The sequence below is a fragment of the Bombina bombina genome, chromosome 1, assembly GCF_027579735.1.
Source record: "Bombina bombina isolate aBomBom1 chromosome 1, aBomBom1.pri, whole genome shotgun sequence".
Lineage (NCBI taxonomy): Eukaryota > Metazoa > Chordata > Amphibia > Anura > Bombinatoridae > Bombina > Bombina bombina.
In genome coordinates, this window is record NC_069499.1 from 85,660,549 (window position 1) to 85,916,598 (window position 256,050).

General features: G+C 40.0%; 3 protein-coding genes across 3 annotated transcripts in view; all 3 read right to left on the reverse strand.

Moving 5' to 3' along the window:
- PAPOLA (poly(A) polymerase alpha) overlaps positions 1 to 5,630 on the reverse strand; it is a gene marked incomplete in the record, with an annotated part of 373,831 nt that extends 368,201 nt beyond the window's left edge. The window contains 1 exon segment of the mRNA XM_053697494.1: positions 5,444 to 5,630. Within this exon segment, the coding sequence (XP_053553469.1) occupies positions 5,444 to 5,451 (8 nt within the window).
- Positions 5,631 to 66,121: 60,491 nt separating this feature from the next.
- On the reverse strand, positions 66,122 to 243,158 carry AK7 (adenylate kinase 7). The gene is made up of 18 exons (XM_053697496.1): positions 243,072 to 243,158; positions 238,177 to 238,362; positions 237,478 to 237,586; positions 234,416 to 234,510; positions 234,191 to 234,301; positions 230,311 to 230,394; positions 225,724 to 225,812; positions 221,178 to 221,268; positions 221,008 to 221,085; positions 204,578 to 204,727; positions 190,020 to 190,148; positions 189,243 to 189,363; positions 170,667 to 170,795; positions 154,244 to 154,312; positions 148,851 to 149,048; positions 122,947 to 123,167; positions 80,842 to 81,000; positions 66,122 to 66,221 (listed from the first exon to the last, which is right to left on the reverse strand). Exons 1-18 carry the CDS (start codon positions 243,156 to 243,158, stop codon positions 66,183 to 66,185), a joined length of 2,145 nt encoding a protein of 714 aa, XP_053553471.1. The 3' UTR covers positions 66,122 to 66,182.
- A 5,038-nt stretch (positions 243,159 to 248,196) lies between these two features.
- The window catches only part of GSKIP (GSK3B interacting protein), an 8,760-nt gene continuing 906 nt past the window's right edge, over positions 248,197 to 256,050 (reverse strand). Inside the window, exons 2-3 of the mRNA XM_053697499.1 lie at positions 251,399 to 251,659; positions 248,197 to 249,467 (exon numbers count right to left, since the gene is read on the reverse strand). Of these exons, the coding sequence (XP_053553474.1) occupies positions 249,306 to 249,467; positions 251,399 to 251,656 (420 nt within the window). The 5' untranslated portion in view covers positions 251,657 to 251,659 and the 3' untranslated portion in view covers positions 248,197 to 249,305. The remainder of the gene's footprint in view (positions 249,468 to 251,398; positions 251,660 to 256,050) is intronic.

Here is a 256,050-nt window from a genome sequence, read left to right on the forward strand (position 1 = left end):
ATCACTCAGTCTGAACTTCAATTGAGTTATGTCTATTTTATTTCCAACCCTCCTTTAACATGTGAAAGCCATCAGCCAATCAAAAAAATACATATAAGTATATTCTGAATTCTTGCACATGCACAGTAGGAACTGGCAACTCAAAAAGAGTAAATATAAAATATTTCTGTGCCAATTTTGTAAATGGGAGTAAATGTTGTTTAAAATTGCATGCTCCATCTGAAACATGAAAGCTTAAAGTGATGGAAAAACGCTAGGATTTACCAGTGCAACAAATAAAGAGGGACTTTCAGTCATGAAGTATAAAATACTTCATGCTGAAAGTTATTTTATTTGTCTGCAGCGTTCGTCGTGCTGGGCACCTCAGGCCGCCCATGGCAGAATGCCATTTTTAAATGCGGTGATTTTAGCCAATAGCGTGCTAGCTATTCAGCAAAATGCCAGCTGGGCCATACAGCTACTGGCTAAGAGGTGGAAACGTCACCCCATTGAAGAGGGAAAAAAAAAAAAAAGGGCTGCCTGAGGCACTCAGCACGGCGAACACTACAGCCAAATAAATTAACTTTCAGCATAAAGTATGTTATATTTTATGACTGAAAGTCCACTTTATTTGTTGCACTGGTAAATCTAGTTTCAAACACGCTAGGATTTACCATCACTTTAATTTTGACTTGACTGTCACTTTAAACGTAGTGCCTGAAAGATTATTTCAAATGTACAAACTACTCAACCCCCTTAAAGGGATAGAAAGGTAAAAATGAAATGTGCGTTTCAATATGTAGTTGAAGTATATGGCAAAAATACTTCTTGTAAGTTATTACTGGTTTTCTGCAGCATACACAAGCCCTGTGAGGGGCTGTGCACCGGTAATCAAGCACAACACCTTTGCAGAGATTCAGTTGTGGCTTGTATGACACAAATGATATCTTCACATAAACACACAGAGCAGACATGATGTTTGACTACTGATGCCCAGCACTGTAAAGGTTATGCGAGTATGCTGCAGAAGAAAAAAAAACAACTTTTACTAGAAGCATTTTTGCTAACAGAAGTATACTGCAAAAATGCTTCTATTTCATATACAAATGCACATATCGGTTTTGACCTATCCCTTTAAAATGAGCCATACAAGGGTATGGCTATACAGGGAAACTACTTGGAAATAAAACCTGGGCACCCTGGCTTTACAGTTTTATCAAACCCTGTTGTGGAGTGACACTAATAATGTCCTGCCATGCATAAGAAAGTAATGTGTGCATATTAGTAAAAATGCTTGTTGAAATTTAACAAAATGTTTACAATATCAGTTGTGTAATTTTCAACAGCTGATAAAAGGACAATACCCACAACCCTATTGGAAGAGGACAATTGTGCAAGCCTATTAGGAACATTCAAAAACAAAACATAAGTTGTCAAGTGACCAAACCAACCAGTTTTGAATAGAATTTTTGTAATATACATGTATTAGTAACAATGCTTCCAAAAAAGCTATAGCTATTTCAAACATGTATTTCAGTATGCACCAGCATTTTAAACACTCATGCTCAGAGAGCCTAAGGTGCTTGTAACGTCTGGCAATGACCCAATTTGTTAATTGCTGTCATAGAACCCCACTGGTTTTCTGAGCAGTTGCAGTATTTAAAATGCTGGTGCACTGAGAATATCTAGCGTTGCTTCACATGCACAGAAAAATAACACCAATACAGTGATAACTTTTACTAGAAGCATTTTTGCCAATACATGTATATTGCAAATATGTTTATGTTTAAATTTGTAATTCACCTATGTACATTTTGACTGGAATGTCCCTTTAATTAATTTGTTCAGCCAAATTCTATTTTTTTTTTATTATTATGATATTTTTTTTTAACACACACAACTTTTCTGGACAGCATCTGACAAAGTAGATCATATGTTGGTGAAGATGGTACCATAATTTATGCTCTCAGCATCCTTAATTTCATTAAACTAGACATTCTTACAATCTACAACCTGTACTTTATATTGTAAACTCTTTTCAACTGAGACCTCAATTTTGTTAAATATCAAGGTTATCAAAAGTTAACATATTGCAGTGTTACACTGCCCCAATGCTACTTCAAATGCTACCTAACTGGCAACATTTTTAGTAGAAAACTCTAAAATAGTTCTTGTTTCTACCTCCCTAAAAGGATACTGAACCCAATTTTGTTGTTTCATGATTCAGATAGAGCATGCAATTTTAAGCAACTTTCAAATTTACTCCTATTATCAATTTGTTCTCTTGCTATCTTTATTTGAAAGAGCAGTAATCTAAGCTTTGGAGCCAGCCCACTGTTGGTTAAAGGGACACTGAACCCACATTTTTTTCTTTCGTGATTCAGATAGAGCATGTCATTTTATGCAACTTTCTAATTTACTTCTATTATCAATTTTTCTTCGTTCTCTTGCTATCTTTATTTGAAATAGAAGGCATCTAAGCTTTTTTTTTAGGTTCAGATCTCTGGACAGCACTTTTTTATTGGTGGATGAATGTATCCACCAATCAGCAAGGACAACCCAGGTTGTTCATCAAAAATGGGCTGGCACCTAAACTTACATTCTTGCATTTCAAATAAAGATACCAAGAGAATGAAGAAAATGTTGATAATAGGAGTAAATTAGAAAGTTGCTTAAAATGTCATGCTCTCTGAATCACGAAAGAAGAAATTTGGGTTCAGTGTCCCTTTAAGCACTTGCTGATTTGGTAGCTACAGTTAAAGGGACAGTAAACCTAAAAAATAATGTTATATAATTCTGCACATAGTGCAGAATTATATAACATTATTAAGGTGCTATAGCCATAAAACCCTTTTTTCACTTTTAATATTTAAAAAACATACCGCTTTTACAGACCCGCTCTCTGCTGAGCGGGTCTGGTTTTTTAGTCAGCGCATCGGGCCAGCTGTATAGTCACAGCCCGGCCCGACCGCGCCATAGCATTAAGTGAAGCTCGCTCCTGCTGTCAGACAGAGCAGGAGCGAGCTGCACTTAGTCTTATGGCGCGGTCGGGCCGGGCTGTGACTATACAGCTGGCCCGATGCGCTGACTAAAAAAAACAGACCCGCTCAGCAGAGAGCGGGTCTGTAAAAGCGGTATGTTTTTTAAATATTGAAAGTGAAAAAAGGGTTTTATGGCTATAGCACCTAAATAATGTTATATAATTCTGCACTATGTGCAGAATTATATAACATTTTTTAGGTTTACTGTCCCTTTAACCACCAATCACTACCCAGTGTCATGAACCAAATAAAATGGGCTGGCTACTAAGATTAAATCCCTGCTTTTTCAAATAAATAGTTAAGGGACACTCAGATTAAATACAATTTTCATGATTCAGATACAGTTTGTAATTTTAAACAACTTTCCAATTTACTTCCATTAAAAAAAAAAAAAAAAAAAAAAAAAAATGTGCAGTGTCCTTTATATTTAAAATTGTTGAGTCACCAGATCCTACTGAGCATGTGCAAGAATTCACAGACTATACGTATATGCATTTGTGATTGGCTGACTGCTATCACATGGTACAAGGGGAGTGGAAATATACATAACTTTGAAATTTGTTATTAAAAAAAAAAAAATCTACTACTCATTTGAAGTTCATACTAAGTGCTATTGCATTGTCTTGTTATCTTGCATTTGTTGATTATGCAAATCTAATGTGTTGACTGGTCCTTTAGAAAGTTGCATGCACTCTGAATCATGAAAGAAAAACAATTGGGTTTAGTATACATTTAAAGTGGCCAAAACGCTAATTCTGCAACCTGCAAATCAAAGATTGTAGAAGCAAATTGTACCATACCATTATGAAAATCATATTGCTTTTTGGCCTCTACAAAGCGTGGGGCAAAGAACAATGTTCACGCTAAAGCAAAAAAAAGGTGTTTAATGTATCATTAAGCTAGTTCTCACTATCAAAAAGGGACAGTTTTAACACCAAATTTGTTATTGTTTAAAAAGATAGATAAAGCCTTTAACCACCCATTCCCCAGCTTTGCACAACCAGTGTTTTATTAATATACTAAACATTTAACATCAAAATATCTGCCTGTTTCTAAACCACTATAGACAGCCTCTTATCACATGCATTTTTATTAGCTTTTCACAACAGGAGACTGCTAGTACACGTGGGCCATATAGATAACACTGAGCTCACGCCCGTGGAGTTATTTATGAGTGACTAAAAAGCAAGTCAATAGATAGTAGCAATGTGATCAGGGGGCTGTCAAGAGGCTTAGTATACGTTCACTGTGCTAAACTGGGAATGGGTAATAAAGGGAATATCTATATTTTTAGATTATAATATTATTGGAGTATACTGTCCCTTTAAGCACAACTTTACCTGTATGTTAACCCCATTATCTAGGGTCCGAAATGCAAAAAATGACCAATAGTTCAGAAAACATTCTCCCTTGTTAAAGTGACTTAATCTTCCGTTGAGTTTCAAAATGTACTAGTTTTTTCTTTTAAAATGGATATAACAATATTGAATGACCAAAGGTTTTCTTTGGAAGTTGCCCCCTCTAAACAGCAAATAGCTAAATGTCAGTAGAACTTTCTGTTTAGCATATTCTAAAGAAGGGCTAATGCAGGGGTGATGACTGGGAGGTAGACAGACACCCCTGGTCTAATTTATAACAATCCTGGAATTATATTCCCATCGACATAGGACAAGTATTGTATCTCAGCAATTCATGAATCTTTCATACATAATTTTGCATCACAATCATGCAGTTTGGAAATAAAAATCATATATTTTGAACACTCTTATAAATGGATAATGCATAATACATCATGTGAAATTAAGCACGTTACACTGTATAAATATACAATATTTTTCCTCATGTTTTCTTTATTATTTTCAACCTGTAGCAGACTTGACTTGTGCATTTACTGAGGCCACTACTGTTTATTTTCTACTGACATGTACTATTTCCTGTAATCCTCATCGTTACCAGCCTTTCTTTTGTAATACACCTGCTAACAACCACACACAGTCAGGATGATAATCACTGAAGGAGCATCACACAATGTGGAGGCAGACAAAGGTAACAATGTTTGAACTTCCACAACAGAGGGCGGCGTCGTGGTAGCAAAGTAAACAGTATTAGCAAAATTGGCAAGAATGTAAAAGCGATAACAAAAGCAGAGAGAAGTGCACGGGCAATCATTATTGAAGCCCGTAAGCAATACCAAGAACTGCAATGCTGGGAAGTGACGTCAGAAGCCGGAGGGGCCTCAGTAAGGTATAGGCCGCTGTAAGAACAGTCTAGTGTCGCTTGGTGACTGTATTATAACGGCGGCTCTCAGGTCTTGGTCTGCAGAGCCTATAAACACAAGCGCGAGGCCTTCGAATCACCCGCGGCGCGCGCCGGCACCTCACGCGTCCAAAACATAAACAAGGCGAGCTTCTTCCTATACTTACAAAGGCATTGTAACGTTCCCACGATAAACAAATGTTAGTCCGCCCGCCGCGCGCGGGCCTCGAGCATCCTAAGCCAGCCACAGATAAGCGGCGGGCGCGGTACGGTAACCGTCTAAACGAATAACAATGAGTGGCTCCCGGCAGGAACCCTCTTCCTCTGCGCTTCCCGTCTAGTCTAACATGGCTGCCAAAGCAGCGTTCTGGAATACGTTACGCAATTGCTTCTACGTATGACGTCACTGGACGGGGCGGATCGGGAGAGCATCATGGGATATGTAGTTGGTTTTGTCATAGACTTTTGTGTAAACAGTAGCTGCATTATTTGGATATTCTTATGTATTCTTCTGCAATAATAGTTCGAACAATTATTTTATGTTAAAATAAACTAATACAGGTATAAGTAAAATCCTATATTTAAAAGTATTACAACAGTTCGTCTGTATATTATGTGATGTTGGTTTTGACTTTATTTTACGGATACACTACTTGATATTCTTCCAAAGCTAGACATTTTTTTAATAATACATTTTAATAGCGCATTATTTTTTGCAGCACATGATATGGATGTATTTTCCACAAACCAATTTACTACACATTTCCATTCCAGTGAGCACATAGAACTGCAATTCTATAGAATGTGACGCAATCTTATAATTTTTACTTGTAACCATTTACTAAACAATATACTACAGGTTTTACAACGGTTCAATTTACACCGTTTCAGAATAACAACCTTTTTTTCCAGTCACGTGACTGCTATTGAAAAGCATTGAGAAGCAATGCATTTATTAAAATAGCCAGTAGGTGGAGCTGCCTGCTTGTGTTGCTGCAAAGCCAAGCAAGCTGAAATTAATCAGTTTAACCAGACCTGAGCTATCAAGCAGATTTCAAAGGAACAAGATCTTCCTGTCTATAAATCAGTCCAGATTGGAATACATAGAAAGAACTGTGTGCAGAAAAATGCAAGTGAAGTCTGTGTTGTGTAATTATTTTTATAATGCTGTTTAGCAAATGTTTTTGTTCATTTATTCATTTAACTTAGTTTAATTATATATTGTGTTGTGTGATTATTTTATTAGGTTTATAATGCTGTTTAGCATTTAAAGTCTTCATTTCAAAGCTTTAAAAATAATGTATTATGACAATTTTGAGAGGGGCCTGGAACCTATCTCCCTCACTTTCCATTGACTTACATTATAAAATATTTCAGTTTACAACGGTTTCGATTTACAACCATTCCTTCTGGAACCTAACCCCTGCGTAAACTGAGGGCTACCTATATTCCCCAGCACTAACATGGTTCACTGTAAAATGACATCGGTAAAATCTGAGTTATATCGAATCTTGAAGTTATGCAAACTAGCTAATTCTGCTTCAGTGTATTTATTTTTATTAGTCAAACCTAATGTATAATTTTCAGGGGTCAAATCCTTAAAAAAAAAAAAAGTGTAAAAGTAAAATTTTAGGAGATGTTACTCCTTGGCTCTCAGGAGGATGTGTAAGGCTCTGTAATGTAAACATGTGATATCATGACCTTGATAAGGTTTGTGTGTGCACTCACTCTGCAGTAAGAAATAGTAGTAAAATTATGGTCACAAGACGTCCAAGACTCCCAAGTGTATTTTGTAATGTGAAGCAAGTAACACTGGCAGAGGAAGCAGGAGGCATGAAGGCGCAGTAACATTAAAAGGAAAACAGGTCACCTTTTAAATGTTAAAAATAATTTTTGCAAGAAAAAGAAGGCCTTTTTTTTTTTTTAATTATTTTTGTTTGGAAACAGACATGAAGTTAGAGACACTCAAACCATAATTAAAGGGACAGTCAACGCCCGAAATTACTTTATCCCATACCTTCAATCAGCCAAAGACAATGCGCCTGCACCGCATCCCATTTTCAACACCTCTAACGTTCTACTAGTAATCGTCCAAATCACATACGTTTTTCTAATAGAGATATGGCAGCTAAGCTCCTCCCCCTCCTCCTTCATCACCCTTCTTTACTAAATGCAATGCTCATTCATGTATCAACCGTTGACGCACGCGCATTTTAAGTTCTGTCAGTTTTCAAACCAAAATCAGAAGTGCAAGCGTGAACGCGTGTTAAGAATCAAGCCGAGGATTTGATTCTGATTGGCTGATTCAATTAAACTGAAACCTACTACGTCATGATGGGGGGAGTTTGGCTGCCATATCTCTATTAGAAAAATGTATGTGCTTTGGCCGATTACTCATATAATGCTAGAGGTGTTGAAAATGGGATGCGGTGCAGGCGCATCATCTTCAGCGGATCGAAGGTATGGGATAAAGTTCTTTCGGGTGTTGACTGTCCCTTTAAAGGGCCATGATACCCAAATGTTGAAACACTTGAAAGCGATGCAGCATAGCTGTAAAAAGCTGACTAGAAAATATCACCTGAACATCTCTATGAAAAAAGGAAAGATATTTTACCTCAAAAGTTTCTCAGTAGCCACATCCCATTGTAAAGGACTTCTAAGCAGCAAATCAGTATGTCTGTCCCGACAGCCGAAGGATTGAGCCTCGTGCACTCTCATGTTATTTCCCTATTCAGTTTAAGGAAGTTTTCTATGAAATCTTATGAGAGTTAAGTGAAATCTTGTGAGATCACAGTGAAATAGTTCATGACCTCAGCACTGTTGATGCTGATTGGCTGCAGTTCATTTTTTTATTTATTTTTTTACCTACAGCTGGGCAGCAGCTGAGTATAACTTTTTACACAGACCTTACTCTGCTGAGCTGAGGAGATTGTGAGGTAAATATCTTCTCCTTTTTTACATAGAGATGCTCAGGTGATATTTTCCTGTCATCTTTTTACAGTTATAATGCATCAGTTTTAAGTGATTTAGCATATGAGTATTATGTCCCTTTAAACTTTCATGATTCAGATAGAGCATGCAATTTTTTTTTATTTTTTTTTTTCAAACAAGCTTTATTGAAAATCGTCAAAGTACAATACACCAATGAGTGAAACGGTAAATTATAACAATCTTTGCTACAAAATATGACTTTTTTCCATTATTCAACATTCTGAAACTTTAGCTAACATTAGAAATCTGGGTTAAAGCGAGGAGCAAGCAAATTGGTGAGTAATACTCATTCAAAGTCATTTACTTCAAGTCCATGGAACAAGACCCCAGAATGTGCATGTTAGACTCCAAAAGTCAATATGTAGCTATCCGCTATGTAAGACACTCAGGCAATCATAAGTATACGGTTATGACGAAACTAGCTCGGGTGTAGTAACAAACACCCTTGTTAACATAAAGTGTGATATACAACTGAAATTCAAATGTACATCCTGAGAAAAAGAAAAGGCAGAAGAAGAAAGAAAGGAGATCAGATGAGGAGTAATAGTGGGAGAAAGTAAGTATTGATGGTCACAATAAAAGGGATGGGAAGGGAAGAGGAGTTCACCGTCAGGAAGGGGGAGGGTGAAAGGATGGAGGGGAAGAAGAGAGGGGGAGAGAGAGAAAAAAAAAAAAGGGGGGGGGGAGGGGAACATACAACCCCGCACGAAACCACACACTCTTAGGGAAGGAGACCGGAGTGCCCTGCTGTATAGATTTCATCTAATTAAAGGTTTCCAGAGTTCTTTCATGTACTCATGGATTTCAATTCTATCATCCCTCATATAACGTTACCTCTCCAGGGATAGGTTCCTATCTACTTGGGATTCCCAGTCTGAAATCTGGGGGATTCTATCTGTTTTCCAATGCCTAGGGACAAGAACTTTTGCGCTGTTTAGTAGTATGTACAAGAGGTGTTTTTTGGGTTTCTCTGTCAATTTAGGTAGCCCATGAAATAACAGGAGATCTGGACACCCCCGCAATGTAATGCCCAATATAGACTCTATCTTGTCCAGCACGTCTCTCCAAAACGGTTGGATCAACTCACAGGACCACCAGATATGGAGACCGGAGCCCGCCTCCCCACAGCCCCTCCAACATCTGCCATCCGATTTTTTTTATATTTTTTTAAGTCTAACTGGTGTGAGGTACCAGCGGGACAGAAATTTATAGTTGGATTCTAGAGTGCTGGCCGAAACTGAGGCTCTGGTATGGTTGTGGAATATGTTTTGCCATTCAGTGTCTGTGAGAGCCTGACCTAGTTCATGATTCCATTGCCTAACAAAGGTAGGTGTGCAGAAGTCTTTGTGAGACGTCAATAATCTATACATGATAGATATCAGATGCTTCGGAGTGAAGGTTAACAAACATAGTGATTCCATGAGAGTCGGTTGTCTAGTTATATTATCTGCTCTTTAATGAGTAAATAGGTAGTGTCGTAACTGTCTGTGGAAAAACCACGATATATTGAGACCTGACTCAGTCAATTCTTCTAGATCTTTAAAGTTTTTGTTTGATAACAACCTATGAAACATTGTCTGATCCAGTTGCGTTTTATAGAAGTTCATCTGAATTGAGTTGGAGAATGGGATGTCAGGGTTGTGTACGAAAGGTGTTAAAGGGGAGGGGATAGAGGAAGTGTGCGGATGTTCCACAAGTGATTTATCCCATTGTGAGAAAAATTCCCGCATAAATGGGTATAGACCAATCACTTTAGGTCTGTTTTTGCCCGAGATCCATCCCAGTGAGCCCGCGTTCTGTACCCCCAAGATTGTCCGACCCATCTGGACCCATGTTTTATCCAAAGAGTTGGTACACCACTCCACCTGATGTTGGAGATTAATGGCCTTCTTATAAAGTAAGAGGTTTGGAATACCCAATCCGCCTTTCTCCTTAGGTAAATAAAGGGTGTTTCTGGAAACCCACGGTCTAAGGCCTCCCCATATGTATAACTCCAAGTGTCCCTGTAGTTTTGATAAATAATGAGCAGGAAACGGAGTCAGGAGGGTTTGAAGATAGTATAAAATCCGAGGAAGGATATTCATTTTCACCACTCCTATCCTGCCCAACCACAAAAATTTTTTATTTTTCCACGACGAGAGGTCTCCCAAAATGGATTGCAATAATTGGGTATAATTGGCTTCAAAAAGGCTCTCTACTCTAGGGGTAAGATTTATCCCTAGTTATTTGAGCGTGCGGGTTTTTATTCGCAAGTTACAAATGTCTGATATGCGGTTTAAGTCCGCCTGAGGCAGGTTGATGTTCAAAATTTCTGACTTAGTGGGATTTAGGTGGAAATTGGACACTCTGCCGTAATCCTCAAATTCCCGAAGGATTTCCGGGATTGAAGTCACGGGATCCGTCACTGAGAGCAAGATGTCGTCCGCGTATAAGGAAACTTTATGCTCGCGGTCTCCTACCTTAAATCCAGAAATTTGTTGGTTGTCCCAAATCTTTTGCGCCAATACCTCAATGGATAGAGCGAACAATAAAGGGGACAAAGGGCAACCCTGACGGGTGCCATTCGAAATTTTGAAGGGGTCCGATAGAATGTTATTAATTTTAACTTGTGCCGTAGGAGAGCATGCAATTTTAAACAACTTTACTTACATTAACAAAATGTTCACAGTCTTTTTATATTTCACTTTTTGAGTCACCAGCTTCTACTGAGCATGTGCAAGACTTCACAGAATATACATATTTGCATTTGTAATTGGCTGATGGCTGTCACATGATACAGGGGGAGTGGAAATAGTCATAACTTTGAAATTTGTCAGCAATCTACTGTTCATTTGAAGTTAAGACTAAGGGGCCGATTTAAAAAGGGTTGTATGGCCCTGAATGTAACTGTTTCCGCGCGAGCCTACAGGCTCGCTGGAAACAGGAATTAAGAAGCAGCATTTTTAAGATCGCTGCTCCTTAACTCGTACGCCTCCTCTGAGGCGGCGGACATCAATGCGCCCAATCGCATACGATCGGGTTGATTGACACCCCCTGCTAGCAGCCAATTAGCAGCGAATCTGCAGGGGGGCGGCATTTGTGCAAGCAGTTCACTAGAACTGCTTGTGCAATGATAAATGCTGACAACGTATGCTGTCGGCATTTATCGATCTGCTGCGGACATGATCACTACAGCGGATCATGTTTGCTTGCATTTTGTTAAATCGGCCCCTAAGTGCTATTGCATTGTCTTTTTATCATGCATTTGTTGATTATGCAAATCTACTGTAGTTATTGGTCCTTTAAAAACTAGCCTGAGGATAGAAGTTCACTGGCTGATGAGAAAAATTAGATCTCTGGGGAATATTGTCTCAGATTATTTGATAATTTAATTTAATTTTACTATATTCTGATATTTTAATTAAATTTTATTTATTAATTCTGATATGTTGATAGAGTTTTACACTGTTTGAAGGACTTCAATGACTATTACTGTTTTTTATATGTGTATATAATATATAATCTTAAAGGGACTGTAAACGTTCTATCCTTTTTGCTTTATTTAATAGTTCACCCATGAAACATATATTACATGTTATTTTGCACAGCTGATGCACTTTCAAATGGTTTTATTAAAACATTCTTACTTACTATCTCAGTGCTCCCCTGCCCGCCCACAATGCCAAAGGTTTTTTTTTTATTTTGAATGCTGGCGGTGCTGCAAATCATAACTTTTCAGACCCTCTTCCCCTGCGCATGCGTAATGGTCACATACGACTTCCCAAAATAAGCAGTGGATCGCAATGCTCATTGTATTGCAATTCATTGCTTGTAATTGTGAATTGATTTAGAGATAGTAACAAGCATTAAAAAAAAAAAAAAATGGGGGCGGAGCTAGCCACTGAACTGACAAGATGCATACCTCATGAGCTCCTGCCAAATAAACGGATTTAGGGGGTTAATTCCTGAATAAACACAACATTTATGATTTACAACTAAGATCCTAAAAAGAAGCTTCTCTTTCTTACTGACTTGCTGTGGTTTGGAACATTTAATAGGATAACCGCAGGAACCAAAGTTATTCTGGATGACCTCGAGGCAGCAGTGATTGATAACGCAGATCTCATTTCTACCAACACAGCTTGGGCATATTATGGAAATACCAGCAATATATATTGAAGACAGAATGGACGCAGTTCGTAGATGGGAAGAGAGTATCATACAACTAGTAAGCAGCCATTATAGGCAGTTGGAGAAGGACCTAATTATGGCATTGAAGTCTATATGCAGCAGTGTATTGATCAACGACGCTCAGCACTGTTCTCAGAAATGGAGCCTCCTACGGGACACACTCAATGAAACACAGAGCTCTGATAACAGGGGGTCCCGGACAACAACCAGGTTGCCATGTGGAGAGCCCACTGCGGGTAGTGTGTGCAACCTGGTTGGGGTCTCGAGACCTACGTTTGAAACCTACCCGGTACAGCCTCGTGGAACTCTAAAGGTATTGACCCAGTGTGTTGGCACGAATCTACAGGGGAGGCCTCTGGGACTATCTGGCGAAAATAGGGAACTGTCTAGGTGGCGAGCCCGGTATCGTACTGTGCCGGCCTTACTCAATCCGGCAGATGCTACGGGTCGGGCCCTGAGAAGGCGCCCTTGGGGTACTGATATATAAAAAAATCAGTGCGCCAAATACCTGTATAAAAATTGGAAGAAAAAAACATACAGTGCATCAAAATTAAAAACACCTATGCAAATAAATACATGAGTGACAACTGCAAAATAAAAACAGTGTGGTTAATATCCCAATCAAACCAATACTGTAAATGGTGGGAATGTAGTATTGGACAGTTCATCTAGTCCATAATCCAAATCCTGAAATCTGGAACGGATGGCAGGCTGCTTCTTCGAATTTCTTGTTGGTGTCCCAAGATGTTAAACTCTGCAGAAGTGAATGATAAAAAAAAGAAGGCGCCACCCTAGTGCACAATCAGATGATAATAACACGCCAATAAAACAAGTAAGACCGTACTTACAAGCTGTATGACACTTGAGAAGTGTCACAAACGCCTTCTGGACTGTTAGGAGTCGTCCAGCTAACTCACACTGATGGATTTCAGAGTTCCTCTGGGGTGTGAGGGCGGCGATGGCAAAAAAAGCAAACAGCATCCAGCAACAGAAGTTTCACAGAGCCGGCTCGTCTTGTACTGTCCACTGTTATTGTAGATACATTTGTGGATACAATGTAACAGATGGATCAATAAGATGAGTAAATGAATGAATAAAGGATACTTCGTGGCAAAAGTCTTGTAAAAGCAAACAGACTTTATTTGGAGTACATAAGCACAACGTTTCTCGGTCTCTCCTGACCGTTTCCTCAGGTGCAATATACATAATAGTTAAAACCACGAACTTTTATTGCCGAATTCTCGGCGTCTACTAAAAGGAACTGCGCATGCGTAAAGGTGTGACCACTATTAGAGCTACCATTGGTCACTGATATCCAATGGTAAGAGGAATAATATTCAAGCCTCTGTGTGAAATAAACAGCGTGAGTAAAAAACTGCTATTGATGGCAGACAACCACAATCAGGCCGTGCAAGGCTCAACTATCCGAGCATATCAAAAGATTGTGTATCTTGAAATATGTATCAAAAAATATATTTTGAATAAGTGAATATATATATATATACACAGAGTAAACAATAAATAAATAAATAAAAAATCTTTCTTTCCATTCGGTCGCTCTTAGTGGTGACACCCACAGCGCAACTCAAATTCTACAGCTAAACAGGTTGATCCAGAGTATCTCTCAGTCAAGATGCAAGTGATATAAATAAAGCACTATTACTTAATATACAATATAAAACTGTAGATCGGAACCTCATATAAAAAGCCTATAAAATGCAATTCATTTAAAAAACATATATTCATGTTTCTAAAACATAGACAGGGTTCAAAATTAAATAAAAACACAAATGTGTCATAACTAATTATTGGACTAAATAAATATATGCAAATATAACCCACTCTAAAGACATATATAGAAATGTATATATACACATATGCATATACACGTGTATGTAGATGTAAAAAAAGTTATAAATATAACTATACATGCATATATGCACATACACACATCACATACCCACTGAGTACCGGTAAATCAACAATACAAATGGCATCACAAATGAAATACAATATGCCTGTCATATAACAGTCATAATACATCTGTACTGTTAACACTTGGTGTATTCCACGTCCCAAAAGGCAATAGTGATAGATATATCCACAAAAAGCCCTATCAATATAATCAACATAGTATAAACTAAAAAATGTTAAAAGATATAATAAAAATAAAAATAAAAAATAATATAAATAATATTAAAATTTAGTTAGTTAAAAGCTGCCATATCAATGTTGGCATTAAGTCCACCGGGGGACAAGCTTTTGAGTTTCCATATCCAAAAGGTCTCCCTTTGTCTCAAATGTAGAAACCTATTTCTGCCCCACTTGGGTAGGATCTGTTCTAGTGGAAATATGGAAAAACAATCAGATGGTGCGGAGTGGCAAAGACTAGCATGTTTGGGGACACTGTGGTTTTTTATATTGTTTTCTATATTTCTTTTATGTTCCCCCCACCTCTTTTTTAGGGGCCTGGAGGTCCTCCCCACGTATTGGACCCCACATACACACTCCAAGAGATAAACGACAAAGGGAGAGTCACACGTGAAATGTGAATTAATATTGAATTTTTCTTTGGTGGTAAATGAAATAAATTCAGTTCTGTTTGGATTTGTAAAAGCACATAGGCCACAATGTGCCCGATTACATTTGAAAAAACCTGGTTTGCCTAGTGCTGTAGAGTCCCTATTCCTAAGGCTGCATCCCTTAGCTTTGTTTTTCGGCTGATGTACTTTCATAACTACTTTGCTGGGTGCCAGCTTATTTTTTAAAGTGGGCGCTCTTCTGAAAGTACATATTGGTTGCTTGCTCAGTGTGCTGGTAAGAAGTGGATCATTCTCCAGGATGTACCAATATTTTTCTAAAATGCCTTTAATCTTGTTATGGTTATTATTGAATTGTGTTACAAATCTAACCCCAGTATTACTTAGCTTAGTAGGAGTTTTTGGCCTATCTTCTTTGTTGGTCTCTTTATTTGCCCCTGTATATTTAATAAAAAAATCCTCTCTACATTTTTTTCTGGCTTCAAAAAAGCTGGTCTCGATTAAACTACTAGGGAAATTTTTCTCTAAAAACCTTTCCTTTAAAAGGTTGGCCTGTATATCAAAAGTTTTTAAATCAGTGCAGTTTCTGCGCAACCTACAGAACTGGTTGTATGGTATATTCTTTTTCCAGGGTAAGTGGTGGTTGCTTTTAAAATTAAGATAGCTGTTAGCATCCACTGATTTGAAAAAAGTTTTGGTAGAAATGTTACCTAGGTTATCCCATTCAAGTATTAAATCCAGAAAGTCTATACTTGTTTCATCCATTTTGGGTGAAAAATGCAGACCCATATCGTTATCATTTAATCTATCAACAAAATTTTGGGCCTCTATATGGGTACCTTCCCAGATAAACAAGAGGTCATCAATGAAACGGCCATAAATAGATTGGCAAAGCTCGGGGCGAATCTGGTCCCCATGGCCGTTCCCTTGATCTGCAAAAAGAATTTTTCTTGATAAACAAAATAATTGTTCTTCAGAACAAATAAGATACACTCTAAAAGGAATTCCCTTTGCTTGTCTGGCATATAGATGTCTTGTTTCAAATAATATTCAATGGCATTTATGCCTAGATCATGGGCTATATTTGAATACAAAGCCGAGACATCACAAGTCAGCCATAAGAGTTCCCTATTTTCCTTCTTGATTTTAGATATCTAGCAAGCAGCGTCTGGAGTGTAGCTGGCTGGTCGGAGATGGCAATGCTGGTCCATTGGCGACTGAAGCCGATTTAGTGCCGCTGTATAGTGCTCTAACTGGCTGGTATGTGTGGCTTGTGACCATGGGGACTAAGACTGTATTTGAGGTCATGGAGCACTACTTAGCCTGGCGGTCTGGAGTAGGATAAGGATGACTTTTAGATGTTAATATATGATGTTATCTGGATCACTGTTGCAGCTAAAAAATATATTCGTAGCTAACGCTGTACAATGTTTTTCTGGTTTGGTTAATATTGTATGTTTGCAATTGTTTTATATAAGCTTGTTTCTGAAGTCACAGTTCAGCTGAATTACTGTTTTTAGAAATTTGTTATGAAGGGCTTCATGTAATCTGCCATTTAATCTGTATGTTTCCATTTCGCTTCATAGAACTACTAGGTTACTGTTTTGTGTTGTTGCATCACTACTACTTGCAAAATGGTGGTCGGGTAGGCATCCAATATTTTCATATAAATTATTAATATGTTCCTTGTCACTTAATAACATATATATCTTCTAGTGATATCTTAAGTTATATATATTCAAAGGTTTTTTTTTTTCTCATTTAAGAAAATACTAGATTGTTCTTAGCTCCCCCCCCATATATATATATATATATAGTCGGCTAAGACATGTATTTTTTAGAAGTCCCATTGGATATATTATGACTGATGCTTCGTGAATCTCTATATAATTATACGTCTGTTCTGGATAGTTAATTAGTGGTTACATGTTGGATGCAGTTGTGTGACATTTATATAATAGTGTTAGTTTATTATGAGTATCAGCTAAGAATTCTCTATACAGGAATTGCTTAATTAATATGATGATAGTATAATACTCTCCTGCATTTAATATCTATATTAGCTGCGTCTACTGGAAATAACATAGGGCTTGCTATACACTATTCATCTGCTGATTTTGGGCTGTGCAAGTTTGTTAAGATGGGAGGGATAATAGACTAGTCCTAGTGAGGTAGCCATATACTGCTTACAATTTTGTTAGTTTATATTGTCACTGCCCAATGTTTCATTAATTCCTATTGTTCTTAAGATGTATTAGTAATTCTGTGCTATGTAAGGCAGGATTGTACTTGTGGCTCTTTTTTGGCCTGATTACTTAGATTTGACCCAGCGCCTCTTCTTATTTGACAGCCTTAACAGCTTGATGATGCTTTGGTTAATTTTCCCAACTCAGGGGGGTGTGGGTACTCTCTTAGGGGTCCTATATTGATGAGGTAGCTAAGCTCTTATATACTTTTATGTACTGATAGGCCTTAGTAAGTAGGATATCCCTTTATTGCAGGCGTTACAGAGAATGCATATTGTAAACCTTATGTACTATTATTAGCTCCGTTCCCCCCATTGTATAGCTTACTGGTTAAGCTTAGGGGCACAGATCCCATATGAAAATTCCCTAAATTATGTTCAAGCGTGATTACCCATAGAAGATATTACTATACCCCCCCTTACCCTTGTCAATATATTTATGAAAATCTTAGCAGTGCTATCCAAATAATATATAAGTTTATGGCAGGGTTATAAACACAATACAAAGAAATAGAAACCCTTATCAACCATGCACTTACTAGACCATACAATTAATATAAATATCTGAATTCTTTTATTTAGTTAATATCCATAAACATATTGAAGTATATTTGCAATAAAAGGAAATTAAATAATATTATATGCGCTTGAAAACTATTTAAATATGCTATGCAAAATTCATACACGCTTATCTTAAAAACCCACCTTATTTATAAATAACCTTTAACATCCAAACAATGCAATTTTAAACTGTGCTTTTAAGCAATAGGATAATATATATATTCTGCTATTTAATTGTAATTTATCCTAATACAAAATTAACTGACAATATCAGAACTTGCATAGATGAGTTACTTAGCCAATCAGACACACAGTTTAAAAGTATAATCTGCTCTTTAAATCTATTAACTGTAAAGGCTATGCATATGACTTATCTTACAAAACCCAGGAAACTGTATCTTTAAACTGCAGTGACTTTAAAATATCACATGTAATTAGCAGCCCTTTTCTTATACTCTATATATATATATATATATACGTTGTGAAATGCTAACTAAAACACACTGTTTCTTTAAATCTATTAAATACAAATTGACTATGCATATAACTTATCTTATAATAAAACTTTTATATACATCACCCAAATAACAGCAATCCAGTTTCCAATTTTTGCAACGGATCCAATTTCACACCTCATATAAAATAAGTGTAATTGCAATGGAATAGGAGAAATATGGCCCACTTTGTTTTTATAGTTTGACTGTGTCCCACGCAAAACAGTTTCAGTCAGTTCAAAAACTCTCTAGACCCCCTCTCCTTCCTTCTGTATACACTATATATTGTAATCATTGGTGTGAAATATGGGTGGCCCTTCGAAACCTTGTCCCTCTATTGGATAACTGGATATCCCATTTCCAACAGCCAAAAATCTTTCTGGCTGTAGTTCTCTCGTGGCAACACCGGGTGGCAGCATTACAATTAGACAGTACAAATAAATGCAGCAAGACAAAGAAATACAGTTATACATTAAAACATCTTTCTTTAAAATGTATAATAACTGCCATAATGTCTTGCACCAGTCTTTCCCAATATCAATTATAGGTGAAGCGGCATCAGATTAATTTCCTGATCGTTTTGATATGAAACATCAATATCATCTAGCATTATATTAAAATAATTTAACACTGTTAATTATTAGCTTAAAATGTATTATAATTTTATCAGTATTCTGGCATTTCTTTGCAAATAACAGCTTATTTTTATATCTCCAGATTGGTAGTATTTAAAACTCCTGATATACTGCATTCACCCAGATGTAGTATGTAACATTTCTGTGTATTTCTTCCTGAGTACATAAATCCTGTTTATGTAGATCTGAAATAAAAATAAATGTTAATGATCACTTCTCTTCAGGTCCATAAACATCTATTCATGTTCTTAAACACACAGAGGCTAAGCTATTCATGCTTTCAAAATTTGTATGTCTTGTATTTATTTCCCTAGTATATTTTATTTGAAATCTAACTACAGTTGCTTTGAAATCATAATGTAAGCCATGTGTCTTCACTGTGTTATATTTTAGTTCCTTGTTAAATTATACAATTGCATAATTTAACATATTGAGTGTGTGAGATCTCCCAGAGATAATCCTTTGTTCTACAGACCATGTTCACATCCACAGATCTATCAAATAAAGACAAATATACCTCTATATATTATTTAATAATATTTCAAATACCTTGACATTGTCAGCCGCTCTGGAATCAATCCGGGATGTAACCCAACTGCTAGCGTGAATTGAAAGCACACGCTAGCACACTGAGAAATATCCAGGACGTGACCCACTCAGGAAGCAGATTAGAAGATAACAAAAATGAATATTGTTCCAGAATGCAGGAAAGCCACAAAGGATAAAACGTCCCTTTAAGTAGTACAAAGAACAAAAAGGAAATGCTCTTACTTTGAAGCTTCTGAAAAAGGTCCTCTTTAGCAGGCTTGTAAAACAAAGGAAAAGTTCTCTTTTGCAGCTTGTAAAAGTATAATGTCCCTTTAAGCAGGTTTATAACAAACAGAAAGGCAAAGTTCTCTTTTGCAGCTTGTAAAAGTAAATGTCCCTTTTAAGCAGGTGTATAACAAACAGAAAGGCAAAGTTCTCTTTTGCAGCTTGTAAAAGTATAATGTCCCTTTAAGCAGGTTTATAACAAACAGAAAGGCAAAGTTCTCTTTTGCAGCTTGTAAAAGTAAATGTCCCTTTTAAGCAGGTGTATAACAAACAGAAAGGCAAAGTTCTCTTTTGCAGCTTGTAAAAGTAAATGTCCCTTTTAAGCAGGTGTATAACAAACAGAAAGGCAAAGTTCTCTTTTGCAGCTTGTAAAAGTAAAATGTCCCTTTAAGCAGGTCTTGTTTAACAAAGAATAGGTTTAAAGGTAAAGGCCAAAGCAAGGTCAGGCAGGCAGAAGTCGGCATCCAAATATCAGCAAAAGGTATAGGCAAAAGACAGGGTCAGGCAAGCAGAAGTCGGCATCCAAGTGTCAGCAAAAGGGTAATAGCTACAGGCAAGGTCAGGCAGGCAGAAGTCAATGTCCAAATATCAGCAAGTAGGGATTAGGCAAGAGGCTTGGTCAGGCAGGCAGAAGTCGGTACACAGAAGAATAAAACTGATATGGTACTCACAATCCAGGGAAACAAACAAACGGGCCCAGATTCAGATCTCCCGCCGAGATTTAAAGGGCAGGAGCGTAACCGTCATCAGAGGGGTGTGAGAGAAAGCGTCATGTTGCTAAGCAACATGACGTCAGAGACACAGAGGAGTTCCGGGAGCCGCGGCGACACGGCGATGAACGGAAGCGCTCATGACAGACATAAATCCCCCTTTCTAATTCAAAAATATGTAGGACACATGTATTTGAATTGGATCAAAGTTAGTGGTATTTGGTGAGGATGTTGACCGTACACATCATGGACAGTCTTCTATGTAGATAGTCTGTCAATTTTGAACCTTCATGTTTATCAGTTAGGCATCTTTAAACTACAGTATGTCTTTAGTTCATTTGGGGATATGACACTTCATTCTCCCTCTATGACTTGTAGTTGGGACCTGGGATGACACGCTCGCAATTGATTGATATGGACCCATTTATCTATGAAACTTTCATTTTTGGGGATCCGTATTTTATAGGCCACTGGAGATATTTTGTCAGTAATGACGAAAGGACCTTTACATGAGGGAAGAAATTTCTTCTCCCTAACCTGATCTCTTCCAAAGTTATAAAGATAAACTTTATCATTTATTTCATATTCCTTTTTGGATGTTTTGAGATCATAATAGGTTTTAGTGGCAGTTGCGGCTCTTTCTAAATTCCTTTGAGCAAATGCAAAGGCATATTGCAGGTGCTTTCTTAGGTTTTCCACATATTGATGTGTATTGGCAGCATTTATCAAGTTTTGGTCTGATGTACGGTACAGCAGATGCTGAGGTAGAACCATTCTTCTACCAGTCATCAGTTCAAAAGGTGACATCTTGGTAGCACTACTTGGAGTTGCTCTTAATGCCATTAAGACTAGAGGTAGTTTTACATCCCAGTCTTTACCTGTTTCACTCACAAACTTTTTGAGGATTTTAACAATAGACTGGTTGTAACGCTCTACACCACCACTTGAGGCAGCTCTATAAGCAATATGGAGCTTTCTTTTAACCCCTAGTATTTTCCACATTTTTGTCATTACTTCGCTAGTGAAGTGGGTCCCCCGATCTGATTCGATTCTTTGGGGCAAACCAAATCTGGAAAATACATGGTTGATGAGCAATGCTGCACATGTTTCAGCACTATTGTTAGGTGCACTAATGCACTCTACCCATTTAGTGAACAGGCATGTCACTGTTAACATGTACTTGTTACCTCTTGATGACCTTGTTACCGGACCAATAAAATCAATTTGTATATCTGACCATGGCATTACCATCCCCCTTTTCTGCAATGGCGCTCTATGCGTTGGTGCAGTGGGTTGGAATTGTGGGCAGATTAAACACCCTTGACAGTAGGTTTGAACATCTTTCAACATGTGTGGCCAAAAAGCATAATCACGCAATATTTCATACGTGAGTTTGGCACCGCGATGACCAGATGTGGGAGCATCATGGGCATGTTGAAGCATTAGACCTCTGAACTTGGTGGGTACTACCCACTGCTGGATGCCAGTTTTGGAGGTTCTAATTAACAAACCATCCTGTAATTTGAATTGTGATTTAGATTTTATTAAGATTCTCAGATCTTCTTTGCCAATACAATCATCTTTTGAGATGGGGTTGCTTTCAGGATCTTCTATGTGTTTATAGAAGATGCCTACAATGGGGTCTTCTTTTTGACTAGTGATCAGGTCCTCACTAGGAGAATCCTGACTCCATTGTACCAAGTTAGGCTCACTCTGTTGTTTTGCCTGGTTTCTGGTAATGGCTTCTACCTGAATTGCACCCATTAAGTGGTCAATATTAAGGAGTTCTCCAGTTATGGCTCCTTGTTTGGCTAATGAATCCGCAAGGTCATTGCCTTCCTTATCAGGACCTAAAACTCTGGAATTACCCTTGGTCTTTTTCCAGTGTATGGTTAAATCATTGGATACTACCAGATTATCAATCTCGCAGAACAATTTGCCATGCTTGACTGGTTTGTTATTGCTTTTCTGCATGCCATTTCTTTTCCAAGTTGGCAGGTATTCAACAAAACTGTCACGCACATAATTTGAGTCAGTTATGATCACAAATTCATGAATACCATGTTCAATAGCCATTTCAATGGTTTTGAAAACAGCAGTTAGTTCTGCAACTTGACTGGATTTTGGTCCAATGTTGAAACCTACAGATATATTTGAGAATCCATTTGCCCCAGTTATACCAATGCCAGCGACTAATCTGCGCTCATTATCAATAGTGGCATGGTAAGAACAACCATCAACATATACCCAAGGTAATGTTTGACAATGGTCCTCATTGTACATTTTATATGGGGAAAGCAATTGTTCTTCCAGAAAATCATCTTCTGATAATTCTTCCCCAGGATCTCTAGCAGTACAGTCGTGGAGCTCAGCAAGCCCTTGTGCAACTGGATTCTTTTTATTCTGTTTGTAGCGAATTTCTAATGGCCAGCCTTGCAAGGAAAGAGTCCACGCTGTTATGCGGCTATTTGACAAATTTCCATCTCTTATTTTCTCACTTTGCAAATATAGCAAAGGCTGGTGGGCCGTTTCCACAATAATTTTCTCGCCCTGTATATAGCTGCGGAAATTTTGTAGAGCCCATACAGTAGATAAGAGGGCTTTTTCGCAATCGTTAAACTTTATTTCTACTGGGGATAGATTTTTGCTCGCATAAGCAATGGCTTTGTTCAAATTATCATGCTTTTGGTATAACACAGCACTCATGCTTACATCTGTGTACCCTGTTTCTAAGTAGAAAGGTTTACCACCTTCAGGGTACGCTAAGCAAGGTGCTTGAGTGAGTTTTCTCTTCAGCTCTCTGATGGCTGTCTCTTGAGACTCACTCCAGTGCCATTTCACATCCTTCTTTAGAAGAAGTAGTAGTGGTTTAGCTAATTCCGCATAATTATCAATGAATTTGCGAGAATAATTCGTCATACCCAGGAATGATCTCAATTCCTTTAAGTTAGTTGGGTTTTTAGAATTCACTATAGCTTCCACCTTTTTCTTCTGGGGATTTAATCCGTCAGAGGTAACTTCATGTCCCAAGAAGTTTACACGAGTGCGGCACCATTGAGCTTTTTGCAGGGATAATTTGACACCTGCCCTTTTAAGTTGGCTGAGGACGTGTTTAAGTTCTGTGATGTGTTTTTCAAAGTCTGTGCTTTTGATTAAAACATCATCAACATAAGATAAGGTCCCCCTTTCCAGTGCGTCAGGCATAGCCTTATGCATGAATACAGCAAATTCATGTCCAGAATTTATGTATCCAAATGGAAGTCTCTGGAATGCATATTGGACCTTTTGGAAGGAGAATGCTAGCTTATATTGGTCCTCTTCATGTACCTTTATGGTCCAATATCCCTGTGCACAATCAATGGCAGTGAATATTTTGGATCCCTGCATTTGTGCTAGGCACTGGTCAATGTATGGTACAGGCCAGCCAGACATGTATACTCGTTTGTTTAGCTGTCTTAAGTCAGCACACAAACGCCATTGTCCATTGGGCTTAAGGACACCTAGAATAGGATTATTATAAGAGCTGTGCACCTGTCTGATAATACCTCTTTCTTCCAAATTCCTTATGATCTCTGCAAGAGAATCATATGAGGCTAAGGGAAGTCTGTATTGTTTGACAAATACAGGTGGCGCATTAGGATCTGTTTGTATTCTTGCAATGTGCAAGTCTGTGGTACCACAGTCATAAGAATCCTTAGCGAAAATATCCTTGTACTCCATCAGGAGTTCTCGCAGCTGTTGGCGTTCATCATCGCGGGAACAGCCATTAGCTAAGGATATTTGCTCTTCGACTATTTGCTGAAATCCTGGAAAGATTTCAGGCTGTCCTATTTCATAGGCTTCTTCCAACCTAGAGGTGAGATCCCCTTGATTATAGTTTACATTGCTCCCATGACTCTGGGTATTGGGGTAATCTTGCTGTTTGATTGGCTGATCAAACACTAGAGAGGCTTCTTCAATTTTACAGATGCCTTCCTCTGAGCTGAAGGGATAAATAGACTGAACATTAAATAGACCCTCTGGCATAGATGCAAAGGATTGTTCTATTAATTGTTCTTCAGTTAAGTATCCTTCAGGTATTAGCCCAATTACATTATTCTGGAATCCAAAAGTGTAATAACTTGATTCCAGTGCATATCCTATGGTAGTTCCCTTGGATAATGTTATATCCTGTGGGGTCATGTTATGCACAACAATATGTATTGGAACAGTTCCAATATTCACCATAGGAGTGTAAGTCACTGTGACACCCAGATTTTGTATTCTATGGGAGAGGCAAATCAGTGTTTCAGAAGTTTTTAATTTCTGACCTCTCTTTACCTGTAAGGGTAAAAGAAATTTATCAGCCCCAGCAGGAATTATAACATCGCTAGATACCTGCATATTCACTGCATATGGCAATTGCTGGTTTGATTTCAGGGCTGCATTTTCATCCTGAAATACTTCAGGGTCCCCCTTTAACCTGCTCCAGAGGCAAGAATTAATCAAATCTATTTGTATGGCATATCTATGTAAGACATCATTGCCAATGTATATTTGATTATGGGGAGTATTTAAAACTAAAAACAGGTGCTTCACTGACTTATTACCAATAGAGATAGATAATAAGCACTTAGCTGTGATGTTATAGCTTTCAGACCTGTCATCCAGGCCGTTGACACAGTGGTCTTGGGGAGAAAGATATTTAATCACTTTAGGTTCAGCTATTTGCGCTAATAAACCTTCGCTTATATAGCTAGCTTCCTGTTTTAAGTTTATTTTAGCATACTTGGTTTTAGCAAGGTCATGTACTTGTATAGGGATAAATAGATCCTCTTTAACTCTCTCAATCCCTGTGAGGTATTGAGCATGGTCTCCCCCTTTAGGGATTTTAGGATCCCCCTTGTGGAGTGATATGGTTAATATATCGCCATCTAGGGAGATATTCGCTATCTTTCCGGGCGAAATTTTAAAAGTATTACCATCAGAGCCACTAAAAGGAGTTTGATCATCTATTTGTAGAATAGTGATTTCAGGTACAGAGTTATTCCTGAAATGAATCTCCACAGCATCTGGTTTCTCTTCCACCACGTGACAGCTATGTCGGGTGCGAGATATACCAGATTTTTCATAATTGATAGGCCGTTTAACTTGCGACCAAATTACATTATTTATGCAATCAATTATGGTGCTTAATCGTTTCAGGAGATCACTACCAATAATTAAACGATCAGTTGGCAGATCCACTATAATGACAGGGTGTCTTATGACCCTGTTCCCCAATTTAAATTTTAACCAGGCAGTACCGTAAACTTTTAGGGAGTCACCCCCAACACCTATTAGAGAACCGTCAAATTCTTTTATTTTAGGTTTGTGGGGTGTTAGCTCATTTAGTTGTGTGTAGTACCTGTGGGATAAGATAGTTGCCTGTGACCCAGTGTCAATTAATCCGCTGATAGGGTTAGAGACTGAATCTTGCAGCTCAACTAGTACATAATATCTTCCTGCAGTTTCTACCATTTCACACATAAAGTTGGCGTTAGCATACATTTGTGGGCTTCGCCATGTTTTACCTGAATTTGCCATGCTTTCTGATGCAGAAGAATCTTCATACCTACCTGTTTCCTCTATGACAGGGTCGGCTGGATTCTTTTGTACTGCATCTGTGGAGATAAGGTTAGGAGAGAGCTGCAAGGGAAGAGGTTTGTTAGTTTTTCCCGGATGAGGTTGTTTGTCATCACGGCTAAATCGTCCGTTTCCGGTCTGTGGGGAGAGAACATGATTAGTATCATTGATCTTTATTACTATATTTTGTATATCTCTCCCCTCCCCTTCAGGTGATACTGCAGTATTTATGACTGTGCCTGTGGTCCACTGCTGACCACTGGCTGTACCCCTAAAAAAACATAATTTATGTAAGAACTTACCTGATAAATTCATTTCTTTCATATTAACAAGAGTCCATGAGCTAGTGACGTATGGGATATACATTCCTACCAGGAGGGGCAAAGTTTCCCAAACCTTAAAATGCCTATAAATACACCCCTCACCACACCCACAAATCAGTTTAACGAATAGCCAAGAAGTGGGGTGATAAGAAAAAGTGCGAAGCATATAAAATAAGGAATTGGAATAATTGTGCTTTATACAAAAAAATCATAACCACCACAAAAAAAGGGTGGGCCTCATGGACTCTTGTTAATATGAAAGAAATGAATTTATCAGGTAAGTTCTTACATAAATTATGTTTTCTTTCATGTAATTAACAAGAGTCCATGAGCTAGTGACGTATGGGATAATGACTACCCAAGATGTGGATCTTTCCACACAAGAGTCACTAGAGAGGGAGGGATAAAATAAAGACAGCCAATTCCTGCTGAAAATAATCCACACCCAAAATAAAGTTTAACAAAAAACATAAGCAGAAGATTCAAACTGAAACCGCTGCCTGAAGAACTTTTCTACCAAAAACTGCTTCAGAAGAAGAAAATACATCAAAATGGTAGAATTTAGTAAAAGTATGCAAAGAAGACCAAGTTGCTGCTTTGCAGATCTGGTCAACCGAAGCTTCATTCCTAAACGCCCAGGAAGTAGATACTGACCTAGTAGAATGAGCTGTAATTCTTTGAGGCGGAGTTTTACCCGACTCAACATAGGCAAGATGAATTAAAGATTTCAACCAAGATGCCAAAGAAATGGCAGAAGCTTTCTGGCCTTTCCTAGAACCGGAAAAGATAACAAATAGACTAGAAGTCTTACGGAAAGATTTCGTAGCTTCAACATAATATTTCAAAGCTCTAACAACATCCAAAGAATGCAATGATTTCTCCTTAGAATTCTTAGGATTAGGACATAATGAAGGAACCACAATTTCTCTACTAATGTTGTTGGAATTCACAACTTTAGGTAAAAATTCAAAAGAAGTTCGCAACACCGCCTTATCCTGATGAAAAATCAGAAAAGGAGACTCACACGAAAGAGCAGATAATTCAGAAACTCTTCTAGCAGAAGAGATGGCCAAAAGGAACAAAACTTTCCAAGAAAGTAATTTAATGTCCAATGAATGCATAGGTTCAAACGGAGGAGCTTGAAGAGCTCCCAGAACCAAATTCAAACTCCAAGGAGGAGAAATTGACTTAATGACAGGTTTTATACGTACCAAAGCTTGTACAAAACAATGAATATCAGGAAGAATAGCAATCTTTCTGTGAAAAAGAACAGAAAGAGCAGAGATTTGTCCTTTCAAAGAACTTGCGGACAAACCCTTATCCAAACCATCCTGAAGAAATTGTAAAATTCTCGGTATTCTAAAAGAATGCCAAGAAAAATGATGAGAAAGACACCATGAAATATAAGTCTTCCAGACTCTATAATATATCTCTCGAGATACAGATTTACGAGCCTGTAACATAGTATTAATCACGGAGTCAGAGAAACCTCTATGACCAAGAATCAAGCGTTCAATCTCCATACCTTTAAATTTAAGGATTTCAGATCCGGATGGAAAAAAGGACCTTGTGACAGAAGGTCTGGTCTTAACGGAAGAGTCCATGGCTGGCAAGATGCCATCCGGACAAGATCCGCATACCAAAACCTGTGAGGCCATGCCGGAGCTATTAGCAGAACAAACGAGCATTCCCTCAGAATCTTGGAGATTACTCTTGGAAGAAGAACTAGAGGCGGAAAGATATAGGCAGGATGATACTTCCAAGGAAGTGATAATGCATCCACTGCCTCCGCCTGAGGATCCCGGGATCTGGACAGATACCTGGGAAGTTTCTTGTTTAGATGAGAGGCCATCAGATCTATCTCTGGGAGCCCCCACATTTGAACAATCTGAAGAAATACCTCTGGGTGAAGAGACCATTCGCCCGGATGCAACGTTTGGCGACTGAGATAATCCGCTTCCCAATTGTCTACACCTGGGATATGAACCGCAGAGATTAGACAGGAGCTGGATTCCGCCCAAACCAAAATTCGAGATACTTCTTTCATAGCCAGAGGACTGTGAGTCCCTCCTTGATGATTGATGTATGCCACAGTTGTGACATTGTCTGTCTGAAAACAAATGAACGATTCTCTCTTCAGAAGAGGCCAAAACTGAAGAGCTCTGAAAATTGCACGGAGTTCCAAAATATTGATTGGTAATCTCACCTCCTGAGATTCCCAAACTCCTTGTGCCGTCAGAGATCCCCACACAGCTCCCCAACCTGTGAGACTTGCATCTGTTGAAATTACAGTCCAGGTCGGAAGAACAAAAGAAGCCCCCTGAATTAAACGATGGTGATTTGTCCACCACGTTAGAGAGTGTCGAACAATCGGTTTTAAAGATATTAATTGAGATATCTTCGTGTAATCCCTGCACCATTGGTTCAGCATACAGAGCTGAAGAGGTCGCATGTGAAAACGAGCAAAGGGGATCGCGTCCGATGCAGCAGTCATAAGACCTAGAATTTCCATGCATAAGGCTACCGAAGGGAATGATTGTGACTGAAGGTTTCGACAAGCTGTAATCAATTTTAGACGTCTCTTGTCTGTTAAAGACAGAGTCATGGACACTGAATCTATCTGGAAACCCAGAAAGGTTACCCTTGTTTGAGGAATCAAAGAACTTTTTGGTAAATTGATCCTCCAACCATGATCTTGAAGAAACAACACAAGTCGATTCGTATGAGACTCTGCTAAATGTAAAGACGGAGCAAGTACCAAGATATCGTCCAAATAAGGAAATACCACAATACCCTGTTCTCTGATTACAGACAGAAGGGCACCGAGAATCTTTGTGAAAATTCTTGGAGCTGTAGCAAGGCCAAACGGTAGAGCCACAAATTGGTAATGCTTGTCTAGAAAAGAGAATCTCAGGAACTGATAATGATCTGGATGAATCGGAATATGCAGATATGCATCCTGTAAATCTATTGTGGACATATAATTCCCTTGCTGAACAAAAGGCAATATAGTCCTTACAGTTACCATCTTGAACGTTGGTATCCTTACATAACGATTCAATAATTTTAGATCCAGAACTGGTCTGAAGGAATTCTCCTTCTTTGGTACAATGAAGAGATTTGAATAAAACCCCATCCCCTGTTCCGGAACTGGAACTGGCATAATTACTCCAGCCAACTCTAGATCTGAAACACAATTCAGAAATGCTTGAGCTTTCACTGGATTTACTGGGACATGGGAAAGAAAAAATCTCTTTGCAGGAGGTCTCATCTTGAAACCAATTCTGTACCCTTCTGAAACAATGTTCTGAATCCAAAGATTGTGAACAGATTTGATCCAAATTTCTTTGAAAAAACGTAACCTGCCCCCTACCAGCTGAACTGGAATGAGGGCCGTACCTTCATGTGAACTTAGAAGCAGGCTTTGCCTTTCTAGCAGGCTTGGATTTATTCCAGACTGGAGATGGTTTCCAAACTGAAACTGCTCCTGAGGACGAAGGATCAGGCTTTTGTTCTTTGTTGAAACGAAAGGAACGAAAACGATTGTTAGCCCTGTTTTTACCTTTAGATTTTTTATCCTGTGGTAAAAAAGTTCCTTTCCCACCAGTAACAGTTGAAATAATAGAATCCAACTGAGAACCAAATAATTTGTTTCCCTGGAAAGAAATGGAAAGTAGAGTTGATTTAGAAGCCATATCAGCATTCCAAGTCTTAAGCCATAAAGCTCTTCTGGCTAAGATAGCCAGAGACATAAATCTAACATCAACTCTAATAATATCAAAAATGGCATCACAGATGAAATTATTAGCATGCTGGAGAAGAATAATAATATCATGAGAATCACGATTTGTTACTTGTTGCGCTAGAGTTTCCAACCAAAAAGTTGAAGCTGCAGCAACATCAGCCAATGATATAGCAGGTCTAAGAAGATTACCTGAACATAGATAAGCTTTTCTTAGAAAAGATTCAATTTTTCTATCTAAAGGATCCTTAAACGAGGTACCATCTGACGTAGGAATGGTAGTACGTTTAGCAAGGGTAGAAATAGCCCCATCAACTTTAGGGATTTTGTCCCAAAATTCTAACCTGTCAGGCGGAACAGGATATAATTGCTTAAAACGTTTAGAAGGAGTAAATGAATTACCCAATTTATCCCATTCCTTAGCAATTACTGCAGAAATAGCATTAGGAACAGGAAAGACTTCTGGAATAACCGCAGGAGCTTTAAAAACCTTATCCAAACGTATAGAATTAGTATCAAGAGGACTAGAATCCTCTATTTCTAAAGCAATTAGTACTTCTTTAAGTAAAGAGCGAATAAATTCCATCTTAAATAAATATGAAGATTTATCAGCATCAATCTCTGAGACAGAATCCTCTGAACTAGAAGAGTCCAAAGAATCAGAATGATGGTGTTCATTTAAAAATTCATCTGTAGAGAGAGAAGATTTAAAAGACTTTTTACGTTTACTAGAAGGAGAAATAACAGACAAAGCCTTCTTTATGGATTCAGAAACAAAATCTCTTATGTTATCAGGAACATTCTGCACCTTAGATGTTGAGGGAACTGCAACAGGCAATGGTACATCACTAAAGGAAATATTATCTGCTTTAACAAGTTTGTCATGACAATTAATACAAACAACAGCTGGAGAAATAGCTACCAAAAGTTTACAGCAGATACACTTAGCTTTGGTAGATCCAGCAGGCAGTGGTTTTCCTGTAGTATCTTCTGGCTCAGATGCAACGTGAGACATCTTGCAATATGTAAGAGAAAAAACAACATATAAAGCAAAATAAATCAAATTCCTTATAAGACAGTTTCAGGAATGGGAAAAAAATGCCAAACATCAAGCTTCTAGCAACCAGAAGCAAATGAAAATGAGACTGAAATAATGTGGAGACAAAAGCGACGCCCATATTTTTTGGCGCCAAATAAGACGCCCACATTATTTGGCGCCTAAATGCTTTTGGCGCCAAAAATGACGCCACATCCGGAACGCCGACATTTTTGGCGCAAAATAACGTCAAAAAATGACGCAACTTCCGGCGACACGTATGACGCCGGAAACGGAAATGAATTTTTGCGCCAAAAAAATCCGCGCCAAAAATGACGCAATAAAATGAAGCATTTTCAGCCCCCGCGAGCCTAACAGCCCACAGGGAAAAAAGTCAAATTTTTGAGGTAAGACAAAATATGATAATTTAAAGCATAATCCCAAATATGAAACTGACTGTCTGGAAATAAGGAAAGTTGAACATTCTGAGTCAAGGCAAATAAATGTTTGAATACATATATTTAGAACTTTATAAATAAAGTGCCCAACCATAGCTTAGAGTGTCACAGAAAATAAGACTTACTTACCCCAGGACACTCATCTACATGTTTGTAGAAAGCCAAACCAGTACTGAAACGAGAATCAGTAGAGGAAATGGTAAATATAAGAGTATATCGTCGATCTGAAAAGGGAGGTAAGAGATGAATCTCTACGACCGATAACAGAGAACCTTATGAAATAGACCCCGTAGAAGGAGATCACTGCATTCAATAGGCAATACTCTCCTCACATCCCTCTGACATTCACTGCACGCTGAGAGGAAAACCGGGCTCCAACTTGCTGCGGAGCGCATATCAACGTAGAATCTAGCACAAACTTACTTCACCACCTCCCTTGGAGGCAAAGTTTGTAAAAACTGATTTGTGGGTGTGGTGAGGGGTGTATTTATAGGCATTTTAAGGTTTGGGAAACTTTGCCCCTCCTGGTAGGAATGTATATCCCATACGTCACTAGCTCATGGACTCTTGTTAATTACATGAAAGAAAGTATTGTTCGGTTGCTGAGCCGTAGATTTTTGACTCATATTAGCGATTTGTTCGCTCAACCGATTTAATTGGGTAAACAGCATATCTACCTGATTGTACAAGTTACCTCTACCCCTGGGCCTATCTCTTGGTGCCCCATTGTACTGATTCCTGGACCATTGGGTTCCCTCAGAATCAGGGCCACTATTTCTATTCTGGCGTGGTTGCCCCTGGGGTTCAGCTTGTTCAGCATTAGTACTTTGGGGAGCATTATATACCTGGGGTGTCTGGTTACCCTGAGAATATCTTCACCGTCTATTGTATCTACCCTTGCGCGGATACCAATTATTTGGTGAGTATTCTCTTTGTGAGTAATTATTCACCTGATTATGTCCCCCACTTTGGTTATAGTCTCCCTGCGCCTCAACCTGTGTAGGGGGACGGGCAGAATTAAACCTCTGTGGAGATGGCCTGTTTTGACTGGCCACCTCTGCATAAGTCCTCTTGTTAGACTCCAAATTGAGGGGGCTAGGTGACACCCTAGTTTCTGCCACAATTTTGGGTTTTGACTCCTTTTTAACCCCCTGCTCACTGGACTGCTGAATAGAGTATAACTTCGTACTCTCTTTGATCAGCCATTCCAATGAGCAGTCCTCATCAAAATCTCTAGCTAAGTTGATTTTGATGGGTGTAGGCAATGCTTCAAAAAATAAATTTACAAATTCTGAGCCATCAAATCTGGGATTATCTTCAGCCATACTGTACGCATTTTTCAATACAGAAAGGAATTCGACTGGACTCTGATTTGCACGACACTTTAAACCATATACCGCTATTTTCGCGGCAGTTTTAGTGCGATATTGCCCGAATTCTTTTCTGCATTGTTGTTTTACTCCATTCCAGGAATGAATATTCATATCCTTTAGTGAAACAAGGAATTTGTGATGCTTACTGTCAAATACCCAAGGCAGAAATTCAATTTTCAATTTCTCACTTGTAACATTCATTATAGCTAACGCATTTTCAAAAGCCTGTAAATGATCAATTACAGATGTTGTTCCCTTATTGGAGAATATAGGTACTGCGCGTTGTACGAAGGTGATTATTTTATGGGAATCATAGACTTTATCAGACTTATTTTGGGATTCTCTGTTAGAGTTTCCCTCCCCCGCATCAGCTGCGCTACAGCTGTCCTCTGGATTTACATCCTGAGGGGATTGTCTATTTGGGAAATCTACTTCTGACCCGTTAGGGGTCATTTGTCTATGTTGTTCTATATATTTTCGTACCTCGTCCCTGACGCGTTCGCTAAAGGAGTTAGCATTATCTGTATTATTCTCATTGCTAATATAGGGGTTTTCATTATGGCGATATGACCTTTTTAAATCGCTTAATTCTCTCTGGCTTTGCGCAAGCTGTTTATTTAAATCTTGTATCTGTGCGATTAAGTCTGTATTATGCTTATCTAAGGCTGTCAGGTTTTGGGCAAATTCATCCATTTTATTTTTGGCTATTTTTAAACCCTCTTCGCGTCTGCGCGAGGAACGAATACTATTTTCTAGCTCCTGTATTTGCAATCGTTTGTCTGTGACACAAAACGACATTTCGTCAATTATGCATATTAAAAGGGGCCAGGATTTTAGTATTAGTTCGTCTCGCTTTTTGGGAGCTTCGCATTGATTAATAATTAATAATTCCTGGAAGAATTCATTCTCTTCATTCCACATATTATTATTATTAACGGTAATATTTTTAGCCCTAGTTTCAAGCATATCCATAAAATCATTTAATTCACCCGCAATATTAAACTTCCCTTTAAGGTAACTTAAGATATCTTTCTTAAGGACCTGACCTTTAGTAATAGGTATGGTTATGGGACCAATTTCATTGCTATCTATAGAATTAAATGAGTCACTTCTGGCTACAGACATTATTGTATTGGTTTAGTATTTATTTAACTAAAATGCTAATACAATTTTTGCCAATAAAAAGAGAAAAAATTTATATTTAAAAAAAAAAAAATATTATTAATTTTGAAATATGAAAAATTAATATTCTGAAATATGAAAAATTAATATTTTTGATTAACTTTGAAAATATGAAAAATTAATATTTTTGATTAATTTTGAAATATGAAAAATTAATATTTTTATTAATTTTTTAAAATTAATCTTTAATAATATTTCAAGATATTAATGTCAATCTCGAAATATGAAAATTAATATTTCAACTTTTTCTATTTACTTACAAATATATTATATCAATTATGATGGATATTATTAAATCTCAGAAAAGTGCCTCCAATTATTATGTCAGTATATTTATGAAAATCTTAGCAGTGCTATCCAAATAATATATAAGTTTATGGCAGGGTTATAAACACAATACAAAGAAATAGAAACCCTTATCAACCATGCACTTACTAGACCATACAATTAATATAAATATCTGAATTATTTTATTTAGTTAATATCCATAAACATATTGAAGTATATTTGCAATAAAAGGAAATTAAATAATATTATATGCGCTTGAAAACTATTTAAATATGCTATGCAAAATTCATACACGCTTATCTTAAAAACCCACCTTATTTATAAATAACCTTTAACATCCAAACAATACAATTTTAAACTGTGCTTTTAAGCAATAGGATAATATATATATTCTGCTATTTAATTGTAATTTATCCTAATACAAAATTAACTGACAATATCAGAACTTGCATAGATGAGTTACTTAGCCAATCAGACACACAGTTTAAAAGTATAATCTGCTCTTTAAATCTATTAACTGTAAAGGCTATGCATATGACTTATCTTACAAAACCCAGGAAACTGTATCTTTAAACTGCAGTGACTTTAAAATATCACATGTAATTAGCAGCCCTTTTCTTATACTCTATATATATATATATATATATATATATACGTTGTGAAATGCTAACTAAAACACACTGTTTCTTTAAATCTATTAAATACAAATTGACTATGCATATAACTTATCTTATAATAAAACTTTTATATACATCACCCAAATAGCAGCAATCCAGTTTCCAATTTTTGCAACGGATCCAATTTCACACCTCATATAAAATAAGTGTAATTGCAATGGAATAGGAGAAATATGGCCCACTTTGTTTTTATAGTTTGACTGTGTCCCACGCAAAACAGTTTCAGTCAGTTCAAAAACTCTCTAGACCCCCTCTCCTTCTTTCTGTATACACTATATATTGTAATCATTGGTGGGAAATATGGGTGGCCCTTCGAAACCTTGTCCCTCTATTGGATAACTGGATATCCCATTTCCAACAGCCAAAAATCTTTCTGGCTGTAGTTCTCTCGTGGCAACACCGGGTGGCAGCATTACAATTAGACAGTACAAATAAATGCAGCATGACAAAGAAATACAGTTATACATTAAAACATCTTTCTTTAAAATGTATAATAACTGCCATAATGTCTTGCACCAGTCTTTCCCAATATCAATTATAGGTGAAGCGGCATCAGATTAATTTCCTGATCGTTTTGATATGAAACATCAATATCATCTAGCATTATATTAAAATAATTTAACACTGTTAATTATTAGCTTAAAATGTATTATAATTTTATCAGTATTCTGGCATTTCTTTGCAAATAACAGCTTATTTTTATATCTCCAGATTGGTAGTATTTAAAACTCCTGATATACTGCATTCACCCAGATGTAGTATGTAACATTTCTGTGTATTTCTTCCTGAGTACATAAATCCTGTTTATGTAGATCTGAAATAAAAATAAATGTTAATGATCACTTCTCTTCAGGTCCATAAACATCTATTCATGTTCTTAAACACACAGAGGCTAAGCTATTCATGCTTTCAAAATTTGTATGTCTTGTATTTATTTCCCTAGTATATTTTATTTGAAATCTAACTACAGTTGCTTTGAAATCATAATGTAAGCCATGTGTCTTCACTGTGTTATATTTTAGTTCCTTGTTAAATTATACAATTGCATAATTTAACATATTGAGTGTGTGAGATCTCCCAGAGATAATCCTTTGTTCTACAGACCATGTTCACATCCACAGATCTATCAAATAAAGACAAATATACCTCTATATATTATTTAATAATATTTCAAATACCTTGACACCCTTTAAAAGTTAAATGAGGTATTGTCTTTATAGGTTCTCTTTCCCAATTTATGACATCTATATAAGTACTGTAAATACTGCTGAAGAGATATTGTAATATGTTATAGATTGTTTAAATGTGACTATTGCTACATTTAATTTTGTGACTGTACTAAATTTGTGTTTGCTTCTTTTATTTGGTTGTTAATCGATGATTCATGGTTGCTAAAATTTTTGTACATGACTTTTGGTTTAGAAGGAATATACTCTACATGTAATTTGTTTGCAATATACCTCAATAAAAAAAATAAATAATAATAATTCACAATTCAAAAAGCATTGTGATGCACTGGGGAACGAGCACTGTAAATAACAGTGAAGATGTACATCCGCTCACCAGTTATCTATAGATGCTATGATTCTCAAAATGAAAAAAAAGTTATGGCATCGTGGGCAGACAGGGGACCGCTGAGATATTAAGTAAGAATGTTTTAATAAAACGTTTCCAAAGTGCATCTGCCCTGAAATTAAACATGTAATATATTATTGAAGGATGAACGATTAATTAATGAAAAAATTAGAGGAACCCCCTTTAATTATAATACTAGACTAATCTAATCTTTATTTTGCTGGTCTAATCTTATCACCTTGCCTTATCACCTTGCCTTAGGCGCCCCTTGTTTTTATAAACATTTCTGTATTCAATTACTTTGCACTTTGTAATTTCTCCATTATAAACTGACAGTTTCAGAAAGTGGGAGGGACAGGGCAGTTCCCTGGGCTGAACAGGGGAGTTCCCAGGGTATGTCTGAAGCCCCCTCACAAGTCTTGTGAAATTATTTATTCCCCAGTTTTGCATAACCGACACAGTTATAATAACACACATTTTACATCTGCAATTACCTTGTATCTAAGCCGCTGCAGACTGCCCCTTTATTTCAATTCTTTTGACAGACTTGCATTTTAGCCAATAATAAATAAAATTTACTCCTCAGTAAATTCACGTGCATGAGCTCAATGTTATCTATATGAAACACATGAACTAACGTCCTCTAGTGGTAAAAAACTGTCAAAATGCATTTAGATTAGAGGCCGATTTCAAGGACTTAGAAATTAGCATATGAACCTCCTAGGTTTAGCTTTCAACTAAGAATACCAAGAGAATAACGCAAAATTTGTGATAAAAGTAAATTGGAAAGTTGTTTAAAATTATATGCCCTATTTGAACCATGAATTTTTTTTTGGTCTTGACTGTCCCTTTAAGGTATTTTAAACAAGCTGGTCTCACTGATTTGTCTCGTTAGCTGTATGCAGATGAAAGGGACACTAAACCCAATTTTTTTCTTTCATGATTCAGACAGAGCATGCAATTTTCTAATTTACTTCTATTATCAATTTTTCTTCATTCACTCTTGCTATCTTTATTTGAAAAAAAAAAGGCATCTAAGCTAAGGAGCCAGTCAATTTTTGGTTGAGACCATGGACAGCACTTTTTTTATTGGTTCTGTCCAATAAGCAAGGACAACCAAGGTTGTTCACCAAAAATGGTTTGGCATCTAAACTTACATTTTTGCTTTTCAAATAAAGTTACCAAGAGAATGAAGAGAATTTGCTAATAGGAGTAAATTAGAAAGTTGCTTAAAATTGCATGCTCTATTTGAAAAAAATGTGGGTTCAGTTTCCCTTGAAGTTTGCCCAAAATTCACAATACACTTAATTATAGTCTGCAGCGGCTTAGATACAAGGTAATTACAGATGCAATCAGCCAATAGGATTGAAGTTCAATCCTATTGGCTGATCCAATCAGCCAATAGGATAGGAGGATGCTCCGCACCGGATGTCTTGAAGATGGAGCAGCTCCGCGTCAGATAGATGAAGATAGAAGATGCTATCTGGATAAAGACTTCTGCACGTCTGGAGGACCAGTTCACCAGGCTTGGATGAAGACTTCTGCCGCTTCCTTGAGGATGGATGTCCGGTCTTCAGACAGTAAGTCGATCTTCAGGGGGTTAGTGTTAGGTTTTTTTAAGGGTGTTTTGGGTGGGTTTTAATTTTTAGATTAGGGTTTGGGCCGCAAAAGAGCTAAATGCCCTTTTAAGGGCAATGCCCATCCAAATGCCCTTTTCAGGGCAATGGGGAGCTTAGGTTTTTTTAGTTAGTATTTTATTTGGGGGGTTGGCTGTGTGGGTGGTGGGTTTTACTGTTGGGGGGGTTGTTGGTATTTTTTTTTACAGGTAAAAGAGCTGATTACTTTGGGGCAATGCCCCGCAAAAGGCCCTTTTAAGGGCTATTGGTAGTTTAGCTTAGGCTAGGGGTTTGTTTATTTTGGGGGGCTTTTTTATTTTGATAGGGCTATTAGATTAGGTGTAATTAGTTTAAATATCTTGTAATTTGTTTATTATTTTCTGTAATTTAGTGGGGAGGGTTGTACTTTAGCTAATTTAATTTATTTAATTGTTGTTAATGTAGTTCATTTATTTATTTATAGTGTAGTGTTAGGTGTTATTGTAACTTAGGTTCGGTTTTATTTTACAGGTACTTTTGTATTTATTTTAGCTAGGTAGTTATTAAATAGTTAATAACTATTTAATAACTATTCTACCTAGTTAAAATAAATACAAACTTGCCTGTAAAATAAAAATAAACCCTAAGCTAGATACAATGTAACTATTAGTTATATTGTAGCTATCTTAGGGTTTATTTTATAGGTATTTAGTTTTAAATAGGAATTATTTAGGTAATAATATTAATTTCTATTTAGATTTATTGTAATTATATTTAAGTTAGGGGGTGTTAGGGTTAGACTTAGGTTTAGGGGTTAATACATTTAATATAGTGGCGGTGACGTTGGGGGTGGCAGATTAGGGATTAATAAATGTAGGTAGGTGGCGGCGATGTTAGGGACAGCAGATTAGGGGTTAATAATATTTAACTAATGTTTGCGAGGTGGGAGTGTGGTGGTTTAGGGGTTAATATGTTTATTATAGTGACAGCAACGGAGGCGGCAGTTTAGGGGTTAATAAGTGTAGGCAGGGTGCGGCGACATTGGGGGCGGCAGATTAGGGGTTAATAAATATAATGTAGGTGTCAGCGATGTTGGGGGCATCAGATTAGGGGTTCATAAGTATAATGTAGGTGGCCTCAGTGTCCGGAGCGGCAGATTAGGGGTTAATAAATATAATGCAGGTGTCGGCGATGTCGGGGGCGGCAGATTAGGGGTTAATAAGTGTAAGATTAGGGGTGTTTAGACTTGGGGTTCATGTTAGGGTGTTAGGTGTAGACATAAATTTTATTTCCCCATAGGAATCAATGGGTCTGCGTTACTGAGTTATACGCTGCTTTTTTGCAGGTGTTAGACTTTTTTTCAGCCGACTCTCCCGGTTGATTCCTATGGGGAAATCGTGCACGAGCTCGTACGACCAGCTCACCGCTGACTTAAGCAGCGCTGGTATTGGAGTGAGATATGGAGCTAAATTTTGCTCTACGCTCACTTTTTGTCTTTTAACGCCGGGTTTGTAAAAACCTGTAATACCAGCGCTGCAGGGAAGTGAGTGGTGAGAAAAAACTGCACGTTAGCACCGCATAGCCTCTAACGCAAAACTCGTAATCTAGCCGTATGTATGCAGGGCCGCATGCCCCAGTTTAATGTCATACTGAATACCTGCTTATTACCTTATAGTTCTCCTGGACTGAGGTAATCTGAAATGGATACAGCTTAATCTTTCTGAACTGTTCTTTTAGTAATCTGCAAAAGATTTCGCCACATATATACCCTTTTAAGTCTGTTGTCTCCACTGCTAAGGCCAAATACGGAAAAATATAAATGAAATAATACACTTTATGTAGATGGGGTTGGCTTCTGACACCAGGAGTATGCTCTTCCAATTCTTATGGGAGTTTAAAAAAAAAAAAAACTTTTTCAGACTTAAAAAACGGGACTGATAAAAGTATACTGAAGATTATTTATTTTTTTTACCACATATAATTAAATATTTTATGGGGATTTCAGTTTAGTTAACTGCTTCTAAGTTTTTCAAAAAAGAAGCAGGGTCTCCAGCACTTAAACAAGTTTATTTGCACAGTAAGCGACGTTTCGGGGTCACAGCCCCCAAGCATGAATAAGGGGCTGTGACCCCGAAACGTCGCTTACTGTGCAAATAAACTTGTTTAAGTGCTGGAGACCCTGCTTCTTTTTTGTATACATGTCTCAGGGCTTGGCAGCGTCCTGAGGTCTACCGTGCTTACTTAGCCTTTAAATGTGTGCTGTTCCCATTGTTTCAAGTTGATTCTAAGTTTTTACTAATCTCTCAAATAGCACCCTACTGAAGAATTGTCAGTTACAATTTTTTATCCTAGCATTCCATTTTAATAAACTTTGCAACATAAATGGAATTATAATTATTGTAAAATTGTATTTTAGCTTAATTTGTTGTTTTTTAGCTCATACACAAACCCTGAACCTAAAGCCCTCACAGGCGGTGATTGTACATTTGCACAATGCATTGCTTAGCAAATATGCACATATGATATGCACCGCCTAGCAAATATGCACATATAATATGCACCGCCTAGCAAATATGCACATATAATATGCACCACCTAGCAAATATGCACATATAATATGCACCGCCTAGCAAATATGCACATATAATATGCACCAAGCAGTGGCGACATCCAAGACATTCTTAAAGGGACACTAAAACACTCATGCACCTCCATCTAATTATGATTGCTGCCATATTGTAACTTATGTTACACTGTATCTAGGGAGAGTTGCTTCACATGAGCAAACAGCTCAGCACTGGAGTGAAATATAGATTCCAACATAGCGGCACCCATGACTAGAGGGGGGCAGGGACTAACTTCAATACTATGGCCTAGATTTGGAGTTTGGCGGTAAAAGGGCTGTTAACGCTCCGCGGGCTTTTTTCTGGCCGCACCATAAATTTAACTCTGGTATCGAGAGTTCAAACAAATGCTGCGTTAGGCTCCAAAAAAGGAGCGTAGAGCATTTTTACCGCAAATGCAACTCTCGATACCAGAGTTGCTTACGGACGCGGCCGGCCTCAAAAACGTGCTCGTGCACGATATCCCCATAGGAAACAATGGGGCTGTTTGAGCTGAAAAAAAACCTAACACCTGCAAAAAAGCAGCGTTCAGCTCCTAACGCAGCCCCATTGTTTCCTATGGGGAAACACTTCCTACGTCTGCACCTAACACTCTAACATGTACCCCGAGTCTAAACACCCCTAACCTTACACTTATTAACCCCTAATCTGCCGCCCCCGCTATCGCTGACCCCTGCATATTTTTTTTAACCCCTAATCTGCCGCTCCGTAAACCGCCGCAACCTACGTTATCCCTATGTACCCCTAATCTGCTGCCCTAACATCGCCGACCCCTATATTATATTTATTAACCCCTAATCTGCCCCCCTCAACGTCGCCGACACCTGCCTACACTTATTAACCCCTAATCTGCCGAGCGGACCTGAGCGCTACTATAATAAAGTTATTAACCCCTAATCCGCCTCACTAACCCTATCATAAATAGTATTAACCCCTAATCTGCCCTCCCTAACATCGCCGACACCTACCTTCAATTATTAACCCCTAATCTGCCGACCGGAGCTCACCGCTATTCTAATAAATGGATTAACCCCTAAAGCTAAGTCTAACCCTAACACTAACACCCCCCTAAGTTAAATATAATTTACATCTAACGAAATAAATTAACTCTTATTAAATAAATGATTCCTATTTAAAGCTAAATACTTACCTGTAAAATAAATCCTAATATAGCTACAATATAAATTATAATTATATTATAGCTATTTTAGGATTAATATTTATTTTACAGGCAACTTTGTAATTATTTTAACCAGGTACAATAGCTATTAAATAGTTAAGAACTATTTAATAGTTACCTAGTTAAAATAATAACAAATTTACCTGTAAAATAAATCCTAACCTAAGATATAATTAAACCTAACACTACCCTATCAATAAAATAATTAAATAAACTACCTACAATTAACCTAACACTACACTATCAATAAATTAATTAAACACAATTCCTACAAATAAATACAATTAAATAAACTAGCTAAAGTACAAAAAATAAAAAAGAACTAAGTTACAAAAAATAAAAAAATATTTACAAACATAAGAAAAATATTACAACAATTTTAAACTAATTACACCTACTCTAAGCCCCCTAATAAAATAACAAAGACCCCCAAAATAAAAAATTCCCTACCCTATTCTAAATTAAAAAAGTTACAAGCTCTTTTACCTTACCAGCCCTGAACAGGGCCCTTTGCGGGGCATGCCCCAAGAATTTCAGCTCTTTTGCCTGTAAAAGAATAAATACAATACCCCCCCCAACATTACAACCCACCACCCGCATACCCCTAATCTAACCCAAACCCCCCTTAAATAAACCTAACACTAAGCCCCTGAAGATCTTCCTACCTTGTCTTCACCATCCAGGTTCACCGATCCGTCCTGAAGAGCTCCTCCGATGTCCTGATCCAAGCCCAAGCGGGGGGCTGAAGAGGTCCATGATCCGGTCAAAGTCTTCATCCAAGCGGGGCAGAAGAGGATCTTCCATCCGATTGAAGTCATCATCCAGGCGGCATCTTCTATGGTCTTCCATCGACGAATGACTGTTCCTTTAAGGGACGTCATCCAAGATGGCGTCCCTCGAATTCCGATTGGCTGATAGGCTGATAGCCAATCGGAATTAAGGTAGGAATTTTCTGATTGGCTGATGGAATCAGCCAATCAGAATCAAGTTCAATCCGATTGGCTGATCCAATCAACCAATCAGATTGAGCTCGCATTCTATTGGCTGTTCCGATCAGCCAATAGAATGCGAGCTCAATCTGATTGGCTGATTGGATCAGCCAATCGGATTGAACTTGATTCTGATTGGCTGATTCCATCAGCCAATCAGAAAATTCCTACCTTAATTCCGATTGGCTGATAGAATCCTATCAGCCAATCGGAATTCGAGGGACGCCATCTTGGATGACGTCCCTTAAAGGAACAGTCATTCGTCGTTCAGTCGTCGGTCCGGATGGATGTTCCGCGCTGGAGGTCTTCAGGATCCTGCCGCTTCGCTCCGGATGGAAGACCATAGAAGATGCCGCCTGGATGATGACTTCAATCGGATGGAAGATCCTCTTCTGCCCCGCTTGGATGAAGACTTTGACCGGATCATGGACCTCTTCAGCCCCCCGCTTGGGCTTGGATCAGGACATCGGAGGAGCTATTCAGGACGGATCGGTGAACCTGGATGGTGAAGACAAGGTAGGAAGATCTTCAGGGGCTTAGTGTTAGGTTTATTTAAGGGGGGTTTGGGTTAGATTAGGGGTATGTGGGTGGTGGGTTGTAATGTTGGGGGGGGGGTATTGTATTTATTCTTTTACAGGCAAAAGAGCTGAAATTCTTGGGGCATGCCCCGCAAAGGGCCCTGTTCAGGGCTGGTAAGGTAAAAGAGCTTGTAACTTTTTAAATTTAGAATAGGGTAGGGAATTTTTTATTTTGGGGGTCTTTGTTATTTTATTAGGGGGCTTAGAGTAGGTGTAATTAGTTTAAAATTGTTGTAATATTTTTCTTATGTTTGTAAATATTTTTTTATTTTTTGTAACTTAGTTCTTTTTTATTTTTTGTACTTTAGCTAGTTTATTTAATTGTATTTATTTGTAGGAATTGTGTTTAATTAATTTATTGATAGTGTAGTGTTAGGTTAATTGTAGGTAATTGTAGGTAGTTTATTTAATTATTTTATTGATAGGGTAGTGTTAGGTTTAATTATATCTTAGGTTAGGATTTATTTTACAGGTAAATTTGTTATTATTTTAACTAGGTAACTATTAAATAGTTCTTAACTATTTAATAGCTATTGTACCTGGTTAAAATAATTACAAAGTTGCCTGTAAAATAAATATTAATCCTAAAATAGCTATAATATAATTATAATTTATATTGTAGCTATATTAGGATTTATTTTACAGGTAAGTATTTAGCTTTAAATAGGAATCATTTATTTAATAAGAGTTAATTTATTTCGTTAGATGTAAATTATATTTAACTTAGGGGGTTGTTAGTGTTAGGGTTAGACTTAGCTTTAGGGGTTAATCCATTTATTAGAATAGCGGTGAGCTCCGGTCGGCAGATTAGGGGTTAATAATTGAAGGTAGGTGTCGGCGATGTTAGGGAGGGCAGATTAGGGGGTTAATAATATTTATGATAGGGTTAGTGAGGCGGGTTAGGGGTTAATAACTTTATTATAGTAGCGCTCAGGTCCGCTCGGCAGATTAGGGGTTAATAAGTGTAGGCAGGTGTCGGCGACGTTGAGGGGGGCAGATTAGGGGTTAATAAATATAATATAGGGGTCGGCGGTGTTAGGGGCAGCAGATTAGGGGTACATAGGGATAACGTAGGTGGCGGCGCTTTGCGGTCGGAAGATTAGGGGTTAATTATTTTAAGTAGCTGGCGGCGACGTTGTGGGGGGCAGGTTAGGGGTTAATAAATGTAATACAGGGGTCGGCGGGGTTAGGGGCAGCAGATTAGGGGTACATAAGTATAACGTAGGTGGCGGTCGGCAGATTAGGGGTTAAAAATTTTTAATCGAGTGTCGGCGATGTGGGGGGAGCTCGGTTTAGGGGTACATAGGTAGTTTATGGGTGTTAGTGTACTTTAGGGTACAGTAGTTAAGAGCTTTATGAACCGGCGTTAGCCAGAAAGCTCTTAACTCCTGCTATTTTCAGGCGGCTGGAGTTTTGTCGTTAGAGCTCTAACGCTTACTTCAGAAACGACTCTAAATACCGGCGTTAGAAAGATCCCATTGAAAAGATAGGATACGCAAATGGCATAGGGGGATCTGCGGTATGGAAAAGTCGCGGCTGAAAAGTGAGCGTTAGACCCTTTAATCACTGACTCCAAATACCAGCGGGCGGCCAAAACCAGCGTTAGGAGCCTCTAACGCTGGTTTTGACGGCTACCGCCGAACTCCAAATCTAGGCCTAAGTTTGTAGCATGTATTTAGTAACAAGATAGTAGGTAAAGTAGTACTAATGGTAAGTACCTATAGGTGCCAAATATTTTTGTAATCAACAAGCACCTGATAGGGGGGCAATATAGCACTAAGGAGACTCATAGATAACATAATTTATGCTTACCTGATAAATTTATTTCTCTTGTAGTGTATCCAGTCCACGGATCATCCATTACTTATGGGATATTAACTCCTCCCCAACAGGAAGTGCAAGAGGATTCACCCAGCAGAGCTGCTATATAGCTCCTCCCCTAACTGCCATTACCAGTCATTCGACCGAAAACATGCAGAGAAAGGAAAACCATAGGGTGCAGTGGTGACTGTAGTTTAATGGAAAAATTACCTGCCTTAAAGTGACAGGGCGGGCCGTGGACTGGATACACTACAAGAGAAATAAATTTATCAGGTAAGCATAAATTATGTTTTCTCTTGTTAAGTGTATCCAGTCCACGGATCATCCATTACTTATGGGATACTAATACCAAAGCTAAAGTACACGGATGACGGGAGGGACAGGCAGGCTCTTTATACGGAAGGAACCACTGCCTGAAGAACCTTTCTCCCAAAAACAGCCTCCGAAGAAGCAAAAGTGTCAAATTTGGAAAATTTGGAAAAAGTATGAAGAGAAGACCAAGTTGCAGCCTTGCAAATCTGTTCAACAGAAGCCTCATTCTTAAAGGCCCAAGTGGAAGCCACAGCTCTAGTAGAATGTGCTGTAATTCTTTCAGGAGGCTGCTGTCCAGCAGTCTCATAAGCTAACCGTATTATGCTACGAAGCCAAAAGGAGAGAGAGGTAGCCGAAGCTTTTTGACCTCTCCTCTGACCAGAATAAACGACAAACAGGGAAGACGTTTGTCGAAAATCCTTAGTTGCCTGTAGATAAAATTTCAGGGCACGGACTACATCTAGATTGTGTAGCAGACGTTCCTTTTTCGAAGAAGGATTAGGACACAAAGATGGAACCACAATCTCTTGATTGATATTCCTGTTAGTGACCACCTTAGGTAGGAACCCAGGTTTAGTACGCAGAACTACCTTGTCTGAATGAAAAATCAGATAAGGAGAATCACAATGTAAGGCAGATAACTCAGAGACTCTTCGAGCCGAGGAAATCGCCATTAAAAACAGAACAAGATAACAACTTGATATCAATGGAATGAAGGGGTTCAAACGGAACCCCCTGTAAAACATTAAGAACTAAGTTCAAACTCCATGGTGGAGCAACAGTTTTAAACACAGGCTTGATCCTAGCTAAAGCCTGACAAAAAGCTTGAACGTCCGGAACTTCTGACAGACGTTTGTGTAAAAGAATGGACAGAGCTGAAATCTGTCCCTTTAAGGAACTAGCGGATAAACCCTTTTCTAAACCTTCTTGTAGAAAAGACAATATCCTCGGAATCCTAACCTTACTCCATGAGTAACTCTTGGATTCGCACCAATATAAGTATTTGCGCCATATCTTATGGTAAATCTTTCTGGTAACAGGCTTCCTAGCCTGTATTAAGGTATCAATAACTGACTCAGAAAAACCACGTTTTGATAAAATCAAGCGTTCAATTTCCAAGCAGTCAGCTTCAGAGAAATTAGATTTTGATGTTTGAAGGGACCCTGGATCAGAAGGTCCTGTTTCAGAGGTAGCGACCAAGGTGGACAGGATGACATGTCCACTAGATCTGCATACCAAGTCCTGCGTGGCCATGCAGGCGCTATTAGAATCACTGATGCTCTCTCCTGTTTGATTCTGGCAATCAATCGAGGAAGCATCGGGAAGGGTGGAAACACATAAGCCATCCCGAAGGTCCAAGGTGCTGTCAAAGCATCTATCAGAACCGCTCCCGGATCCCTGGATCTGGACCCGTAACGAGGAAGCTTGGCATTCTGTCGAGACGCCATGAGATCTATCTCTGGTTTGCCCCAACGTCGAAGTATTTGGGCAAAGACCTCCGGATGAAGTTCCCACTCCCCCGGATGAAAAGTCTGACGACTTAAGAAATCCGCCTCCCAGTTCTCCACTCCCGGGATGTGGATTGCTGACAGGTGGCAAGAGTGAGACTCTGCCCAGCGAATTATCTTTGATACTTCCATCATTGCTAGGGAGCTTCTTGTCCCTCCCTGATGGTTGATGTAAGCTACAGTCGTGATGTTGTCCGACTGAAACCTGATGAACCCCCGAGTTGTTAACTGGGGCCAAGCCAGAAGGGCATTGAGAACTGCTCTCAATTCCAGAATGTTTATTGGTAGGAGACTCTCCTCCTGATTCCATTGTCCCTGAGCCTTCAGAGAATTCCAGACAGCGCCCCAACCTAGTAGGCTGGCGTCTGTTGTTACAATTGTCCAGTCCGGCCTGCTGAATGGCATCCCCCTGGACAGATGTGGCCGAGAAAGCCACCATAGAAGAGAATTTCTGGTCTCTTGATCCAGATTCAGAGTAGGGGACAAGTCTGAGTAATCCCCATTCCACTGACTTAGCATGCACAATTGCAGCGGTCTGAGATGTAGGCGTGCAAAGGGTACTATGTCCATTGCTGCTACCATTAAGCCGATCACCTCCATGCATTGAGCTACTGACGGGTGTTGAATGGAATGAAGGACACGGCATGCATTTTGAAGCTTTGTTAACCTGTCTTCTGTCAGGTAAATCTTCATTTCTACAGAATCTATAAGAGTCCCCAAGAAGGGAACTCTTGTGAGTGGAAAGAGAGAACTCTTCTTTTCGTTCACCTTCCATCCATGCGACCTTAGAAATGCCAGTACTAACTCTGTATGAGACTTGGCAGTTTGAAAGCTTGAAGCTTGTATCAGAATGTCGTCTAGGTACGGAGCTACCGCAATTCCTCGCGGTCTTAGTACCGCCAGAAGAGCTACAAACTGGTAATGCCTGTCTAGAAAGGCAAACCTTAGATACCGGTAATGATCTTTGTGAATCGGTATGTGAAGGTAAGCATCCTTTAAATCCACTGTGGTCATGTACTGAACCTTTTGGATCATGGGTAAAATTGTCCGAATAGTTTCCATTTTGAACGATGGAACTCTTAGGAATTTGTTTAGGATCTTTAAATCCAAGATTGGCCTGAAAGTTCCCTCTTTTTTTTGAACCACAAACAGATTTGAGTAAAACCCTTGTCCTTGTTCCGACCGCGGAACCGGATGGATCACTCCCATTAATAAAAGATCTTGTACGCAGCGTAGAAACGCCTCTTTCTTTATTTGGTTTGTTGACAACCTTGACAGATGAAATCTCCCTCTTGGGGGAGAGAATTTGAAGTCTAGAAGGTATCCCTGAGATATGATCTCTAACGCCCAGGGATCCTGGACATCTCTTGCCCAAGCCTGGGCGAAGAGAGAAAGTCTGCCCCCCACTAGATCCGTTCCCGGATCGGGGGCCCTCGATTCATGCTGTCTTAGGGGCAGCAGCAGGTTTCCTGGCCTGCTTGCCCTTGTTCCAGTACTGGTTAGGTCTCCAGCCTTGTCTGTAGCGAGCAACAGCTCCTTTCTGTTTTGGTGCAGAGGAAGTTGATGCTGCTCCTGCTTTGAAATTACGAAAGGAACGAAAATTAGACTGTCTAGCCTTAGGTTTGGCTCTGTCTTGAGGCAGGGCATGGCCTTTACCTCCTGTAATGTCAGCGATAATTTCTTTCAACCCGGGCCCGAATAAGGTCTGCCCTTTGAAAGGTATATTAAGCAATTTAGATTTAGAAGTAACGTCAGCTGACCAGGATTTTAGCCACAGTGCTCTGCGTGCCTGAATGGCGAATCCGGAATTCTTAGCCGTAAGTTTAGTTAAATGTACTACGGCATCTGAAATAAATGAGTTAGCTAACTTAAGGGCTTTAAGCTTGTGTGTAATCTCATCTAATGGAGCTGATTCAAGTGTCTCTTCCAGAGACTCAAACCAAAATGCTGCTGCAGCCGTGACAGGCGCAATGCATGCAAGAGGTTGCAATATAAAACCTTGTTGAACAAACATTTTCTTAAGGTAACCCTCTAACTTTTTATCCATTGGATCTGAAAAGGCACAGCTATCCTCCACCGGGATAGTGGTACGCTTAGCTAAAGTAGAAACTGCTCCCTCCACCTTAGGGACCGTTTGCCATAAGTCCCGTGTGGTGGCGTCTATTGGAAACATCTTTCTAAATATCGGAGGGGGTGAGAACGGCACACCGGGTCTATCCCACTCCTTAGTAACAATTTCAGTAAGTCTCTTAGGTATAGGAAAAACGTCAGTACTCGCCGGTACCGCAAAATATTTATCCAACCTACACATTTTCTCTGGTATTGCAACTGTGTTACAATCATTCAGAGCCGCTAACACCTCCCCTAGTAATACACGGAGGTTTTCCAGCTTAAATTTAAAATTTGAAATATCTGAATCCAGTTTGTTTGGATCAGAACCATCACCCGCAGAATGAAGCTCTCCGTCCTCATGTTCTGCAAATTGTGACGCAGTGTCTGACATGGCCCTAATATTATCAGCGCACTCTGTTCTCACCCCAGAGTGATCACGCTTACCGCTTAGTTCTGGTAATTTAGCCAAAACTTCAGTCATAACAGTAGCCATATCCTGTAATGTGATTTGTAATGGCTGCCCAGATGTACTCGGCGCTACAATATCACGCACCTCCCGAGCGGGAGATGCAGGTACTGACACGTGAGGCGAGTTAGTCGGCATAACTCTCCCCTCGTTGTTTGGTGAAATATGTTCAATTTGTACAGATTGACTTTTATTTAAAGTAGCATCAATACAGTTAGTACATAAATTTCTATTGGGCTCCACTTTGGCTTTAGCACATATAGCACAGATATCTTCCTCTGAATCAGACATGTTTAACACACTAGCAAATAAACTAGCAACTTGGAAATACTTTTCAAGTAATTTACTATAATATGAAAACGTACTGTGCCTATAAGAAGCACAGAAAAAGTTATGACAGTTGAAAATTAATAAACTGAAAAGTTATAGCATCAAATCTTTGTAAAAAACACAATTTTAGCAAAGGATTGCTCCCATTAGCAAAGGATAACTAACCCTGATAGCAGAAAAAAAATACAGAAATAAACGTTTTTTATCACAGTCAACTACAATCTCACAGCTCTGCTGTGAGTGATTACCTCCCTCAAAACAAGTTTTGAAGACCCCTGAGTTCTGTAGAGATGAACCGGATCATGCAGGGAAGACAATAAACTTCTGACTGAATTTTTTGATGCGTAGCAAAAGCACCAAAAAAGGCCTCTCCCCCTCACACATAACAGTGAGAGAGATCAGTAAACTGTCATAAATTAAATAAAACGACTGCCAAGTGGAAAAAAATAGTGCCCAAAACATTTTTTCACCCAGTACCTCAGAAAATTAAACGATTTTACATGCCAGCAAAAAACGTTTAACATTAATAAATTGAGTGTTACTAAAAAGCCTGTTGCTAGTCCCTGCAAATTAGGCTAAAGTTTTATGCATACAGTATAATTCCAGTGAAGTGCCATTCCCCAGAATACTGAAGTGTAAAATATACATACATGACAGCCTGATACCAGTTGCTGCTACTGCATTTAAGGCTGAGTTTACATTATATCGATATGGCAGAATTTTCTCATCAATTCCATTGTCAGAAAATAATAAGCTGCTACATACCTCTTTGCAGATTAATCTGCCCGCTGTCCCCTGATCTGAAGTTTACCTCTCCTCAGATGGCCGAGAAACAGCAATATGATCTTAACTACTCCGGCTAAAATCATAGAAAAACTCAGGTAGATTCTTCTTCAAATTCTACCAGAGAAGGAATAACACACTCCGGTGCTATTATAAAATAACAAACTTTTGATTGAAGGTATGAAACTAAGTATAATCACCACAGTCCTCTCACACATCCTATCTATTCGTTGGGTGCAAGAGAATGACTGGTAATGGCAGTTAGGGGAGGAGCTATATAGCAGCTCTGCTGGGTGAATCCTCTTGCACTTCCTGTTGGGGAGGAGTTAATATCCCATAAGTAATGGATGATCCGTGGACTGGATACACTTAACAAGAGAAAAATGAGTTACAAAGTCTGTAACAAAACCCCTGCAATTATTTAGGAAAAATTCTCCCTGAATAATACAGGAACGTTTTTTATCCTTTATCTTTTTATTTATTACCAACCCCTCTGAGGAAGCATGAGCGAAACACGTGTTAGGGGTTTGGCTTCAGAGAGTTAATTTTTTTTTAGAGAGTTGTTTTTTTACCGCTTACTCTCTGATAACTGTTGATTGCCAATAGCTTGTAAATGTGTGTTATATTCTGAGATCAGACGTTGTGCTATGTTAGTGAAACAAGTCAGTTAAATGTTAATCTAGCCCCCACTATAGAAGGGGCTTAAGCAGACAGAATCTATTACACTGAATAGCTGTGCAAAAGTTAACTGTGCAAGCAAGGACTTTATAATTACAGATAAAGTATTATCTTATTAGCTTTAATCTCGCAATCTGACATCCCACATATTAACAGGTCCTCTTGTTACAGCATTATTTCTTAATTTATTAATAGCCGGGTGCAAAAAATATTGTTTGTATCTAACTGCTTGATATTATACAAACCAAGTACAATGTTTCATATTTAGATACATGACTCTCACTCAGAGGTATTATTCACATACCTATGCTGTATATTGATATCGATAGAGTTTAAGCAGACAGAATCTATTACAATGAGCAGCAGTGCTAAAGTTAACTGTGCAAGCAAGGACTTTATAATTACCAATAGAGTATTAGCTAGATAGCTTTAATCTCATAACCTGACATTCCACATATTAACAGGTCCTCTTGTTACAGCATTATTTTTTTAATTTATTAATTGCCAGCTATAAAATATATTGTTTATATCTGACTGCTTGATATTATACAAACCAAGTACAATGTTTCATATCTAGACACATGATTCTCACATGATTTGGGAGAGACTTTGATGTGGTACCTGGGCTTGTCCCATTTGGCCAGATACGGTAACTAACTCTTCGAGTTTTGCTTTTATGCAAGTGAGTGCTAGACTTCCTCTGTATGTTGTATTAATATGTTTTGTAATTTCCCCTATGCGCCTTGTACCCAGATTTGTCTGGGGTTAACTGCCTTGGACTCTGGGAATTGTACAGCTACCTGTGAGTGCTATTGAACACACAGGGCTGTACATGTTGCAGTGTCATAAGATGTGTACCTAGGGTTGCCACCTTTTCCTCAACAAAATACCGGCCATGGATGAGGGCGGAGCTATAAATGGGCAGAGCCAAACAAGTCCAATTCCCTTCATGTTGCAAAATTTCCCACCTGTTGTGGTATGAAAGTATTCAAATGGCTATAGTATTACTCTGAAGGTTTCATATTCTTCTGCCAGATGTTGCTGTATGAGATTAATTGATCTGTAATGCATGTCTGCAAATTCTTCTTATAAAGTGACATTATTATTAGAAGATAAACTACACAGCCCATGAGCATAGATTCTGATATTTAGAGAATAACCCATAAAAGAGGGGAACCCTTCAGAAATGTAATGTCTTGAATTTCTTGTGTATAAGATTTTTCTTGAAAAAAATAAATAAAACTTTTTTTTTCATTAAGAGTGGAACCCTTTTTTAAAACAGTAGTTTCCCTTTTATCATGTTCCCTTGGAGAACCTTTTAAGTAAATAGTGAGAAGGTTGCATTGTGCACAGTATTATACAATGATTTTGGATTCAGCACCATAAGGAATAAGATTGGCACACTAGACCAGGGGTCGCCAACCTTTCGGACCTCAGGGACCACTAAACTCACAATTTTGAATCCCGTGGACCACTAACAAGATTTTTTTTAAAAAAGGTACAAGGTATACTGTGCATAACTAGTATAACCATAGCTCAGTGTACATTATGTATATATTTACACATTTTTAAGACGTATTTTTTGGAATTAACTTACTGAATGACAGAACTGAGAGAATACTTTCAAATGACAGATGAAGGGTGAGTGCCAACGTTTGAGCTGGAAACAGAGGCAGAAAGTGGGAAAAAAAGAATTGTGTTTAAAAGACCACAAGACTTCCAAGATACCTCCCCAGTTAGAAATTATTCAAAACTACTTATGATCATGGACAGACATTGGAGTCATAGATTAAAGGGACATTAAACCCACATTTTTTCTTTCATGATTTAGAAAGAGAATGCAATTTTAAACATCTTTCTAATTTACTTCTATTATCTAATGTTTTATTCTCTTGATATTCTTTGCTGAAAAGCATATCTAGATATGCTCAGTAGCTGCTGATTGGTTGCTGCACATAGAAGCCTTGTGTGATTGGCTCACCCATGTGAATTAATTTATCTTCAACTAAGGATATCTAAAAAAATGAGGCAAAATAAATAATAGAAGTAAATTGTAATATCGTTTACATTTGTATTCTCTATCTGAATCATGAAAAAAAGATTTTGGGTTTAGTGACCCTTTAAGTTTATATCAGAAAGCTCTCAATATGGATGTAGGCTAACCATGACTGATGTTACTGGCAATTCCTTTAATACTGGTGAGATATGGCTGAACTGCTGGATGGCAATTACTGGAATTCAGGTGGAATAGCTTTGTGCATGGGAAAATTATTAGAATGAAAAATAATTCATATTTAATAATAAAAAAAGAAGATGGGGAGGGGGGGAAGACACACAGTGATGTAATTACAGCTGAAGGAATTAGGAAAACTATTACAAAGACCACAGGTAAAGGGAAGAAAATAAATTAAATATGAGATAATTTTTTTAAAAGTTTTTCTTTTTTTTATATACTTTAATTCCACTATTTTAAGCAAAGACTATACCAATCTCTGCTGGCTTTAGAATGGAAGCATCTTCCTCTGAGCAGTGCGCCGGGAAGGAGTTAAAATTCAATCTAGCTACGCAGGTTGCACAGTATTATGCCACGTGCATAGGGAGATTGTAATTTAACTCTTCCTCCGTCGGTTTTCACTGATGTCCAGCCAGGCACTGTAGGGAGTTGCAGCGCGACGGGGGTGACACCATCAGAGGAGATTATTCCTGCTTGATGGTGTCAAGGACCACCAACATCTTCTCACGGACCACTGGTTGGCAACCGCTGCACTAGACAATATGCAGTGTGCTCGCTAGAGGGCGCACATATGTGTGGACTGAGGTTAAATAGAGTATTGTGTTGCATGCTTGCTGGGAATTGTAGCCTGTAATGCCTGGTGGAAAGTTTGGTGACCTCTAACCTCACGACATGGAAGCCAAACAGAGAGAGGTGATTAAATCTGAGCTGAGGACGATAGAGAACAACACTTATAGCTTGTGAGACCCCGCAGAGCAGCCAGCACCGGCAATATGTACACAACCTCTTCTCACCTCCCACACTGTAAAAAAACATAACCAAGTGCGCCAGCCAATTACAGTTCCGGGTTTTTAGCGACCAATGACTGTGCAGGTTTAGTTTCAGATCTGTCGGTTATGACTAGAGGAAGAGACGTCACCTTTACAAAGTGTGGATGGAGCAGGAGAAACAAAAGGGTTTCTGATCTTCACAGCAGTGTTCCCTCTAAGGCCAGTTTTGTGAGCAGCCCAGCAGTGAAACAGTTATTAAGGTAACCACACCTTTTGGGGGGGTAGTTATCAAGCCGTCAACTTTCCTGCCTTTGCCTGCCCAATACGCCCGCCTAAGCTCGCCTCACATCGCCGCCGCGGACCTGAAAAAATTTGCCTAAGTTATCAAGTAAAGCTGTCAAAAAGCCACGGGGCGATGAGCAGCGGACTGTGACAGTTATCACTCATCCGATCTCGCTGCTCTTCGGCTGTTTGACAGCTTTCTTGCTAGCCTGTCACTAAGCACTCACACTAAACTACACTGTTCTACCCCCTATACCGGCACCCCCGGAGCCCCCCGCAACTAAATAAAGTTACTAACCCCTAAACCGCCGCTCCTAGACCCCGCTGCAAGTCTTATAAATGTATTAACCCCTAAACCGCCGCTCCCGGACACCGCTGCCACCTACATTATACCTAGTAACCCCTATCCTGCCCCCCCTATACCGTCGCCCTCTATAATAAAGTTATTAACCCCTATCCTGCTGATCCCGCACCTCGCCGCAAATAAATAAATAGTTTAACCCCTAAACCGCCGCTCCCTGAACCCACCGCAACCTATATTAAATTTATTAACCCCTATCCTGCCCCCCCTGCACCGTCGCCACCTATAACAAATTTATTAACCCCTATCCTGCCCCCCCTACACCGTCGCCACCTATAATAAATTTATTAACCCCTATCCTGCTGATCCCGCACCTCGCCGCAAATAAATAAATAGTTTAACCCCTAAACCGCCGCTCCCTGAACCCACCGCAACCTATATTAAATTTATTAACCCCTATCCTGCCCCCCCTGCACCGTCGCCACCTATAACAAATTTATTAACCCCTATCCTGCCCCCCACTACACCGCCGCCACTGTAATAAAATTATTAATCCCTAAACCTAAGTCTAACACTAAACCTAACACCCCCCTAACTTAAATATTAATTAAATAAATCTAACTAATATATTATTAACTAAGTTAATCCTATTTAAAACTAAATACCTTTAAAATAAACCCTAATATAGCTACAATATAAATAATAATTATATTGTAGCTATCTTAGGATTTATTTTTATTTTACAGGTACCTTTCAATTTATTTTAACTAGGTACAATAGCTATTAAATAGTTATTAACTATTTAATAGCTTACCTAGCTAAAATAAAGAGAAATGTACCTGTAAAATAAAAACTAACCTAAGTTACAATTACACCTAACACTACACTATACTTTAATAAATTATTCCTATTTAAAACTAAATACTTACCTGTAAAATAAACCCTAAGATAGCTACAATATAATTAATAATTACATTGTAGCTATCTTAGGATTTATATTTATTTTACAGGTAACTTTGTATTTATTTTAGCTAGTTAGAATAGTTATTAAATAGTTATTAACTATTTAATAACTACCTAGCTTAAAGAAATACAAAATTACCTGTAAAATAAATCCTAACCTAAGTTACAATTAAACCTAACACTACACTATCATTACATTAATTAAATAAATTACCTACAAATAACTACAATTAAATACAATTACATAAACTAACTAAAGTACAAAAAATAAAAAAAGCTAAGTTACAAAAAATAAAAAAAATAAGTTACAAACATTTAAAAAAATATTACAACAATTTTAAGCTACTTACACCTAATCTAAGCCCCCTAATAAAATAACAAACCCCCCCAAAATAAAAAAAATGCCCTACCCTATTCTACATTAAAAAAGTTCAAAGCTCTTTTACCTTACCAGCCCTTAAAAGGGCCTTTTGTGGGGGCATGCCCCAAAGAGTTCAGCTCTTTTGCCTGTAAAAGAAAAATACAACCCCCCCCAACATTAAAACTCACCACCCACATACCCCTAATCTAACCCAAACCCCCTTAAAATAACCTAACACTAATCCCCTGAAGATCATCCTACCTTGAGTCGTCTTCACTCAGCCGAGCCACCGATGGAACTGAAGAGGACATCCGGAGCGGCAGAAATGATCATCCAAGGGGCGCTGAAGAAATCTTCCATCCGATGAAGTGATCCTCCAAGCGGCGCTGAAGAAATCTTCCATCCGGGCGATGTCATCTTCCAAGAGGCGCTGAAGAAGTCCTATCCGGGAGAGGTCATCTTTCAAGCCGGGTCTTGAATCTTCATCCCGCCGACGCGGAACATCCTTCTTTCCCGACGGACTACCGACGAATGAAGGCTCCTTTAAGGGACGTCATCCAAGATGGCGTCCCTTCAATTCCGATTGGCTGATAGGATTCTATCAGCCAATCGGAATTAAGGTAGGAAAAATCTGATTTGCTGATTGAATCAGCCAATCAGATTCAAATTCAATCCGATTGGCTGATCCAATCAGCCAATCAGATTGAGCTTGCATTCTGTTGGCTGTTCTGATCAGCCAATAGAATGCGAGCTTAATCTGATTGGCTGATTGGATCAGCCAATCGGATTGAACTTGAATCTGATTGGCTGATTCAATCAGCCAATCAGATTTTTCCTACCTTAATTCCGATTGGCTGATAGAATCCTATCAGCCAATCGGAATTGAAGGGACACCATCTTGGATGACGTCCCTTAAAGGAGCCTTCATTCGTCGGTAGTCCGTCGGGAAAGAAGGATGTTCCGCGTCGGCGGGATAAAGATTCAAGACCCGGCTTGAAAGATGACCTCGCCCGGATAGAAGACTTCTTCAGCGCCTCTTGGAAGATGACATTGCCCGGATGGAAGATTTCTTCAGCGCCGCTTGGAGGATCACTTCATCGGATGGAAGATTTCTTCAGCGCCCCTTGGATGATCATTTCTGCCGCTCCAGATGTCCTCTTCAGTTCCATCGGTGGCTTGGCTGAGTGAAGACGACTCAAGGTAGGATGATCTTCAGGGGATTAGTGTTAGGTTATTTTAAGGGGGGTTTGGGTTAGATTAGGGGTATGTGGGTGGTGGGTTTTAATGTTGGGGGGGGGTTGTATTTTTCTTTTACAGGCAAAAGAGCTGAATTCTTTGGGGCATGCCCCAACAAAAGGCCCTTTTAAGGGCTGGTAAGGTAAAAGAGCTTTGAACTTTTTTAATGTAGAATAGGGTAGGGCATTTTTTTTATTTTGGGGGGGTTTGTTATTTTATTAGGGGGCTTAGATTAGGTGTAAGTAGCTTAAAATTGTTGTAATATTTTTTTAAATGTTTGTAACTTATTTTTTTTATTTTTTGTAACTTAGCTTTTTTTTATTTTTTGTACTTTAGTTAGTTTATGTAATTGTATTTAATTGTAGTTATGTGTAGGTAATTTATTTAATTAATTTAATGATAGTGTAGTGTTAGGTTTAATTATAACTTAGGTTAGGATTTATTTTACAGGTAATTTTGTATTTCTTTTAGCTAGGTAGTTATTAAATAGTTAATAACTATTTAATAACTATTCTAACTAGCTAAAATAAATACAAAGTTACCTGTAAAATAAATATAAATCCTAAGATAGCTACAATGTAATTATTAATTACATTGTAGCTATCTTAGGGTTTATTGTACAGGTAAGTATTTAGTTTTAAATAGGAATAATTTATTTAAGTATAGTGTAGTGTTAGGTGTAATTGTAACTTAGGTTAGTTTTTAGTTTACAGGTACATTTCTCTTTATTCTAACTAGGTAAGCTATTAAATAGTTAATAACTATTTAATAGCTATTGTACCTAGTTAAAATAAATTGAAAGTTACCTGTAAAATAAAAATAAATCCTAAGATAGCTACAATATAATTATTATTCATATTGTAGCTATATTAGGGTTTATTTTAAAGGTAAGTATTTAGTTTTCAATAGGATTAATTTAGTTCATAATAGAAATATTATTTAGATGTATTTAATTAATATTTAAGTTAGGGGGGTGTTAGGGTTAGTGTTAGACTTAGGTTTATGGGTTAATAAATTTATTACAGTGGCGGCGGTGTAGGGGGGGCAGGATAGGGGTTAATAAATGTATTATAGGTGGCGACGGTGTAGGGGGGCAGGATAGGGGTTAATAAATTTAATATAGGTTGCGGGGGTCCGGGAGCGGCGGTTTAGGGGTTAAACTATTTATTTAGTTGCGGCGAGGTGCGGGATCGGCAGGATAGGGGTTAATAAATTTATTATAGAGGGCGGCGGTATAGGGGGGGCAGGATAGGGGTTACTAGGTATAATGTAGGTGGCGGTGGGCTCCGGGAGCGGCGGTTTAGGGGTTAATATGTATAGAGTAGCTTGCGGTGGGCTCCGGGAGCGGCGGTTTAGGGGTTAACATATTTATTATAGTGTCGGTGGGCTCCGGGAGCGGCGGTTTAGGGGGTAATAACTTTATTTAGTTGCGGCGGTGTAGGGGGGACAGATTAGTGGTGTTTAGACTCGGGGTACATGTTAGGGTGTTAGGTGCAGACATCTCCCATAGGAATCAATGGGATGTCTGGCAGCAGCAAACTTGTACTTTCGCTATGGTCAGACTCCCATTGATTCCTATGGGATCCGCCGCCTCCAGGGTGGCGGTTTGAAAACCAGGTACGCTGGGCCGGAAAAGTGCCGAGCGTACCTGCCATTTTTTTGATAACTAGCAAAAGTAGTCAGATTCTGCCGCACTTGTATGCAGAACATCTGTAGTGACGTAAGAATCGATCTGTGTCGGACTGAGTTCGGCGGATCGAAGTTTACGTCACAAAATTCTACTTTTGCCGGTCTCTAGCCGTTGATAACTAAGGCGAATCAGCCTCGCCACAAATACGCTGCGGAATTCCAGCGTATTTGAGGTTGACGGCTTGAAAACTGCCCCCCGTAGTCTGCATTGTGTAGTGTTTGCTAATTGCTGTAATTAACTGTTTCACTGCTGGGCTGCTAACAAAACTGGCCTTAGAGGGAACACTGCTTCACAGTACTGTGTAAAAAAAAAAAAAGGATTTTGCATTGCCGGTATATTACTAATACCGGCACCGGTACCTAAGCGCAAATTACCGGCTGGGTGGCAACCCTATGTTTACCCAGTCCAGTCTGAGAGTGCAGTCCCCTTCTGTGATTTGTGTGTGTGTGTGTATATGTATATGTGTATATATATATATATACATACATACATACATATTTCTCTTGTAAGGTGTATCCAGTCCACGGATCATCCATTACTTGTGGGATATTCTCATTCCCAACAGGAAGTTGCAAGAGGACACCCACAGCAGAGCTGTAATATAGCTCCTCCCCTAACTGTCATACCCAGTCATTCTCTTGCAACTCTCAACAAGCTAGGATGTTGTAGGAGAGAGTGGTTAAATATAGTTAGTTTATTTTCTTCAATCAAAAGTTTGTTATTTTTAAATAGTACCGGAGTTGTGCTATTTTATCTCAGGCAGTAAATAGAAGAAGAATCTGCCTGAGGTTTCTATGATCTTAGCAGGTTGTAACTAAGATCCATTGCTATTCTCACATATGTCTGAGGGGATTACACAGATGAGGTAACTTCAGCGAGAGAATGGCGTGCAGTTTATTCTGCTATCAGGTATGTGCAGTTATAATTTTTTCTAGAGATGGAAAACACTAGAAAATGCTGCTGATACCGGATTAATGTAAGTTAAGCCTGAATACAGTGATTTAATAACGACTGGTATCATGCTTACTCCCAGGGGTAATACCCTTATGATATTGCAATATAAACGTTTGCTGGCATGTTTAATCGTTTTTATATATGCATTGGTGATAAAACTTTATTGGGGCCTAGTTTTTTCCACATGGCTGGCTTAAATTTTGACTAGAAACAGTTTTACTGAGGCTTTCCACTGTTATAGTATAAAAGTTACAGTTGGTGCAGTTAAAATTACAAACTGTGACATCCAGCTTCCCTCAGGAGTCCCCTGTATGCTATAGGACATCTCTAAAGGGCTCAAAGGCTTTCCAAAGTCGTTTATTGGGGAAGGTAGGACCACAGCTCTCTGTGGCAGTTGGTTGTGACTGTAAAAAAACAAAAAACGTCTATTTCGTTTTTTGGATCCGTTTTTTGAACTAAGGGATTAATCATCCATTTGCAAGTGGATGCAATGCTCTGCTAGCCTATTACATACACTGTAAAAATTTTGTTTGATTTACTGCATTTTTTCACTGTTTTTCAAATTCTGACAAAATTTGTTTCTCTTAAAGGCACAGTACCGTTTTTTTATATTTGCTTGTTAACTTGATTTAAAGTGTTTTCCAAGCTTGCTAGTCTCATTGCTAGTCTGTATACACATGTCTGACATAGAAGCAACTCCTTGTTCATTATGTTTAAAAGCCATGGTGGAACCCCCTCTTAGAATGTGTACCAAATGTACTGATTTCAATTTATGCAATAAAGATCATATTCTGTTTTTAAAAAAATTATCACCAGAGGAATCTGACGAGGGGAAAGTTATGCCGACTAACTCTCCCCACGTGTCAGACCCTTTGACTACCGCCCAAGGGACTCACGCTCAAATGGCGCCAAGTACAACTAGGGCGCCCATAGCGTTTACTTTACAAGACATGGCGGCAGTCATGGATAATACACTGTCAGCGGTATTAGCCAGACTACCTGAACTTAGAGGTTAGCGAGATAGCTCTGGGGTGAGAAAAAATGCAGAGCATACTGACGCTTTAAGAACCATGTCTGATACTGCCTCACAATATGCAGAAGCTGAGGAAGGAGAGCTTCAGTCAGTGGGTGATGTTAATGACTCAGGAAAGATACCTGATTCTAATATTTCTACATTTAAATTTAAGCTTGAACACCTCCGCGTGTTACTTAGGGAGGTTTTAGCTGCTCTGAATGACTGTGATACCATTGCAGTGCCAGAGAAATTTTGTAGACTGGATAAATGCTTTGCAGTGCCGGTGTGTACTGATGTTTTTCCAATACCTAAAAGGTTTACACAAATTATTAATAAGGAATGGGATAGACCAGGTGTGCCGTTCTCTTCCCCTCCTATTTTTAGAAAAATGTTTTCCAATAGACGCCACCACACGGGACTTATGGCAGACAGTCCCTAACGTGGAGGGAGCAGTTTCTACTCTAGCAAAGCGTACTACTATCCCTGTCGAGGACAGTTGTGCTTTTTTAGAGCCAATGGATAAAAAATTAGAAGGTTACCTTAAGAAAATATTTATTCAACAAGGTTTTATCCTACAGCCCATTGCATGCATTGCCCCTGTCACTGCTGCTGCGGCGTACTGGTTTGAGTCTCTGGAAGAGGCTTTACAGGTAGAGACTCCATTGGATGACATACTTGGCAAACTTAGAGCACTTAAGCTAGCCAATTATTTTATTTCTGATGCCATTGTTCATTTGAATAAACTAACGGCTAAGAATTCTGGTTTTGCTATACATGCGCGCAGAGCGCTATGGCTTAAATCATGGTCAGCTAACGTGACTTTAAAATCTAAGCTACTTAACATTCCCTTCAAGGGGCAGACCCTATTCGGGCCTGGTTTGAAGGAGATTATTGCTGATATCACGGGAGGAAAAGGTTGTGCCCTTCCTCAGGACAGGTCCAAATCTAGGGCCAAACAGTCTAATTTTCGTGCCTTTCGAAACTTCAAGGCAGGTGCGGCATCAACTTCCTCTAATAATAAACAAGAGGGAACTTTTGCTCAATCCAAGACGGTCTGGAGACCAAACCAGACCTGGAAAAAAGGTAAGCAGGTCAAAAAGCCTGCTGCTGCCTCTAAGACAGCATGAAGGAACGACCCCCTATCCGGTAACGGATCTAGTAGGGGGCAGACTTTCACTCTTCGCCCAGGCGTGGGCAAGAGATGTTCAGGATCCCTGGGCGTTGGAAATTATATCCCAGGAATATCTTCTGGACTACAAAGCTTCCCCCCCAAAAGGGAGATTTCACCTTTCACAATTATCTGCAAACCAGATAAAGAGTGAGGCATTCTTACACTGTGTACGAGACCTCCTAGTTATGGGAGTGATCCATCCAGTTCCAAAGGAGGAACAGGAACAGGGTTTTTACTCAAATCTGTTTGTGGTTCCCAAAAAAGAGGGAACCTTAAGACCGATTTTGGATCTAAAGATCTTAAACAAATTCCTCAAAGTTCCGTCGTTCAAGATGGAAACTATTCGTACCATCCTACCACTGATCCAGGAGGGTCAATATATGACTACAGTGGATCTAAAGGATGCTTATCTTCACATTCCGATACACAAAGATCATCATCGGTTTCTCAGGTTTGCCTTTCAAGACAGGAATTACCAGTTGTAGCTTTTCCCTTTGGATTAGCTACAGCCCCAAGAATCTTTACAAAGGTTCTAGGGTCGCTTTTGGCGGTCCTAAGGCCGCGGGGCATAGCAGTAGCCCCTTATTTAGACGACATCCTGATACAGGCGTCAAACTTCCAAATTGCCAAGTCTCATACGGACGTAGTACTGGCATTTCTGAGGTCGCATGGGTGGAAAGTGAACGAGGAAAAGTGTTCTCTATCCCCACTCACAAGAGTTTCCTTTCTAGGGACTCTGATAGATTCTGTAGAAATGAAAATTTACCTTGACGGAGTCCAGGTTATCAAAGCTTCTAAATTCCTGTTGGGTTCTTCATTCCATTCCGCGCCCTTTGGTGGCTCAGTGTATGGAAGTAATCGGTTTAATGGTAGCGGCAATGGACATAGTGCCGTTTGCACGCTTACATCTCAGACCGCTGCAACTATGCAGGCTCAGTCAGTGGAGCGGGGATTACACAGATTTGGCCCCTCAACTGAATCTGGACCAAGAGACCAGGGATCCTCTTCCCTGGTGGCTATCTCGGGTCCATCTGTCCAAAGGTATGACCTTCGCAGGCCAGATTGGACTATTGTAACAACAAATGCCAGCCTTCTAGGTTGGGGTGCAGTCTGGAACTCCCTGAAGGCTCAGGGATCATGGACTCAGGAGGAGTCTTTCCTTCCAATAAATATTCTGGAACTAAGAGCGATATTCAACGCTCTTCAGGTTTGGCCTCAGTTAGCAACTCTGAGGTACATCAGATTTCAGTCGATCAACATCACGACTGTAGCTTACATCAACCATCGAGGCGGAACAATAAGTTCCCTAGAGATGTTAGAAGTTTCAAAAATAATTCACTGGGCAGAGATTCACTCTTGCCACCTATCAGCTATCCATATCCCAGGTGTAGAGCACTGGGAGGCGGATTTTCTAAGTCGTCAGACTTTTCATCCGGGAGAGTGGGAACTCCATCCAGAGGTATTTGCACAACTGATTCTCTGTTGGGGCAAACCAGAACTGGATCTCATGGCGTCTCGCCAGAACGCCAAGCTTCCGTGTTACGGATCCAGGTCAAGGGATCCCAAGGCGACACTGATAGATACTCTAGCAGCGCCCTGGTCTTTCAACCTGGCTTATGTGTTTCCACCGTTTCCTCTGCTCCCTCGACTGATTGCCAAGATCAAGCAGGAGAGAGCATCGGTGATTCTGATAGCACCTGCGTGGCCACGCAGGACCTGGTATGCAGATCTAGTGGACATGTCATCCTTTCCACCATGGTCTCTGCCTCTGAGAAAGGACCTTTTACTTCAGGGTCCTTTCAACCATCCAAATCTAATTTCTCTGAGGCTGACTGCCTGGAGATTGAATGCTTGATTTTATCAAAGCGTGGCTTCTCCGAGTCAGTTATTGATACCTTAATACAGGCACGAAAGCCTGTCACCAGGAAAATTTAGATATCTTTATTGGTGTGAATCCAAAGGTTACTCATGGAGTAAGTTCAGGATTCCTAGGATTTTATCTTTTCTCCAAGAAGGTTTGGAAAAAGGATTGTCAGCTAGTTTCTTAAAAGGACAGATTTTTGCTCTGTCTATTCTTTTGCACTAGCGTCTGGCAGATGTTCCAGACGTTCAGGCATTTTGTCAGGCTTTAGTTTGAATCAAGCCTGTGTTTAAACCTATTGCTCCACCATGGAGCTTAAACTTGGTTCTTAAGGTTCTTCAAGGAGTTCCGTTTGAACCTCTTCATTCCATAGATATCAAACTTTTATCTTGGAAAGTTCTTTTTTTTTTTAGCTATTTCCTCGGCTCGTAGAGTCTCTGAGCTATCTGCCTTACAATGTGATTCTCCTTATCTGATTTTTCATACGGATAAGGTAGTCCTGCGTACCAAACCTGGGTTCTTACCTAAGGTGGTATCTAACAAGAATATCAATCAAGAGATTGTGGTTCCATCCTTGTGTTACACAATCTGGACGTGGTCTGTGCTTTAAAGTTTTACTTACAAGCTACTAAAGATTTTCGTCAAACATCTGCTTTGTTTGTTGTCTACTCTGGACACTCTGGACAGAGGAGAGGTCAAAAGGCTTTGGCAACCTCTTTTTCTTTTTGGCTAAGAAGCTTAATCCGCTTAGCCTATGAGACTGCTGGACAGCAGCCTCCTGAAAGGATTACAGCTCATTCCACTAGAGCTGTGGCTTCCACTTGGGCCTTTAAAAATGAGGCTTCTGTTGAACAGATTTGCAAGGCGGCGACTTGGTCTTCGCTTCATACTTTTTAAAAATTTTACAAATTTGATACTTTTGCTTCTTCGGAGGCTATATTTGGGAGAAAGGTTTTACAGGCAGTGGTTCCTTCCATTTAAGTTCCTGCCTTGTCCCTCCCTTCATCCATGTACTTTAGCTTTGGTATTGGTATCCCACAAGTAATGGATGATCCGTGGACTGGATACACCTTACAAGAGAAAACACAATTTATGCTTACCTGATAAATTTATTTCTCTTGTGGTGTATCCAGTCCACGGCCCGCCTTGTCATTTTAAGGCAGGTAATTTTTAAATTTAAACTACAGTAACCACTACACCCTATGGTTCCTCCTTTCTCGGCTTGTTTTCGGTCGAATGACTGGCTATGACAGTTAGGGGAGGAGCTATATTACAGCTCTGCTGTGGGTGTCCTCTTGCAACTTCCTGTTGGGAATGAGAATATCCCACAAGTAATTGATGATCCGTGGACTGGATACACCACAAGAGAAATAAATTTATCAGGTAAGCATAAATTGTGTTTTTATAATACTGTTCAATACGGAAATTTATAGCTGATCACTAAACAATTATATTAATTTAATAGCACACTATGCTTATGTATAAAACACAATCATTTAAAGGCTCTAATAATAATTATAATTTTTTTTCAGATGCAACACATGTTGGAATGAATTGTATTGTTTTCTAAATATAGATCCCCAAGATCCCTTGCATGAAATTAATTGAAAAGACACAATATTACTATACATTTTATTGAGTAAAATAAAGAATAAACATTTTTTTCAGGGCATTCCTCATTCTATCATAGGGTTGTTCTTAAAGAGATATTCTGCCTATGGGAAATAAAGACACAAAAAAATGTTAAGATGGAGAAAAGTTTCAATATATTGTTCACTTTCATTGAAAAGAATATAACTATTTAAGGACTGGTGGTACTTAAAGGGAAAGTAAACCCAATTTTTATCTTTCATGATTCAGATAGAGCATGCAATTTTAATCAACTTTCTAATTTACTCCTAGGGGTCGATTTATGAAGCCGCGAATTCTCCTTCCGACCCACTCCGCTTTAGTTCCACCGGAAGCGGAAGTTAAGAAGCAGCGGTCCTAAGAACGATGCTCCTTAACTCGTCCGCTACCTCTGAGGTGGCGGACAGCAATCAGCACGATCAAATACGATTGAATTGATTGACAACCCCTGCTAACGGCCAATTGGCCGTGAATCTGCAGGGGGCGGTATTGCACAGTTCACAAGAACCGCTGGTGCAATGATAAATGCGTGGACATTGTATCATGTCCGTCCGCACAATAATAATTTGACCCCCTATTATCAAATTTTCTTCGTTCTCTTGCTATTTTTATTTAAAAAGCAGGAATGTAAAGCTTGTGTGCTGGCCCAATTTTGGTTCAGAACCATGGTGCTGAACCAGGGTGCTGAACCTAAAAAAGTTTATATTCCTGCTTTATAAATAAAGATAGCAAGAGAACGAATAAAATTTGATGATAAAATTAGAAAGTTTCTTAAAATTGCATGCTCTATCTGAATCATTAAAGAAAAAAATTAGGTTTAGTATCCCTTTAACAAGTTAATAATCATAAAATCAGTCATGATGATGTTTGAACCAGACTGGTTATATCCCATATCCCCAAATGTCATATATAAAAATAATTAGGAGAAAATAATTTAGCTTTCTTCTGATTTAAAACATTCATACATATATTATTTAAAAAATATATACGAGTGTGTAGTCAGGCTTAGCACACACTATTCAAAATTGTTGCATTTCAAAAGGCTAGATTATCAATTTGCCAACAAACAGGGGCCTATTTATGAAAGGCCTGTCAGACATGATCTAACATTGCGGATCATGTCCGACAGACCTCGCTGAATGCGGAGAGCGTATCAGCATTGCACCAGCAGCTCTTGTAAACTGCTGGTGCAACGCCGCCCCCTGCAGATTTGCGGCCAATCAACCGCTAGCAGGGGGTGTCAATCAACCCGATCGTATTCGATCAAGTTGAATTGCTGCAATGTCTGTCTGTCTCCTCAGAGCAGGCGGACAGGTTATGGAGCAGCGGTCTTTAGACTGCTGCTTCATAACTGGTGTTTCTGGCAAGCCTGAAGGCTCACCAGAAACACGGGGCTTCAAACTCCATACGGAGCTTGATAGATATGCCCCATACTCCTCATCCTAAATTTGTTCCCTGTATTTACCAATGCAGGGTTTGTTTTGTAAAAGAAAAGGTGCCGGTACTCATTGATTGATATATTCTGCTCAATAAGCAAGGAGACAAAGTTATTTACAATGCTTGCTATATTTTGCAGCTCCCTCTTGTAAAAACTAGAGTATTTACATGATGATTACAAATGTTACCTGTTATAAGATGGCAGAGGTGGTACTCAGTGGTGGAGAGCACCCCCACAAAAAGCCCTGTATGTAGATATAGATATATATAGATATACAGTATATGTGTGTGTGTGTATGTATATATATATATATATATATACACAATTGTTTATTTGCATAAGCTCTTTTACAAACAAAAGCTTTTGCAGACTCCAACCACTAAAAAAGAAACTTTGTCAAGACTGAAGTGTAGTAAATAAATCTTATACACATAGTTTAGAAATAAAAAAAGGATCCAATGGCACTACTGATTTATGTTATTAACTCTTCAGCCCCCTTGTATAATAAAAAACAGTGAATTATTATGGGGGGTGTAGGTGCTGTGTGTATTATTTAAAGCTACACAAGTAAAAGAGAGGAAAGAGACCTACTCTTGAAAAGAATACACATATAGCACTCTTGGGGTTTTGTGAAATATCTTACAGCTAGACTAGCTGATGAAAAAGACGGCAAACCATGTCAGGGACGCTAACGAATTGGTGAGGAATCCTAGGAGCTCCTGTGTTTTTAGTTTGCCTTAGGCTTACCTAACAATTACTGTAGTATATTTATTTACTCTCATATTGGAGTGACTCTATTCTACTACACTGTGGTTGTGTAGCGACTGTCAGGGTTTTTTCCCTGTTTTGTTTGCCATGTGCTGCTGGCAGCCATTTTTCTCACCTCTCTTGCTGACTATGGTGCATTGTGGGGGATGCTGCTCATTTCCTACACTTCCTTTTATGGCCAGACTGGTGTGCATCATCCGAGTAAGACAGGATGTAGTCTCAGAATTGTGATGTCATCACTTATTATTTAAAGGGGCTCTGTTCATTATGCTTTGCCTTTGCGTTGTCTCAGACCTGTTTGTGAGAGTTCCTGTGTATTACCTGGCTCCCTGACGTCCTTCCTGGTTCCTGATCCCTGGCTTGTTCCTGACTCTGCTGTGTTCCTTGTTCCTGATTCCGGGTCGTCTGACTATTTGTTTTGGCTCTTGACTCGGCTCGTCTGACTACCAGCTCTGGTTTTGACTCCAGGCTTGTTATTTGACTTGTGGACTTTTTATTATTTTTTGCTATTAATAAAGGTGTGATTATTTTTGCACTTCTCGTCTCAGTCTGATTCCTGGCACCCTTACAGCGTCACAGTTACTTATATCAGTATAATTACTCCGGGTGAACCTGTTCAAATCATTGGTAATCCAACAGAATTAAGTAGAAAGTATTGTCCCTTATGTTACAAACTCACTATAGCAACATGGAGCCAAACATCTAAGCGATATCGCAAGGGGTTATTCTATTTACTAGATCTCGCAAGTTTATAAGCATAATGTTTATTCCACTAGGCTTTTTGTTCTATTAAAGCTACAGTACCAATATATTAAGTGATATACGATCTTGTAGATACACTCTACACTGTTACATTTGTCTGACAGCCTTGCTAGTTGCAAAAGGCATAAATCAATACAACTTGTGAAACACAAACGTTCTACTTATGAACGTGACTCCAAACCCCTACATAAGCTTTATCTGTAGTAACCCTTTGACCTACAGTGACATCCTTGAGGTTAATTTACCTCATGATATAGGACAATTTAAGTTACAGTCAGTTACAATCTATTATTCACTATAATCTACCCAGAGGCAACATAACTAGATATATATAATCTACATTGGGTTAAACTGAGTTGGTCTCACAACCTATCAGTAAATTATAATATAAACTACACTCCACATGCACATGCACTATACTACTCTAGGTTCCTAAGTGTGTTTTTAAATATTTTCCTATTTTATTTATAACTTAATAAAAGTTAAGTTTTATTTTATCTTTCCCACCAGTTGATTATCATGTAAGCTGTCAATTGTACATCAGCTAATCTAGCTGTAAGATATTTCACAAAACCCCAAGAGTGCTATATGTGTATTCTTTTCAAGAGTAGGACTCTTTCCTCTTTTTTACTTGTGTAAATCTTATACACTGTTGCCATAAAGTGCTAAAGACAGATCCATGATCCTGTGCTCGCTTAAACATACCTAGGTTAATTCTTCAACATAGGACACCAAGAAAAAAAAGTACATTTCACAGTAAACACCTTATAAATACTAAACATTTTTGTTGTGCATAGCTAAACATTTTATATAAAAATATCAAGGGGTTTACTGTCCCTCTAACTGGATTTTTTCTGAATCATTAACCACTTAAAGACCAACTCTATACAGGGTACGTCGCTAGCCGATGTACAGCATTGAAGTCCTGGGCTATTACAGCAGAGGTCTTCCTGACAGCGGCAAGACTGCGCTATTTCTGCATGCCCCACGAGTGAGGTAGTGCAAAAATAGCAGTATGGAGGCCACCCCAGGCTAACGATCACAGAGACTGGGTTTCCCTGTGATCGCATGACTGTGCGCAGAGATCAGCGTGGCTCTCATGCTGTTGCTGGATGCCTGCACGTGAGGCATCTGGCAACAGTGCAGTAACAGTCAAGTTCGACTGATACTGTGCATACAATCACTGTGATTGTATACTATAAAAGCATCCTGGATAGCAGCATGCTGCAATGAATGGTGGTATCAGGCTCTGTGGCCAATCACTGAATGCCTCACTCCCTAGGCAGTCCAGTGATGCTCAAAATAAGTTTCTTATGGTCATGTGATCAATGTCACAGTGATCACATGTTAAAAAAGATTACGTTTATTTTAATACAGTATATTTACTTTTTTTTTCTTTAATATTTTAATAAAAAAACAATATTTATGCTTACCTGATAAATGTATTTATTTTTTCGGATAGGGTGAGTCCACGGCTTGAGTAATTACTCTTGGGAATATCACTCCTGGCCAGCAAGAGGAGGCAAAGAGCACCACAGTTAAACTGCTAAGTATCACTCCCTTACCCACAACGCCCAGTCATTCGACCGAAGGGAAATGCAGAAAAAGTAAAGGTGAAGAGGTGCCTGAGGTTATAGTCAAAAGAACTGTCTTAAAATAAAGGGTGGGGCCATGGACTCACCATATCCGTAAAGAAATACATTTATTAGGTAAATATAAATTTTGTTTTTCTTTCCTAAGATATGGTGAGTCCACGGCTTGAGTAATTACTGTGGGAACCAATACCCAAGCTAGAGGACACGGATAAATAGGGAGGGACAAGACAGGCAGTCCTAAACAGAAGGCACCACCGCTTGAAGAACCTTTCCCCCAAAAGAAGACTCAACCGAGGCAAAAGTATCAAATTTGGAAAATTTCAAAAAAGTATGTAGAGAAGACCCAAGTTGCAGCCTTGCAAATTTGTTCCACAGAAGCTTCATTTTTGAAAGCCCAAGAAGAGGAAAAAGCTCTTGTGGAATAAGCCGTCATTTTCTCAGCAGGCTGCTGTCCAGCAGTCTCCTAAGACAAAGGAATTATACTTCGTAACCAAAAAGAAAGAGCAGTAGCTTTCTGTCCTTTACGTTTCCCAGAGAAACAGACAAAGAGGGCAGAGGACTGGCGAAAATCAATAGTCGCCTGTAAGTAGAATTTAAGAGAACGTACAACATCCAAATTGTGTAACAAACATTCTTTGGAACAAGAAGGATTAGGACACAGAGAGGGAACAACAATTTCCTGATTGATATTTCTTTTTTTTTTTGAATATAATATTTATTTGGAACTCACAAACATAATTACAGTACATAGTCACTATCCAACAGAAATTCAGCGGATAAACAATAACATAAAAAAAACAAGAAATCTCTTGTACAAAAGTTGGAATAGGACTAGATATAACATAACATCATCTTAGCTGTGATTTTCACAGGTTTTTCTTTTTTTACCCCCCCCCCCTTTTTTCAATTCACACTGAACAGTGTGATACAGCTGATAAAAAAAAAAAAAAAAGAAAAAGCCCTTGAGTTGAACTAAATTACTTCCCCATCATTAACAATCCAGGTAGAAGGGAACAAACCTACTAACACTAGTTCTGCAAAGCTAATAGATGATAAAAACGGGAAAAGGATCTGTTTTTGTATAGGGAGGGAGAATGACTTAATAACTGGACACCATCCTGATAGAAAGTTCTTGATTCTCTTATCTGATGCATCCTGCAAGTGATAAGATTCAAACACTATTTGCTCCTGTATTGATTTAATAATCTCCACAAACCCTGGAACTCTCTTAGCTATCCAATGTTTTAATATAATAGTATTAACAACCCCTATCCAGTGACTATCTCTGGTATTTAATGGAGATATCAGAAGGATAATATCTTGTAACTTCAAAAATAAAGATATTTTAAAATGTTGGTTAATCCAATAGGTGATTTTCGACCAAAGTTGATTAATTTTAGGGCAAAACCAAAACATGTGTAGCAGGTCGGCTCTAGCATACGAACATCTAGGGCAGCTACTTGAACTATTTGGATAAAATTTAGCAATTTTCAGTGGATATAGATAAAAATTATTGATAAGCTTCATGTGGGATTCTTTCCAGCCCATAGAGACCTTACATTTCTTTGAAATAGAAAAACTCTGTTTAATACTCTCATGATCAACATCTGGGATATGAGGAGACCAGAAATTACAGATCTTATCCAGATATACTTGACTCTGTTTTGACAACATAATGTCATACATTAATGAAATCGATGTGTCCCCTACAGAGAATTTCTGTAAGAGTACTCTAACCTCAGACCAGGCAACTGATAAAGGGAAAAGCCAATTTTGAGCGGAAATATAGTGTCTGACCTGGAAGTATGCGAACAAATTAGATCTAGGAAGATCATATAGCTGAAAAAGAGATTCCACTGTAGACATCTGGTGATTTCCATCTAGTAGCTGTTTTATTAGGTTTAACCCTCTTTCAGCCCATACTTTGAAGACTTTTTGATAGATACCTGGGCTATTACTATATTCTTAAATGATATGAGAGAAGCAACGTTAGACGGTAACTGTTGCGGTTTACAATGGAGTATAGCCTTTAAGGCAAAAGGATATATTAACGAAGTCTCTTCCTCAATAGAAGAGACTATATTAGCATCTGTGATCCAATCACAAGCAAATTTGATTAACGTGGCTATATTGTATAACTTAACATCAGGGAGTGATAAGCCCCCTGTGGATGACTTCTGCATAAATCTAGCCAAAGCGATACGGGGTTTTTTATCCTTCCATAAGAATTTCGAAATATATCCATACAATTTCCTAATGTCCTTATTCATAATGAATATAGGAAGATTTTGGAGTGGATAGAGAAGACGAGGAAAGATAATTGTTTTGATCAGATTCACCCTGGCCGTTAAAGCCAATGGGAATGCAGCCCATAAATGAAGATCTAATTAGATTTTTTGAAACAAGGGCAAATAATTTGCTGAGTACCAAAATTTAGGATTCTTGTGCAAAACCAGGCCAAGATATTTAATGGCATTAACCATTTTGAATGGGGTTTTGACAATGGGACAGGTCGATTTACCTAGGCACATCAATTCACTTTTTTCCAAATTAACCTTGTATCCTGAAAATGAACTAAATTCTTTAAGGAGTTGCAGTAATGTTGGGATAGATTGGTGAATATCCTCCAAATAAACCAGTATATCATCAGCATATAACAACACTTTTAACCGTTGAGAGCCAAGGGGGATCCCCTGTAAGCTATCCCTTAATCTGATTGCGAATGGTTCCAACGCCAGATTAAACAATAATGGGGATAACGGACAACCTTGTCTGGTGCCCCGTTGCAACATTATCTGAGAAGAACGCTCCCCATTTATCAATAGATAGGAAATAGGTTTAGCATAAATTCTGTTGACAAACTGCACAAAGTTTCCTTTAAACCCAAACCTTTCAAGTGACCGAAATAGGTGTTCCCAGATAATAGAATCGAATGCTTTAGTAGCATCTAACGTAAGTACCGCACTATGTTGTAGTGACAAGTTTTTATGACCTTGGTCAATATTCCAAGCATAATCCAAAAAGGTAGTAACTTTACGGAAGTTCTTAATTGGGTTCCTAGCAGTCATAAACCCCGACTGGTCAGGATGTATAAGATTCTGTAGACAACGAGACAATCTTGCCGCTATAATAGCGGCAAAAATCTTATAGTCGGTGTTTAACACCGAAATTGGTCTGTATGAGGCTAAATCTTCCGAATCTTTGCCTTTTTTCAGAATCAAAGAGATGTTTGCAGCAGAAAAATATGAAGAGATTGGATTGTCTGAAACATAATAGATATTAAATAGATTTTCCAGTATCAAAAGCAACTCTTCCTTTAGACACTTATAGAATTCTGCAGGAAACCCATCTGGGCCTGCAGCCTTATTCAATTTCAAATGGTCAATTGCATTACCAATCTCTGTACGAGAAATGGGGTCATTCAATGCAGCCAATTCTTCAGATTGAATTATTGGTAATTGAATCTTGGACCAGAAAACCTCTTGCTCAGCATGGTTTATATTGACTGATGCATATAACTGTTGATAATAATTAAAGAATACTTCCCCAATTTCTTTGGAATTAGTATATCTAGAGTCCCGATATTTAATAGCTGGAATAAGATTTTTTTTTTTCCTACTTTTGGTGAGCCTCGCAAGGTGTTTTGCATGAAACCCTCTGTAATGTCGATTTATTTTTATTTCCTCTATCTGAGATTTTTGCTTTAAAAAAAGGTCTCTCTCTTTTCTGAATCCCAAATATACTTCCCAATTGGTCGAGGAAGGATCAATCTGAACTCTCCTGAATGCATTCTTTACCTTATTGGAGATTTGGAATTCTCTATCCTTAATCTTCTTGTCTCGTCGTTTTGTGTATGCCGTGATCTCCCCCCGCAAGACCGCTTTTGACGCCTCCCAAAATATTTCCACTTTATTCCTATAATTAGCATTAAACCTACCATATTCCAGCCATTTCTGTTTCATCCAAGAACAAAATCTAGGATCAGAATATAGGAACCTAGGGAAGCAAAATACAGCCTTGCTGGATTTACTCCTACCGTTCGAGGGAAAATACAATGAAATAATTGCGTGGTCCGAGACTAGAATCTCTGCAATTTCTGTCTCCAGTTTCCAAACAGATAAAGATTCCGAGACTAAGAACAGATCTATCCTAGAAAAGGTCCTATGGGCTTTAGACTCGCACGTGAAAGCCTGAAGATCCGGGTTTTGGATTCGCCAAATATCAACCAGATTTAATTTGTACAGAAGTTTTTAAAAAATTTAGCATTTTTTTTATATAGAGACATGTTTTTATTGGAGAATCGGTCTAGTTCTGGGTATAAGGTCATATTGAAATCTCCACACAACACTAGATTTTCCCCTTTAAACGGGTATAACTTACTTTGGATTTTTCTCCAAAATTCTGCCGAGAATTGGTTAGGGGCATAGATATTACAAAATATGAATCTTGTATTCATAATACTAATTTGGAGTATAATAAATCTAGCAGAGGGATTGATTTCAGTTTTAATAATCTTATATTCAAGCTCTTTATGAATTAATACCACCACTCCCGCTTTTTTACTGGTACCTGAAGAGGTGATAACCTCTCCTACCCATTTAATCTTAAGCTTAGCAGCCTCTTGCTCGTTAAGGTGCGTTTCCTGTAAAAACACTAAGTCCGGTTTATGTTTAGCCAAAATTTTAATAATTAATTTGCGTTTAACCGGGGAAGAGATCCCCCCCACATTCCAGGATAGTGTCTTAACTCCTTCTACCATCATCCTTTCCTATGTACACCATCATTAAACAGGGGAAAGAGAGAAGAAAAAAAAAAAAAAATTAAAAAAAGTAAGTCCAGACTTAACATTGATCATAGTTAACAAAATAAACTCTTTTTTTTTTTTTGCCATTTTCCCTCATGCATACTCTAACAAAGCTGGATACCTAAACTGTGATATAAAACCAACTAATCCGCCAGAGCTCTGCTGGTCGGATTATGAGTTTGATCTGGTATGCCATCATACGCCTTAATAAAATCTTTAACCTCGTTAATTTCACTGAACGAGTGTCTTGTTCCCTTATCCTCCACTACAATTCTAGCTGGATAAAGTAGTCTCGCTTTTAAACCTTTATTTATGAGCTGGGTGCAATATGGGGCCATCCCTTTCCTCCTGGAGGAAGTCTCAGAAGAGAAATCCTGAAACAAAAGAATCTTGCTGTTACCAAATGTTGGAGGGTCAGTTTTTTTGAACCATTTTAATATATCCACTTTATCCTGAAATTTTAAAAACTTGCATATAGCCATTCTTGGTCTTGCAAACCCATTCTCTGCCACTCTCTTCGGGCCCACCCTGTGCGCCCTTTCAATTATTAGAGGTAGGGACTGAGCTGGCATACCCAAGGCCTGTGGTAATGTAACAGACATAAATTTACTTATGTCATCAAATTCAGGTAATTCGGGCAGGCCTATAATCCTGATGTTATTGCGCCTGGAGCGATCTTCAAGATCCTCCAGGCGCAATTGCATACTATCTATTTTGGCCTGTTGTTTTCGAGAAGCTGCCTCATAGCTATTTGCCTGATCTTCCAATAAAGAGATTCTATTCTCGGCTTCGACCATTCTGGCTGAGAATTGTTTAACCTCTGAAGAGAGTACCCCTATTTCTGTAACTATAGTGCCCAATTCCTTTTTGATTACCTCGAATTGGGGGGAGAATATAGCTGAAAGCTGTCCAATCAATACCTGTGTATCGATGACTGACGGCGCAATGTCCGTCACCACATCGATACTGGTATCTGCCATTTTGACTTTTTTGTCCTTGGGCTTCACAGGCATCTTAGGTGAATTAGCTCTCACCTGTGACACAAACTTATCCATTAAGTGCAATACACAAAAAGAAAATAAATCTGGCCAGTACCCCACACTGACAAACTAGGGTCTGGCTCTTGATGTGAGTGTGGTTGTGATTAATCAAAACACTGGGGTAGTGGACCCCAAGATCCACAGAAGAAAAACCCTTCTCCTATGTGTGTGAGAAGAAAAAAAAAAAAAAAACAAACAGAAAAAGAAAGTGTAATTATATAAGTGAAAAATTCCCCTGTGAATTCGGTGGCAGTTAGCTGCCTCTATATAAAAAGGAGAGAAAAAATAAATAAATAAATAAAATAATAATCAGAGGGTCAAGGACCCACTAGTGAAAAGTGCTGAAGGCCTGTGCCCTGTTTAACGTTCACTGAATCTCAAAAAGAAATAAACGATCAGAATACCAGCTCAACTCCACCAATTCTATTATCAATAGTCTGGTACTTTTGTTCACTCGAAAATAGATTCTCTAATCTTACAGTTAAACAATTATTTCTGCACATACAATCTTCACAAACCTACAGGTGTTTTTTTCTTTTTTTTTTTAAGATCTGACCATGATCTAGCCATGTACTGGTTTGAATTGAATTTAAGAGCGAGAAACACATTTAACGGAGTATTAGGATAGAAAACAATATTTAGCCTTTAAACACAGTAATGTCCCACTTTACATTAGACTTTTTAAAGCATATAAGAGCTTATTAGAAACATTAATGCTTTAGTATCAAGAATCCCCTCATACAGCAGAAAGAGAAAAAAAAATAAAAAAAAAATCCTCAAATAACTTTTCTTATAATGTTGCTGCGTGAGGATACTTAGCAGAATAACAAACTTGTGCAGCTACCACAATTCTTTTGGGCTCTATACCTCTCGCTATCAAGCCCTGGGGAACACAATGTTAGTCACTGTTTGTTAAGTATTCAGTCCCTGGATAAAAAGATCCCATGTATGCCTGTAGCTCCAGCTCTCAGTCACACAGTTAGGCTTAACATAGCAATCCTTTGGAAAACGGAACAAATGATTAGGGGACCCAGTCCTAAATATCCAGTGCACTCCTTTTAAACCATCCACAGCTAAGACATTGACTTATTTCGCCCGGCAAGGCCTTGCAACCAAACAGCTCAGTCAGTGTCGTGTGCTTACGATCTCTGCAGGGACATAAACAGCACAGTTCTTTATATAATACCCGCCAGGGCTTACCAGAGTGCTGTTGCCAGGTAGGGTTGAAATGCCTCCCAATCTCTCTTCCGTAAGTTCACCGCCTGCTCCGGATCAACAGTACTCCCCAAGTCGGGGGAGCTCCACTGAGTTTGCCACTGCGGTGGCGGTGCTTAGCATTCGGATCCCTCCGCGCGCTTCCAGCACCTCCCCCTGCAGCTTCTCTGAGTTCCGGACAGTGCGGTCAGCCTCCTCTATCCCCAACAGGTAGGCAGCTTACCTATGATGGTAGGTTGCGGGTAAAAACCCTCTGTATGCTCTTGATACGACTGTGCACCAGGGCACACTGATAACTCCTGGACTTTTATGAAGGGGTGTGAAGTAGCGGTTCTACCGCTGGCCTAACCGGCCTCTGTGATTTCCTCCTCAGGCTGTCATACAGCCAAATTTCAGCCCTGCTGAACCCCACTTATGTCGGGGGCTATGAGGCAGTGAGTAGGGGCAGTGATTGTAGACACTAGGTCGGAACGCCGACATGGAGCATGCTGCTGTTGAGCTCCGCCCTCAGACCGGAAATCACCCTTCCTGATTGATATTTCTATTAGAAACAACCTTAGGAAGGAAACCTAACTTAGTAGGAAGAACCTCCTTATCGCCATGAAAAATAAGATAAGGGGAATCACACTGCAGAGCTGAGAGTTCCAAGACTCTTCGAGCAGAAGAGATAGTAACAAGAAACAAAACCTTCCAAGATAACAACTTAATGTCTATGGAATGCAACGGCTCAAATGCAGCCAGGTGTAAAACTTTAAGAACAAGGTTAAGGCTCCAAGGAGGATCAACATACTTCACACCAATAAAGATATTTACACCATATCTTATGTTAAATATTTCTAGTAACATGCAGTAAGTAACTCTTTGCAAGTTCCTAACTGCTTTAAAGCCACCACAACCCGACTGCAAGGAATGACGTGGAATACGGCTATACCCCAAAACTTGCTTGTAGATGAAATCAAAATTTTTCTTCAGACATCTAAACTTCACCTCCTCCATACACCAAAGGCAAAGAGAATGACTGGGGGTTGTGGGTGAGGGAGTGATACTTAGCAGTTTAACTGTGGTGCTCTTTTCCTCCTCCTGCTGGCCAGGAGTGATATTTCCAACAGTAATTACTCAGACAGTGGACTCACCATATCTTAGGAAAGAAGTGTATTTTGTTACATAGAAACATAGATATTGATGGCAGATAAGAGCCATAGGCCCAGCAAGTCTCCCCGATATTACCTAACAGTATAAACTTATCTAGTTTGTAGGATAGCCTTATGCTTGTCCCAGGCATTTTTCAACTCCCCAACAGTGTTTGTCATTACTACCTCTTGAGGAAGTGTATTCCATAAATCAATCACTCTTTCTGTAAAGAAGTGCTTCCTCAAATTACTCCTGAATCTACTACCCTTCATCTTGAGATCATGACCCCTTATTCTTGAATTTTCCATTTTATGTAAAATACCCACAGTCACAGTTTTTACTAAGCCCTTAAACATACTTGAAAGTTGCTATCATATCACCTCTTCCCATTCTCTCTTCTAAGCTATACATATTTAGGTCATTAAGCCTATCCTGGTAAGTTTTATTTTTTAGACCATGTACCATTTTGGTAGCCCTCCTTTGCACAGATTCAAGTTATGCCCTCCAAAACTGCACACAATACTCAAGATGAGGCCTAACTAATGATCTATAAAGTGGCATAAGAACCTTACTATTTCTGCTGCAAATACCTCTACCAATAAATCCAAACATTCTGCTAGCCTTACTCGCTGCATTACTACATTGTTTACTAAGTTTTAAATCATCTGAAATAATAATTCCCAAGTCCTGTTCCTCATCTGTAACAGTGAGTAAAGTGTCATTGAGTCTGTAATTAACATTTGGATTTTTCTTCCCTAAATGCATTATTTTACACTTTGCTGTGTTAAACTTTAGATCCCAGTCGTTTGTCCTATCATCCAATTGTTGTATATCACTTCTCATTTTGTCTACCCCCCTGGAGCATCCACTCTGTTACAAATTTTTGTATCATCTGCAAACAGACATACTTTCACCTGTAGCCCTTTGCTGATATCACAGATAAATATGTTAAACAAAACAGGCCCCGGAAATGACCCCTGAGGAACACCACTACTAACAGCCCCCTCTGCTGAATGAACTCCATTTACTAAGACACTTTTGTTTTCTGTCCTTAAGCCATTATTCCACCCAGTTCACAATGTTTGAGTCTAGACCAAGGAGATACAATTTGTGAATTAGTTTATTGTGTGGGACGGTGTCAAATGCTTTGCTGAAATCTAGATATGCTACATCAACTTCTCCACCATTGTCTAATACTTGTGTTACATAAAAACTAACTGGCCTGTAGTTACTAGATTCCTCTCTACTGCCGTTTTTATGAAGAGGTATTACATTTACTATTCTCCAATCTGGGACAGCTCCTGATAATAGTGACTGATTAAACAGATTAGTTAATGGGACAGTTAACACTGATCAAAGTTCTTTTAAAACCCTTGGATGAATATTATCAGGACCCACTGCCTTTTAATTTATTTTTGATAATGCTAACAAAACCTCATCCTCTGTAAAAAGATTAGTGTTAAGCTTGTTTCTATTTTTCGTAGCATCCCTTAATGTAGACATTCTATCTTCACAATCTTTTGTGAAAACAGAACATATTTTAATAAAGTGTTTTTTTTTTTTTGTTTAGCCAATCAGAGCTGACTCCATGGTAAATTCACGTGTATGAGCTAAATGTTATCTATATGAAACACGTGAACTAATGCCTTCTAATGGTGAAAAACTATCAAAATGCATTTAGATTAGAGGCGGCCTTCAAGGTCTAAGAAATTAGCATATGAACCTCCTAGGTTTAGCTTTTAACTAAGAATACCAAGAGAACAAATTGTTGATAAAAGTAAATTGGAAAGTTGTTTAAAATGACATGCCCTATTTGAATCATGAAAGTGTTTTTTTTTTTACTTGACTGTCCCATTAGGAATGGAAACTGGGAAAAAAACTCAGTCTTTAAGGGGTTAAATATCTTAACATGAACAAAAACATGTTGAGGATATTAATGAATACTTATCTTACCAAGTAATCAACAGGATCTTCTGGTCTGACCTTACAACACTCATTCAGCCCCTGTATGATGGTTGGCATAACATTTTTCATTAAATAATTTCTTAAAGGTACAGACTGGGCTTCCAGTAACTCTTGTTCTTGGCGTTTTACTTCCTCAAGACGTTTGTTCTGCAACAGAAAAGTGCAATACAAGAAAAATGGTTTTGATGTTTGTGCGTAAACATGAATATTATAAGCAACATGGAACCTAAGTTTGCTGCAATGCATTTACCCACAGTATATCTAAAATTAAAAGGACATTAAAGGACCATTAAATAAAGTACAGCTGCATAATCAAGTAGTACATAATAAAAAGACAATGCCATAGCACTCTCTGAATTTTAAATGAGCAGTATTTCTTTTTCTGACAATTTTAAAAAAAACATAATTTATGCTTACCTGATAAATTTATTTCTCTTGTAGTGTATCCAGTCCACGGATCATCCATTACTTATGGGATATTAACTCCTCCCCAACAGGAAGTGCAAGAGGATTCACCCAGCAGAGCTGCTACACAGCTCCTCCCCTAACTGCCATTACCAGTCATTCGACCGAAAACATGCAGAGAAAGGAAAACCATAGGGTGCAGTGGTGACTGTAGTTTAATGGAAAAATTACCTGCCTTAAAATGACAGGGCGGGCCGTGGACTGGATACACTACAAGAGAAATAAATTTATCAGGTAAGCATAAATTATGTTTTCTCTTGTTAAGTGTATCCAGTCCACGGATCATCCATTACTTATGGGATACCAATACCAAAGCTAAAGTACACGGATGACGGGAGGGACAGGCAGGCTCTTTATACGGAAGGAACCACTGCCTGAAGAACCTTTCTCCCAAAAACAGCCTCCGAAGAAGCAAAAGTGTCAAATTTGTAAAATTTGGAAAAAGTATGAAGAGAAGACCAAGTTGCAGCCTTGCAAATCTGTTCAACAGAAGCCTCATTCTTAAAGGCCCAAGTGGAAGCCACAGCTCTAGTAGAATGTGCTGTAATTCTTTCAGGAGGCTGTTGTCCAGCAGTCTCATAGGCTAACCGTATTATGCTACGAAGCCAAAAGGAGAGAGAGGTAGCCGAAGCTTTTTGACCTCTCCTCTGACCAGAATAAACGACAAACAGGGAAGACGTTTGTCGAAAATCCTTAGTTGCCTGTAGATAAAATTTCAGGGCACGGACTACATCTAGATTGTGTAGCAGACGTTCCTTTTTCGAAGAAGGATTAGGACACAAAGATGGAACCACAATCTCTTGATTGATATTCCTGTTAGTGACCACCTTAGGTAGGAACCCAGGTTTAGTACGCAGAACTACCTTGTCTGAATGAAAAATCAGATAAGGAGAATCACAATGTAAGGCAGATAACTCAGAGACTCTTCGAGCCGAGGAAATCGCCATTAAAAACAGAACTTTCCAAGATAACAACTTGATATCAATGGAATGAAGGGGTACAAACGGAACCCCCTGTAAAACATTAAGAACTAAGTTCAAACTCCATGGTGGAGCAACAGTTTTAAACACAGGCTTGATCCTAGCTAAAGCCTGACAAAAAGCTTGAACGTCCGGAACTTCTGACAGACGTTTGTGTAAAAGAATGGACAGAGCTGAAATCTGTCCCTTTAAGGAACTAGCGGATAAACCCTTTTCTAAACCTTCTTGTAGAAAAGACAATATCCTCGGTATCCTAACCTTACTCCATGAGTAACTCTTGGATTCGCACCAATATAAGTATTTGCGCCATATCTTATGGTAAATCTTTCTGGTAACAGGCTTCCTAGCCTGTATTAAGGTATCAATAACTGACTCAGAAAAACCATGTTTTGATAAAATCAAGCGTTCAATTTCCAAGCAGTCAGCTTCAGAGAAATTAGATTTTGATGTTTTAAGGGACCCTGGATCAGAAGGTCCTGTTTCAGAGGTAGCGACCAAGGTGGACAGGATGACATGTCCACTAGATCTGCATACCAAGTCCTGCGTGGCCATGCAGGCGCTATTAGAATCACTGATGCTCTCTCCTGTTTGATTCTGGCAATCAATCGAGGAAGCATCGGGAAGGGTGGAAACACATAAGCCATCCCGAAGGTCCAAGGTGCTGTCAAAGCATCTATCAGAACCGCTCCCGGATCCCTGGATCTGGACCCGTAACGAGGAAGCTTGGCGTTCTGTCGAGACGCCATGAGATCTATCTCTGGTTTGCCCCAACGTCGAAGTATTTGGGCAAAGACCTCCGGATGAAGTTCCCACTCCCCCGGATGAAAAGTCTGACGACTTAAGAAATCCGCCTCCCAGTTCTCCACTCCCGGGATGTGGATTGCTGACAGGTGGCAAGAGTGAGACTCTGCCCAGCGAATTATCTTTGATACTTCCATCATTGCTAGGGAGCTTCTTGTCCCTCCCTGATGGTTGATGTAAGCTACAGTCGTGATGTTGTCCGACTGAAACCTGATGAACCCCCGAGTTGTTAACTGGGGCCAAGCCAGAAGGGCATTGAGAACTGCTCTCAATTCCAGAATGTTTATTGGTAGGAGACTCTCCTCCTGATTCCATTGTCCCTGAGCCTTCAGAGAATTCCAGACAGCGCCCCAACCTAGTAGGCTGGCGTCTGTTGTTACAATTGTCCAGTCCGGCCTGCTGAATGGCATCCCCCTGGACAGATGTGGCCGAGAAAGCCACCATAGAAGAGAATTTCTGGTCTCTTGATCCAGATTCAGAGTAGGGGACAAGTCTGAGTAATCCCCATTTCACTGACTTAGCATGCACAATTGCAGCGGTCTGAGATGTAGGCGTGCAAAGGGTACTATGTCCATTGCTGCTACCATTAAGCCGATCACCTCCATGCATTGAGCTACTGACGGGTGTTGAATGGAATGAAGGACACGGCATGCATTTTGAAGCTTTGTTAACCTGTCTTCTGTCAGGTAAATCTTCATTTCTACAGAATCTATAAGAGTCCCCAAGAAGGGAACTCTTGTGAGTGGAAAGAGAGAACTCTTCTTTTCGTTCACCTTCCATCCATGCGACCTTAGAAATGCCAGTACTAACTCTGTATGAGACTTGGCAGTTTGAAAGCTTGAAGCTTGTATCAGAATGTCGTCTAGGTACGGAGCTACCGCAATTCCTCGCGGTCTTAGTACCGCCAGAAGAGCACCCAGAACCTTTGTGAAGATTCTCGGAGCCGTAGTCAATCCGAATGGAAGAGCTACAAACTGGTAATGCCTGTCTAGAAAGGCAAACCTTAGATACCGGTAATGATCTTTGTGAATCGGTATGTGAAGGTAAGCATCCTTTAAATCCACTGTGGTCATGTACTGACCCTTTTGGATCATGGGTAAAATTGTCCGAATAGTTTCCATTTTGAACGATGGAACTCTTAGGAATTTGTTTAGGATCTTTAAATCCAAGATTGGCCTGAAAGTTCCCTCTTTTTTGGGAACCACAAACAGATTTGAGTAAAACCCTTGTCCTTGTTCCGACCGCGGAACCGGATGGATCACTCCCATTAATAAAAGATCTTGTACGCAGCGTAGAAACGCCTCTTTCTTTATTTGGTTTGTTGACAACCTTGACAGATGAAATCTCCCTCTTGGGGGAGAGAATTTGAAGTCTAGAAGGTATCCCTGAGATATGATCTCTAACGCCCAGGGATCCTGGACATCTCTTGCCCAAGCCTGGGCGAAGAGAGAAAGTCTGCCCCCCACTAGATCCGTTCCCGGATCGGGGGCCCTCGATTCATGCTGTCTTAGGGGCAGCAGCAGGTTTCCTGGCCTGCTTGCCCTTGTTCCAGGACTGGTTAGGTCTCCAGCCTTGTCTGTAGCGAGCAACAGCTCCTTCCTGTTTTGGTGCAGAGGAAGTTGATGCTGCTCCTGCTTTGAAATTACGAAAGGAACGAAAATTAGACTGTCTAGCCTTAGGTTTGGCTCTGTCTTGAGGCAGGGCATGGCCTTTACCTCCTGTAATGTCAGCGATAATTTCTTTCAACCCGGGCCCGAATAAGGTCTGCCCTTTGAAAGGTATATTAAGCAATTTAGATTTAGAAGTAACGTCAGCTGACCAGGATTTTAGCCACAGTGCTCTGCGTGCCTGAATGGCGAATCCGGAATTCTTAGCCGTAAGTTTAGTTAAATGTACTACGGCATCTGAAATAAATGAGTTAGCTAACTTAAGGGCTTTAAGCTTGTGTGTAATCTCATCTAATGGAGCTGATTCAAGTGTCTCTTCCAGAGACTCAAACCAAAATGCTGCTGCAGCCGTGACAGGCGCAATGCATGCAAGAGGTTGCAATATAAAACCTTGTTGAACAAACATTTTCTTAAGGTAACCCTCTAACTTTTTATCCATTGGATCTGAAAAGGCACAGCTATCCTCCACCGGGATAGTGGTATGCTTAGCTAAAGTAGAAACTGCTCCCTCCACCTTAGGGACCGTTTGCCATAAGTCCCGTGTGGTGGCGTCTATTGGAAACATCTTTCTAAATATCGGAGGGGGTGAGAACGGCACACCGGGTCTATCCCACTCCTTAGTAACAATTTCAGTAAGTCTCTTAGGTATAGGAAAAACGTCAGTACTCGCCGGTACCGCAAAATATTTATCCAACCTACACATTTTCTCTGGTATTGCAACTGTGTTACAATCATTCAGAGCCGCTAACACCTCCCCTAGTAATACACAGAGGTTTTCCAGCTTAAATTTAAAATTTGAAATATCTGAATCCAGTTTGTTTGGATCAGAACCGTCACCCGCAGAATGAAGCTCTCCGTCCTCATGTTCTGCAAATTGTGACGCAGTGTCTGACATGGCCCTAATATTATCAGCGCACTCTGTTCTCACCCCAGAGTGATCACGCTTACCTCTTAGTTCTGGTAATTTAGCCAAAACTTCAGTCATAACAGTAGCCATATCCTGTAATGTTATTTGTAATGGCCGCCCAGATGTACTCGGCGCTACAATATCACGCACCTCCCGAGCGGGAGATGCAGGTACTGACACGTGAGGCGAGTTAGTCGGCATAACTCTCCCCTCGTTGTTTGGTGAAATATGTTCAATTTGTACAGATTGACTTTTATTTAAAGTAGCATCAATACAGTTAGTACATAAATTTCTATTGGGCTCCACTTTGGCTTTAGCACATATAGCACAGATATCTTCCTCTGAATCAGACATGTTTAACACACTAGCAAATAAACTAGCAACTTGGAAATACTTTTCAAGTAATTTACTATAATATGAAAACGTACTGTGCCTATAAGAAGCACAGAAAAAATTATGACAGTTGAAAATTAATAAACTGAAAAGTTATAGCATCAAATCTTTGTAAAAAACACATTTTTTTTTTTTTTTTTTAAATTCGTCTTTATTAGCAGGGAAAGATAACACAATCACAAGACATTGTAGTGAAGCAAACAAGAGCGGTGCGCAGACCGCAGTTTTTAACCAATCCACACATAAATGACCAACTGTGCGAAGAGTTGCCTATAGGTGTAAGTTTACCATATCATAAAAGAAAATTGATTGCAGTATAGTAAATTGAGCTTTTATCTATGTGACACAATCTCTCCCCATTTTTTGTTTAAGACATCAAAACAATTAAATTAACATATTAACAAATTAAACAATGTTTACCGTAACTATAGTCAAACCAACCCTAATAAATAAAAAAAAAAAGGAAAGAAAGAAAGAAAGGGGGTGGGGGGTGGGAGAGGGCGGGAAACAGGTAGGGAGTGAAGTAACAAAGGAAGGGAGTGGAGAAGCATGTGTCCCCCACCCAAACACCAAACGGTCGAAGCATTGCGGGTTGTGGGGTATTATGACCCACTAGGTTAAAATGTGTCAGGTTAGAACAACATCTCCTCCTGGAAAACCGCACCAGGAGTACCTGTAGGGGGTTCCATGAGCTCCTGCCACTCACCTCTCAGATTCGCCAGCTGCATAAACTCTAGCTGAACAAAAGGCCCAAGGACCTGTCGTTGCAGGGCTGGTTGTAAGGTCATAACAAAGGGCTTCCATTTTTTAAGGAAGGGTTGTAATCTAAGCTTAGTGTTAAGTTTAGTGTCATGCTGTTCCACGAAAAGCTGTTTCATCAGGCGGAGCCTGAACTGGGCTATCGTGGGTGGTTTTCTAGAAAGCCATCTATCTAGTATACAACTGCGGGCCAGAAGTGTACATAGGGTGAGTAGTTTGTGAAGCTGTTTATGCTCAGTCTCCCAGCCAAAAACAAACACATTATTCACCCCTATTTCAATCTCTATTTTAAATGTGACTCTTAACCAATGCTGTAATTGTCCCCAAAACTGTTTAATCTGCGGGCAGAGGAAAAAATAATGCTGTAATGAGGGGGACACCCCACTACATTTAACACATATATCAGGATGCTCAGGTTTCCATTTCGACAGTCTGTGAGGGGTGATGTAGTCTCTGTGCAACATCCTGAGCTGGGCCTCCCTAAGTGGCATTGCTAGTGTAGCTGATCTAGCTGCTTCTATACTATCCGTCATATTTTGTATCGTCAATGTCGGGGCGGTGTCTAAATGTAGGTTAATTAGGGTCTGTGTCTGTATAATGGGTTCTTTACGCTTTATTAGTTGTTTATAAAAGTCTGACATTGAGAAGCAGCCCAATTGAAACATCGTCTGAGAGACAGCAAAGGGAGACCTATTCCAGAACCCCGGGTTGGCGAGCATGAGGCTCGAGACATAATGTCGCACCTGCAAATACGCATAAAAGTGCTTGTTGGGAATGGAAAATTTGGTTTTGAGTTCTTGGAAAGATCTAACCGTGTGTAGCAATGGGTCCACCACATCACCCACCGTGCCGAGGCCCAGAGATTTCCAAATACGGAAAGGTTTATGCTCGTTCCCTGCCGGGAATTCCGGGTTGCCTACAAGTGGCAGAAACTTTAAGGGGGGGTGGGTAAGTCCCATATGATTATGAATTAATTGCCACGCTCTCAGGGGGTCCTTATATAGGACACTGGAAGCTATTGATTGTGGAATATCTTTCAGTGGGGCATAAGGGAGATATGCTAGAGCGATGGGAGCTAGGTTCGCTTCCTCCAATGGGGCCACACAAAAGTGGGAGGTGCCCAATTGCCAATCAGTTACCAATCTGGCCAGGGCCGCCCAGTTATAAAGCTTTAAGCTGGGAACGCCCAGACCTCCACTGAGAAAGGGAAGTTGAAGCTTCTCCAGGGCTATGCGGGGTTTCCTACCTCTCCAGATGAAGGCGGACATAGCTTTGTTCCATATGGCTAAATCGCCCTTGGTCATAAGGAAGGGCAGCATCAACAGAGGATATAATATTTTCGGTAGTAGGGTCATCTTGACCAGGCTGACCCTGCCCGATAATCCCAGTGGGAGAGTGTTCCAGCTATGAAGTTGTGTGGCTATACTCTTACATCTCTCAGAGATGTTGAGCGTGTACATCTTGTGAGGGTCTTTATGAACCTTGATACCAAGGTATGTTAGTGCCCCCTGTACCTCCACAAACGGGAAGGAATATCCGGAGTCGGGATGTTTGTTAAGCCACAAGATCTCCGATTTGGATGTGTTGATTTTATATCCCGAGAAGTCTCCGAACTCGGAGATAGTATGCATTATACACGGTATGTGTTTAGAGGGTGAGTCTACAAAGAGTAGCATGTCATCCGCATATAGAGCTATTTGAACTGGATTATTTCCCAGCACAATGCCCGGAAAAGAATCCCTCAGTTTGATGGCCAGAGGCTCCAGAGCCAGATTAAACAGAAGGGGCGACAGGGGACACCCCTGTCTGGTGCCCCGCTGCAGTCGGAAGTCTGGGGAGAAGAGACCATTAACCAGAACGCGTGCTACTGGAGTGTGGTACACCTTACGAATCATATCTAAAAAGGGGCCCCTAAAGTTGAACCGTTGCATCGTATCTATCAGGTGGGGCCACTCCACACGGTCGAAGGCCTTCTCCGCATCAAGCGATAACAGGAAGGCCTCCGCCGCACTGGATCCCTCTCCCCTCTTGCCCAGGGACCAGTAGTGATCAATTACATGAAGCACCTTGCGAAGATTAGTTACCGAGGATCGTTGAAACACGAAACCCGTCTGGTCTGGATGTACTAACTGGGGGAGGGCGGTTTTTAATCTGTTGGCCATTAGTTTGTAATCTGTGTTAAGCAAGGAAATGGGACGATATGATTCAGGAAGAGAATTATCTTTACCCGGCTTGGGAATCAGGGTGATGTGCGCAGAGGTGAAATCCCGTGAAGGCAATGCCTCCTCTTGAAAGAAAGCATTGAAGAGTTTGGTCAGTGAGGTGCCAATTTGTGGTAGAAGGATTCTATAGAAGTCGGCCGGAAGACCATCCGGGCCCGGAGCCTTCCCAACAGGCATAGACTTCAAGGTAAACGAGACCTCTTCCAACGTGATGGGAGCATTCATAGCATCCACCTGATCTTGAGTTAGTTGGGGTAGATTAAGAGATTGCCAGAAGTGTTCCTTGGAGACCGGGTCAGGGGAGTCCTGACACGCGTAAAGTCGTGTAAAATACTGAGCGAAGCAATCTGCAATTTCCTCGGGGGAGGTGTATGTGCGCCCGTTATGTTTAAGTGCCGCAATGTTAGACCTTGAAAACTTTGGTTTAGTTAGTGCCGCCAGCATTTTGCCTGGTCTATTACCAAATCTGTAGTATTTACCAGCCATCTTTAGCAAACCTGAGGCCGCCTGATGTCTCATGAACGCTTCCAGTTCAGCCTTGCTGGCCACGTATCTCTCATACGTGTCAGATGTTCGAAAAGAGCAATGGGCCTGGTAGGCCCGGGACAGCGTTTTGTTAAGGTCCAGGTATCTGAGTTGCGTTTTGTATTTAATTTTTGAGATGTATGAAATTATGGAGCCGGATAGGACCGATTTTGCTGTCTCCCAGAAAAGCTGGGCATTATCTATATGTGCCCTATTGTCGGTATAGTAGTCAGTCCAGGCCTGATGTAGAAATTTGACAAAGGCCTCCGAGGAGACTAGGTATGTAGGGAATCTGAGAGTGTTCCTGTTTGCTCTTGGACCACGTGCGCCCAGAATCAGCGCCACTGGTGCATGATCGGACAGGATAATATCATGTATATCACAGGTCTGGACCTGAGCAATCAGGGATTTAGAGACCAAAAACAGGTCAATCCTCAATAAAGTATGCTTGGCCTTGGCTAGGCATGTGTAGTCCTTACCCTCTGGGTGGTGTAATCTCCAGATATCACACGTATTAAGGTGTGTCTCAAGCATATCAAAGATCTTGGATTCATATCTCGCTTTGTAATTTTTCTTAGGATCTCTCACTAGGTGAGTGCCCAGCCAGGCTCTATCCAGCGTGTGTGAGGGGGAAATATTAAAGTCTCCACCTATAATCAATCTTGAATCCATATACGGGGAAAGTCTTTGGGTTAAGTGCCTCCAAAAATACGTTGATCTATGATTAGGTGCATAAATGTTGCAGAATACATACTTATCATCGTTGATGTCTGCCTGCAGGATCATAAATCTGCCATCACTATCTAGATATGTATGATTAACAGTCACCTTAAGTCGTTTGCCAAATAGGATAGCCAAACCTCTACTGGCACTAGTGTGTGAATTATAGAGAACATGACCCACCCAATCCCTCTGCAGTTTAGAATGTTCCTCATCTGTCAGATGAGTTTCCTGCAATAGGGCTATATCCGCACCTAATCTCCTGAGGTGCGTAAGAATTGCCCGCCTCTTAACGGGGGAGTTGATGCCCCCTACGTTCCAGGTCAGAATTTTAAGGGGCATAGGAGACTAAATTAAGATAGCATGGGGGATTGATAAACCGGGACAGAGCCCGAAGGGGGGGGGGGGGGAGGAATGAAAAGGTGGGGATGGGAGGGTTGGAAGAGGGAGAGAGGAAGAGAGAGAGAGAGGGAAAGAAAGTAAAGACAAAGCAAAACAGAACAAAACGAAACAAAACAAAACAAAGCAAAACAAAACAAAGCAAAACAAAACACACAATATCAACACCCGTGTAAACCCTCCTAACAGAGTGCATAAATCAAACGGCTGAGCCGCCAGCAGTGTCATAGGCTTGTAACATAAGTGCAAGAGTGACAACCCAACAAACATTGAGATGGCTAGAGAAACTTTACATTTAGACAACCTCTTTCTATAACACCTGAAAAAAAGAAAGGTTAATAACAACAGTGCAAACATCAGAGTTATTGTGTTATAGTGCAGGGTCACAGGAGACAACCAAGCAAGCAGCAGGTTGGTGAAAAAAGCAATATGTTTAAGTAATCCTTTTCCAAGATACATGAAAACAAGCGAGGGTAAGTCCCCCTGATCCCACCCACCCCCATCCCAACAGTATGCATGGGCAAAACTTATAAGAGTTGTTTCAGAAAACCTGGCACTAGAGTAAAATAATTTAAATATACTTGCGAATCCTTTTCGTGTGACAGCAGGTGAATCCGTGCCTGAGATATAGTGGTAACTAAACCTGTCAAAGAGAACATGAACATTAACATATCCCTCCCCCCCCCCACATTGCAATCGGGCCCATTGGCAAAATTATAGGCGGCCAATATATCAAACAGAACACTTGTTGTAAAAACCGCTGTCACTAGCTGGGGTGAAAAAAGAAAAGTCAGAACAACACAAGAGCATGTAAGGGCCCAACAAACAATGCACAATACCAAATTTTTAAACTTTTTAAACTTAGCGTTTTTATCCAAACAGGTACGCTCCTTTAGGAGCCAGTCCTCAGCTATTATCATGACCAAAGTGGCATACAGTGAGTAGGTAAATAACCTCTCCATTATTTTAATACAGTTCAATGGGAAAGTCCAGGATCGATCAGAACTCCTATTGCTAATCAAGCAGCTGGCTGATGGTCTTCAGTAGCCAAATAGCTGCGTAGGGCTAGTGGAGAGTGGAAATATTTTATGCCATGGGGCGTTTGAAGGCGCAGCTTGGCAGGGTAGAGTAAGGCTACCTGGCGTCCCTGTTCGTGTAATTGCGAGCACAGGGGGGCAAACTCCTTTCTTTGTTTTGTTACTTCAACAGAGAAGTCCTGGAACAACAATAGCTTGGAGTGTTCAAAGATAACTTCTTTGTGAGATCTGTAAGCCCTGAGGATTCTAAGTTTTTCCTGAAAGTTTAAACATTTAAAAATGACCTGTCTGGGTTTCTGATTAGCATGTTCAAGAGTCCTTTCAGGCCCTATTCTGTGGGCTCTCTCCACGTCGATAGGCAGGATATCAGGGGGTAATCCCAGCAACTTGGGGAATGTGAGGGCAGTAAACTCCAAGAGGTCCTTCCCTTTCACCGACTCAGGGACCCCTACAATGCGCAGATTGTTGCGCCGACTTCTGTTCTCTAAGTCGTCAACCCTCTCACGCAGAATTTGATTTTGTTTTAGTAATTGCTTAAGTGATGCTTCAGAGGTGACCTGCCTATCTTCGACATCTGAAATGCGGGTCTCAGCAGCACTTATGCGGGAGGAGAACTGGCGGACCTCGCTTGTGAGCGTGTCTACCCCAGATTGCAGGGAGTCCATTTTTGGGAGAAAGAAAGATTTAAGCTCCTGCAGCAGAGATTTGTGGTCCTGAGTAGGCGATGTTAGGCCCAACGTGTTTGTGTGAAATTCACTATGCACTTCTACACTGTGCTTTTGTTGTTTTTTATCTGCTCTTGCCCTTTGACTCATGATTTCGCTAGTGGAGGGAGGTAGTCTCTGGAAATATTTATCTACTTTCATGTACCCTGATAAAGTGCCACTTGTCAGGGGTTATTGCAGGTGCGTGACAAGAGTTCTGATTTATAGTATGCCACCAATTCCGAGTATGAGGACCTGAACAGATCAATATTGTGGCTATGAGGGCCCCAGCGGTGCGCAAGAGGATGGGGATAGGCCCTGTTTACAGTGAGGGAATCCCCAGGACAAGCTGTACAGTCCTTCGTTCGCGGCCGTGGGGCCTGCAAACAGTTAATGTGCTGGTGAGTCTGAGCAGTTAGGTGGCTGGTATCTAAATAAAATATGGCCTCCGGGCAAGTTGGGCAGTTTAAGCAAGTGGTGCACACAGCCACGTGGTGGGCCGCGACCTCCACGGGCCTCAAACTTTGGTATGTCTCCCCCAGCCTATGTAGTGAGGTCTCAGTGTATAAGGCACAGCGTTAAGGCAGAATCAGTGTTTCTCACTAACCGTAACAAGCAGGGTCGATTCGGTTTTACCGGGCGTAGTTAGGCCTCATGTAGCGTGTCTCCTTCTCTGCTACCAGTGGTTCTGTTGTCCAGAGTCTCTCTCCGAAATAACCCAGAGCCGAGATGTCCTGCTATGAGGGTATTCAAGAAGAGCCCGGTCTTTCGGTGAGTACAGTGTGGAGGAATGTGGCGCCTTGCCACTCCGTGTAACGGCTCCGCCGTTTGTTGCGTCCGGTGGAAAGGGCGGGTGGAAAAGCCCTTCACAAAATACCTTTTGCTGGCGATAGCTATTATTAGCCCTCCCAGAGTGAGGAAAAGTCGTGGGGTACTAGAACGGTCCGTTTTTAGGGAAAAAAGCAGAGTTTTTACTGATGTTGGAGCGGAGCTCCTTCTGCATGCGACCGTTCTGTAGACCCGCCCACCGGAAGTCCAAAAAACACAATTTTAGCAAAGGATTGCTCCCATTAGCAAAGGATAACTAACCCTGATAGCAGAAAAAAAATACAGAAATAAACGTTTTTTTATCACAGTCAACTACAATCTCACAGCTCTGCTGTGAGTGATTACCTCCCTCAAAACAAGTTTTGAAGACCCCTGAGTTCTGTAGAGATGAACCGGATCATGCAGGGAAGACAATAAACTTCTGACTGAATTTTTTGATGCGTAGCAAAAGTGCCAAAAAAGGCCCCTCCCCCTCACACATAACAGTGAGAGAGATCAGTAAACTGTCATAAATTAAATAAAACGACTGCCAAGTGGAAAAAAATAGTGCCCAAAACATTTTTTTCACCCAGTACCTCAGAAAATTAAACGATTTTACATGCCAGCAAAAAACGTTTAACATTAATAAATTGAGTGTTATTAAAAAGCCTGTTGCTAGTCCCTGCAAATTAGGCTAAAGTTTTATGCATACAGTATAATTCCAGTGAAGTGCCATTCCCCAGAATACTGAAGTGTAAAATATACATACATGACAGCCTGATACCAGTTGCTGCTACTGCATTTAAGGCTGAGTTTACATTATATCGGTATGGCAGAATTTTCTCATCAATTCCATTGTCAGAAAATAATAAGCTGCTACATACCTCTTTGCAGATTAATCTGCCCGCTGTCCCCTGATCTGAAGTTTACCTCTCCTCTGATGGCCAAGAAACAGCAATATGATCTTAACTACTCCGGCTAAAATCATAGAAAAACTCAGGTAGATTCTTCTTCAAATTCTACCAGAGAAGGAATAACACACTCCGGTGCTATTATAAAATAACAAACTTTTGATTGAAGGTATGAAACTAAGTATAATCACCACAGTCCTCTCACACATCCTATCTATTCGTTGGGTGCAAGAGAATGACTGGTAATGGCAGTTAGGGGAGGAGCTGTGTAGCAGCTCTGCTGGGTGAATCCTCTTGCACTTCCTGTTGGGGAGGAGTTAATATCCCATAAGTAATGGATGATCCGTGGACTGGATACACTTAACAAGAGAAATTACTTTAATTTGTTAACCCTGTGCACCATGTGACAGCCATCAGCCAATTACAGACTAAAATAAGTATACACCGTGAACTCTTGCACATGCTCAGTAGTAGCAGATTCCTCAGAAAGTGTGCATATAAAAAGACTGTGCACATTTTCATAACGAAAGTAAACTGGAAAGTCTCTTACAACTGCATAGTTTAATTTTCACTTTAGTGCCCCTTTAAATAAGGAGATTTAAAGAGAAATGAACCCCCAAAATGTATTTAGAGATTCACACTATGGGGGGTAGTTATCAAGCCGTCTACTTTTCTGACTTCGCCGGCCCAATACGCCCACCTAAGCTCGCCTACCTTCGCCGCCGCGGACCTTGAATACGTTCGCCTAAGTTATCAAATAAAGCTGTCAAAAAGCCGCGGGGCGATGAGCAGCGGACTGTGAGAGTTATCACTCATCCGATCTCGCTGCCCTTCGGCTTTTTCCCAGCTTTATTGCTAGCCTGTCACTAAGCACCCACACTAAACTACACTGTTCTATCCCTATACCGGCGCCCCCCGGAGCCCCCCGCAACTCAATAAAGTTACTAACCCCTAAACCGCCGCTCCTAGACCCTGCCGCAACTCTTATAAATGTATTAACCCCTAAACCGCCGCTCCTAGACCCTGCCGCAACTCTTATAAATGTATTAACCCCTAAACCACCGCTCCCGGACACCGCTGCCACCTACAGTATACCTAGTAACCCCTATCCTGCCCCCCCTACACCGTCGCCCTCTATAATAAAATTATTAACCCCTATCCTGCTGATCCCGCACCTCGCCGCAACTAAATAAATAGTTTAACCCCTAAATCGCCACTCCCTGAACCCGCCGCAACCTATATTAAACCTATTAACCCCTATCCTGCCCCCCCTACACCGTTGTCACCTATAATAAATTTATTAACCCCTATCCTGCCCCCCCTACACCGTCGTCACCTATAATAAATTTATTAACCCCTATCCTGCCCCCCACTACACCGCCGCCACTGTAATAAAATTATTAACCCCTAAACCTAAGTCTAACCCTAACCCTAACGCCCCCCTAACTTAAATATTAATTAAATAAATCTAAATAATATTTCTATTATTAACTAAATTAATCCTATTTAAAACTAAATACTTACCTTTAAAATAAACCCTAATATAGCTACAATATAAATAATAATTATATTCTAGCTATCTTAGGCCTAGATTTGGAGTTCGGCGGTAGAAGGGCTGTTAACGCTCCGCAGGCTTTTTTCTGGCCGCACCATAAATTTAACTCTGGTATCGAGAGTTCAAACAAATGCTGCGTTAGGCTCCAAAAAAGGAGCGTAGAGCATTTTTACCGCAAATGCAACTCTCGATACCAGAGTTGCTTACGGACGCGGCCAGCCTCAAAAACGTGCTCGTGCACGATATCCCCATAGGAAACAATGGGGCTGTTTGAGCTGAAAACCTAACACCTGCAAAAAAGCAGCGTTCAGCTCCTAACGCAGCCCCATTGTTTCCTATGGGGAAACACTTCCTACGTCTGCACCTAACACTCTAACATGTACCCCGAGTCTAAACACCCCTAACCTTACACTTATTAACCCCTAATCTGCCGCCCCCGCTATCGCTAACCCCTGCATATTATTATTAACCCCTAATCTGCCGCTCCGTAAACCGCCGCAACCTACGTTATCCCTATGTACCCCTAATCTGCTGCCCTAACATCGCCGACCCCTATATTATATTTATTAACCCCTAATCTGCCCCCCACAACGTCGCCGACACCTGCCTACACTTATTAACCCCTAATCTGCCGAGCGGACCTGAGCGCTACTATAATAAAGTTATTAACCCCTAATCCGCCTCACTAACCCTATCATAAATAGTATTAACCCCTAATCTGCCCTCCCTAACATCGCCGACACCTAACTTCAATGATTAACCCCTAATCTGACGACCGGAGCTCACCGCTACTATAATAAATGGATTAACCCCTAAAGCTAAGTCTAACCCTAACTCTAACACCCCCCTAAATTAAATATAATTTAAATCTAACGAAATAAATTAACTCTTATTAAATAAATTATTCCTATTTAAAGCTAAATACTTACCTGTAAAATACATCCTAATATAGCTACAATAATTATTATAATTATATTATAGCTATTTTAGGATTTATATTTATTTTACAGGCAACTTGGTAATTATTTTAACCAGGTACAATAGCTATTTAATAGTTACCTAGTTAAAATAATAACAAATTTACCTGTAAAATAAATCCTAACCTAAGATATAATTAAACCTAACACTACCCTATCAATAAATTAATTAAATAAACTACCTACAATTACCTACAATTAACCTAACACTACACTATCAATAAATTAATTAAACACAATTCCTACAAATAAATACAATTAAATAAACTAGCTAAAGTACAAAAAATAAAAAAGAACTAAGTTACAAAAAATAAAAAAATATTTACAAACATAAGAAAAATATTACAACAATTTTAAACTAATTACACCTACTCTAAGCCCCCTAATAAAATAACAAAGCCCCCCAAAATAAAAAATTCCCTACCCTATTCTAAATTAAAAAAGGTAAAAGCTCTTTTACCTTACCAGCCCTGAACAGGGCCCTTTGCGGGGCATGCCCCAAGAATTTCAGCTCTTTTGCCTGTAAAAAAAAACATACAATACCCCCCCCCAACATTACAACCCACCACCCACATACATAGTTACAAACATTTTAAAAATATTACAACAATTTTAAGCTAATTACACCTAATCTAAGCCCCCTAATAAAATAACAAACCCCCCCAAAATAAAAAAATGCCCTACCCTATTCTAAATTAAATAAAGTTCAAAGCTCTTTTACCTTACCAGCCCTTAAAAGGGCCATTTGTGGGGGCATGCCCCAAAAAGTTCAGCTCTTTTGCCTGTAAAAGAAAAAAAAATACAGAAAAATACAACCCCCCCAACATTAAAACCCACCACCCACATACCCCTAATCTAACCCAAACCCCCCTTACAAAAACCTAACACTAATCCCCTGAAGATCATCACTCTGGGAAGGTTTTTCTGTGATCCTCTAAAGCTACTTATACAAATGTCAACTTGAGTTTTGTAAATATCTAGTAAAAACTGCAGAAAATTGATAAAATCTATATGAGGATCAGGAGCTTCCCTAACATGCGTCTTGCCGGTTCAGCTCTTCGCTCCGCCCCCCTGAAATATCTTTTTTAACACACCGATGCAGAGAGAGCCTCTCTGTGACCCTCTCTGCATCGGCCAGTGATAGTGCGATCGTTGGTGGGAGCTGTTGCAGGGAGGCGGGTGGGTGGCCATCACTGGTGTAAACACGTCAGAGGGGGGGCGGGATCACGCTCAGGGACGCCAGGAGCGCGCACTGATGCGGGCACGGGGATGGGAGCGCACATGTGAGCGAGAGCCCTACACTGTGGAACAAAGTGTAAAGGGAAGGAGGGAGAGAGGAGGGGGGACAATTTTATCTAAGGGATCTAGGAGGGGGTTGGTTATTGAGGGGGGAAAGCTACACTACAGAAAAAAATAAAATAAATAAAAAAAAAACATAATTTATGCTTACCTGATAAATTTATTTCTCTTGTAGTGTATCCAGTCCACGGATCATCCATTACTTATGGAATATATTCTCCTTCCCAACAGGAAGCTGCAAGAGTCCACCCACAGCAAAGCTGCTATATAGCTCCTCCCCTAACTGCCATATTCAGTCATTCGACCGAAAACATGCAGAGAAAGGAAAAACCATAGGGTGCAGTGGTGACTGTAGTTCAAATGAAAAAATTACCTGCCTTAAAGTGACAGGGCGGGCCGTGGACTGGATACACTACAAGAGAAATAAATTTATCAGGTAAGCATAAATTATGTTTTCTCTTGTTAAGTGTATCCAGTCCACGGATCATCCATTACTTATGGAATACCAATACCAAAGCTAAAGTACACGGATGATGGGAGGGACAAGGCAGGTACTTAAACGGAAGTTACCACTGCCTGTAAAAAACCCTTTCTCCCAAAAATAGCCTCCGAAGAAGCAAGGTATCAAATTTGTTAAATTTGAAAAGTATGAAGCGCAGACCAAGACTCCGTCTTGTAAATCTGTTCAACAGAAGCCACATTTAAAAAAGGCCCAAGTGAAAACCACAGCTCTAGTAGAATGAGCTGTAATCCCTTCAGGAGGCTGCTGTCCAGCAGTCTCATAAGCTAAATGAATTATGCTTTTTAACCAAAAAGACAGAGAGGCTGCTGAAGTCTTTTGACCTCTCCTCTGTCCAGAATAGACAACAAACAAGGTGAACGTTTGATGAAAACTGTAGTAGCTTGTAAGTAAAACTTTAAAGCACAAACCACGTCCAATATTGTGTAATAGACGTTCCTTCTTTGAGGAAGGATTAGGATACAAGCATGGAACAACTATCTCTTGAGTGATGTACTTGTTAGATACCACCTTAGGAAAAAACCCAGGTTGGTACGCAGGACTACCTTATCCGTACGAAGGACCAGATAAGGAGAATCACATTGTAACACAGATAACTTGGAGACTCTACGAGTCGAGGAATTAGCTACCCAAAAGGAACTTTCCAAGATAAAGATTGATATCTATGGAACAAAAAAGGTTCAAACGGAACTTCTTGAAGAACCTTAAGAATCAGGTTTAAGCTCCATGGCGGAGCAACAGTTTTAAACACAGGCTTGGATCTAACCAAAGCCTGACCAAATGCCTGAACGTCTAGAATACCTGCCAGACGCTTGTGCAAAAAAATAGACAGAGTAAAAATCTGTCCCCTTTTAAGGAATTAGCTGACAACCCTTTTCTCAAAAACATCTTGGAGAAAAGATAATATCCTGGGAATCCAGACTTTACTCCATGAGTAACCCTTGGATTCATAACAATCAGATATTTACACCATATCTATGTTCAATTTTCCTAGAGACAGGCTTTCATGTCTGTATTAAGGTATCAATGACTGACTCGGAGAAGCCATGCTTTGATAACATCAAGCGTTCAGTCTCCAGGCAGTCCATCTCAGATTGATTCTATTTAGATGGTTGAAAGGACCCTGAGGTAGAGGGACCTGTCTCAGAAGCAGAGACCGTGATGGAAAGGATGACATGTCCACCAGATCTGCATACCAGGTCCTGCGTGGCTACGCAGGCGCTGTCAAAAACACCAAAGCCCTCTCCTGCTTGGTCTTGACCTCCGGAGGAAATCCCACTCCCCCGGAAGAAAAGTCTGACGACTTAGAAAATCCACCTCCCAGTTCTCAACACCTGGGATATGGATAGCTGATAGACAAGAGTGAGTCTCTGTCCAGTGAATTATTGTAAGACTTCTAACATCGCTAGGGAACTTCTGTTCCCCCTTGATGGCTGATGTAAGCCACAGTCGTGTATATTGTCCGACTGAGTATGATGTACCTCAGAGTTGCTAACTGAGGCCAAGTCTGAAGAGCATGGAATATCACTCCCAGTTCCAGAATATTTAATAGAAGGAGGGTCTCCTCCTAAGTCCACTATCCCTGAGCCTTCAGGGAGTTCCAGACTGCATCCCAACCTAAAAGGCTGGCATCTATTGTAACAATTGTCCCATCTGACCTGCGGAAGGTCATACCCTTGGACAGATGGACCCGACATAGTCACCAGAGAAGAGAATCTCTGGTCTCTTGGTCCAGGTTTAACAGGGGGACAAATCTGTGTAATCCCCGTTCCTCTGACTGAGCATGCATAGTTGCAGCGGTCTGAAATGTAGACGTGCAAACGGTACTATGTCCCTTGCCGCTACCATTAAGCCGATTTCATTCATGTACTGAGCCACCGAAGGGCGCGGATGGGATGAAAAAAAAAAACACGGCAGAAATTTAGAAACTTTGACAACCTGGACTCCGTCAGGTAAATTTTCATTTCTACAGAATCTATCAGAGTCCCTAGGAGGGAAACCCTTGAGATTGGGGATAGAGAACTCTTTCCTTGTTCACTTTCCACCCATGTGATCTCAGAAATGCCAGTACTACGTCCGTATGAGACTGGGCAATTTGGATGTTTGACGCCTGTATCAGGATGTCGTCTAAATAAGGGGCCACTTCTATGCCCCGCGGTCTAAGGACCGCCAAAGCGACCCCAGAACCTCCATAAAGATTCTTGGGGCTGTAGATATCCCAAAGGAAAGAGCTACAAACTGGTAATGCCTGTCTAGAAAGGCAAACCTGAAAAACGATGGTGATCTTTATGCATCACAATGTGAGGATAAGCATCCTTCAAATCCATTGTAGTCCTCTATTGACTCTCCTGGATCATAGTTAAGATGGTACGAATAGTTTCCATCTTAAATGACGGAATTCTGAGGAATTTGTTTAAGATCTTTAGATCCAAAATAGGTCTGAAGGTTCCCTCTCCTTGGGAACCACAAACAGATTTGAGTAAAAACTCTGTCCCTGTTCCTCTCTTGGAACTGGATGGATCTCGTACACAATGTAAGAATGCCTCCTTCTTTATCTGGTTTGCAGATAATTGTGAAAGGCGAAATCTCCCCTTTTTTGGGGGGGGAATCTTTGAAATCCAGAAGATATCTCTGGGATATAAATTCCAATGCCTAGGGATCCTGGGCATCTCTTGCCCACGCCTGGGCAAAGAATGAAAGTCTGCCCCCTATAGGATCCGTTACCGGATAGGGGTCCGTTCCTTCATGCTGCCTTAGAGGCAGCAGCAGGCTCCTTGGCCTGCTTATCTTTGTTCCAGGTCCGATTGTCTCCAGACCGCCTTGGACTGAGCAAAAATTCCCTCTTGTTTTGCCTTAGAGGAAGAGGATGCCACACCTGCCCTGAAGTTTTTAAAAGGTACGAAAATTAGACTTTTTTTTTTTTTTTTTTGCCCTTGATTTAGACCTATCCTGAGGAAGGGCATGACCTTTTCCTCCAGTGATATAAGCAATAATCTCCTTCAAACCAGGCCCGAATAGGGTCTGCCCCTTGAAGGGAAGTTAAGTAGCTTATTTATTAAAGTCACGACAGCTGACCATGATATAAGCCATAGCGCTCTGCACGCCAGTATAGTAAAAAACAGAATTCTTAGCCGTTAGTCTAGTCAAATGAACAAGGCATCAGAAAACAAAGGAATTGGCTAGCATAAGCTTGTCAAATATATTCATCCAATGGAGTCGCTTAACTGTAAAGCCTCATCAAGAGACTCAACCCAGAACGCCGCAGCAGCAGTGACAGAAGCAATGTATGCAAGAGGCTGCAGGATAAAACCCTGTTGAATAAACATCTTTTATCCATTGGATCTAAAAAGCACAACTGTCCTCGTCAGAGGTAGTGGTACGCTTAGCTAGAGTAGAAACTCTTCTCTCCACCTTAGGAACTGTCTGCCAGAAGTCCCGTGTGGTGTAACTATTAGAAAACATTCTTCTAAAAAATAGGAGGGGAAGAGAACGGCACACCTGGTCTATCCCATTCCTTATTAAAAATTTTTTAGTAAACCTCTTTAGGTATTAGAAAAACATCAGTACACACTGGCACTGCATATTATTTATCCAGTCTACACAATTTCTCTGGCCCTGCGATTGTACACATTCATTCAGAGCAGCCAAAGCCTCCCTGAGCAACAAGTGGAGGTTCTCAAGCATAAATTTTAAATGTAGAAATATCAGAATCAGGTTAAATCATCTTCCCTGAGTCAAAAAAAAAAAAAAATCACCCACAGACTAAGCATATTGTGAGGTAGTATCATACATGGTTCTTAAAGCGTCTGTATGCTCTGTATCTACCCCCAGAGCTAACTGCTTTCCTTTAATTTCAGGTAGTCTGACTAATACTGCTGCCAGAATATTATTCACCACCTTTGCCATGTCTTGTAAAATAAACGCTATGGGCGCCCTTGATGTACTTGGCGCCATTTGAGCGCGAGTCCCTGAAGCGGGAGTCGAAGGGTCTGACACGTGGGGAGAGTTAGTCGGCATAACTTTCCCCTCGACAGAATCCCCTGGTAAAAGAAACGCTATGGGTGCCCTTGATGTACTTGGCGCCATTTGAGCGGGAGTCCCTAAAGCGGGAGTCAAAAGGTCTGACACGTGGGGAGAGTTAGTTGGCATAACTACCCCCACGACAGAATCCTCTGGTGATAATGTTTTTAAAGACAAAAAATGATCTTTATTGTTTAACATGAAATCAGTACATCTGGTACACTTTCTAAGATGGGGTTCCACCATGGCTTTAAAACATAATGAACACAGAGCTTCCTCTATGTCAGACATGTTAGAACAGACTAATAATGAGACTAGTAAGCTTGGAAAACACTTTAAATCAAGTTAACAAGCAAATATATAAAACGTTACTGTGCCTTTAAGAGAAACAAATTTTGTCAAAATTTGAAAAACAGTGAAAAAAAAGGCAGTAAAACAAATGAAATTTTTACAGTACATGTAATAAGGTAACAGAGCATTGCACCCACTTGCAAATGGATGATTAACCCCTTAATGCAAAAAACAGATAAAAAAAAAATAAAAAATAAAAAAAATGACATAGACGTTTTTAAAAACAGACACAACAAACTGCCACAGCCAACAGTGGGAAGCTTCAGTTAACTGTTTCTATGCAAAATTTAAGCCAGCCATGTGGAAAAAACTTAGGCCCCAATAAGTTTTAGCACCAAACATATGTTAAAAAACGATTAAACATGCCAGCAAACGTTTTAAAACACATTTTTACAAGAGTATGTATCTCTATTAAAAAGCCTGATACCAGTCGCTATCACTGCATTTAAGGCTTTACTTACATTACTTCGGTATCAGCAGTATTTTCTTAGTCAATTCCATTCCTAGAAAAATATTTTACTGCACATACCTTATCTGCAGGAAAACCTGCACGCCATTCCCCCTCTGAAGTACCTCACTCCTCAGAATGTGTGAGAATAGCAAATGGATCTTAGTTACGTCTGCTAAGATCATAGAAAAACGCAGGCAGATTCTTCTTCCAAATACTGCCTGAGATAAACAGCACACTCCGGTGCCATTTAAAAATAACAAACTTTTGATTGAAGAATAAACTAAGTAGAAAGCACCACAGACTCTCACGACCTCCTATCTATGTTGAGGCTTGCAAGAGAATGACTGAATATGGCAGTTAGGGGAGGAGCTATATAGCAGCTTTGCTGTGGGTGGACTCTTGCAGCTTCCTGTTGGGAAGGAGAATATATTCCATAAGTAATGGATGATCCGTGGACTGGATACACTTAACAAGAGAAAGATATATATAAAAAGGCTAATTGTATGCAAACTGGGTACTGTCAGACAGCTGCCAGTACCCAAGATGGCGGACAATAAGGTAGAGGGGGGAGGGTTAGAGAGCTGTTTGGGGGGATAAGGGAGGTTGGGGGGGCTAAGGGGGGATCCTACACAGCAGAATATGTAAAAAAAAAAAAAAAAGCCTTTTATTTTAGTACTGGCAAACTTTCTGCCAGTACTTAAGATGGCAGGGACAATTGTGGTGTTGGGAAGGGAAGAGAGCTGTTTGAGAGGGGTCAGGGAGGGATCAGGGAGTGGGACGTGTCAGGTGGGAGGCTGATCTCTACACTAAAGCTAATATAAACCATACAAGCTACCTAATTAACCCATTCACTGCTGGGCATAATACAAGTGGGGTGCGCAGCGGCATTTAGCGGCCTTCTAATTACTAATGCCATAATTGCACAAGCTGTTTGTAAATAATTTCAGTGAGAAACCTAAAGTTTGTGAAAAAGTGAAAAAAAAATTATTTGATCGCATTTGGCGGTGAAATGGTGGCATGAAATATATCTAAATGGGCCTAGATCAATACTTTAGGTTGTCTACTACACTACACTAAAATTATCCCTACAAGCTCCCTAATTAACCCCTTCACTGCTGGGCACAGCGGCATTTAGTGGCTTTCTAATTACCAAAAAGCAACGCCAAAGCCATATATGTCTGCTATTTCTGAACAAAGGGGATCCCAGAGAAGCATTTACAACCATTTGTGCCATAATTGCACAAGCTGTTTGTAAATAATTTCAGTGAGAAACCTAGTTTGTGAAAAAGTGAACGATTATTTTTATTTGATCACATTTGGCAGTGAAATGGTGGCATGAAATATACTAAAATGGGCCTAGATCAATACTTTGGGTTGTCTACTAAAAAAAATATATACATGTCAAGGGATATTCAGGGATTCCTGACAGATATCAGTGTTCCAATGTAACTATCGCTAATTTTGAAAAAAAAAAAATGGTTTGGAAAAAGCAAAGTGCTACTTGTACTTATTGCCCTATAACTTGCAAAAAAGGCAAAGAAAATGTAAACATTGGGTATTTCTAAACTCAGGACAACATTTAGAAACTATTTAGCATGGTTGTTTTTTGGTGGTTGTAGATGTGTGACAGATTTTGGGGGTCAAAGTTAGAAAAAGTATATTCTTTTCATTTTTTTCATCATATTTTATAAAAAAATTTTATAATAAATTGTAAGATATGATGAAAATAATTATATCTTTAAAAAGTCCATTTAATGGCGAGAAAAACGGTATATAATATGTGTGGGTACAGTAAATGAGTAAACAGCCCTGGTCCTTAAAGTAAAAGTTAATTTTCTGCCAAAACATTAATGCCATTGATTCATCTTATAACCCTGCATGTAGTCACTAACATATTTTTTTCAATCCCTTCTTATTTTTTATATAATCTTTATTTTTCTGATCCTCTTCCCACCCACTCATTTCCTGGTTTTTCTCTTTTACATGTAAGAATGGTCCCACCCGCTCTTACGTGTTAATCCGTGCGCGCTCTAGTGAAGCATCATGTATTGCGCATGTTTTAAAATACAATCTCTGCTGTGATACATATTAAAACAATGAAACACTAGGTTCATTGTTTTGTATCGTAGCAGTGATCGTATTAGCAGTTCTGTACGCATGCGTGTCTCATGAATGCGCTTCTATACAGGCATTGAATTTAATAAGTTGGGGGCGTATAGTGAGTCTATTCGGACGCCACTGGCGGAGTGATGGCGATATATAATAGCGGATTGAAAGGTAAAATGATAAATTTATTAGTAGAAAAAATAATAATTCATGAATTAAACTCAACCTAATTTTAGTTGTACTTTACGTTGCGGCATAGAGGTGCATAATAGTTTACTTTAAGGGTAAGAAAATTGAAAAATGGTCTGGTCCTTAAGGGTTTAAGGGCTATTAGTAGTTTAGTATTAGATTAGGGGGTGTTTTTATTTTGGGGAGGCTTTTTTTTTTTTTTTTTGAAACAATTTTTATTGAGATTATTGGCAAAAGTAACAACTTAAATAATGTTCCTTCACAATGACAGATGATTTACATAGTACATAAATCAGAGAATACAAGGGTAAACAATACAGGTAGTGGGAGATAGGATCTATTTGTGTACTGAAAATGGAAGTCGTAGGAGAGGCAAGTTTTGAGTTATATATTTTCTGGGCACTTCTCTATAGGTCGTCGTATAGCTCCCTCTAAGGATATGTGAATGAACTTCGCAGAAAGAAATCTCCTTTTATAATATGGGATAATTTTAGTATGAAATAAAATGAAAAATAAAGCGTAAAGGGTAAACAGAGGGCAAGAGCCGCTTTAATATTAATGGGAGGGGAGGGGAAGAGGAAGGGGGGGGGGGCGTGTCCAGGATTATGTTGATGTGACGTGATCTGGTGAATATGTGGGAATAATTTACAGCCCAGGCCTGAAGGTTGATTATGGAAGTCTATAAACAAGCTTCTGAAGTAGTTGTGGAGTGAGATTTCCGGTAGGAGGAGTTGTGCTGTGCAGCACACACTCTGGAGTTGGCGTGAGCACGGAGCACTGGTATTCCAATTCTCTCCCCACGCTGTTTCTCCCGTTGCTGGTGCAGCTTGCATCCTAGGGAGTGGGCAAATACACCTAAGCCCCAGCAGGAAAATTCTCCAGAGTCACATTATTGGCTCCCTGGACAGAGCCGCCACTTTGCTGCCTAAAGTTTACCAATTATCAGCTTTTGAGACCGGCTTTTTACGGAGTCTACTACTGCTGACGTTTGTTCCCCCTTGTCAGTGTGGGCTATCCCTAGGAGACCTGGGCTTCGGTGTGCCAGGATGGTTAAGCCAGAGTACTGTGAAGGCTGAATTGGGGCTTTCTTGTATAGCCGGCGCCTGACGGAGGGCAATAAATACTCGTTGTGGGGCCCCTTGACCTCCTAGAGTATTGTGTACTTTGTATCCCCTCTTGGCTACATCTTGTTTCAGAAGCATAGATCCCCGCAGACGGCTGTAGTGACAAAATTGGCCGGATCATAGTGCCCAATCATTGAGTGCGGATAAGGCGAGCCCTTCTATCCACCCAATCAGAAAACGGAGGTGTGCTAAGGAGTTGTCGTCATAGCAGAAACGGAAGGACCACAGTGTGCACAGCCGCGCAACTCGAGGAGGGGAGCAGATGAACGCTGTAATCCACGGAAGCCCTCAGTTCTTTGTAGCTCCCTCAGGACCGAGGCGCATAGACTGTGAGTTTTATTTGCCATTTTGTCTATACACAATTGATGATCTCTGACGGTCTCTAAAATCTATTGCGGTGGGCTGGAGAAGGAGGTGTGATACCGCAGCCACAAAATAGGAAGAAGGAACTGTCTTGTTATATACATGTAACGAAAGACTGATGGTATATCTGGTTAAAGTACCTGGCATGTCTTACTGCCTCATTATATCATAAACTGATGTTTGCAGAACAAACCCTCTATTCTAAACAGAATTTTTGCAGTTCTGTTAGAGAGGATAAAAATGGACTCTCTCTAGTATTATATATCCTATATCAGGTTCAATATATCAAGGGTCTCTGAAGACTCGCGGCTCAGTAATTTATGTTCTTGGTGGTGTATAGGAATTTTGTGTTATCCTGTTGACGCATATAACAGCTAATTGATTTTGATCTCAGCGCATCTTCTAGAGAAGTTTTAAATTGTTTAAATCCTATGTAATGCTGATTAGTTTACTACACTGTAAGCAACCTGTCTAGTATGTGGTGACCATTACAAGGGAAGGGAAAGTTCTCTCTAATATGTTATATGGTTAATTTTGTTTCCAAACAAGAACAGGTTTCATAGGAGGCTAGAATATTTTAGCTGTAAGTCCTATATGCTGGCTTCGAGAAGCTACAATATGTATAATGTTGATTAATCTCACATTCCATAATCTGCTTGTCAGTTTTTAGACCTTCTATCTAACTGGTTAAAAGAGTAAGGAAAAGTTTTATATGTCTAAGAGATTGCAGGCTCTATCTTATCACTTAAATCTCTTCACGGTAATTTAATAATAGAGAAAAGGGGAAAGAGGAAAGTAAAAGAATAAGTTTGTTTCACGCTTTCTTAAGCTATATATTTTGCACGTTTGTATTGCTAGGCTTCTGCCCAGCAGTGTATGTGAGGGGTGGTCCTTACATTTGTTTTTTTATTTATTTACTTATTTATTTTTGGCACGATTTGAATGGAAAAATTTATTACACAGGGGAAATCTAACTCTCCTAAAATGCCTGTGAAAACAAAAGACAAGAAAAATAAAACAATTGATACCAGTATAGATAGTACCATGGAAGCTAGCAGGTCCTCTTTTGACTCTCAAGCTCTTATAGCTAAAATTTCAGAAGTTTTTTCACCTCAATTTGAAGCTATTAAAAAAGAGCTCGGCTCAATTTCTATTGAAATAGGGTCACTATCCTCTGAAGTAAGACAGTTCTCTGCAAGGTTAACAGAAGCAGAGTCTAGGATCTCTGATATAGAAGATCAGACCCAGAGGCAGGCCGACACATTACAAAAACAAGAATCTAAAATTAAAAATATGCAGTTACGCCTGGAGGATCTTGAGGATCGCTCCAGGCGTAACAACATTAGACTAGTGGGGCTCCCTGAACTGTTAGAATTTACGTCCACTACATTACCTCTAGCACTTGGTATGCCCCCCCATTTGTTACCACTTACGATCGAGCGTGCTCATAGATTAGGCCCCAAGAAGCCTTCTTCAGACGGAGTCACAAAAAGTAGAGTCTGTTTATTCAAACTCTTAAGATTCCAAGACAAAACTGATCTACTGAAACTGTTTAAAAAATCAGATCCTTTGGTTTTTGGAAATAGCAGGCTATTATTGTTCCAGGACTTCTCTTTTGAGACCTCGTCCAAAAGAAGACTAATGGCCCCTCATTGCACGCAATTAATAAATAAAGGGTTGAAGGCTCGCATGGTCTACCCAGCCAGGATCAGGGTATTAGACACGTATTTGATGAGGTTTCAGAAGTTAAAAAATACATTGAGAGCAGTTAATCCTAGAAAATTGATTATGGAAAGCAGCTAGAGGCTATGATTTACGTTGTAATGTTGAATAGTAGTCTCTCAATGTTAGATATGGCAAGCAAAGTTGCTATTTTTTTGTGTAATTGTCTTCACTTATTTTTTTTTTCTCTCTCTCTCTCCGCCGCTCCCCCCTCCCGGTCCCCCCCACGCTGTGCCCTCAGTTCGTCCCGACTGGGCTGACCCTTATAAATTGGCTACTTAGCCTGTTTTTAGATGGTGGAAGGGATTAAGATTTTATCTTGGAATATAGGAGGGATAGCTTCTCCCATTAAACGCAAATAAGTTATTAAAACTCTAGCAAAGTATAAACCAGATGTTGTTCTCCTCCAGGAGACACATCTTAATGAGCAAGAAGCGTTTAAATTGAAGACAAAATGGGTAGGGGAAATAATCTCCACTACTGGGGTGTCTAGAAAATGTGGGGTTGCTATTCTCTTCCATAAAGAGCTAGTCTATAAGGTAGACAAGGTAGAAGTAGACCCTGCTGCAAGATATATTCTCATTCAAGTGCATATAAAGAACATTAAATTTGTACTATGTAACGTCTATGGGCCAAATAAATTCTCTAGAGAATTTTGGGAGAATATAAAAATTAAATTATTTCCTTTTATCACTGAAAATTTAATATTAGGGGGGGACTTTAATGCAACTCTATGCCCTGTTTCAGATAGACTATCTAACAAAAATAGAGCAGTCTACGAAAAAAATGCAAAATATCTATCTCAGTTCTGTGCCAGGCTTACATTAGTAGATGTATGGCATTTAAAAAACCCGGATAAACAGGTATTTTCCTGTGAGTCTAAAGCATGCGATTATCTCTTTGTCTCTCCCCACCTGTCTTAAAAATAGGACTCAAACGCCTAGTTTTTATTTCCCCCGATATTTGTATACTAACCCCAAATTCGTTAATTTTTTAAGATCTTTGTGGCAGCGATACTATTCCGATAATTTAAGCTACTTTAACAAACCGGACATTTTTTGGGAAGCGTTTAAAGCTGTTATGCGGGGGGGAATACAGACATATGTTGGCATAGCTAAGAAAAAGAGTAGAGCACGGGAAATACAAATTGTGAATAAAGTTAGGAACTCATATAGAAATTACTGCTTAAGTCGTACCTCGGGAAATTGGAAAAAGTATCAAGATAACAGGAAGGAAAGAGATTTGCTTTTAAAGAAGCAAAAATAAATCTTCTCTTAAAAGGAGTTCATGGCTCTTCTGCAAAATATCTGGCCAGACTCACTAAAGTTAGAAAAAAGAAAAACGTTATTCTCGCAATTCAAACTAATAAGGGAAGATATACGGAGACCAATGAGATCATGGAGGCTTTTTTTGCTTACTATCAACAATTATATTCCAGAGTTGAAATAAATAATGATAATCAAGACATTTTTTGGTCTATGATAAAGACTCCCCAATTAAGCACTGAGGACTTAATGTTGATTAATGCCCCGATCTCATCTGATGAAATTAGAAAAGCCATAGATCATTTGAAATTGAATAAGGCTCCTGGACCAGATGGGCTCCCAGGGGAGCTCTATAAATGTCTTGGTGAGGTCCTACTTCCAATATTAGAAAAACTCTTTAATTTCTACTATAGCTCAAATAAGACTATCTCTAGCTACTTCTCTGCGGCCAATATCTCTCTTATTTTAAAGAAAGGTAAAAATCCTGAGGATCTGGCTTCGTATAGGCCGATCTCGGTACTGAATATAGATTACAAGATTTTAATGGCTATTATTTCTTCAAGATTATCTACTTGTCTACATAAAATCATTCACCCAGACCAGACAGGATTCATGGTAGCTAGAAATCCAGTTTAAAATATTCGTAAACTGATTAACTTTCTGGATTATGCCTGGAATGTGGATAAGGCTAGGAAGAAGCCACTTGGCAAGATGTTGCTATTCTCTCTTTGGATGCGGTCAAAGCTTTTGACTCGATTGTGTGGGAATATCTATTTAGGGCGATGGAGAAGTTTGGTTTTAAAGGGGAATTTTTACAATTCATTTTTCGTTTATATCATAATCCAATTTCCTTTTTACTTATTAATGGATCTTTTTCTCCTAAAATAACATTACAGAGAGGCACCAGGCAAGGTTGCCCGCTGTCTCCACTACTCTTTAATATTGCGCTGGAACCTCTCGCGATAAGATTGAGAGATGTTTTGATAGGAGTTCCATTTGGCTTACATCGTCTTAAAATACTGCTTTATGCAGATGATGTGTTGATTTTTTTAGCCAACATTCAGCAGTCTATTTCTATAATCCTTAATGCGCTGCAAGTTTTTAGTTCCTTTTCAGGTTATAAGATAAACCTAGAGAAGAGTGAATTAATGTGTATAAATAATTCCCAGTTAGTAGGACTTAATATTCCATTCAAACTGGTTGAGGTTATTAAATATCTAGGGTTAATTCTACATAAAAACCCTAAACTTTGGTATAAAGCCAATTTTGAACCCCTATTTAAAAAAAATAGGAATGGATTTGTTCCTTTCGGGCGCTTTTCCTTTGTCCATTACAGCCAGGGTTAATTTAATAAAATCAATAATTTTTCCGCGTCTGCTATACCCTCTTCAGAATCTTCCTTTATTCTTATTGAATAAAGATCTAAAGCTTTTTAATGCTCAAATTTCTAAATTAATTTGGAATAATAAAAGGCCTTGAATTGCGCTTGCAAGACTAATGCAAAATCGTGGATCAGCGGGATTGGCCCTTCCTAATCTTAAATAGTATAACCTGGCTGCGATGGTTAAAACGGCAATAGATTGGCTTGCCGGTACTAACCTGGTGTCATCAGAAGAGCTAGAAAATTATTTGATTGCCCCATTCGCGTTAAAAGCTTTATTACATTCTCCAGTTCAGAAGCTCCCTCAGAACGTTAGCTGTCTTATCACGATTAGAAACATAGTCTCTGCCTGGCAAAGGTTTTGTGCAATTCTTGATATAGATTATTCATTCTCTGAATGGCTTCCGATTATAAATAATCCAAATTTATTGCCAGGTCTTTACCAAAAAGTTTTCAAAGACTGGGCTGATAAAGGACTACACTATGTAAAACAGTTATTTGATGAGAATGATCAATTTCTAGTGGCGGATGTTATTTTTAACAAATATGATTTACCTAGATCTAATTTATTTGCTTATTTTCAAATCCGCCATTTTATTTCATCACAAAGTTGGTCTTCTTCCTCCTTTTCTGCCTGGTCGGATATTAAACTTTCGGTACAAAAATTTGTTGCAGGAAACTCCTCGATATCCCTAATGTATGATATTATGTTGAACAAGCAGAGTCTCCTATTTAGGGACAATATTTGTAAGTCTTGGCTACCATTTATCCCCTCTGTTAACCATGATAAAATTACTCAGAGCTTTGACTCTTTACGTAAGTGTAAAGTCCCGATATCTTGGAATGAATCCCATATGAAATTGATCAATAATTTCTATCTTTCACCGTGGAAAGTCTCTAGATTTTATCCGACTTCGGCTAGCTTATGTCCTCGATGCTCACATGAGAGGGCAGACATGATACACATGTTTTGGACATGTCCTATGGTAAGACAATTGTGGTTAAAGACTATTTTTTGGTTCAATAAATTTTATAAAATAACAATTGGATTATCTGCGGAAGATGTCTTCTTTCTATTTCCCTCACAAGAGGCTGTTGATGATAACACTATAAACAGTTTAAATACTATTATTTTGACTGTTAGATACTGTATACTTAAAAACTGGAAAGCTAGGCGTGTACCCGGATTAACCATGGTCTTCAGAACATTACAAGATCAAATTGTTTTTGAATCATTTCATCTTTATGAAGCTTCGGAGAAACGAATCAAGAAGTTCCTCTGGAAATGGACGCCAGTTATTTTATCTTATTCATATCCTCTGCAAAAGCGGATTCTTTCTTCTTTCCTATCTTCAGTGAGCTTCGCGGAACTAACTTTACTTAATGTTTTTCCACACACCTGGATTGATAACACGGTAGGCGATCCCTAGTCGGTGGCGGTCTGGGGGGGTGGGGTGGCGTCGGGGGTGGGGAGGGAGAGAGAAATATTTATTTTTATACAGGCTTTTTTTTTTTTTTTTTTTTCTTCTTACCTTCAGATCACTGCTATTTTTGGTATGGAGAAGAGAAGGAAGGAAAGGGGAAGGGGAACGGTGGAGGGAAGGAATATGAAAAGAAATGTAGGAAAAAGTATCTAAGCAAGTTGACAGCAGTTTAGTTTTATAGGTATATAAGGTAGAAGTATTAAATAACTTCATGTGCAATCAGGTGGTGGATCTGAATTGTCCAGCTTATTTGTAGATTGGAATCGGTATCTGATAATACCTATCATGTTAATGTGTTTTATGTTTAGCTGCTTATGGATGTACTAGATATATAGTCATATGGAGCTGCGTCTCCAGATAAGATACCTGTAATGTTTTTTTTTTGTCTCTTTTTGTTGTATGACTTATTTCTTATGCACTAAATAACCAATAAAAATGATTTAAAAACAAAACAAAAAAAAAAACAAGCTTCTATCGTAGGTGGGAGACTCAAAGAGAATCTCGAATAAGAGTTAGAGAGGGGATACAGCTAAAATGGCCTGGGAAGAGATAACACGATGGGACTGCTGAATTAAGGGAGAGCTATGGGCTATACTGAGGGGTAGGCAGTTCTACGTTATATGGTAAAGTGAGGGGGTAGTAGTGCGTAGAGTTACATCACTGAGAGTTTCATTATGTAGTGGGAATCAAATATCGGCTGATAGAATTAGCTGTAGAGGGGCCTATATATGTGGGATAAAAGTGTCTCCTCACACTTTAGAAGGGAAAAGAATGTTAACCTAGACCTGCTAGGTATGTAACCATATATATGAGGAACTGTTACATCAATGATAGCTATTAGTAATCTCTTTCTATACTTAAGTCTGGTATTAGCGTGAGCTATTGATAGATAGGAAATTAGTTTAGAAAGGATAATGTTATAGGGTCACTAGTACTATTACACTTATAGAAATAATAAGGGAGAAAGAGCAACGCCATGGTATATAGGGTGGCAGAGCTGGTTACAATAGGTGAGTCTAATGCACTTCAAAAGTATCAAAGTTTGAATACAAACATAACTGGGCCAATATAACCAACAGTGAGACATTATGAATGCAAAGAGAATAGCAGGGGGGCCAAATGGCGATGTGAAGTTGTCGCATAGCTTGACCCTTATGTAAACAGTAGACATATGATTATGGGAACGATAACAAACAGTAAAACAGCCTAACAAAAGCTCTTGTCCAAGTAGTAATTAATTTAGACAGACAGGCAGTCATATTGGTAACAGGTACTGAGGGATATTGTCTGCTACAGCTGTTAAACTAGGTATATGTGATCTTAATAGAGTTAAGATCAGTAGGATATAGAAAATAACCAATGTTCCTGTGTTTGTGGGTGTAGAGCATTTTCAATAAATGTGTGTACTCCCAGACAATTATAATCATGGCTACAACAAAACATGCAACTATAACTTAATATTTGTGTATAACAGTAATAGTATCAGAGTCAGGTATCAAGCCTTATTAATACATCTTACCCGCTGTCTGAGTTGATGGGAGAAATATGTCAATGTTATATTTTACATGAAAGAACTATTTGGTCCTCAACTAGTTAACCCTCACTTTTCCCCCTACACAATAAGCCTTTGGCACATATAAGTAAATAGCAAATAATATCAGGCATTAAGTAACTCAGCAAACATAGACAGCATAAGATATATGGAAGCTCATCACAAAAATGTAGGAAAAGCAGATCCTATGCACGCTAGTGGAAACTTAAGTATCACAGTGTAGTCCTGTTCGTAGCAAACCCTAGGAACATTTTAAACTTTAAGTATAGATAACCGCGTAACAAAACATAATAAGGGGCAAAGTACTATATGTATGGCTTAAGCATAAGTCGCATTGGGTGGTCATAAGAATAGTGTCCGAACTGACCGCTGATACATGTGCTTGCCTGGAAGCGCTACTAGCCGACTCCTCTCCTGGAGCAGATAGGAGGCTGGTATTGATAAAGATCAGGCACACGACTAGACACAGTGAGCTGGGAGGTCAAGAGTCTTTTTAGCCAGAGTTCAGTGACCAGTACTTGTAGTGAGCTCAGGTGCGATCTAAACAGCACACCCTGTCGGGTAGAGTTGAGAGAAGGGAGCTTGCCTTGTTCCTTATGAAGCCATCCGCCTCCGGTGTCATCTAGCCAGCTCAAGTAAATGCCAGAGAGTGCTGAAAGGTCTCGGTGGTGGCAGTTATGATCATTTCTGCCCAGGGCTTTCTTTTCCACTACGCCATCAGAAGAGAGCTCCCCAGCAATCGACGATCTACTCTCCTCCCCTCCCCCAAGGCCGGCCGCATCCTCCGGGTCAGGTAGAGGAGATCCAAGAGGCGGGTTAGGTAGTTGTGTCAGGTCAAAAGTAGCGGTACTGTTCGTAGGTTGCGCAAAGTTTTCATTAACCTCCTCTGGCTCCGCCATGTTTGAAGTGGGTATATCCACGTGGCCATAACGTAGGATAGAATGTACACTACGGAATTGGCATGCCATCTTTGTCTCAAGGGCTATGAAGAGGGCCCTTACTGTAGTATCAAAGTCCTCCATGGTTGTTGTATATGGCATTTCCACAGTTGTGGTAGATAGCATGTCTAAGGATGGCAGTATGATCTCTGTATGTTTGTTTGCCTGGAGTGGAGTTTGAGAGTCGTCAATGGCAATGTAAGATAAGTAGCAAACGGCTGGCTCTGGAACTCCCAGAAATAAGATATAGGTGTCCTTCGATGCAGGAGAATGAGCCTAGTAAACTGCGATAGGTATCAGTCTTGGATGGCATGAAATAAATTAGATTTTTCCATAAATTGCAGCCCTAAAGTGGAGAGCTCTTATTAAAGCGGCCATCTTAGATGCTGGTCCGGACACGCCCCCTGGGGAGGCTTTTTTATTTTCATAGGGATTAGGTTTAATTTTTTTATTTTTAATAATTTGGTTTATTTTCTGTAATGTTAGAATTTTTTATTTTTGTAATTTTAGATTATTTTAATTTAATCTTAGTTGTTTTTTTTTTTTAAGTAATGTTAGGATTTTTTATTTTAATTGTAATTTAGTATTTTATTATTTTATGTAATTTGAGGTTAATTTAGGGGGTGTTAGGTTAGGGGGCTTAGTAATTAAAACATAATTTATGCTTACCTGATAAATTTATTTCTCTTGTAGTGTATCCAGTCCACGGATCATCCATTACTTGTGGGATATTCTCCTTCCCAACAGGAAGTTGCAAGAGGATCACCCACAGCAGAGCTGCTATATAGCTCCTCCCCTAACTGCCATATCCAGTCATTCGACCGAAACAAGCCGAGAAAGGAGAAACCATAGGGTGCAGTGGTGACTGAAGTTTAATTAAAATTTAGACCTGCCTTAAAAGGACAGGGCGGGCCGTGGACTGGATACACTACAAGAGAAATAAATTTATCAGGTAAGCATAAATTATGTTTTCTCTTGTTAAGTGTATCCAGTCCACGGATCATCCATTACTTGTGGGATACCAATACCAAAGCTTAAGTACACGGATGATGGGAGGGACAAGGCAGGAACTTAAACGGAAGGAACCACTGCCTGTAGAACCTTTCTCCCAAAAACAGCCTCCGAAGAAGCAAAAGTGTCAAATTTGTAAAATTTTGAAAAGGTATGAAGCGAAGACCAAGTCGCAGCCTTGCAAATCTGTTCAACAGAGGCCTCATTTTTAAAGGCCCAGGTGGAAGCCACAGCTCTAGTAGAATGAGCTGTAATTCTTTCAGGGGGCTGCTGTCCAGCAGTCTCATATGCTAAACGGATTATACTCCGAAGCCAAAAAGAAAGAGAGGTTGCCGAGGCCTTTTGACCTCTCCTCTGTCCAGATTAAATAACAAACAGGTGAGATGTTTGGCGAAAATCTTTAGTAGCCTGCAAGTAAAACTTCAATGCACGGACTACGTCTAGATTATGCAAAAGACGTTCCTTCTTTGAAGAAGGATTAGGGCATAATGATGGAACAACAATCTCTTGATTGAAACAACCTTAGGTAAAAAACCCAGGTTTTGTACGCAGAACTACTTTATCTGAATGAAAGATCAGATAAGGAGAATCACAATGTAAGGCAGATAACTCCGAGACTCTTCGAGCCGAGGAAATAGCCATCAGAAAAAGAATTTTCCATGATAGAAGTTTGATATCAATAGAATGAAGGGGTTCAAACGGAACCCCTTGAAGAACTTTAAGACCCAAGTTTAAGCTCCATGGGGGAGCAACAGGTTTAAACACAGGCTTAATTCTAACTAAAGCCTGACAAAATGCCTGAACGTCTGGAACTTCTGCCAGACGCTAGCTGATAGTCCTTTGTCCAAACCCTCTTGGAGGAAGGACAATATCCAAGGAATATCCTAGGAATCCTAACCCTACTCCATGAGTAATTCTTGGATTCACACCAATGAAGATATTTACGCCAAATCTTGTGGTAAATTTTGCTGGTGACAGGCTTTCGTGCCTGTATTAAGGTATCAATTACTGACTCGGAGAAGCCACGCTTTGATAGGATCAAGCGTTCAATCTCCATGCAGTCAGTCTCAGAGAAAGTAGATTCGGATGATTGAAAGGACCTTGTATTAGAAGGTCTTGTCTCAGAGGCAGAGTCCATGGTGGAAAGGATGACATGTCCACTAGGTCTGCATACCAGGTCCTGCGTGGCCACGCAGGCGCTATCAATATCACTGATGCTCTCTCCTGTTTGATTTTGACAATCAGACGAGGGAGCAGAGGAAACGGTGGAAACACATAGGCCAGGTTGAAGAACCAAGGCGCTGCTAGAGCATCTATCAGTGCCGCTTCTGGGTCCCTGGACCTGGATCCGTAACAAAGAAGCTTGGCGTTCTGGCGAGACGCCATGAGATCCAGTTCTGGTTTGCCCCAACGGAGAACCAATTGAGCAAACACCTCCAGATGGAGTTCCCACTCCCCCGGATGAAAAGTCTGACGACTTAGAAAATCCGCCTCCCAGTTCTCTACCCCTGGGATATGGATCGCTGATAGGTGGCAAGAGTGAGTCTCTGCCCAGCGAATTATCTTGGAGACTTCTGACATCGCTAGGGAACTCCTGGTCCCCCCTTGATGGATGATGTAAGCCACAGTCGTGATGTTGTCCGACTGAAATCTGATGAACCTCAGTGTTGCTAACTGAGGCCAAGCTAGAAGAGCATTGAATATTGCTCTTAACTCCAGAATATTTATTGGGAGGAGTTTCTCCTCCTGAGTCCATGAACCCTGAGCCTTCAGGGAGTTCCAGACTGCACCCCAACCTAGAAGGCTGGCGTCTGTTGTTACAATGGTCCAATCTGGCCTGCGAAAGGTCATACCTTTGGACAGATGGACCCGAGATAACCACCAGAGAAGAGAATCTCTGGTTTCCTGATCCAGATTTAGTAGAGGGGACAAATCTGTGTAATCCCCATTCCACTGACTGAGCATGCATAATTGCAGCGGTCTGAGATGCAGGCGCGCAAATGGCACTATGTCCATTTCCGCTGCCATTAAGCCGATTACTTCCATGCAGTGAGCCACCGTGGGGCGCGGAATGGAGTGAAGAACACGGCAAGCATTTAGAAGTTTTGATAACCTGGACTCCATCAGGTAAATTTTCATTTCTATAGAATCTATCAGAGTCCCTAGGAAGGAAACCCTTGTGAGAGGAGATAGAGAACTCTTTTCTTCGTTCACTTTCCACCCATGCGACCTCAGAAATGCCAGAACTATCTCTGTATGAGACTTGGCAATTTGAAAGCTTGACGCCTGTATCAGGATGTCGTCTAGGTAAGGAGCCACCGCTATGCCTCGCGGTCTTAGAACCGCCAGAAGTGAGCCCAGAACCTTTGTAAAAATTCTTGGGTCTGTAGCCAACCCGAATGGAAGAGCTACAAACTGGTAATGCCTGTCTAGAAAGGCAAACCTCAGGAACCGATGATGATTCTTGTGGATCGGAATGTGAAGGTAGGCATCCTTTAAGTCCACTGTGGTCATGTACTGACCCTCTTGGATCATGGGTAAAATGGTTTGAATAGTTTCCATCTTGAATGATGGAACTCTGAGGAATTTGTTTAGGATCTTTAGATCCAAAATTGGTCTGAAGGTTCCCTCTTTTTTGGGAACCACAAACAGATTTGAATACAACCCCTGTCCTTGTTCCGTCCGCGGAACTGGATGGATCACTCCCATTACAAGGAGGTCTTGCACGCAGCTTAGGAATGCCTCTTTCTTTATCTGGTTTGCAGATAATCTTGAAAAGTGAAATCTCCCTTGTGGGGGAGAAGCTTTGAAGTCCAGAAGATATCCCTGAGATATGATCTCCAACGCCCAGGGATCCTGAACATCTCTTGCCCACGCCTGGGCAAAGAGAGAGAGTCTGCCCCCTACTAGATCCGTTGTCGGATAGGGGGCCGCTCTTTCATGCTGTCTTGGAGGCAGCAGCAGGCTTTCGGCCTGCTTGCCCTTGTTCCAGGACTGGGTAGGTTTCCAGGCCTGCTTAGATTGAGGAAAAGTTCCCTCTTGTTTTGAAGTAGAGGGAGCTGATCCTGCACCTGCCTTGAAATTTCGAAAAGCACGAAAATTAGACTGTTTGGCCCTTGATTTGGCCCTGTCCTGAGGAAGGGTATGACCCTTACCTCCAGTAATGCCAGCAATAATTTCTTTCAAACCAGGCCCGAATAAGGTCTGCCCCTTGAAAGGAATGTTAAGTAATTTAGACTTTGAAGTCACATCAGCTGACCAGGATTTAAGCCATAGCGCCCTACGCGCCTGGATGGCGAATCCGGAATTCTTAGCCGTTAGTTTAGTCAAATGAACAATGGCATCAGAAACAAATGAGTTAGCTAGCTTAAGTGTTCTAAGCTTGTCAATAATTTCAGTCAATGGAGCTGTATGGATGGCCTCTTCCAGGGCCTCAAACCAGAACGCCGCCGCAGCAGTGACAGGCGCAATGCATGCAAGGGGCTGTAAAATAAAAACCTTGTTGAATAAACATTTTCTTAAGGTAACCCTCTAATTTTTTATCCATTGGATCTGAAAAAACACAACTGTCCTCAACCGGGATAGTGGTACGCTTTGCTAAAGTAGAAACTGCTCCCTCCACCTTAGGGACCGTCTGCCATAAGTCCTGTGTAGTGGCATCTATTGGAAACATTTTTCTAAATATAGGAGGTGGGGAAAAGGGCACACCGGGTCTATCCCACTCCTTACTAATAATTTCTGTAATATTGGAAAAACATCAGTACTCACCGGCACTGCATAGTATTTATCCAGCCTACACAATTTCTCTGGCACTGCAATTGTGTCACAGTCATTCAGAGCAGCTAATACCTCCCCAAGTAACGCACGGAGGTTCTCAAGCTTAAATTTAAAATTAGAAATCTCTGAATTAGGTCTCCCCGATTCAGAGACGTCACCCACAGACTGAAGTTCTCCGTCCTCAGGTTCTGCATATTGTGACGCAGTATCAGACATGGCTCTTACAGCATCTACGCGCTCTGTATCTCGTCTAACCCCAGAGCTATCGCGCTTGCCTCTCAATTCAGGCAATCTGGCTAATACCTGTGACAGGGTATTATTCATGATTGCAGCCATGTCCTGCAAAGTAATCGCTATGGGCATCCCTGATGTACTTGGCGCCATATTAGCGTGCGTCCCTCGAGCGGGAGGCGAAGGGTCCGACACGTGGGGAGAGTTAGTCAGCATAACTTCCCCCTCGACAGACCCCTCTGGTGACAATTCTTTTATAGATAAAGATTGATCTTTACTGTTTAAGGTGAAATCAATATATGTGATATCAGTATATGTGATAGCAAAACAGCATAAAAAACGGCGTCCCCGGCTTTTGCGGGTGACGCTGCATATGTAATCTTGCCCAGAATAGTTCAAAATCTTCAATGAACAAAATGTATTATTGTGTGATCAGTTCATATTGTTATTAAACTGTTACATTTTTTTAAATGTTGATAACTTTTGAAGACAAGCATATATAAAAGGACCCACAGTAGATTCCCACAATAAAATTAAGCGGAACCAGAGAGAAATATTGTAGGTCTAGTTTTATGCAAAGTATCCATGCAACAGTATGACTTATTCCCAGACAAATAAACATTAAATCTTATATTTATTTATTATCAAATTTTATTTTAAGTTTACGTAAGTTTGTATTTAGTGTCCTTTGAAAGGGACTTTAAGATTGTAATTTAAAATGTTTCTTTATTTATAGTAAAAAAATAATAAACTTTGCAAAATAATTTTATTTCCTGTAATTTAATTCTGAAATTTGTGGGCTTTCCATTTTATCTTAAAGGTGAAAATGCAGACTTCAGACATAACAGTTATATTCTAAACACTCATTGGTGTACACTCTAGTGATCCATTTATAATGGTCCCTAATTGGCATTAGAAGAAAAGAAAACCTAGGTTAAAACATGGAGGTACCCATTCTTTAATAATAAAAAAAAAAAAAATACATCTGCATATTATTTCCAGGTTACCATTTTCTTTGAATACATCATTCTATCTAGTGTTTATATTAAAGGGACAGTCAACACCAGAATTGTTGTTGTTTAAAAAGAAAGATAATCCCTTTATTAACCATTCCCCAGTTTTGCATAACCAACACAGTTATAATAATACACATTTTACCTCTGTAATTATCTTGTATCTAAGCTTCTGCTGACTGCCCCCTTATTTCAGTTTTTTTGACAGACATGCAGTTTAGCCAATCAGTGCTCACTCCTAGGTCACTTTACGTGCATGAGCTCAATGTTATCTATATGAAACATGAGAACTAATGCCCTCTAGTGGTCAAAATGTATTCAGATTAGAGGCAGTCTTCAAGGTCTAAGAAATTAGCATATGAACCTCCTAGTTTTAGCTTTCAACTAAGAATACCAAGAGAACAAAGCAAAATTGGTGATAAAAGTAAATTGGGAAGTTGTTTAAAATTGCATGCCCTATTTAAAACATGAAAGTTTTTTTGGACTTGACTGCCCCTTTAAAGGATGATTGTAGTCTAAAAATGATTTAAGATTTATGCTCCAGAGCAGAAACTGCAGCTAAGTTTCGTGACTAGAGCTGCTGATTGAATCAGCGGTAGTTCTGCTTGTGATCAGAAGTGCTCTGCAGGTCCTGAGTGATACTTCTACTATGTGTTTAACCCCATTTGTGGGGCTTAAACAAAGAGCATTAAAGGGTCACTAATATTAAAAATAACATGCTATAAGAATTGGACATTTCTACTAATGGCCTTTTAATGTTTATTGTCCCTATCTATTCTAAATAGTTCTCCTTATAATTTTTCCAAAGTTTCTTTGATCACTTGTTTTTTTGAAGAAAAAAAAGAACCAAACAAATCAGCTCTTCAAGTTTGTTTTTAAAAGCCCTGTTTTGTTGTAAAAAATGTACTAAATAATTTATTTAAAACAGGTTAAGATCTGTGCATATCCTAACAGGGCTAATTCATTAAAAATAGTGTGCATAATTAAAAAATAAAAATAAATAATTGCTGGCAATTATTTTAAAATCATTTTCAAAAATAAGCAAAATGAATTACATAGTTAAGCTGCCTGGAGCAGCCAACTCCACCCCCCCCTTATCAGTGTTTAGACACAGGCATTGTATTTCAACTGAGTTCACAGCTTCTAGGCATGCTCCAGCAGATAATCACTGTGCACTTTTGTATTCTACCAAAATCAACCATAGATATAGATACAGCCATAGAAGGAAATGTGTGTGGGGGGGTAAAGCTTTACAATTCAGAAACTAAAAAGAAAGGGTTAATGGCGAGGCACTGCAGTATAAATTTGCAGGTAAAGTAATTAAAGCACATATTATATTTTGTCTCTATCCCAGATTAAATAAATCTGTCTAGATATAATATGTAAACATACAAACGGCCTTTTACCTTACTGAGAATTCATAGCTTAAGTTTATCCAGAGAGGTATCAATATACCGCGTTACCTACCCATTCCTCTAAGCGTGCTATCTTTTCTGACACCTCTTCTGCTTCTAGTCTCTCTTGCTCAGCTCGTCTTTCTGCTTCGCGAGTAAGCGATTCCTCTGCTGCTTTGCGCTCCAGATCTGCAATTTCCTCAGGTGTCAATCCATAGTTTCTAGGCTCTCCGACATTTTTTATTAATTGCCTCAAAACATCTCTGTACTCAATATCATCATCTTTTGATACATCTACAAAGATCAGAATAACTGATTAATTACTGAGATCTTTAAAAGGACATTAAAATCAAAATTAAACTATCATGATTCAAATAAATCATGCAACTTTCCAATTTACTTCTATTTTCTAATTTGGTTTGTTTTCTTGGTATCCTTTGTTGAAAAACATATCTAGGTAGGCTCATGACTAGCAATGCAAAGCTAGCTGCTGATTGGTGGCTGCACATATATACCTCTTGTCATTGGCTCACCATAGGCTAGATTACGAGTGGAGCGCTATTTTGCACTCCTGCTTGCATGTTAATTTTATAGCAGGGCTCAAAATTTCAAACCTTAAGCTACCAGCCAGCCCAAAATGTTACTCGCCACTTTTGATCCCACCTACTACCTGTTCACACCACACCCACTACCCCCATTCTTTGCATATGTTTAGCCAATGTGAAACACCTTATTGTGCAGTAATTTTTTTATATTGTTTTTGTTTTATACCATAAATTAAATAATGCTACATACAGTAATAAATTAACAAAAATAAGTGCAAAGCAGTAAGCAACATCAACTAGGGTTCTGGTGAAGACAACAGCTTAACAGAAAAAGGAAGATGTTGAACTCAGAGAAAGCAGAGAGTGTTGACATTAATGTGAGGCCATATCAGATTTTTTTATAACTATCATCTCTCATCTATCTTTCTCCATTCCTTCCCCTCTTAATCTCTCTTTTTACCCCACTCCCTTCTCTCTCAGGCCTTGGAGCATATTTAACAATGTGCAAGCGGACATGATACGAAGTAGCGTATCATGTTCGCTGCACATCGATAAATGCCGACAGCATTCGTTGTCAGCATTTATCATTGTACCAGCAGTTCTTGTGAACTGCTGGTGCAATGCCGCCCCCTGCAGATTGACACCGCTAGCAGGGGGTGTCAATCAATCCGCCGTCTCAGAGCAGGCGAACAAGTTATGGAGCAGGGGTCTTTAGACTGCTGCTTCATAACTTCTGTTTCCGGCGAGCCTTCCTTAAGCTCCATACGGAGCTTGATAAATATGCCAATGGCGAGTGGAAATTTCGAGCCCTGATTAAAGTATATATAATAATTTAAAATAAATAACAATTTTTTAATAGTTTATATTTAATATTTCAATAACGAGCATTGAAGGTAGCAATTCTTCATGTGCGCTAACCTGACCACGCGTGCCTTATACATATTTTACATTCCTATGTTCTTCACATAGAAAATAATGTTTTTTTGATTATTTTATATATATATAAATATAAATATATATATATATATATATATATATATGTGATACTGCTAATGTGAAGTACATATCTATACCGATATATCTATAATAATAGGTATTTATACTGTGTGTGTGTGTATATATATATATATATATATATATATATATATATATATATATGTGTCAGGGGCGTATTATGGCCTAGGCCAACAAGGCACGGGCCTAGGGCGGCAGATTTGAGGGGGCGGCACTTTTTGGGGCCGGGCACTCAAGAATTGGCCCTTTTGGTGCTGCTTAGAGCAGATCAAAAACTGGCCACACTAATGCATGAGAGGCAGCGGCTGCTACGGAAGTGGGACTGGGAAGGGAACCTCTCAGTCAGTGTATTTTCACAGTAAGTTAGTCAGTCCGACTCCTATTGTAATATGATCTAACTCTAAGACGTCACCTACTATTTGTTTTAATGAATTGTGTTGTGAGTTATTTGAAATATCGCCACTTAAGGAAGTAAAGCTCCTGCTCCAGCAACAACTGACACTGACTGAGGCTTGCGAGGAGGGAGGAAATAGAATCTGTGACAAGTGCGGTGCACGCTGCAACTGCTTATTCCTCCTGTCCTGACAATTTAAACGGCACAACACTGGAAGGACAATCAAGGAAGTAAAGATTGCTATAACACTGCTCCATGTCCTTTCAAGCTCCAGCAACAACTGACACTGACTGATGGGCTTGCGAGGAGGGAGGAAATAGAATCTGACACTCCAGTGCGGTGCACGCTGCAACGGCTTATTCCTGACAATTTAAACAGCACAAGGAAGGACATTGGACAATCATCATTGTCACTGTGCCGTTTAAATTGTCAGGAATAAGCCGTTGCAGCGTGCACCGCACTGGAGTGTCAGATTCTATTTCCTCCCTCCTCGCAAGCCCATCAGTCAGTGTCAGTTGTTGCTGGAGCTTGAAAGGACATGGAGCAGTGTTATAGCAATCTTTACTTCCTTGATTGTCCTTCCAGTGTTGTGCCGTTTAAATTGTCAGGACAGGAGGAATAAGCAGTTGCAGCGTGCACCGCACTTGTCACAGATTCTATTTCCTCCCTCCTCGCAAGCCTCAGTCAGTGTCAGTTGTTGCTGGAGCAGGAGCTTGAAAGGACGTGGAGCGGTGTTATGTTATTGTCAGTGTAATGCCTTGGAGCCAGCAGTCCCGCTTCCTAATCTGTAGCATAGCAGCCGTTTCCTTCCCTCCCCCTTCCTGGCCCCCCAAGTGCCGTGCTCACTCAGCTGACATTCACTGACTGTCTGACAGCATCTGCACACAGCCAGGCAGATCAAGACAGTAGCAGGGAACAGCACGCTTCTGAAGACAGGGCATAGATCAGGTCACAGGGGAATATTGCAGTGAAATAGTGAATATGTGGTAAGAGGGGGATCAGGGATGTTATTGTTATAGCAAGGCTTGTTGGTTGTTGTAAATAATGTGTGCTACAGTCTGCTGCTGCAGAGCAGGTCATAAATACCCCCACGGCTCCTGCTCACAGCAGAAAACAGGCTTTTTTTTAACCTCTTTGCTCCCAGAGGTGATGGGCTATGCTGGAAATAGTAGTTATGCTGTTTCTGTGACTGTGCATTGTGCGTATATATATATATATATATATATATATATACACACACTAACTATATATATATATATATACATATATATATACACACACACTATATATATATATATATATATATATATATATATATATATATATATATATATATATATACACACACATACATGCAAGTCCTGGGGTGTAAAAATATTATGGCTGAAAAAAAGCCTAAAACCTAGGGGGGTAGGGGGGTGGGGGGGGGGGGGCAGCAGAATTTTGAGGGCCTAGGGCAGCACAAAACCTAAATACGCCCCTGATATGTGTGTATATATATATATATATATATATATATATATACATACACACACACTTCTAAAAAAGGAAAGACAGCATTTCTCTTGTTAGGTGTATCCAGTCCACGGATCATCCATTACTTGTGGGATATTCTCCTTCCCAACAGGAAGTTGCAAGAGGATCACCCACAGCAGAGCTGCTATATAGCTCCTCCCCTAACTGCCATACCCAGTAATTCTCTTGCAAGCTCTCAACATAGCTGGAGGTAGTTAGAGGAAAGTGGTAAAATATAGTTAGTTTTTTCTTCAATCAAAAGTTTATTGTTTTTAAATGGTACCGGAGTGTACTATTTCTCTTGTTAAGTGTATCCAGTCCACGGATCATCCATTACTTATGGAATATATTCTCCTTCCCAACAGGAAGCTGCAAGAGTCCACCCACAGCAAAGCTGTTATATAGCTCCTCCCCTAACTGCCATATTCAGTAATTCGACCGAAAACATGCAGAGAAAGGAAAAACCATAGGGTGCAGTGGTGACTGTAGTTCAAATGAAAAAATTACCTGCCTTAAAGTGACAGGGCGGGCCGTGGACTGGATACACTACAAGAGAAATAAATTTATCAGGTAAGCATAAATTATGTTTTCTCTTGTTAAGTGTATCCACCCACAGCAAAGCTGCTATATAGCTCCTCCCCTAACTGCCATATTCAGTCATTCTCTTGCAAGCCTCAACATAGATAGGAGGTCGTGAGAGTCTGTGGTGCTTTCTACTTAGTTTATTCTTCAATCAAAAGTTTGTTATTTTTAAATGGCACCGGAGTGTGCTGTTTATCTCAGGCAGTATTTGGAAGAAGAATCTGCCTGCGTTTTTCTATGATCTTAGCAGACGTAACTAAGATCCATTTGCTGTTCTCACACATTCTGAGGAGTGAGGTACTTCAGAGGGGGAATGGCGTGCAGGTTTTCCTGCAGATAAGGTATGTGCAGTAAAATATTTTTCTAGGAATGGAATTGACTAAGAAAATACTGCTGATACCGAAGTAATGTAAGTAAAGCCTTAAATGCAGCGATAGCGACTGGTATCAGGCTTATTAATAGAGATACATACTCTTATAAAAATGTGTTTTAAAACGTTTGCTGGCATGTTTAATCGTTTTTTAACATATGTTTGGTGATAAAACTTATTGGGGCCTAAGTTTTTTCCACATGGCTGGCTTAAATTTTGCATAGAAACAGTTAACTGAAGCTTCCCACTGTTGGCTGTGGCAGTTTGTTGTGTCTGTTTTTAAAAACGTCTATGTCATTTTTTTGATCTGTTTTTTGCATTAAGGGGTTAATTATCCATTTGCAAGTGGGTGCAATGCTCTGTTACCTTATTACATGTACTGTAAAAATTTCGTTTGTTTTACTGCCTTTTTTTTCACTGTTTTTCAAATTTTGACAAAATTTGTTTCTCTTAAAGGCACAGTAACGTTTTATATATTTGCTTGTTAACTTGATTTAAAGTGTTTTCCAAGCTTACTAGTCTCATTATTAGTCTGTTCTAACATGTCTAACATAGAGGAAGCTCTGTGTTCATTATGTTTTAAAGCCATGGTGGAACCCCAACTTAGAATGTGTACCAGATGTACTGATTTCATGTTAAACAATAAAGATCATTTTTTGTCTTTAAAAACATTATCACCAGAGGATTCTGTCGTGGGGGTAGTTATGCCGACTAACTCTCCCCACGTGTCAGACCTTTTGACTCCCGCTTTAGGGACTCACGCTCAAATGGCGCCAAGTACATCAAGGGCACCCATAGCGTTTCTTTTACCAGGGGATTCTGTCGAGGGGAAAGTTATGCCGACTAACTCTCCCCACGTGTCAGACCCTTCGACTCCCGCTTCAGGGACTCACGCTCAAATGGCGCCAAGTACATCAAGGGCGCCCATAGCGTTTATTTTACAAGACATGGCAAAGGTGGTGAATAATATTCTGGCAGCAGTATTAGTCAGACTACCTGAAATTAAAGGAAAGCAGTTAGCTCTGGGGGGTAGATACAGAGCATACAGACGCTTTAAGAACCATGTATGATACTACCTCACAATATGCTTAGTCTGTGGGTGATTTTTTTTGACCCAGGGAAGATGATTTAACCTGATTCTGATATTTCTACATTTAAAATTTATGCTTGAGAACCTCCACTTGTTGCTCAGGGAGGCTTTGGCTGCTCTGAATGAATGTGTACAATCGCAGGGCCAGAGAAATTGTGTAGACTGGATAAATAATATGCAGTGCCGGTGTGTACTGATGTTTTTTCCAATACCTAAAGAGGTTTACTAAAAATTTTTTAATAAGGAATGGGATAGACCAGGTGTGCCGTTCTCTTCCCCTCCTATTTTTTAGAAGAATGTTTTCTAATAGTTACCACCACACGGGACTTCTGGCAGACAGTTCCTAAGGTGGAGAGAAGAGTTTCTACTCTAGCTAAGCGTACCACTACCTCTGATGAGGACAGTTGTGCTTTTTAGATCCAATGGATAAAAAATGTTTATTCAACAGGGTTTTATCCTGCAGCCCCTTGCATACATTGCTTCTGTCACTGCTGCTGCGGCGTTCTGGGTTGAGTCTCTTGATGAGGCTTTACAGTTAAGCGACTCCATTGGATGAATATATTTGACAAGCTTATGCTAGCCAATTCCTTTGTTTTCTGATGCCTTGTTCATTTGACTAGACTAACGGCTAAGAATTCTGTTTTTTACTATACTGGCGCGCAGAGCGCTATGGCTTATATCATGGTCAGCTGTCGTGACTTTAATAAATAAGCTACTTAACTTCCCTTCAAGGGGCAGACCCTATTCGGGCCTGGTTTGAATAAGATTATTGCTTATATCACTGGAGGAAAAGGTCATGCCCTTCCTCAGGATAGGTCCAAATCAAGGGCCAAAAAAAAAAAAAAAAAAAAAGGTCTAATTTTCGTGCCTTTTAAAAATTTCAGGGCAGGTGTGGCATCCTCTTCCTCTAAGGCAAAACAAGAGGGAATTTTTGCTCAGTCCAAGGCGGTCTGGAGACAATCGGACCTGGAACAAAGATAAGCAGGCCAAGGAGCCTGCTGCTGCCTCTAAGGCAGCATGAAGGAACGGACCCCTATCCGGTAACGGATCCTATAGGGGGCAGACTTTCATTCTTCGCCCAGGCGTGGGCAAGAGATGCCCAGGATCCCTAGGCATTGGAATTTATATCCCAGAGATATCTTCTGGATTTCAAAGATTCCCCCCCAAAAAAGGGGAGATTTCACCTTTCACAATTATCTGCAAACCAGATAAAGAAGGAGGCATTCTTACATTGTGTACGAGATCCATCCAGTTCCAAGAGAGGAACAGGGACAGAGTTTTTACTCAAATCTGTTTGTGGTTCCCAAGGAGAGGGAACCTTCAGACCTATTTTGGATCTAAAGATCTTAAACAAATTCCTCAGAATTCCGTCATTTAAGATGGAAACTATTCGTACCATCTTAACTATGATCCAGGAGAGTCAATAGAGGACTACAATGGATTTGAAGGATGCTTATCCTCACATTGTGATGCATAAAGATCACCATCGTTTTTCAGGTTTGCCTTTCTAGACAGGCATTACCAGTTTGTAGCTCTTTCCTTTGGGATATCTACAGCCCCAAGAATCTTTATGGAGGTTCTGGGGTCGCTTTGGCGGTCCTTAGACCGCGGGGCATAGAAGTGGCCCCTTATTTAGACAACATCCTGATACAGGCGTCAAACATCCAAATTGCCCAGTCTCATACGGACGTAGTACTGGCATTTCTGAGATCACATGGGTGGAAAGTGAACAAGGAAAGAGTTCTCTATCCCCAATCTCAAGGGTTTCCCTCCTAGGGACTCTGATAGATTCTGTAGAAATGAAAATTTACCTGACGGAGTCCAGGTTGTCAAAGTTTCTAAATTTCTGCCGTGTTTTTTCATCCCATCCGCGCCCTTCGGTGGCTCAGTACATGAATGAAATCGGCTTAATGGTAGCGGCAAGGGACATAGTACCGTTTGCACGTCTACATTTCAGACCGCTGCAACTATGCATGCTCAGTCAGAGGAACGGGGATTACACAGATTTGTCCCCCTGTTAAACCTGGACCAAGAGACCAGAGATTCTCTTCTCTGGTGACTATGTCGGGTCCATCTGTCCAAGGGTATGACCTTCCGCAGGTCAGATGGGACAATTGTTACAATAGATGCCAGCCTTTTAGGTTGGGATGCAGTCTGGAACTCCCTGAAGGCTCAGGGATAGTGGACTTAGGAGGAGACCCTCCTTCTATTAAATATTCTGGAACTGGGAGTGATATTCCATGCTCTTCAGACTTGGCCTCAGTTAGCAACTCTGAGGTACATCATACTCAGTCGGACAATATACACGACTGTGGCTTACATCAGCCATCAAGGGGGAACAGAAGTTCCCTAGCGATGTTAGAAGTCTTACAATAATTCACTGGACAGAGACTCACTCTTGTCTATCAGCTATCCATATCCCAGGTGTTGAGAACTGGGAGGTGGATTTTCTAAGTCGTCAGACTTTTCTTCCGGGGGAGTGGGATTTCCTCCGGAGGTCAAGACCAAGCAGGAGAGGGCTTTGGTGTTTTTGACAGCGCCTGCGTAGCCACGCAGGACCTGGTATGCAGATCTGGTGGACATGTCATCCTTTCCATCACGGTCTCTGCTTCTGAGACAGGTCCCTCTACCTCAGGGTCCTTTCAACCATCTAAATAGAATCAATCTGAGATGGACTGCCTGGAGACTGAACGCTTGATGTTATCAAAGCATGGCTTCTCCGAGTCAGTCATTGATACCTTAATACAGACATGAAAGCCTGTCTCTAGGAAAATTGAACATAGATATGGTGTAAATATCTGATTGTTATGAATCCAAGGGTTACTCATGGAGTAAAGTCTGGATTCCCAGGATATTATCTTTTCTCCAAGATGTTTTTGAGAAAAGGGTTGTCAGCTAATTCCTTAAAAGGGGACAGATTTTTACTCTGTCTATTTTTTTGCACAAGCGTCTGGCAGGTATTCTAGACGTTCAGGCATTTGGTCAGGCTTTGGTTAGATCCAAGCCTGTGTTTAAAACTGTTGCTCCGCCATGGAGCTTAAACCTGATTCTTAAGGTTCTTCAAGAAGTTCCGTTTGAACCTTTTTTGTTCCATAGATATCAATCTTTATCTTGGAAAGTTCCTTTTGGGTAGCTAATTCCTCGACTCGTAGAGTCTCCAAGTTATCTGTGTTACAATGTGATTCTCCTTATCTGGTCCTTCGTACGGATAAGGTAGTCCTGCGTACCAACCTGGGTTTTTATCTAAGGTGGTATCTAACAAGTACATCACTCAAGAGATAGTTGTTCCATGCTTGTATCCTAATCCTTCCTCAAAGAAGGAACGTCTATTACACAATATTGGACGTGGTTTGTGCTTTAAAGTTTTACTTACAAGCTACTACAGTTTTCATCAAACGTTCACCTTGTTTGTTGTCTATTCTGGACAGAGGAGAGGTCAAAAGACTTCAGCAGCCTCTCTGTCTTTTTGGTTAAAAAGCATAATTCATTTAGCTTATGAGACTGCTGGACAGCAGCCTCCTGAAGGGATTACAGCTCATTCTACTAGAGCTGTGGTTTTCACTTGGGCCTTTTTTAAATGTGGCTTCTGTTGAACAGATTTACAAGACGGAGTCTTGGTCTGCGCTTCATACTTTTCAAATTTAACAAATTTGATACCTTGCTTCTTCGGAGGCTATTTTTGGGAGAAAGGGTTTTTTACAGGCAGTGGTAACTTCCGTTTAAGTACCTGCCTTGTCCCTCCCATCATCCGTGTACTTTAGCTTTGGTATTGGTATTCCATAAGTAATGGATGATCCGTGGACTGGATACACTTAACAAGAGAAAACATAATTTATGCTTACCTGATAAATTTATTTCTCTTGTAGTGTATCCAGTCCACGGCCCGCCCTGTCACTTTAAGGCAGGTAATTTTTTCATTTGAACTACAGTCACCACTGCACCCTATGGTTTTTCCTTTCTCTGCATGTTTTCGGTCGAATGACTGAATATGGCAGTTAGGGGAGGAGCTATATAGCAGCTTTGCTGTGGGTGGACTCTTGCAGCTTCCTGTTGGGAAGGAGAATATATTCCATAAGTAATGGATGATCCGTGGACTGGATACACTACAAGAGAAATAAATTTATCAGGTAAGCATAAATTATGTTTTTTTCTCAGGCAGCATTTAGAAGAAGAATCTGCCTGCGTTTTTCTATGATCTTAGCAGAAGTAACTAAGATCCACTGCCGTTCTCACATATGTCTGAGGAGTGAGGTAACTTCAGAGGGAGAATGGCGTGCAGGGTATCCTGCAATAAGGTATGTGCAGTTAAGTTTTTCTAGGGATGGAATTTGCTAGAAAATGCTGCTGATACCGGATTAATGTAAGTTAAAGCCTAAATACAGTGATTTAATAGCGACTAGTATCAGGCTTGCTATCAGAGGTATATACTCTGATTAATGTGCAATATAAAACGTTTGCTGGCATGTTTAATCGTTTTTATATATGCTTTGGTGATAAAACTTATTGGGGCCTAGTTTTTTCCACATGGCTGGCTTTATTTTTGCCTAGAAACAGTTTCCTGAGGCTTTCCACTGTTATAGTATAAAAGTTACAGTTGGTGCAGTTAAAATTACAAACTGTGACATTCAGCTTCCCTCAGCAGTCCCCTGCATGCTATAGGACATCTCTGAAGGGCTCAAAAGGCTTCAAAAGTAGGAGCTGTGGCAGTTGTTATGACTGTTTAAAAAACATATTTTTCGTTTTGTTAATCTGTTTTTTGTATTAAGGGGTTATTCATCCATTTGCAAGTGGGTGCAATGCTCTCCTAACTTGTTACATACACTGTAAAAATTTCGTTAGTTTAACTGCCTTTTTTCACTGTTATTTCAAATTTTGGCAAAATTTGTTTCTCTTAAAGGCACAGTAACGTTTTTTTATATTGCTTGTTAACTTGATTTAAAGTGTTTTCCAAGCTTGCTAATCTCATTGCTAGTCTGTATAAACATGTCTGACATAGAGGAAACTCCTTGTTCATTATGTTTAAAAGCCATGGTGGAACCCCATAGGAGAATGTGTGCTAAATGTATTGATTTCACTTTAAACAATAAAGATCAGCTGCTATCTTTAAAAGAATTATCACCAGAGGATTCTGACGAGGGGGGAAGTTATGCCGACTAACTCTCCCCACGTGTCGGACCCTTTGACTCCCGCTCAAGGGATTCACGCTAAAATGGCGCCAAGTACATCAAAGACGGCAATAGCGATTACTTTGCAGGACATGGCGGCAATCATGGATAATACCCTGTCAGCGGTATTAGCCAGACTGCCTGAATTCAGAGGAAAGCGCGATAGCTCTGGGGTTAGACGTAATACAGAGCTCGCAGATGTTTTAAGGCCCATGTCTGATACTGCGTCACAATATGCAGAAGCTGAGGAAGAGCTTCAGTCTGTGGGTGACGTTTCTGACTCGGGGAAACCTGATTCAGATATGTCTACTTTTAAATTTAAGCTTGAGAACCTCCGGGTGTTGCTTGGAGAGGTTTTAGCTGCTCTGAATGACTGTGACACAATTGCAGTGCCAGAGAAATTGTGTAGACTGGATAAATACTATGCGGTGCCGGTGTGTACTGACGTTTTTCCAATACCTAAAAGGTTTACAGAAATTATTACTAAGGAGTGGGACAGACCCGGTGTGTCGTTTTCCCCCCCTCCTATTTTTAGAAAAATGTTTCCAATAGACGCCACCACACGGGACTTATGGCAGACGGTCCCTAAGGTGGAGGGAGCAGTTTCTACTTTAGCAAAGCGTACTACTATCCCTGTCGAGGACAGTTGTGCTTTTTCAGATCAAATGGATAAAAAATTAGAAGGTTACCTTAAGAAAATGTTTATTCAACAAGGTTTTATCCTTCAGCCCCTTGCATGCATTGCTCCTGTCACTGCTGCTGCGGCGTTCTGGTTTGAGTCTCTGGAAGAGGCCTTTCAGACAGCTACTCCATTGACTGAAATACTTGACAAGCTTAGAACACTTAAGCTAGCTAATTCTTTTGTTTCTGATGCCATTGTTCATTTGACTAAACTAACGGCTAAGAATTCTGGATTCGCCATCCAGGCGCTTAGGGCGCTATGGCTTAAATCTTGGTCAGCTGACGTGACTTCAAAGTCTAAATTACTTAACATTCCCTTCAAGGGGCAGACAGTATTCGGGCCTGGTTTGAAGGAAATTATTGCTGACATTACTGGAGGTAAGGGTCATACCCTTCCTCAGGACAGGGCCAAATCAAGGGCCAAACAGTCTAATTTTCGTGCCTTTCGAAACTTCAAGGCAGGTGCAGCATCAACTTCCTCTGCTACAAAACAAGAGGGAACTTTTGCGCAATCCAAGCCGGCCTGGAAATCTATCCAGGCCTGGAGCAAAGGCAAGCAGACCAGAAAGCCTGCTGCTGCCTCTAAGACAGCATGAAGGAACGGCCCCCTATCTGGCAACGGATCTAGTAGGGGGCAGACTTTCTCTCTTCTCTCAGGCGTGGGCAAGAGATGTTCAGGATCCCTGGGCGTTGGAGATCATATCTCAGGGATATCTTCTGGACTTCAAAGCTTCCCCCCCCACAAGGGAGATTTCACCTTTCGAGATTATCTGTAAACCAGATAAAGAGGCATTTTTACGCTGTGTGCAAGACCTCCTAATAATGGGAGTGATCCATCCAGTTCCACAGATGGAACAAGGACAGGGATTTTATTCAAATCTGTTTGTGGTTCCCAAAAAAGATGGAACCTTCAGACCAATTTTGGATCTAAAGATCTTAAACAAATTCCTCAGAGTTCCATCGTTCAAAATGGAAACTATTCGGACAACCCTACCTATGATCCAGGAGGGTCAGTACATGACCACAGTGGATTTGAAGGATGCTTACCTTCACATACAGATTCACAAAGATCATCATCGGTTCCTAAGGTTTGCCTTTCTAGACAGGCATTACCAGTTAGTGGCTCTTCCCTTCGGGTTAGCTACAGCCCCAAGAATTTTTACAAAGGTTCTGGGGTCTCTTCTGGCGGTCCTAAGACCACGGGGCATAGCAGTGGCCCCTTATCTAGACGACATCCTGATACAGGCGTCAAACTTCCAAATTGCCAAATCTCATACGGACATAGTGTTGGCATTTCTGAGGTCGCATAGGTGGAAAGTGAATGAGGGAAAGAGTTCTCTATCACCCCTCACAAGGGTTTCCTTCCTAGGAACTCTGATAGATTCTGTAGAAATGAAAATTTACCTGACTGAGTCCAGGTTATCAAAGCTTCTAAATTCCTGCCGTATTCTTCACTACATTCCGCGCCCTTCGGTGGCTCAGTGCATGGAAGTGATCGGCTTAATGGTAGCGGCGATGGACATAGAGCCATTTGCGCGCCTACATCTCACACCGCTGAAATTATGCATGCTCAGTCAGTGGAATGGGGATTACACAGATTTTTCCCCTCTGCTAAATCTGGATCAAGAGACCAGAGATTCTCTGGTGGCTATCTCGGGTCCATCTGTCCAAAGGTATGACCTTTCGCAGGCCAGATCGGACAATTGTAACAACAGATGCCAGCCTTCTAGGTTGGGGTGCAGTCTGGAATTCCCTGAAGGCTCAGGGATCGTGGACTCAGGAGGAGAAACTCCTCCCAATAAATATTCTGGAGTTAAGAGCAATATTCATTTCTCTTCTAGCTTGGCCTCAGTTAGCAACCCTGAGGTTCATCAGATTTCAGTTGGACAACATCACGACTGTGGCTTACATCAACCATCAAGGGGGGACCAGGAGCTCCCTAGCGATGTTAGAAGTCTCCAAGATAATTCGCTGGGCAGAGACTCACTCTTGCCATCTATCAGTGATCCATATTCCAGGTGTAGAGAACTGGGAGGCGGATTTTCTAAGTCGTCAGACTTTTCATCCGGGGGAGTGGGAACTCCATCCGGAGGTGTTTGCTCAATTGGTTCATCGTTGGGGCACACCAGAATTGGATCTCATGGCGTCTCGCCAGAACGCCAAGCTTCCTTGTTACGGATCCAGGTCCAGGGACCCAGAAGCGACGCTAATAGATGCTCTAGCAGCACCGTGGTTCTTCAACCTGGCTTATGTGTGTTACGGTACCAACAGGATACCAAGGTTAATACCAGATGACAACGTCCTGCATAGACAATCAGCAATTCACAACCCCGATCAGTTTCCCCTCAAACATGAGACCAAGCTCCACATTTCAGGTTTAAAACAGAATGACATTTATTAAAGGCTAGATGCCTAGTATTTATACAGGTTTTTACCCCCCCAGATGGGGGTTGAAAGAATGTTGTACATTAGATAAAAGGGAGAAGCGCCCTTTTGACATGATACAATAGAATTATATTACTTAAACACTTCAACCACAAGACACTCTTGGCTCTTCTTATCACTTAGGCGTTTTCTCTCTGGAGGTGATCAAACAATAGAATGCTTAGCACTAATTAGATTATAGCTGGAGCCAGCAACTTGTGTTTAGAAAATAAAGTTAACACTTTCAGTCCTGACCGAAGGGTCTGTCACATAGCTCCCCCCTTGTGGAACACTCCGGCAGACCCGGCTTGACCCTTTGGCGGGTCAACTTGGGGATGACCGGACTGGGTGGTGGTAGGCATGTCAGTTTGCCGGGACAATCCATCTGCATTCCCGTTTAGCTTACCGGGCCGGTAGCTGATGGTGAAGTTATAGGGCTGGAGGGCTAAACTCCACCTCAGCAATCTACCATTGACTCCTGAGACCCGGTTGAGCCAGACTAAGGGATTGTGGTCCGTTATGAGGGAAAATTCCTGTCCATATAGATAAGGGTTCAACTTCTTCAGTGCCCAGACCAGGGCTAAACATTCTTTCTCTACTGCCGCATAACTTACTTCCCGAGGTAATAACTTTCTGCTTAGGTATGCGACAGGATGCTCTCCTCCATCCTCCCCGACTTGACTCAGTACAGCCCCCAGTCCATACATGGAAGCATCTGTATGAATGAGAAAACGTTTGTTAGGGACTGGGGCAGCCAAGACAGGGGCATTCACAAGGGCCTGCTTCAGTGCCTGAAACGCGGCTTCACAAGCTGGAGACCACAGGACCTGTTTGGGGAGGTTCTTTTTAGTCAGGTCAGTCAGGGGCTTGGCGATAGTACTGTAGTCGGAGACAAAACGTCGGTAATACCCGGCCGTCCCCAGGAAGGCTAGTACTTGGGTCTTAGTGATAGGTGTGGGCCAGTTAGCCACAGCCTCTACCTTGGCTGGCTCCGGTCTCTGGCTCCCACACCCCACTCGGTGCCCCAAGTACTGTACTTCAGCCATACCTAGATGGCACTTGTCTAGTTTCAAGGTCAGGCCAGCGGCCCGAATCTTGTCCAGAACCAGCCCTACATGGGTAAGGTGTTCTTCCCAGGACCCACTGTAAACCGCAATGTCGTCCAGGTATGCACAAGCAAATTCCTGGAAGCCATCAAGGAGTCTATCCACCATACGCTGGAAGGTAGCCGGAGCATTCTTCATCCCAAAGGGCATGACCTTAAACTGGTACAAGCCGAATGGGGTGACGAAGGCCGACTTGGGGATAGCATCCTCGGCCAGGGGAATCTGCCAATAGCCTTTACACAGGTCTATGGTTGTCAGATAGCGCCCCCTAGCAATACGGTCTAGTAATTCGTCTACCCGGGGCATCGGGTAGGCGTCAGTGGTGGTCCTCTCGTTGAGCCTCCTGTAGTCCACACAGAACCGGGTGGTTCCATCCTTCTTAGGTACCAGGACTACAGGGGAAGCCCAAGGACTATCGGAGGGCTCGATCACTCCCAGCCGGGCCATCTCCTGTATCTCCTTCCACATTCCTTCTCGGACTGCTTCGGGTATACGGTAGGGAGGCTGTCGCAGGGGATTCTGTCCGGGAGTCTCTACTTTATGTACAGCTAGGGTAGTGTAGCCGGGCTCTTGGGAGAACGTCGCCTGCTTCTCCCACAGGAGCTGTCTTGCCTGTACCCTCTCGGTAGGGTTCAACCGGTCCCCTAGCTGCACAAGACTAGTGAGGTCAGTCTGGGGGTCCTTCTCTAATAAGTCGGGTAGGGGTAAGTTCTCTGGGTCGCCTGCAGCAGGGGCACATACTGCGGCTACGTCCTCTGGCCTCTCCTGATACTCCTTCAGCATGTTCACATGAAAGGATCGCTGAATCCTCTCATCTGCACAGCTGGCTATAACATAGGTAGTATCACACACCCGGGATAACACTTTATACGGGCCCTGCCAAGATGCTTGCATCTTGTTGGCCTTCACAGGCTTGAGCACCAAAACCTTCTGTCCAACCTGGAAGACCCGCTGCCGGGCACCCTGATCGTACCACCCCTTCTGTCTTTCCTGGGCCACCTGGAGATTCCCTCTTACCATCAGAGACAGTTTCTCCATGCGGTCCCGGAGTTCCAGAACATATGGCACGATGGGGGTTCCCTCCTGCTCTATCTCTCCCTCCCAGTGTCCTCTAATGAGATCCAGGGGGCCGCGGACTCTTCTCCCATAGAGTAACTCAAAGGGAGAGAACCCAGTGGATTCCTGGGGCACCTCCCTGTACGCAAATAGCAGATGAGGCAGGAATCGTTCCCAGTCTCTGCAAGTGTCCGTGAAGGTCCTCAGCATCTGCTTGAGGGTGCTATTAAAGCGCTCGCAGAGACCGTTAGTCTGGGGGTGATAAGGCGAACTGAGCAACGGTTTAATGCCGCACACCTTCCACAGCTGCTGGGTGAGCACAGCGGTAAACTGGGTCCCCTGATCAGAGAGAATCTCCTTAGGGAACCCGACCCTAGTAAAAATCTTAACTAGGGCATCAGCGACTGTCTCTGCCTCTATATTTGACAGTGCTACTGCCTCTGGGTAACGAGTGGCATAGTCCACCACAGTGAGAATATACTTCTTACCTGATGGACTAGCCCTGGCAAGTGGACCCACAATGTCAACGGCTATGCGGGAAAAGGGTTCCCCAATGACAGGCATAGACATAAGCCTAGCTTTGGGGTGGTCCCCCCGCTTACCCACCCGTTGACAGGTGTCACAAGTACTACAATATACCCGCACATCTCGGTTAAAATTGGGCCAGAAGAAATTCTGGGTGATCCTATGAGCGGTGCGGCGGGACCCTAGATGTCCAGCTAACGGTACATCGTGCCCAATCCGCAGAATCTCTTGCCGGTATTTCGCAGGCACTACCAGCTGCCGATTTTGTGGAAGGGCAGTACTTTTCTGGGCAGGTTTGGGGATTCTATATAGCCTATCCCCCACCCACTCATAACGTTCCCCATCTACTCCCTCTTCTCCAGTGTCTGCCCTAGCCCTGTACTTCTGAAGGGTCGGATCCTCCCGGGTTTCCCTCCCGTACGTCTCTGGGGTATCCCAACTCAAGGGGGTCTGGTCTAGGGTATAAGTCGGGGAAGAGAGTCTTACCTGGGTCTCAGCAGCAGGTGGGTCGGTCTCGGTGACACGGGCCTGGGCACGGGTAGTCACTGGGTTAACATCAACAGGACCCATGGGAGCGTAGGCCGAAACAAGGGGGGCCAAGTCATTTCCAAGGAGAACATCAGCTGGTAAATCCTTCATGACCCCCACATTCACATGTCTAGCGCCCACTCCCCAATCCAAATGTACCCGGGCAACAGGTAGGCGGAACACAGTGCCCCCTGCCACTCTCACAGCCACAGTGTCTCCAGTGTGCTGTTTCTCAGACACCAGGTTCTTTTGAAGCAAGGTCATAGTAGCACCAGTATCCCGTAGACCACTGACCTCCTTCCCATTCACTTTAACCAGTTGCCGGTGCTGTTGCCGGTTATCCCGGTGGACAGCTTGCACGGGGTCTGCTTCATGTAGGATGCCCCAGCATTCTTGTTCCTCTACGCAGTGGGCAGCAGGCTGAGGGTTACGTGGGATTCCACCGGCGGGTCTCCTCCAGGACTGTGCTTGGTTTGCCGTGTTGAGGGGACACTCCGACCTTTTGTGTCCTATTTGCTTACATCCAAAGCACCGGATAGGCTGGGAGTAATCCCGTGAGGTGAACCGGGCTGTCTGAGGATAGTTCGTGACTGGAGGCTGTGTGGCATAGCGGTGCGCCGGGGGTTGGTAAATGGCAGCTGCTGGGGTGGCCGGGGGTCTGTACTCCACTTTAGCAGGGGGCTTAGTGGTAGCAGTGTCCAGTTTGCGGGCATCCGTATACTCATCTGCCAAGCGAGCAGCTTCATGCAGGGTGGAGGGTTTACGGTCCCGAACCCACTCTCTAACTCCTGCTGATAACTTGTCAAAGCAATGTTCCAACAGGAATAGCTGCAGCACCTCTTCCCCAGACACGGCTTGGCACCCCGCCATCCAGTGCGATGCTGTGCGGTGCACCTTACATGCCCACTCAACGTAGGAATCGCCAGCCAATTTAACAGTGTCTCTGAACCGTCTCCGGTATGCCTCCGGTGTAACCGCATACCTGGAGAGCAGAGCCTCTTTCACAGTATTATAATCCCCAACTTCCTCATCTGGAATGGCCCGAAAAGCCTCACTGGCCCGGCCGGATAATTTTCCGGACAATATCGTGACCCAGTCCTCGGCGGGTACCTGGTGTAGTGCACATTGCCTCTCAAAATCCGCAAGGTACCCATCAATCTCTCCTTCTGTTTCCAGGAAGTTTTTAAAAGCAGTAAAATGCACTTTTCTCTTTTCCACTGGGGTTGCGGTGACTTGGACTGCTGCAGCGCCGCTTTGGCGAAGTAGGTTGGCCTCCACAGCTGCTATGACCCGGTCGATAATTTCCGCAGATGGGTTGGGGCCATAGTGTGCCAGTCTTATTTTGACCGCCCGGTCAAAGCTTGCTTCTTCGGGGGTTCTGTCTGACATGCTGGGCTCATTGGTTCCTTCGTGCCCTGATACTCCGTCCATCTCGGTCAGTCTTGCAATAATCTCCCTCTTCCTGAGGTTACTGGTTTGTTGGCCCCGTTGCTCTAGCAGGTCTTTAAGGGTAGCTCTTTTTAGCCTTTCATACGGTGTTCCCATTCGGTCTGGATCCGTAGTTGCTCCTTTGGGCGATAAGGATTCTCCCGTCGCTTGCCACCAATTGTTACGGTACCAACAGGATACCAAGGTTAATACCAGATGACAACGTCCTGCATAGACAATCAGCAATTCACAACCCCGATCAGTTTCCCCTCAAACATGAGACCAAGCTCCACATTTCAGGTTTAAAACAGAATGACATTTATTAAAGGCTAGATGCCTAGTATTTATACAGGTTTTGACCCCCCCAGATGGGGGTTGAAAGAATGTTGTACATTAGATAAAAGGGAGAAGCGCCCTTTTGACATGATACAATAGAATTATATTACTTAAACACTTCAACCACAAGACACTCTTGGCTCTTCTTATCACTTAGGCGTTTTCTCTCTGGAGGTGATCAAACAATAGAATGCTTAGCACTAATTAGATTATAGCTGGAGCCAGCAACTTGTGTTTAGAAAAACATAATTTATGCTTACCTGATAAATTCCTTTCTTCTGTAGTGTGATCAGTCCACGGGTCATCATTACTTCTGGGATATTACTCCTCCCCAACAGGAAGTGCAAGAGGATTCACCCAGCAGAGCTGCATATAGCTCCTCCCCTCTACGTCACTCCCAGTCATTCGACCAAGGACCAACGAGAAAGGAAAAGCCAAGGGTGAAGTGGTGACTGGAGTATGAATTAAAAAATATTTACCTGCCTTAAAAACAGGGCGGGCCGTGGACTGATCACACTACAGAAGAAAGGAATTTATCAGGTAAGCATAAATTATGTTTTCTTCTGTTAAGTGTGATCAGTCCACGGGTCATCATTACTTCTGGGATACCAATACCAAAGCAAAAGTACACGGATGACGGGAGGGATAGGCAGGCTCTTTATACAGAAGGAACCACTGCCTGAAGAACCTTTCTCCCAAAAATAGCCTCCGATGAAGCAAAAGTGTCAAATTTGTAAAATTTGGAAAAAGTATGAAGCGAAGACCAAGTTGCAGCCTTGCAAATCTGTTCAACAGAGGCCTCATTCTTGAAGGCCCAAGTGGAAGCCACAGCTCTAGTAGAATGAGCTGTAATTCTTTCAGGAGGCTGCTGTCCAGCAGTCTCATAAGCTAAACGAATTATGCTACGAAGCCAAAAAGAAAGAGAGGTAGCGGGAGCTTTTTGACCTCTCCTCTGCCCAGAGTAAATGACAAACAGAGAAGACGTTTGTCGAAATTCCTTAGTTGCCTGTAAGTAAAATTTTAGAGCACGGACTACATCCAGGTTGTGCAGTAGACGTTCCTTCTTTGAAGAAGGATTTGGGCATACAGAAGGAACAACAATCTCTTGATTGATATTCCTGTTAGTAACTACCTTAGGTAAGAACCCAGGTTTAGTACGCAGGACTACCTTATCCGAATGAAAAATCAAATAAGGAGAATCACAATGTAAGGCTGATATTTCAGAGACTCTTCGAGCCGAGGAAATAGCCATTAAAAATAGAACTTTCCAAGATAACAACTTTATATCAATGGAATGAAGGGGTTCAAACGGAACGCCCTGTAAAACATTAAGAACAAGGTTTAAACTCCATGGTGGAGCAACAGTTTTAAACACAGGCTTAATTCTGGCCAAAGCCTGACAAAAAGCCTGGACGTCAGGAACTTCTGACAGACGTTTGTGTAACAGAATGGACAGAGCTGAGATCTGTCCCTTTAAAGAACTAGCAGATAAACCCTTTTCTAAACCTTCTTGTAGAAAAGACAATATCCTAGGAATCCTAACCTTACTCCAAGAGTAACCTTTGGATTCACACCAATATAGGTATTTACGCCATATCTTATGGTAAATCTTTCTGGTAACAGGTTTCCTAGCCTGTATTAAGGTATCAATAACTGACTCAGAAAATCCACGTCTTGATAAAATCAAGCGTTCAATTTCCAAGCAGTCAGCTTCAGAGAAGTTAGATTTTGATGTTTGAAGGGACCCTGTATCAGAAGGTCCTGTTTCAGAGGTAGAGACCAAGGTGGACAGGATGACATGTCCACCAGGTCTGCATACCAAGTCCTGCGTGGCCACGCAGGTGCTATTAGAATCACTGATGCTCTCTCTTGTTTGATTCTGGCAATCAATCGAGGAAGCAACGGGAAGGGTGGAAACACGTAAGCCATCCTGAAGTCCCAAGGTGCTGTCAAAGCATCTATCAGGACTGCTCCTGGATCCCTGGATCTGGACCCGTAACGAGGAAGCTTGGCGTTCTGTCGAGACGCCATGAGATCTATCTCTGGTTTGCCCCAACGTCGAAGTATTTGGGCAAAGACCTCCGGATGAAGTTCCCACTCCCCCGGATGAAAAGTCTGACGACTTAAGAAATCCGCCTCCCAGTTCTCCACTCCCGGGATGTGGCTTGCTGACAGGTGGCAAGAGTGAAACTCTGCCCAGCAAATTATCTTTGATACTTCCATCATAGCTAGGGAGCTTCTTGTCCCTCCCTGATGGTTGATGTAAGCTACAGTCGTGATGTTGTCCGACTGAAACCTGATGAACCCCCGAGTTGTCAACTGGGGCCAAGCCAGGAGGGCATTGAGAACTGCTCTCAATTCCAGAATGTTTATTGGCAGGAGACTCTCCTCCTGACTCCATTGTCCCTGAGCCTTCAGAGAATTCCAGACGGCACCCCAACCTAGAAGGCTGGCGTCTGTTGTTACAATTGTCCAGTCTGGTCTGCTGAATGGCATCCCCCTGGACAGATGTGGCCGAGAAAGCCACCATAGAAGAGAATTTGTTTAGGATCTTTAAGTCCAGGATTGGTCTGAAAGTTCCCTCCTTTTTTGGGAACCACAAACAGATTTGAGTAAAACCCCTGTCCCTGTTCTGATCGTGGAACTGGATGGATTACTCCCATTAACAAGAGCTCTTGTACGCAGCGTAGAAACGCCTCTTTCTTTGTCTGGATTGTTGACAATCTTGACAGATGAAATCTCTCTCTTGGAGGAGAGTATTTGAAGTCCAGAAGGTATCCCTGAGATATTATCTCTAGCGCCCAGGGATCCTGAACATCTCTTGCCCAAGCCTGGGCGAAGAGAGAAAGTCTGCCCCCCACTAGATCCGATCCCGGATCGGGGGCCCTCAATTCATGCTGTTTTAGGGGCAGCAGCAGGTTTCCTAGTCTGCTTGCCCTTGTTCCAGGACTGGTTAGGTTTCCAGCCTTGTCTGTAGCGAGCAACAGCTCCTTCCTGTTTTGGTGCAGAGGAAGTTGATGCTGCTCCTGCTTTGAAATTACGAAAGGAACGAAAATTAGACTGTCTAGTCTTGGCTTTGGCTTTGTCCTGAGGCAGGGCATGGCCTTTACCTCCTGTAATGTCAGCGATAATCTCTTTCAACCCGGGCCCGAATAAGGTCTGCCCTTTGAAAGGTATATTAAGCAATTTAGACTTAGAAGTAACATCAGCTGACCAGGATTTTAGCCACAGCGCCCTGCGTGCCTGAATGGCGAATCCTGAATTCTTCGCCGTAAGTTTAGTAAGATGTACTACGGCCTCCGAAATGAATGAATTAGCTAGTTTAAGGACTCTAAGCCTGTCCGTAATGTCGTCCAGAGTAGCTGAACCAATGTTCTCTTCCAGAGACTCAATCCAGAATGCCGCTGCAGCCGTGATCGGCGCAATGCATGCAAGGGGTTGCAATATAAAACCTTGTTGAACAAACATTTTCTTAAGGTAACCCTCTAACTTTTTATCCATTGGATCTGAAAAAGCACAGCTATCCTCCACCGGGATAGTGGTACGCTTAGCTAAGGTAGAAACTGCTCCCTCCACCTTAGGGACCGTTTGCCATAAGACCCTTGTGGTGGCGTCTATTGGAAACATTTTTCTAAATATCGGAGGGGGTGAGAACGGCACACCGGGTCTATCCCACTCCTTAGTAACAATTTCAGTAAGTCTCTTAGGTATAGGAAAAACCTCAGTACTCGTCGGTACCGCAAAATATTTATCCAACCTACACATTTTCTCTGGTATTGCAACTGTGTTACAATCATTCAGAGCCGCTAACACCTCCCCTAGTAATACACGGAGGTTTTCCAGTTTAAATTTAAAATTTGAAATATCTGAATCCAGTCTGTTTGGATCAGAACCGTCACCCACAGAATGAAGTTCTCCGTCCTCATGTTCTGCCACCTGTGACGCAGTGTCTGACATGGCCCTAATATTATCAGCGCACTCTGTTCTCACCCCAGAGTGATCACGCTTACCTCTTAGTTCTGGTAATTTAGCCAAAACCTCAGTCATAACAGTAGCCATATCCTGTAATGTGATTTGTAATGGCCGCCCAGATGTACTCGGCGCTACAATATCATGCACCTCCCTCTGAGCGGGAGATGTAGGTACTGACACGTGAGGCGAGTTAGTCGGCATAACTCTCCCCTCGTTGTTTGGTGAAATTTGTTCAATTTGTACAGATTGACTTTTATTTAAAGTAGCATCAATACAGTTAGTACATAAATTTCTATTGGGCTCCACTTTGGCATTGCAACAAATGACACAGGTATCATCCTCTGAATCAGACATGTTTAACACACTAGCAAATAAACTTGCAACTTGGAAATACAATTCAATTAGAATAATATTAAAATGTACTGTGCCTTTAAGAAGCACAGAAGATCTATGACAGTTGAAAATTAATAAATTGAAACAGTTATAGCCTCAATCCTTGTAAACAACACAACTTTAGCAAAGGTTTAATCCCATTAGCAAAGATAACAAATTCTGAAAGCAGGAAACAAATTACAGAATAAACGTTTTTTATCTCAGTCAAACTATAATTCTCACAGCTCTGCTGAGAGAAATTACCTCCCTCAAAATAAGTTTTGAAGACCCCTGAGCTCTGTAGAGATGAACCGGATCATGCAGGGAATACAATGAGTTGCTGACTGAAATATTTGATGCATAGAAAAAGCGCCAAAAAACAGCCCCTCCCCCTCACACACAGCAGTGAGGGAGAACAGAAACTGTCAGAAAAACAGATTAAGCAACTGCCAAGTGGAAAAATAGTGCCCAAACATTTATTCACACAGTACCTCAGCAAATGAAAACGATTTTACATTCCAGCAAAAACGTTAAACATAATCTCTAGTTATTAAACAGCTTTATGTATTTCTTACAGTGTAATTCTAGTGAAGTACCATTCCCCAGAATACTGAAGTGTAAAGTATACATACATGACATTATATCGGTATGGCAGGATTTTCTCATCAATTCCATTGTCAGAAAATAAAAACTGCTACATACCTCTATGCAGATTCATCTGCCCGCTGTCCCCTGATCTGAAGTTTACCTCACTCCTCAGATGGCCGAGAACAGCAATATGATCTTAACTACTCCGGCTAAAATCATAGCAAAACTCTGGTAGATTCTTCTTCAAACTCTGCCAGAGAGGTAATAACACACTCCGGTGCTATTTTAAAATAACAAACTTTTGATTGAAGATATAAAACTAAGTATAATCACCATAGTCCTCTCACACATCCTATCTAGTCGTTGGGTGCAAGAGAATGACTGGGAGTGACGTAGAGGGGAGGAGCTATATGCAGCTCTGCTGGGTGAATCCTCTTGCACTTCCTGTTGGGGAGGAGTAATATCCCAGAAGTAATGATGACCCGTGGACTGATCACACTTAACAGAAGAAATAAAGTTAACACTTTCAGTCCTGACCGAAGGGTCTGTCACAATGTGTTTCCACCGTTTCCTCTGCTCCCTCGACTGATTGCCAAAATCAAACAGGAGAGAGCATCGGTGATCTTGACAGCGCCTGCGTGGCCATGCAGGACCTGGTATGCAGACCTGGTGGACATGTCATCCTTTCCACCTTGGCCTCTGCCTCTGAGACAAGACCTTCTACTACAAGGTTCTTTCAATCATCCAAATCTAATTTCTCTGAGACTGACTGCCTGGAGATTGAACACTTGATTTTATCAAGGCGTGGCTTCTCCGAGTCAGTCATTGATACCTTAATACAGGCACGAAAGCCTGTCACCAGGAAAATCTACCATAAGATATGGCGTAAATATCTTTATTGGTGTGAATCCAAGAGTTACTCATGGAGTAAGGTTAGGATTCCTAGGATATTGTCCTTTCTCCAAGAGGGTTTGGATAAAGGATTATCAGCTAGTTCTTTAAAGGGACAGATTTCTGCTCTGTCTATCCTTTTGCACAACCGTCTGACAGAGGTTCCAGACGTCCAGGCATTTTGTCAGGCTTTGGTAAGAATTAAGCCTGTGTTTAAACCGGTTGCTCCTCCATGGAGCTTAAACTTGGTTCTTAAGGTTCTTCAAGGAGTTCCGTTTGAACCCCTTCATTCCATTGATATCAAACTTTTATCTTGGAAAGTTCCTCGGCTCGTAGAGTCTCTGAGTTATCATCTTTACAATGTGATTCTCCTTATCTGATTTTCCATACAGATAAAGTAGTTCTGCGTACAAAACCTGGGTTTTTACCTAAAGGTAGTTTCCAACAAGAATATCAATCAAGAGATTGTTGTTCCATCATTGTGTCCTAATCCTTCTTCAAAGAAGGAACGTCTTTTACATAATTTGGACATAGTCCGTGCTTTAAAGATTTACTTACAAGCGACTAAAGATTTTTGTCAAACATCTTCCCTGTTTGTTGTTTACTCTGGACAGAGGAGAGGTCAAAAGGCTTCGGCAACCTCTCTTTTTGGCTTCGGAACGCAATACGCTTAGCCTATGAGACTGCTGGACAGCAGCCCCCTGAAAGGATTACAGCTTATTCTACTAGAGCTGTGGCTTCTACCTGGGCCTTTAAAAATGAGGCTTCTGTTGAACAGATTTGCAAAGCGGCGACTTGGTCTTCGCTTCATACCTTTTCAAAATTTTACAAATTTGATACTTTTGCTTCTTCGGAGGCTATTTTTGGGAGACAGGTTCTACAGGCAGTGGTCCCTTCCGTTTAAGTACCTGCCTTGTCCCTCCCTTCATCCGTGTACTTTAGCTTTGGTATTGGTATCCCACAAGTAATGGATGATCCGTGGACTGGATACACCTAACAAGAGAAAACATAATTTATGCTTACCTGATAAATTTATTTCTCTTGTGGTGTATCCAGTCCACGGCCCGCCCTGTCCTTTTTAAGGCAGGTCTAAATTTTAAACTACAGTCACCACTGCACCCTATGGTTTCTCCTTTCTCGGCTAGTTTCGGTCGAATGACTGGATATGGCAGTTAGGGGAGGAGCTATATAGCAGCTCTGCTGTGGGTGATCCTCTTGCAACTTCCTGTTGGGAAGGAGAATATCCCACAAGTAATGGATGATCCGTGGACTGGATACACCACAAGAGAAATAAATTTATCAGGTAAGCATAAATTATGTTTTTATGGGCTAGAAGCTGAATCTTTATTGTTTGGATATATAGCTAACTCATAGAACTATCTCACATTTATTTACCTATGTGGTATGGATGGATTTCAGCTTCATCAAAATAGTTGAGAACAGTTTCATCTTCAGTGTTTAAGTCGCGGAACTGGATTAGAGCTTTCAGGAAACGTTCTTGAGTATAGTGTGTGTTCTCAACAACACTCTCGGGAAGATTAATCACTCGATTTTTAAGAAATTCATCCGAGGCGTCCAGAGAAAAAACAAATTCTGTAAACATACATTTTAACAGCAAAATAGATTTTGTTGAGTCATGGTGTAACAATCCCAGAAACTTAAAAACTATAACCAGTCACAGATAACGGTTACATACAGTAAACCTACACATGAGCCCTTTTTACTGTCATTACAGTCATTTTTATTTTTCAGGAGAACTTTTCTCATTATTATTTTAGTAAAAAAAAACAATATTATACTTAATATGTGCCAGTCCTGTTTTCTGATCACAATCCAAATTTTTTATGCTTAACTACACATTTTAAATTTTTCCACAATTAAAAAATTGATAAACACTCAGGCAACACTTTTGCACTTAATTACAAGTACCCCCCCAAAAAATTTCAATTATAACTTTTGTTTTGCGCAAAAGCACACTGATGTGACCCCCCCTGCTATATTCAATGATGTTAGGAAGCAACGGTCATCAAATAGATACATACACACTGTACACTATGCTGATAATACACAAACACACTGCACACTATACTGATAATACACAAACGTACTGCACACTATGCTGATAATACACAAACACACTGCACACTATACTGATAATACACAAACGTACTGCACACTATACTGATAATACACAAACACACTGCACACTATACTGATAATATACAAACATACTGCACACTATACTGATAACACACAAACACACTGCACACTATACTGATAATACACAAACACACTATACTGATAATGCACAAACAAGAGAACCTGCAGTCACGATTTATCAAGCAGCGGTCATTTGACCTACTCTCTTTTTCCACCTCTTTGCTAGAAAATTTCAAACTGCCTGATCTGGGGAGATTGACAGCTCCTGCCCACGCGTGATTGGCTGTGCGTGGGGGAAAAAAGTTTGTGTGCAATGTTAAATTACGGCAGTGGATTGCTGTCCACCAGAGCAGAGCTGGCGCAGATAGCGAAAAATATGTCCGCCCCTGTCCGCCCTTGATTGATAAATCGAGCCTATAATAGCTATTGTTATTCAACTCGATGATGTTTAGTTTATTGACCTTGAAAGGGTTAAACAATGTGAGATTGTTATTTTAGTAACCCATTTATAACTATAACTAACTGGCCTCAGCAGAGGAGATAAGATAAAAAAGTGGATTATAAACCTAGAGAAATGTAGGATTCAACATGGTAGTATTCATTGTTTTACAGAGACTAAAACATTACTCCAACTTCTTTAATATTTAAACAACTCATATAAGGTACATCTAGAATTGGCATCCACAGAATTTTTTCCAGGGGGTGGGGGGGAATAAAGTTAAATATGCTCAGATAATAAACCAAGGTTTGAAAATTATCCAAAAATGCTCCTAGTCCTAGTTTACTAGTACACTATATGCTAAACTTTAATACAGTTTACACTGTTTTTTTGGAGTGTAATAAAATTAATGTCCTTATTCAGACACCTAACTTATAAATGAAAAAAGATGAAGCATATACAGTAGTGTTATTTATTATTTAGTGCTTTGTTTATTTAATTTGTATTGACATTATACTCTGTCCTATAAATCTAACACTTCTATAGGGTAGCATTGCTGGGGGATAGCATTGCGGGTTTAGATAGCAGTATTGTAACATCATCTGTTCACATCTCTTAAGTGAACATTTATAAGTGAGGCACTAACAATTGGGCAAAATAATTATACAAGGATTAGACAAGTGAAAGGCAAGTTCTGTTGTAATACTGGGTTTTAGCCACTGTTTCCCTCTTTTATAACAATGCTCATCTTTTTTTCTACCTCTTGTCTCTATAACAAACTACTTTATTCAATTACTCCTTCCCCCTCACCACCTGCACTGTTCATTGGCCCATCTCTCTTAACCTCACCTTACTTTTGTATTCACGAACGTAACACATTCCTAAACACTCTCTGTCTGCCCCTTGCACCTCATCCCAAAAACAGCATCAAGAACAGTCTCATTACTGCACATCTGCATCTCATCTCATGTAACTTTCCCTCTTGCTCATACTAGCTGTTGGTGACATCTCCCCTAACCCTGGTCCCCTACAACTTCCTAGCCTTGCACATCCATGTGTGCCTTTCAATAGACTTCAAAAACAAAACTTTGGTAACCTGAATCTCATTCCTCTTGCATCTAAAGCCACCGCCCCCTTCACTTGTGCACTCTGGAACTCTCACTCTGTTTGCAACAAGCTCACTTCTTTCCATGAACTCTTTATCTTCCACTCCCTCAACCTTCTGGCTCTCACTGAAACCTGTCTCTCTGCTTCAGACACAGCATCCACTGCTGCACTGTCACATGGGAGCCTCCACTTCAGCCACACTCCTAGGTCTGGTAATAGACAAGGAGGTGGTGTTGGTATTTTACTTTCCTCTCATTGCACCTTTCAACAAATACATCCTTTCTCTTCCCTCACATTTTCTTCATTTGAAGCACACATGATTCGCTTATTCTTTCCCCTCTCTATACGTGTTTCGGTCATATACCGCCCCCCTGGCTCCTCAACTAAATTTCTAGATTACGTTACTATAAAGCCCTTGGGTAAGTCTGCCTGTGAGCGGACAAAATGCTTAGGGTAAGAAGAGTTTACGGTTGATACATGTGTAGACGTTTTATTCAGCTTAGAGGATCATCCGGTAATCAAGGTACTTTGGAAGTACGGTCTTTCGCTGCTGGTCGACACAAAGGGGACAAGCTTCAAGACAAGGCCCTTATCCGGACAGGACTTTTAAAGGATCAATTTCTGTTTTTATTCTGTAAGTGCAATTGTATTGTGTCTTTGTCTATTTGATTAGACAATACTGTGAGTCGCAAGTGTTGTGTTTCTTTTCTTTTAATCACTTTGCTGCTGGCTACCTTATTTCCTTTCCTCAAACACCCCTGTCCTCATTCTTGGCGACTTCAACATCCCTCTTGACAATCCCACGGCATCCTCTGCAAAACAACTTCTGCATATCACTTCCACTTTTGTCCTTTTACAATGGACTGACTCTCCCACTCACAAAGATGGTCACTCCCTTGATCGATGCATCTCAAATTTCACAAACTCCCCTTTTCCTCTTTCTGACCATTGTTTCCTAACTTGTAACATCACATCCCTCCCTACAACTCTCCCTCCTTCTACCCCTCACACCAAACTTCACAGAAGCATTAAATCACTAGATCAGCAACAGCTCACTAGCTCTCTCGAACCTCTCCTCCTTTTCCTGCCCTGACCAATCTATCTGCCACTATAACTCCACCCTTACATCGGTTCTTGACAATCTAGCCCCACATACCATAGCTCAGAAACCACACTCTCATCATCAGCCCTGACATACTTCTCTGAACTCCTACTATTCTGCCCATAATCTTTATAAGCAACATTACTTCTCTACTCTTTATCTCTACTCTTTCCTCAAACCCAAAACGTCTGTTCTCCACGTTCAATACCCTTCTCCGCCCACCCCACCTCCTAATTCAACTTCTCTCTCAGCTCAAGGTTTTGCCAGCCACCTCAATAACAAAATTGACTCCATCAGAAATGAAAATAGTTCTCAACATACTACGAATCTCCCACCCCCTCAAAAGCTCACAATTATCCAAAACCCAAATAGCCATAGATTTGGCTCTTTTGCCCCTGTTACAGAGGAAGATGTTTCTGCCCTTATACTGTCCTCTCACCTCACTAACCCCCCACCCCATCCCCTAACAGCTACTCCCCTCCCTCTCTTCTACCCTTACCTCTATACTCACACACATCTTCAACCTCTCCCTCAGGACTGGTATATTTCCCTCATCTCTAAAACATGCACTGGTCACACCTATCCTCAAAAAACCTTCTCTCGATTCAACCCCCTTCCAACTCCCGCCCTATCTCCCTACTCCCTCTTGCTTCTTCAAAAGCTAGTATATACACGTCTTTCCCATTTCCTTACATTAAACACCCTCCTTGACTCACTGCAATCTGGATTTCTCCCATCACTGCACAGAGACAGCAATTGTTAAGGTTACCAACAACCTACTTACAGCAAAATCCAAAGGCCACTTCTCTCTGCTTATCCTCCTTGATCTGTCTGCAGCCTTTGCTGACCACCCTCTTTTGCTCCAAACCCTCCAATCCTTTGGCATTTGCAACACAGCTCTCTGGTGGTTCCCTTCCTATCTATCTAACGTACCTTTAGTGTAGCCTTCTCTGGGACATCCTCTGCCCTGTTACCACTTTCTGTTGGGGTACCGCAAGGCTCTGTCCTATGTCCCCTTCTCTTTTTAATCTACACGTCATCATTAGGTTCCTTAATAAAGTCCCATGGGTTTCAATATCATTTGTATGCCGATGACACCCAAATCTACCTCTCTGCACCAGACCTATCTCCTTCCTTGCTAACCCGTGTCACTGTCTTTCTCATATCTCATCTTGGATGTCTTTTTACTACCTTAAGCTAAATCTCTCCAAAATTGAGCTCCTTATTTTTCCCCCTACATCCAAAATCTCCACCCCCCATTTATCTATAACTGTTGATAACTCTCTATCATTACCACTACTCCGAATGTTCGATGTCTTGGGGTCACACTTGACTCAGATATTTCTTTCACTCCTCACATTCAGTCCTTGGCTAAAGCCTGTCGCTTCCACCTTAAAAATATCTCTAAAATTAGACATTTCCCTACACAAGACACAACTAAGATTTTAATCCACTCTCTCATCCTTTCCCGCCTTGACTATTGCAATTCCATCCTCTCTGGTCCCCCTAGCTGCCGCATAGCTCCTTTACAATCCATAATGAATGCCTCTGCCAGGTTCATCTTCCTTACAGATCGCTCTTCATCTGCTGCGCCTCTCTGCCAATCCCTTCACTGTCTTCCTCTTGCCTCCAGGATTAAACACAAAATTATCACTCTGACATGCAAAGCCATCAACTGCACTGCTCCCCCCCTACATCATTGCCCACTGCTCCCTTGTATTATTTTCAGGCAAATATTTGCTTTGAATAACTAATTATGTCTACTTTAATGATCAATGTACTTACTCCTTTATTATTTTCAAAATAATTGCTATCTATTTAACTCAAATTATACATCTTTCATTGTTTTTCTCTAATGCAGTCCTGGAGTGAGTCTCCGGTTTAGAATGAATAAAGTACATTATAATTTTCTCTGAAATAAGAAGAATATAAAGTATGACTATATTTATGCATAGGTAGTAAAAACACTCAAAAGCAAACCTGGGGTGATGGTCTTATCAAAATGGGGTATTTTGCCTCTGCTTTCTTCCTCTTCTTCCTCCCCTTCCACTGGAAAAAAAAAACAACACAAATTTTCTCATTATTTAATATAGTATTTAACCCTTTCAATGTGCATGATGAGCCGTTGTGTGCAGAAAGAACTGCATTCGTCATGAACGCGGATTAACAATTCAATGCTGTTTTTGGTGATCCTCGGCACGCCAGGCAGATAATCGTTGTAGTATAGTGAAGAGTGCTTCAAAGCCTTAATAGGAGTGCTGGGGGTGTCACCCTAAACATGTTTGGTGATGTCACAGTGTGGGGAATCCTAAACATGTCTGTTAGTGAAAGGAACTAGGTGGGAAGGAGGTTGTTTAAAAGGACATGAAACCCAAATTTTTTCTTTTATGATTTAGAAAGAGCATGCAATTTTAAACAACTTTCTAATTTACTTCTATTATCTAATTTGCTTCATTTCCTTGATATCCTTTGCTGAAAATCATATTTAGATATGCTCAGTAGCTTCTGATTGGTGGCTGCATAAAGATGCCTCATGTGATTGGCTCACCCATGTGCATTGCTATTTCTTCAACAATGGATATCTAAATAATTAAGCAAATTAGATAATATAAGTAAATTGGAATGTTATTTAAAATTGTATTCTCTACCTGAATCATGAAAGAAAAAAATGGGTTTAGTGTCCCTTTAAACCTCTCCATCTCAACTGTCTTAGTAGCCACAGACCTCCAAGATCATTTATTTGAAACAGAATCACCTGCTAATTTTAAATCACACACATGGCATTTTACTAGGGAGGGAGTCTTTATAAAACATCTGCAATGTTTAGAGACCCACAAAAGTTCATGTTATTGTGAAAAACTCTCTCTCTTAAATAAATTTCAATTTTGTATGAATGGGCCCCTCTTTCACATTTGGCTACCCTTGATGACAATTTAGTAAGGTGATCACAGTAGCAACAGTAGTCACCATATATTGGATAGATAGATATTTATATTTTTGTTAAAATTGTATTTTATGTTTTACATTTGTCATAGCAGTATTCTGACATTTCAAGAAATATAAAATAATAATTGTATATTGTGTGAGTATTTTCCATCTAGTGCTACTTTGCGTACTGCATACTCTGCTATTGTGATTCCTCATTTACAGCTACCTCCATGCTCTTGGAGATGGAGTCTTAACCCCTACTGGATCTGCACCACCTTTTAAATTTCAATATTGTGAACCTGCTGATCCTGCGGGAAAAAACCCATGTAGTTTGTGTTGGTTACTCACTAAACTATGAGTTATGAGAAAAATGTTTAAAAAAAACAATAAAAAAAAACAAACACAAAATTGGCATAGTACAGGGATGTGAAAAAGGCATTGCATTAAAGGGGTTAAAGAGAAGACAAAATAAAAGTTTCATTATTCACGCGGTGTGTATGTTATATATTGTTGCAAATGTCGCTTCCATTAAGTGCTCGAGACACATGCACGCTTCTAAGCCTACTTACAGTCGTATACAAAAAGTTGGGCACTTCTGATCAAATAACATTTTTCTCTTGTTAAGTGTATCCAGTCCACGGATCATCCATTACTTGTGGGATATTCTCCTTCCCAACAGGAAGTTGCAAGAGGATCACCCACAGCAGAGCTGCTATATAGCTCCTCCCCTAACTGTCATACCCAGTCATTCTCTTGCAAGCCTCAACCAAGATGGAGGTCGTAAGAGGAGTGTGGTGTTTTATACTTAGTTTATTCTTCAATCAAAAGTTTGTTATTTTTAAATGGTGCCGGAGTGTACTGTTTATCTCAGGCAGTATTTAGAAGAAGAATCTGCCCGCGTTTTCTATGATCTTAGCAGAAGTAACTAAGATCCATGGCTGTTCTCACATATTCTGAGGAGTGAGGTAACTTCAGAGAGGGAATGGCGTGCAGGTTTTCCTGCAATAAGGTATGTGCAGTTAATATTTTTCTAGGGATGGAATTTGCTAGAAAATGCTGCTGATACCGAACTAATGTAATGCAGTGATAGCGACTGGTATCAGGCTTATTAATAGAGATACATACTCTTATAAAAATGTAATATAAAACGTTTGCTGGCATGTTTAATCGTTTTTATATGTATTTGGTGATAAAACTTATTGGGGCCTAGTTTTTTTCCACATGGCTGGCTTGAATTTTGCCTAGAAACAGTTTCCTTAGGCTTTCCACTGTTGCAATATGAGTGGGAAGGGCCTATTTTAGTGCTTTTCTGAGCAGATAAAATTACTGACACAGACATCCAGCTTCTTTCTGCATGATCCAGGACATCTCTGGAGGGCTCAAAAGGCTTCAAAGTCGTTTTTGAGGGAGGTAAAAAGCCACAGTAGAGCTGTGGCAGTTGTTGTGACTGTTTGAAAAGAAAACAAAAAAAAAAAACAAAAAAAAAAACAAAAACGTTTTTGTCTTTTATTATTCATTTTTGGGTATTAAGGGGTTAATCATCCATTTGCAAGTGGGTGCAATGCTCTGCTAACTTGTTACATACACTGTAAAAATTTCGTCAGTGTAACTGCCTTTTTTCACTGTTATTTCAAATTTTGACAAAAGTTGTGTTTCTTAAAGGTGCAGTAGCGTTTTTTATATTGCTTGTAAACTTGTTTAAAGTGTTTTCCAAGCTTGCTAGTCTCATTGCTAGTCTGTTTAAACATGTCTGACACAGAGGAAACTACTTGTTCATTATGTTTGAAAGCCATGGTGGAGCCCCATAGGAGAATGTGTACTAAATGTATTGATTTCACCTTAAACAGTAAAGATCAGTCTTTAACTATAAAAGAAATATCACCAGAAGATTCTGACGAGGGGGAAGTTATGCCGACTAACTCTCCCCACGTGTCAGACCCTTCGCCTCCCGCTCAGGGGATGCACGCTAATATGGCGCCAATTACATCAGGGACGCCCATAGCGATTAGCTTGCAGGACATGGCTGCAATCATGAATAATACCCTGTCAGAGGTATTATCCAGGTTGACTGAATTAAGAGGCAAGCGCGATTGCTCTGGGGTTAGGAGAAATACAAAGCGCGCAGATGCTGTAAGGGCCATGTCTGATACTGCGTCACAATATGCAGATCATGAGCACGGAGAGCTTCAGTCTGTGGGTGACATCTCTGATTCGGGGAAACCTGATTCAGAGATTTCTAATTTTAAATTTAAGCTTGAGAACCTCCGTGTGTTGCTTGGGGAGGTATTAGCTGCTCTGAATGACTGTAACACAGTTGCAGTACCAGAGAAATTGTGTAGGCTGGATAAATACTATGCGGTACCGGTGTGTACTGATGTTTTTCCTATACCTAAAAGGCTTACAGAAATTATTAGCAAGGAGTGGTATAGACCGGGTATGCCTTTTTCCCCACCTCCTATATTTAGAAAAATGTTTCCAATAGACGCCACTACACAGGACTTATGGCAGACGGTCTCTAAGGTGGAGGGAGCAGTTTCTACTTTAGCAAAGCGTACTACTATCCCGGTTGAGGACAGTTGTGCTTTTTCAGATCCAATGGATAAAAAATTGGAGGGTTACCTTAAGAAAATGTTTATTCAACAAGGTTTTATTTTACAGCCCCTTGCATGCATTGCACCTGTCACGGCCGCGGCGGCATTCTGGTTTGAGGCCCTGGAAGAGGCCATCCATACAGCTCCATTGACTGAAATTATTGACAAGCTTAGAACACTTAAGCTAGCTAACTCATTTGTTTCTGATGCCATTGTTCATTTGACTAAACTAACGGCTAAGAATTCCGGATTCGCCATCCAAGCGCGTAGGGCGCTATGGCTTAAATCCTGGTCAGCTGACGTGACTTCGAAGTCTAAATTACTCAACATTCCTTTCAAGGGGCAGACCTTATTCGGGCCTGGTTTGAAGGAAATTATTGCTGACATTACTGGAGGTAAGGGTCACACCCTTCCTCAGGACAGGGCCAAAGCAAAGGCCAAACAGTCTAATTTTCGTGCCTTTCGAAATTTCAAGGCAGGTGCAGCATCAACTTCCTCCGCTTCAAAACAAGAGGGAACTTTTGCTCAATCTAAGCAGGCCTGGAAACCTAACCAGTCCTGGAACAAAGGCAAGCAGGCCAGAAAGCCTGCTGCTGCCTCTAAGACAGCATGAAGCAACGGCCCCCCTATCCGGCGACGGATCTAGTAGGGGGCAGACTTTCTCTCTTCGCCCAGGCATGGGCAAGAGATGTTCAGGATCCCTGGGCGTTGGAGATCATATCTCAGGGATATCTTCTGGACTTCAAAGCTTCCCCTCCACAAGGGAGATTTCATCTTTCAAAGCTATCTGCAAATCAGATAAAGAAAGAGGCATTCCTACGCTGTGTGCAAGACCTCCTAGTTATGGGAGTGATCCATCCAGTTCCGCGGACGGAGCAAGGACAGGGTTTTTATTCAAATCTGTTTGTGGTTCCCAAAAAAGAGGGAACCTTCAGACCAATTTTGGATCTAAAGATCTTAAACAAATTCCTCAGAGTTCCATCTTTCAAAATGGAAACTATTCGGACCATCCTACCCATGATCCAAGAAGGTCAGTACATGACCACAGTGGACTTAAAGGATGCCTACCTTCACATACCGATTCACAAAGATCATCATCGGTTTCTAAGGTTTGCCTTTCTAGACAGGCATTACCAATTTGTAGCTCTTCCCTTCGGGTTGGCTACAGCCCCGATAATCTTTACAAAGGTTCTGGGCTCACTTCTGGCGGTTCTAAGACCGCGAGGCATAGCGATGGCTCCGTATCTAGACGACATCCTGATACAGGCGTCAAGCTTTCAAGTTGCCAAGTCTCATACAGAGATAGTTCTGGCATTTCTGAGGTCGCACGGGTGGAAAGTGAACGAGGAAAAGAGTTCTCTATCCCCACTCACAAGAGTCTCCTTCTTAGGGACTCTTATAGATTCTGTAGAAATGAAAATCTACCTGACGGAGTCCAGGTTATCAAAACTTCTAAATGCTTGCCGTGTTCTTCACTCCATTCCGCGCCCTTCGGTAGCTCAGTGTATGGAGGTAATCGGCTTAATGGTAGCGGCAATGGACATAGTGCCATTTGCGCGCCTTCATCTCAGACCGCTGCAATTATGCATGCTGAGTCAGTGGAATGGGGATTACACAGATTTGTCCCCTCTGCTAAATCTGGATCAAGAGACCAGAGATTCTCTTCTCTGGTGGTTGTCTCGGGTACACCTGTCCAAGGGTATGACCTTTCGCAGGCCAGATTGGACAATTGTAACAACAGATGCCAGCCTTCTAGGTTGGGGTGCAGTCTGGAATTCCCTGAAGGCACAGGTATCGTGGACTCAGGAGGAGAAACTCCTACCAATAAATATTCTGGAGTTAAGAGCGATATTCAATGCTCTTCTGGCTTGGCCTCAGTTAGCAACACTGAGGTTCATCAGATTTCAGTCGGACAACATCACGACTGTGGCTTACATCAACCATCAAGGGGGAACCGGAAGTCTCAAAAATAATTCGCTGGGCAGAGTAACACTCTTGCCACCTGTCAGCAATCCATATCCCAGGCGTGGAGAACTGGGAGGCGGATTTTCTAAGTCGTCAGACTTTCCATCCGGGGGAGTGGGAACTCCATCCGGAGGTTTTTGCTCAGTTGATTCATCGTTGGGGCAAACCAGAGTTGGATCTCATGGCGTCTCGCCAGAACGCCAAGCTTCCTTGTTACGGATCCAGGTCCAGGGACCCAGAAGCGACGCTGATAGATGCTCTAGCAGCGCCTTGGTTCTTCAACCTGGCTTATGTGTTTCCACCGTTTCCTCTGCTCCCTCGACTGATTGCCAAAATCAAACAGGAGAGAGCATCAGTGATTCTGATAGCACCTGCGTGGCCACGCAGGACTTGGTATGCAGACCTAGTGGACATGTCATCCTTTCCACCATGGACTCTGCCTCTAAGACAGGACCTTCTGATACAAGGTCCTTTCAATCATCCAAATCTAATTTCTCTGAGACTGACTGCATGGAGATTGAACGCTTGATTCTATCAAAGCGTGGCTTCTCCGAGTCAGTCATTGATACTTTAATACAGGCACAAAAGCCTGTTACCAGGAAAATCTACCACAAGATATGGAGTAAATATCTTTTTTTTTTTTATTTATGTTGTCTTTTTATTTTCAATTCAAGACATTAGGTGAACAAATAAAAACATAACATAACAGTTTACAGTCATACCATAACATTAAGAATTTTTACCCATAAGGTAGGAGCTAGGTGAGGAAGAATATAGCGTTTATTATGAGGGTTGTCCATGAAATAGGGTTGTACCAAAGTCCAATGTTCATTAAAGTTGTACATCTTGTGCTGTGGCGAAAGAGCACCCTGGTATAAGAAGAGTTAACGTTCAGCATATTAAAAGGCGCACTTGTTGTGTCAAAGATAGGACTAAGGGTTCCCCATTCAATGGGGGTGTTGATAGTTATTACCCAGGACAAAGTGCTCCATAGTTATGTATTAAATACGGTAGACTTATCTCAAAAAATGACACTTAACATATATTAAGGAAAGAAAAGGGAAAAGAGAAAGAGAAGGGACGAAAAGTATAGAATGATAGAATAGAAGAAGAGTATAAGAACAGACGTAGGCTCTCATAATGACTATGTGTAGGGTGCTTAGTCTATCTCCTTTATACCTTCTGATATCATGCAATTACCATCACCATTGGGCTGGGATTGAAATTTCTGCGGGGCAGATCACTCATGGTTCATTACGTGTTGTATTAAGTAGAGGCGGAAATATCACAGTAAGGGAGGGCGGATTTGGATCGCTGTGTATACAATAGGGGGGAGGTTATATGTTGATTAAAATCTACTTAGCAGCAAGTGTGAAAGATTCCCATAGAAAGAGCATATCCTGGTAAAGGGTTATTTGGCCTAATTTGAGGTAGTATAGTCTTTCCAGAAGGAGATTTTTTTGAACTAGTGCTACCCACTCTTGGATAGAGGGAGTCGCCACAGATTTCCATTTTTTAGGGATTAACTGGTTTGCAGCGTTTAACATTAATTGATAGAGGTGTTTTCTTGTTTTACAGGTAATGTCAGGGGGTTGACACAATAAGATTAAGTCTGGAGAGGGTGATAGATTTGTGCTTAGTATTTTATTCATATTTTTGAAAATTCGTGACCAGTAAGGCTTTATATATTCGCAGTCCCACCAAATGTGGGTAATGTGTCCCTCTTGTGCACTGCATCTCCAGCAGAGTTTTGACGCATTTTTGTATATGGATTTTAACCGCGTTGGTGTTAAGTACCATCTCATCGCAATTTTAATATTAGTTTCTTTGGCTTGTGCTGAGTGAGCAGAATGTGTTAGTGTGATGAATCTACGCGCCCAAGTTTTGGGGGTAGTGTTAGTCTTAAGCTCAAGGTCCCATCTTTTGGTGTAGGAAGGGAGGAGGGGAAAAGTATCATGCAGAATTAGTTTATGAAGTTTGGAGATTGTTCCTGGTGTATCTTCTGTTGATTGACATATTTGTTCAAAGGGGGTTAGAGGCCGTGTTAGGTCTTTTATATATTTGTGTGTTGATATGTAATGCCTCACTTGATGTAGTCGAAGCCAGGAGGATAGAAATGGATGGTTTAAGGAGTCTAGTTGGTTTATAGTTTTGAGTTTGTGTGTACTATCTGTCAAGAGGTGAATAGGAAGGGGATTGGTGTGAGTTAAGGAGTAAGGAAGAATCTGGTTAAGGCCCGGGGGAAATTCTGGATTGTTAAGGAGCGGGGTGAGGGGAGAATATCTAGAAGATACTTTGTTCGGTGTTTTGCTAACTCGTCTCCAATCAGACCAAGTCTCATTTGTTATAGATGAGGCTGAAATAATATACTTATTGAAGAATTCAGGGTTCCAGCAAATATTGTCTAATTTATGATACAGGGATAGGGTGTTTTCTATTTGAACCCATTGTTTGGGGTCTGGGCTACAGAGTTTGCACCAGTCGGAGATTCTTTGTAACGAAATAGCTAATTTATAGGAGCGAAGATGGGGGACTCCCAGTCCCCCGTCTTTAGGGAGTTTATACAGCGTGGTTTTATTAATTCTAGGGGGCCTGCGTTTCCAGATATAATCGTTTATGATTTTTTGCAGTGTGTCTAGGTCTTTCTGGATGCCTGGGATAGGGAGAGTTTGAAGAGTGTAAAGGACTTTTGGCAGCAAAGTCATTTTTGCCGCGTGTATTCTGCCTAGCCAAGATATATTCTTGGGTAGCCAAGATGAAGTAAGGGTTTTAAACTCAGAGATAAGGGTACCATAATTTTGCAAGCGCAGATCTGCTGTATTGGGGGTAATGCGGAGACCTAAGTATTTCAAAAATTTTGTCTGAAGTTTGAGGGGGCAGTGTAACTTCAATTCGTCTAGTGATTGATGTGATATATTGATAGGAAGATATTCAGATTTTGTCACATTGATCTGGAAGTTGGAAACAGTCCCGTATAAATCTAGCTCTGAAATAGTAGCTCTTAGGGAGGGGAGCGGATTTGTGAGAGTCAGGAGTATGTCATCCGCGAAGATGGCTAATTTATGGGTGTGGTCTCCAACGACTATCCCATGAATCTGATCATTATATCTTATTTTGGTAGCTAGCGGTTCCAGAGCTAGAATAAACAAGAGTGGGGAAAGTGGACAACCCTGTCTAGATCCGTTTCTAATTTCAAAGGGATTTGATAGCGTGCCATTTATTCTGATTTGGGCTGTAGGATTAGTGTAGAGGGCCATTATCTTTTGGATAAAGGGGTCTGGGAAGTTGTATCGTCTCAGAGTTTCTTGTAGATAAGTCCAGTCGAGTCTGTCAAATGCCTTTTCGGCGTCAGTCGATAGGAAAACAGTCGGGGAGTTGCTTGTCGAAATGTACTCTAGAAGATTGAGGATTTTAACTGTGTTGTCTTTAGCTTCTCTACGGGGCACAAAGCCCACCTGGTCCTGGTGGATTATGTTCGGCAGGATTCTATTAAGACGGGAAGCAAGAATCTTAGAGTAGAGTTTTAAGTCAACATTAAGTAAGGAAATAGGTCTAAAATTGGCTGGAGAGTCCGTATTTTTGCCGGGTTTAGCAATAACAGAGATATTGGCTTGGAGTGTATTGTCTGGGAAGGGATGCGAGTCATTTATGTGATTAAATAAGTCTGTTAGGTGGGGGATTAGCAAGTTCGCAAATGTTTTGTAATATAACCCTGTGAAACCATCTGGGCCAGGGGCTTTATTTTGTTTAAGTTGCCGTATTGCATCTTTTACTTCCGCGGGGGAAATGGGTTTTTCCAATAGTTCGCCTTGTTCTTGGGTCAACTGTGTGATCGGGATATTTTTGAGGTATTGAGAGCATAAATGGCGGTGTTTTTGGATGTCTCTGCCCGGGAATAGGTTGTATAGTTTATGATAGAATGTTTGGAATTCGTTCGCTATAGAATAGGAATCTTCTAAGTGTTTGCCTTTAGATGATTTTATGTAGTGTATATATGTTTTCTGTTGTTGCTTTTTTAGAGCTTTTGCAAGATATTTCCCTGGTTTGTTACCCTCCTTATAGTAAGTTTGTTGGAGAAATAACAATTGTCTTTGTGCCTTGATGTGAAGAATGGAGTTTAAATTATCTCTTTTTGCCTTGAGATCCTCTAGGATCTTATTATCTAGGGGGTTGACTTTATGTGCATAGTCTAGATTAGATATTTCAGAGGAAAGGCGGTCAATCTCTATTCTGTTTTTCTTTTGGATTTGTGCTTTTGCTTTTATAAATTCTCCCCTAATAGTACATTTATGAGCTTCCCAAAGAGATGTAATGTTCATATCTGGTGTGGAGTTAAGCGCAAAGTATTCTACAATATGATTTGTAAAATGCTTGGACTGAATTGGATCTAGTAGGATAGAGTCATCCAGTTTCCACTGGAAGGCTCTAATGGGAGCTGACGGCCATTTAATATGGCAGGAGACAAGGGAATGATCAGACCAGGATGTGTGTTTTATCTGTGATTGTTTGGAGTGGGATAATAGTAAGTGGTCGACTAATATGTAATCTAGCCTGGAGTAATTGCGTTTGGGATGGGAGAAGAAGGTGTAGTCGCGTTTTTGGGGGTTAAAATATCTCCACACATCGTGAAGGCCTAGGGATTTAAATTTCCACCAAATCTTGGTAAGGTTTGGGGTCTTGGTTCTAGACTCTGGGTTTGAGCAGTCAATCTTGGGATCTAAAGGGAAATTGAGGTCCCCCGCTACTATAAGAGAGCCTTTTGATTCTTTCATGATGAAGTCTGAAATGGAGTTCACAAATCTGTCTTGTTTGGAATTAGGGGCATAGATGTTAATTAAAGTAATCGGTTTTCCATAAAGTAAACCTTTTAGACATATGTATCTACCTTCTTTGTCTGAAATGCATCTTGTCTTTGTAAATGGGATAGATTTGTGGACGAGGATGCTGACCCCATTGATTTTCTTGCTAGGGTTTGTGCTATGATAATGATGTGGGTATTGTGGGGAAAAGTATTTGGGGATGTTTTTAGATTTGAAGTGTGTCTCCTGAAGCATCAGTATGTGTCCTCCTTTTTTCTGAAGGTCATTAATGGCCATTCTTCTTTTTTGGGGGCAATTTAATCCTTTAACGTTTTGTGTAAAAACAATTAAATCATGTGATGTATGATTACTCATTTTGTGTGTATGAGAAGGGATGATTCATTTTGAGAGATGGTAGTTTGTCTGGTGAGATAGACTTTACGTGTGCTAGAGTTCTGAAGTATGAGAGGAGAGAAAAGAAGAAGGTTAAAAGAATTAGGGGAAGAGAGAAAGATATTGAAGAATGGAAGAAACAAATTTCAGTTAGTACATTAAGTACATAAAACATTCCTATGATGAGGAGAAAGTCTCCCAACTGCATGAGAACAATTAAACATTATTGCTAACAACAAATAGGCAACATTGTGTAAATAACAAATGTATCAGTATACACTAAGTGGGTTGATAAACAGCTTAATTTGGGGGAAATTTAGAAACAAGGGATCAAGTCCCGATTTATTTTGAGAAAGACTTCAACAGGGGCAAATAGAAACTCCCCTATGTGTCTTAAATAACCAGAACAGTGAAATATAAAGGTGATTTATAAAGGTATGGATAACCTCTGTATGTCAATGTCAGCCTACTTCACCTCTAGGAGACATCTGGGGTTGAGATGGTTTCTGCGGCCTTTTTTGACGGGCTGGGATCCACTCCTTCCTCTGTGGGAGGGGTGGGGGCATCGTGGCAAAACGATCCTTGTTGTGGGAAGAAGGGCACTCATTCAGCTGTGGTGGTTGGATGTCTAGTTCTTTGCAGATTGCAGGGATGTCGTCTATGGAAGAGCAAGTCATACGTCTGCCCCTCCAGAGTATTATCAGATGAAAGGGGAAGCCCCATCTGTATGGGATATTTCTTTTTCTTAGAAGCGTTGTTAACGGCTTAAGATCCCTTCGCTTGGAGAGTGTCCTTTGAGATAGGTCAGCATACATCTGGATCTCCACATTTTCATGTTTGAGGGGTTGTTGCTCTCTAGCAAGTTTCATTAATTCTTCTTTTACTTGGTAATTGGTGATTCTAACTATGACATCCCTCGGCGGTTGATCAATTTGTGGTTTAGGGCGAAGGGCTCTGTGAGCTCTATCAATATCAATTTTTTTCGGTATTTCTTCTTTTTTCAGGGCGTTGAAAAAACTTTGGAGGTATTGTTCGAGGTCTGGTGTAGCAATTGTTTCTGGTATACCTCTCAACCTGATGTTATGACGTCTGCTGCGGTTTTCAGCATCGTCTAATTTGTCCTCCAACTCTGAGATGTTAGCGCCCTGACGTTGGATAGTATTGTGGAGCTCTGATATAGCTTCTGCTTGTGCTTCTTGTGCATTTTCGAGAGTATCTACCCTTTGTCCTATTTCTGAAATATCCTTCTTTAAGTCTGAAATTTCTTCTTTTATGCATTGCTTGACTTGAATTATTAGTGAAGAAAAGTCTTTTTTTGAAGGGATAGAATTAAAAAGCGCTTTTGGTATAGTGATATTCTCAGCAGATTGTTCTCCTTCAGATTCAGAAGAGCTTTGACATGAGGGTAAATCAGGTGGATCTACATCATCTGCAATATTGGTTTTAGCTTCTAGGGTCTTAAAAAAAGTGTTCACAGTGTGAGATGTAGTTTTCAACTGCTTGCTGCTTTTATTTTGCTTATTACCTTTTTTTGGCGACATTTTAGTAATAGCTGAGAGAGGGATGTGTCATCAGATGTTGCCCAATGAGGAGTGAGAGGAGTCCCCAAGATCTGTGACTTTAGTGGCCCCTCTAAGGACTTGTTTAGATTAGATGATGAGTGATCCTTGTTAAGATAGATAAGGACACCCCCAGGGCCCTCTACCAACACTATCTTGATGGGTTATAGCTTAAGTATTCTTTGGAGTAATCAAAGTTTGCCCCTCTAATTGTGAGTCATAGATCTGAATTATATGAGCATGCTGGGAATAGTCCAGAGCCTCCGGTATTACTTTATAAGGGGTAGTTGTAAATAAAAAGCACTGGTCAGAAACGTGTATGGAGACTCATTGCAGGGTAGCTGATCATGGGTCTGACCGGCGATATAAGTTTTCCCTGTGGTGCCACATATCAGTGCTGCTCGCCTCTGTTAGAATTACAAGTTGCGTGTGAAACTTTAGGGTAGGCTGCGGCCTACCACGGAGCTCACCTTGTCTTCTATGGGCCGGATTTTGTAGCCCACCGTCTCACTACTGCTTCCAGGAGCTCTATAACTGATCCGGTCAGCCAGTAAATATAGGCAGGGAGCTCCGGTGCTGCGGTGTTGATTCGTGACTTGCCGCCGGTGATGAGGTGATCGCGGTAATGCGGTACAGTTACGGGAGGTGCTCCTGTGCTGTCATTTGTGAAATAGCCTACTCCGGGGTGAAGAACCTCAAGTTAGATGGATTAGCCACTCAGTGCAACTGTTAGACAGGCTAAGGCATGAGCCTATATCGTCCTCATACAGATAGGGCTGAGGAGCTCTAGAGGAAAGCAGCCATCTCCTAGGCTGGCAAGCTCCGCCCTCATGGAGTAAATATCTTTATTGGTGTGAATCCAAGAATTACTCATGGAGTAAGGTTAGGATTCCTAGAATATTGTCTTTTCTCCAAGAGGGCTTGGACAAAGGATTATCAGCTAGTTCCTTAAAGGGACAGATTTCTGCTCTGTCTATTCTTTTGCACAAGCGTCTGGCAGAGGTTCCAGACGTCCAGGCATTTTGCCAGGCTTTGGTTAGAATTAAGCCTGTGTTTAAACCTGTTGCTCCCCCCTGGAGCTTAAACTTGGTTCTTAAAGTTCTTCAAGGAGTTCCGTTTGAACCCCTTCATTCCATTGATATTAAACTTTTATCTTGGAAAGTTCTGTTTTTGATGGCTATTTCCTCGGCTCGGAGAGTCTCTGAGCTATCTGCCTTACAATGTGATTCTCCTTATCTGATTTTTCATACGGATAAGGTAGTTCTGCGTACCAAACCTGGGTTTTTACCTAAGGTGGTTTCTAACAAGAATATCAATCAAGAGATTGTTGTTCCATCGTTGTGCCCTAATCCTTCTTCAAAGAAGGAACGTCTTTTACATAATCTGGACGTAGTCCGTGCCTTGAAGTTTTACTTACAAGCTACTAAGGATTTTCGTCAAACATCTTTCCTGTTTGTCGTTTACTCTGGACAAAGGAGAGGTCAAAAAACTTCGGCAACCTCTCTTTCCTTTTGTCTTCGGAGCGTAATACGCCTAGCCTATGAGACTGCTGGACAGCAGCCCCCTGAAAGGATTACAGCTCATTCTACTAGAGCTGTGGCTTCCACCTGGGCCTTCAAAAATGAGGCCTCTGTTGAACAGATTTGCAAGGCTGCGACTTGGTCTTCGCTTCACACTTTTTCAAAATTTTACAAATTTGATACTTTGCTTCTTCGGAGGCTGTGTTTGGGAGAAAGGTTCTTCAGGCAGTGGTTCCTTCCGCTTAATCCTGCCTTGTCCCTCCCATCATCCGTGTACTTTAGCTTTGGTATTGGTATCCCACAAGTAATGGATGATCCGTGGACTGGATACACTTAACAAGAGAAAACATAATTTATGCTTACCTGATAAATTTATTTCTCTTGTAGTGTATCCAGTCCACGGCCCGCCCTGTCCTTTTAAGGCAGGTCTAAATTTTAATTAAACTACAGTCACCACTGCACCCTATGGTTTCTCCTTTCTCTGTTTGTTTTCGGTCGAATGACTGGATATGACAGTTAGGGGAGGAGCTATATAGCAGCTCTGCTGTGGGTGATCCTCTTGCAACTTCCTGTTGGGAAGGAGAATATCCCACAAGTAATGGATGATCCGTGGACTGGATACACTACAAGAGAAATAAATTTATTAGGTAAGCATAAATTATGTTTTTGTTTAGTTTTGCGAAAAGAAGTTAACAAAACCTCTTTTCTTCAAATTTTAATGTAGAGTTACTATTTAATTGCTAAATGTTTAACTATATTTATAAAAATTATATATAATGCAGTCTATGAGTAAGGCTCCATAGGAGCTGAAACGCGTCAGACAAGCCCATCTTTTGTGCTCCTAACGGCCCTTACACTCTGGCCATGCTACTCTTTTGCCTGCAATTAGTTTCAAAATAATTGTTTTTGCAGAGCTATGCTGTTTTTTATACGCAATATCTAATAAAGGAACCTTGTTTTGAGCTGTTTGTCTGGACTTCCTTCTGTTTTATATATATATATATATATATATATATATATATACACATTAATATATATCACTAATATATATATATATATATATATATATATATATATATATATATATATATTAGGGCTGCAACAACTAATCGGTAAGTTTGATCATAAAAATAGTTGTCAACAAATCTCATTATCAATTAGGTGGTAAGCGATTAGTTGGTCAGTTGCACAGCACCAACTGCTTTAATCTGATGATCTACTGCAACTAAGATTGTGCAAAAAAATTGAATTTATTTATTTTTTTAATCTTTTTTCTATCCGATTAATCGGATATTAATCATCCGATTAATCGGATATTAATCATCCGATTAATCGGATATTAATCATCCGATTAATCGGATAAAAAAAAAAAAAAAAAATGTTTGCACAATACCATGTGCAGGAGTTCATCGGATTGAAGCAGCTGGTGCTGTGCAATAAACCAACTAATCCCTGACCACCTAATTGATAATGAGATTCTTTAACAACTATTTTTATGATCAATCTTACCGATTAGTTGTTGCAGCCCTAATATATATATATATATATATATATACACACATACAAAACAGTAACAAGCAATAGTGCAAAAATAAAATGCTGTAACACATTAGAGCATTTACTTTTGCACCCTTTAATTATCTAAATGTAATGATATAAGTCTAGTGTGACAGTTCCAGAGCTTAATAAATTCTCAGACTCTTTAAACTTCTCAGGGTTTAAAGAGTCAACAAAATATGTTATTTGATCTGGGATCAGGGGTGTCCAAACTTTTGCATACAATTGTATATATACTGCAACGCCCCAAGGCAGAACATGCAGCATGTATTCAGAAAGAATAAGACACATGCAGGAACTGTTAGCGCATTCTCTTCAAATAGCACTTAGCTCTGGTTACACTGTGTAAGTTTTACTTAACACAGTGCTGCCAGAGCAATACACTATTGAAGAGTACAGTCAAATATGGACCAGCGTTGGGAAGCAACAGTGCGCTGATTGATGACTGGCTCTCAGGGATTTTTTCAACCTCATCCCCTAGCCTTTCCTGGTCTGCAAAGCTGTGATTTCTGAATTAAGATACTCTTGTGAGTAACATACCTTTTTATTACTACATTTTTACCTTATAGTTATGTTATGTTACACAAATTTATTAAAGTTATTTTAAAAACTTAACAAAATGTATTTTGTTTTCTCTGCAGCTAATTTGCAATGGAATTTTCCACTGCTGCAGTGTATTATAAAAGTTTTTAAAATGGCTTTTTTCTCCAAATCAACAAATTGCAATTTAGCTGCTGCTTTAGTGTAACTGTCAAATTTAAAATTGATTTTCATTTTTATAATGACCTGCAGAAAATTATTTAATAAAAAATATCTTGTTGCATAAAAGTGAAAAAAAGTTCTACCTCTGGTAACAGTAATTTTCAAAAACACTATTGGAAAGTTTTTTTAAAATTGGACGCTATATCTGAATTATGAAACTTTTTTATTTTGACTTCATGTGCCATTTATTAAGATGAGCCTTAACATCACTTATGTCAATTCCATATAAAACATTAGACTGCAGTATTTGTTCTGGATTAAATACAGACAACTGAAACATAAGAATGAAGCAAAAAAAAAAAAAAAAGAAGAAGATTATAATAACCTACAGTTAAAGAGCTCTTTTGCTTGTTCGTAGGTCTTGGGATAACCATCCAACACATAACCTTGATTCTGGCAAGGCATGGATTTTAACATTTCCCGCATAAACTTGATCACGTAGGTGTCATCCAAACGGCCTATATTTATCAGAACAAAATTAGTTACCAATAGTGACAGCTGTCAGTTGAGATTTTAGATCTTTAACAAAAGGATAGAGTGCCCTCTCCCAAATTTCCATCTTTTAGTACACAAAACATAAAGGGCTAGATTACAAGTGGAGTGCTAATTTATTGCAAGCCTTAAAAATGGGCGCACTATAAATAATTAGCGCTCTTAAAAATTAACCAGAGATTTGAAAAAACATAATTTATGCTTACCTGATAAATTTATTTCTCTTGTAGTGTATCCAGTCCACGGATCATCCATTACTTGTGGGATATTCTCCTTCCCAACAGGAAGTTGCAAGAGGATCACCCACAGCAGAGCTGCTATATAGCTCCTCCCCTCACTGCCATATCCAGTCATTCGACCGAAACAAGACGAGAAAGGAGAAACCATAGGGTGCAGTGGTGACTGTAGTTTAATTAAAATTTAGACCTGCCTTAAAAGGACAGGGCGGGCCGTGGACTGGATACACTACAAGAGAAATAAATTTATCAGGTAAGCATAAATTATGTTTTCTCTTGTTAAGTGTATCCAGTCCACGGATAGTCCATTACTTGTGGGATACCAATACCAAAGCTAAAGTACACGGATTATGGGAGGGACAAGGCAGGAACTTAAACGGAAGGAACCACTGCCTGTAGAACCTTTCTCCCAAAAACAGCCTCAGAAGAAGCAAAAGTGTCAAATTTGTAAAATTTTGAAAAGGTGTGAAGTGAAGACCAAGTCGCAGCCTTGCAAATCTGTTCAACAGAGGCCTCATTTTTAAAGGCCCAGGTGGAAGCCACAGCTCTAGTAGAATGAGCTGTAATCCTTTCAGGGGGCTGCTGTCCAGCAGTCTCATAGGCTAAGCGTATTATGCTCCGAAGCCAAAAGGAGAGAGAGGTTGCTGAAGCTTTTTGACCTCTCCTCTGTCCAGAGTAAACGACAAACAGGGCAGATGTTTGACGAAAATCTTTAGTAGCCTGTAAGTAAAACTTCAAGGCACGGACTACGTCCAGATTATGCAAAAGACGTTCCTTCTTTGAAGAAGGATTAGGACACAATGATGGAACAACAATCTCTTGATTGATATTCCTGTTAGAAACCACCTTAGGTAAAAACCCAGGTTTGGTACGCAGAACTACCTTGTCTGAATGAAAAATCAGATAAGGAGAATCACAATGTAAGGCAGATAACTCAGAGACTCTTCGAGCCGAAGAAATAGCCATCAAAAACAGAACTTTCCAAGATAAAAGTTTAATATCAATGGAATGAAGGGGTTCAAACGGAACTCCCTGAAGAACATTAAGAACCAAGTTTAAGCTCCATGGGGGAGCAACAGTTTTAAACACAGGCTTAATCCTAACCAAAGCCTGACAAAATGCCTGGACGTCTGGAACTTCTGCAAGACGCTTGTGCAAAAGAATAGACAGAGCAGAGATCTGTCCTTTTAAAGAACTAGCTGATAAGCCTTTGTCCAAACCCTCTTGGAGAAAGGACAATATCCTAGGAATCCTAACCTTACTCCATGAGTAGCTCTTGGATTCACACCAATAAAGATATTTACGCCATATCTTATGGTAGATTTTCCTGGTGACAGGCTTCCGAGCCTGTATTAAGGTATCAATAACTGACTTGGAGAAGCCACGCCTTGATAGAATCAAGCGTTCAATCTCCATGCAGTCAGTCTCAGAGAAATTAGATTTGGATGATTGAAAGGACCTTGTATTAGAAGGTCCTGCCTCAGAGGCAGAGTCCATGGTGGAAGAGATGACATGTCCACTAGGTCTGCATACCAGGTCCTGCGTGGCCACGCAGGCGCTATCAGAATCACCAATGCTCTCTCCTGTTTGATTTTGGCAATCAGTCAAGGGAGCAGAGGAAACGGTGGAAACACATAGGCCAGGTTGAAGAACCAAGGAGCTGCTACAGCATCTATCAGTGTTGCTCCTGGGTCCCTGGACCTGGATCCGTAACAAGGAAGCTTGGCGTTCTGGCGAGACGCCATGAGATCCAGTTCTGGTTTGCCCCAACGATGGACCAGTTGAGCAAACACCTCCGGATGGAGTTCCCACACCCCCGGATGAAAAGTCTGACGACTTAGAAAATCCGCCTCCCAGTTTTCTACGCCTGGGATGTGGATCGCTGACAGGTGGCAAGAGTGAGAATCTGCCCAGCGAATTATCTTTGAGACTTCTAACATCGCTAGGGAACTCCTGGTTCCCCCTTGATGGTTGATGTAAGCCACAGTCGTGATGTTGTCCGACTGAAATCTGATGAACCTCAGTGTTGCTAACTGAGGCCAAGCTAGAAGAGCATTGAATATTGCTCTTAACTCCAGAATATTTATTGGGAGGAGTTTCTCCTCCTGAGTTCATGATCCCTGAGCCTTCAGGAAGTTCCAGACTGCGCCCCAACCTAGAAGGCTGGCATCTGTCGTTACAATCGTCCAATCTGGCCTGTGAAAGGTCATACCCTTGGACAGATGGACCCGAGAAAGCCACCAGAGAAGAGAATCTCTGGTCTCTTGATCCAGATTTAGTAGAGGGGACAAATCTGAGTAATCCCCATTCCACTGACTTAGCATGCATAATTGCAGCGGTCTGAGATGCAGGCGCGCAAATGGCACTATGTCCATTGCCGCTACCGTTAAGCCGATTACTTCCATGCACTGAGCCACTGACGGGCGTGGAATGGAATGAAGGACAAGGCAAGCATTTAGAAGTTTTGATAACCTGGACTCCGTCAGGTAAATTTTCATCTCTACAGAATCTATAAGAGTCCATAGGAAGGAGACTCTTGTGAGTGGTGATAGAGAACTCTTTTCCACGTTCACTTTCCACCCATGCGACCTCAGAAATGCCAGAACTATCTCTGTATGAGACTTGGCAATTTGAAAGCTTGACGCCTGTATCAGGATGTCGTCTAGATACGGAGCCACCGCTATACCTCGCGGTCTTAGAACTGTCAGAAGTGAGCCCAGAACCTTTGTAAAAATTCTCGGGGCAGTGGCCAACCCGAAGGGAAGAGCTACAAATTGGTAATGCCTGTCTAGAAAGGAAAACCTTAGGAACCGATGATGAGTTTTGTGAATCGGTATGTGAAGGTAGGCATCCTTTAAGTCCACTGTGGTCATGTACTGACCCTCTTGGATCATGGGTAGGATGGTCCGAATAGTTTCAATTTTGAATGATGGAACTCTGAGGAATTTGTTTAAGATCTTTAGATCCAAGATTGGTCTGAAGGTTCCCTCTTTCTTGGGAACCACAAACAGATTTGAATAAAATCCCTGTCCTTGTTTCGTCCGCGGAACTGGATGGATCACTCCCATTACTAGGAGGTCTTGCACACAGCTTAGGAATGCCTCTTTCTTTATCTGGTTTGCTGATAACCTTGAAAGATGAAATCTCCCTTGTGGAGGAGAAGCTTTGAAGTCCAGAAGATATCCCTGACATATGATCTCCAATGCCCAGGGATCCTGAACATCTCTTGCCCACGCCTGGGCGAAGAGAGAAAGTCTGCCCCCCACTAGATCCATTTCCGGATAGGGGGCCGTTCCTTCATGCTGTCTTGGGGGCAGCAGCAGGCTTTCTGGCCTGCTTGCCCTTGTTCCAGGACTGGTTAGGTTTCCAGGCCTGTCTGGAATGAGCAACAGTTCCCTCTTGTTTTGAAGCGGAGGAAGTTGATGCTGCTCCTGCCTTGAAATTTCGAAAGGCACGAAAATTAGACTGTTTGGCCTTTGATTTGGCCCTATCCTGAGGAAGGGTATGACCCTTGCCTCCAGTAATGTCAGCAATAATTTCCTTCAAGCCAGGCCCAAATAAGGTCTGCCCCTTGAAAGGAATGTTGAGTAATTTAGACTTTGAAGTCACGTCAGCTGACCAGGATTTAAGCCATAACGCCCTACGCGCCTGGATGGCGAATCCGGAATTCTTAGCCGTTAGTTTAGTCAAATGAACAATGGCATCAGAAACAAATGACTTAGCTAGCTTAAGCGTTCTAAGCTTGTCAATAATTTCATTCAATGGAGCTGTCTGGATGGCCTCTTCCAGGGCCTCAAACCAGAATGCCGCCGCAGCAGTGATAGGCGCAATGCATGCAAGGGGCTGTAAAATAAAACCTTGTTGAATAAACATTTTCTTAAGGTAACCCTCCAATTTTTTATCCATTGGATCTGAAAAAGCACAACTGTCCTCAACCGGGATAGTGGTACGCTTTGCTAAAGTAGAAACTGCTCCCTCCACCTTAGGGACTGTCTGCCATAAGTCCCGTGTAGTGGCGTCTATTGGAAACATTTTTCTAAATATAGGAGTTAGGGAAAAGGGCACACCAGGTCTATCCCACTCCTTGCTAATAATTTCTGTAAACCTTTTAGGTATAGGAAAAACGTCAGTACACACCAGCACCGCATAGTATCTATCCAGCCTACACAATTTCTCTGGAATTGCAACTGTGTTACAGTCATTCAGAGCAGCTAATACCTCCCCAAGCAATACACAGAGGTTCTCAAGCTTAAATTTAAAATTAGAAATCACTGAATCAGGTTTCCCCGAGTCAGAGATGTCACCCACAGACTGAAGCTCTCCGTCCTCATGTTTTGCATACTGTGACGCAGTATCAGACATGGCTCTAATAGCATTTGCGCGATCTGTAACTCTCCTAACCCCAGAGCTATCGCGCTTGCCTCTTAATTCAGGCAATGTAGATAATACCTCTGACAGGGTATTATTCATGATTGCAGCCATGTCCTGCAAGGTAATCGCTATGGGCGTCCCTGATGTAATTGGCGCCATATTAGCGTGCGTCCCCTGAGCGGGAGGCGAAGGGTCTGACACGTGGGGAGAGTTAGTCGGCATAACTTCCCCCTCGACAGAACCCTCTGGTGATAATTCTTTTATAGATAAAGACTGATCTTTACTGTTTCAGGTGAAATCAATACATTTAGTACACATTCTCCTATGGGGCTCCACCATGGCTTTCAAACATAATGAACAAGTAGGTTCCTCTGTGTCAGACATGTTTAAACAGACTAGCAATGAGACTAGCAAGCTTGGAAAATACTTTAAAACAAGTTTACAAGCAATATAAAAAACGTTACTGCGCCTTTAAGAAACACAAATTTTCCCAAATTTTGAAATAACAGTGAAAAAATGCAGTTACACTAGCAAAATTTTTACAGTGTATGTAATAAGTTAGCATAGCATTGCACCCACTTGCAAATGGATGATTAACCCCTTAATACCAAAAACGGAATAACAAATGACAAAAACGTTTTTTAAACAGTCACAACAACTGCCACAGCTCTACTGTGGCTTTTTACCTCCCTCAATACGACTTTTGAAGTCTTTTGAGCCCTTCAGAGAAGTCCTGGATCATGCAGGAAGAAGCTGGATGTCTGTGTCTGTAATTTTTGCTGTGCAAAAAAACGCTAAAATAGGCCCTTCCCACTCATATTACAACAGTGGGAAGCCTCAGGGAACTGTTTCTAGGCAAAATTCAAGCCAGCCATGTGGAAAAAACTAGGCCCCAATAAGTTTTATCACCAAACATATGTAAAAAACGATTAAACATGCCAGCAAACGTTTTAAAATACACTTTTATAAGAGTATGTATCTCTATTAATAAGCCTGATACCAGTCGCTATCACTGCATTTAAGGCTTTACTTACATTACTTCGTTATCAGCAGCATTTCCTAGCAATTTCCATCCCTAGAAAAATATTTTAACTGCACATACCTTATTACAGGAAAACCTGCACGCTATTCCCCCTCTGAAGTTACCTCACTCCTCAGAATATGTGAGAACAGCAAAGGATCTTAGTTACTTCTGCTAAGATCATAGAAAACGCAGGCAGATTCTTCTTCTAAATACTGCCTGAAATAAACAGTACACTCCGGTACCATTTAAAAATAACAAACTTTTGATTGAAGAAATAAACTAAGTATAAAACACCACAGTCCTCTTACGACCTCTATCTTAGTTGAGAGTTGCAAGAGAATGACTGGATATGGCAGTGAGGGGAGGAGCTATATAGCAGCTCTGCTGTGGGTGATCCTCTTGCAACTTCCTGTTGGGAAGGAGAATATCCCACAAGTAATGGATGATCCGTGGACTGGATACACTTAACAAGAGAAATGTAGATTTGTATTGTATGTCACAATGTATGTACAATGATAAAGAATCACACATGCTTGCCTTTTTTACAGCAGAGCAAAAAGAGGAGGCGGCATTGTAATTTATGTTGACAATTCCATAAAGTACACCCCCTTACAACAATTTAGCTCTCTTACCACCTTTGATTTCCTTTTTGGCACAATTCAGATCTCGTGCAGTAAATCAATCATTGTTGCATGAATCTACCGCCCACCTAGCTCCCCTGTGCATTCCCTTTCTGACATAGCCCATCTCCTTAGTGAAACCATAGCTCAAAACCCAAAAAGTGAAATTTTGGTCTTTGGAGATTTTAATATTGATTGGCTGAATCCTAAAAACAATAGTTCTTGCTCACCATTTAAGACTTTGCAGCTAACGCAATTAATCTCCTTCCCAACTCGCATAAACATTAAAAGCCATAACCACACCCTGCTCAATTGGATTCTCTCCACTTCTCCTGACCGAATCCAGGAGGCAGGTGTTCTCCCTAACAGTTTCAGTGACCACTGCTTAGTGTACTATGTGTGCAAAATAAAGGCTACTAAATCCTCTCCCAAGGTTAAAATCACCAGGTCCTTCAAAAAATGTAATCTTCAATAATTTCGAAATGAAATCAAGAACCTCCCCTGGCACAGATTAAACCTAATTCCAGATTTAGACTCTGCAGTTGAATTCTTTCAGTCCGAACTCCAACAAGTTTGGAATTTGCATCCCCTGCTGCGTAAGGTGAGAGTAAAAGGAGTGCATATGAATTGGATCATAGTTTACATTATTCAAATGTACCAGTTTCGGGATTCATTGTGGTCAAAGTTCAAGCATACTGGCTCTATGAACGATCACTGTGTATATAGAAAATGGCAAAATATATGCACTAAACAAACAAAATTGGCCAAGGCCCAATATTTCTATGAAAATCTGAACAATAACATATCAAACCCTAGAGAGTTTTGGAAAGTCATAAATAACTTACACACTCCCCCAATCCACTCCCAACCCTCCACTGTCAAAAGTGGACAACCAAACCCTGCAACTTCCCTTAGAAGTAGCAAATGCCTTTAACAATTATTTTGTCGGATGCTCCACCACCCTGATTGACAAACTAATAAATGACACACATCCTGAAACTACAAATGTGGATCAGGCCCCACTAAATCTGTAAAGACCCAATATAGAGAAGTTAAATTTTGGACCTGTACCCATCAATGTCATTAAGAAACACCTTAATAATGTAAAAATGAAAAACCAGTCTGGACCTGATCAAATCCCAGCAGTGCTATTGAAGCTCAGTGCGCCGGCGATTGCTAAACCTGTCACAACCCTAATTAACGAATCCTTGGAGTATGGATACATACCCAAACTTTGGAAGACTGCAAGAGTAGTGCCTATCCATAAAAGTGGTGAGTTAACCTTGGTTACTTACTATCGCCCAATATCATTGCTCCCAGTATTGTCAAAAATCCTAGAAAAATGCGTGCATATGCAACTATGTGAGTATTACCAACAATCTAACTATCTGACCCCTGTTCAATCAGGTTTTTGGCCGAATCGCTCCACTACAACTGCCCTCCTAAAAGTTTGCAATGACATCCAAACTGGCATGGAATAAGGAGACCTAACTGGAGCAATTTTCCTTGATTTTGCAAAGGCCTTTGACACAGTAGACCACGACATACTACTGCTCAAACAAAAAAACTAAGGTATTGGTGATCGTCCGCTCACCTGGTTTCGATCATATGTATCAGATCGATCACAGTATGTCTCCATTTCTGACAGCGACTCCCTCCCTCTCCCAATCACGTGTGGTGTTCAACAAGGTTCCATTCTCGGCCCCCTACTATTCACATTATTTATAAATGATCTGCCAAATATCTGCAAATCCTTAACTGTACACATGTATGCAGACGGCACAGTAATCTATGCAAACAAATCCGATCTGCCGCAGCTTGAGGCAGTGCTCCAAGACCAGTTCACAGATTTAGAAAAGTGGATCTCAAAAAACAAACTCTTTCTAAACACTGACAAAACTGTCACAATGATCTTTGGAACGGTACCTAAATTACACAAACTACAAAATTCCCATCTACGCATCAAAACAAATTCAAATTGCACACTGGCCGCAGTCTACTCAAAGTTTCAAATACTTGGGTATGTTGTTAGACCCCAGTCTATCTTTTGGCCTCCACATAGAAAAACTTGCATCTAAACTTTATCCAAAACTAGGTGCCCTGTACAGAAACAAATCCTGCCTCAGCCCTACAGTAAAGGAAAAGATTGTACAGCAAATGCTGATGCCAATCATGGATTATGGGGATGTAGTATATGCACCTGCACCACAAACTCACCTAAATAAACTTAATACATTGTATAACTCATTCTGCCGCTTTGTGCTACAATTTAACTACAGGACCCACCATTGTGACATGCTAAAAGAACTAAACTGGCTTTCGCTGGAATCCAGATGCACCCTCCATCTTTCCAGCCTTGTGTTTAAGAGCTTTTCTAGGAAGCTCCCCCCCTACCTGAGCAGAATGCTCTCTCCAGCTGTCCCCACCTCCCATAACCTCCGATCCAGTACCAGCACATTATTTAGTCTGCCTCCATACAAAAAGAAAGCAGGTCGATCCTACTTTTCCTACAGAGCATCACAATTATGGAACAACCTCCCACGCACTTTAAAACCTTCCCAAAGCCTAAAATCCTTTAAGAGATCCCTCTTTGCATATCTCAAAACAGAATGCACCTGTCATGGTTGATGATATATTTCCTACCTGTTCTATGTTAAATTTTGCATATATTTATGTATTAATATTGTTTTTGTATTTTATTGTACCCTATTGTATCAATGTAATGTTTTGTGGACCGAGGACATACTTGAAAACGAGAAAAATCTCAATATTTCCTTCCTAGTAAAATATTTTATAAATAAATGTCACAGCATTCATTTCAGTAATTTGCATGGGAACGATCAAAATCAATATTCCGTATGATTATAAAAAATAATACACATTATCATTATAAAATGTGGCAGAATAAGCACTTTGGGCATGTTACCTGATAAATTTCTTTCTCCTACGGTGTATCCGGTCCACGGCTTCATCCTTATTTGTGGGATATTCTCAATCCCTACAGGAAGTGGCAAAGAGAGCACACAGCAGAGCTGTCCATATAGCTCCCCTCAGGCTCCGCCCCCCCAGTCATTCGACCGACGGTTAGGAGAAAAAGGAGAACCATAGGGTGCAGTGGTGACTGTAGTTTACAAAAATAAAATTTAAACCTGACCAAATGCCAGGGTGGGCTGTGGACCGGATACACCGTAGGAGAAAGAAATTTATCAGGTAAACATAAATTCTGTTTTCTCCTACATTGGTGTATCCGGTCCACGGCTTCATCCTTACTTGTGGGAACCAATACCAAAGCTTTAGGACACGGATGAAGGGAGGGAACAAGTCAGGTAACCTAAACGGAAGGCACCACTGCTTGTAAAACCTTTCTCCCAAAAATAGCCTCCGAAGAAGCAAAAGTATCGAATTTGTAAAATTTGGCAAATGTATGCAGTGAAGACCAAGTCGCTGCCTTACAGATTTGTTCAACAGAAGCCTCATTCTTGAAAGCCCATGTGGAAGTCACAGCTCTAGTAGAGTGAGCTGTAATTCGTTCAGGAGGCTGCCTTCCACCAGTCTCATAAGCCAACCGGATGATGCTTTTCAGCCAGAAAGACAGAGAGGTCGCAGTCGCCTTTTGACCTCTCCTCTTGCCAGAATAGACGACAAACAAGGACGATGTTTGTCTGAAGTCTTTAGTTGCTTTTAAATAAAACTTCAAAGCACGAACCACATCAAGATTGTGTAACAGACGTTCCTTGTTAGAAACTGGATTAGGACACAGAGAAGGAACAACTATTTCCTGGTTAATATTCTTATTGGAATGACCTTATCTGTATGAAACACCAGATAGGGTGAATTACACTGCAAAGCAGACAATTCAGAAACTCTTCTAGCAGAAGAAATAGCAACCAAAAACAAAACTTTCCAATATAGTAACTTAATATCTATGGAATGTAGAGGTTCAAACGGAACCCCTTGAAGAACTGAAAGAACTAAATTTAGACTCCATGGAGGAGCCACAGGTCTGTAGACAGGCTTGATTCTGACTAAAGCCTGTACGAACGCCTGAACATCTGGCACGGCTGCCAGACGCTTGTGCAACAAAACAGACAGAGCAGATATCTGTCCCTTTAGGGAACTAGCTGACAGACCTTTCTCCAATCCTTCTTGGAGAAAAGATAGTATCCTTGGAATCCTAATCTTACTCCATGAGTAACCCTTGGATTCGCACCAGCAAAGATATTTCCGCCATACCTTATGGTAAATTTTCCTGGTGACAGGCTTTCTAGCCTGAATCAGAGTATCTATAACTGATTCCGAAAATCTACGCTTAGCTAGAATCAAGCGTTCAATCTCCAAGCAGTCAGTTGCAGAGAAACTAGGTTTGGATGTTCGAATGGACCTTGGATTAGAAGGTCCTGCCTCAAAGGTAGCTTCCATGGTGGAACCAATGACATATTCACCAGGTCTGCATACCAAGTCCTGCGTGGCCACGCAGGAGCTATTAGAATTACCGAAGCCTTCTCCTGTTTGATCCTGGCTACTAGCCGGGGGAGAAGAGGAAACGGTGGAAAGACATAAGCTAGATTGAACGACCAAGGCGCCACTAAGGCATCTACCAATGTCGCCTTGGGATCCCTGGACCTGGACCCGTAACGTGGAACTTTGGAGTTCTGACGTGACGCCATCAGATCCAGATCTGGAAGGCCCCATAGTTGAGTTAACTGGGCAAAAACCTCCGGGTGAAGTTCCCACTCCCCCGGATGGAAAGTCTGACGACTCAGATAATCCGCTTCCCAGTTGTCCACTCCTGGGATGTGAATTGCAGATAGATGGCAGGAGTGATCCTCTGCCCATTTGATGATCTTGGATACCTCCCTCATCGCCAGGGAACTCTTTGTTCCTCCCTGATGATTGATGTACGCTACAGTCGTCATGTTGTCCAACTGAAATCTGATGAATTTGGCCTCCGCTAGTTGAGGCCATGCCTGGAGCGCATTGAATATCGCTCTCAATTCCAAAATGTTTATCGGGAGAAGAGATTCTTCCCGAGACCAAAGACCCTGAGCTTTCAGGGACTCCCAGACTGCACCCCAGCCTAAGAGGCTGGCGTCGGTCGTGACAATGATCCACTATGGTCTGCGGAAACTCATTCCCTGAGACAGGTGATCCTGAGACAACCACCAGAGGAGTGAGTCTCTGGTTTTCTGGTCCATTTGTATCTGGGGAGACAAATCTGCATAATCCCCATTCCACTGTTTGAGCATGCACAGTTGCAGTGGTCTTAAATGAATTTGAGCAAAGGGAACCACGTCCATTGCCGCAACCATTAGTCCTATTACCTCCATGCACTGAGCTATGGAGGGTTGAGGAATGGATTGAAGAACTCGACAAGTGTTTAAAAGTTTTAACTTCCTGACCTCCGTCAGAAAGATCTTCATTTCTACCGAGTCTATTATTGTTCCCAGGAAGGGAACCCTTGTGAACGGGGACAAAGAACTCTTTTCTATGTTCACCTTCCACCCGTGAGACCTTAGAAAGGCTAGAACAATGTCCGTATGAGCCTTTGCTTTGTGAAAGGACGACGCTTGTATTAAAATGTCGTCTAGGTAAGGTGCTACTGCAATGCCCCTTGGCCTTAGCACCGCTAGAAGGGACCCTAGCACCTTTGTGAAAATTCTGGGGGCAGTGGCCAATCCGAAGGGAAGAGCCACGAACTGGTAATGCTTGTCCAGAAAGGCGAACCTTAGGAACTGATGGTGATCTTTGTGGATAGGAATATGCAGGTACGCATCCTTTAAGTCCACGGTAGTCATATATTGACCCTCCTGGATCATTGGTAAAATTGTCCGAATGGTTTCCATTTTGAAGGAATTTGTTTAGGATTTTTAAATCCAGAATTGGCCTGAAAGTTCCTTCCTTTTTGGGAACTACAAACAGGTTTGAGTAAAAACCCAGTCCTTGTTCTGCTGTTGGAACTGGGTGTATCACTCCCATTTTTAAAAGGTCTTCTACGCAATGTAAGAATGCCTGTCTCTTTATCTGGTCTAAAGATAAGCGAGACATGTGGAACCTTCCCTTTGGAGGAAAGTCCTTGAATTCTAGAAGATACCCCTGAGAGACAATTTCTAGTGCCCAGGGGTCCGGAACATCTCTTGCCCAAGCCTGAGCAAAGAGAGAAAGTCTGCCCCCTACTAGATCCGGTCCCGGATCGGGGGCTACCCCTTCATGCTGTCTTGGTAGCAGCAGCAGGCTTCTTGGCCTGTTTACCCTTGTTCCAGCCTTGCAATGGTTTCCATGCTGGTTTGGGCTGGGATGCGTTACCCTCTTGCCTAGTGGCTGTAGAGGTAGAAGCCGGTCCGTTCCTGAAATTGCGAAAGGAACGAAAATTAGACTTATTTTTAGCTTTGAAAGGTCTATCCTGTGGAAGGGCATGGCCCTTTCCCCCAGTGATATCTGAAATAATTTCTTTCAACTCTGGCCCGAATAGCCGCTGCAGTGGTTACAGGAATAATGCAAGAAATTGGTTGAAGAAGAAAACCTTGTTGAACAAAAAATTTCTTAAGTAAACCATCTAATTTTTTATCCATAGGATCTTTGAAAGTGCAACTGTCTTCTATTGGTATAGTCGTGCGCTTAGCTAGCGTTGAAACTGCCCCCTCTACCTTAGGGACCGTCTGCCACACGTCCCTTCCGGGGTCAACAATTGGGAACATTTTCTTAAATATAGGAGGGGGAACAAAAGGTACACCTGGCTTCTCCCACTCCTTATTCACGATATCCGCCACCCTCTTAGGTATCGGAAACGCATCAGTGTGTATTGGGACCTCTAAGAATTTGTCCATTTTACACAATTTTTCTGGGACCACCAAGGGGTCACAATCATCAAGTGTAGCTAGGACCTCCTTAAGTAGGGCGCGGAGGTGTTCTAGCTTAAATTTAAATGCTATGGTATCAGGCTCTGCCTGCTGAGAAACTTTTCCTGTGTCAGAAATTTCTCCCTCAGACAGGCCCTCCCTCACCGACAAGTCAGATTGATGTGAGGGCACTACAGATAAATTATCCTCTGCGTCTGCTTGCTCATTTTCTGTATTTAAAACTGAGCAATCACGCTTCCTTGGAAAAGCTGGCAGTTTGGATAAAAATGCTGCAAGAGAATTATCCATTACTGCTGCTAACTGCTGCATAGTAATAGCAATTGGAGCGCTAGATGTACTGGGCATCGCTTGCGCGGGCATAGCTGGTGTTGACACAGAAGGGGGGGATAGCGGCTATCCTCACTACCTTCAGCTAAAGAATCATCTCGGGCTACATCTTTAAGCGTGATTGTACGGTCCTTAAGCTGTTTGGACGCTATGGCACACTTCACACATAAATTTAATGGGGGAACCACCTTGGCCTTTAAACATACAGAACATAGACTATCTGAAGGGTCAGACATGTTTGACAGACTTAGACAGAACTTCAATGCAATAAAAATTATTTTTGACAAAAACGTTACTGTCTCTTTAAATAATAAAAGTGCACACTTTATTACTGAAACATCAAAAAACCATCAAATAAACATCCGATTTTCATGAAATTTTCACCACAGTGTCTTAATGCTTTGAAAAGATTGCACACAAATTTTCAGACCAATTAACCCCTAAATGCCCAAACCGGAGCTAATAACAGCAGTTAACAGGTTAAAAACACTACAGTACAATGCCACAGCCTCTACTGTGGCTTTTACCTTCCTTAGGGATTATTTAAGTAGGAAATAAGCCTCTCTGAAGTCCTTTCTGATGTCTCTGGACTCCCCACATTAAGCTGCATGAACTGCCTAGTGAAAACAACTGCGCAATTGAGGCGCGAAAATGAGGCCTCCTCCCTCTTCATTCCAGAGTGGAGGGGCCTTTTAAACTAGATTAGGTGTCCAAATAAGTGCCAGGCGCAATATTAAACCCCATAAGTGTTTCAAAGTCTGAAAAAACACCTTATTTATACTGAAAACATGCAATCGATTTAGCCCACAATAGTGTCAACCAGCATAGAGCCCTTAATATAAGCCATCATTTTGTACAGAGTCTAAGAAAATGGCTTACCTATCCCTGAGGGGATTTCTGACAGTCTTCTAGCATTACTTGGTCTTGTTAGAAAAATGACTGATCATACCTGAAGCAGTTAAGCCTGCAAACTGTTCCCCCCAACTGAAGTTCTCTGGTGTTCAACAGTCCTGCGTGGGAACAGCAATGGATTTTAGTTACTGGTGCTAAAATCATATTCCTCTCAGCAGAAATCTTCATCACTTTCTGCTGCAGAGTAAATAGTACAAGTCGGCACTATTTTAAAATAACAAACTCTTGATAGAAGAAATAAAAAACTACAACTAACACCACATACTCTTTACCACCCCCGTGAAGATGCTACTAGTTAGAGCGGCAAAGAGAATGACTGGGGGGGCGGAGCCTGAGGGGAGCTATATGGACAGCTCTGCTGTGTGCTCTCTTTGCCACTTCCTGTAGGGATTGAGAATATCCCACAAGTAAGGATGAAGCCGTGGACCGGATACACCAATGTAGGAGAAACATACTCTGAAAGAAAACCACATGCTAACAGTGAGTTTTTGCTGCTACCATGAAAATTGTAATTAAAATATAAAAATCAATCTTCCTCTGTATAGTGTTATATGATGTGAATAAAAATAATCACTTCAGGCATGTTAATGCATGTTGTATGTTACATAATAAATGTTAAAATGTTTACATAAGATGTTGATGAGCTGGGATTGGCAAAAAAGCAGCTAGTTCCCAGGCAAACTACTGAACTACTGAACTGAATGCTGTGACATCACAAGTCCTTTAGCAAAATGGGAACTAGAATTTACTGTTAACAGTGTTTTTGACTAGGGTTGCCACCTTTTGCCCAGAAAATTCCTGAACACTGTTTAAGTGGGCGTGGAGAGGGTGTGTTTAAGGGCGAGGCTTGGGGCGTAGCTTCTCACGGCCTCAAATTCATTATGAAATCAGTTTATACAGGGAGTGCAGAATTATTAGGCAAATGAGTATTTTGACCACATCATCCTCTTTATGCATGTTGTCTTACTCCAAGCTGTATAGGCTTGAAAGCCTACTACCAATTAAGCATATTAGGTGATGTGCATCTCTGTAATGAGAAGGGGTGTGGTCTAATGACATCAACACCCTATATCAGGTGTGCATAATTATTAGGCAACTTCCTTTCCTTTGGCAAAATGGGTCAAAAGAAGGAATTGACAGGCTCAGAAAAGTCAAAAATAGTGAGATATCTTGCAGAGGGATGCAGCACTCTTAAAATTGCAAAGCTTCTGAAGCGTGATCATCGAACAATCAAGCGTTTCATTCAAAATAGTCAACAGGGTCGCAAGAAGCGTGTGGAAAAACCAAGGCGCAAAATAACTGCCCATGAACTGAGAAAAGTCAAGCGTGCAGCTGCCAAGATGCCACTTGCCACCAGTTTGGCCATATTTCAGAGCTGCAACATCACTGGAGTGCCCAAAAGCACAAGGTGTGCAATACTCAGAGACATGGCCAAGGTAAGAAAGGCTGAAAGAAGACCACCACTGAACAAGACACACAAGCTGAAACGTCAAGACTGGGCCAAGAAATATCTCAAGACTGATTTTTCTAAGGTTTTATGGACTGATGAAATGAGATTGAGTCTTGATGGGCCAGATGGATGGGCCCGTGGCTGGATTGGTAAAGGGCAGAGAGCTCCAGTCCGACTCAGACGCCAGCAAGGTGGAGGTGGAGTACAGGTTTGGGCTGGTATCATCAAAGATGAGCTTGTGGGGCCTTTTCGGGTTGAGGATGGAGTCAAGCTCAACTCCCAGTCCTACTGCCAGTTTCTGGAAGACACCTTCTTCAAGCAGTGGTACAGGAAGAAGTCTGCATCCTTCAAGAAAAACATGATTTTCATGCAGGACAATGCTCCATCACACGCGTCCAAGTACTCCACAGCGTGGCTGGCTAGAAAGGGTATAAAAGAAGAAAATCTAATGACATGGCCTCCTTGTTCACCTGATCTGAACCCCATTGAGAACCTGTGGTCCATCATCAAATGTGAAATTTACAAGGAGGGAAAACAGTACACCTCTCTGAACAGTGTCTGGGAGGCTGTGGTTGCTGCTGCACGCAATGTTGATGGTGAACAGATCAAAACACTGACAGAATCCATGGATGGCAGGCTTTTGAGTGTCCTTGCAAAGAAAGGTGGCTATATTGGTCAATGATTTGTTTTTGTTTTGTTTTTGAATGTCAGAAATGTATATTTGTGAATGTTGAGATGTTATATTGGTTTCACTGGTAAAAATAAATAATTGAAATGGGTATATATTTGTTTTTTTTTAAGTTGCCTAATAATTATGCACAGTAATAGTCACCTGCACACACAGATATCCCCCTAAAATAGCTATAACTAAAAACAAACTAAAAACTACTTCCAAAACTATTCAGCTTTGATATTAATGAGTTTTTTGGGTTCATTGAGAACATGGTTGTTGTTCAATAATAAAATTAATCCTCAAAAATACAACTTGCCTAATAATTCTGCACTCCCTGTATATATATATATATATATATATATATATATATATATATATATATATAGATAGATAGATAGATAGATAGATAGATAGATAGATAGATAGATAGATAGATAGATAGATAGATATCCAAAATTCCAGATCTTGCCCACAAGTGGAAAACTGCCTGGGTGCAACTTTAAACAACAAATACTAGCCAAAAAGAAGTGCACTCTCAGGTCTTTCACAGCAAAGGTTACTTTATTAATGTAACGTTTTCGGAGGGATGCTGATGAAGGAAGCAAGCCCTCCGAAAACGTTACATTAATAAAGTAACCTTTGCTGTGAAAGACCTGAGAGTGCACTTCTTTTTGGCTAGTATATATATATATATATAGACATGTCAAATTTCAGATGTGCTGAATGTACACAGACTCTTCCTCTAAACAATTGTAAGTTTATTGTCCTAAACAAGCTCAACACCCGGACTGCCTGTATGATTCCAATTTCCCCCATTACCCCGCTGTTTGGGCTTACAAACTCTGCCTCCTACGGTCCTACCTGGCACCGCACCAACACCTGCCTCTCTCTGCCGCTCTCAGCTGCAGCCTGCAGGATGTGACGACTCCCCTTCTCGACCGGCCTCTTCCCCCCTCCCACTGTCCCACACCATCCTCCGTCTCTCCACCAGACAGTTCGACTCCACCTACCCGTTTTTTTTTTGTAACCCCAGGCTAAGCGCTCCTCTGGCCTGCTAATTTTTTGGAAAGTCTGTGCTCAATGCTCCTTGCTGCGCCAGGGGAGCGCTTAGCCCGGGGCATTTGAGGGTAGTTCCGGGACACAGAGCCTCAGACCAGGACTGTCCCGGTGAAACCGGGGCGGGTGGCAACCCTAGTTTTGACACATGCTAGAAGTGTTATTCGAAAAAAAAAAATAATAAAAAAAAATTGTATTTGTAATTAATAGTATTCTAAAAAAATAATTGTATTTCCAAAAAAAAAAAATTGTATTTGAAAGTTTAGAATTATATTCATATCACAATTTATGTACAATGATAAAGAATCACACGCTTGCCTTTTTGACAGCAATCTTATTCCATATCTATCACCCTTTCTGTTCCAGTTGTATAAAACGTTCCCTTAGGGCCTATGCACATAAATGGAACACCATTAAGTGTTTTCTATTTAAATAACAGTGTAATCAGTTTTTATTTCATATAAAATATATATTTATAGTTGTTTGCTGTTGTCCTAAATAAGTCAAAGTTTTGCAGAGCAATTTCCCTCTGCACCAATAGAAAAGGTCAGGTCTCTGCAATGCTTCTACTAATGCTTATTGGCTAACAATACACTGATACCTTTCAGCCACCAATAATTAGTAGAAAGTAATTATTAGCCAATGAACAACAGTAGGAAGTACACAACTCAAACTGTTATATTAGTTTCACTTTAAACTGTTTACTTCAAATTGCTCTTTCATATTATTTTTTATTCTAGCCATCCTCTTCTTTTTCTTTTGTAAATTGTTCAAGTGCATAAAATAAATTAGGAAGATAATAGTATAATGACCTAAATCTGTTTTTTTGCTTCTTGGTTGGTCATTCTTAAGTTTTACTAGAATGTAACTTTTGTTAAGTTAAATACCTCCATTTTGTTCCATGTTCTCTTTCACGGACTCCAACATTTCTTGCAAATTTTCTGTCACTTCCTCTGTTTCTTCCTCTTCCTCTTCCACTCCCTGATCTTGAGCTTGTACAAGGCTTTCCTGCAAGCAAAGGTAGAATGGTAGTGCTTAACTTAAACTCATAAATAAAAACAGAGACTGAGTAATAACATATGGCCAAATTTATTGAATCATTTGAGTAGTTTTACCAATTAAAGCTTTGGTTAATGTAATAAACCAGAATGTCATTAAAAGGAAGAAAATGTCATCAGAAATAAAAACAAGCTTTTCTCATATTGGATACTAAGAATAATATAACATTAATTAAATGATAATTGATTTAGTTTAAATTTAAAGGGACATGAAACCCCAATTTTTTATTTCATGATTCAAATAGAGAATACAATTTTAAACAATTTTCCAATTTACTTCTATTATTTAATTTGCTTCCTTTTCTTGGTATCCTTTGTTGAAATGCATATCTAGGTAAGCTCAGGCGGTGAGAGCTAGCTGCTGATTGGTGGCTGCACATATATGCCTCTTGTTATTGGATTTCCAATGTGTTCAGCTAACTCATAGTAGTGCATTGATGCTCCTTTAATAAAGGATACCAAGAGAATTAAGCAAAATTGTCAATAGAAGTAAATTGGAAAGTTTTCTTGTTTTTTTTAAAATGTATGCTCTAAATCATGAAAGCATTTTTTTTTTTTTTAATTGCTAACTATTACAAACAGTAACCGTGAATAATCTAAACTTACCAGCTTGGCAATGGCTTCTGTAATTACATCTTGTATTTTAATGTGATGAAGTTTATAATGTTTGCACAATATTTCCGAGACTGTTGTTTTTCCTACTGCAGGAGGACCAAGTATACAGATTCGCACAGGCTGGAACAAAACAAAGTACCATATTATTTATTATTATTATCGGTTATTTGTAGAGCGCCAACAGATTCCGCAGCGCTATAAACAAAGGGGGAGGACAACAAAACAGTTATAGGGATCAAATGGGTAGAGGGCCCTGCCAAGAGTTGCACTGTTGTAGTCAGCTCTTAAGAAGGAGATCTACAAACAGCTGGACTCTTAGGCTTACATGCTAAGGGGGTTCAGGGGATAGCGATGGAGGAGTGGAACTGGTATAAAGTAAGGTTAGCATAGGCTGTATGCATCCCTGGACAGTAGAGTCTTTTGGGAGCGCTTGAAGCTTTCAAAACTAGGGGAGAGTCTTGTGGGGTGAGGCAGAGAGTTCCACAAGATGGGAGCCAGTCTGGAGAAGTCCTGTAAACGGGAGTGCGATGAGGTAACCAGGGAGGAGGAGAGTAGGAGGTCATGAGCAGAGCGGGAGACAAGGACAGGAGGGAGAGTATCTGGAGACAAGAGATATAGGGGGGAGCAGTGCAGTTGAGGGCTTTGTATGTCAGAGTGAGAATTTTGTGTTTGATCCTAGAGGCAAGAGGAAGCCAGTGAAGAGAGGAGCAGCAGATGAAGAGCGACGTGTAACGAAGATGGGTCTGGCAGAGACATTCATTATGGATTGTAAAGGAGCTAGGCGGCAGGTGGGGAGACCAGAGAGGAAAGAGTTGCAGTAATCGAGGCGGGAAAGAATGAGAGAGTGGATTACAATCTTAGTTGTGTCTTGTGTAAGGAAGTGTCTAATTTTAGAGATATTTGTAAGGTGGAAGTGGCAGGCTTTAGCCAAGGACTGAATGTGAGGAGTGAAAGAAAGATCTGAGTCAAATGTGACCCCGAGACATCGGGCATGCGAGGTAGGGGTAATGATGGAGTTGGTGGGTTGAGAGGGTATAGTGTTAGATAACATTATTTTTCTATAGAAACGGACACTATATAATTTTTGGTATATTTGAAAAACTTTTTCAATTCACCCTATAAGATTCTCACATCGTATTGTACTACACAGAAACAAATTTTACAGAGTTAGAAAATTCTTTGCAATACACTTAAAATATACCTTTAGCTACTCGTAGCGCACCTATCACTCCTAATTACATACTCTATCGTAATGATGGAGTTGTCGACAGTTATAGAGAGATTGGGGGTTGAGATTTTTGAAGAAGGGGGGAAAATGAGGAGCTCAGTTTTGGAGAGATTTAGCTTGAGGTAGTGAGAGGACATCCAGGAAGAGATGTGAGAAAGACAGTTTGTGACACGGGTTAGCAAGGAAGGAGATGGTCTGGTGCAGAGAAGTAGATTTGGGTGTCATCGGCATACAAATGATATTGGAAACCGTAAGACTTTATTAGGGAACCTAGTGATGACGTGTAGATTGAGAAGAGAAGGGGACCGAGGACAGAGCCTTGCGGTACTCCGACAGAAAGTGGTGACGGGGCAGAGGAGGCCCCAGAGAAGGCTACACTAAAGGTACGGTTTGACAGGTAGGAAGAGAGCCACGAAAGGGCTGTGTCACAGATGCCGAAGGATTGGAGGGTTTGGAGCAAAAGAGGGTGGTCAACAGTGTCAAAGGCTGCGGACAGATCAAGTAGGATAAGCAGAGAGAAGTGGCCTTTTGATTTTGCTGTAAGTAGGTCGTTGGTAACCTTAACAATAGCTGTCTCTGTGGAGTGATGGGGACGAAATCCAGATTGCAGTGGGTCAAGAAGGGAGTTTAACGTAAGGAAATGGGATAGGCGTGCAGATACTAGTTTTTCGAGAAGCTTTGAGGCAAGAGGGAGGAGGGAAATAGGGCAGTAGTTGGATGGGGAGGTAGGATCAACGGAAGGATTTTTGAGGATAGGTGTGACCAGTGCATGTTTCAGCGATGAGGGAAATATACCGGTGCTGAGGGAGAGGTTGAAAATGTGTGTTAGTATAGGGGTAAGGGTAGCAGAGAGGGAGGGCAGTAGCTGTGAGGGGATAGGGTCAAGGGGACAGGTAGTGAGTTGAGAGCGCAGTATTATTTAGTGAAAAAAATATTATTAGGTAATTTATTTCTCTTGTAAGGTGTATCCAGTCCACGGATCATCCATTACTTGTGGGATATTCTCCTTCCCAACAGGAAGCTGCAAGAGGATCACCCACAGCAGAGCTGTCTATATAGCTCCTCCTCTAACTGCCACTACCAGTCATTCTCTTGCAGCTCTCGACAAGAAAGGAAGTAGCTAGAGAGATGTGGTGTTTTTATTTAGTTTATCTTCAATCAAAAGTTTGTTATTTTCAAATGGTACCGGAGTTGTACTATTTTAGCCTCAGGCAGAAAGTAGAAGAGTCTGCCTGTGGTCTTTGATGATCTTAGCAGGTTGTAACTAAGATCCATTGCTGTTCTCACACATAACTGAAGAGAGAGGTAACTTCAGCTGGGGGAATGGCGTGCAGGGTCTCCTGCTAAGAGGTATGTGCAGTTTAAATTTTTCTAGAGAAATGAATATGCTAGAAAATGCTGTTAATACCGGATTTATTTAAGGTAAGCCTGATTACAGTGATTTAATAACGACTAGTATCATGCTTGCTGTAAAAGGTAATATTCTTATTACTTTCTCACATTACTGAAAAGTAAAACGTTTGTTGGAAGTGTTTAAACGTTTTTTTATACATATTGGTGATAAAACTTTATTGGGGCCCAGTTTTTTCCACATGGCTGGCTAGATTTTGCCTAGGGGTAGTTTTGTTAGGCCCTCTCACTGCCTAAATGCGCATTAGATTTTGCAGCTTGAGACATCCAGTTTCCCTGAAGGAGTCCCCTGAACACTTAGGACCTCTCTAAAGGGTTTTTGTGCCTTTCAAAGTCGTTATATGGGCAGGTAGGGCCACAGCAGAGGCAGTTGGCAGTTTGTTGTGACTGTTGAAAAATGATTATATAATTTTTTTGATCCGGTTTTGAAACTAAGGGTTTAATCATCCATTTGCAAGTGGGTGCAATGCTCTGTTAGTCTATTATACACACTGTAAAAATTTAGTAAGATTTACTGCTTTTTATCACTGTTTTTCAATTTCTGACAAAATTTGTTTTTCTTAAAGGCACAGTACCGTTTTTATTTTTTGCTTGTTTACATTTATCAAAGTGTTTTCCAAGCTTGCTGGTCTCATTGCTAGTCTGTTTAAACATGTCTGACATAGAGGAAACTCCTTGTTCATTATGTTTAGAAGCCATTGTGGAACCCCCTCTTAGAATGTGTACCAAATGTACTGATTTTACTTTAAGTTATAAAGATTATATTCTGTAAATTTATCACCAGAGCAAACTGACAAGTTGGAAGTTATGCCGACTAACTCGCCTCACGTGTCAGAACCTTTGACTCCCGCTCAAGGGACTCCAGCTCAAGAAGCACCAAGTACATCTAGCGCGCCCATGGCGTTTACTTTACAAGACATGGCGGCAATTATGGATCATACCCTTACAGCGGTATTGTCCAATCTACCAGGGTTACAAGGAAAGTGAGACAGCTCTGGGGCTAGAAATAATACAGAGCACTCTGACGCTTTAGTAGCTATGTCTGATATCCCCTCACAATATGCAGAAGCTGAGGCAGGAGAGTTTCTTTCTGTGGGTGATTTTTCTGACTCAGGGAAGATCCTTCAACCTGATTCTGATATGTCAACATTTAAATTTAAGCTTGAACACCTCCGAGTGTTGCTCAGGGAGGTTTTAGCTACTCTGGATGACTGTGACACCATAATAGTGCCAGAGAAATTGTGTAGATTGGATAAATACTATGCAGTGCCTGTTTACACTGATGTTTTTCCAATACCTAAAAGGTTTTCAGAAATTATTACTAAGGAATGGGATAGACCAGGTGTACCGTTCTCCCCCCCCCTATTTTTTAGAAAATGTTTCCAATAGATGCCGCTACACAGGACTTATGGCAAACGGTCCCTAAGGTGGAGGGAGCACTCCAGCCTCTTGCATGCATTGCCCCGGTCACTGCTGATGCGGCCTTCTGGTTTGAGTCTCTGGAAGAGGCCTTACAGGTAGAAAATCCATTGGATGATATACTTGACAAGCTTAAAGCGCTTAAGCTAGCCAATTCATTTGTTTCTGACGCAGTTGTTCATTTAACTAAACTAACGGCTAAGAACTCAGGTTTTGCTATTCAGGTGCGTAGGGCGCTATGGCTTAAATCCTGGTCAGCTGACGTTACATCAAAGTCTAAGCTTCTCAATATTCCCTTCAAGGGGCAGACCCTATTCGGGCCTGGACTGAAGGGGATCATTTCTGATATTACTGGAGGAAAAGGTCATGCCCTTTCTCAGGATAGGTCTAACAAATTAAGGACCAAACAAACTAATTTTCGTGCCTTTCGAAACTTTAAGACGAGCGCGGCATCATCTTCCTCTAATACAAAACAAGAGGGAAATTTTGCCCAGTCCAAGCCAGTCTGGAGACCTAACCAGGCTTGGATCAAAGGTCAACAGGCCAAGAAGCCTGCTGCTGCCTCTAAGACAGCATGAAAGATTGGCCCCCGATCCGGTAACGGATCTAGTAGGGGGCAGACTTTCTGGCTTTGCCCAGGCTTGGGCAAGGGATGTCCAGGATCCCTGGGCGTTGGAAATTGTGTCCCAGGGATATCTTCTGGACTTCAAAGCTTCTTCCCCAAAAGGAAGATTTCACCTTTCACAATTATCTGCAGACCAGATAAAGAGAGAGGCATTCTTACATTGTGTTCAAGACCTCCTAGTTATGGGAGTGATCCACCCAGTTCCAAAGGAGGAACAGGGGCAAGGATTCTATTCAAATCTATTTGTGGTTCCCAAGAAAGAGGGAACCTTCAGACCAATCTTAGATCTCAAGATCCTAAACAAATTTCTCAGGGTCCCATCTTTCAAGATGGAGACTATTCGAACCATCCTACCTATGATCCAGGAGGGTCAATACATGACTACCGTGGACTTAAAGGATGCTTATCTTCACATTCTGATACACAAAGATCATCATCGGTTTCTCAGGTTTGCCTTCCTAGACCATCTTTACGAAGGTTCTGGGGTCACTTCTGGCGGTCCTAAGGCCGCGGGGCATAGCAGTAGCCCCTTACTTAGACGACATTCTGATACAGGCGTCGAATTTCCAAATTGCCAAGTCCCATACGGACATTGTTCTGGCATTCCTGAGGTCTCATGGGTGGAAAGTGAACGAAAAGAAGAGTTCTCTATCCCTTCTCACAAGAGTTTCCTTCCTGGGAACTCTAATAGATTCTGTAGAAATGAGGATTTACCTGACAGAGGCCAGGTTGTCAAAACTTCTAAATTCCTGCCGTGTTCTTTATTCTACTTATCGCCCTTCGGTGGCTCAGTGTATGGAAGTAATCGGCTTAATGGTAGCGGCAATGGACATAGTGCCGTTTGCCCGCCTACATCTCAGACCGCTGCAACTCTGCATGCTCAGTCAGTGGAATGGGGATTATACAGATTTGTCCCCTCTACTAAATCTGGATCAAGAGACCAGGGATTCTCTTCTCTGGTGGCTATCTCGAGTCCATCTGTCCAAATGTATGACCTTCCGCAGGCCAGATTGGACAATAGTAACAACAGATGCCAGCCTTCTGGGCTGGGGGGCAGTCTGGAACTCTCTGAAGGCTCAGGGGTCTTGGACTCAGGAGGAGGCTCTCCTTCTGATAAACATTCTGGAACTAAGAGCGATATTCAATGCTCTTCAGGCTTGGCCTCAGCTAGCGGCAGTGAGGTTCATCAGATTTCAGTCGGACAACATCACGACTGTAGCTTACATCAACCATCAATCGGGAACAAGGAGTTCCCTAGCGATGTTGGAGGTTTCAAAGATAATTCGTTGGGCAGAGATTCACTCTTGCCACCTATCAGCTATCCATATCCCAGGTGTAGAGAACTGGGAGGTGGATTTTCTAAGTCGACAGACTCTTCATCCGGGGGAGTGGGAGCTCCATCCGGAGGTGTTTGCACAGTTGATTCAACGTTGGGGCAAACCAGAACTGGATCTCATGGCGTCTCGCCAGAACGCCAAGCTTCCTTGTTACGGATCCAGGTCCAGGGATCCCAAGACAGCGCTGATAGATGCTCTAGCAGCGCCTTGGTCCTTCAACCTGGCTTATGTGTTTCCACCATTTCCTCTGCTCCCTCGTTTGATTGCCAAGATCAAGCAGGAGAGAGCTTCGGTGATTTTGATAGCACCTGCGTGGCCACGCAGGACTTGGTATGCAGATCTGGTGGACATGTCATCCTTTCCACCATGGACTCTGCCTCTGAGACAGGACCTTCTACTTCAGGGTCCTTTCAACCATCTAAATCTAATTTATCTGCGGCTGACTGCTTGGAGATTGAACGCTTGATTTTATCAAAGCGTGATTTCTCCGAGTCGGTCATTGATACCTTAATACAGGCGCGAAAGCCTGTCACCAGGAAAATCTATCATAATATATAGATATGGTGTAAATATCTTCATTGGTGTGAATCCAAGGGTTACTCATGGAGTAAGGTCAGGATTCCTATGATATTATCTTTTCTCCAAGATGGATTGGAGAAGGGTTTGTCAGCAAGTTCCTTAAAGGGACAGATTTCTGCTCTGTCTATTCTTTTGCACAAACGTCTGGCTGAGGTTCCAGACGTGCAGGCGTTTTGTCAGGCTTTAGTCAGAATTAAGCCTGTGTATAAACCTGTGGCTCCGCCTTGGAGTTTAAATTTAGTTCTTAAGGTTCTTCAAGGTGTTCCGTTTGAACCTTTGCATTCCATAGATATTAAGATCTTATCTTGGAAAGTTTTGTTTTTAGTAGCTATCTCCTCGGCTCGAAGAGTTTCGGAGTTATCTGCTTTACAATGTGATTCTCCTTATCTCATTTTTCATTCCGATAAGGTAGTGTTACGTACCAAACCTGGTTTTTTACCTAAGGTGGTTTCTAATAAAAATATCAATCAGGAGATTGTTGTACCGTCACTGTGTCCTAATCCTTCTTCAAAGAAGGAACGTCTTTTACACAGTCTTGACGTGATTCGTGCTTTAAAGTTTTATTTACAAGCTACTAAAGATTTTCGTCAAACATCTGCATTGTTTGTTGTCTACTCTGGACAGAGGAGAAGCTAAAAGGCTTCGGCAACTTCTCTTTCTTTTTGGCTAAGGAGTATAATACGCTTAGCTTATGAGACTGCTGGCCAGCAGCCTCCTGAAAGGATTACAGCTCATTCTACTAGAGCGGTAGCTTCCACATGGGCTTTTAAGAATGAGGCTTCTGTTGAACAGATTTGTAAGGCGGCAACTTGGTCTTCGCTTCATACTTTTTCAAAATTCTATAAATGTCATACTTTTGCTTTTTCGGAGGCTATTTTTGGGAGAAAGGTTTTGCAGGCAGTGGTGCCTTCCGTTTAAGCACCTGCCTTGTCCCTCCCTTCATCCGTGTCCTATAGCTTTGGTATTGGTATCCCACAAGTAATGGATGATCCGTGGACTGGATACACCTTACAAGAGAAAACAAAATTTATGCTTACCTGATAAATTTATTTCTCTTGTGGTGTATCCAGTCCATGGCCCGCCCTGTCATTTTAAGGCAGGTGTGTTTTATTTTTAAACTACAGTCACCACTGCACCCTATGGTTTCTCCTTTCTCTTGCTTGTCTTCGGTCGAATGACTGGTAGTGGCAGTTAGAGGAGGAGCTATATAGACAGCTCTGCTGTGGGTGATCCTCTTGCAGCTTCCTGTTGGGAAGGAGAATATCCCACAAGTAATGGATGATCCGTGGACTGGATACACCACAAGAGAAATAAATTTATCAGGTAAGCATAAATTTTGTTTTTGCATTACCCATTACTTAAGCTATATCATTAAAGGAATATGAAAGTCAAAATGTCATGATTTCAGTAGATGGTGCAATTAACAACAGCAACAACAAAAAAATAATTTATTTCTTATGGCAAACTAGCTACTTGATAATAAAAGTAAAGTAGAACTTCAAACTCTGTGTGAAAGTTTAATATGGTGTCCTTTTAATGATACATGTGTCTCACTATACTCGTACAAGGAACATTAGATAAACGCTATGATTTTGTATATTTTTAAAAATTTTTACAATTAAGAAATCAAAAATGTTGATATAGCAAAGTTATTGTATTTAGGAATTTAAAAGACAGACACTGAAAATGTGTCATTAAATAATGTTAAAGTGATGGTAAACTCTCCCCTTTAATGTTAGTGATATTTTAGATGGAGTTTAATTCATCAGTTGTAATGAAGATGCGCTATAAATTACTTTTTAATGTAGATGTGAAATTCAAATACCCCACGCTCCGCCACCCACTTCAAAAGTCAATTTTTCTGTGAGCTAACGGTTTGAATTGTTGTCCAATCAGGGCTCTTCCCATATGGGACTTGTGTTGTAGCTAAACTTGTAATATCAGCACAATTTAAACGGAGCGCAAATGATCACGAAATCGTTTGCGTGCCACTTGTAATCTAGCCCTTTATTATTTTTATTATTAATAATAATAATAATCAGTGTTCTTTACAGAAAAGTTTGCCAGCCGGGTGGCATTATGAAGTAGCCGGGTGGGGGGGAGTGTAATAACAATGTATTTAAAGGGACAGTCTACACCCAGTATATTTTTTGTTAAACTACTGTTAAATGGCATTTTAACATTGTTAAGCGTGTCCCTCATGTCTCTGCTTCTATGAAGTGCAGGAAAATTTTAAATAATTATTGCTGGTTTGCAGTTAAAAATGGAGGTTAAGCTCCGCCCACCACTTGGTGTATAGTTGTATATGTCTAGTTGTGGCCATTCACAATCGACTCGTACATAAGTTTTAATGCATGCGCAATTGATACAGAGGAGTGTTGCTGCCTAACAATTCCCCAGAAACTGTAAGTACAAATTTTCGTTCCTTCTCTGCATAGCGCTATAGTCATAGCGGTAAATGCAGTGCCGCATCAGATGTGGATAGTGTGAGCAGAGGGAGGCTGCTCTGCTGCAGGTAGTAAAATGTTAGGAGGGGAAGGGGGATTTCCATGTGCGCAACTTTAATTTCACTGGCATACCCTGTCACATCTTGCAAGAACGCTCCTGTGCTCTCTGCCTCTCAACTCCAGCAGCTACACGGAACGACTTTTGTGAAGGGAACTGCAATCATATCAGATCTTTTACTTGGAATTCCTGTGTCTGTTTCTTGTCAGAGCCAACACGCTGCTCCAGACCTGCCCTCTGTTTACTACAACCTCTGTTGTCTGTCTTAATAGCTCTTGTTGTGGACGCTTAAATAATAAATCACTAAAGCTACAGATAAGCTTCTGAATCGGTTTCTCTTTGCTATGCATGCACACGTTATTGGTGGGGGAGGAGATTGAACGGGAACTTTTAGACTTCAGGACAGCCTGGCTAGGAAAGGGAGGGGGAGGAGGGGGGGCATTAAAATGAAAGGACTGACAGTGTATTAGATGTCTGGAAACTCCTGATACACTTGATCCATAAGAGATGAATGTTGACTTCAGACATACCCATATTCTGTTAATACTGTGTGTTGTGTCTTGCATGTCAAACTGCACTGTTGCATGCCTTTCTATATTTACCTTATCAGTGGCAATATTATCTATCCCATTGATGCAACACTAAAGATTGCATTTAAAAAGTTTTTATGGCCATAGCTTGTGAAGCCTTGCAGTTTTCCCAGAGTAAAGCAAATGTTTATAAAAATGTTACATTATCCTATTTAATTGATCCTACTAATATTGAGCGCCTCTAATGTGTATATCTATGTGTATGTGTGCGTCTGTGTGTGTGTATCTATCTATCTATATATATCTATATCTATATCTATATATATATGTGTGTGTGTGTGCGTATGTATCTGTATATGTCTTTGTATGTATGTGTGTACGGTTATATATATATATATGTGTGTGTGTTTGTATCTGTGTATGTGTGTGTGTGAATATATATATGTGTGTGTGTGCGTGTGTGAATATATATATATATATATATATATATATATATATATATATATATATATATATATATATACATATATATATAAGCAAACAAACCTGCACAACGGAGCGCAACATGGATCCCAAATATCAATGTTGGTGAGTAATCCTTATGAGGCGCAGATGGAGAGAGGGTATGTAGATGAAGGATTCTTCAGTAAAAAATATAGAGGGCAGCCACTTTTCCCTGTGTGCCTGCAAACACACTCTAATAGAAAGTATTTCCAAAGGATGGGAAAAGAAGGCGCTCAAAGTCCATAAAAAGGTTTATTAAATTGTATTAAAATCATACAAAATTTAAAAGCGGTCAAGCACAGCAAAAAAATGCCAAAACAGGCACGTGAACAGGTGAGTCAGCAAACATTTTGCGCGCTTGCGCACTTGGTCACTGCTTGAATCCACACCTGTTCACGATGCAATTTATAGCCAGGTTTATTAAAGAGATACATCTTCCAATATTTAAAGTACCTGTAATGACCTATACTTTAGAGAACTGAAAGAAGCATGTCTGTATGTCTTATATATTCTTAAACTGACAACCATGTATAGTACACAGAACCACTTGTCATTCATCTATCTATTTAACATGAAAAGTCTGATTATAAAAAAAAATCATACCAGACAGAACATCTTAACTTCATGACAAAAGTATTATGACTGTGTGATACACCTATTATACTAAAACAAATCAAAGAGGTTTTCCTTGTGTATTAAACCTATGTAAAGAGATATCTTTGCTAGACCCATCTTGTGTACCACACATGAAGATTTATCTATGTACTTAACCCTTGAAGGTGAATCGCACATAACTTTAAGTATTTTCTATTCATATTTTATCCACTATATTCACATGGGACAATAGATATTGATCTATATATTTACCTTATATATATATATATGAAATTTACCCTGGATAAAAGGGAAATTCTTTGGATGTTTAACCTACAAACCACTCATCCATTAGGTTTAAATATGAGGAGAGATCTGGATCTATTTACTTAATTGTCTCGTATTTTTTATATTCAGGCCTTTGTAATCTTTATATGTAGAATTTAAATATTTAGATGTTAGAGCTTTAGTTCGTTTGCAGAAAATGAGATAAAGTGTATAATAAGATCATCTCATCAATGTATACTAACATTTTAAATTCAATCATCTAAATAAATTTCATATATATAAGGTAAATATATAGATCAATATCTATTGTCCCATGTGAATATAGTGGATAAAATAAGAATAGAAAATACTTAAAGTTATGTGCGATTCACCTTCAAGGGTTAAGTACATAGATCAATCTTCATGTGTGGTACACAAGATGGGTCTGGCAAAGATATCTCTTTACATAGGTTTAATACACAAGGAAAACCTCTTTGATTTGTTTTTGTATAATAGGTGTATCACACAGTCATAATACTTTTGTCATGTAAGTTAAGATGTTCTGTCTGGTATGATTTTTTTAATAATCAGACCTTTCATGTTAAATAGATAGATGAATGACAAGTGGTTCTGTGTTCTATACATGGTTGTCAGTTTAAGAATATATAAGACATACAGACATGCTTCTTTCAGTTCTCTAAAGTATAGGTCATTACAGGTACTTAAATATTGGAAGATGTATCTCTTTAATAAAACTGGCTATAAATTGCATCGTGAACAGGTGTGGAATCAAGCAGTGACCAAGTGCGCAAGCGCACGAAACGTTTGCTGACTCACCTGTTCACGTACCTGTTTTGGCATTTTTTGCTGTGCTTGACCGCTTTTAAATTTTGTATGATTTTAATACAATTTAATAAACCTTTTGACTTTTTATGGACTTGGAGCGCCTTGTTTTCCCATCCTTTGGAAATACAGGTGGCCCTCGTTTTACAACGGTTCAATTTACACCGTTTCAGAATAACAACCTTTTTTTCCAGTCATGTGACTGCTATTAAAAAGCATTAAGAAGCAGTGTATTATTAAAATAGCCAGTAGGTTGAGCTGTCCGCTTGTGTTGCAGCAAAGCCAAGCAAGCTGAAATTAATCAGTTTAACCAGACCTGAGCTATTGAACAGATTTCATGGGAACAAGATCTTCCTGTCTATAACTCAGTCCAGATTGGAATGCATAGAAAGAACTGTTTGCAAAAAAATGCAAGTGAAGTCTGTGTTGTGTGATTATTTTATTAGGTTTATAATGCTGTTTAGCAAATGCTTTTATTTATTTAACTTAGTTTAATTATATATTCTGTGTTGTGTGATTAATTTATTAGGTTTATAATGCTGTCTAGCATTTAAAGTCTTCATTTCAAAGCTTTTAAAATAATGTATTAGGTGTTACTTATGACAATTTTGAGAGGTGCCTGGAACCTATCTCCCTCACTTCCTATTGACTTACATTATAAACTGGGTTTCAATTTACAACGGTTTTGATTTACAACTATTCCTTCTGGAACCTAACCCTGGCGTAAACTGAGGGCTACCTGTACTATATATATATATCTGGAACAGAAGAGGGAAGGGTGCACAGCAAAAAATAGACCTCCTGGTGTAGTATGTCAAATGTACTTGGTGCTATTTAGCAGAAAAAAGCCAAATGGAAACTCACGTTTTTCCACCTGAACTCCTATAAGGTATGGATACAGCTCTGTGTGGTTTGTAACCACTGGAGAAGGCAATTCAATCCCCTTGTCCCTTGCAGCATACATTCCCCTTCTTAGACTCTGTTCTCACCTCCCCAGATGAACCACTTTGAAAGGTGAATCTATATTGAGGGGTCTGTAATAATGTATTATACCTGGTGACTGACACATCATATTGTGGCATACAATTTTAATATTTGGCCAATTTTTTGTCAAAGTATTCATGTTTTTTATTATTGCACAAATGGACTCATGAGAGACTTTTTAATTGAATAAAATCACTTGTTTTTTTAATCACATTGGTGTGCAGGTATATAGTGCATATCTCTTCCCACAAAAGTTATTACAGACCCCTCAATATAGATTCACCTTTTGAAGTGGTTCATCTTCTGCTGAGGAGGTGAGAACAGAGTCTAAGAAGGGGAACGTATGCTGCAAGGTACAAGGGGATTGAATTGCCTTCTCCAGTGGTTACGAACCACACAGAGCTGTATCCATACCTCATAGGAGTTGAGGTGGAAAAATGTGAGTTTCCATTTGGCTTTTTTGTGCTAAATAGCACCAAATACATTTGACATACTACACAAGGAGGTCTCTTTTTTGCTGTGCGCCCTTCCCTCTTCTGTTCCAGATTCCTGTTGGAAGTTTTCCTGTTTTCAGGGGGACTTCATTTCCATTTTTGGATCAGGCTGCAAGCAAAAGACTAACCTTTCTCCCTAGACAAAAACACTGGACAAGTGTATTTGGGATATCCGGGGAGACCTGTCATCTCCGGACACACTGGTACTCCTATCTTTGGGACATTCTATTTTTGTAGCGCTGTATTGTTTCTGTGTATATGTGTGTGTGTATATATATATATATATATATATATATATACATATACATATACATACAGACTAATTAATAAGCAAGATCAATTACAAAATAAATTTACAAATCTACAGTTTTCATTCATAAGGATAGTGTGTGGCCCAGAAACTAAGGTTTACAAATGACATGCAAAGGAATAAATTACCTGCACACGTAACTACCACGAGCACAGAGCACAATCAAATTGCTACTGCTGGCACACTATATACTAAATGAGGAGGAGGTGCATAGCTGTGTCTGGGTGCACAGATAGCAAATCAGGATAAACATTTTTTTTTTAAATAAAATAATAAGTAATGAGGAGTTAAAGTTCATTAGACTTTATTAACAATAACATAATTCAATAATTGAAAAAAATAAAAAAAAATGACCACAAGAATATAAAGATTATTTATATGATAAAAACTCACAGTAGAAAAAATCACAAGTAAAAAGCAAACAGAGCTGCTACTAGGCAGCCACAATAACTATCAATAGTTCTTAGAACTGATGCCGGTCCGCCTACAATAAATGTCCCCTGCATTTCCAGCTGAGGCAAAAAAACTGAACATACACAATTTCATATATCTAACTGAAAAATACTAAACGTGCACTGCTAAACTGTCAAACAAGACAAGGGCTAGCTGGACAAGAAGAAAGCAGTGGGTGGAGCTTGGTGGCCATTTTCAGTTGCTAACAAACGATGATTATTTAAAAGTTTCATGTACTACTTACAAGCTTATAAATGTTGAAACCATTGCAAGATACTTGTTTGGTATGTAACAATAAGTAGTAAAGAATAAATATTGGGTCTAGACTGTCCCTTTAATGATAATTTGTGGACATTTTAAAAATGCTATATAATCATATAATTATGTACAACTTTTATGACCATTAGGACCCAACTTGTATTTTTTACCCAGATTATGATATAAATGAGAAAGGATTTTTTCATTACCAGAAGTCCTCTGCATTTCTTGTATTCTTCGATCACAGAATCAATATTCTCAATCAGACCAGCCTGAGCGACCCAGTTAATATTAAAATTTTCTTTCAAGTATACAGCCTCCATTCTCAAATTTACAAGCAAGGTATCAACTTCTAATTGCTAAAAAAAAAAACATAAAAAGGTTAATTAATATGATAAAATAAAAACAAAGTCATTAATTTGCAGTAAAATGAAAGCAATAATATGATTAAAGGGACATGAAACCCAAAATCACTACTATAGTGAAAGGGTTCACAGCTACACTATAAAAATACTCTGAAATGTTTATATGTTCAGAGAGAAAATATATAGAGTATTTGCTTTTTTAGTTTGCATCTTGCTCAAATCTGAGATCTAATCTCTTACCATTTGATGAAAATTTATCATATTAGATCTTGTCAGCACGGTTTCCCCTCAACAATACCTTGTTAAATAAATAATTTAGAATTACAAGTATTAATTTACAAGCAAATAAACCGGGCTCCAGTTTAGATATAATGCTCAATGTTTAGAGCCTGAGTTTGATGCTTTGGCCCCAATTTATCAAGCTGCATACGCAGTTCTGGGGGCCCAACGCTGCAGGCTCACATCAGACCGCAACTTCCTACCCAGTATGCCAGCTATTAGCCGGTGGATTAAATCTCCACAGGTAAGTTCATCCCAGGGTGATTGACATCCCCCTACTCGCTGCCACCAGGCTAGCGTGAGCAGGGGCGGCATTGCACAATTGCTGCAATACGATGCCCGCATTCTGCGATCCCGGTCGGACAGGTCCGTGTGAGCGAACACTCTCCATCCAGCAGTAGATAAATGCAGGCCATAATCTGAATATGAAAAAACATAATTTCTCCAACATTGGTGTGTCCGGTCCACGGCGTCATCCTTACTTGTGGGATATTCTCTTCCCCAACAGGAAATGGCAAAGAGTCCCAGCAAAGCTGGTCACATGATCCCTCCTAGGCTCCGCCCACCCCAGTCATTCTCTTTGCCGTTACACAGGCAACATCTCCACGGAGATGGTTAAGAGTTTTTTGTAGTTTTATTCTTCTATCAAGTGTTTGTTATTTTAAAATAGTGCTGGTATGTACTATTTACTTTGAAACAGAAAAGGATGAAGATTTCTGTTTGTAAGAGGAAGATGATTTTTAGCAGACAGTAACTAAAATCGATTGCTGTTTCCACACAGGACTGTTGAGATGAAGTAACTTCAGTTGGGGGAAACAGTTAGCAGTCTTTTCTGCTTAAAGGTACAGTCTACACCAAAAATGTTCTTATTTAAAAAGATAGATAATCCCTTTATTACCCATTCCCCGTTTTTGCGTAACCAACACAGTTATATTAATATACTTTTTACCTCTGTGATTACCTTGTATCTAATCCTTTGCAGACAGCCTCCTTATCTAAGTGCCTTTGACAGACATGCAGTGTAGTCAATCAGTGAAGACTCCTAAATAACTTCACGGGAGTGAGCACAATGTTATCTATATGACACATGTGAACTAGCACAGTCTAACTGTGAAAAACTTTCAAAATGCTCTGAGCTAGGAGGCGGTTTTCAACTGTTTAGAAATCAGTTTGAGCCTAGCTAGGTTTAGCTTTTCAAAAATACCACCAAGGGAACAAAGCAAATTTGATGATAAAAGTAAATTGGAAAGTTGTTTAAAATTGCATGCCCTATCTGAATCATGAAAGTTTAATTTTGACTAGACTGTCCCTTTAAGGTATGACTAGCCATATTTCTAACAAGACCATGTAATGCTGGAAGGCTGTCATTTCCCCTCATGGGGACCGGTAAGCCATTTTCTTAGTTAAACATAAAAGAATAAAGGGCTTCAAAAAGGGCTTAAAAACTGGTAGACATTTTTCTGGGCTAAAACAATTGCTTTACTAGGCATATTATGCAGATTCTAACTAATTATTGGTATTATAATCTTGGGGAACGTTTAGAAAAACGGCAGGCACTGTGTTGGACACCTTTTTCAGATGGGGGCCTTTCTAGTTATAGACAGAGCCTCATTCTGGGACTGTATAGGGGTTAAATGTAAAAATGGCTCCGGTTCCGTTAATTTAAGGGTTAAAGCTCTGAAATTTGGTGTGCAATACTTTTAATGCTTTAAGACACTGTGGTGAAATTTTGGTGAATTTTGAACAATTCCTTCATACTTTTTCACATATTCAGTAATAAAGTGTTTTCAGTTTGAAATTTAAAGTGACAGTAACGGTTTTATTTTAAAACGTTTTTTTGTGCTTTGTTGACAAGTTTAAGCCTGTTTAACATGTCTGTACCATCAGATAAGCTATGTTCTATATGTATGAAAGCCAATGTGTCTCCCCATTTAAATTTATGTGATAATTGTGCCATAGTGTCCAAACAAAGTAAGGACAGTAATGCAACAGATAATGATATTGCCCAAGATGATTCCTCAAATGAGGGGAGTAAACATGATACTACATCATCCCCTACTGTGTCTACACCAGTTATGCCCACACAGGAGGCCCCTAGTACATCTAGTGCGCCAATACTTATTACCATGCAACAATTAACGGCTGTAATGGATAACTCCATAGCAAATCTTTTATCCAAAATGCCTACTTATCAGAGAAAGCGCGATTGCTCTGTTTTAAACACTGAAGAGCAAGAGGACGCTGATGATAACTGTTCTGACATACCCTCACACCAATCTCAAGGGGCCATGAGGGAGGTTTTGTCTGATGGAGAAATTTCAGATTCAGGAAAAATTTCTCATCAAGCTGAACCTGATGTTGTGACATTTAAATTTAAATTAGAACATCTCCGCGCACTGCTTAAGGAGGTGTTATCTACTCTGGATGATTGTGACAATTTGGTCATTCCAGAGAAATTATGTAAGATGGACAAGTTCCTAGAGGTTCCGGTGCCCCCCGACGCTTTTCCTATACCCAAGCGGGTGGCGGACATAGTAAATAAAGAGTGGGAAAGGCCCGGCATACCTTTTGTTCCCCCCCCCCTATATTTAAGAAATTATTTCCTATAGTCGACCCCAGAAAGGACTTATGGCAGACAGTCCCCAAGGTCGAGGGGGCGGTTTCTACTCTAAACAAACGCACTACTATTCCTATCGAAGATAGTTGTGCTTTCAAAGATCCTATGGATAAGAAATTAGAGGGTTTGCTTAAAAAGATTTTTGTACAGCAAGGTTACCTTCTACAACCAATTTCATGCATTGTTCCTGTCACTACGGCAGCGTGTTTCTGGTTCGAGGAACTAGAAAAATCGCTCAGTAAAGAATCTTCCTATGAGGAGGTTATGGACAGAGTTCAAGCACTTAAATTGGCTAACTCTTTTGTTTTAGATGCCGCTTTGCAATTAGCTAGATTAGCGGCGAAAAATTCAGGGTTTGCTGTCGTGGCGCGCAGAGTGCTTTGGCTAAAGTCTTGGTCAGCGGATGTGTCTTCCAAGACAAAATTGCTTAACATTCCTTTCAAAGGTAAAACATTATTTGGACCTGATTTGAAAGAGATTATTTCAGAAATCACTGGGGGAAAGGGCCACGCCCTCCCACAGGATAGGTCTTTTAAGGCTAATAATAAGCCTAATTTTCGTCCCTTTCGCAGAAACGGACCAGTCTCTAATTCTGTATCCTCTAAGCAAGAGGGTAATACTTCACAACCCAAACCAGCCTGGAAACCAATGCAAGGCTGGAACAAGGGTAAGCAGGCCAAGAAGCCTACCACTGCTACCAAAACAGCATGAAGGGATAGCCCCCGATCCGGGACCGGATCTAGTGGGGGGCAGACTTTCTCTCTTTGCTCAGGCTTGGGCAAGAGATGTTCAGGATCCTTGGGCGCTAGAAATAGTTTCTCAAGGTTATCTCCTGGAATTCAAGGAACTACCCCCAAGGGGAAGGTTCCACAGGTCTCAATTATCTTCAAACCAAATAAAGAGACAGGCATTCTTACATTGTGTAGAAGACCTGTTAAAGATGGGAGTGATACATCCAGTTCCAATAAGAGAACAAGGAATGGGATTTTATTCCAATCTGTTCATAGTTCCCAAAAAAGAGGGAACATTCAGACCAATTTTGGATCTAAAGATCCTAAACAAATTTCTCAGGGTACCATCGTTCAAAATGGAAACTATTCGAACGATCCTACCTACTATCCAGGAAAATCAATTTATGACTACCGTGGATTTAAAGGATGCGTACCTACATATTCCTATCCACAAGGAACATCATCAGTTCCTAAGGTTCACTTTTCTGGACAAGCATTACCAGTTTATGGCACTTCCATTTGGATTAGCCACTGCTCCAAGGATTTTCACAAAGGTACTAGGGTCCCTTCTAGCGGTTCTAAGACCAAGGGGCATTGCAGTAGTACCTTACTTGGACGACATCCTGATTCAAGCGTCGTCCCTGTCAAAAGCAAAGGCTCATACGGACATCGTCCTAGCCTTTCTCAGATCTCACGGATGGAAGGTGAACAAAGAAAAAAGTTCTCTGTCCCCGTCAACAAGAGTTCCCTTCTTGGGAACAATAATAGATTCCTTAGAAATGAGGATTTTTCTGACAGAGGTCAGAAAATCAAAACTTCTAAGCTCTTGTCAAGTACTTCATTCTGTTCCTCGTCCTTCCATAGCGCAGTGCATGGAAGTAATAGGATTGATGGTTGCAACAATGGACATAGTTCCTTTTGCACGAATTCATCTAAGACCATTACAACTGTGCATGCTCAGACAGTGGAATGGGGATTATACAGACTTGTCTCCGACGATTCAAGTAGATCAAAAGACCAGAGATTCACTCCGTTGGTGGCTGACCCTGGACAATCTGTCACAGGGAATGAGCTTCCGCAGACCAGAGTGGGTCATTGTCACGACCGACGCCAGCCTAGTGGGCTGGGGCGCGGTCTGGGAATCCCTGAAAGCTCAGGGTCTATGGTCTCGGGAAGAGTCTCTTCTCCCGATAAACATTCTGGAACTGAGAGCGATATTCAATGCTCTCAGAGCTTGGCCTCAACTAGCAAAGGCCAAATTCATAAGGTTTCAGTCAGACAACATGACGACCGTTGCATATATCAATCATCAGGGGGGAACAAGGACTTCCCTGGCGATGAAAGAAGTGACCAAGATAATTCAATGGGCGGAGGATCACTCCTGCCACTTGTCTGCGATCCACATCCCAGGAGTGGAAAATTGGGAAGCGGATTTTCTGAGTCGTCAGACATTCCATCCGGGGGAGTGGGAACTCCATCCGGAAATCTTTGCCCAAATAACTCAATTATGGGGCATTCCAGACATGGATCTGATGGCGTCTCGTCAGAACTTCAAGGTTCCTTGCTACGGGTCCAGATCCAGGGATCCCAAGGCGACCCTAGTAGATGCACTAGTAGCACCTTGGACCTTCAACCTAGCTTATGTATTCCCACCGTTTCCTCTCATCCCCAGGCTGGTAGCCAGGATCAATCAGGAGAGGGCCTCGGTGATCTTGATAGCTCCTGCGTGGCCACGCAGGACTTGGTATGCAGACCTGGTGAATATGTCATCGGCTCCACCATGGAAGCTACCTTTGAGACAGGACCTTCTTGTTCAGGGTCCATTCGAACATCCGAATCTGGTTTCCCTCCAACTGACGGCTTGGAGATTCAACGCTTGATTTTATCAAAGCGTGGGTTTTCAGATTCTGTAATAGATACTCTGATTCAGGCTAGAAAGCCTGTAACTAGAAAAATTTACCATAAAATATGGAAAAAATATATCTGTTGGTGTGAATCTAAAGGATTCCCATGGAACAAGATAAAAATTCCTAAGATTCTATCCTTTCTACAAGAAGGTTTGGAGAAAGGATTATCTGCAAGTTCTCTGAAGGGACAGATCTCTGCTTTATCTGTTTTACTTCACAAAAGACTGGCAGCTGTGCCAGATGTTCAAGCATTTGTTCAGGCTCTGGTTAGGATCAAGCCTGTTTACAGACCTTTGACTCCTCCCTGGAGTCTAAATCTAGTTCTTTCAGTTCTTCAAGGGGTTCCGTTTGAACCCTTACATTCCGTAGATATTAAGTTATTATCTTGGAAAGTTTTGTTTTTGGTTGCAATTTCTTCTGCTAGAAGAGTTTCAGAGTTATCTGCTCTGCAGTGTTCTCCGCCCTATCTGGTGTTCCATGCAGATAAGGTGGTTTTGTGTACTAAGCCTGGTTTTCTTCCGAAAGTTGTTTCCAACAAAAATATTAACCAGGAGATAGTTGTACCTTCTTTGTGTCCGAATCCAGTTTCAAAGAAGGAACGTTTGTTACACAATTTGGACGTAGTCCATGCTCTAAAATTCTATTTAGAGGCTACTAAAGATTTCAGACAAACATCTTCCTTGTTTGTTGTTTATTCTGGTAAAAGGAGAGGTCAAAAAGCGACTTCTACCTCTCTTTCCTTTTGGCTTAAAAGCATTATCCGAATGGCTTATGAGACTGCCGGACGGCAGCCTCCTGAAAGAATCACAGCTCACTCCACTAGGGCTGTGGCTTCCACATGGGCCTTCAAGAACGAGGCTTCTGTTGACCAGATATGTAAGGCAGCGACTTGGTCTTCTCTTCACTGCACACTTTTGCCAAATTTTACAAATTTGATACTTTTGCTTCTTCGGAGGCTATTTTTGGGAGAAAGGTTTTGCAAGCCGTGGTGCCTTCCATTTAGGTGACCTGATTTGCTCCCTCCCTTCATCCGTGTCCTAAAGCTTTGGTATTGGTTCCCACAAGTAAGGATGACGCCGTGGACCGGACACACCAATGTTGGAGAAAACAGAATTTATGCTTACCTGATAAATTACTTTCTCCAACGGTGTGTCCGGTCCACGGCCCGCCCTGGTTTTTTAATCAGGTCTGATGAATTATTTTCTCTAACTACAGTCACCACGGTATCATATGGTTTCTCCTATATATATTTCCTCCTGTCCGTCGGTCGAATGACTGGGGTGGGCGGAGCCTAGGAGGGATCATGTGACCAGCTTTGCTGGGACTCTTTGCCATTTCCTGTTGGGGAAGAGAATATCCCACAAGTAAGGATGACGCCGTGGACCGGACACACCGTTGGAGAAAGTAATTTATCAGGTAAGCATAAATTCTGTTTTATGCTTACCTGATAAATTTATTTCTCTTGTAGTGTAGTCAGTCCACGGGTCATCCATTACTTATGGAATATATCTCTTCCTAACAGGAAGCTGCAAGAGGATCACCCAAGCAGAGCTGCTATATAGTTCCTCCCCTCACATGTCATATTCAGTCATTCGACCAAAACCAGACGAGAAAGGAGAAACCATAGGGTGCAGTGGTGACTGGAGTTTAATTAAAATTTAGATCTGCCTTAAAGACAGGGCGGGCCGTGGACTGACTACACTACAAGAGAAATAAATTTATCAGGTAAGCATAAATTATGTTTTCTCTTGTTAAGTGTAGTCAGTCCACGGGTCATCCATTACTTATGGAATACCAATACCAAAGCTAAAGTACACGGATGAAGGGAGGGACAAGGCAGGAACATTAAACAGAAGGAACCACTGCCTGAAGTACCTTTCTCCCAAAAATAGCCTCCGAAGAAGCAAAAGTGTCAAATTTGTAAAATTTTGAAAAAGTGTGAAGTGAAGACCAAGTTGCAGCCTTGCAAATCTGTTCAACAGAGGCCTCATTTTTAAAGGCCCAGGTGGAAGCCACAGCTCTAGTAGAATGAGCTGTAATCCTTTCAGGAGGCTGCTGTCCAGCAGTCTCATAGGCTAAACGTATTATGCTACGAAACCAGAAAGAGAGAGAGGTAGCAGAAGCCTTTTGACCTCTTCTCTGTCCAGAGTAAACGACAAACAGGGAAGAAGTTTGACGAAAATCTTTAGTTGCCTGCAAATAGAACTTCAGGGCACGGACTACGTCCAGATTATGCAAAAGTCGTTCCTTCTTTGAAGAAGGGTTAGGACACAGTGATGGAACAACAATCTCTTGATTGATATTCCTGTTAGTAACTACCTTAGGTAAGAACCCAGGTTTAGTACGCAGAACTACCTTGTCTGAATGAAAAATCAGATAAGGAGAATCGCAATGTAAGGCAGATAACTCAGAGACTCTTTGAGCCGAGGAAATAGCCATCAAAAACAGAACCTTCCAGGATAACAGCTTGATATCAATGGAATGAAGGGGTTCAAATGGAACGCCTTGAAGAACGTTAAGAACTAAGTTTAACCCCTTAATGACAACTGACGTACCAGGTACGTCATGCATTAACAACCAGTTAATGACAATAGACGTACCTGGTACGTCAGTTGTCTAAGAGAGTGCTGGAAGCGATCGCAATCGCTTCCAGCAGCTCTCAGGGTATTGCAGTGATGCCTCCATATGGAGGCATCCTGCAATACCTTTTTAGAAGACTCTGATGCAGAGAGAGCCACTCTGTGGTCCTCTCTGCACCGGTAGCGATGGTGCCGGTTCGTTGGTGGGTGGGAGCATAACAGGGAGGCGGGTGGGAGGCCCATCGCTACCCGGCATCCGGTTCCTGTAAGTGCAATGTGCACGCCGGGTGCCGGGAGCGTGCGGGGGCGCACGTGCGCGTGCGCGATTAGCTGGCCACTGACACCAATGAGGAGGGAAGAGGGGGGAAAAAGATTTTAAAAATATAAATATATAAGGATCTGGGAGGGGGTTGGGGTATTGTGGGGGGCTGCTACACTACAGAAAATATTAATAATTGCAAAAAGAGAAAAAGATACTTTTGTTTTTGGGGGCAAATTGGGTACTGGCAGACAGCTGCCAGTACCCAAGATGGCGGCAAATAGGTAGGGGAGAGTGTTAGAGAGCTGGGGGGGGGATCATGGAGGTTGGGGCTAAGGCAGGGGTCCATCACAGCTAAAACATTTTATTTTTTTTTATTAAAAAAAAAGAAAAACTCCTTTTATTTAGTACTGGCAGACTTTCTGCCAGTACTTAAGATGGCGGGGACAATTGTGGGGTGGGGGAGGGAAGAGAGCTGTTTGGGAGGGATCAGGGGGTGGGATGTGTCAGGTGGGAGGCTGATCTCTACCCTAAAGCTAAAATTAACCCTGCAAGCTCCCTACAACCTACCTAATTAACCCCTTCACTGCTGGGCATAATTTACGTGTGGTGCGCAGCAGCATTTAGCGGCCTTCTAATTACCAAAAAGCAACCCCAAAGCCATATAAGTCTGCTATTTCTGAACAAAGGGGATCCCAAAGAAGCATTTACAACCATTTGTGCCTTAATTGCAGAAGCTGTTTGTAAATAATTTCAGTGGGAAACCTAAAGTTTATGACAAAATTTGTGAAAAAGTGAACTTTTTTTTTTATTTGATGACATTTGGCGGTGAAATGGTGGCATGAAATATACCAAAATGGGCCTAGATCAATACTTTGGGTTGTCTTCTAAAAAAAAATATATACATGTCAAGGGATATTCAGGTTTTCCTGACAGATATCAGGGTTCCAATGTAACTAGCGCTAATTTTGAAAAAAAGGGGTTTGGAAATAGCAAAGTGCTACTTGTATTTATGGCCCTATAAATTGCAAAAAAAGCAAAGAACATGTAAACATTGGGTATTTCTAAACTCAGGACAAAATTTAGAAACTATTTAGCATAGGTGTTTTTTGGTGATTGTAGATGTGTAACAGATTTTGGGGGTCAAAGTTAGAAAAAGTGTGTTTTTTCAATTTTTTCCTCATATTTTATATTTTTTTAATAGGAAATTATAAGATATGATGAAAATAATGGTATCTTTAGAAAGTCCATTTAATGGCGAGAAAAACGGTATATAATATGTGTGGGTACAGTAAATGTGTAAGAGGAAAATTACAGCTAAACACAAACACAGCAGAAATGTAAGAAAATTGAAAAATGGTCTGGTCATTAAGGGGTTAAGCTCCACGGCGGAGCCACAGTCTTAAACACAGGCTTAATCCTAGCTAAAGCCTGACAAAAAGCCTGAACGTCTGGAACTTCAGCCAGACGTTTGTGTAGAAGAATAGACAGAGCAGAAATCTGTCCCTTTAACGAACTAGCAGATAAGCCCTTTTCTAAACCCTCTTGTAGAAAGGACAATATCCTAGGAATCCTAACCTTACTCCATGAGTAACACTTGGATTCGCACCAATATAAATATTTACGCCATATCTTATGGTAAATTTTTCTGGTAACAGGCTTCCTAGCCTGTATTAAGGTATCAATAACCGACTCCGAGAAGCCACGCTTTGATAGAATCAAGCGTTCAATCTCCATGCAGTCAGCCTCAGAGAAATTAGATTTGGATGGTTGAAAGGACCCTGAATTAGAAGGTCCTGTCTTAGAGGCAGAGACCACGGTGGACAGGACGACATGTCCACTAGGTCTGCATACCAGGTCCTGCGTGGCCACGCAGGCGCTATCAGAATCACTGAAGCTCTCTCCTGTTTGATCTTGGCAATCAAACGAGGAAGCATCGGAAATGGTGGAAACACATAAGCCATGTTGAAGACCCAAGGGGCTGTCAGAGCATCTATCAGCACTGCTCCCGGGTCCCTGGACCTGGATCTGTAACAAGGAAGCGTGGCGTTCTGGCGAGACGCCATGAGATCCAGTTCTGGTTTGCCCCAACGATGAATCAGTTGAGCAAAGACCTCCGGATGAAGTTCCCACTCCCCCGGATGAAAAGTCTGGCGACTTAGAAAATCCGCCTCCCAGTTCTCCACGCCTGGGATGTAAATCGCTGACAGGTGGCAAGAGTGAGACTCTGCCCAGCGAATTATCTTTGAGACTTCCAACATCGCTAGGGAACTTCTGGTTCCCCCTTGATGGTTGATGTAAGCCACAGTCGTGATGTTGTCCGACTGAAATCTGATGAACCTCAGAGTAGCTAACTGAGGCCAAGCTAGGAGAGCATTGAATATTGCTCTTAATTCCAGAATATTTATTGGGAGGAGTTTCTCCTCCTGAGTCCATAATCCCTGAGCCTTCAGGGAGTTCCAGACTGCGCCCCAGCCTAGAAGGCTGGCGTCTGTTGGTACAATCGTCCAATCTGGCCTGCGAAAGGTCATCCCCTTGGACAGATGTGGCCGAGAAAGCCACCATAGAAGAGAATCTCTGGTCTCTTGATCCAGATTTAGTAGGGGGGGACAAATCTGAGTAATCCCCGTTCCACTGACTTAGCATGCACAATTGCAGCGGTCTGAGATGCAGGCGCGCAAATGGTACTATGTCCATTGCCGCTACCATTAAGCCGATTACTTCCATGCACTGAGCTACTGACGGGTGTGGAATGGAATGAAGGACACGGCAAGCATTTAGAAGTTTTGATAACCTGGCCTCTGTCAGGTAAATTTTCATCTCTACAGAATCTATGAGTCCCTAGAAAGGGAACCCTTGTAAGTGGTAATAGAGAACTCTTTTCCACGTTCACCTTCCACCCATGCGACCTCAGAAATGCCAGAACTATCTCTGTATGAGACTTGGCAGTTTGAAAACTTGATGCTTGTATCAGAATGTCGTCTAGGTACGGAGTCACCGCTATGCCTCGTGGTCTTAGTACCGCCAGAAGTGAGCCCAGAACTTTTGTAAAGATTCTCGGAGCCGTAGCTAATCCGAAGGGAAGAGCTACAAACTGGTAATGCCTGTCTAGGAAAGCAAATCTTAGGTACCGATAATGATCCTTGTGAATCGGTATGTGAAGGTAGGCATCCTTTAAGTCCACTGTGGTCATGTACTGACCCTCTTGGATCATGGGAAGGATGGTTCGAATAGTTTCCATTTTGAATGATGGAACTCTTAGGAATTTGTTTAGGATTTTTAAGTCCAAGATTGGTCTGAAGGTTCCCTCTTTCTTGGGAACCACAAATAGATTTGAATAGAATCCTTGCCCGTGTTCCGTCCGCGGAACTGGGTGGATCACCCCCATTAGTAAGAGGTCTTGTACACAGCGTAGAAACGCCTCTTTCTTTATTTGGTTTGCTGATAACCTTGAAAGATGAAATCTCCCTCGTGGAGAAGTTTTAAAGTCCAGGAGATATCCCTGAGATATGATCTCCAACGCCCAGGGATCCTGGACATCTCTTGCCCAAGCCTGGGCGAAGAGAGAAAGTCTGCCCCCCACTAGATCCGTTTCCGGATAGGGGACCCTCTCTTCATGCTGTCTTAGGGGCAGCAGCAGGTTTCTTGGCCTGCTTGCCCTTGCTCCAGGACTGGTTAACTTTCCAGCCCTGCCTGTAACGAGCAACAGCTCCTTCCTGTTTTGGAGCGGAGGAAGTTGATGCTGCTCCTGCCTTGAAGTTACGAAAGGCACGAAAATTAGACTGTTTGGCCTTTGATTTGGCCCTGTCTTGAGGTAGAGCATGGCCCTTACCTCCCGTAATGTCAGCTATAATTTCTTTCAAGCCGGGCCCGAATAAGGTCTTTCCTTTGAAAGGAATATTAAGCAATTTAGATTTAGAAGTCACGTCAGCTGACCAGGATTTAAGCCATAGCGCTCTGCGCGCTTGGATGGCGAATCCGGAGTTCTTAGCCGTAAGTTTGGTTAAATGTACGACGGCATCAGAAACAAATGCGTTAGCTAGCTTAAGTGCTTTAAGCTTGTTCATAATTTCATCCAATGGAGCTGTGCGAATGGCCTCTTCCAGAGACTCAAACCAGAATGCCGCCGAAGCAGTGACAGGCGCAATGCATGCAAGGGGCTGTAAGATAAAACCTTGTTGAACAAACATTTTCTTAAGGTAACCCTCTAATTTCTTATCCATTGGATCTGAAAAGGCACAACTATCCTCCACCGGGATAGTGGTACGCTTAGCTAAAGTAGAAACTGCTCCCTCCACCTTAGGGACCGTCTGCCATAAGTCTCGTGTGGTGGCGTCTATAGGAAACATTTTCCTAAATATGGGAGGAGGGGAAAAAGGCACACCAGGTCTATCCCACTCCTTGCTAATAATCTCTGTAAGCCTTTTAGGTATAGGAAACACGTCAGTACACACCGGTACCGCATAGTATCTATCCAACCTACATCATTTTTCTGGAATTGCAACCGTGTTACAATCATTCAGAGCCGCTAATACCTCCCCTAGCAATATGCGGAGGTTCTCAAGCTTAAATTTAAAATTAGAAATCTCTGAATCCAGTCTCCCTGGATCAGATCCGTCACCCACAGAATGAAGCTCTCCGTCTTCATGTTCTGCAAACTGTGACGCAGTATCTGACATGGCTCTCACCTCATCCGCGCGCTCTGTCCTTAACCCAGAGCTATCGCGCTTGCCTCTTAATTCTGGCAATTTAGATAATACTTCTGTCATAACAGTAGCCATGTCTTGCAAAGTGATTTGTAAGGGCCTCCCTGATGTACTTGGCGCCACAAAACCACGCACCTCCTGAGCGGGAGGCGAAGGTACTGACACGTGAGGAGAGTTAGTCGGCATAACTTCCCCCTCATTGTCTGGTGATAATTTCTTTACATGTAAAGATTGACTTTTATTTAAAGTAACATCAATGCAATTAGTACACAAATTTCTATTGGGCTCCACATTGGCCTTTAAACATAGTGAACAAAGAGATTCATCTGTGTCAGACATGTTTAAACAGACTAGCAATGAGACTAGCAAGCTTGGAAATACTTTTCTAAATAAATTTACAAGCAATATAAAAAACGCTACTGTGCCTTTAAGAAGCACAAAAAGCTGTCACAGTTGAAATAACAATGAACCAAAATAGTTATAGCAACCAATTTTTTACAGTAAATGTATTAAGTTAGCAAAGGATTGCACCCACCAGCAATTGGATGATTAACCCCTTAATTCCCAAAAACGGATAACAATTTAATAATTAACGTTTTTATCACAGTCAAAACACACTGTCACAGGTCTGCTGTGACTGATTACCTCCCTCAAAATGAATTTTGAAGACCCCTGAGCTCTCTAGAGACGATCTGGATCATGGAGGATGAAGTAGACAGATTGTGACTGAATTTTTACTGCGCAAAAAAGCGCTAAAATAGGCCCCTCCCACTCATATTACAACAGTGGGGAAGCTCAGATAACTGTTTCTATGCAGAAAACAAAGATGGCCATGTGGTAAAAATCATGCCCCAATAAGTTTTATCACCAAGTACCTCACAAAAAACGATTAACATGCCAGTAAACGTTTTAAACATACATTTGAAAAGTTATGAAGTGTTATTAATAAGCCTGCTACCAGTCGCTTTTACTGCAGTTACGGCTCATACATTATTTCAGTATTAACAGTATTTTCAGAGTCAATTCCATTCCTTAGAAAAATACATTCAGTGTACACACACTCATCAGCCTAATACCAGTCGCTATCACTGCATTTAAGGCTGAACTTATGTTACATTGGTATCAGCAGTATTTTCTCAGTCAATTCCATTCCTCAGAAAAATAATTTACTGCACATACCTCGTTTGCAGGGGGCCCTGCATGCTATTCCCCTTTTCTGAAGTTACCTCACTCCTCAGATGAGAACAGCCAGTGGATCTTAGTTACGTCTGCTAAGATCATAGAAAACGCAGGCAGATTCTTCTTCTAATGCTGCCTGAGAACAAACAGCACACTCCGGTGCCATTTAAAATAACAAACTTTTGATTGAAGAAATAAACTAAGTTAAAAAACACCACAGACCTCTCACAGCGACCTATCTTTAGTTAGGCTGCAAGAGAATGACTGAATATGACATGTGAGGGGAGGAGCTATATAGCAGCTCTGCTTGGGTGATCCTCTTGCAGCTTCCTGTTAGGAAGAGATATATTCCATAAGTAATGGATGACCCGTGGACTGACTACACTTAACAAGAGAAATCCACCATTCCTCGTGTATAGAGAGAAAGACATTTTGCATGGTACTTCAAACCTGTTTCATTCACTTTAACCATGCTCTGAGAACATCTCCTCATCCATAAGAAGACTCCCTCTACTCCAACTAATAATGATTGGTATGCTTTGTAACAGTAGCAAAGGTTTTCTTTCACACAAAAATAAGCAGGGAAAAATGGTATTGCTAAGGTGCATCAAAAATCGTAACAACATTCTTCACAAAAAATCGTATGCTAGCAAAAAAGTAAAATTTATATGTAATTTACACAGGAATAAATCAAATTAAATATGCATAGCGTAAATCGTAATTGTAGTACACTGGATGTGCAAAACTTATATAATACAATATTATACAACATGCAAAGCGTAATTGTTGTTTTTTCGTAAAATGGGCTGAACATGGGCGTTCCATGGGTGTATATGAAAATGTCTTTCTAATCCCAGTGTAATTCTATAAAGATTTTCACACTGCAGATCTCATATTTTTTTTCCAACTAAAAGGTGGCGAGCTTTTTTCAAAACAACACGATCACTTATAACCTTAATAGAAAAACAAATGCATACGAAAAAATAGAGGAGCATAATGTGGGTTATATCAGCTGCAAGATTTAATTTTAAAGTGCTCCCCCTGCTCCCTGCTAACTTCGCACTAAGGAGTGAAGTGTCCCTGTCCAGCGAGCTCCATTACTTTAATAGGAGCCATCTCGCCACTCGCAAGGACTGCCCCATTTTTACGATCATTGCACCAGGGCAGCCTTGCGAGAGTCAGCAAGAAAAAGTAGGTTTGACCTGGCAAAGATTATATCATCGAGCCCTAAAACTTTACATTTATTTTGTCAATATTAAAACAGCTAATGAAACTTTAAAAAATACATCTACAGGTTATTCTCAGACTAATCTTTTCTTTAAAGTGAAGGTAAACTTTGATGAATCATTGCCCTGTTTTTAAAAATATTATTAAAAACAGGGGCACTTTCATTCATCAAAGTTTACATTTCACAGTTTTTGTAAAAATACTTACCTTTTATTCTAGAAGCTGCTCCAGCGCTTCCCCTGCCCGTCGCAAGTCTTTTCATACGTCACCAATGACGAATCCGGCTTCCTCCAATCACGGCTTCCCCCCCAGAGCAAACATTGCCTGAGGCTACGCCGTGATTGGAAGAAGCCGGGTTCTTCATTGGTGACGTAAGAAGAGACTTGTGACTTGCGGGGGAAGCGCTGGAGCGGCTTCCAGAATAAAAGGTAAGTATTTTTATAAAAACTGTGAAATGTAATCTTTGATGAATGAAAGTGCCCCTGTTTTTAATAATATTTTTAAAAACAGGGCACTGATTCATGAAAGTTTACCTTCACTTTAAATGCATCATTCTATCTATCATTTATTTAACGTTTAATGTCCCTTTTATAAACATCATACATATAATAAAAAATAATTCAATAAATACAAGACAGCAAGACTATTGGTTTAATACAGTTTTCTTTTAAGAAATGGGTAGTTAAAAAAATAAAAACAATGAAAATAAATAACAAACAAAAAAATATGCAGAATGATTAGATATTATTGCACATGAGTACACATATAAAAGTTAAAATGAATTACTAACATTTAACTCTTTTCTCAGGAATGCATTTTCTTTGGAAACACGTTGGATTTTTCCAGGACCGAGCTTAGTGCTGATACACTAAAAAGAAAAAAAAAAAAGGGTCTTTACATGATATATGAGAATTTTCTTAAACATTATTTTATCATTCATTTGTTACTAAGTAGTTTTACCTTAACAATTTCCTGTTGGGTATGTACCGAATCATCAACAGCAACTAAGTAGTGGGTCCTTGGTCGATGGTCCACGATATTTTGTATCACACTAAAATGAAACAATAGCAAAAATGTAATTTGTTCTGCTAGATCATTCATTTTCAAACCTGTCTTTAGGCCTCCCTAACAGGTCAGATTTTCAGGATATCTGAACTAGAGCACATTCAAAATAATCAGCTGATTAGTAAACAGCGCAGTTAGGACGGCATGGAACACCCTAATGTCAGGAAGGGATTAATGCTGTTAAAATGATACCATGGCTTTTAGAGATATTTTTTAGAAGATTATTGTTAATTTGGGAAATTTCTCTTAAATTATTTATCAGGGTTAAAGGGACATAAAGACCTTATAATTACAAGACTTTTTGCAGTGTTGCAATGAAAGACATACATGCCTATAATGCTTGCTGCTATTGTTTTTTTTAAATTGTTTGCATTGTCCTATCTAATCCTCACTGCTCAGGCCAGTTAGGGACAGATATGCAGCAGGGTTAGGATTGTAATGTATGCAGTGTGAATGCACATTTCTCACTATTAGAAAACCTACAATTTGCAGAGTTAAATTACAGGAAAGGGGAACTGAATAAAATGATGAAAGTATATTGCAAAGTTTTCTTTACTTTGAGTAATTAAAAATGTTATATTACAAGTTCAATGTGTTTTATGCAACCTTTATGAAGGGACATGAAATCCAATGTTTTATCATGATACGGACTGAGCTTTTTGCTTTAAAATTCCAATTTTGTACTCTTTGTATCATTTGTTGAAGAGCATACCTAGGTAGGTAGAATGCACCCGTCTGCAGCACTATATGGGAGCTGTTTTGCAATAATGCTTTAAACAATGCTATACGCTTTTGAGCACTAGATGGCAGCAGTGTTCCCCCTAAAGTGTGTGGTAATGTTGGCATGCACCTTCCCATTTGGTGTAGCAGACTCAGCATATCAGCCTACGCGACACTCGAGGGATGTGGACAGTGATGTTTTTATTTCAACAATGCCGTGACAACTGAGCTGCATGGCGGTGCTTGGCCAACAGGGTATGAGCACGATGATGCTTGAGCTGCCAAGGGTAACAGTAACATGAGGGGGGGGGGCAGATAGGGGGCCGGGCAGCAAGGTAAGGTAAGTCACTGGGATCAGTACTAAAAATACTGAGTTGCAGTGGGGGCAATTGATCTCTTGGCACTGTGTGAATAAGTGGTCCCCTGTGTATGTGTTTGATACCTTGAAAGTATAAATGGTCCTGAGGGTATGTGTGATCATTGTTTGTAAATATGACCCGTTGCCTGAGCATATGAATGACCCGTGAGTGTGAACCACTGACAGTGAATAAGAGAACGTGATAGTGTGAATAAGACCCCTTGCCTGAGTGTATGAATGGCCCCTGAGTGTGAGCCTCTGATAGTGTCAGCTCCTGACACTGAGTTTGCATAAGACCCTTTGCCTGAGTGTATGAATGGCCCCTGAGTGTGAGCCTCTGATAGTGTCAGCTCCAGACACTGAGTTTGTATAAGACCCCTTGCCTGTGAGTATGAATGGCCCCTGGGTGAGCCTCTAATAATGTCAGCTTCTGACACTAAGGCCTAGATTTAGAGTTTGGCGGTAGCCGTGAAAACCAGCGTTAGAGGCTCCTAACGCTGGTTTTAGGCTACCGCCGGTATTTGGAGTCAGCCAGGAAAGGGTCTAACGCTCACTTTCCAGCCGCGACTTTTCCATACCGCAGATCCCCTTACGTCAATTGCGTATCCTATCTTTTCAATGGGATTTTTCTAACTCTGGTATTTAGAGTCGTGGCTGAAGTGAGCGTTAGAAATCTAACGACACAAAACTCCATCCGCAGAAAAAAGTCAGTAGTTAAGAGCTTTCTGGGCTAATGCCGGTTTATAAAGCTCTTAACTACTGTGCTCTAAAGTACACTCACACCCATAAACTACCTATGTACCCCTAAACCGAGGTCCCCCCACATCGCCGCCACTCGATTAAAATGTTTTAACCCCTAATCTGCCGACCGCCACCTACGTTATACTTATGTACCCCTAATCTGCTGCCCCTAACACCGCCGACCCCTATATTATATTTATTAACCACTAATCTGCCGCCCCCACTATCGCTGACCCCTGCATATTATTATTAACCCCTAATCTGCCGCTCCGTACACCACCGCCACCTACATTATAGCTTTGTACCCCTAATCTGCTGCCCCTAACACCTCCGACCCCTATATTATATTTATTAACCCCTAATCTGCCCCCCTCAACGTCGCCTCCACCTGCCTACACTTATTAACCCCTAATCTGCCGAGTGGATCTCACCGCTACTATAATAAAGTTATTAACCCCTAATCCGCCTCACTCCCGCCTCAATAACCCTATAATAAATAGTATTAACCCCTAATCTGCCCTCCCTAACATCACCGACACCTAACTTCAATTATTAACCCCTAATCTGCCGACCGAATCTCGCCGCTACTGTAATAAATGGATTAACCCCTAAAGCTAAGTCTAACCCTAACACTAACACCCCCCTAAGTTAAATATAATTTAAATCTAACGAAATAAATTAACTCTTATTAAATAAATTATTCCTATTTAAAGCTAAATACTTACCTGTAAAATAAACCCTAATATAGCTACAATATAAATTATAATTATATTATAGCAATTTTAGGATTTATATTTATTTTACAGGTAACTTTGTATTTATTTTAACCAGGTACAATAGCTATTAAATAGTTAAGAACTATTTAATAGCTAAAATAGTTAAAATAATTACAAAATTACCTGTAAAATAAATCCTAACCTAAGTTACAATTAAACCTAACACTACACTATCAATAAATAAATTAAATAAAATACCTACAATTACCTACAATTAAACCTAACACTACACTATCAATAAATAAATTAAATAAAATACCTACAATTATCTACAATTAAACCTAACACTACACTATCAATAAATAAATTAAATACAATTCCTACAAATAAATACAATTAAATAAACTAATTAAAGTACAAAAAATAAAAAAGAACTAAGTTAAAAAAAATAAAAAAATATTTACAAACATTAGAAAAAAATTACAACAATTTTAAACTAATTACACCTACTCTAAGCCCCCTAATAAAATAACAAAGCCCCCCAAAATAAAAAAATTCCCTACCCTATTCTAAATTACAAAAGTTCAAAGCTCTTTTACCTTACCAGCCCTGAACAGGGCCCTTTGCGGGGCATGGCCCAAAGAATTCAGCTCTTTTGCCTGTAAAAAAAAACATACAATACCCCCCCCACAACATTACAACCCACCACCCACATACCCCTAATCTAACCCAAACCCCCCTTAAATAAACCTAACACTAAGCCCCTGAAGATCTTCCTACCTTGTCTTCACCATGCCAGGTTCACCGATCGATCCAGAAGAGCCTCCGATGTCTTGATCCAAGCCCAAGCGGGGGGCTGAAGAGTGACGTCCATCCTCCGGCTGAAGTCTTGATCCAAGCGGGCAGAAGAGGACATCCGGACCGGCAAACATCTTCATCCAAGCCGCATCTTCTATGTTCTTCAATCCGATGATGACCGGCTGATCTTCAAGACCTCCATCGCGGATCCATCCTTCTTCACCGACGAATTCCCGACGAATGACGGTTCCTTTAAGGGGCGTCATCCAAGATGGCGTCCCTCGAATTCCGATTGGCTGATAGGATTCTATCAGCCAATCGGAATTAAGGTAGGAAAATTCTGATTGGCTGATGGAATCAGCCAATCAGAATCAAGTTCAATCCGATTGGCTGATCCGATCAGCCAATCAGATTGAGCTCGCATTCTATTGACTGATCGGAACAGCCAATCAGATTGAGCTCGCATTCTATTGGCTGATCACTGAATGTGAATATGACCCCTTGCCTGAGCATATGAATATCCCCTGAGTGTGAGCCACTGACAAGCTCCTGATACTGAATGTGAATATTACCTTGTTGACTGAGATCATAAGTGTTCTCTTGGGTGTGAGCCCCTAATACTGAGTGTGGGCCTAAGTTTTAAGTTTAATACCATATATATATATATATATATATATATATATATACACAGTATGTATGTATAGTGCCGCACTCAAAAAAAATTAGAGGGAAGATTGGATGGTAGCTTCATATCTCGGGACCTAAATAAACATAGTCTCCCCCACCAGATCTAACTCTGCTAAATCAAAAAATGCTGAATTAAGTTGGGCTGCATATCAACAAATCTGAAAGAAAAGATTCACTCCAACTTGGCTGAATTGCTCAAAAGTTTGAAAAATAGCATTTAACATAAAATGCCACATCTAACTAAAATGATGGATGCACTACTGTGCAGCCGTATTATACAGTATAATAAAACAAAGACTCTAAATGGACATTGTACTCTACTTATAGATGGTACAAAAAAAGATTAGAACAATTTTTAAAGAGCCTGGATGGGCATTACATACGTTTATTGTAGACATAAAAAAACTGTTAAAACCTTTACCTAGCCAAATCATTAATATGTATTATTGGGATAACATTAGATCCATCTCCAAACACAGGTAACGCAGAGGTCTCTCCAAGCCACGCTTCCTACATAAAATATAAAAGAACAGAAAAGAGACACAGTCGTTTTTTTTTTAAAATTTTTTTTTTATTTAAAGGTGTGCAATGTATACTGTATGTTTAAAGCGATATGAAACCCAACATTGTTATTTCATGCTTCAGATAAAGCATATGATTTTAAACAACTTTCCAATTTACTTCTATTACAAATTTTCTTTGTTCTCTTGGTATCTTTTGTTGAAAAGCAGGGACATATGCTTAGGAGCCAGCCCATTTCTGGAGCACTATATGGAAGCAAGTTTGCAAGAATGTTATCCTTTTGCCCTTTAGTGATCCAGATGCCTACCTAGGTATCTCTTCAACACAGAATATAATGAGAACAAAGCAAATTTGATAATTTACTCACAAAAGAAAATGTTTGGGCTTCATATTCCTTTAATTATTATTATCAAATTATCCATAATTATATCACATTGATAGTAGCCCCTCACTTCTATATAGCTGACTTTAACTATGAGTTTAACCTCAACAGTATAATGAAGCCCCTGGTGGAATTTATACCTTGAGAACAGTGTGTCTCGCAAAAGGCTCCTTCTTGTATTTAAGCATGTGAAGAGAGGGCCCACAAAAAAAATCATAATTTAAAAATCATATGAAACAAATAAATTAGTTGTGGAAATAAAAAAATGTACTATATAAATGCTATTGTTAAATCACATTAAAAAGTGTAACAATTGTTCTGCAAAATTTATATTTTTCATAAACATTTAAATTTTTATTAAAATTATGCAGGATTTTTTTTTAAAGTGATAGTAAACTCTGTAGAAAATTCTTTATTGTAGAAATTTTTTAAAATACAAGAGCCATAAAAACAATGTAGATTCAAAAGTCTGGAAAGAGTTCAAGTGCCATATATGTTTCAGGCCTACCCCTAGCCCTTGGTTACTGACATGTTTCAAACCTCAGTCCAGACTGCAATTTAAAGCTAATTTGTCCAAAAATGTGTGTAATTAATGCTTAAAGAGATATCAGCTCAAAAATAATGGCCTACTTTTTACATAATCAAGGTTCATATCATCCTTATAAATATATATTTTTTTTGTATGTACATTTTGAAAAATAGCATCATATATGTAAAGCAGTCAAGGAAAAAAAAAGTGTCAAATCCTATATAATATCTACATAAACCACAATTCAAAATAATACATGCAGTATTATTAAACATTGATCTCAAATATGTGCATAGAGATAAAAGACAGAGATAAATCAAACCTAATTAAAAAAAAAAATCAGTAAAACAAATTAACATCATTGATGGAATTTAAAACACCCAGATGTTTAGTTTGTAATTTGAAGATCCAAAAAAAGAGTTTTTTTGGATCTCTCCCTCTTCTGTGTTTGGGAAAATGATCTATTCCTTGTACTTGTAAAAGGCTATCTCTAGAACCATGTTCCTGTCTGAAGTGTTTTGCTATTGGTGTATTGCTGTCAGAACTGTTAATGTCTCTTAAATGTTGTAATACTCTGTCTCTTAGAGCACATTTAGTGCGTCCAACATATTGTTTGTTACAGACTTTACATGTAAGTAAATAAATAACGTGTTGTATTGCACGTTATGTTGTATCTGATCCTGTTGTTTTTTAATCAAACTTATTACTATTTTAATGTGTTTCCATGTTTTAGAGATATTGCCATTGCATTTATGGCATTCAACTCTAGTAGGAAGCCAAGTGTTTGTTTTTTCCCTGGTAAAATGGAGGGTGATAGAATATTTCTCAGTGTCTTAGCCTTTTGTGTAGTGAAGTAGCAACCCCCTGAAGTGATAATGTTTAATTTGTTATCGCATTTTAATATTTGCAGACAATTTCAAACAATACTGCATATTTTTGAATAATCACGACTATATGTTGTTATAAACGTTGGTTTCAAATTTCTTTGTGCTTTTCGAGTTTTGTATTGTAACAGATTACTTATGGGGATGCAATCAACTTTAGTTTTTGTTTGATTTAACAAATGTTCATTATAACCTCAAACTTGTAATCTCTGTTGTGTCACAATGGCATGATTTTGGTACGTATTCTCATTTGAACAATTTCGTTTTTATGTATATATTGTCCATATGGTATTGATTGTAATGTATTTTTGGGATGGCAAGATGTTGAATGCAATATAGTGTTTCCTGATGTGGTTTTTCTGAATAATTCTACTTCAACAGAATTAAAATTAGATTTAAAGGGACATTATACACTCATTTTTTCTTTGCATAAATGTTTTGTAGATGATCTATTTATATAGCCCATAAAGTTTTTTTTTTTTTAAATAAATGTATAGTTTTGCTTATTTTTAAATAACATTGCTCTGATTTTCAGACTCCTAACCAAGCCCCAAAGTTTTATGTGAATACTGTCAGCTACCTTCTCCAGCTTACTCCTGTTTGTGTAAAGGGTCTTTTCATATGCAAAAGAAGGGGGAAGGGGGGGAGGGTCTTATTTGCCACTTGCAGTGGGCTTTCCAGCTACCTTTTCAACAGAGCCAAACTGACAGCTTCTAAGTAAGTTTTTAAATAGTTTTATACTGGATTTTTATATCAGTATCTGTGCATCTTATTCTTTATAGTAGTGTCTATTAAATGCAGTTATATGAAAATGAGTGTATACTGTCCCTTTAAGTGTGACATCTAAGAAATTAATCTGAGATGTGTAGTGCTTTAGAGTAAACATAAGATTAAAGCTGTTAGTGTTAATGTATTTGTGAAATTGATGGATGGATTGTTCATCTCCATTCCAAATAAGTAATACATCATCGATATATCCTCCAAAGTAAATTATGTTCTATCTGAAGGGGTTAGTATCTCCAAAGACTTGACACAGCTCCCAGAACCCCATATAGAGATTTGCATAAGATGGTGCAAATTTAGCACCCATAGCTGTGCCACGTCTGTGGAGATAGTACTTACCCTCAAACAGTAAAAAGTTGTGAGTCAAGAGATACTCTACAGCAGTGTGGTGTAAAAACTGCTTGTATCATAAAGAGTGAAAGTGCTTAAAAAGTGTTCCAATACATCCAAACCTTTTGTGTGTGTGGTATTGAAGTGTATAAAGCTGATACATCAATGGTTACAAACCTATATCTGTTTTGCCAACTAATGTATTCAATTTGATTGATAAGAGCAGTTGTATTTTGATTTAGTGAACCGATACCTGCCACAATAGGACAGCCAGGGGGGATTAAAAAGATCTTTATGTAATTTGAGAAGGTAGTGGAAGATTCTGAGGTATCAAGCTATCTGCTATTTCTGAGGTGATAATACCATTTTCTTTAGCCTCTTCCACTATTCTACTTAAAATTGGAGAATAAAGATCTGTTGGATCAGACTTGAGGGATTCATATGTGTCCTTGTCATTTAGTTGTCTGTCAGCCAAATAATCAACTTTTTTTAATATCACTATGTTCCCACCTTTGTCCGATTCCTTGATCACTATACTCAAGTCATTTTTGAGATCAAAGCGTTTTCCTCCTGAGGACTCAGATTAATTATACTATGGTATCTGTTGTTATTATGTCATATACTTTTTAATATAGATATAAAAAAAAATTCCCAGCACTCCTCCGCCCAATTCAAAAGCAAATTTTTCTGTGACCTAACAGTTTGAATTGTTGTCCAATCAGAGATCTCCCTATATGTCACTTTTGTTGTAGCTAGAGTGCTGATTGCAGAACAATTCAAACTGTTAGCTCCCAGAAAAATTGACTTCTGAAGTGGGTGGCGGAGTGCAGGGAATTTGAATTTTATAACTATATTAAAAAAAGTATAAGTAAATTTATAGCGCAATTTTGTTACAACTGATAAATTAAACTCCATCTAAAACATCACTAACATTCAACAATTCCAAATCTGTATTTATAAAGTGGAGAGTTTACTATCAGTTTAATGTACAAATTTCCTAGCTAGTGCATTTGCAAAAAAAAAAAAAAATAGAGATTTTCCCACTTATAGTGGGTTGGACAGCAGTGTTCTATCGATGTAGCTTATAGTAGTCTAAACATTCCCCCCTGTATATCTCGCTGTTTTATCTCACAAACTGAAAGTGGCAAGATTGGGCCAAGATATGCAAAATATTTATTACCCTGATATAAAACTATATGCATATGAAACTAGAGGTGATTATAAGATAATATATACTAAAAACATAGAAATCTGATTTGTAATATTCTCTCTGCTAACTTTGCTCTCCCCGGTAAAGTTGCCCTTTCCAGGTAACTCTATTACTATTTACAAGCAGCATTTTACAACTCACAGGGATAGCCCACTCTTTAAAAAAAAAGAAAGAAAAAAAAGATTTTCCTAAGGGCAGCCTAATCTAATGTCAGCAAATGTCAGATAATTGGGCCCATAGTGACACCTGGACAAAAAAAATATATTGTACAGATGAACAGTTCCCACTTACAGGCTAATGCTTTCAGATGCAAAGCTCATTATTCTTCATAGATATTCTAGTTAAACTTACATTGTGCATCATCTTACCTTGAAAAATGTGTGCAAAACTCCTTCATCTGCTCCATACGGAAGGCCAGAAGCAACAACATAGGTTGAAAATCTACCTTTGTTCTATGAAAATAAAACATGTTTTTATTTCAAGCCTCAAAAAATATTTTAATTTTTCCATATGTCTAACCCTCCCTTCTTTGAAGCTTTCTGATTTTTTTTGTGATTAAAAACATATGAAATAATCATACTGACACCTAGTGGTTATATTTGACTATAACAATTGCTTTTTTTACGAACTGCAGAGTAAAAAATGTATGAAAATTAGCTTTTTAAGGCTTATTTGTGTATATTAAAGGTCTGATTTTGTGTTTTGAAGCCACAGCCTAATAAAATAGGTTGAGCTTGTAGGTATAATCAGATCTCATTACTGTATCACATTGTGCACATATACCTGCTTCTTTATCTTATATCTGTCCTTAAAACAATCACCAATACTTTGAGAGAACAATGGAAAATCAACATTTTATTACCTTATCTCTGCTTTATCACACTGAGAGTGTAATTTCTTCTGCTGGCTGTGTTTACAAAGCTTATCTATAGCTGGTACGCGCGGCCACAAACTTTCAGAATAGGTGGGGATACCACATGCTAAATTAACCATTTCAAATGCCAATATAAGGGTAAAGGAGCTACTTGTAAACAATTTAATACACTCCAGCAGGTAAAGTGGATCATTGGGAACGAATTAAAGGGGAGAAAATATTTGAGTAAACTGTCCCTTTAAACCAAAACAACGACATGTAAATTGAATTCAAGCAATGTTTTCAAATATTTTGTTTTTGCAAGACCTGAGATTGCCTATTCTGTATGTTTAATTCTATATTAGCTTAGTGAGCACCTAGGCATATATATAGTTTAACAGACATTGTACTAAATGCTTTTATCATGCATATTAAAAACAACATTATACATGATGATTCTTTTGTCTGTGGAAAAGTAAAGTAAAAGCTCGTTAAATGTAATCTAAAACTAATATAGCAGTATCATTTGTGTACATCCTACTAATACCAAATGGCTCACAGGTGGTTCTTAATTAATGCTCACTGGCTGATAGGCAATTACTGCTAATGCTCATTAAAGGGACATGGAAGCCAAAATTAAAGTTTCATGATTCAGAAAGAGAATACAATAGACTTTTCAATTTACTTCTAATTACTTCTGTTATCAAATTTATTTTGTCCTCTTAGCATTCTTAATTGAAAAGCTTAACTAGGCAGGCTGAGGAGCAGCAATGCGCTACTAGTTGGTGATTGGTGAAGACACATATATGATTCTTGATATTGGCTCACTAGATGGGTTCAGCTTGACCTCAGTAGTGCATTGCTGCTCTTGAGCTGACTTTAACTATGTGTTTAACATTGTTGCAGGAGTAAAACAGATTTATATGCAAGCAATAGTACAATAGGAAACTGGTGTAACACAGAGCATTTTCTTTTTATACGTATACCCCTTTTACTGGTGTACTTCCTAGTAATGCTTATTGGCTGATATCTACTTCCTGCTAATGCTTATTGGCTGATATCTACTTCTTGTTAATGCTTATTGGCTGATATCTACTTCCTGTTAATGCTTATTGGCTGATAGGAGAAAAGTGCATAAGCAGGGTGTACTCCACTGATATGGCTTTATTAATTTCAATTTTAAACTGCTTTTAATTCAATTTGTAGGCAAAAAGTCAATATGTTTAAGTGTTGTTTATTTATACTAAAATCATTGGTACATTGTCCCTTTCATTTTCAATTACAAGATTTGCCTATAACTTACAATCAGCAACATGATAAAAATAAATTATACTATCAGCTCAACATCCGTGTATATCCCCTTGTTCTTCCCAGAACCTTTTTAAAGGGACAGTCAACACCAGAATTTTTGTTGTTTTAAAAGATAAATAATACCTTAATTACCAGTTCCCCAGTTTTGCATAACCAACACAGTTATAATTATACATGTTTTACCTCTGTAATTACTTTGTATCTAAGCCTCAGCAGACTGCCCCTTATTTCAGTTCTTTTGACAGACTTGCAGTTTAGCCAATCAGAGCTGTCTCCATGGTAAATTCACGTGCATGAGCTCAATGTTATCTATATGAAACACGTGAACTAATGCCCTCTAGTGGTGAAAAACTATCAAAATGCATTTAGATTAGAGGCGGCCTTCAAGGTCTAAGAAATTAGCCTATGAACCTTTTAGGTTTAGCTTTCAACTAAGAATACCAAGAGAACAAAGCAAAATTAGTGATAAAAGTAAATTGGAAAGTTGTTTAAAATTACATGCCCTATTTGAAACATGAAAGTATTTTTTGGACTTGACTGTCCCTTTAATGGGCACACCAACCGGATCATTTTACTGACCACCCGGCTAAAATTTAAGCCAATATTAATCTAAATTAGCTAATATTATTTTTTTCAATGTTTGTTGCACAATTTGACATTACATTAATTTATGTTAAATTATTTAAAGGGACACTAAACACCAGCATTTTTGTTGTTTAAAAAGGTAGATAATCCCTTTCTTACCCATTCCCCAATTTTGTATAACCAACACAGTTATAATAATACACTTTTTACCTATGTGATTACCTTGTATCTACGCCTCTGCAAACTGCCCCCTTATTTCAGTTTTTTTGACAGACTTGCATTTTTAGCCAATCAGTGCTGGCTCCTAGGAGCTTCACGTGCCTGAGCTCAATGTTATCTATATGAAGCACATGAACTAACGCCCTTTAGTGGTGAAAAACTGTCAAAATGCTTTCAAATTAGAGGCAGTCTTCAAGGTCTAAGAAATTAGCACATGAACCTCCTAAATTTAGTTTTCAACTAAGAATACCAAGAGAACAAAGCAAAATTGGTAATAAAAGTAAATTGGAAAGTTGTTTAAAATTACATGCCCTATTTAAATCACGAAATATTTTTTTTTTTACTTTACTGTCCCTTTAATGAATTTGTTCCTTTAGTAGCTTATATAACATTTATAAATAATAGAAAATATTATAATATTGCAAAGTATTACACTGCCCTCACATGGCTACTTCCTAATGCACCCATCTGGCTCCCTAAATCCATAATACCCAATTAAGTGCAGATTACAAACATGCTCATTAGACATGTGCATTCAAACTTCTCAGCACTAAACAAACACCGAAGATGGACTTTCACAAGAATAAATCCGACTCTGAAAATTGCAGAATGTGGCTTGTGGCCGCCATCTTCTGCATTTGTTTAGTGCCGTAAATGTCTGAATGCACACGTCTAATGCCCATATGCTTTTGTGCTTCTGCATGCTGCCCTGTGCTGCATGGGAGTAGAAAAGAATCCAATGTTTAACTTTTACATTTTCCTGACTCAGATAGAGCATGCAATTTTAAACAACTGTTCAATGTATTCCCAGTACCAAATTGTGCATGTTTTTTGTATTCACACTTTCTGAGGCATCAGTTCCTACTGGGCATGTGCAAGAGTTCACAGTGCATATGTATATGCATTGTAATTGGCTGATGGCTGTCACATTATACAGGAGGTAGAAAAATTTGAAGTTTGTCAGAAAAAAAAATATCTACTGCTAATTTGAAATACAGTTCTACTGTATTTAATTGTCCTTTAACTTATAGCTAAGAAAAGTTATGTCCAATCATTTATTTAAAAAAAAGCTGTTTATTACTTTAGAAAAGTTTATTTTCTATCTACGATGTATCTATAAACTATGAAGACATTTGACCTATTTAGAGGTACAAATATTATCTCCTGTTGAGATCTGTGCAGCAGCAGTTTGTTTAGATTAGGTTTAAGAAAAAAAAAAACACTATACGTAAATTTTGTTTACTATAAATAAATATGTTCTAAACTGCATTTAAACTCACTGATTTTCCATGCTTAATCACAAGTTTTTCAACACTAAGGTGATCTTTAAAATTTAAGTGACACTTCCGTCTTCGATAGTCATCTTCTGTGAAAGGAATTTCAGGATCATCCTATAAAAAACACATAAAAATGTATAAATCTCAATATTTTTCCAAATGAAGCATTAGTTTTATGTTTACAAATTGCATTGCATTATTACGAGGTATACAGTATATTGCACATACCGGATCAAGAGGTTTACTTCGTGCCCATGTCATGACTGTAGAAATCAGTATGAACATTTTTGGGTTTTCAAAATTTTGAATCTCCGTGTGCAGTGCTTAGAAATAAAAAATGTATAGATTATTGTACAGGAAAACAAAGCATTATTAGCAATAGCTGTACCAATAAACACATAATAAATAAAATTCCAAGGTAAACACAAAGAACAAAAAGAAACTAGATACAAAAAGGCAGTAAGATATAAAGAGATGTGGTTCATGCGTGTCAGAGAGAAGCATTAGATTATATGAGTGAATAAGGAAAGGACAGTCAATGACTTGTAGGGAAAATATTAGACATGTGCACGGGCAAAAAAAACTAATTTTATCCTTAAAGATTTGGTTCAGAATTTTCGTGTAACTTGGTTCGTCAAAATTACGGACCTAGTCGTGTTCAGTTCATCCAAATATTCAGGTCCGAAATTAGTTCAAAACAAAATTTTCTCACTTACAGGCCAATAGGAAGCCCACAAAACAATACTTTTAAACAACAAATAATTACACTGGTACCTGTTTAGCGTAATTATCCTGTTTACCTGTTTATCCTTTTTTTTAAAATAAATTTTACACCCAACTGAAAAGGTACGATACTAGAGTGCTAGACAATAAAGCAGAGTCTACAGAGCAAACTGCCAAGAGCCAACATATATATTTTACACCCAAATGAGAAGGTACGATACTAGAGTGCTAGACAATAAAGCAGAGTCTATAGGGCAAACTGCCAGGAGCCCACGGTGCCCCCACTGCAATAACAAATATTGTTTCACTGATATGAGGGTACTAATAGTATATGTAGTACTAGTAACAGAAAAACAAAAATGGAAATCTATACTACTAAGCAACCAAGCCCTGCCAGCCCAGCAATGCTCCCACTGCAATATATAAATTAAATGCTACAACTCTAACACTGAACAATTATAGAAAAAGAAATTTGTCCTCAGAGTAAAAAATAAAATAAAATATAATTCACTACTGTGCAGTTGCACTGTGATGCTCTCACTGCAAGAAAAAACCTCATTCTGCGCACAACAGTCTTAAAATTTTAAACTTTTTTCTCCAACAAAGATAAGGCTCAGACAGGAGCTCTATCAGTCCAGCAATGCCGCCACAACAATATATAATTACATGCTACAACCCTTTAATGCTAAACAATTAGAGAAAAATAAATCATTGCTTCCAAGAGCAAAAAAGAAATACTGCACTACTGTGTAGTTGCACTGTGATGCACTGCACTGCAAGACAAAATATGATTCTGCACACAAAGGTTTGTTTTTTTCCACAAAAAAAACAGCACACACAATCAGAAATAGCTGACAGAGGCACTGTCATTATTATGTGAATGTAAATTTTACAACTACTCAAGGCTCCTAATACTTCTATTACACATCGTTATTCAAACCGCCAACTTTTTAAAAAAAATATAAATCATTTTATATAAGTCCAACCCGCTCTATATGTATCTCTAAAGCGCGCACCCGTGGAGCCCTTACTATGCACATGCGCTAAAAACCTTGGTACTCAATCTGCGCATGCGTTTACAAACCAAAATACTTACTGTGCGCAAGCGTGAAAATAGTATATACTTATGGTGCGCATGCGTTAATATCATATATCCTCAAAGCGCAACATAGTGTTCAATGAATGAATACTTTCATTGAATACTATTCTGTCAGTGAACGCAGCCGAAAAATATCTATCTCTGCCTCTTACATATAGAAATTTTAGCAATGTAAGTATAAATACTTTATTTAATATCGGATTTCATGTTCGGATATACAAGCCTATATGATATGATTATGTCTAATAGCCTGTATTATTACAATATATATTTATATCTCAAATATGAATCTAATATCAGATAATACATATCAAAAACAAATGCAAATAACAATTTATCATTATGTACAGTTTTGCTATTCCCTTTTTATGTTACTACCAATAAAATGCTGAAATATATTTAGCGATCACTAATAACACTAATGAAATGTAATCTTACAAATTCTTGATGTTATTTATGCCTGATTTACAATATTATTTAATTTTTATAACATTAGCATTGAAATAATTTAATTTGGCAAATAAATAGTTGATAAAAAATAACCCCTCTATAGATGCGATCGCTATAAAAATATGGCAATTAGAATATTAGCAAACTTCAAAGTGAGTGTTATTTCAGCATTGATACTTACTTGCAAGTGTTTGTTCTTAGCCGGAATTTGTATATGGGTCTTATAGAGCATGCGCAGAAGAAGTGCACGACCTGTTGCAAAAAAGGGGTTGAATGATCTGGGGGGGGGGAACCAGATTGGCAATCATTGGCAAAAAGAGGGACAAAATGACGGGCGGAGGAATTGTGGGTCAGAAAATGAAATAAAAATGTATATATATTTTTTTGGTTTTGCAGGTACACAAAAAAAAATGAATTAAAGCCCCCCTAATTTCTAGAGATTGCTAATATGGCGATAAATACTGTTGCTTTTACATTCACTTTAATGTTGTCCCCTTTTGCTCTAATTTAGAAAATTGTGGGTTTTCCAACTCAGGTTACAGGTGAAGTGCAGACTCCATATTTAACACTGCTATAATACATATATATATAATTTAATGTCCATATAGCTACTGTCCATCTTATGGGGCAGCTGGTAATTATTAAAACCCTCCCAAATATTTGACATTAAAGACAGGGCATACAGGGCCAGAGGCAGAACCTGAACAGTGTGAAGGTGGGACCTAAAGACCTTGGGGCAGAGTTTGGCAGCATATGCCCAGCATGGGAACAGATACTGGGCATTCCTGGGTGAGGTCTGGCCAGTCCAAGGTATCTCTGGGAGTAACCAGCAGCAGATTATGGACAATGCCACAAATTGCCAATATACGTGAGCATCAAGGTTCACACTGTAGCTAATTATACAGCAAATCAACTTTATTTAGTGCTCAAAATAGGACTTAACTGGTAACCAAACAGAACAATATTATTGACACAAGATTCTGCCAATCATTTCAAACTAAGTGACAGCTGCACTCACCAGAAGCTGCCCACAAAGCTTCGTCAATCTGAGACGCATCTTCTGTGATATTGTAAACAATTATATCACACTCTAGCAGGTGGCTTAACAACTCGTCTCGGTTTGTGATCTGAAAATCAAATTGTTGTTTTAGTGGAAAACAGAAAAAATCTACTTTAAAATTTTTATTTTTTTACAATAGCAAACAAAGGTACATGAAGTACAACTACATAAAGGGATATTAAACACTAAACAAATGTAAGATAGAATGACGTGTTGAAAGCAATACTTAGCCAGAGAATAATATACAGATCGATTTTTTAAAGTTGTATCAATTGTTTAAATATTGAAAAGACAAGTGTAAAGTTTTAGTGTCCATAAAACAATGTGTGCTGCCATGTTGTAACCTAGGTTTCCTTCTCTGCCAATTAAATGGGTCACTAGAGTGTGCAACCAATGGCTGTGTGGAGTCTGCACTTCCACTTTTAACAGGAATTTGGAAGCCCACAATTTAAAAGTTAAATAAGAGTTAAGTTACAGGAAAATGGGACAAAATAAATAGTTAAAATATATTGCAAAGTACTTTTACTTTATATAATTAAACATTTTATATGACTGCTTAATGTCCCTTTAAATGTAAATCCACATAGAATCTTATTTACACCATTATGTATATTGTATCTAAAAAAATATATAATTGTATAGGACAATAAACTTAACTGTATATGTTTCCACAGTGAAATCTGGTTTCTTGCCAATGTGATTTGACAGAGTTCCAACTATTTGGAAAAGTCCTTGTTTTGATCTATTGAGTGACATTTCCTCTTCGTTTGCTTGTTTTTCCTCTTCTTCGCCATCCTCTCCGGCTTCTTCAAGCGAGGCTCCCACTATACAGTTTGACAAATACTGCAAAATAAATATTGAGACATAACTGCTGATTATTCATCCTATTGTAATACTTGTAAATTTGGTGGATAATTGAATCCCACTCTAGTCAATGTGCCCACAGACATATAAACGCATCAACTGATCTCAAACGGGATGCCAAAGAGAATGATTATTTATGTGCGGTAAAACATGTTATAGTGCACTTTCCTACAGCATTTTACACAGTGATTCCTGGATCAGTGTAGACGATCGTTAATAAGAGTCTCTAATTGCCTATAGCATAGGAAATTGGTGGCTCCACCTTAAAGGGACACTGTAATATAACATTTGTTTCCCCTCAATTTGTTCTAAATGGCATGTTATACCTACTACAGGATGAGGAATGTATGTAAAAGTTCACCTTTGTGTTTATTTTGTCTTTGAAATGGCTGTTTTGTTTGTTTTTAAGGACGTGCCCATAAAAATGGACTGAGCCTGCAGGTAAAGCAGACCTGCTAATGTTATCTATGACTAAACAGAGAAAAGTATTAAAATGCTAATTATGGCTGGGCACAATCAGCTATTTCAGGTACAAAAATCAGTCTTCTTCTTCCCACTGGGAGATTAATTAGAGCTATTGTCTCTTGTTTACATAACTTTTCTGCTAATTATACTTTTGTTATTCATAGTTAAAGTGTAGGTAGTGGTGTATATGGGCAAAATCAGCTATATCAAATAACAAAATAAAGGTAATACACTGGACTCTTGGGAACACATTTAAGAGGAGGAGGAGTACAATGTCCCTTTAAGGGGCAATACAGTAAAAAAATGGCGACTCTTTAACCCTTTGAGCGATAAGCACTTTCCCACCTGGGTGCTAAGATTTTGTAATCTTTTTTTTTTTTTAATTTTTTTTTTTTTTTTAACAATTTTTTTTAACTTTTTTTTTTATTTTTTTCAGACCCCCAAGACTTACACTGTTGGTAAGGTTAGGTGATTACCTTTCCAATGACCTTTCCAATGAAAGGTCTTGGGGGTCTGTAGCTGCTTAGATGCCTGAGATACAGGCTTCTAAGCAGCATGCCCCCTGCTGCTATACTTAATATTGTTAAGTAAAAATAAAGTTGCGTGGTGACGTCATCACGTTATTGCGCGTGACGTCACCATGCAAAACGGGAAGCCCCGGCGATGCCTGTCACTCTACAGGCACGATCGCCGGGGTAGGAGCGGATGGGAGCCCCCAGATCTCCCTCAAGGTGGGAGAGTGCTAGTGACGGCTCTGAGCCGTGATTAGCACCAGAGTGGGAAACTCTGTGACGGCTCAGAGCCGTCATTAGCACTCAAAGGGTTAATATTGTTATTTTAATCCAAAATTGCATGATGCCGCAAAGGCTTTATTTCATAATTGGCCATTACAGCCCTTGAGAAAACATATTGTCCACTCCATAGCATTGGTATTGTGCATGCTCTATCTGCAGTGGCTGTAATTAATACACAAGCTCTCCCCAATTTGTATATCTAGACCAGGGCAAGAGGTAGATTGCGGTCTACCAGTGGACCGCAAGTGAATTTTGAGGTAACCGTCTGGATTTCCAAAGTCTGCATAGTAAGAGAAAGATTTTGCCATTGTAGATGTGTGAGAAATCTATCTCTTACATATACAGACTGCTAAACATGTGGCCTATCAGCACACAGGACTCATATCGTGCCTCAGGGGTGTAGCATTACATATATATAACTTACGAGTTTCAATAGCTCACGTGATCCTCAGCTCCAAATTTCTACTACACAACCATCTTCGCTAGAGACAAGAAGTTTATGATTGGCTGAGAGCTGACCCCCCCTTACATTATTGGCCTGTCTGGGACTGGTAGATTTTTCTGCTGCTACGCGCCGATTGGCTACCTGCACGAGGCCAGAGGAGCTCTACGCCAGTAAAGAAGCTAATATGTTTGAGGATTAAGGAGGGTATTGCTGGATGCTGGAGGGCACAATCACCCTGGAGCCTAGAGTAGGCAATTAGGAGTTATGCAGAAGGTATGAAACTTCATAGGGATCAAACTAACATGAACTATCTTAGTAACCCCTTGGACCTTGGAAAACAGAGCACTGGGAGGCAAAGAGTTACGGTGGGAGTGAGCGTGGACACTGACTTGGAAATCTATCTGTGGAGTGTGTGGTCTGACAGTGCTTGAATCTGATAGTGCTGTATAGAAGACGGACATAAGCAGATCCAATGTAAATTTGGATCTGCTTATGTCCGTCTACTATACAGCACTGTCAGATTCAAGCACTGTCAGACCACACACTCCTCAGATAGAGTTTTAAGTCAGTGTCCACGCCCACTCCCGGTTTAGCTTGTTCACTGCTGGTATTGTAGGTGAGCCTGAAAGGGTTAGTGCACAACGTGTGTGTACCTTCTCATGTCTATCTTTTAATAAGACATCTGTAATTCATAGATATTAGTATAAACTTTGAGTATTGATGTAATGTGGAGTAAAGGGAAGCATGAAAGGAAAAGGAGGGATTGAAGGCTGCTACAAGTGTGGTGAATGGATCGCAAAATAAATGACATATGAGCTGACCAATGATGGTGAATCATGGTGGTTTTTTTTTTTTTAATTAAGTGACCACGTCACTTGGAATAACATTTGAGGTAGCCCTTGCCTTACAAAAGTCTTCCCACCCCTGATCTAAACAATGCACAGAAGTACTATATGATGGCAGTTTTGGTTCAAAACATTACACCACACTCCCTACAGTGAACAGGGCAACTCTGCAGAAATGCATTGAATTGTTTGTGTGTTGTTCTATAGTATATTGTTTTATTTCATTGTGTTTTGTTTTGCTTTTTCTTTTTAACAATGTAAAAACAATTTAAAAATTAAAATAGTATATTACATTTATGGCTTATTTGGATCCCTAATCCTTCTGCCCCTATGTGTTTTTTCCCGTGTTCAATTAATGCCAGTGGCTGTGCTGTATGTGGAGAATAGCTGCATGTACGTATATAAACAAAAACACTGCATCTCTGCCTGGTATTTGTCTTCTTTATGAAGGAAACATTCTCCAAAGGCTTGATAATTGTATATCCACAGTAGCAGCTCTCATTACCAAACTATGCTACAAAATGTATTAAATGGTTAGAAAAGACAAAAATGAAATGTGTACGGTTTCATTTCAGTTTGGAATAGAAACATTTTTTCTATATACTTTCATCAGCAAAAATGCTTCTAGGAAAAGGTATTACTATTTGTCTGTGGCATATCTACATATCCTGTGAGGCCCTGTGCACCAGTATTCAAACATCATGCCTGCTCAGAGAGCTGCTGGTGGTGTGTATTGCTTCTAAATGCATAATTTTTGTCATACAAGCCATTGATGACTCTCTGAGTAGGCGTGGTCTTTGAAAACTGGTGCACTTGGCCCGCACAGAATATGTGCGTATCCTGCAGAAAAACAGTGATACCTTTTACAAGGAGCATTTTTGCTGATGAAAGTATATTGCAAAAATGCTTCTATTTCAAACTGACCTTTCTATCCCTTTAAAATGACATGAAACCCAATTTTATTCTTTCGTGATTTAGAAAGAACATGTCATTTTAAACAACTTTCTCATTCACTTCTATTATCTAATTTGCTTAATTCTCTTGATTTAATTTCATGAAAAGCATATCTAGATAGGATCAGTAGGTGCTGATTGGTTGCTGCACATAGTGTGATTGGCTCACCCATGTGTATTGCTATTTCTTCAACAAAAGATATCTAAAGAATTAAGCAAATTATATAATAGAAGTAAATTGGAATGTTGTTTAAAATTGTATTCTCTATCTGAATCATGAAGAAAATAATTGGGTTTAGTGTCCCTTTAAAGGGACAGTCTAGTCAAAATTAAACTTTCATGATTCAGATAGGGCATGCAATTTTAAGCAACTTTCCAATTTACTTTTATCATCAAATTTGCTCAAGCTAAACCTAGGTAGGTAAATCGTTGAAAACCGCATCTTAGCTCAGAGCATTTTGAAAGTTTTTCACAGTTAGACAGTACTGGTTCATGTGTGTCGTATAGATATCATTGTGCTAACTCCCGTTGAGTTATTTAGGAGTCTGCACTGATTGGCTAAACTGCATGTCTGTCAAAAGCACTGAGATAAGGGTGCAGTCTGTAGAGGCTTAGATACAAGGTAATCACAGAGGTAAAACATATTACTATAACTATGTTGGTTATGTAAAACTGGGGAATAGGTAATAAATGGATGATCTATGCTAATAAACAATAACAAATCTGGACTGTATCTTTAAGCTAATTGCTTAGGCTGTTTATTTATGTATTTATTAACAAGGGTAGTTATCCAAATTTAGATACTGCAGATAATGCTTGAGATAAATACCGTGTGTACTACAGGAAGGGGATATAGTATTTCTATAGTTTTCTGTTTCTTATGGCAACGAAACCACTGAACTAACCTACTTCCTATAGATTGTGCGCTCTTGAGCCTAATGAAATGACTTTGACTTAAAATGCACATTTAGATGAGTGATCTCTATACTCATTCTATAATTTTCTTATACAAGAACATAAGGAAAGTGATTACATGGAGATGGGCAATTATATTCCCGTGGCTGCTGGAGAACACAGCAAATATTTTCGTTACAGCCCTTTCTAGCAGTCAAGGGGTTAAACACAATGTTCTCTGGAACAAATGAACCTTACAGGGTTAACCCTCGGTAAAGCCCTATACATTTACCTTGCCGATGTTTTTGGTGCAGTACAAATCAACATGGTTAATAAAGATGCGTTTGGTTCTTGGTGCTCTCTCTGCCTCCTCCGACATGCTGGCAGCGGGTTTCTAAGTAACAGACAGTCGCTATGATAACAAAACGGGTTGCTAGGCAGGGGTCCTTCCTAGTTCACCAAAACAGGCAAATGAATAGACGGCTCAGGAACAAAAAGAGATCTGGTTGGTTGTTTCCTGAAGAATGATATTCATATAGCTTATCTGCAATCATGCACTGTTTTATTAATTTAGCTTTCAAGCTGTGCAGCTCTGTTAGGGGTTAATGGATTGGTAGTTTAAATCATTCAGCTTGGTCCTGACACGTTCTTGGGAACATTTCTGTAGAAAAGCATTTCTTCATCAGAACCCATTTTTTGAGTATATGTGCAGATATCACTAAACCACGAACTTTCATAATTAATTGACCACAACAGTTAATGCCCCACCAAGTCTGAGATATCAGCTTCCACTTGATTGGGTTTTCACATAGAAAATGTGCTTCTTCCAGGAATTGTGAGTTTTGTAGCTTCAACACCTTAAATAAAGTATTTTAAATCAATTTGCTGGAATTGCATTTATACAAGACCCTAAAACAACTTGTTTCCAATATGTGATTTAAAGGTATTTCACACGTTTTCATTTTTAAAGGGACAGTCTAGTCAAAATTAAACTTTCATGATTCAGATAGGGCACGCAATTTGAAACATCTTTCCAATTTACTTTTATCATCAAATTTGCTTTGTTCTTTTGGTATTCTTTGTTAAAAGCTAAATCTAGGTAGGCGCATATGCTCTTTTCTAAGCCCTTGAAGGTCGCCTCTTATCTCAGTGAATTTTGACAGTTTTTTTACAGCTAGAAAGCACTAGTTCATGTATGCCATAATGATAACGTGCTCACTCCCATGGAGTTACCTAGGAGTCGGCACTGATTGGCTAGAATGCTTGTCTGTCAAAAGAACTGAAATAAGGGGGCAATCTGCAGAGGTTTAGATGCAAGGTAACTACTGAGGTATAAAGTATATTAATAGAACTGTGTTGGTTATGCAAAAAATAGGGAATGGGTATTAAATGGATTATCTATATTTTTAAACAATAAAAAATCTGGAGTACATGGTCCCTTTAAATAAACATCCACTCAGCAAACCATCTGTTAGCACAGCACTGGCTCATTATAAAATGTATAATATAAGGGATTGTCTTGTATGAAGATAAATTGTGTATTTGCAGAAAACTGTATAGATAATACATCTTGTAAAATAACAACTTTCCAAGTATTTGTGCGTGTGCACGCGTTTATGTAGCATAAAGCCACAATGCAGCCTTTTAATAATATTATATGCCCCAACTGTGTAAACAGATCGTGTGTCTCAACCAGGGTGATTTTTTTCTTCTGTACTCTGATCTTAAAATAGAATTATTGTTCTTCTGATACAGGAGACACAAAGTCTGCATTTGATTGTGTGAATCTGTACAGTAACATCATTACACAATTGGACCAAGTCGTCAGCAGATATTTTAACTTGAGCAAACCAAAACAAGGGTTTATAAAGCATAATTTATAGAAAATGTGTATATTTTTCATTTGCTAAGTAGTATTTCTTAAATCTTTGTTTTGAAATGAATAGTTAAAGGGATAGTAAACACCAAAAATGTGATTGTTTAAAAAGATAGATAATTACGTTATTTACTATTACTCAATTTTGCATTACCAACACTGTAATAGAAATATAATTTTTACCTCTGTAATTACCTTCTATCTAAGCCTTTGCATACTGCCTCCTTAGCTCAGATCTTTTGACAGACTTGCATTTTAGCCAATCAGTGCTGACTCATAAATAACTCCATATTTATATAAGACACATGAACGAACGCCCTCTAGCTGTGAAAAACTGTCAAATGCATTCATATAAGAATGGGCTTAGAAATAAGCATATGATTTAGCTTTCAACAAAGAAAACCAAGAGAACAGCACATTTTATGATAAAAGTAAATTAGAAAGTAGTTTTAAATTACATGCCCTAACTGAATCATGAAAGTTTAATTTGGACTTTACTATCGCTTTAATGTTTGGAAGACTGCCTGTTACTTGGAAAACGTTATATATATATATATATAATTCCAAGTAATAGATCCGCACTCGCTGGACTTTAAAAAAACAATTTATTGTGTACAGTGACGTTTCGGGGAGCCAACTGTCCCCTTCCCTGAAACGTCACTGTACACAATAAACTATTGTTTTTTGAAAGTCCAGCGAGTGCGGATCTATTACTTGGAATTGGATATTGCTGCTCCTGACACCCTGGCTCGTATCTTAAGAGTGCAAATCCCTATGAACTTTCGTATATATATATATATATATATATATATATATATATATAAACAGGTTTGCAGCTTTTAATAGGTATATGTGTTCTTTTTGTTTGCCACCTTGCTAGTAGTTTACTATCACAGTCAGTATTTTTATGTCTATAGCTGGTGCCAGTAATATATTAATATACTGACTATGTATTGGCCACTTAGGGCCCAATGATCTAAAGCGCGCAGGCGATACGATATGTCTCGTCAGTATGGTGAGGCCCTTCAAAAAAATATTTAGAAAACACAAATTTTATGTTGAGATGTTTATGTCAATATTTAGTGTTCTTTATGTGAAGGAGAGACTCATATATTACAATATAAGGTCTAAAAAAATTCCACAGATTTTGTGTAATTTCCCTCCATGCCGGCAAACTTCTGATCATCACCATAGTCCCTATGTCTTCCGCTAAGAATAGGGTGACACTCCGCACCCCCTTGCAGTGTGTACCAGCAGACTCCAACCATTACATGGGGTAAGTGGCTGAGAGCCAGAAATCTGGTTTGGGTATGTGGCTGACAGGGATAATATAATTTAGGTACTGACAGACACAGAGTGACCAGGAGCATATGGGAGACATTTCTGAAAATTGAAATATGCAGGACAACTCAATTCTGAATCTAAGAATTTTTGCAATATATTTGTAACAAACATGCTTATATTGAGACCAAACATACTCTTCCCTGTACACCCACATTCACTGTGTATGTGCCCAATAAGAGGCAGTAATGGTGTGTATCATATCAGTGATGATGCTGCTTTCATCATACAAACCAATACTGACTGTCTGAGCAACTGTATTGCACAGATCAGGCGTATCACCTGTACATACAACCCGTAAAGGGACATAATACCCAAATATTGAAGCACTTGAAAGTAATGCAGCATAGATGTAAATAAAGAGCCGACTAGAAAATATCACCTGAACATCTCTATGTAAAAAAAAGAAAGAAGATATTTTACCTCAAAATGTCATAAGTATTTACACCCCACTGTAAAGAAACTTTAAGCATCCAATCAGGAAGGATGCTTGTCCCAGGACTTGCAAGGAAGTGTGCATCTGGCATGTGCAGGCACAGTCATGTTATTTTCCTATTCAGTTTAAGGAAGTTTACTCTGACATATCACAAGACTTCAGTGAAATCTCATGAGATCACAGCAAAACAAAGCATGGCATCAGCACTGATGATGCTGATTGGCTACTGTTTTTTTTTCCAATTTGCAGCTGAAGTATAAATTTTTACAGAACACTTACTCTGGTGAGCTGAAGGCATTTTGAGGTAAAATATCTTCCCTTTTTACAGAGATTTTTAGGTGATATTTTCATGTCAGCTATTAATGCTGCATCACTTTCAAGAGATTTAGCATATTCTATCCCTTTAAAAACTGTACTGATTTTTACTAATACATGTATAGTGCAAGATACTTCCATCTCAAATTGAAATGCTCTCATATACATTTCAGTTTCGGCGTTATGTCCCATAAGGTACTTTCGAATTTATACGAAAGTAGTGACAATAATATAAATGGAAAAAAGTTACTCTTGTGCTATTGCTGTTTAATACCAATGATTTGATATATTGGTTTCTAGTAATTCAAGGTAACAGTATTTATAATTATGATTCATTGAATTGCTGGAGTCCTATAGAATAGTAAACACTTATAACTTCAAAATAGAAGCTGTTCTGCTATTCACAGCAGGTGCACTTACAAGTACATCTGTACTGTAATATTTTTTTATTACTGCTTATTGGTCTGTTGTAAGTCATAATTTGTTCTACTGCAAATCTTATAAGCATTTGATTTTATATCATACCCCTGACTAATAAATAGTGGTTTAAATATATTAATACAAATATATTTTTATTCTGTTTAAACTTCTTACTTCATTAGAACCCAAATTTACTGAGTACATGTGCAAATATATTGCAATATGTTACAAACTTACATGCGAAATACTAAATTGATCACAACTGTTAAAGGGACAGAAAGGTCAAAAATTAAATGTGAACATCAATTTGAAACATTAGCATTTTTGTAATATACTTCCATTAGCAAAAATGCTTCTATTAAAAGTTATTACTGGTTTTCTGCAGCATATGCACATATCCTGTGAGGGTCCGTGAACCACTATTCAAATTATACACAATAACTTCTCAAAGAGTCAGTAGCGGCTTGTATGACACAAATGACCAATTCAGAAGAAATACACACCACTGCCAGCAATTAGAGTTGTGGTGTTTGAATACTGGTGGCCTTCACAAAATATGTGCATATGCTGCAAAAAAAAAAATCAGCAATAACTTACTAGAAGACTTTTTGATAATTGAAGTATATTGCCAAAATGTTTATATTTCAAATTGAAATACACATTTCAATTTTGACCTATCCCTTTACTGCTCCTACTAATTTGATATATCAACTAGATTGGTTTTCCACATTGTGCTTCTTCCAGGAAATAATGAGTTTTGTAGTGAACACATTTGAATAAGGTATTGTAAGCAATATTTTAAGTCATTTCCTGGAATCACATTTATACAAGGGCCCTCAAAAATGTGAGTTTCCAACATGTGATTTAAAGGTAGTTAATTTTTTTATTTTTAAATAAACATCCACTAAGCAAAATGTCTTTACACAGCACTGCCTCTATCAGACAACAAAATGTGTAAGGAATTGTCTTGTATGAAGAGAAGTTGTGTATTTGTAGAAACACTATAGATAACACATCTTGTAAAAGAACAACTTTGCATAAATATATTTATTGGTAATTTAATCCAAGATGCATGTTCCAAAACAAACATTTATCTTAGACGTTTAGAAATCCCTCCATAGTTATACATTCGTGTAAGCGTCACCCGACTTTGGTTAATTGCCACCGAAGAGATATGGTCAGTCATTTAAAAAAAAAAAAAAAAATCGGCAAAATAAAGATGTCCATGCAAATAAAGTCACTGAATCGTAAAACGGAGAGGAACACAAGAAAAACGTGACAGTATGGAAAGAAAAATGATAAAATAACATTTTACAGAGGAATAAAGACATTAAATAAATGTTTTTTAGCCAATAGATATTTCCGCAATATATACTTGCAATTATTTGTCCTCAATGATTTTAAATATCCTGCCTCAAAAATGCAGACAACGCTAGTACACTTATATAGATAACAAGAACAAAACAAATGAAGCCAGGCTGCAGTATTAGTGCCAAATAACGACAAAACATGTAGATATTCGCATGTCTACAGCTTTTGCTACTATCCAATACTGACATTTTTTTATTTGCAAGCAAGATTATCTATGAAGTACAGAGTTTTAAATCAGATTATCATGTAAATTCAGCATCACATTTACATGTTACAGTTTCCTATTAATATACTAGAAGCTATTTGTGCTGTGTGCATCATCAGAAACGTACAAGATGCTCTGCAGTCTAGATTTGAAAGAGCAATATCATGCAAAATGGTAAGCAATGTGGCAACTTTCCAGTAAAACTCCATTTATGAGGGAAAGGCCTCAAACACGTTGCAAGTCATTTCGACAATGAAAGGCTTAATACTACAGTATATACATGTTAAAGCAGCAATTCCATTATTAAAATATGATGGTTTCATTTCAAATGGCAGTATCAGTATATGTGCATTCAACATTTTTGAGCCAATGGGTGAATTTTCTCCAGTAGATTTTACCACAAAAACGCCAGACTGATTACTGCTACAAATAAATGTATTAAAAGATACTGCAGTGCAGTAAAGACTGTGGTCAGAATACTAAAAGGGAGCAAATTAAATTGTATCAAAAGAAGTAAAAGTTTTGTTTAATTAAGTGGCACTGCTACTTTAAAATTTATAGATCAAGATTGTCCATCTCTTTTCAAGGCTTCCAGTCTTCTCAGCAGGGCATTTCCAAATGCCTCGCGGTACGCTGGGCTAAGGGAGTCCAGTAAGGAATAAATCGTCTCATGGTATGGATTTTGTGACTCTTCATCTACATGATCAAAAGAATTGCCAACCACCTGTTTAGAGAAGAAGAACAAAGCAAATTAAAGGTTTTAGATTAAGCCTTATGATAATAAAAAAAAATCAGAGTTTTCATGGCTGTGTATGGTGTCTCAGTTGTTTACAAATATGCACTGTTATTATTAAAAATAAAATACAAACAAATAAAAAAAGACAAACCCACAAACATATTTCATGCAAAGTGATTGTGGCATATTTACCACATACTTCACTGTGGGTTGTGAAAATAAAATAAATGGAAAACAAAAATCTGTCATTAACCCTGTAGAGCTTAGTTAAAACAGCTATAAATATTTTTTAACATGCTTTAAATCTAAGTAACTGTAAGCTTAAAAGTTAAAGGGACACTCAAGTCAAAATAAACATTTATGATTCAGATAGAGCATGCAATTTTAAAGACACTTTCCAATTTACTTCCAATTTTTAAAAAGCAGGACGTTAAGCTTAGGAGCTGGCCCATTTTTGGTTCACTAGGGTAGCGCTTGCTAAATTGGTGGCTACATTTAGCCATCAATCAGCAAGCGGTACCTAGGTGCTGATCCAAAAATGGTCCGGCTCCTAAGCGTAAATTCCTGATTTTCAAATAAAGATACCAAGAGAACAAAGAAAAATTGAAACTTGGAGTAAATTACAAAGTTACTTAAAAGTTAAAGGGACACTCAAGTCAAAATAAACATTTATGATTCAGATAGAGCATGCAATTTTAAAGACACTTTCCAATTTACTTCCAATTTTTAAAAAGCAGGACGTTAAGCTTAGGAGCTGGCCCATTTTTGGTTCACTAGGGTAGCGCTTGCTAAATTGGTGGCTACATTTAGCCATCAATCAGCAAGCGGTACCTAGGTGCTGATCCAAAAATGGTCCGGCTCCTAAGCGTAAATTCCTGATTTTCAAATAAAGATACCAAGAGAACAAAGAAAAATTGAAACTTGGAGTAAATTACAAAGTTACTTAAAATTGCATGCTCTATCTGAATCATGAAAGAAAAAAATTATACAACATTTCATTTTGTAAAAATAAATAATATGTTGATTTTTAATTGTAACATATCACTATTCTATCACAAGTCAGCCCGATTTGTTTTAGGCTCTCCCAGTTACTTAGAATATTCACAATCTGGGAGGGGCCTGGTTATAAAATTATTTAATGGTGAATTTAGCAAAATAATATTGTCATTCTAAATGGGAGGCTGCGGGCAAAAGCGTGTTTGACCATATTTTTACCATCTCCCAGGAAAAGTTGTAGGTTTCTCCTTTTTATTTTAAACTGTTGCCTTCCTTCTTTTTTTATATAAAATGTACTGCGGCTCTTTTTTTGTTCATAATAAACAAACAGTCCTTTATTAGGTTTTTGCCTTTGTCTAATATTTAAACCACATTACGGAAGAGACTAGTAATACCAGTATTGCGTTTTTAGATAGATTTTTTTGCCAGATTGTGTTTTGGGATTTTTAACCTGTTGGTCAGGGTTTTTCCCTTAGGATAATAATAATAATCTCAAAGTGGTGGCAGCAAAGATAGTTTAATGTGGTGGCAATAAAGGGGAGTTTGTGCGTTTTTCTGGGTCTATTACAGAAGAGTGTGTTTGTTAACCCTTGCACCCACTGAACTACGTCAAAGGTTTGCCTGGAGTGGCTGTGACAAACTGTTTAGGGTGGAGAGGGTTGGCTAACCCTTTCTGTGACACACTGGTGACTTCTGCATGGTTCGTCACATTCAGATACCTACATTGAAACCTAGGTTCCAAAATGGTGGCACCCATAATTAGAGGGAGGTGCATGATATGTATTTAGTAGTTTTATTCATTTTTGTAAAATGTATGTTCCCATACTGAAGCACAAACACGTGTTGTTTTTTACATTACATACAAATATAAGCTTTTGAAGTGTTGTATTACTAACACACATATGTACCATTTACATACTTACCCTCAGTCCAGCATCTGTAAGTTCAAGACAGTATCTGGTCCCTTCCTTTATCTCTACATTGATGTAGGCCACATCCACAGCACAAGGTAAGCTTTTTGAAACAAACATATTGCTAACGGCAAACAGGACATCGTTGACAACCGCCTCTGCTTCTAACCGCATATCTTTTACGTCTGTTCCTTCCAAATCTTTGAATTCTGAATCTTGATCATAAATAGTGTTAATAGGCAAATCCATAGGATTATAATCTACTTCCATTATCTAGAGAAAAAAAAACACAACTTAAAAATAATAAAATAGAACAAATACGTTTTAAAGACCAAAAGGCAGCAAATTATTTTACATTTTCTTTAAAGAGAAACTGTGCTCAAAACCACTGTTTCGTCTAAAATATTATTTTAAAAAGGTATAACAGTGCTTATAATAAAATATTTCTGAAGGAGTTGTTCCTATCATCAAGTGAGCAACAGAAAACTAGGTATCAGTTGTGCACAAACATGCACTGTTTAAAGGGATAGTCTAGTCAAAATTAAACTTTCATGATTCAGATAGAATATGCAATTTTAAGCAACTTTCTTTTTTACGATTATCAAATTTTCTTTGTTCTTTCGTATCTTTATTTGAAAAAAGCAATAATGTAAGCTTAGGAGCCAGACCATTTTTGGTTGAGTAGTGCTTGCTGATTGGAATCTCTTTCTCCATAAACCAGTAGTGCATTGCTGCTCCTTCAACAAATTATACCAAGAGAATGAAGCAAATTAAACTTGAAAGTTGTTTAAAATTGTATGTTCTACCTTAATCATGAAAGAAAAATGTAGGTTTCATGTCACTTTAAAGAGAGCACAATCCATAGCTAAGCATGTCCAGTGTTTTAATGAGGTTGCTTGGGCACACATATTAGAATTCCCAATGTTTTAATGAGGTTGCTGGGGCACACATTAGCATTCCCAATGTTTTAATGAGGTTGCTGGGGCACACATTAGCATTCCCAATGTTTAAATGAGGTGCTGGAGCAAACACACAACAGCTGAGCATGTGCAATGTTTTAATAAGTTTGCCGGGGGCAAACACCTCATAGCTTAGCAGGTCTAGCTTTTGATTGAAAGGTGAGTGTTTGAATGAGGGTGCAGAAAGCACATACACCATTGCGGAGCATGACCATTGTTTTAACGAGGGTGCAAGGGGCACACACACTTCATAACTAAGCATATTTAGTGTTCATTTGTATGAATTAACTGCAGGGGGTATACACTCCATTACTAAGGATGCCCAGTGCTCACTGTTTGAATGAGCTACAGGGGTACACAGATCATAGATAAGCATGCCCAGTGTTCATTGTTTTAATGAGCTGCAGGGGTACACAGATCATAGATAAGCATGCCCAGTGTTCATTGTTTTAATGAGCTGCAGGGGTACACAGATCATAGATAAGCATGCCCAGTGTTCATTGTTTTAATGAGCTGCAGGGGTACACAGATCATAGATAAGCATGCCCAGTGTTCATTGTTTTAATGAGCTGCAGGGGTACACAGATCATAGATAAGCATGCCCAGTGCTCATTGTTTGAATGAGCTGCAGAGGTACACAGATCATAGATAAGCATGCCCAGTGTTCATTGTTTTAATGAGCTGCAGGGGTACACAGATCATAGATAAGCATGCCCAGTGCTCATTGTTTGAATGAGCTGCAGAGGTACACAGATCATAGATAAGCATGCCCAGTGTTCATTGTTTTAATGAGCTACAGGGGTACACAGATCATAGATAAGCATGCCCAGTGCTCATTGTTTGAATGAGCTGCAGAGGTACACAGATCATAGATAAGCATGCCCAGTGTTCATTGTTTGAATGAGCTGCAGAGGTACACAGATCATAGATAAGCATGCCCAGTGTTCATTGTTTGAATGAGCTGCAGGGGTACACAGATCATAGATAAGCATGCCCAGTGTTCATTGTTTGAATGAGCTGCAGGGGGTACACACATCATAGCTAGGCATGTTCCGTGTTCATTGTTTGAATGAGCTGCAGGGGGTACATTTCATAGCTAGGCATGTTCAGTGCTTATTGTTTGAATGAGCTGCAGGGGGTACACATATCCTAGCTAGGCATGTTCAGTGCTCATTGTTTGAATGGGCTGCAGGGGTACACACATCATAGCTAGGCATGTTCAGTGCTCATTGTTTGAATGAGCTGCAGGGGGTACACAGATCATAGCTAGGCATGTTCAGTGCTCATTGTTTGAATGAGCTGCAGGGGGTACACAGATCATAGCTAGGCATGTTCAGTGCTTATTGTTTGAATGAGCTGCAGGGGGTACACACATCATAGCTAGGCATGTTCAGTGCTCATTGTTTGAATGGGCTGCAGGGGTACACACATCATAGCTAGGCATGTTCAGTGCTCATTGTTTGAATGAGCTGCAGGGGGTACACACATCATAGCTAGGCATGTTCAGTGCTCATTGTTTGAATGAGCTGCAGGGGGTACACAGATCATAGCTAGGCATGTTCAGTGCTTATTGTTTGAATGAGCTGCAGGGGGTACACACATCATAGCTAGGCATGTTCAGTGCTCATTGTTTGAATGAGCTGCAGGGGGTACATTTCCTAGCTAGGCATGTTCAGTGCTTATTGTTTAAATGAGCTGCAGGGGGTACACACATCATAGCTAGGCATGTTCAGTGCTCATTGTTTGAATGAGCTGCAGGGGGTACACATCATAACTAGTCATGTTCAGTGCTTATCGTTTGAATGAGCTGCAGGGGGTAAACACATCATAGCTTAGCATGTTCAGTGCTTATTGTTTGAATGCGCTACAAGGGGTACACACATCATAGCTAGGCATGTTCAGTGCTCATTGTTTGAATGAGCTGCAGGGGGTACACATCATAACTAGTCATGTTCAGTGCTTATCGTTTGAATGAGCTGCAGGGGGTAAACACATCATAGCTTAGCATGTTCAGTGCTTATTGTTTGAATGCGCTACAGGGGGGTAAACACATCATAGCTTAGCATGTTCAATTGTATGAATTAAAGTAATGGTAGTCTCTTCTCCTTATAAAATCAGATCCGGAATGTTAGTGATATTTAAAGGGACACGGAACCCAATTTTTTTTTTCTTTCATGATTCAGATAGAGCATAAAATTTTAAGCAACTTTCTAATTTACTCCTATTATCAATTTTTCTTTGTTCTCTTGCTATCTTTATTTAAAAAGCAGAAATGTGATGTATAGGAGTCGGCCCATTTTTGGTTGAGAACCTGGGTTATGCTTTCTTATTGGTGGGTAGATGTAATCCTCCAATAAGCAAGCGCTATCCATGGTGCTGAACCTAAAATGGGCTGACTGCTAAGATTTACATTCCTGCTTTTAAAATAAAGATAGCAAGAGAACAAAGAAAATTTGTTAATAGTAGTAAATTAGAAAGTTGCTTAAAATGTCATGCTCTATCTTAATCATGAAAGAAAAACATTGGATTCAGTGTCCCTTTAAGATGGAGTTTCATTCATCAGTTGTAATGAAAATACACTATAAGTTACTCTTTAATATAGATATAAAATTCAAATAACACACGCTCCACCGCCTACTTCAAAAGTAAATTTTTCTGTGAGCTAACGGTTTGAATTGTTGTCCAATCCGCTCTCTTCCCATATAGCACTTTTGTTGTAGCTATAATGCTGATAGGAGAACAATGAAAATCGTTAGCTCACACAAAAATTGACTTTTGAAGTGAGCGGTGGAGCGTGGGGTATTTGAATTTAATATCTGTATTAAAAAGTTATAGCACATCTTTGTTACAACTGATCAATGAATCTCAGTCTAAAATATCACTAACATTCTGAATCTGATTTTAAAAAGGAGTTTACCCATCACTTTAACTGCAGGAGGTACACATTTCATTGTTATGGATGTTCAGTGTTCATTGTTTAAATGAGCTGCAGGGGGTACACACAAATCATAGCTAGGTATGTTCAGTATTTATTGTTTGAATGAGCTGCAGGGGGTACACACATCATAGCTAAGCGTGTTCATTGTTTGAATGAGCTGCAGGGGGTACACACACATCATAGCTAGGTAAGTTCAGTGTTCATTGTTTGAATGAGCTGCAGGGGTACACAACTTACTAAGCATCTGCAATGTTTGAATGAGGGTGCAGGGGCACACAGAATAATTCTATATGCCGCATAAATAAAAATAGCTTTTAATAGAAGCATTGAAAGCTAATTGCAGAAAGGTTTCCATTCAAAACTGAAATGCACTCATGCATATTTTGATTATAAACCTTTGATATAGGACTAATAAAAGCCCTTTCATTATCACTCCAAAATTATTATAATACTAACTGAACTAACACTTAAAGTGAATGTAAAGTTTCATCAAGTAGTGCCCAGTTTTTAAAAATACTATTAAAAACAGGGGCACTTTCATTGATGAAACTTTACATTGCACCATATTTGTAGAAATACTTACTGCTTCGCCAGCCCGTCACAAGCCTCTTCCTACGTCAGCAATGACGATTGCGGCATCCTCCAATCATGCCCCCCCCCCGGGGAAGCATTGCCTAAAGCCATGATTGGAGGATGCCGGAATCGTCATTGCTGACGTAGGAAGAGGCTTGCGACGGGCTGGCGAAGCGTTAAGTATTTCTACAAAT

What these genes read in the sequence shown, in the direction of transcription:
- AK7 (XM_053697496.1), bottom strand. Translation starts at nt 243,158, where the DNA reads ATGTCGGAGGAGGCAGAGAGAGCACCAAGAACCAAACGCATCTTTATT. An exon ending in TTTTGCACACATTTTTCAAG is followed by an intron (nt 225,813 to 230,310) that starts GTAAGATGATGC and finishes TATTTTATGTAG; the next exon opens with GAAGCGTGGCTTGGAGAGAC. An exon ending in CCCAACAGGAAATTGTTAAG is followed by an intron (nt 221,086 to 221,177) that starts GTAAAACTACTT and finishes TTTTCTTTTTAG; the next exon opens with TGTATCAGCACTAAGCTCGG.